Source organism: Furipterus horrens, unplaced genomic scaffold, assembly GCF_987537825.1.
Source record: "Furipterus horrens unplaced genomic scaffold, mFurHor1.1.pri manual_scaffold_1, whole genome shotgun sequence".
Classification (NCBI taxonomy): domain Eukaryota; kingdom Metazoa; phylum Chordata; class Mammalia; order Chiroptera; family Furipteridae; genus Furipterus; species Furipterus horrens.
Genome location: NW_028327171.1, coordinates 21,718,497 through 22,006,854, shown reverse-complemented (window position 1 = coordinate 22,006,854; position 288,358 = coordinate 21,718,497). Strand labels below are relative to the sequence as shown.

The window sequence follows — 288,358 nt, the reverse complement described above, 5'->3', positions numbered from 1 at the left end:
GACTCCGGCTCCGGATTTTCTGTCGGGGTTTACTCCCTTAGCCTTTCCCCTGAAGAGGTATGCCGCAAGGCAGCGGAGGTTTTTTGGAGTCAGAGTTTTCCTTCTCTGATGTCAAACAGATATAAATTTGTGTTATTAAGGAATTTGAAGCCAGAATTTTAAATAATTGAAGACATAATAATTGAAGCTTCATAACAGAGATAGAAGAGTGAGGCTTACTGACAATAGCAAAGTAAAAAAATTTAAGGCACAAAATGGCTTCTTAGAAATCTTTCTTCCTAGTTTCCTAGTCTTCTAAAAGTTAGGTGAAAAACATTTAGTGTGATTCTTTTTATATTAGTAGCTCAGGAGAATATTGTAAAGAAAATGAGATTATAGCTAAGGGAAGGTCTTACAATTTTCAAGAAATTTATATATCTATATATCTCTATAACTATGTATAACATAAAACTTGGTAAAGTTGTTTATAAGTTAACATTTTGAAAAATGAGATACTCCACACATGCTTTTTGAGAACAGATAGCAAAAACAAAACTTTATAATTATTAACATCCACTGGAAGTGTTACCAAGCATGAGGTGCAATGAGGCAGTAATTAAAAAATGTATGTCTGTTGTGATTAAGAATACTGAGCCAGACTATAATTTTAAAATGGCTCCACCACTTGTGACCCATGTGGGGGCAACAGTATACCTAACTATAATAGACTGAGCTAGGTTCCCACCCACTAAAAATCAGCCCCCAAACTCAGTGCCTTACAAAACAACTTTTACTTTTCACTCATACAAAGCTACTATAAGTTGACACAGACCTCCAGGGCAACCATGACCCTTCAGTTGACGCTTCAGACTGCTTGAATCTGATGCCATCTTCATATTGATAAAGGCCTCCATTCCATGCAGGGGAAGAGAAAGCATGGTGAATCCAAGCATCAGCTCTTACAGGCTTCCACCTTTTATTGGATGAGACTATAGACTACTGTTAAGTAGGCAGAAAAGAAAATTAAGGTAATGTTCGTCGTCGGCAGCCGTCCGTCTCGAGAGACGATGGTGTAGCTTCTTAAGAATCTATCTGCACCGCCGAGAATGGCTGTGCAGTCCGACTCGGGAGTGACATGGTATCTGTCTCCTCCCGTGTTGAATCGACATCTTGCGATGACGCTGAAGCTACAGAGCCTGGGCAGGGTAACACGGAGGGTCTGCTGTTGCCCATGCAGCAGACCCCCCCTCTCTTCGCAGCTGAAGGGTCCAAGGGAAAGACGGAGTCGATACAGCTTGGGTTCAGGTGCGCCGCAGGAGTTGCCGGTGTTGACTACAACGTCAAACCGCCTTAGGGACTCCGGCTCCGGATTTTCTGTCGGGGTTTACTCCCTTAGCCTTTCCCCTGAAGAGGTATGCCGCAAGGCAGCGGAGGTTTTTTGGAGTCAGAGTTTTCCTTCTCTGATGTACCCTGACTGGAAGATCGAACCAGCGACACTTAGCTCGCAGGCCGACGCTCAATCCAGTGAGCTAAACCAGCCAGGGCAAAGGTAATGTTAACCTGAATTATTTAAACATAGTACCTGATTTTAGAACTTAAAGGGGCTAAAAATAATCCAATCAAGCCCCCTTATTTTACAGACATGAAAACAGACACTCAGAGAAAGTATAAGAAACTTGGCCCAAGTTCAAGTGCAAAGTGATTGTATTAGTCATTGCCAAGAATGCCCTTCAATAAATACAGTAGGTTACATAGCCAGCAATTGCAGAGTCTGGAATCAAATTCAGATATTTCTCCTAGCTCTTTAATGGCTGCAATTTCACCACCAACCTTTGGATGTGTGCCAACACTCTTGCCTCTTCTGTTATAGCCTAGAGACCAGGGCATGTGGTAGTTAAGCGTCCCTTCTCCAAATTATACTTAATAGGACACCCAGAAATGATGATAATAATGGAGGGAATGTGCCTAAGTCTCAAATGGTATTGCAACAACTATTATTAATTTATAGTCTTTGTATTTTAACAATGTGATCTTTATTTACAGAACTTTGAACATGGTCAAAAATAAGATGTTTATCATTTTGTGCTTTCTGAAGCAATATTATTTTAAGAAGAATTTACCCCCAGATCTTTACTCACATCACACTGCAGGGTCTATTGCTATCAGTACGGAGAGCTAGAGTGAGGTACTAGCTGTCACAGGTGGCTCTTTTTCTATATGCTGAGTAAGAGGGAAAGCAACCAACATGTCAAGGTAAGCAAAGCACCTACTATATTTATTGAAGGGTATGGCTGGCAATAACTAATACAATCACTTTGCACTTGAACAGATTTAGGTTTAAAATGTAGCTTCAGTTATCTCTAAAATGAAAGACATGATCATAACTCTATAACCACTTCCATTCATTTAGAGCATTACAATATAAACTTTCTCCTTTCTCTTATCTTGCTTCCATTGAGATGCCAGCATTGTGTGGGGGCACACAACCCTCACATGATGAAGCTGAGCTACCCCAAAGCATCCTGGGAAATGGCTGACCAGAACTATTACTCTCAGATGCTTCTCTGCTAGGCAACTCATCTTGCAAAACTGAAAAAAAAAATTTAAATGAGTTCAGAGATGCAATTATTCTACACAACAGTCCTGGCAACACTCTGACTAAATGTGTTTTTGTGAGGTAACCTCCCTTTTAGGCCCTGTATAATGTTATCTGACTTTAGCAACTAAAAATACTATTTATTCAAATGATAGCTTGCTTCACTTAATGACATTGACAGAAAATAGTTACATACCTAAAGCTAGTGTGGCTCTATACAAAGATTCTGCAAAATCTTGCTTAGTATAACAAGGACCACAATGATATTTTTATTATTAAGTGCAATATGTGTTCTTTTTTTAAAAAGAAAAACAAAGCTGGTACATCCTATTTTTTTTAAACATGGCATTAATAATATTCTTCCTCCCATGGATTATGAATCAAAGATGTCTAAATAAGAATAAAAGTAGCCCTTCTTGGCGTAGCTCGGACTCCTGAAAGATGGCATTTATCACTTACACCAAACTTGAGCAAGTATTTGGGCTAATCTTATATGTTAAAACCAAAGGGGAAGGCTTAGCAAGGACATTGTTTATTGTTTTGAATGAGGGAAGCTGAGAAGATGGATATCATTTTGCTCATTCACTGAACTCCTTTCCCCTTTGTTCCTGCTTCTCTCCTGCTTGGAGCTGACTCCTCCCTCCTTCCTGCAGCTCTGAGGATCACAGGCTGAAGAACACAGCAGTTCAGAAGGGGAGCGGTGCTCTCTGTCTCTCTCATTCATTCTCTTTCTCTCTCTCTCTCTCTCTCTCTCTCTCTCTCTCTCTCTCTCTCTCTCCACTTCTCTCCCCCCACCCCAGTGCTCTCTGAATCTGAATCGATTCGCAAAGCTGAAACCTACCTGATAATCTCTCTGCCTCTGAATCCAGCCCATGGAAACGAATGCATCATTTTACTGCTCTTAAAAAGTGAATAGAGTTTCATTACCTCAAGCTACAAACTGCCTTGCTCCAGACCCAAAGGATCCAGACAGCATTGTTTTCCACTGCCTGAGGAGCTTTTGCTTTTGAGTCTGAAACTTGATGGTTTCAGGAAAGGAGGTTTTGGTTTGTTTGCTTTTAATCTGTTGAAAAGTTTCTTACTGATGCTTTAAATGGAATTCAATTTCTAATATGGGTTAAGTCAGATCTAAAGGAGAAATGTCTGACCATTCTCTGCTGGACTGATGGGAGAACAGCTACAGGGGAACTTAGGAGAAGAAAATGAGATTTCATTTGCAACTAACAGCCATGCTGTATTTTGAAAGGGAAATTAGAGATTGACAAAGGACAATGTCTGTATTTCTCAGTAACTTATCAACAAATGACTCTAGCCTATGGAAAGAAAATCATAATTCGACAGACCTTTTCAATCCGCCAAGAACTCTGAATATCTATCTTTTTTGCCTGACATGCTTAATGACTCTTGCTGCCCTCGCAGGCAGCATTTACTCACTAGTTTCCCTGCTGAAAATGCAGAACAGAACTGTTGTGTCCATGCTTGTGGCTTCCTGGTCTGGGGATGATCTCATGAGCGTCCTGTCGGTGACCATCTTCATGCTTTTGCAATGGCTAAACGAGGTCCCCGGCTACTTCCAGTCTCTATGCACCACTTCTGCCTTACTATATTTATGCCAGGGCCTCTCAAGCAACTTGAAGGCGACTCTTCTAGTCTCATACAACTTTTACACGATGCGCATAACTGGAGGGAGCCAGGCAGCCTCCAGAAGACCCAGCCAGGTGCTCGGCGTGGCACTGACCGTGTGGGCAGTGAGTCTGCTGCTCTCCGGGCTCCCACTGTGTGGCTGGGGCGCCTTCGTGCGCACGCCTTGGGGCTGCCTGGCAGACTGCTCCAGCTCCTACGTGCTGCTGCTCTTCGCTGTGTACACTTCAGCCTTCGCTCTGCTCGCCGGTCTCTCGGTCCCGCTCATTCACCCGCTGCTGTGTTCAGAGGAGCCACGGAGACTCTATGCCAACTACCAGGAAATTTCCCGCGGAACTTCTACTCCCGGGACCCCTTCAATGGGGAAGAGAGTGCTTTCCCGGTCCCCGGATGAAGCTCTGGGCCCTGATCTGCCTTGCTTTGAGGGCTGCTCCCCGAGCTCGAACACTGTGTTGGGGCCAGGTCCGCCGGCGAGGGCTGAGCAAGGGCGCGGGCCAGGGCGCACTGCCGCCGCTGGGGCTGGAGCCTGCAGGCGTGAGAACCCGGGGACTCTCTATGGCACCAGGAGCTTCACCGTGAGCATAGCGCAAAAGCGCTTCTCTTTGATCCTAGCGATGACGAAAGTCATTCTTTGGCTTCCTATGATGGTAAAAGTACAGTTGCTCACCGTGCGCGGGTGTGTGTGCCAGACAGTATGAGTGCGTTTTGGGACCAGCATCCCTGGTTTGGAGAGTCACCAAGGGACAGTGCAGTTAAGTCCGCTTCCAAACGTGTCTTACTCGGTTTTAGAGACGCACTTGGAGGGAGGGAGTTGAAGGATAGCACTGATCCGCAGAGACTCCTTCGATACCAAGTGCTTCTCCTTTCAAAATTAAAATTGGGGAGGGGCGGGGAGAGCTTTGGGACGTTAGATTCTTCGTTTTCCTAGATCCTTCGTTTTCCTAGATCTGCCGTAACCAAGGTTGTTCTCTTCTCTCACAGCAATAGCTGGGAGTATTCAGAAAGGGGGGGGGGCGGCGGGTAGCTATGAAAGAGGTGTTGTTGTTGTTGTTGTTGTTGTTATTTTCCCCAACCTTCTGTTGCTCTTCCCTTCTGCCTATCCATTCCTGTCTGGTAAGGAAGAAACGCCCATCCCCAGCAGGACGAGAGGAGAGGCTCAATCAGAAGTAAAGAGAGAAGGGTGGGGTGTGTGTGTGTGCAAAACAGGCTTTTGTTCAAGCCTCCATGAGGGATCCCAAGCATGCCTGGATGGAGGTGACGGTCCAGGGATGTCACAAGGAGCCATCTGGAGGAACAGGTTGAAGGTTTCACAGACACGCCTGTTTTCCCAGTAACGTCCTCTGCATTGTGGACTGTGACTCCCTGGTAGACATGAGCTGGCAGCAGGCACAAAACTAGGCGCTCAGGAGTGTAAACCTCCAAAGTCCTGTTCCGTCTGAAGCAACAGAGATCCCAGCAGTCCACTACTAAAGCCAGGGATGCCAGCCCAGAAGCAGAGCTTCTGACTCTTAGGCAGTGAAGGGGCCAGGAGAAGAGGTCTGGGGCAGCATGCTTGGGGGAAAAGCCTGGGGAAGTATAATAAAAAAAGGAGATGCTGGGATATGTCTGAAGCTCTCTGACTTTGCAGATCCACATGGTGGTCCAGCACGTGGTGGGTTTCCAGAGCCTTCCCTTTGAGTCACTCAGCTTTCTACTAACCCTGCTGGCCACCACTGTAACCCCGGTGTTTGTCTTGTCTAAACACTGGACCCACTTGCCCTGTGGCTGCATCATCAACTGTCAGCAGGATGCATATGCCATGGAATCCGATGGGAAAACATGTAAGTCTCAACAGTGCAACAGTGGGGAGCATATTGCATACAGTCAGATACAGAAAAGTGGTCTATTGAGAAAGTTGCCTGAGTAGCGTATGAAAAGTCCAAGGACAAAAGTGAATGGTAAATAGAGGGAAGAAATTATAATATGAAACAATTCTTGGCACAGTGTTGGAAGGAAGTTTAAATGAGACAGGTTTAAAACAACTCTGTGAAGCGCTTATACATTGAAAAATGATTTTAGGTAAGAAAGGAAGAGAAAGAATTTATTCAAAACAGCATGAAGTCAACAAAGGCTCTTAAGTATTATATTCAGTGTAGCTGTTAGCACAGAGTAGAAAATAAACCCATGTTCCAAGTCTGCAGTAAGAAGCCCACACATGAAAAGAGATGGACTCTAAAGAGTTAAAAACTCGTTATATTATAGCCCATTATTATTTTTGGAACAGTAAAGAGAAGCATTTTTATTTTTTTTGCTACTTCTATTCTTCAAGGATTTTGGAGAGTTTTTGGTGTAAGCACTAAATGCCTGAAAACAGTTATAAAACAAAATTTCAGTATATGCCTTTGCTTTTAGAAAATGCAAAAAACAGCCCCCCCCCCAAAGCACCTGAGTTTTTAACACGGACAAAGGTGGCAGAGTTTGTTATGCATATTATGAATGAATCTAGCCATGCTATTTACTTGAAAAAAAAAAAAAAACCAACAACAACTATGTCTTGAAGAGCAAACCGGGCATGGGAGTGAGTTGATTATAAAACTCACTGGAGTGTAACTGTTCCCATACTGAAACAGAAAAAGTTGAGGAATGGCCTGTATATTTTGACTCTGATATTGTTTTGTCATTACGGACAAATATAGGCTGTTGTATCATTTAATTCATCTAAGAATGCATCAATGCATGCTCAGGTACCTGTTCTATTAATTGTTCTTTTCTCAGAATAAGCAAAAATATTATTCTTTTCACAAAGAAGGAAGGGTAAACAAAAACAATTCATATCAGACAATTTTAGGAGGGTTAAAACTAGAGAACATTAAAGTATATTCTGTAATGAATTCTGTGACAGGGTTATTTCATAAATATTTTCTAATAATTGACAAACATTCAAGATCTGGTCATTTTCCATATATTATTAACATTTGAAATTTAGTATATATAAATATTTTTCAAATGACCAGAAGGTATTTTCAGTGTTAAGGATGCTGTAAGTTTCATTGTTAATAAATGCCAAATTTATCAATGCCTTAAATAAAATTGTTGTAGAACTTAAAATAATTATGTACTTATGTACATTAATATCCAGAGCAACAATGATAGAGAATATTAGTGACAAATATCTTTCAGGCCACAAAGAAGAACATGTAGCATATAAAATCATAACAAGTCTGAAAATTCTAAAAGTCTGTTGGATGTTAACCTTTTGCCACTAAATTAGTGAACTGGCCCTATCTTGTAGTATTTAAGACTGTGAAAGAGACAAAAAAGTGTCTAGTGCCAGTGAAAATGAAAACTCTTAGTGAGGTAGTTTAGGGAAGTCATTTTAAGAAGTAAAAAACACCCATATCAGAGTTGAAAATAAAGCAATGTCACAGACCTATCACTGCAAATGGTCTAGGAAGCATTCTATCTTGTACGACCAAGATAGAAAAGCCTAAGGCACACTACCAGGACCAGCAATAACTCTAACACTTCATGTTGGAAATCAAAATCATGCCTTTTAAAATCAAGATAATATTTTCCTCTAAAATTAACATTGCTCTTATTTGTATTTATTTTAAAATTTAGGGAAAACATTGAAGTGGTAGGCATATAGAAAGAGGCATGGTTTCTAAAATAAAATGCTGTGAGAAATATCAGTTTAAAAGACTTATAGTTCAAGTGACTGAATTCATTTTTATCATCCCAGGAACTGCCATAGGGACATTCTTTGAATAACAATGATGCACTCTCTGAGAACCCTCTCATAAATTTTCTTCACATAGGCAGGTGCTTGATCAATTATAATACTTTGATTCTTTAGGAGTGGGCTCTGATTTACTTTTAAGCTTTTTCTCCTTAACAAACTAAAATCTCTCCCTTTAAGTCTTTATCAGTGAAATCCAGAAACAAACAAGCAAGAAAACAATTCTTAACTCACATTTACCAGAGGTTCATTTTGCAGATGTAAATATAATTCCACATCTCAGCTTCACTGAACTGAAACTGAGCCATGCAACTTGACAATGAATGTCAGTAATGGGAAATACTTTGCAGAAATAATAATTCCTGTTTCCAACAATAATCTGCATTATTTCTGTCTCAAAACAAAAGTATTAAAAACGGTTTTAACAGAGATGTCTCAGGTGGCAGATATGTGCATTGGGTATGGCTTTCAGACTAATTTTGTTTGCATGGTATGTTTTCTTTTTAATTAAATAGTTAAAAGATTTCATTTAAAAATCAGAGTTTTAACTTTAATTTTTGACAAAAATATGGTGACATATTTCTCTGAAGAATTATTTTTATAAGATGATACAATTTCATATGTATAGATTATAATTAGCAGGGCATGATTAAAGTAAGACTAGAACTAATCACACTTTATCCAGGAGTTTGCTTTCAGAATGAATACAACATTATATCTCTTTTTCATAAGTGTAATACAGACTTTAACAGATCTTGACTATGTTCTGATAGTCTTTAGGTTTCTTGTAAGTTATTAGTCAAACACTGTTAACTCTGTTATACTGTTATAACGTATTATCTACATTAGTTAACTCAGTCAGAATTTACCTATAACATTAAAGAAAGTCACTAACAAGAAATCGTTTTTATTGGCTACACTTCATAATTAATGTTCTTCCCCTAACTTAAAGACAGCACAACTGAGACATTATGCTTCCATTAACATAATTTCTCTCATGTGTCTGATTAGCAGTGAAGCAACTTCACATAGAATCAATAACTCCAGTTCTGGAATCAATTAACTTTAAATTAAAACCTCCTTACTCGGTAAGTAATCTTAGGTGGATTTCTTCTATCAGCCTCAGCTTTCTCAACTGTAAAATAGGACCAATAAGTTTTTTATTATGTAGGGTTGTGCCTGTGTTACATCATATGACCTACATGCATAGCTTGGCCTTCTGTTTCCCCATGGTATCTAACACAATCCCCTTACTTCTCATAACCTACCTCACACCGCCTCTTGCACCTCATGACATAGAGCCTGGTTCTCCACTGGCACATTGGCACATTCTGAACATTCCTTCAAAAACATTACTCATTTTTCCTTTATATATTTCATAGTTACAATGTCCACATAATAGAATACATAGCTACAGACATCAATTTTAATGTGTTATATGATAAAGTTGGGATTTGAATGACAATTTTTGTTTGCTTAATGTTGCTAAATTGACAATATGTCACTTTACATAATTTTTAAAGAGAAGGGAAACCCCCCTATAATTGAAACATTTTTCTAAGTTCCTTCAGCTTTCACACTGTTAAAGTTAAAAATCCTAAATAAATTTTACTGGACTGTGTTACTAGGAAAAGTAAGTAGAATTATCCAAGTGGAAAAGTTTTTTAAATTAGCCATGTTTTGAAAGATGAAAAATCAAACATTAAATTGTATTTTGTTTACCATCTTGATATAATTCTTAATACCTAAAAATTACATTCTCTCTTGTTATTCTTTAAGACTTTGTACCATATCCACTAACTAGTAGTACTACATTTTGGATACCATCATATTTCACCTTACTTAGACCATAAAATTTTTATGTAATCCTGATAAACTTATGTTGTAATTCATCAGGTTTATAAACATGTTGTAAATTGTTTCAATTCACAGAAATATAAGTCTTTTAAAACAATTAATTCCTGATTTATTTTTGTCAAAAACATACCTGTTGTTCTGCAGTTTAAAAAGTTTTCTTAAAAAAGTAATTTATTTATTTGTTTGTTTATTTATTTATTTATTTTTAGAGAGAGGGGAAAGGAGAAAGTGAGGGAAAGAAACATCACTGTGTGGTTGCCTCTCACTTGTGCCCCCAACAGGGGACCTGACGTTCAACCTAGTTACGTGTCCTGACTGGGAATCAAACCAATGACACTTGGTTCACAGGCCGATGCTCAATCCACTGAGCCACAGCAGCCAGGGTTTAAAAACAGTTTTTAATGTACGCAGTTTAAAACATAAATGTCAGGAATATTATACATCAAAATATTTAAAGCATTTATATCTGTTGAAGGTGTTGTCAGCTGGATAACTCACATAATACTAAGAGCTACTTAATAATTTATTTCTAGCAAATAAAATTTATAAGCTATATTTATCCCCAAATAAAGAAATGTACAGATAATTGGTAGACTGAAAAGCTAAAATAAAACTGAATGTGTATGAAAGTTTTCTTCTTTATGCTTAATGTTTGATACATAAAACTGCTTTAAAGACTGCAGGGTTCTTGGCATTGTATGTATTTCAAGCCACTCATTATGCAAGTGAGAAAAATTAGGCACAGAGTTAAAAAATGACTTGAATTTGTGAGGCATAATTGCTTTGCATAATTGACAAGAAGTTAATGAAGATAGCTTTTAAATTCATAGTAATGAAGTTAAATGCACTTCCCTAATTTTATTTGCTATGTATATTCAACTGTTGTTTATATCTACTGCCCTGACCATAGAATTCTGTTTTTGTTTTTACTTAGCCAAGAGAAAAGGTTTTGAATTTAATATATCATTTGAACGAAGTTATGGAATTTATAAAATATCACATGAAGATTACTATGATGATGATGAAAATTCTACATCCTATCACAATCTCATGAACTATGAGTGCAAAACTACAAAAGACTCTCAGAGAGACACTCGTAATATCTTCAATGCCATAAAAGTGGAAATCAGCACTACGCCCTCTCTGGACAGCTCCATGCTAAAAGGCATCAACAAAAGCACCAATACTGATAGTCCAGAGGCTGAGGAGGATTCCCACAATGAAAAGGGAGCTGACCCACTGCTCTTTGAACAATCAGAAGGTGATATTCACTATGAAGAAACCACCTTTTTGGAAGGGCCAGAAAGAAGACTTTCTCATGAGGAGAGTCAGAAACCAGACCTTTCAGACTGGGAATGGTGTAGGAGTAAATCAGAAAGAACCCCTCGTCAGGTACAGTAAAGATTGTCTTTTGTGTGACATTAAAGTGAGACCAGTTATGACAGACATGAAAAAAAAAAGATCAGTTGCTTATTCATGTCAATCAAGTCTAAGGCTAATTACATTTACCTCAATTAATTTCCACAATACTAAATTTTATTTTAAACTGTCTTTTGATTTTTAAAAATTATTTCTACATTTTCATTCAAAAATCTATATATTTGGGAATTGACAGAGTGAAAAAGGCTCATTGAGAAATGTAGGTCAAGCAATCTATCTAAATTCAGACTAGACCCTCAGTACTTGTTTTGAATTAGTTAACTTGTAGGTTTTAATTTTTTTTATCCCAAAACTAGTCCCCAAGTCCCCAAGAGAAGTTTTTTTTTTTTCTAACATGAAAGCAAATATTTATACAACTAGTGGTGAGGAGGGTAGTCCTGCTGCAACTACAAGAGACATCTTGCCTGTTAATCCTGCCAAACTAGTCTCTCTAGAACTCAGCACTGAAATAAATGTTTATTCCAGAATACATTCAAGTGAGCCTTTGCAAGCCCTGCTGAATGTCCCATCCCTTTAAGGATGAAAAAAAAGGTTTCTATAATTTTTATGAAAGTGAAAGAATTTGTACATTAATCACATTCCATTCTCTCCTAGATTCCGACCTGCCTACAATGATTAGAGAAACTTTTTATTTTATTGAAATTGTAATGTGTTCTTGATATGAGATTGTTCTTTCCTCCAAACTCTCATATCTGGGAATTAAATTTGTCCTTGCTTTCCACGCTATTGATTTGCTAGAAAGAGAAACCTTTTGCTACATGATTTAATAGAACTCTCGAGTACACTTGCACTTAGACTCTGGAATCTAAAGCATAATTCTAGAACTAATGCATTCATTATATAACCATATAATATCAACTAAATTAAATGATTTAGGAATATATGTAAAAATAGTAAAACCATTAGAAAAGAGTTTGGAGATTATTATCACAGAAGTCTGAGTAGTGTTTGCTTTTAGAAAGAGAATAAGCAAAAAAGTATACATGGGGTCCCCTGGGTGTTGATAATAGTTAATTTTTCTCACATTGCTGTAATTATACCTTGTTATACTACTTATTTATCCTTAATGCTCTCTTGAATTGTGTTACATTTCACAATTTTAAAGAAGTTAAAAGTAAATTTTGTCCAGATGATTTTGATGAGCCCCATTGCCCGAGGCTTCTCACCGTGTCCTGCTTTTGCCTCTTGGGCCCATCCAGAAACATTTTGTTACTCTTTCACTTGCTGTTAACTTAGTGGAATATGGTTATCCAATTCTTTATACAGTCTTTCTCATCTCTGCTAACTAAATGCTGTTACTTCCCTCAACCTTACTTATAGCAGCCTGTAGCCTTTTACTTATGTAAAACCCAGAATCAAATAGAATATTCAAGTTGTCTTTCCTCCTTCACTCTATAAGCTATACTTCTCTTAATGCATCTTAAGATCACATTCACCTACTCAGCAGCCATATTGCACTGCTAGTGTATTTAACATCAGTTTTCACCCTTAAGCCCTTTTGTTCATGCTGCTGCTTAGCCATTTTATACATTCGTAGCCTATTCTTTGGGCCCAGTTATATCTCTGTTCAATTTCTCTTGTTCCAGTTAGCCCACTTTTCTATTACTTTCAATGACCTTTTTTGTTTTCTTTTATTTTTTGGTTTTTCAATTACAGTTGTCCCATTTTTTCCCCATTGCTCCCCCCAACCCAGCCCACTCCTTCTCCCACACTCATATCCCTCCCCGTTGTCCATGTCCATGAGTCATTTATACACGTTCCTTGACTAGACCCTTCCCTTACTTATCCCCCTTCTCAATAACCTTTTTTAATGCTACTGAAAATGGTTTGCTGATTCTAAGATCTGACTTGTATACTGTCTTCCCAAATTTATATAACTCATGGTTTAATAAGTCACCCTTCATATATAACGGTTGATTTTAAGTATAGAGCAAGGCAGGGCCAAAGACAGAGGCCTGTGGCACCCTTTTAGAAACAAGTCCCCTTGTTCACTTTGGTTTACTTAAAAACACCTTTAATATTTTGGTTCCAATAGTTATTAATCTTGTTAGTTGCCCTTGAAATCAATATATTTTCCTCCCTCTTGTTTATGTGAATATTATTAAAATATTATGAGATTCTTTAATGAGATACTAATATAAAATTTACTAATGCATTCCTTTTATTTGCTGTTAATTAGTTTATTTAGCCAACATATCTTATTTATAAAAACAATATGGATTTAAAAATATAAGCTCCCTGCCTTCACAGCCAAGTGCAGGAAGTAGACTTTCAAGGATACCTCTTAAAAGCTGTACTTTCCCTGAGGGCTGCAGATGGACAAACACAGACAATGTGCTTTTAAGCCACATATGATAAAGTGATGAGGCCAGCAGACATGAGGAAGAAAGTAATTGGTCTAATTAGACATGGTCTTAGTGAACTCACACTGTGTCATCATCTTATAACTTCTTTTTCTTGGTTCTCAAACTTATTCAGTTAATCTTAGAAACTTTCCAGGAATAGATGAAAATATCATTTGCCTACTTTATTGATATTACTTCTTTCCATTTGAAAAATGAGAAATGTTTGTACATTTTTAATGTTCAATTTTCCATTAGCTTAAAGGTCATCAACCATGTGTATATGGCAACTTGTGATAGTAACTTGAGTGCAATTCTTTTGAGAGAGAAATCTTGAAATCTCTTGCAGTAGCAAGGTTCTCTCTTATTGCTTTTTGTTCTAAATAGTTACTTTATCCTCACAAGTGTTTTCTTTATTTTTATTAAATTTATTGGGGTAACATTGGTTAATAAGGTTGGTTATACAGGTTTCAAGTGTACAATTCTATGATGCATCATCTATGTATTGCACTGTGTGCCCATCACCCAAAGTCAAATCTTCTATTAACATATATTTGACCCCCTTTGCTCTTTACTACTTTCCCCAGTCCCTTTGCCTCTGGTAATCATCATACTATGAGTTTTTGTTTGTTTTTCTCGTCTGTTCATTTGTTGCTTTCAGTTTTATATCCCACATATGAGTGAAATCATATAGTCCTTGAATTTTTCCATTTGACTCATTTTGTTTAGTATGATAATCTTAAGATACACCCATGTTGTCACAAATGACTGTATTTCATCTTTTCTTATGACTGAGTAGTACTCCACTGCATAGGTGTACCACATTTTCTTTATCCAATCATATATTGAAGGACATTTTGTTTGTTTCCATGTGTTGGCCACTGTGAATAATGCTGCAATGAACATAGGGTTACATATATCTTTGCACATAAATGTTTTCAAATTTTGGGGGAAGATACCCAGAAGAAGGTTTTATAAGTAATATGGTAACTCCATCTTAATTTTTTGAAGAATCTCTATACTCTTTTTATAGCTACTGTACCAGTTTACATTACCACCATCAGTGAATGAAGGTTCCTTTTTCTCCACAGCTTCTCCAACACTTATTACCTATCCTATTGATAATAGCCATTCTTACAGGTGTAAAGTAGTATCTCATTGTAGTTTTGATTTGAATTTCCCTAATAGCTAATAAAGTTGAACACCTTTTCATATATCTGTTGGCTATGTCTTTTGGGGAGAAGTGTGTGTTCAGGTCCACTGCCTAATTTTTAATTGGATTTTCTGTTTGGTGTTGAGCTACATAAGATTTTTATATATTCTAAAATTCTTGTACAAAGGACCCATAAGGAAATTAGAACTGAGGATATTTGCTTTTCTGCATTATCCCTTGACTTAATGGCATTAACTGTAAGCAATGGATCTATCTTTTTCTTTGATCTTCTGACATGAACATGTTTCTAAAGGCCCTCTTTTATGCCCTTACTATTTTCATAAGCCACAGTCATTTTCTTAATTTATCCTTCCTAATACCAGTGATTCCATTTTTGGCAATGAGTCATTTGTTCTATAGATCCCCCTTAAACCTGACCTGACCTATACTGAATTATAGGATACAATATTTTTTCTTCCTTAACTTCATCACTTACAATTATATAGCCAGAATTATAGTCTCAACATTCATATCTGTTTATTTTTCAAATTTGTCCTCTGAAAGTTTAAAAGTATACAGTTTACTCTATCCAAGCTTTCCTTTCCAGATAGCATGGATTCTCGGAATAGTTATTTTTCTCCTTGTGTGTCTAACTTTTCCCATTTTGCCAATCACTTCCCCCTATTGTTCAGAACTAGATTCTAAGAAACTGTTCCCTATTGTCTCCTATACTCTCTATGAGATGAAAGTGTTAACAAACCAAGGCAAAAATATGTTAAACAATATATCTAATAGTTAAATATACCTTCAAGCAGAATCACTGAGAAATACTGCTTTGCCTCTAGGCAAACATAGATTCTGCCTTCATGACTATATCTTTATTCAAGAGTCATCTTTTCTATATCTTAAGCCATGATTTAGAAATCAGAATCCAGTCCACTGGCACCACCTACAAAACCAGAAAAGTTAGAAACAACTGGTAAATCAATATCACTTACTAACAAATCACCAATTTATAATAGTCACCAATTTTAAAAACTTATAAAAATAAAAGGGGAAAACATTTAAGGATTTTAGAAAATGACATTGTTTTGTATTTCAACCTTTGAAGATAATTCTTGAACCAGCCCTTTCCTCCCACAAATCATACAGGTATAAGTGGTAAAACCAGGACTCAAACACATTTATCATCTTGCGAGACAGCAAAAATTCTGCAGTATTTTAGTGTCAAAATCCAGTATTTTACCAACATCCATACCTTTGGGAGCAAACATAACTCTGAACAAAATGATATTTAAAACCATTTGTTTTAATCATAGATTATAATATATTTTCATTCTAGTGTCTAATGGCATGTTGCAATTGGAGCTTGAGCTTTGGAAATAGGGAGGCCAGAGTTCAGTCTTGCCTCTACTTTTTTGTACCTTCGTATCCTCATTGATAATAGAAGAAAATTATAAAACTGATATTGTGAAGATTAGATTAGATAATATATATCAAATACTTATTTCAGTGTATAATGTGTAATAAACATACCATACTTGAGACTCTTATTCATTCATTCATTATTTATTTATTATTTTAATGTATACTAAGTACCAGGCACTATACTTGGTGCTGGTGGTAGATAGAGCAGTTTACTAAACAGACATTCTGTTATCATTGATTAATTCATAATATAGAAGAAAAATATATATATAATGAGTATTTAATAAGTAGTGCATATTACAATGCATGCATCTAACTGGAAACCTAGTAAAGGTTTTACAGAGTACCAGGTATTTAAATTGATACCTGAAGAACAAACAGAATTTAACCATGCAAAATAGAAAGAGAATACTTCTAGTAAAAAATCTGTCATGCTTCAAAGTCTACCTTCTCTGTATAATTCATTCATCTCTACAAATTTATAATAAAAAAGGAGGATAAATAGACAATGTCGATTCATTTCTCCAAGTCTACTCAATATCTTTAAGTTTCTCTCAAAGATATTTAAAATTACTTATAAAGTACTTACCAACTGAATTTAATAATTTCACAATCTTAGGAGGGTTGTTTTAGAGCTTCTGATTCATTGTAGTAAAAATGAGGCAAGAATCACTCAGAAATAATGTCACTTAATTCAACAGAATATAGTACTGGGTTCCTAGCAGAGGTTTCAAGGTTTTTAAGTAGAAGGAGCATTGGGATGACAATCTTATAAAAGGGACATCTAGAAGACTTATCTTAAAGTGGTGTGTAACTCACTGTTTTCCATTATAGAGCAGATTTCAGTGGCTTTGGGGGCACCAATGAAGAGTACTGAGAGGACATGAAGACCCTCCCCTACATTTCCCATGGGGCACAACCACTATATATCACATAAAATATCATCTAAGTCAAGTAATGCAACCTCTCTGGTCCTTATTAAGTTCATAGGACTGATACAAGGATTCAATGTTGTAATATAAGTGATTTCAAATACATAAAACCATTTATACATGTACATGATATTAAAATATAGAAACATAAGCAGAGAAAACTTTAGATATGTATATCACATAATAGGGACTCTAGCATACTGTTGAATTAATGAGCAAATGTCAGTGAAAGCAACTGTGTATTTTAACCTGCAGTCTAGAGGTGACTTAGATATTTGTAATAGTTATTTTTCTGCTCTCTGATAAAAAGAACTCAAGTATCAAATGGTAAGGATTTCTTAACAGGTATCTTTCCACAAAGATACCTCTGGCCATGCCTTCAAATACTTCCAACAGTCTTACCTGGGGAAATAGACCATCTATCTCTGAGTCAGAGGACAGCTGCCAACAATTCTGGAAACACTTTACAAGGATTTTTACTCCCATGTAGAGTTAAGTTCCATAAGGGATTTGGGTTAAAAATAAAGTTTAGAGTAATTAGAAAGGAGGAGTCCAAGACTAGTCTAGGGAAAAGGTGATATTTATTACACTAAATGATGATTGACAATTTTAAACAATTGTGGTAAAAGATAAATTATAATTTTTTACTTGTCTTTAAAATATTAACTTTATAGTAGGATTTATTTACTGGTTGCTTAAGCTCAATATTAACATGAGAACTATAGTTTTGTACAAAGGTGAAATAAAAATCATTGTTGCCTGACTTTTGACAAGATATTAACATAATGGATACAAGCTTTGGTGTATAATATGTTTAATAAACCAGATATTTGGAGGAGTACCTTATAAAGGAAAATATTTTAAACCTACTAATGGTTATCAACCCTTCTGAATTTAAAACTTATGTGATGTGCTTGTAAGAAATGCCAATACCCGGGCCCCACTTCAGACCAACCAAATGAGGATTTGAGTTGGTTGTCTGAATTATTCAATATTTTTTAAACCAATGATTACAATGAGAAAACTTGGTTGAGCACTACTAATCTATAATTTATAAACCAGAATTATAAAGTAATAAGAAAAATTGCCCCAATTGTAATTAACTCCCTTCCTCTACTTTCTGTTTTTACTGGAATCACATCCAACTCTATGAAAGAAATGAGACATCATTTTATACTTTAATCTGAATAAATAGTGAAAACTAAGCAGTGGTGACTTGATCCATTCTCCTGCCTGCCAACTCAATCAAGGGGCAGTAATTGTGAGCATCACTCAACAAATGGTATTGTTTCCTCTGAGTCAGTTCCTACATTGATGAGTAATGGCCTCTTTTAATTATTTAAGACCCAAGAGCATATACAGAAATAGTTGGGCTTTTGAACTTTTCATTTCAGCCAAATTTCAATTTTAATAATTATAATCTGCTTACTTCATCCCCATGATGTTTCAATGTGGTCTTTTCTTTTTTAAAAAATTACACTCAAAGCTTCCTGTTCTCAGCTGTGTAGTTTTAGAAACCATAATGGTTTCAATTCAGATACAAATAGAAATAACCATTCTAAATTATCTTTTTTTTTTTTTAGTTTAGGATAAAAGGCCATAAAAATAAGCAAGAAAAATACCAGCGATTGATGAAATAAACACAACTTTACTAGCTCCATAAAGCAACTTACTTCTCCAATGAGTCTTTACTTCAAAGAATGAAAAGTCTTTCCTTTTAAAGCCTTTTAAAACATCTGAACCAGAAAGGAGAATGTGCTTTAATCATTACTGTAATTGTTATTTGTATAGCAGTTAACCATGTATAAAGAACTTTCACATATATTGCTTAATCTAAACTTCCCTCTTGACAGTCATGGAAGATGTTTTCACTTGCTTTGAGAAATAAGTGAAATGAAATGAGGTTAATATTCCACTGATGGGCATATATACCTAGGATTTTATGTAGATATACATAACTATATAAGTTTATTATAAATTTTACTGATATAAAAGATATGTAGCACACTACTTACAAATAATGTTAAAATAGAGATTACTTTTTATTGGAAATTCCATATAGCCACTTGATTCTCACAGAATGCTTTCATTGTTTTTTGTCAAAATCTTAAATTCATAGCAACTGGCAAATAGATATAGTTCCAATATGAGTGCTGGTTAATATTTTCACACTCCAATGAGTAAGATGAAAGTGAAGCAACCAAGACATATGCTGTCTTCTGTTTGTCAATGATATAAGTGAATCTTTTTTATTGAATTAATTATAGTTTTCACTTTTCTGTGCTCTTCCATAATGTAATGGCTATAGATGAGACCACTCCTAATTCTAATATGTATTATTATTTTTCCATACTTTTATAAGTCTAGGCAAATTAATAAAACAAAACTATCAAGCACTAATTTATAGCATTTGCCGATTTCCATAGTATAAACACTCCCACCAATAGCATGTATAATAACAAAATGTAATTAAACAGGAAGTGGTGAGTTTTGAGTATTCACTATCTTTGTATTTAATATAATTTAGTTTACTGTAAGTTTATATAACTTATTTCTTAATTGGCTCTCAAGATTAATGCAAATTTTGCCAGTCAGTGCAAGCCAGCTCCAGCTCATCACTGACATATTCCACTCATTCTTCAAGAGGAATCAACATAAAAACATGCAATAACACCCAATGTCTGATCCCATGAGCCTTAGTCCCTCCTTCCCTTTCTGTTTCTCTTGGCATGAGCATTTCTGCCTCCATCATTCTTAGAATCTGATTCTTTCTCCATTTTTCCATTTATGATTCTGTCCTTTTCCAAGTACCTTATCCCAGAACTGGTTTAGGAATTGGGTATTCCTAGCTGATTCTCAACTTTTCCAAAATAATAGGGATTGGATTTGCTTCCATTTCAAATGCAACTTCTAATTCATGAGTATTTACTTCTCTCCCCACCCGATCGCCGCTCCCAGTGGACATAAAGAGCAGTGGGGAAAATTTGTATGTCCAAGTTACATGGTTTATAAGCTTTAAATTCAAGACCATATCTTCTAAGTCAATGTTTAGTGATATTTTAAACTATATTTTTTAAAATAAGAAGGAACTGACAGGAGCTATCATTCTCATTCTTTTCCTTTTTTATTGAACTTATTGGGGTGACACTGATTAATAAAATTATATATATTTCAAGTATACAATTCTAGAATACATCATATGTATCTTTCACCTGTCTTCCTCTCTGTCCCAGGCTGGGGAAATGGTTGAAGAAGACTTAAAGACTAAGAAAGACAGAAAGAAGAGAAAAAGGATCTCTTGCCCCTACAAAGCCTTTACATGCATAATAAAAATCTGGTCTTAATATTTACATTCTTAAAAAATACTTTATTAATATCAAGCTTTATTTGAAATTGTTTTTAAAATCATGATATTGTTTATTATCAGATATAATTTCAAATTTTAAACCTCTAGATATATCACCCTGTCAAATTATATAATGTTTAATTTAGATGGGTACTTCCCAAAGTGATTTAGGCAGCCTTTGAAGCAAAGAAGAGTAGTAAAGTCAACTTATTACAGACAAAAACATTTTAAAACCTCCCATTGTAGTAAGTCAAAATTCACAAAATAAAAGAACATTATTAATATGTATCCAGGGTGAGGGAAAAATAGGTTTACAGTTATGAGTATGTGAAACACGGAGTTTATTCTTGTTTTATTACTTATTAATGATTGTATTATTTTCCATATGAAAAACTGTAAACCTACTTTTGCCCCACTGTGTATTTGTTTGAACAGACATATTCATAATTAAGAATATTATTTATTTAGCTGTATCTTAAAATATAAATTCATTAATAATAGAAATCAGTGACATGTAATGTGTACTATTCCCTGAAAATTAATTAGCTGCTTGACTTTATTTCTTAGTGCTAAGTTATCTGTCTTATAAAATGACAATAGTTACCTTATTCCCATACTGATAGAGCTTGATCTGAATAAAAATTTTAAACATAATTTATAAGTTGCAGCTCATCTGGGTAACAGAAAGTAAAAACCTGCTTGGAATGAAATGTTCCAGTGAAAATCTTACTGAATTCCAACCACTTTATTACTCTTTAGACTCAGGTTCAAAACTAGATACACATTAATTAGAACATTTATAATTCTTGGTAGCTGCTGCCCATACCTGAATCCAAGGAATCATGAAAAGCGTAACGAGTAAGAAACATACAACTTTCAAATAGTAAATAAATGTAATGAAACCACTGGCTGTGCTTACCTATTAAGAAATTACTTCTATGTGATTTCCTGCTTTCCTGCATCTGGTTCTATGGTTGTATACATCCAGATTTGGACAACATTACCCTTACTTGACAGGGTATATAATTTTTTAGGTAAATAAATTTCAGTTTTGTTCTAGAAATATACTAAACAATCTAATTATAAAGGTATTTTCCCAAATCTACCTCCTTACCTTCTGTTCACATCCTATGAATAAATCAGTTCTTAAAAGTATTATTTACTTGCTTTTTTTAGGTATCTCAATCTTTAGTTCTGTTTTAGCTTCCTAGCAGGTTATTATCCCTTCATTCACTTTTCCTTCTAAACTATACAGATTTATAAACCTTCACCACAGTTTTTCACATATATGAATTATAGAGTTGATGACCTAAGAATATATTTCAGACTTGAAATCTGTAAAAAAGCAATTACTCTTTTTACAAAGCAAGAAGGGAGCATTCAGCTTGGATAACTAATAGACAGAAACTATCCATCGAAGAGTTGGAATGCTAGTTAGAAGACAACTATCATAAGACCTCTGGCAGCTGATTGGTTAATGCTAGCCAATGAACATCTGCATAGCTATAACATTTAGATTTGGGTTTAAGCCTTCCAATTGTATTCTAGAGTAAGTCATACTTGTTAATTTAATTGTTAATTAATCTAAATTGTCCATTTCATCTCTTTTTCTGGGACCAGGTCTTTATGCTCTAAAGATGCATCATTGTCCAATAATACAGCCATTAGCCACATGTGGCTAAATCTAAATTTAAATTAATTAAAATTAAATAACATCTAGAAATCATTCCCTCAGTATCACTAGCCACATTTCAAGTGCGCAACACTACATGTGTTGGAAGTGAAGTCAGAGAACATTCCTATCACTGAAAGAGGTTCTGTTGGATAGAGCTATTCTATAGCTTCTGGGCTTTAAAGCCTATGTAAGTAACTGAGGGCCATTTTTTCTGAGGGGCATTTTTTCCTTCTCATTTATAAATGCCATAATCAGGTTATTATAAAAAAGAATCAGAGAGATTCACAACTCAAGTTTTATCCTGTCCACTCCCAAATCAAGTTTAATGCAGACCCAAACCCAGGAAGCTTCAGTCTGCACTGAAAGATCTACAAAGCATTTTCTTTTATATATAGTGTGGGGCAAAAATAGGTTCACAGTTGTTCATATGGAAAATAATACAATAATTAGCAAATGGCAATATAAGAATAAACACTGTGTTTTATGTACTCACAACTATAAACCTAGTTTTACCCCACCCTGTATAAATGGTCCCGCAGACCCATTGTTTTCTTTGTTTATTTCTAATTAGGAAGACTAATAAGAGATAAGGTCATTTCCAAAGATGACTTGGACCCATTTCCCCAGGTGACTTGGGTGAGTTTGAATGCATTCTTTCCCTAGCATAAGTAATTATTCCTTCCTTTATACCTTTATAAATGCATATCTCTCTATTTCCTGTCTTCAGTCCTAAATTTTTGTAATTGTAAATCTGCCATTGCCACTGAATTATGATTGAATCATTTTAATCTTTGTGTTTCCCAGAGTCTTGTGTGGTGGCTGGTGTGAACTTAATATGCCATACTGATAAATGAGTAAATGATATTGGCATCAACCACTCTCTCAGATTTTCCTACAAGTGGTTATATTTTCTTAGAACTCTGAGGAAATCCTTTGTTCTTTCTCCTCTCCCATATTAACTCCCACTCGCTAGGTAGTGCCCTCATATGGACAGAGTGACTCCTTATATTTGTGAGGTGTTGAGCTTAACCTTGATCCTGGTTTTCCTAACAGTGGCCAATTCATCAGGGAGAGTTGTGTCCTTCCTCCATCTGTGCCATGAATGATACAGTTCTGCGCTAGTGTAGTCAAACTCCAGGTCACAGAGATGGATTGGAGTCAAGATCAGGGCAATATAGGCAGAGAGAAGAGAGTTCGGGAATGGTAAGCAATAGATTGTGATCTGCCTGCCCCTGTTCCTGCTTGTCAGCTCCATGGGCCTTGATGGAGAGGGGACAAGGCTATAGTTCCTGAACGCTGCTTCCAAGGTACAAAAAGTTATTCCTAAGTTCCTTTTCAGGTAAAAGCTTAATTTGAGGCCTGAGTATTTACAAAATCAGAAAATTCAGAAATAAGGGTTTGTGATGCAATAGAAAACTGGGGAGAAAGAGAGAGAGAGTGACAGAGAAAGAGACAAAGAACAGTTGTTTGTTATTTTGAAGTTCTCCTGACACACTCAGGAAAAACAAAAGGAAAACTGAATTCCAAACTGATATTTTTCCCCACAAATTACAGCTTATAAGAGTGCATATATTTTGGAATGTTGCTATTTACCTAGAAATTTACAGTTAATTTTCCACAACTAATTTTATACATGAGAAAAACTAAATGTAAATGTACTTTAAATATAAGGTAGCATAGAAACATTGGGATTTTTGAAATAAGTCATTAACTGAAAAATAATTTTCCAAAACAACCTGAAAAAAAAACTGGCATTTAAAAAAGTGTATTAGAAACTATGTATAGTTCACACATAAGTATGCTTTCCTTCGTCCAACTCAAAATAGGCAAGAAATTACTATTTCTTTATTTTAAATACCTCCGCACCCTAAGGCAAATTACAAAAATCAGTGACCCACCACAAAAGCCATGCTCAGGCGTGTTTTTCTCACTGCATTTTTCTGGTTAAAGCATAGGGGTTCACAGGGTGTGTTCTGTTTAATAATAGAGAACTGCACTAGTAGAGTGAAAATATTTCCAGGTTTTTTTCTTCTCAGGATAGATTTTTCAGCACTTGGGAGGATGCCAGGGCTTGTCTGATATGGTGACAATAATGTATGCTCTCATAAAAAACCCTGGTTCTTTATATGTAAGTTCATTTGTTTTCCACCATTCCCACTATGGAAGAGAAGGTATAGCTTTTTGAAGTCAGATAAAACATCCAGAGATAGTAGATGGTTAAACCAGGGAAATAATTTAGGCTCACTGATGCCTACTCTACCAAAATTGAAGGACACATAAGCTCTGACCTTTGCTTGGGTCTAGTCATGTTTGAGTTTATGTTAGGTCACTGTGTCTTGACCTTGAGCAGTGTGGGGAGAGGGTAGGGGTACTTCTGACTGGGCCTGTATTATTTACTCCAGCATTCACTGAGCTCAGGGCTTAGGTACTAATATTCAAAGGCAAAGAGAGAGCCCTTGCTCTCAGGTAACACAAGGATTAGGAAGAGTGAGAGGGCACAGATAATGACACAGTCTCCAGATAATTGACTGCTGCGGTTTGTGCAAAAGTGCTATTGGCATGGATCATTCTGCCAAGGGGAAAACTGAAATCATCACAGCTTCTACAGTAGCTCACCCTGCGAAGGGGTGAGGGGAGGAGAGCACATTCCAGCTTAAAGAGACATCGAGAGTCCAGGAACTTTGCATATTTCATTGGGGTATTAAATTGCAGTGATAGGTATTATATATATATATATATATATATATATATATATATATATATATATATATATTTTAGTTACACTTTTCAAAATGTAACATGTAGTAAGCATAATCCTGACATTCTCTTGAATATTTCATTTAAAGGGAAAATGATAAAAGTACACTTCAGTCCTTCTTCCAAAAGAAAAAAGTGAATTTATCCTAGATGAACAGGAGGAAAATATATAAATTATTATAATACTTTAAAAATACTTACTCTCACTCTGACTGGTGTGGCATCATCTCACAAAGTGAAAGTTGCCGGTTTGATTCCCAGTCAGAGCACATGCCTAGGCTGCAGGTTCGGTCCCTGTTCAGGGCTCATGTGAGAGGCAACTGATAAATGTTTCTCTCTCACACTGATGTTTCTCTCCCTCTCTTTTTCTCTCCCTTCCCCTCTCTCTAAAAAATTAATTATAAAATAAAATATTGATTTTCCTATTCAGACACCTCTAACTCAATTATAAAATTGCCTTTGCAAGAACAATTACAAATTAATACTTTAAGTGACAAATTAAACATAGCACTGGTTATGTTTCTTCTTATTGTCCTAATCCTGTGTTTTCTTCAGCAATATCTTTCACAGGAATTTCTTGCCCATTAAGAAGGCATAGTTTCTCTAAGGCAAGCCCTGGGTTGACCTGAAGAGTGATAGGTGGTCTTTCCTGAGGACATGATGAATGGTGCCGTAAGGACCCGATGTGTGCTACAAAGCACCTTCCTGTGCAATCAGGGAGTGCATACAGGCTCAGCTGTGGAATCTGGTCTCCTTTAAAACATCAGAACAAACAGCCTTCTTCCTATGACCAGCAGTCCCATCCTGAAACAGCACCACCCTCCCCTCTCCACTGAGTATTTCCTTGAGGTCAGGTCTGAACATTTTTGGCAGGAACTTGTTAGGCTAAGTCTATATGGTCGCAAACAAAGGTAGACAGGTATTCTTGGGTCTTCAGAAACAATGTCTAAGTTGTATAAGTTGTAATTATGGGTCTCTGGCATCAGAGCCAGGTTCTTCAAAGCTGTCACTTTCTACTTATCTATGACTTTTGTTTGACCTCTTTTTGACCCTCAATTTCCTCAGCTGAAAAGGCAATAAAAATACTCACCGCACAGAGTATTGAGGTGAAACAAACTAAAAGTATGAAGCATCGTTCGAATATTATTCATTATTTATTCATTATATATGTATTTATTCATGTATTCATGTATTCATTCAACTAACATTGTTACGAGACATTAGTCATTCCCCTTATCTGTACTAAAAAGTTACAGAAATTTGTCAAAGTTATTGCATGGAGAACTTTAGATTTATGCCTGTCCCTCAACCAGTTCCTAAGGGCATAGTCCATGGGAAAGCTTGATGGTGAACAAACAAAGGAAGGCGCTTCCCTAAAATCACACAGCTCGTCCGTCCGTCAGCTGTGTGGTCAAGATTCTACCCAGAGTGTTGAACTCCAGGCTTCCTTTTAGCTCTCTTCTTGCCCTACTCACTGGCCCCAGTCGCTGAGAGGATGAGGCAGTCATTGAGAGAGGGAGATGATTGGTTTGCAGAAATTTTGCAGAGGACAAATAGCTTATTTATTGAAATTTTATGAGTTAGTATCCAAGGATGTCAAACTTATAGTAAGAATTCCTCTTCTGAGTTTTATGTTTCTTAGTACTCACCACTAGTACATAAAACATCAGTGCCTACTCTGGATTTTCCATCTCCCAAGGGTCCCCAAGGACTGGAATAACCTCCAATGTCATCAACATTTTCCTGCCCTACAGCAAGAATACTTCAAGTTTCTTTTCAGTAAATAACTTCTCTACCCAACAATATCTAAACACCAAATCCCCAGACACAGACTGATCGATATACAACCCATAAGCCCAGATATGCACTGTATACATGAATTCTTTAAAAAACATACTTATATCCTTTAAGATATACTATTTTTCAAAACACAGGCATGCACACAACCATACTAATAAAACAAATAATATGCATTTGAGGTTGTAGTTTGTATACATGTCTATTTGGGGCAAGTCTATAAGAGAAGTTAGTAAAAGAGAAGGTGAAGAAGAGTCAGAAATGATTTACATATCACCCCTCTTCTGCCTAGGAGAAGAACTATAACTATTCTATAATTATTCTATAGCTAAAACAGTAGTCATCCTGATGACGGAATTCCAACCGTCACAGTAAGTGAGCTCTACCCTGACACACAGGAGTAATTAATTATACATACAGCCTCCAGAACTTGGGGTGATTTTCTTGTTGTTGGGACTAACTATGTGACACTGATTAGGCTTTTTGCCTTTATTTTCTCACCTGGACAATGAGACCTCGAAGAAAAACAGAAAGTCTTGAACTACTGACCCTTAGGTCTTTTCCATCCTTAAGATACTGTGGTCTGTAATTCTTCCATATATTGTACTGGACCACAATTTGACCTCAAAAAACTTCTCTCCCCAGAGCATTAGGGTTTTCTCTATTCCAGTTATATAAACCCAACTTTTAGGCTTCCATGTCCTAAACTGTATAATTGCCTCAGTTGATATTTCTTATTACATGTTTATTTCCTTTCCTCCTCAACGGTCAAGATATAGCTGTAGCACCTCTGTTTCTCAAGTATATGCCTGTGAATTGCAGGACACTGAGTACTGGGGAATATGCCATACAGAGTATAAATTAAAATTTCATCATGAGAAAGGCCTAAGTGAATTAACAACAGTTTTCCAGGGTCCACAAATAACTACATCTGGAAAACAAACCATTTGTAACCCTGCAGGATGCCCAGGACTAGGCTCCATGTTCACTGCCATGGACTGAAACAAAGGAACAATTGAAAATGCCGCTTCTTTTTAAGAAATCTGTATGGAAGCAGGTACTCACACCCTCAGCCCCACCGTGCTTGAATTGTCTCCTATCTTGGAACCACCCGTGATGTAAAGGTAGCAGAGATGATAGCCTGTGGTCTGAGAGGGTTTAAGCGTGGCCTGCTTCAGCCACGTGCCCATTGTCAGAGCTTCCGCTTTCCTCAGCCCTCCTCCAGCTGAGTCACCTAATTTCATGTTCTGCAGATCCAGCCTCACTATTTATTTGCAGAGCAATTGGGTTCTCGTAGGCTATAAATAAGTAGCCTCAGGCCCAATGTCTCCATTCATTCAGGCTTATTATAGGATCTCTTTATCTGTAGGCTGGCACCAGATACCGGGCACAGGCCCTGTGTCCTGCCTTGCCCTCACCATGATCCAAGCTACATCTTCTACTCCTTCCAGATCTCGACACCACCATCTCAGTCCTAACCCTACCACCCAAATTAGAGAGTCCACATAGAAGACAGAGCAATGCACCCACAATCAGTTTCCCGAAGGAGCAATTTTCTGAATGATTAATTCACTGAAGTTAATAAATGTATGAACGTAGCAATTTGGTTTAACAAACATTTTAAAATATATTAAATGAGTTGGATATATTCTTATTGAGCTATATTATAAAATATGTTTTACCTGAATATTATCAAGAATATATTCCTCTTGAATAGATGAAATATGAATACTCTTTATGAATCTACTAGTGAACTTAATGAACCTTATGACCCTCAAGATTTACTAAATTGATCATTATTTAAAATATAGCCAGAGTAAAATATATTAATTTTATATATTCAAAAGGACTATTTCTCTCATATGAGGTTTTTATAAATGGTAAATGTGATCAGTCACCTGACAAATCGATCTTTTAAGAAACTGGCTTTCTGCAAAGTGATTTTGGCAAAGAGAGCTAGAGCCAGACAGGTGCTGTATCTGTGCTTCCATGAACAGATCTTCCATACCATTGGTCAGCCTTTCCAGATTTCTGCGTATTTCCCACCCTGCCCACCCCTGGCTAAGCTCCGCTACATCTGGTTCCTGGTCTTGAATGGAGAACACCTCTTCCTGATGTAGCTGGGCCTTAGCTATGCAACTGAAATGCTATTGTCAACTATATTGTCTAACCCAAACGGAGCCATATTGTGCTGAGACTCACTCCTCCTCCCTTCTCCCTCCTGTCTGGCCTTACTGTTAAATCTCAAAATACAACAGAGCCAAAAGCTGTCCTCTTCTTCTTTCAGACACTCAGTTTTTAAAATTTTCCTGGTCTCTCGTAATAATGCCAGAGTTATCAGGAAACTTGAAAAGTGACAGGGAAACGTGTAACTCCCTACCTTGAAAATTTTTTTTCTGGTTTGTAGCAGAATGACCTGTGTAGGAGGATTTCTTATTGTTTAGGGTATGATAGAAGTAGCTGGGCAGCAAAATAAGCAATTACGACATTAATTTGATTCATTTAAATTGAGAATCATATTTCCTCTTACTCCCTTGTAATGACAAATGAATATTCTTAAGAAATTTGTGCTAGAAATTAATCACATCTTTTAAGAAAAATAGTGCATATCACCAAATTTAATTTTGAATGCTGTGATTTGACAACATACGACTTCCCTACTCTTGCATAAATGGTCTTCAAATCATGACCTTATTTCTCTGATTAGATTTTAGTAAGTCGTTATGTTAGTTCTACAATATACATTGCAAAGTCTGTTTTATCTTTTAGTTCCTTACCCACCCCCGCCAAATACAATGAGTTTGTATTAAATATCTTGCAGCAATTAGAAATTTCTGGTACGGAGAGCACATTTAAGAATAATAACTAGTTTTAAGAAAAACTTGAAAATACAGTAATTCAAACAATAAAATCTTATTTTGTTTGCACTTGATAAAAAGCACGCGAAAACATCCTCAACATCATTAGACAGATGCAAATTAAAACCACAGCAATCCCATTGTACTCCCACAAAAATGGCTGCAATCAAAAAGAGAGATGTCAAGGAGTGTAGGGGAGGAGGAAAGGAACCTGAAATGCTGCTGGTAGAATGTGGAATTGTATGCCCCCTTTGGAAAAGAATTTGGTGGTTTCCAAAAGTGTTAAACATAAACATGTACAGCCCAGCAATTCCACTCCTAGGATCATACTCAAGAGAAATGAAAACGGGTGTTCCCGAAGCACTATTCATAAGAGCCAAAGAAACTGCAAAGAACACAAAAGTCCATTAAGTAGAGAATAAATAAAAGATGTGATGTACACATACAATGAGAGGCTATTCAGCAATAAAAAAGAATGAGCTATCAGTACATACTGTCACATATAAAACCTTCAAAAACCTTATGCAAAGTGACAGAAGACATATTGCATGGTTTCATTTATATGGAATGTTCATAAGATTTAAATCTATGTAGGCAGAAAACAGATTAGTGGTTTTCCAGGAGCTGGGATCCAGGACAGGGATTACCTGGAAATGAGCATGAGAAAACCTTTTTTTGGGGGGGGCGGGGGTAGGAAGGTATGGTGGAAGTGTTCTAAAACCAGATCGTGGTGATGGCTGCACACTTCTAAATTTCGTGGAAGCCATTGCATTGTACATTTACAGTGTGTGAGTTCAGCAATATGTAAGTTATACTTTAATAAACTTGGTAAAAATAAAAAATAATTGTAGAGAAGAGCACAAAGATGCCCTGGCCCAGAGCACACTGCTCATATTGGCTAACATGCTTTACAAATCTAAAAAAAAAATCCTTTACCTAAAATCTCTCCTTCCTGTTAATACTTCATTCTTGTTCAAAAATCATTTTTGCTCTAACGTCTGATGTCAGTTATGTGTTAAAGTTCAGATTGCAGTACAGTAGTGGGGAGAACTTGACATTGAACTAGGTTTAGCCTTAAGTTTCTTAAGTATATACCTGTGAAGCAACGTAAACACTGTGTTCTTCAATATGTACAAATGATAAATAGGTTTTTAAAGCAACACTAAGAAACTACATTTATTACAACTTTAAAACTGTGAATGGGTTTATAATGATCATTTTTGAAATAGAACAAGCCTTTTTCCCACTGTATTCCACACTGTACTCTTTGAAATGGAGAAACCTACTCTAAATAAAAAAAAATGCATGTACAGTCTATTTAAAACACATATTGTTAAATACTCATTAAACAATATACAACACACTACTTCGCACTCACTTTAAAATTATGTTCCACTGCCAAGTCACATCTTTTTTACTTTCTAAATAGCTGACACAATTTCCTACCCATTTCCACCCTATGTATTTTACTGACTGTTATCTTCATTCGATATTTTTTTTAATTCAAGACTATTAGTGCTTAAATCTTATGACAATAGCTACCATTTCTTAAAACATGCACTTTTCTAAATACTTTATGCATCTGTTTTACTTATTTCTTACCTTATTTCATTTAATTCTCAAAATAACCCTATAAAATGAGCATTATTGTTATTCTGGTGTTACATTAAAGAAAAGTGATGCACAGAGAAGTTACCTAACCTCACCCATATCTAAGGTGGGACAGCCCATATATGAGCCACAAGCTCAGCCACCCAACCACTTAGCTGAATAGTCTCTTAGGAGCATTTCAAGAAAGAGAGTATTTTGTATGTACCTCCTTCTTTTTTAAATTACAATAGCCTTGTTTGCCTTGTAAAATGCTTTGCTAAATATATACTGCTCCTTTCCTCCAGCTTCCCTAAGACAAATCATGAAATATGTGGACACATTATATGAATTTGCTATCCATTCCTTCAAAATAATATTTGTTCAGTATTAATAATTGAGAAAATTTATAACATGCCTACATACAATATAAATAAACACACACTCACTTAAACATCATTTATTTCACTTCATGATACAACTTTTAATTTAATCCCAATAACTAACTTCTTTATACACATCGCTTCACCCTGATATGTATAATGTATATAAGGAAGAGTATTTTGAACTTAGAGAATTTATGTATAAAAATATAACACTACTATAGTTATATTTTTAGAAGCTTTGATTGTAGCAGAAGAAATGGGTCTCTTTAAAAATAGTGAAATAAGCCAGACAAAGAAAGCAAAATACCATATGATATCACCTAATACAGGAAACTAAAGAACAATACAAACAAAAGAACTAAATAGCAAAAAGCAGAATAGCAGTCAATAGGGGGGAGGGGGGAGGGAGAGAAGGGGCATAAGTAAGGGAAGGGTTTAGTCAAGGAACGTGTATAAATGACTCATGGACATGAACAACGGGGAGGAATATGATTGTGGGAGAAGGGGTGGGCTGGGTGGGGGAGAGCAGTGGGGGAAAAATGGGACAACTGTAATTGAAAAACCAAAAAAAAAAAAAGAAAAAAAAATATTGGAGACCAGACTAGATGAGCTTTTTTTTTTACCAACAATGAGATGAATATTGTGAGAAATGCCTCTTCTGTAATGAAGGGTTTGAATAATTGAGGAGCAAATTATAAAACCAGAAAATTATTTTATACTTTTCATAATCAGGAATATAAACATACATCCACTCTCCATAATTTTTTTCCAGACTGACTGCCACTGTGGATTATGAGTTATGAGAAAATATAATATGAGTCATGATAATTTTCAGTATTAAGATCCATACAGCATGTTAAAAATTAACATTCTGGCACATATAGTCCTCTGGTGAAAATAATGTTCTAGTTTCAAGTTGACAAAATAGCCTAAAAGTATTTTGGACAGAAATTTGTACAGATTTAATACTGACAAGGATGCCCTGTGGGGAGCATTGATATTCTGAACTGAGTCCAATGAAAAGAAAAAAAGTTTTAAAAAGATGAAAGTCATTTAAAAAAATACAATATTTACACAATGTAATATTTTGGCATGAGATTATTGAAGGCAAAATGTTCTCAAATCATTTATTAATTGTTAAGGTAATGTTTCTGGCATAACACAAATAAAATTGCATATTAACACAGATATTTTACCTTTAGCAGGAAAAGGAAAGGAAGGAAACAATATTAAAAAGTGACTCTTGAGTGAACATTTGGATTAAAATTTCATATTGAATGTTTCCTAAGGAGCAGAGGATATTAGAATTCTTAGAAACAAACGTAGGTCCAAAGCTGCTGCATAGCTACTTCTAAATATTTCTCTTTGCTCAAACTGTACCCCACCATGTAAGACTTGGAAGGCTGGCCAAGGAGAACAAGCCTATTAAGTGCCTTTGCAATGGTATTCTGTTAGAAAGGCTGGGTAGTTTGTTGGAAATGCCAAGTTTGCTCAGCCCTTCCAAGAGTTCTTCTGAGGACTGAAACCACATTTCCAATGATGGTATGATGAAAGTAAGAGATAAGCCAACCATTAATCGCTTTTCCATCTTTCCTTGCTTCCTAAGAATTGCCAAGAGTTGTTTCTTCTACCAAAACATGTCCACTGGGCTATATACACTAATCCAAACAAATCTGACATGTCAGCATTCCTCTCATTTGTTATTTAAAATATTAGGATATTCACTTTTGTGTATTTTGACCAAGGCTGGTTCAAGTCCGGAACACCCTTCATTTCTGGGTGTTATGGGGAACTAGAGCATTTGCCCCTAGCCACTGGCCATTTGGGGACTCTTGGAGAATGTTAAGACTTCTATAAACCACTTTAGCTCCATGGTCAAGTTCTTAAAGAACTCATATTTTTTAAAACTGGTCAGACAACTCTAATCACCCACAGAGTTATTTTCTATAGCAGTTTTATCTCACTCTTCTATTAGATGTACAAGAGTTAAAATTGCTTCTTCTCTTTTCATTCATTTGATAAGTATTTATTAAGGGACTACTACATGCCAAACACTCCAAAACACTAAGAACGTAGCAATGGATAGACATCTACTCTCCATGGAGTAGTATTGCTACACGAAATTCCATACATCATACTGGTGCAGAAGAGTTAAAGTGCAGATGCCTAGAACAAAGAGTCCAAAGAGAAGCAGAACAAAAGATACAGAATTCTGGAGTCAAGCATGTACATTCTCTTCAGCCTTTGGTGTACATGAAAGTAGAAGGCAGGATGAATTCTATCTCTTGTTCTCATCGTGTCTATTTCTAAAATATATAGTTACCATGTTTACTTGAACAACAACAAGAAATCTGATTATGATTCTGACAAATATAAACACATATGACAAGAAAATTTTATAAACTGCAAAAACCTAGGCCATTTTATCAAAGTATTTGGCAATCAGTGATGAAGACTCATATACTTCTTTTAAAATATCACGGACCTCTTAAAATTTCCCAAGGGATTCTCCACATGGGTTTTATTAGCCACTGTCCTTGTATTGGACCCTAAGAGGAGCTAACAGATATGCGCATCTTTGCAATGACTCCAGTTGTGGTAGCTTTACTCCTTAGCTTGTATTCCCGACCTCTCCAGGGCTCAATTAACTTCTCAGTCTTGATTCTACTTGACATCTCAGTAGCGCTTGAAACTGTTGTACTTCTCTTCTATGCTTTCCTTAGTTTCCATTACATTTTACATTTGGTATTATTTTTCCACCTCTTTGCCCTACCCTTCTGGGCTCCTTTATGATCTCCTGTATCTCTGTCCATTCCTTCAATGTCTATGTTCTTTGGGATCCTCTTCTCATTTTGCACACTCTCCTGATTCAATTCCATCTCAAATATATACCCAAATATATATTCCAGGTCCATTCTTTCCTGGGCTCCAGGCTCTAATATCCAACCTCTTGCTGAATTTCTCCCACTAGACACCCAACAGGCACCTCAATTTTAGCTTTCTAACACTAAGCTCTTGATCTTCTTCTGATCCCACTATCCCATCTCTCCAAAGTTGTTTTCCCTGTGTTCCATTTCTCTGGAAATAATACCATCCTCCATCCTGTTGCTCAAACCAAAGACTTGGCCTACATCCTTGACTGCTCTTTCTCTAACATAACTGAACATCAAATCAGTCACCAGATCCTACATCCTAAATACGTCTTGCTATTCTCATGTCTCACCATAATCATTGTTTCTTCCCAATTTAAATCAACATTCCCTCTTATATGGCCTCTTTACTGGTCCTCCCACCTCTGGGATTGAACTTCTCCAATCTGTTTTACTGCCCGTAATAAATTTACAATGATGTATATATATATATATATTTTTTTTTGTCATGTCAACCCCTTGTTTAGAATATTTTGGTGGTTTCTTTCTCATTCAGGAGAAAGTTGAAAATCTTTTTTTAAATCATTTTTTTTGTTGTTATTCTATTAGAATTGTCCCAATTTCCCCCTTTGCCCTCTTCCACCCATTGCACTGGCCCCCCAACTCCTGCAGTCAATTCCCATATTGTGGTCCATGTCCGTGGGTCATTGATACATGTTTTTTAACTAGTCCGTCCCCCTTCTTTCCATTGTTATCTCCCTCTCCCTTCCCCTCTGGTCACTGTCAGTCTGTTCCATGTTTCCATACCTGTGGTTCTATTTTGTTTGTTAATTAATTTCGTTTATTAGATTCATCTTATAGTTGATATCATACGGTATTTGTCTTTCACCAACTGGCTTATTTAACTTAGCATAAATATTCTCCAGTTCCATCCACGCTGTCACAAAAGGTAGGAGTTCCTTCTTTCTTTCTGCTGTGTAGTATTCCATTGTGTAAATGTACCACAGTTTTTTGAGCCCCTCATTTACTGATGGGCACTTAGGCTGTTTCCAGCATTTGGCTATAACTTATAGTGCTGATATGAACATAGAGGTGCATAAGTTCTTTTGAATTGATGATTTGGGATTCTTAGGCTATAGTCCCAGCAGTGGAATTGCTGGGTCAAAAGGCAGTTCCATTTTTAGTTTTCTGAGGAAATTCCATACTGTTTTCCATAGTGGCTGCACCAGTCTGCATTCCCACCAGCAGTGCACTTAGGTTTTCCTGTTCTCCACATCCTGGCCAGCACTTGTTTGTTGACTTATTAAGGAGAGCCATTCTGACAGGTGTGAAGTGATATCTCATTATGTTTTTAATTTGCACCTCTCTGATGGCTAGTGGTATTGAACATGTTTTCATATGTCTATGGGTCATCTGTATGTCCTCCTTAGGGCGGTGTCTATTCAAGTCCTTTGCCCATTTTTTAATTGGGTTGTTTGTCTTCCTGTTGTTGATTTATATAAGTTCTTTATATATTTTAGAGATCAAACCCTTGTCCAATGTATCATAGGCAAGTATGTTCTCCCATACAGTTGGTTCCCTTTCATTTTGATGATGGTTTCGTTAGCTGTGCAGAAGATTTTTAGTTGGATGTAGTCCCTTTTTTTATTTCCTTTATTCCCCTTGCCCTAGGAGATATATCAACAAATATATTGCTACGTGGGATATCTGAAATTTCCCTGCCTATGTTTTTCTCTAGGACTTTTTTGGTGTCACAACTTATATTTCTAATTTAAATGATTGGTTTCTGTGGCTTCACCTCTCTTTAACCTCCTCTTTATGTATATATAGTATTGGTTTTGGCTGTAGAGCTTAGTGGTTAGACAATCTATACTTACACAGGTTTCCAGCAATATTTACAGTACCCCAACTGGCACCATACATTCCTCATGAATATTTTGTAGCTACCAATTTATACTTCTTAGTCTCTTCACCTCTTTCACCCAGTGCCCCAACTTTCCCTTGACTCTCTGACAACCATCAGTTCTCTATCTATGAGTCTGTTTCAATTTTGATTATTTATTTTGTTCTTTGGATTCCACATATGAGTTAAATAAAATGGTGTTTGGTTTTGTTGTTGTTTTGTTTTTTGTTTTTGTCTTTTTTTGACTGGTTTATTTCACTAAGCATAATACCCTCTAGGTCCATCCATGCTGTTATAAATGGTAAGATTTCATTCTTTTTTATGGCAGAGATCCATTTTTAATCTTTTGAGGAACCTCCATAATGTTTTCCACAGTGGCTGCACCAGTCTGCATTCCCACCAACAGTGCACTAGGGTTCCCTTTTCTCCACATCCTTGCCAGCACTTGTCATTTGTGCATTTATTGATGATAGCCATTCTAACAGGTAGGAGATGATATCTTGTTGTGGTTTTAATTTGCATTTCTTTGACAATTAGTGACACTGAGAATATTTTCATACGTCTATTGGCCTTCTGTATTTCCTTTTGAAAGAAGTATCTATTTAGATCCTCTGCCCATTTTTTAAATGGATAGTTTGTTTTTTTGGTGTTAAGTACTATGAATTCTTTCTAAATTTTGCATATTAGCCCCTTATCAGATGTATCATTGGTAAATATGTTCTCCTATTTAGTAAGTTGTCTCTCTGTGGTTTTTTTTTTTTTTTTTTTTTTTTATGGTTTCCATTGCTGTGCATGAACTTTTTAGTTTGATGTGATCAATTTTCTTCAACCTCCTCTTGAACTCTTTGCCCCAGTCCTTTTAACTATTAATAATAATTCTTCTTTGTATATGACATGTTTTTCCCTTCCACTAGAACTTTACACCCTCTCTATTCAAGTCCCTCTTATAGGATTCTTCAAAGATTATCAAGTGATCTCATGTCTAATGCTTCTCCAATGTTGTGTCTCTAAATAAGTCTGATATTCCTGCTGTGATTTATTAATACTGAACCTTGAGACAAATATGCACACGAGTTATGTGAGATTTGACTATTATATTATTTAAGGATATATCTTTTTAAAGTATAAAATTATGAATAGAAAATTAGATATGAACATAAATATTTTTTAGAACAAGAAAAGAAATTACAATGAATGCATTGGTGCCTTGAAGATTCAGGCATCTTTCTTCTAAGATCTCTTTAGGCCATACACTTATGTAGAAATGCTTTGTGATTGCAAGCTGGCTTCCCTTCCCCATTCAGGACACTACAGCTTCCAACAAAAATCAGCACTTAGAGTAGTCCATGCTTGTGATTGCCTCTAAAACTTTAACTTCACAATAAATTTGTTTTCTACCTAAAGTTCTGCTATTTTAAAGTATTTTTTAAGTGTCCCAGCTAATGCAAATGTGCATTTGCTTTTTTAGTTGTAATTTTCACTAAGCTTGGGAAATTAGGAGATATGGGCATGTACAACAGCAAGATATTTCTTAATGTTCTTTTATGAGATGTTCAGTAAATTAACCAGGAGATTATGTACTCTGTGTGACATCACATCTCTATTTTTATTTTCTAGTATCTTCTAAGTCAGTAGTTCCCAAATCTGGCTACATAGAAGAATTGTCTGGAAATCTCTTTACAAATATAAATCATTGGTTTCCAGTTCTAAACCTGAGTGAAAATCTCCCACATGTAGTGAGGCCCAATATTTGTATTTTTAATGATCTTCCAGTCAGGGCACATCAGAGAAGGAAAACTCTGACTCCCAAAAACCTCCGCTGCCTTGCGGCATACCTCTTCAGGGGAAAGGTTAAGGGAGTAAACCCCGACAGGAAATCCGGAGCCGGAGTCCCTAAGGCGGTTTGACTTTGTAGTCAACACCGGCAACTCCTGCGGCGCACCTGAAGCCAAGCTGTATTGACTCCGTCTTTCCCTTGGACCCTTCAGCTGCGAAGAGAGGGGGGGGTCTGCTGCATGGGCAACAGCAGACCCTCCATATCACCCTGCCCAGGCTCTGTAGCTTCAGCTTCACTGGAGAGGACACTCCAGCGTCATCGTAAGATGTCGATTCAACACGGGAGGAGACAGATACCGTGTCACTCCCGAGTCGGACTGCACAGCCATTCTCGGCGGTGCAGATAGACTCTTAAGAAGCTACACCATCGTCTCTCGAGACGGACGGCTGCCGATGACGACGACGACACAAATAGCTAATGCAAATTTAAACCAAAATCCAAAAAATTAAATGTATCTTAGTAACTCCATTAATTAAAAAACACTATCAGGCATGTTACAAGCCTATGAATTTTATTAAAACAAGGACTTATGCCTATTCTTGATGTTGTTATATATGTGTACATTATTCTCTCCTTAGTAATAAAAAGACTAACCACATATACATTCACAGAACTCATTTTCACCGAAGGCAAGTCATTACTTTCCAAAGAGTGTGCATGTGGGTCATGTTCTATGTATAACTACATCATTAGCATTCTCCATTTTTTGAGATCCAAAAATATCACTGTGATTTTTAGTTAATTTTTTCTAAAAAGAGCTTTGTAATAATTATTCAAAAGAACTGCTCTAGTATTTTCTGTGTGGGATGGGAAAACTTTGAATACCTTGATTTTTAAATCAATCTTAGAAAACAATTTCGACACTTTATGTTCTATTGCTTTGTAAGTAGTGAGAAGAAAGAAAGTTTAATTGTGAGAAGAAAGAACAAAGCAGTCTTTTTATACACCTTTGAGTTTAAGATTTGAAATTTTACTTGGTATTTTCTTCAAAAGAGAAATGAGTTGCATTAGGTTTTGTCTTAAGAATAATGACTTTATTGTTTTTAGAAAAGTAACATATATTAATTATTTTTCAAGTTCAAGAAGTACAGAAAATAACCAAGAAGAGAGAGGTAAATAACACAAAATTATACTACCCAGAAAGAATGACAGGTCTCTATGCAAATATACAGAGGGAAAGATGGACAGATAGATGGATGGAAGGAAGGAATGAAAGAAAAGAGGAAGGGAGGAAGGAGAGAAGAAATACCATTTTATTATCCTAGTCCTTGGAATAGTGTCAGTAAAAAATATAGTGAATGAATAAATTAGACTGTATAATTTTTTTTTCAGGAGCCATACCGCCCAGATTAGAATCTCACTTCTACCACTTAGTATTTGTTTGACTGTGAAAAAGATCCTTAAAACCTCTATATTTCAGTTATGTCATCTATAAAATAAGGATAATAATAATAAACACCTCAAAGAGATTCTTAAGTGAAATTAGATTGTGTGTATGTGTGCTTGTGCACACGCACATGTGCAGTGTGAAACATATAATGCCTACTAGTAGAATTTGGTGCCACTGCCTAGATTCATGTTAAGTACCAGCAGTTTTACTCATCATTGCTTCTGTCAACACCATAAAAATGGAACATAAAAATTTAGTGTTATTATGAAAATAGTTTTGATAATACAGATCCCCTTATTTTGAGAACTGATGCTTCAAATCACCTCTTGCCAAAATGGACCCTCTATGCCAGAAATTTTCGATATTTTCAAATCATCTTCTTTCTGTACAACTGCTTATGGAGGTGGGTGAATGTTTCGTTTCTTTTTGTAGCTATTACTTGTAGATTATTCATGAGACTGAGTGTTCTCTTTGTTTGGTAGCTGCTTGAATCCATTGTTGGGGGCCCCTGACCTGCAGAGATCCCCTAGAGTCACGGATGAAATGAAGACTTCCCAGGCAGCTTGTGCTAGTGGAGAGAAGGCCAGCAAATGGCTGAGAGACAAATGCCCCGACTGCCTTCCTCCAAGGTCTTTTGTTGAATACAGTAAGCTTAAGGGCATATAGCGTGCGCATAAATCTCATCAACCAATGTTAAATAGTGCTGATCACAGAAAACAGATATTGTTCAGGGATAACAATTGAAGGAACATTGAGATTTCCCTCAGGTCAGGATGTGTTGGACACAAAGACTTCAGATGGCTATAAAATTGGGATTTTGATTTAAAGTTAAAACCTCTGCTACTGTTACAATAAAGTGATCAAGAGAGGCAAAAGAACAGGGCAAACCTCAAAGGACATAAAGCATTTTCTCATGGCCCAATTCCCACCAGGGCCCACTGGCTATAGCATTGAGGCATGTACGCACCCAGCTTTCCCAGTTTTCCGGTTAGGTCTTACAGGCTTCATTTCCTTTGCCTCACCTGCATGGTGCTCCAAGTCTTGATACATTCCCAGGGGGACCCTGAAAACCCATGGCTGATCTTTTTTCTTCTTCTTTGTTTTATTACTGAATGAGGGAGATTATGTGAGTCAACTATATTCAACCACCTTCATCCATAAGTATTATTTAGGTTTTTGAATTAATTAAAAATAACTGCTTTAAAAAAAATTTTTTTTTTAAGGTTGGGGTTTTTCTTCCATTGAATAAGATTTTGTATTTAGTCAGGGGAGCAGAAGCAGTATGACTGTTATGGGATAAGAGACTCATTTAGACTGGTGGGGAAAGCCAGGGAAGTGAAGGTCTGAATGAGAAGCTGGAGAATCAGAAGTGAAGTTACTGATCAGTGAACTTGAGAAGCCAAGCGTGTCTAGCCACCAAAGTAGAAATATGAAGGGGGGATCTGTGTACATGTCTATGAAAATGTGTTGCCTCTGAATAAACCACAACCTCTGTGGGTCCAGAGCCAAGCATCTGGTTGTAGATCAAGGCTGCTGTTAGTCCACAATACCAGTAGTCAGGAAGAAGAGCTAGATGAGGAGCAGGAGAGGGAAATGACAAGATGGCACTTGCCAGGCACCTCTTCTGTCTCTGAATCTGCCTGTAGAAAAAATTTCAGATGTTTATGGACACTGCCTTATTTTCACCTTTCAAATATTGAGCAAGTCCCTGTCCTGACCAATTCTAACTTGGAAACGTACAAGAAAGGGAATTCTGAAGAATGTAATTCCCAGCTTAGTTATACTGACTAAAAACTACCAGTTTCTAATGACATGTATTGTCTTTTTTTAAAGGTATAAATATTAAGCTTATCAAACAATTTTTTAGATAAAAAACATAAAAGGTAGAGAATTTTGTTTCTACCTTGCAAAAAAATAATTTTGCAAAAATTAGAAGAAAATTCTATTAATTTACATAGCTCATAATATCCATATAGGCTATACAGAGTTGAATAATTCATTTTTCAAAAAGGATTAAAATTGTTAAAATTATAGTCACATGGAAATTATCCTTAATTTTCTATAACTTAATATGTTTGGTGCATATTCTTCAGATTGTATTTTAAATATAAAATTAAGCAGTAATGTGTTGTTGTTATAGTCGGGGAAAGTTAACTATAAACTATTGCGCACACACATATAATGCATACCCAAACTCATATATACTCATATTGAAAGATTTTTTGTGGTCTTTTACTTATAGATGTGTTCAATAAATATTTTCTATGATTAAACATTTAAATTAGAACTATATAAGCACCATTAAATTCTCCTGACAGGTTTCTTTCTAAACATTGGTTATAATTTGTTTCACTTTTTTCTTGTTTTTTATCTTCCTACCACAAACATTTTCATTGAACAGAGTGCACGGTTGCTTAGATTTCATATATTTTGAAAGCATAAAAACCATTCCATCAGCAGCAATGCTTTATTGATTTAAATTTGGGGTTGGTCTTTGAAGGAGCTTGACTCTATATTTCTTAAAAGAAAATTTGTGTTTTTAATTTCTTTCATAAGGGTTTCCTCCTTAGTTATTTTTCAAAGAACAAAAATACTTTCTTTGAGGCTAACTTTACCAAAATAGAATCACAAAATATTAAAATGGGAAAAACAAGAGATGCTTTGGGGTTCATCTGCCTGACCCCTTCTTTATATAAATAATGAAATAAAGGTTTATAGTGAGTACACTACTTGATTAGGGTCATACAACTATTTATTCGTGTCAGAGCAAGTACAGTACTGTATTCAGGGTCTCATAAATATCACCCAAATACTCTTTTGAAACTACTTCATTGAGGAAAATTTTACATATTATATAATTCTCCCATTTCAAGTGCACAATTCAATGATTTCTAGTAAACTTACCAAGTCGTGCAATCATCGTCATATTTTTTGTCACACTAACTACATTCCCACGTGCCCACTTACTGCTTACTCTTAATCCATCACCATCCCTTGTCCCAGGATACCGGTAATCAACTGTCTCCATAAATGTGTATTTTTTTTTTTGTTGGTTTTCTCTTTTTTACTATATTATGCTGTCTGGTAAAAACATTTCTGATATACTTTTACAAATACCATCAACATGAGTTTTACCACCTTTTTTAGAGTAAAAGTAATATTACCAAAAACCTGTATTTATTTTGTGAAACTGTGTTACAAGTGAAAATACATCTTCATTTCTGACCTAATTCTGGTCAATTAAGTGTGAGAAAAAATTTCATGCAACCAATTTTAGTAGGATATTCCAAATATGTAAGTGTTAATGATTAAAATTTTTAAAAATCTATTTCATTTTTTTCATTAAATATTAATTCTTTATTAGTTCCAGATGTACAGCAAAATGATTAGAAAATTATGTACTTCGCAGAGTGGTCACCTTGATGCTTCCATATACCCATCTGGCCCTAGGCATGTCATGACACTATTGACTGTATTCCCTATGCTGCACTGTCTGTCTGTGTGACTATTCAGTGAATACCAATTTGTACTGCTGAATCCCTTCACCTCTTTACCCAGTATCCCCCACCCACCCGTTCTCTCTGACAACTCTCAGTCTGCTCTCTGTATCTATGACTGTTTCTACTTTGCTTATTTTGTTCTTTGGGTTCCACATATAAGTAACATCATATGGTGAAAACTATTTCAATTTTTAGTATTCATTTGTTCCTGTAAAAATCATATTTCTTTTCTAAATAAAATCAATGCAGCAGGCTTTCTTTTAAGATACAGTTTATTCTCTATTTTGTTAGGAAAAAAAGTAGAATTGGCAACACACAAAAATAAATTTGGATATATATCATATCTGAGTTGAAATGTCATTATAATAGATGAGAGATTTAGCTTCTATTAGACGAGAGAATGGAAAATCATATCCAATAATCTCAAAAACAACAATGTATTTAAATTCAAAATTCTCACAGGATCTCTTGCAGTTTTGATGGTTGTGCTTATGGGCTCAAATAAAACTAAAAAAGTATGAAATGAAAATATGTGAATACAATTTTTCATTAAAAAAGTAATTCAAGGCCCTGGCTGGTGTGGCTGAGAGGATTGAGCGGAGGCCTGTGAACCAAAGGGTCACCAGTTTGATTCCCAGTTAGGGCACATGCCTTGGTTGCAGGCCAGGTCCTCAGTTGGGGGCATATGAGAGGTCCCTTCCCCTCTCTCTAAAATAAATAAATAAATAAACAAATAAACAAATAAATAAATAACGTGATTCAAATGCTGTATTCATTTCAGAAGCTTATATTTGGCCATAAGATTAATGTCAAATAAAACTTCATGCTGAAACTTGATTATTTTTTTATCAGAACAGTTTATTATTTGCAATATGTAGCATTTGAACAAAGCATTAGAATATATTAAAGACATTTGAAAAGATAAAACTTGGTGTTAATTCTATTTAGCTATAAAGTTGGCTTTGGGGGAGTGGTTTCTTTTATTCTTTCAACTGAAATTGAGTTCTCTTCTCTATTTCTCTAAATTGCTAACACTGTAAAATAAAATCTGGTTACCCAGGAAATAATGTAATTTTTGAACTATACGGAAGCTTGCAGACTATATGCCCTTTGCTACTCAAAGTGTGATCCGGCAGCCACAGCATTATGGGAAAAGCTTTTAGTAAGTGCAGTCGCAGAGCACCGCAGACCTACAGAATCAGAATCTGCATTTGCACAGAGCAAAAGTTTTTCATTTTGATGAAGTCTAATTTATAAGTTTTCCTCTTATGGATCATGCTTTTGTTACCAAGTCTAAGAATTCTGCCTAGCCCTTGATCTCAAAGATTTTATTCTATGTTTTCAATAAAAGCTTTACAAGCTAAAGGATGTGGTCGGCTTTTTCTTTCTTAGTGAGAAATGAAGTGATTCCAGTGAATAGTAAAACTCGCACACAATGGCTGTCCTAAAAATTTGACTTTCAAACTCCAGTGAATTAGAGACAGGTCACCATGACTGTGGCAGGGAGGGGAACTGGTGGTTGGGAACCAGTGATGGGAAACAGAATCTCTTTGCATATCTGTTCACATTTTATGAGTTCTTAAAACAATACTTGTTTTAAAAAAGCTTTATAGGTTTATATTTTACATTTAAGTCTGTGATCCATTTTGACTTAATTTTTGAATGAAGTGTCAAACTTAGTTCTAGGTTAATTTTTTGCTTATGGGTATCCAATTGCTCCAGCATCATTTGTTTAAAAGGTTACCTTTTCTCTATTGAATTGTTTTCACACCTTTGTTTAAAAAGCAGTTGGGCATATTTGTGTGGGTCTACTACTCCTGGGTTCTCCATTCTATTCCATTGATTCATGTGTCTATTCCCCCACCAATAACACAGGCTTGATTATTGTAGCTACATTGAAATTAGGTAGACTTATTATTCCCACTATATTCATTTTTTAAAAAATTAGTTAATTACTTTAGTTTATTTGCCTTTTCATAGAATTTTTGATTAATCGTGTATATCTGCAAAAAAATTCTGGGTAGGAGTTTAATAGGAATTGCATTAAACCCATATATCAATTTGAGTAGGAATGACATCTTTACTGCATTGAGGCTTCCAGTCCATGTACATGGTATGTTTCTCTGCTTATTTAGGTGTTCTTTGACTTCTTTCATAAGTGATGTAGTATATATTCCTATAAGCATATATTCGTATAAGGGCTTTGTTAGATTAACACCTAAGTATTTCACTTTTTGAGCAATCATAATTGGTACTGTATTTTCAATTTTGATGTCCGTATGTTAATTGCTAGTATATAGAAATACAAATGATTTTGAATGTTTAACTTACAGGCAACCTTGACTAGTTCTTTTACTAGTTCTAGGAGTTTGTGTAAATTCCTTGGGATTCCCTACTGAAAACAATCATGTCATCTGCAAGTATTATCACCAGTTTTATTTCTTCTTTTCCTTTTCTTGATTTATTTCACTGGTTAGAATTTCCAGCACTCTGTTGAAATGGAGTGGTAAGAACTGACATCCTTGCCTTGTTCTTGATCTTAAGGGAAAGGAATCTCTCACCATTAAGGATAATGTTAGCTATAGGGTCCTTATAAATATTCTTTATCAATGTGAGGTACTTATTCTCTATTCCTAGTGTTCTTTCACAGCAAACGGATGTTGGCTTTTGTCAAAGAGTTTTTCTTCATCAATTCATATAATCATGTGATTTTTCTTATTTAGTCTATTAATATGATGGATCATATCAACTTATTTCTAAATATTGAAACTAGACTTGTATTTCTAGAATAAACCCCTCTTAGTCATAAAGTATAATTCTTTTTATTGACTTCTAAATTGCATTTTCTAATATTTATTAAAGATGTTTGCATCTATATTGAGATATATGGATCTGTCATTTTCTTTATTTGTATTGTCTGTCTAGTTTTAGTATCAGAGCAAAACTATCTTCATAAATGAATTGAGATGTTCACTCTTCTCTTTTCAGGAAACGATTATGTAGGATTAATACTAATCCTTCTTTAAATGGTTGGTAGATTCCTCCAGTGAAACTGTCTAAGACTTGAGATTTCTCTTGGGGAATTTTAAAAATTGTGAGTTCAATTATCTATTTTATATTGGGTACATTGTTATAGTTTGTTTTCAAGAATATGATCCATTTTATCTAAGTTGTCAAATTTATATGTATCAAGTTGTTTTTAGCAATCTTTTTTTTTATTTCTGCACAGTCTGTAGTGATAGCCTATTTCATTTCTAATATTAATAATTTGTGTCTTTTTTCTTTGTTGGTTTTGCTAGAGGTTTGTCAATTACAACAGTCAGCTTTTAAAAAATCATCTTTTTGTTTCATTGATTTTCTCTATTGTTTTGTTTTCAATTTCATTGATTTTTGCTCTCAACTTTATTATTTCCTCCCTTATATGTGCTTGAAACTTATTTTGCTCTCCTTTTTCTAGATTTTCAAGGTGAGAGCTTACATAATTAACTTAAGACTGTTCTTTTTCATTGTAGGCAATCATTGCCTAATTTCCCTCTCACCACTGTTTTAGATGTGTCCCACAGATTTTGATATGTTGTATTTTCATTTCCATTCAGTTCAATGTACTTTATTTCCCTTGAGACTTTCTCTTTGACTCAGGGATTACTTGTAAGTGTTTTGTTTCCAAGGGTTTGGAGATGTTCCTCTTATGTTTTTGTTACTTAGTTCTACCTTGAATCCATTTGTGGCTGAGGAACACATGCTGTATAATTTTAATTCTTTTAAATTTATTGAGGTTTTTTTTATGGCCTTCATATATCTTGGTATATGTTTCATGGAACTTGAAAATAATATGTATTCTGCTCTTATTGGATGGAGTTTTCTATAAATAACAGGTTTTCTTTCTATAAAATTTTCTATGAATTTTGATTAGATCCTGTGGTTAATGGTATCCTTCCATATCCTTGCAGGTTTTCTGCCTACTTTTTCTATCAGTTATTGACAGAACGGTGGTGAAGTCTGTAGCTATAACTATGAATTTGACTGTTTCTTATTTCACTTCTATCAGTTGGCTTTATATATTTTGTAGCTCTGTTGTGTGATGTAAACACAGAACTGCTGTTTTCTTGGAAGATAGATCCTTTTATCATTATACAATAATCCTATCTCTAGTAATTTTCTTTACTCTGTATTCTATTTTATCTGATACAGATGTGGCCATTTTTGCTTTCCTTTGGTTGATATTTTTATGCTATATCTTTCCCCATCCTTTTACTTCAGCCTGCCTGTGTCATTATATTTGAAGTTCTATGTAAATAGCATATAGTCATGTTTTTAATCCACTCCAGTAATCACTGGCTTTTATTTAGTATATTTAGACCATTTGAATGAAATAGGACAGAGGAATCTGTGGCCTGAATAGGAAATGGAGATTTAAAAAGTAGCATTATATTGTCTATATCCTCCTAAGCTCCTTATATCGACTAGTCGTTCTAGACACTAGCACTGTAAATCTCAAAAACATCATGGATTCCTCTTTTACCCTCTCATTAGTAGCTAATACTTATGGAGCACTTTGTGTGAGACATTCAGCTAAGCATTTAACATGCATTAACTCATTTATTCTTCCCATTTTGCAAGTGAGATAACTGAGGCTTAGACAGGTAAGGATTACAGAGATAGTGACTCAGCTGAGTTCAAAGGCAGGTAGGTAGGTATATGCGCAGTACTTCACCATGACGCTCCGATCTCAAGAGTTTTATCTCTGCAATTCCCCTAGAGTCCAGCCCACGTTTGCCACTTCTACTGCTGGTACTGAAGTTCAGACCCCCATTTCTTTTGCTCACAGTTATTTTTAGAACTTCTTAATTTGTCAGCCACCATGCCCTCCTTCCTCCAATCTTCTTTCACTGGGTTCCCAATTACCTTAGACCGTAAGTGGCATAGTGGAACGCATTTGAAATCTGAGCCAAATTTAGGTTACAGTTCAAAACTTAACTTCCTATGTAACCTAAGTAAGTTACTTAAAAGCTTCACGTTTCAGCTTCCTTATCTATGAAATAGAAATAATTTTTACCTCCCTTACGGAGAATTATAATAAATCAGATTTCATGTATGAAGTGCCAAGTGCAGTGCCTGCACATAGCAGACATTCCATACATCTTAATTTCCTTTCTTTCTATAAATGTGAAAGCAAAAATCTTCCCCTTGCCTCTGAGATATACTCAAGACTCTTTGTCTTGCTGTACAGGATTCTGAGCCCTGAGCCCAACCTGTCTCCAGTTTCATTTTCCTCTACCGTGTTATTCTTCCAAAATCCCATTTGCCTTTGCCCTTATTGTCTCCTCTTCCTGAAATACATTTTCCCTATTTCTCTGCTTACTGAAATGATATTTTAGGGCTATTAAAAAAAAAAACTTCACTTCCTAATTTGAATAAATTCTTCCTCTTCCTCATTCCCAGAGGACATTGCTGGATTAGGGGAGTGAGGTGTTATTCATATTTAATCTGCTAACATTATGCCCTGAAGTAGCAGAACAGCTAAGAGCAGACGGTTTGAGACAAGTTATCCTTGGTTTGGGTTTGACTATGATATTTACTAACTTGAATTATCTCCCTGTGACTCAATTATGTCATCTATAAAATTGGGATAATGAGTGTTTCTATTTTCTAAGGTTGATGTGAAGAGTTTATAAGAAAATGTACTGCATGGGGCAAGAGTAGGTTTACAGTTGTTTGTATGGAAAATAATACAATTAATAAATAATAATACAAGAATAAACTGTGTTTCATATACTCACAATAGTAAACCTACTTTCGCCACGTCCTGTATATAAAGTACCTAGTAAATAGTCTGATATATGACTTATGTTCAGCAGGGTTGGTAAATATTTGTTATGATGAATATTAATCATAAATAAATTACCCAGCTTAATTTATAGCTCAAAAATCTGTGAGGATTAAATGGAAAATGTGTTAAAATACAATGCCGCACAGTAGACCTTTATAAAGGCTTGTATTTTCTTTTTATTTATTTATTTTTATTTTTCTATTTTTTTTAATTTTATTTTTTGATTTTTCAGTAACAGTTGTCCCATTTTTCCCCCATTGCTCCCCCCACCCAACCCACCCCCTCTCCCACAATCATATCCCTCCCCGTTGTCCATGTCCATGAGTCATTTATACACGTTCCTTCTTGTTTTTACTTTCTTTTCCTTGAACAAATCATGTTTCTTCTTTGATAACATTTGAATGAAGATGGCATAATTACACAAAAATATTTGAGAGCTGAATATATGAAAATATAGTAATCACATAGTTCTTTTAAAATTCCATATGTAAATTATTAAAAATCTAGTTTATGAAAAATTTTCACCAAGTTCTCAGCCTCTTTGCTATTTTTTCAAGTGTTCCTTCCTGCCTGTTCTCCCCCAAAACACCTTAGATGGTCAACTTGACTTATTCCTCAATATATTGTGCTTTTACATGTCTAAAAGTCACCCGAATCATCTAAAGATAATCTATATGATTTTAAATGATATTGAAATTGTCAAGTTACTTGAATTATTCATGAGTTAATGACAGAATTCTAGCGTCCAGGGCAGAAAATGCATGATCCACTCCTGGCTGAGGCAGATTTCTTGTAAAGTGAAAATATGATACAGTGGAAAGAGCACTTAATTGGGGAGTTAAGAAACCTGAGACCTCCAGCCAGTCCTACAATTTCTACCTTTGTGACCCTGAGCAAGTAATTTCACATCCCTGGCTGTCAGTTCTCCCACTATATAATGGGAAATTAGAACTCCATGGTCTCGGGTGAAGGCTATGATCCTATGTGCCATAATATGCCTTTCTTGAGTAATCCAGATAATCAACAGAATACTTCCCCTTGTTAGAAGAAAAATTTGGAGCAACTCTTTTATATTGTAATTTCACCCTGAATTCACCTAGAGGCTTACAGCGAAAAAAAAAAAAAAAAATCAATATGCCTGAAGTCAGTAAACCTGAATCAATTATCACAACATATTATTTGTGCTAATGTGTTTATATGGCATGCTTTCTCCTCCTGAAGCATTTCTGAGGTTTGGAGACTGCTTTTCATTTCCAAACAAAAAAGCTTCCAGCCGCCTACTCTCAATAATGGATTGTCATTATTTCTAACAGCTTATGCTTATTCATTGACTTTCAAATGAAAAGAAAGCAAAGACTACTAAATGAGAACTTTCATATTCCCTGAATCTATCTTTTTTTTATCATGCACTGTACTTTCACACACAACTCAATCCCCTAATATTTGTTTTTTGTTTTTCTTTTTAATTGAAAATATGTTCTGCCCTGGCTGGGTGGCTCAGTTGGTTGGAATGTTGTCCCATAAACGAAAATCTAGGTTGCAGGTTAGACCCTGGTGGGGGCACATAGGGAGGAAGCTGATTGATGTTTCTTACATTGATAGTGCTCTCTCTCTCTTTAAAATCAATAAGCATATCCTCATATGATTAAAAAATATATATATCCTAATATGTTTTTCTAATGTACTTGTAACTAGTATCATTTATTACATAGGGCTGTTAAAATACACACAAAAAATGAATTTAAAACAGTATTTTAAAAAGACAACCTTATTTTTATCCTTTGGAAAGTTGGACTATGGAATCTAAAAAGCTTATAAAGTCAATGTTTCAGATTCATTCATGGACGCACACATTTATTCACCTGGCAAATATTTTAAGGTACTGTTATGTGCCCGCCACTGTGATAAATGACAGAAAAAAAAAAAGATTAAAAGGAAGTGTCCCCTTCCCTTGAGATTGCGTCCTATGTGGATTTCACAGAAATGCCACCTAATTCCAGCCTCCAGATGAAAATGGGCAGTCGGCAAACTCTGCAAAATGTCTATTTACATAGGTATTTTAGTAATATTTTGTATAAAACCTTATACAAGCTCTTTCCAGAAGGTATCCAGCCATGTAATAGGGACATTTACTGAAGAAGATACAAGATACAAGAAACATTGTACATAGGACAATGACACCTCAGTCTCCTCCAAAGTAGGCATCTTGGGACCTCACACAGTTCTCCTAATTGCCATCAGCTGACCTGTCATATTTTCCTGAATCTCATTGACAGTCTTAAATTGCTTCCCTTTGAAAGGTGATTTTAGTTTTGGGAGAAGCCAGAAGTCATGGAGCACCAAATCTGGGCTGTAGGGGGCTGCTGAACCACCTGGGTGATTTGATGTTTTGCCAAAAACTGCACAAGACATGATGCATGAGTGGGCGTGTTGTTGGGATGAAGCTGCCAATCACCAGCTGCCCATAGCTGCGGCCTTCTGAATCATCCAAATAGTTTCCACAAATGAATGTCCAAGCTTTACACAAAATTTGATGCAGATTCATTGCTCTACTCGCTCAGTCATTTTGAATGTGATGGCCACACAGTACACAGGCTCACTCAATGGGAGTCTACCACCCTCACCGACTATTACAGTGAAGTCGGCATTGTCCATGAATGCATATTCCAATCCACTCTTCTTGGCTGCCAAGTTACACTGTCACACAACCCATCCTTGTCCTATTAACAATGATTGGGCTTTTTCCAGACAGATCTTCATATATTATATTATACATATTATATGTATAGTGCATAATATACCTGTACATCCAACTTAAGCTCAGACTCTCTTGCACATAATAAGTACTCAGTAAATGTTTAATGAACAAATGTATAAAAAATAAATAAAAATAACTTTTCCTTTGTCAAAAGTTGCCACCACTCAAACAATGCTCTGGTACAGCAATAAGCCTAAGTGTTGTCCCTCTTCCTCTCCTGCTTCAATCAACTTCATACATATGAAGTAGCTAAAGTTCTTTGTCTCCGCAGAAGAGTAAACTGAACTTTATTGTGCAAGTTTCCAAAGTTTATCACCCTTTAAAATGCAAGGCCCTAAAGTTAGGTTCCCAGATCTCCTTATAGATATCAAATTCAAAACTTCTCCATAGAGAGTAAATGGAAAGTCTTATGACATGTCTCACATGTCTTAGACTGTATTCTTTATGGTCCCTAAATTCAAGGAGACATGATGGTGCCCCAAATGAAGCTCATGATACATCCTTCCATTCAAATTTTTCAAGTAGATGAGAATCCAGATAGTTCTTCAATAGTGGGATCCTAGTCCTGGGCTTCCTCTCATCTCTCTTAGTTCCCTTTTTAAAATATCTGTGGCTAATGGGGTTACCGAGCATTATGGTTTCCTTGGAGCTGAGAGATTTCCTGGGATACAAAAATTTCAGTGCTAAAACTGGGACAGTCACAAGCACACTGAGAAGGCTGATCATCCTAAGCTGGTAAAACACCACGAGCCCTCATGCTGATTCCCTGGTAGAAAAGTGCTCTTAAGCCAATTCAGTTAGTAGCTCCAGGCTTAATAGGTGGCACATGTATAAAAAGTGTAGATCAACCATCCACTGCCCTCTTTGTTTTTCTGGGCTATGACATTTCTTTAGTTACAGCAATGGATCCCAAACCTTAGCATGTAACAGAATCACCTGGAAGGCTGAACCCCACCCTCAGAGTTTCTAACTCAGTAGGTTTGTGGTAGAGATTTTAAAAATCACATTTCTTACAAATTACAAGGTGATACTGATGATGTTTGGTCTAGAGACCTAGGTTTGAGAAGCGCTGCTCTAGAAGTTTGGCATATTACTATCTTCTTCTGAAAGTAACATGTAATTAAAAAAGAAGCCTATTAAAATTATAAAAGGCATGAATAAACAATTGAAAGTACAAACTTATAAAAATTGGTATTGTTTTATTTCCTTTTTTAAGTACAACTTAAAAATATTAATACACAAAATTTTAAATACAATATAAAAGGTTTACATTTTTAGGCGAGTTTTTGCAGAGATATGGGGGAGTTCTCTATCAGTTGTTTTACTTTAATGAGTGTGATTTCTCTGTGAAGAAGAAAGCATACTGTAGCATAGCGCTAGTGACATTTGGTTGCTCTTCTGCATGTTCAAAGCTAACAGTTGAAATATTTTTTTGTACTTCACCTGAATCATACATTCACAGTTATTCTCTCTGGCATACTAAACATTTTGATAACAAAGTCTGCGTTTCTTTAAACCTATGCAAACTTCTTATGTAACTGAATATGTAACAAAAATATAAAAGCAATTCCAGATTATAAATATGCATTCAATTCTATGCTTATATTCTGCTCTTGAAAGCATCTACTGCTGCCCAAATTTTGCCTTCAGCAGTGGAAATATGTCTCATATGCTCAGAGAAAGGTTCCTGACTGCCCTCATTTAGAAGTTGTATTTGGCTTAGGAGAAACTGAACAATGGCACTTTGATGGCAGAATTTAAACCCCTCATCTGTAAAAGGTTACTAGGGAAATGAGTCTGAAAAAGAAAAATTTTAACATTTTGATGAATAAAATGACTTTCTAAATGGCCTAATCTCAGAAACTGGTTTTCAGTAATAACCGTTTTGATTTTTCCCCAGCGCTCCGGTGGTGCCCTTGCCATTCCCTTGTGCGCATTCCAGGGGATGGTGTCTCTCCAAGCCCCCACAGGGAAAACATTATCCCTTTCTACCTATGAGGTAAGTGCTGAAGGACAAAAAATATCCCCAGCTTCTAAGAAAATAGAAGTCTATCGATCCAAAAGTGTTGGTCATGAACCAAACTCAGAAGATTCTCCGTCTACATTTGCGGACACCAGTGTAAAAATACACTTGGAGGTTCTTGAAATTTGTGATAATGAAGAGGCCTTGGACACTGTGTCAATCATTAGCAACATCAGCCAGTCCTCCACACAGGTCAGATCTCCATCCCTACGTTACTCACGGAAAGAAAACAGATTTGTTTCATGTGATTTAGGAGAAACAGCGTCCTATTCTCTCTTTCTACCCACAAGTAATCCTGATGGTGACATCAACATCTCCATCCCAGACACCGTTGAAGCACACAGGCAGAACAGTAAAAGGCAGCATCAAGAGAGGGATGGCTATCAAGAGGAAATCCAGTTGTTAAATAAAGCTTATAGGAAACGAGAGGAAGAAAGCAAGGGTAGCTAGTGATCACTGCAAGAATGGTCCTGCATCTTCAGACTGCTAAACCAACGCCCCTGTTCTAAGGCTATGTGATTGCATTTTTCACTTGTTAGTCTATATAAGCTTTACAGATTTGCTAGTTAATTATTTGTAGTGCAAACAGCTGTAACTAATGCAAACACAAGTGCTTTCACTGTATTACCTATAGATCGCACACTGTAGTAATTAAAAGAGTTGTTTCTTACCCGATTTCTTAAAACTTTTTCTAAATCAAATCTTGGCCTAGTTTACTAATATTTTGCCTATGCTTGTCATCCTCAGAGTAAACAAAAAATTGTATAAACTGAATAAGTATACTTTCCCATGCACGTGTTTCTATACATAATGTTAGTCTTTAAACCGCAAGGGGAAAACATGAGATATTTGGGGAGTGGAACAAATGTAGCAAAACTCTGAGTTGTATTTGAAGATGCTTGCTGAAATGGGGCTAGCAAAGCAAGCTTATTACTGTTACAACTTTAACTTTACGCTGATGTCGAGGAACTTTATTCTTCTGCAAAATGGCAAATTAAGTTCCAACTTCAAATCATGCATGTCCCTAGTCTCTAAATGGTTGTTTCCTTCATTTCTATAAAGCACAGATTGTTCATTGAACTTTTTTTCTTTTCTTTCTCTCTTTAACAGTGTTTTCCTTTCATCTTTTCAGTATGACAAAATTGCCCTTAAAACAAATATGTTGTGTGTTACAAATGGAATTAGAAATAGTCCTTAACTGAAACATTTTTGGGAAAGGTGGTAAATGTGAACTTCATCATTTCTAGAATTATTTTGCTTCTTTAAATGGAAATTGAGGAAAACACTGCCAGATTAAGTCCTGTGAGGTGCGCCCAACTAGAGTCACAAACTTCTGCGTAAAGCCAAGGAAAATCCTCTAAGTCCAAAACAGAAGTGTCCATTTCTAAGGATGCAAATTTCACAAACTTTCTTAACCATTCTTGAAGCATAGAAAATTTTAGTCCAAATATTATTCCAACTTCAGCTGCTTTTTAATTTCTTCCCTAAAGATATGTGTATCTCAAGCAAAGAAACAATTCAATATATTTTATTGAATAAATGTGAGGTACATATTTCAAGATTAATAAAAATCAAGATTTAAAGAACACAAGAACTGGATTGGAAAGCAGTAATACCCTTACCCTTTCTGTGTTCCATTTCTTTTTCCCATTGGACTTGGGCCTATCTTTGGGCAATTGAAACAAACAAACAAACTTGGTTGTTGAATTAACTATACAATAGATACACTTAAAAGCTCTGCTCTGTTGACACAACACCAGGATAATTTAGACCAAAGCCATAGTTTGAAAGGCTAATCAGTATCACATAACTAACCTGTAACACTTCAAACTCCAAGCCAATAGTAGTTGAATCTATAAAAACCGTCTACAGGGGCTATGCCTAAGCATGAGTGGTTCCTCCTCCCAAGCCTTGTTAAGAGAGGGGTAGGTTAAGCTACACCAGTACAAAATCTACTTACTCTTCAATGTGATTGTGATTGTAAAAATGTGTTTCTGGTATAATAAGAAATTATATAATATCCTTATAGATATCCTGTGCTATATTTAAATATCTTACCCTTGCATTATTATATTGTTCTTATTATTAATAAATACTATGTTTCATATAATATATCTCTTTTCTCTATAAATTATGTATCTGAAGACAAAAACTACTTGTTACCTAATAAAAATATCACCATCTGGTGGTGACTCCTATAAACTGAAAAGACATAATCCCTAAAACTCCCTAGGAATATAAACACATAATACATAATCCCAAAGACTTCCAAGAGTTGTAGTTGACAGAGAAAACCATTTGAAGAGAGCGAATATCACAGTATTACTCAGAATAAAATTATAAAAAAGACCTGGTAGGCATTATTTGGAAGCTTTTCTCAACATGGTTCTGAAGTATTGCATTTCATAAGTAGTCCCTTAAATTCTCATACTAGTCAGCTCCTTTCATTCATTTACTCATAATATTTAATGAATGAATATTTAAATGCTAGATATTGTTCTAGGTAGTTAGGATTATAACTCTGAACAAAAACAAAAGGAATATAAATATAAGTCTGAACCAACTGCAAATCAAGAGAACACAGTACACACAAAACTTCCCTCACTTCTGACACCAACTGTGAGTTCAGAATGTTCCCCAAACCACTATCAGTTTCAATATTTTACCAGAAGGACTCACAGAACTCACTGAATACTGTACCCTCACAGTTATGGAGTACTACGGGGAAATAATACAGATTAAAATCAACTAAGATAAGAAATACATACAGCGGAATCCAGAAAAACTCTAAATACGAAGCTCCTATTTTCTTCTTCCCATGGAGTCATGGATAGCATTCCTGACATCAATGTGTGTAACTATTTCTGTTGTACAGTACATTGGAAAGCACATTGGGCTAGGAATCAGCTTAGTGTCAATCTCTGATTCTGATTCTGACTTTGCCACCGTTTGACCACACTTAAACTCTTCAGAAGTCAGTTTATTCTAGAGTAGATTTCGAAAGATTAGGGATGAAGTGAGCGCAGGTAAATTAGATTATCTTTTCAGGCCTTCTAAGATACTATGACTCTTCTGGTGTTCCTGTGTTATTAAAAAAAAAAATCCTATTGTTATTACATGATTCTTTCCTTCATCTGAGAAGAATATCTTAATAGATTTGGGTAGAGGAAATATCTCATATTCTTGAATCAAGAGACCTCAATGTTCAACAATTTTAGGATTAGGACTAGGAAAAATTCTGATATGCCTAAAGACTCCCCAAAGGTAAGGCAAGAGGAACTGGTGGGAGGAACTGACATACAGGAGAACATATCAACTTGAGATAATAAGAAAGTAAAACCTCTCAGAATTCCAGGAGAATACAGGCTTCAATGAGTAATTTTTCTCTTTAGCACGAACAATGGATACACTGAAATCTATAACCAGGAAATTTGTAAGCAAGGAATGTGGTAAAAAGCTGAGATACAGAATAGGGGTCATTATACTAACACATCTTCCCTTCCTTCTTTCCCCCACACCCTCCACATTCTCCTATGATAATAAGGCCTTCTTGTTCTTCTACTTCATATATGCCAGGGATTTCCATTTCTTCATATTACCCTTCCCAAGGCAGACTTTACTGTCTCCTCTCTGGAGTTATAATTGTGAAATGTCTATTAGGAATTTGGCTTATGGGTGGAGTATTTTTAAAATATCTCTGATAAATAGATAAGTGGAGTTTTAATGATTATAAAGCGAGGCAGCATAAGTAATGTGCAGATGCCTAGTTTTTCTAACTTTCGTTAAGACTATATTAATTTTTATAAACTGTTATCAGTGATAGTGGTATTCTGTCCTTGGAGGGGGTCTCATTCTTTTTATTCTGTTTCTTGAGTTTCTTGTCCTAACTGTAGTAAAATAGAGGAAAAAAAAAAAAAAGAGTACCTACTGATAACAACTGACATAAAATAAGCACTCATTAAATGCTACTTATAGTGTTATCATTCCTATTCCAACTTCTGACTGTCACATGGACAATAGCAAGAGTGTCTATGGCACAACATAAGAAGCCTGTAAAATTGTCATAATGGTAGTATAACATGGCTTTGGAGAGGCCCTGAATTAGCACTTACAGCAGATTCTATCTTTCATGGATCGTGAAGCCTAATTGCCCTGTAACCTGGTTGACATCTGTAACAGACTCAACTAATAAAGTATAGTGTACAACTTCTGAGGCTAGTTAATAAAAACATCATCTTGATCTGTGACACTTGCTCTTGGAACTCAGCTTCTATTCCGTGAGGAGGCTGAGACTATGCCACACATAGCAACTAAATGGAGAGGCTCTGTGTAGGTGTTCCAGCTCATGGCCAGACAAAGTTTCAGCTCTAAACCAGCATTAATTACCAGATGTTTGAGTGAAGATGTCTGCAAGTAATTCCAGCCCCTCACCCCTACCCCAAGCTATCAAGTCTTCCCCTTAGAGAGAGGAAAGAAAGAGTGAAAAGGGCATAATAGAGAGTGGAACTTCATAATTATCTGAAATATAAACAAAAAATGTGCGACAATTTTATGATGTTCCCTCCATTTCTTTATTGCCTAGCAAGGAGGGAATATAGAAATTAGATCCATAATAAACCAAAAACCTCTGACATTTTCTTTGCTGATCTGAGTTGTATTTTAAGTTAATTTGCTATTTCACTATAAGTTATAGTCAAGAAGAGTCATTCTCTACAAATTCAAATATTTTAAGTGCAGCCAAACTTTTCCAATTTGAGTTCAAAAATTTTATGTGACAGGATACTCTGTTAGGTCACTTAATAAGTTCTTCCATATTCTTCCTGATATGAAAGAAACAAACATTTTCTCCATTTTCTCCCCTTTTCCATCCTTAAGAGCCACACTTTATAGTCTATAGAGGTCTAAGATAACTTGTATCAACATATTCCCTCCTCTCCCTATTCCAAGAGGAAGTAAGAATCAATTAAGGGTTCAATTTTCCAAGGGGAACACTAAAAAACTCCCCACCCAGGTCTTCATGAATATTAGACCCATGAAAAATTACACAAGTGTTATTTCACAGGGTTGGGGTAAAGAAGATGAAGAATAAGATTCCCTGAGACTGAAACTGATAAGTTTCCCACAGCAGTTTGTCTTTGTATGGCTCACCCTTGTTGCATTTCATAGGTGGCTGGACTGGGAGGTGTATGCCTATATAAGGCAGATATCAAACACTGTGGGTTTGCAGCCAAACGATCAGGGGAAAGGACATTTGAGATAGACATCTTTTAGCCTGTCCAGAGCATGATAAATGGCAGAGCATCAGCTAGAGTAACAATGGAAATTATAATGAATCAGTCCCACCATTTGTTTTCTGGCATTAGGTAACCTAAGAATTCTTGTGGTTCCAACCAAGGCAGAAAAAAAAAAAAAAAAAAAAAAGAAAAAGAAAAAGAGAGAACCTAAAACCCAAGTAACAAATGACACTTTTCTTCTCACCATTCAATATGTTTCTGATATTTCCCTGAAAATCACCCTTTTGTTCAGATTTTTACTACAATGACATTTCTGCTAAGTGTCTGCCAAAAGCAATAGCCTTAATCAATGATGTACTCCATGCTAAAGACATTGGGAAAAATTAGTAATTTTAAATCTATAACTAAGGTTCTGCTTAGGATCATCAACCACAAGGTGAAGAGAAAAATACTACAACTCATCAGAAAAAAAAAAAAAAAAAAACAACCCCAAAAAACCTACCTCTCTGGGGTTTTCATGAGGATTGTGTAAAATTTGGATTGTCATTACTTTTCTATTGGTGGCACAATAAATTACCACAAACGCAGAATCTTAACTAACACAAATTTATTATCTTACAATTATGTGGCACAGAAGTTTGACAAGGGTCTTCAGTGGCATTGGCAGTATATTCCTTTTTGGAGGCCCTAAGGGAGAATCCGTTTCCTTTTTCAGTTCTAGAGGCTATCTGCATTCCTTGACTCACGGTCCCCATCCTCCATCTTCAAAGCCAGCAATAGCTGGTTGAGTCCTCATATCACATCACTATGAACTTTTCTTCTGCCTTCCTCTTCCACATTGAAGGACTCATAGCTACAGGGCTCATCCAGGTAATCCAGGGTAATATCCCCATTTTATGGTCAGCTGATTACCAATTTTAAATTCCCTTGGCCAGGTAATATAACATATTCATAGGTTCCAGGAATAAGGATGTGAACATCTTTGGGAATCATTGTACAGCTGATCACAAACATGAATCATCTAGCCCACTACTTAGCTAATTCTAAGTGACCAAAAAATGGTAGTTTTCTTCCCCACTTATCTTCTGTATTAGTCTTCTCAGGCTGCCATAAAAAAATACTGCAGGTTTAAGCCTCAATGACATAAGTAACAGAAACCTATTTCTCACAGTTCTAGAGGCTGGGAAAACTAAGATCAAGATGCCAACTGTTTCAATTCCTGGTGAGAACTCTATCCTGGCTTTCTGACAGCCTTCTTGTCCTCACATGGCTTTTCTTCTGGAAAAAGGGAGAGAAAGCTCTCTGTTTTTTTGTTTGTTTTTTTTCTTATATGGACACTAATCCTATTGGATTGGGGTCCCACCTTTATGATCTAACTTAATCACTTCCTTAGAGGCCACACCTCCAGATGCAGTTACACTGTGGGGGTAGGGTTTCAACATATGAACTTTGAGGGGACACATTCAGTCCATAACCCTCTCTCACCTAACAGTCCACACTTTTTCCCTCTACCATTTCCAATATGCCCACCTAATCTTATCTATTGAATAACTCACATATTGTCACATCAGGTGTCCCCAATGGGTAATTTACTTGGAACTGTTAATTCCTATGGTCTTACTATTACCCGAGAACTCCCAAAATGTATAATTTCAGTCTGTTTTCTCTGTGTTTGAAACTCATACAACCAACTGCTTTCTAGACATCTCAGTTTGTATGTATCATAGGCTCCTCAAACTCTACATACATTATTTAAACACATTAACTCAACCCTCCTTCCAACCAAAAAAATTCTCCTTATCCTATGTTCCTCATTTCAGGATATGGTACTGCCTCATTTGATAGACTTTCAGATCTTAAACTTGAAAGTCATCTGGCCTCTTCCTCTAATTTTCCACTTTAAATAAATCACCAAATTTTCACAATTTTATCTCCTAATATCTCTTAATTCCAGTCCTTCCCATATCCCATCTTGATCTGTTATCTCATTTTGTGTCCCTATTTCACAGCTTATTAACTAGTTTCTCTACATCCACTCTTGCCTCCTCCATTCCTTTCTATGCAAAGGAGTCAAAGTAATCACTCTCTACTTAAAGTGAACTCTAACTATTTATATGGCATATAAGGTACTCCATGATCAGGCTATTTCTACCTCTTTGGCCTTTTCCATAAGTCTTTAAGTCTCAGTGTAGAGTTTTCTTCTGCAATGTTTCATCGTCTCTCTTCACATTGTTTCCTCCACCTTTAATAATCTCTCTTCATCATTACTCTGGTGAAAGTCTATTTATCTTAAATTCACTACTTAACCTTTCATTCTTTCAAAAGGACTTACTGGATTCCAAAATTAAATTCTTTTTCCTTTAAGACCTCATGGTTGTTGGGGAAGACAATTTTTTCCTCTAACCTCCTAAGTTCAGTTCTTGAAGTCCTGCAAATTAAACTGACAAATACTGACCATCAAGAGAACAGACAGATTTAGTCACACCTAAGGGAGTTCACAGAAAAATGTAACTCAAGAAGGCAGTTAGAATTTGGGGCTTAATGCCAATTTAATAGAAGGAAAAGAGGGAAAAAGTTACTCACGGAAAAGCAAAGGACTTTAGGAAGGAAAAATGGGCTCTTCTGGGAATAGACAGAAGATATGGTAGTTTTGTGAGAATGTGTGTTTAAGTGTGGTGCTGACTTCTAGCCTCCAGTGGTAGGAGTCAAACTTCCCTGGTTCTTTCCCCAGGGAAAGGATTTATGAAAACTGAGTTCTTTTGGGAGGCTCTGCTTTTAGGCAGATAAGCAATTTCAGGAAATTAAATGCCTCTGCTCAAAATATTTTTTTATGCCACAGAGGCAGTATTCTGAACCCCTTCCCAGCATATAGCGTTTTTCTTCCTTAACTCACTGAACATTAATTTCTTTAGCCTTTATCTTCTCAAGACTGTACACAAATGAAAGCTGATGCCCTGCTTGTCTTATCAGTGAGTCTCCCTAGTGCCTTTAAATCATTTAAGTGTCTAAATAAACTGATATCCCCTGGTGAACATCCAAGCCTGTGTGGCTCAGTCCCTTGATTATTCAAGAACAGCTGGACACTCTTAGTGGCCTGGTCAAGCAACAATGGATAACTTCATATGAACATACGAATTTTCAACTGATATTTAAATTGCACTGAATTTGGCTAGACATACTCATCTTATGCTATTGGCTAAGGATAGTAGGAAATAGTGATATCCTTTAAAAAGGACAGGGACATTCTTTATACTCAAATATTTGAAACAGGTGCGTGGCTATTTCCAAGATGTAGCACTGGGGGGTGGGGTGCAGATATGATGGGAAAAAAGATATGAGAACTCATTTCTTTTCTTTAGAGACTTTTAGGAGATAGTGCATCATCCCACAGGTTCTTTCACTGTCGACATTTACTATAGAGGGTCTAACTGAACGCAAACTCCGGGTTTTACCCCACAGAGTAAGAAAGTAAAACCCATTTCCTCACAGGCTGGGCGTAGGGAAAGAACACCTGGTAGCCCTTTGCCCACTTCCCCTCCAGACGAACAAAGGTAGGTAGACAAAGGGAATCAGAAAAGCTAACTTCACTTGAACCAACCTCGCGTTTGTCGGTGACGTCACCGGAAATGGCTCCTTGTGACGCTCAAGGACACGCCTTCTCGCTCGGGGCGCCGGAAGCAAAGAGGAAGAGGATGTATATTCGTTTCCGGTCCCGTCGCCATTTCCATCAGTTACAGGTTCTCCGGCCCTGTGGTCCTCCTGGACAATGAGCTATGACTACCATCAGCACTGGGGGCGCGACGGTGGGCCCCGCAGCTCCGGCGGGGGCTATGGAGGAAGTCATGGAAGGGGCCATGGAGGGAACCGCGGCTCCGGAGGCGGCGGCGGCGGAGGGGGTAGTCGAGGAGGCCGAGGCCGACATCCAGGGCACCTGAAAGGCCGTGAAATCGGCTTGTGGTACGCGAAGAAACAGGGGCAGAAGAACAAGGACGCCGAGAGGCAAGAGGTAATCTGAGACGCGATGGTGCAAGGGCATGGGGCACAGTCGCTTTTCATTTCTCTCCTGCCTCCCCTTTTTCTTTTTCGTTTCTTGGTTTCTTAACTGGTGTTCAGTGCTTTGTGAAGTGAATATGAAGCGCAAAGAGGTATTATGCTAAAGCTTTCTGTAGAAGATATTATATAGCTTAACGTGAGCCATGCGCATCTTACCTGAAACTGTTAGGATTTATGTCGGCTGATGTATATTTTGCTTAAGAACGAGAGAACGGTGGACAAAGAAAATGTTAACTTGAGGTTCCAATCGAAATGAACTTTACTGGGGTGACACTGTCATAGTATCTCTCTCTGGCTGTCCTTTCCCTTGGAATAATTGTGGTCACTTTTATTTAAGAATTTTGCCTCGTAAATTCTAAACCAGCGACCCTCTGCGTCAGATCCAGGGTTGCGGAGAACAAAAGCTGCCAAGCACTGCTTTGAATGTAGAGCGTTCAGAGTAACCCCCCTTTCGTTTTAAGTATTAAAAGAGCCACAGACCCACAGTAACTTTATAAGAACTCTCTCAAATGGCATTTATCCCTGTTTCACACAAGGTTTTATTATGTTGCTATGGGAATCTGAAGAAATCAAATTCAGGTAACTTACAGTCTAGTTGGGAAAATACGACCTTAACAGACGAGAAATTAAATATCCCTGGAATAATTCTTCATTGTTACTTCCACCTGAAACTAGTTGCGCGATGGACCATTATGAATGGAACTTGAGACTTCCAACCCCTCCTCAAACCTTCTCGACTTTAGTAAATGTCACTACCATTGATTCACTTGTCAGGGCCAAAATGGGACTTCTCTGTGATTCTTTTATTTTAGCAAGTTTGTCTTGCCTACTTTATATATTCCAAACCGAATCACAGCCATTACCATAGGTCAAGTGCCATTTTATTTTATTTTTTTCTGTTCCTGGCCTCCTTACTGGTCTTTTAAAAAGCAAAAAGTAGGTCATCTCATTCTCCACCTCACAATTTGAGATTCGAAACAGGTTCACTGCTGTCTCAGTCTAATTCATTTCAGTGGCATCCTAAAATGTTTCCCAGGAGTCTTGGAAATCTAGCCTCAATGTAACAGGTTTCTCTCTGTGTACTTACTTTTTGAGCTCAGTCACCAGTCTGATATAATTATGGCTTTTGTAAACATATTGTTATTTTTGCTTTTTTTCTTACACAATTCTCATACCGTTCCACTCTAAAATGTTTCTCCATTTTCTCTAAATATGAGCATTATTTAATGATTAGCTCATCCTACCTCTTTGACTACCTTCAGCCATATGTGATTGCTGCTAGTAAGAATTCCCACAGGTTTTGCTTTAAGTAATTTCTGTGTTTACTAAGTGAATGTATCGTAATGATATACTCTTACTCTTCCAACAAAATATTTATTGAGGATCTAGTATGTTTGAGATAATACCTTAGGCGTTGTGTTAATACAATCGATACAGTTCCTCCTTTACAGAGATAGTGTTGTATTAGGGACTATGGATGGTTAAAGTATTACAGTAAAGAGAATGTGGGCTGTCATCTAACTAGGAGGATCAGGAAGATTTTCAAGAGGATGTAACCGTTAAGCTGAAACTTGAAAGATAGCAAAGTGTGTATGTGTTCGGGATTTGAGGTTTGGAAAGGGATTTTCAGGCAGAGGCGGCAGCCATGTGTCACAATAGAAAGGTCAGTAAGAACATGTTCAAGGAACTGAAATAAGAGCATGGTTGTGGAGTGTGCTGAGATGAGGGTGAACAGTGGCTTTCAAACTTATTGGCCACTTCTTACAAAAAGGAATATATATACATATTTTAATCCTCACCCAAATGTGGTTTTACTGATTTGAGGGAGGGAGAGAGAGAAGGAAAAACATAGATGTGAGAAACTTCAAGTGGTTGCTTCCTGTATGTGCCCCAACTGGGGATTGAACCCGCAACCTTGGTATGTGCCCTGATTGGAAATCAAACCTGTGGACTTGGCATATGAGACAGTGCTTCCACCAACTGAGCCATCTGGCCAGGGCAGGTGTGTTTTTTGTAATTCTCATTCTGTGAAGAAACTGCCTCACTTGCCATATTGTGCCATCATCTTCATAAGCACTGATCACTTTCTTTTTTTTTCTCTGAGCTCAGCCTTCTTCCTAATTTATTCCTCTTTTTAGTGTAAGAGATTTAAAAGGCTTTTAAAATGCTCATTGCAACCAAAATAGTATTTCCAGTTTTTAACTGAGTTTTTTTTTTTTTTAAACAGAATATTGGGTTTCATTAACTTTAATTGTGGGTATTTGTGAAAATTTAAGATAGAGAACATAAAATATGAGGGTAGGAGGTAAGGGAAACCAAAGTTTTAGGAAGGAACATAAATATTCTTTTTTCCCAGTTGTTTGACAGCTAGTTTTATACGTATATAGTAGAAAAAAGATCTTGAGGGATATATACAAAAATAATAGCATTGGGTCTAGGAATTGGAATTAGGCAACAGGGCAAGTGTAGGGTAACTTTCTTTTATATATATATTTGTTGAACATATATTTACCTTTATTTTTTATCAAATAATTTTGCATATGCCTTCTCATATTGATAAGGATGCTTTTTCTTTACACAAAACAGAGAGCCGTAGTACACATGGATGAACATCGAGAAGAACAAATTATGCAGCTCCTACATTCTGTCCAAGCTAAGAGTGATAAAGATTCGGAATCACAAATATCCTGGTTTGCTCCTGAAGATCATGGGTAAAACAAAAAGTATTCTTTTAAAAGATGGGCAAAGAGTGACACCTATTTCATAGCATTGGCTAGAGTTAAAAAAAATGATAAAAGTTATATCTTTAAACTTAAGTGAAATTTAGCCTCGAAGTAATTTTTTTCTTATGTAGATAGAGCAAAGTTGATGAAAGGTAAAAATTAGGTGGCATATTCATTCCTACAGGAAAGCGAAATGGTAGGACTAGTTTACCTGCAGATGGGATTAAGTTATTATTTATTGTTTTTCCTATCTATCATCTTTTGTAGTTCCAAAATTTCCTGTGGGGAAGATCTGCGAGAAGTTAAATTGGGGCTGTTTTAAGAAAATCATAGGAACTGCATCATTTAGAGAGAAAATTAGTAAATGTTTTTCTTGGGCTATGTAGTATAGCATCCTATTTATAGCTCAGAAAAGGTAGAAGAAATGAAGTTGTACAATAAAGGCTCATAAAAACACCATGCCATTGCAAAGGAACATTGACTTGTGTGGATTATTACTTTTTTATTTTAATTACCACAAGGAATAACTTATCTGACATAATCTATTAGTTGGGAGGAAAAACCTTAGTGTATTGTAAGAATCTAAGTCCTCTACTAAGAGAGAAGAATAAGAGCTTTTGATTTTGGTGGTTTTTGAAATAATTAAACAGCATATTGTTTTGTTTCAGGGTTTGAGTGGTTATTTAACCCTTTGTCATTTTTTTATTTTGTCAAAATAGATATGGTACTGAAACTCCTGCTGAGAACAAACCAAACTCAGAGAAGAAATTTGAGGACCAGGAAAAAAAATTGATAAATCAAGAAAAGAGGACATTTAGAATCAGGGACAAATATACTGACCGAGATTCTGAATATCTCTTGCAAGAAAATAAACCAGATATAAGCTTAGACCAACAGTTATTGGAAGATTTACAAAAGAAAAAAACTGACCCTCGGTATATTGAAATGCAGGTAATGGGAAGCAAGATGTGGAAAAACTTTTTACTTAATCTTATCAAACTTGATAAAAATACATTTATGGTTAGAGGTAATTGTATACAATAGATCAGTGAAATTCCTCAAAAGGTCTTCCTCTGAGAATTTTTTCCCCCCACAAAATACAGAAGAGCAAAAGGAATGGAATTACACATAACTCATGGTAGCCTATCTGATCTATAGCAGCTTATATGGTAAGGAGAAGAAATATTTGAAAATGGTAATTCAAATGAAAAAAATCACCTTTTTCTAAGCCAGGTTAGGGAGATGTTATAAAAGACAATGTGAGTAGAATTGTCTTGTTTCTTCTAAAGCATTTAATCCCATGCTTGCCTTTTACATATGCTAATATTAAATACCTCAGAAGTTATATGATTTGCTTATATTCAACATTTTAAAGATAAGACTATGACAGGAACTCAAGTTGTCCTGAAAATTTTTTTTAGTATTTTCTTTTCCTCTTAGGCAAGATACTTTAAGGCCCTTCCTATTGAAATAGGAAGTTGTGTGCTTTGTGGATGTTCTAGAGCTAGGTGTAATAAAATGTTTATGTATGTCTGTTTTTTTTTTTAAGGTGAAAATTCTGAGGGCCATATCTTTGATATGCAGGTACTGCTGTTTTAGACCAGGGCAGAATATCAGTCACATTCCCTGTGGGAAAGAAAGGGCGACTGGCTGTGGCTGAGTAAGATTGGACATCCTGTTCAGAACAGATGAGCTGAGGTTGTCCAGGGGCCAACTTGTGTAGCTTTTTGATGCCTGTTGAGTGAAAATATAAGGACAGAGATTTCAAGGTGAATTAATTCATCATGTAGTTGAGGGTAGAGCTTTTATTGCCTTAGGAACAAGGAGAATTAGCTGCTGTCTGTTTACTTTGGAGGACAGAACTCAAATGTTACTCTAGTTGAGTGACTGATATAGTTTAGAGCAGGACAGAAGAAATGTGCAAACCAAAACATTTGGTCTTTCTATTGGCCAGATACTGTCGTAAATGCCTTACATGTACTTTGTCATTTAAACCTCCCAACAACTATGTATGAGATTATACATGTTTGTTACCGATGAGGAAGAAGAATCTTAGGTTAGGACGGTTGCATTTAACAATTTGGGATATTAATATTTTTAGAAATGATTAAGAAATGATTTTTAAATACTTTATAAATTATAATAAAGGGAATTACGAAGAAAAGTATGATAACTTGTTTTCTCAAAGCTCTAGAATTCATTTAAGTCACCACATTGACTCATTTTTATAGTGCTGGTATGAATCACCTGACCACGACAAGCATGGCATGTATGGCAGGGTTAATAATAATGCTGTGTGTTGTATATTTGAAAGTTGCAAAGACAGTAGACCTTAATAATTCTCATCACAAGAAAAAACATCTGTAACTATAGTGATGGATATTAAGTAGATTTATTGTGATCATTTCTCAGTATATGCACATAACGAATCATTATGTTGTACACCTGAAACTAATATAATGTTATATGCCAATTACATCTCAGTAAAATAGTATTAGGGGACTTGACATATTCTTCATCTTGACAAATCAAGTGAACAAAAAGTTAACAAGGGTAATGTTTCATGAAATTAAAAAACAAGCATGGCAATAATTACTAGATTACCTAGGATAGTTCTAATTTTGTATATTTTATTTTATTTTCAGTAAATAGGGTTTGTTAAAGCTGTGGTTTATTTTCTTATACCACTGAAAATTTTTTTAATGTTACATGATATACCTAGTTCAGTGTAAACCTTAGTGTTGCTTTTTAGTGTATGTCATTTTTATGTAGTGTGGGTATGGGGTTCCATAAAAGTTTTTAAGACTAGAAAGAAATTATCATGTAAAAGCTACAGAAAAGAAACAGTCATTTGCTCTTTCGTATTCTAGTTGTAATTCACCAAAATCTTGTTGAGTAGCTTATATGTGTCAGAAACTGCTACTTGTTTTTTATATAAAGATTTTTCACTCAGATCTGTGGGAGCCCTGAAGTAAAACTTTTGAGGCTCCAAGTTTGATTTAAGATTACAGTTCTTAAATGACAGCACCAGATTTTCTTACTGCTGATACTGTATTAAGCTTACTTTTATACTCAAAGGCAGGTACCCAGAAATAATCTTTCAATGTATTCTAATACTTAATGAATTAATAAATGGTGTGGGTCTGTGAGTGGGAAAAGAATGTGATGTAGAAATCAAATCTAAGATGAATATTAAAACAAATAGAAAAAATGTGAAAGTAACTTAGGGATTGTAAGAATGCTAGTAACTATTAGATGGTAGATCAGATTGCATTTCACTGTCACTAACTAAGAAAGTATCCATCTGTTGGATGTAATAGAATTTTATTTCTCAGTGATTCAAAAACAAAAAGGGATTGCTAAGTAATTTCTTTTTTAATAAAATTATTATTTTTTAAAGTCTTGATACTTCACATAAGCTGTGAGGTAATAAACATACTTTTGTATTCAAGCATATTTATTGATATATTCTGATTAGGATTATAAATTCATTCCTGTTTTTTTGGTGAAAATTTATAACTTTTTTTTTTTAATTTTAGCATTTCAGGGAAAAACTGCCTTCATTTGGAATGCAAAAGGTAAATGATTCTGAACTAATTTGATTTGCAAAATACTTAAACTAGAACTTTTTTTTTTTTTTTACAAAGTGTTATGCTGAGAAGAAATATTATGAACCTTTCTTTAAAGGATATTCTTGGAAATTCATTTTATTCTTTTGACTTGTTGAAAAAGCAAAAAGAAAAAATGGTCGTAATACAATTTCTCTGAAATTTGCTCATATTTATGTCCATAATTTAAATCTTTTGAGTTTGAAAACTATAATTTTCATAAAATGTTATTTTGGTAACGTAGGTATTTAAAATCTTTTCTTTATTTTAATTATTTGAAAGGCATCTTAAATTGTATTCTTTGTTATTCTTTAAAACAATATATAAAACTTGTCCTGCAGACAAAGCCATATATATGAATTATAATGTAAATCCTTAATGTCTTTAGTAGTTGCTTAGGTATTAGGGGGTATTTGTCTTATATGCAATAGTCCCACATCAACATTTTTGAAAAATTAATTTTAATTCTTACACATGGAACTTAGGAGCTGTTAACTTTTGTTCTTACCATTATTTTTTTTTAATAGTGCCTTGGCTCTATTTTTAAAAAAATAATTTAGTGCTTCTTAGCTCTTAAAAACTGGTGGATCCAGATATACAAACTGCCAGCACTGCTCCTAACAAAATTTTAAAAGCATGAATGTTTGTTAGACACAATTTCCTTCAGTTTCGTAGAATTCGATAACTGTCTTTTTAGACTTAACATGTGGTGTCCTTCACTTATTTTTCCTTTTGTGATAGGAATTGGTGAATATGATCAATAATAATCAGGTGACAGTAATAAGTGGTGAAACTGGTTGTGGAAAAACCACTCAAGTTACTCAGTTCATTTTGGATAATTACATCGAAAAAGGAAAGGGATCTACATGCAGGATAGTTTGTACTCAGCCGAGAAGAATTAGTGCCATTTCAGTAAGTTACCTCTCACTTTTTAAAGTGACTCACTTTATTTTTCATTTTCCATAAGGGTAGTGTTGATAGTAGCTTTGTTTATACTTATATTTCCAAGATTTGCTGGTTTCGAATGTACAGCTCAATAAGTAGTGTAAAGTGAAATAATGGTGTATATGGGATATACTGATTGTGAAATTTTACTTCTGAAGTATTTCTTAAAAATTAACATGTCATTTCTGTTTCTAACCTCCTTTTGTCACAAAGTAACTATTGGTTACTTTCAGTTACACAAATCAGTCAGTATTGATTATAATATTTCACCTATCCAGAGCCTTAGCTTTGGCAGCCATGACTTTGAGAACACAATAAGAAATTAAGACACCAATCTCTAACAAAAAGAAACAAACAAAAAGAAAAGAACATATCAACATGTATTTACCTTCAAATTCCAGACTGTGATTTCCAACTCTTTTAGAAAAGACAAAACAAAAGGGGAGAAAATAATGAGAGGATGGCTGTAGAAAGGCATTTTGAACATAGTGGCAAGAGAGAATTTGGCCATGGAGAGCATAAGAAAAAGGAAAAGTAAACATAAGAAGTAGTCTCAGCCCCTAAGAGACACACACAGCATTAAATAGCTCAGATTTTAATTAATCTTTTTCTAACTCTTGAAAATCAGATGAACAATTTTTCAGCAATTACAGATATTCATCAATGTTCAGAATATTTATTTGTACTAAAGGAAATTCTATTTTCTTTGTAACTGCATTTTATTTTAATTAAAGGTTGCAGAAAGAGTGGCTGCAGAAAGAGCAGAATCTTGTGGCAACGGTAACAGCACTGGGTACCAGATTCGTCTCCAGAGGTAAAGGAATGACCACTTCCTATTTACAAGTAGATTTTAGTGAAAATTTGAAGCTAGGAATTAAAAAGGGGAAAGAAAACAGAAAAGATTTTCCTATTAGGCTTAACATTTAAAGTAACTAAAGCAGCTAGAGCCTTGCAAACCACAGTTGTTTTTTTAACCCGAATTCAGAATTGGATTGCCGTTTTGATGTCTTATATTATGGACTGATTAGAAAAATAACTTATTTCCTAGAAAAATAACTTATTTCTTGGGTATACATCAGTAGATCATCACTTTTCCTGAAAGGAGTTGATGTCCTCTGTTTTGGTACCACCACCGAGCTCCTGACCAACTTCACTGATTTTATTAACTTTAATAACCCCCTTTCCTACTTAACTGTATTTCTTAATTCTTCTCTGGAGGTCAAGATTCCATTTACTTTTTAAAATCAGCTAACTTTCCAACTACTGAACAGAAGTTAGGCCCTAAGTAATGGGTCATTTTCTGAATGTGAATGGTTATGCCTTTAAAAAGAGATTAACATTATATCATGACAACAAAAATAGTGTACATATAGTGAACTTCAGTGTGGCATTTCTCATTAACCTATCGTAGGCATTCCTATAACTAAGAAAGTAGTACAAAGATATTCTTTAAAACTATGAGTGTTTTTTAAATTGAAGTTTTTCTTATAAATGTTTGTGGTACTTGCTATTTTACTGGTACAGAAAACCAAGCATTCTTAACTTGTGTCTTTTATTCATAGCCGGTTGCCAAGGAAACAGGGTTCTATCTTATACTGTACGACAGGAATCATTCTTCAGTGGCTCCAGTCAGACCCGTGAGTATATTTAAATTCAGAACATTTAGTTAAATTTTATCAAAAGATGTAATTATTAATTTGGATGTTACTAATTTTTGGTTGTTTTAGTTTTTTGTACTGAGTTACACACATCACCACACTTGTGCTTTTAGGCATTTGTCCAGTGTTAGTCATATCGTGCTTGATGAAATCCATGAGAGAAATCTGCAGTCAGATGTTTTAATGACTGTTGTTAAAGATCTTCTCAGTTATCGACCTGACCTGAAAGTAATATTGATGAGTGCCACATTGAATGCTGAGAAATTTTCAGAATATTTTGGTGAGTAAAATTTATGATTATTACTTTAGATAATTACCAGATATTTAACTTTGCATCAATGAAGTCAAACCACAAATTTGAATAATTTTATAAACTTTCTGTGATTCTTTTGTGGCTTTCATGTACTGTCACAAGCGAAGGTGCCAATTTGCTAATAACATCAATACTAGCAACAATTTACAGATACCTTCAGTATGCCAGTTAGTGTATTTGGCACTTTGTCTTTATTAATGCCATAATACTTTGTGAGGTAGGTGCAATTATTTTCATTTTTACAGATGAGAAAACAGCCTCAGCACAGTTAAGTAGCTTACCCAAGGATGTCTAATTAACAGAAGGCCAAGTGGATTTGAAACTAAATTTGACTAGCTGCAAAGTATATTCTTTTAAAGTTATACGTCTCTCTCTCTCCTGCTTATAATTGGGGAAGGTGGGGAAAAGGGAGGGAGTTAAAATGGAATAGAGCTATATTTAATACACGTTATTGTATTCAGCCTAGTTGATTCTTCAAGCCTTGTGAGACTGGTTGAGTGGATTGTGTCTGGTTTTTCTTTTTTCCATGAGGTATCCAGAACTAACATTAACTTCCTCAAACTTAGGAAAGTCAGAGGCAAAGCTGTGATACCACCTCAGATTTGACCTCTACTGCAGTGTTGACCTTTGCTTACAGTGTGTACTGTTTTGTTTGGTACAGAATACGAATAACATTTAGAAAGAAGTTCTGAGAATTTTATTTTTTAACTAATGATTCTAAAATAATAAGTAACAATTTAACATTTGACTTAGCCTTGTTTTAACTACTTTTTTCTTTTCCTAATTCTGTGTTAGACAGGAGGAATGCTTCATATGTAGATTTCAATAAAACAGGTTCTGATGTACCATCCTGGCTAATGATGAAGATAAAATAGACTTCTAACTGATGGGTTTTGTGTTCAATTTAAAATTCTTTATCCTTTGGTAATCTGTGTTACTTTAGAACTGTGAGGTGTATGTGCAGTTTAGTAGCAGTAAAAAGGTGTTGAGTGAAGACTAGAGACTGCTGCTTTTTATGGAACTAGATATGTGAAAAATAGGATAGCGCTCTAAAAGTTCAGGATCATTTTCTGAATTTAAAACTGTAATAGACTCATAGTCGTTTTTACAGTGTTTACAGTAGTCCCTCTCTATATCACAGTTCACTTATTGCAGCCTCACTGTGTCGCAGGATTTTTAAAAATATTATATTTAATTATTGTGGATTTTTTGCTACATCGCGGGATTTTGCAGTACTGTATATGTATGTTGTTAAAGTTACGTAGGTTTAAGAGTGCAGAATATGTTTAAGAACATAAGTAGTGTTTATAAAAGTGTGGAAAAGGTTAATAAGGGACTGGGAAAAGTTAATAAGGGACTAGTAACAGTTTATGTGTGTGGGAAGGGTTCTAAAGCCTTAAAATATAAATACAGTATTCCCTCACTTATCACGGGTATTACGTTCCAGACTCCCCTGCGAAGTAGGAACCTTACATTTATTCTACACTCTTAAACCTACGTAACTTGAACAACATACGTATACAGTACCGCAAAAATCCTGCGATACAATGAAAATTCCGTGATAAATAATTAAATATAATATTTTTAAAAATTCCGCAATGCATTGAGGCTGTGATAAGTGAACCACGATATAGAGAGGGACTACTGTACTAAAATAAATGTAAGGTTCCTACTTTGCAGATTTTCACCTATTGTGGGGGGTCTAGAATGTAATACCCAAAATGATGGAATACTGTATTTTTATTTTGAAGATTGAATATGGACTTGTATTTTGTTTATCATCATAGGTAACTGTCCAATGATACACATTCCTGGTTTTACCTTTCCGGTTGTGGAGTATCTTTTGGAAGATATAATTGAAAAAATAAGGTAAGTAAATATTAGGAAATAAAAAAAGATTTTAAAATACTAATATGTCACCTTTTCTGTCAAACTTTAATTCAGACACTCACCCTTAACCACTTCCTTCTAAAACACTGTTTTTTCTTAAATCAAGGATTCCCAAATGTACATTAAAAACACCCTCAGCCTTTTAAAATCCAGACGCCATGATCACACCCATACCTTAATTACATTACAAAGTCTGGGCTGGTAGCCCCGATTTCTCACAGATCCCTGTGCAGCGAAGTTTGGGGTGCTCTGGTTCTCCTTTTTCATTCACCTTTGCAGGCTTCCGTTCCTCACCTTTTAAATATGATTTTCCCCTAGGTTCTCCGTCTTTTGTGATTTCACTGTGTAATTTTATTTCCGTGACTGTACTTCTGTATTTTCATAGCTCTCTGAGCTACGGCTTCAAAATGAGCTGTCCCTGGACTCTATAATAAACTTGTTGTCTGACTGCTCAGCAGCATTCCAGTACCACAGATTCCTTGAACCTCACATTTTTAAAACCAAAGTCATCCTGTATTCCATTCCCACCATGCTTCCACCAAAAAAATTAAGCCTTATAATGGGGACTGATGCTATCCTCCAACCAGCTGTCTAAGCTATAAGTCAGAAAAGCTAGTATTTATCAAGGAGCTACATACTAGGACAATTCAAAGCTTTACTTCTTTAGTAACCAAATTGCGCTAAGTCACCCTGTACTCCTCCCCTACCCCTGCACAGCACAAACCCTAAGAGCTTTTGTCTTGAATCTGTCTTCTCATTTCTATTTCTTTTAGTTAAGGTTCATATTAGCTCTTCTGTGCTAATATAATAGTTCCTTTGGGCACTGTGGTTTTACTTCACAACTGCTGCCATGTATTTTCCAAAAAAAATATGCTGGTGTGAGCTTTCTCCCCCTAGACAAGGCCCCTGAGATTTCTCTTTAAAAACTTGTTTAAGAACTTTTATTGGTTTATCACAGCCTGTAGCAGAGTACCTCACTGGTATGCTCAAGTTAGTGATCCCTTCAACACTGGCTGCTAGCTACTAGCCTCCTTCTTCAAAGAGCTGTACACAATTATATTTGTATTCTGATGAGAAAAGGGCTGGGAAAGCGTAGCCCCATGCAGCCAGCTTCCGGTTCCTAAGCCAGTCAAGTCAAGACTTCCCAGCCGCGCCCTACCCTTGCGGCCTCGCGCGCCCCGGGGCCTGCCCGTCCTGAACGCAGTGTTCTCTGTTGTGCCGGCCGTTGCCCTCTCGTTCATGACGTTGTGCTCTGGTCCAGATCATTCCCTCCTTGGAGACTTGATTTGCCACCTTCTCCGTCCTTTCAGCTATAAACTACTGATTATGTAAAAATAAACCCCAGCTTTATTGCCCAGTAAGCCGTCTCTGGAACCTCTCACAGGGTGAGTTGCTCTCTCATGCAGACGCCTGTAGCGCTTGTAACCTGTCCCTTACAACACGTACCTCATTGCCGTGCAGTGTGTATCTTTCTGTTTGCCTCCTGCACTAGATTTCATATTTCTCGAGGTCAAGGATTTTGTCCTGTTCATCTGTGTAACTAGTGCATGGCACAGTGCCTGGCCTCTGGCAAACATCTGAATAAGTACATAGACAGCTGTAGAAACACTGATGAGATTTTTCAAGGCTCCGCAGTTACTTGTTAAACGAGAAAATGAATAGTGGGAAGGGGAGCAGAAAGATTTTACTGTGTATTTTACATGGAGAAAAGTCACCTGAATTTTGAGTAGACGTTTATTTAACAGATATTTTTAAAACTTTATGTCTTGCACTGTGTGCTAGAGTCTGAGCATAAAACTAAGGAAAGACTTGGTACGTACCTCACAGTTTATATTTAGGCAGGGAGATGTGTACGCTATTTAATATAAGGTATGATTGACCTGTTGCGGGAAAATACGGTGTGTTGGGAATGAGATTATATGTAGCAGGGAAAGGCTAGGCAAATCAGGAGAGCAGTGAACTTCAGAGTGAGAAAGGAAGTGTGTGTGTGTCAGAGAACATGGAACACTAAAAGTGAGAGAGAGAGTATTTTGGTCTTCCATGCCATGGTTTCTGTCCATAAATTTTTATGCTCTTCGTGAATTCCGCTTCCACTGTGTGTCTATTTCCTACTGTAGCACATTTACCGTTTGTTTTCTAAGAGAATAATAGTCAACAGCTTGACAATAATGATATTAAGTTTCAGGGATTGCTAATCTAAAATTATATAAAAATGGATTGCATTTTTTTTTTTTGGTTAAGATTTTATTTACTTTTATAGAGAGAGGGGAAGGGAGGGAGAAAGAGGAGAGAAACATCAATGTGCAAGAGATAGGTGGTTGCCTTTTGCACACCCCCAACTGGGGACCTGGCCCGCAACCCAGGCATGTGCCCTGACTGGGAATCGAACTGACGACCTTTCCGTTTGCAGGCCGGTGCTCAGTCCACTGAGCCTCGCCAGCCAGGGCAAGGATTGCTTTCTTAAGCTGTCTAGAAGGCAGGTTAGGTTACAAGGAACTGTAGCTAAAGGGTCTCTTGAAGCAAAAGGATAGTATCTATGTACTTGTCATTCGGTAGCCATACCTAAGGGGGAATTTGAAGGAGGGTGATCCTTGGATAAAAGTTCTCAGCAGAAACTCTAGCTATCACCTTCCCAAAAGAGCTGCATTGCAAGGAGGTAGGAGGGAGGGAAGTAGGGTGAGGTGAGGTCGAGGGATATCCTTGGGCCCTTGGGGTGGGGGTTGAAGGTTCCCTCCGTGGCAGCTGCTGGGAAGGGAGCCAGCTGTGGGTCCATCCTCCTTACTAGGACTAATATCTGTCTCAGGTTGCCCTACCTCAAGTTGGTGCTTCTACATATATCGAAGACTGAGGGAGGTCCTGGGTCCCAGGTACTGAGTAGGGAAGGGGATTACCACTCTGTGGATGTCTGCTGTGTGTTAGGCGCTCTGCTTTTATTCAGTCACTTTTTTGCTTTTATTCTTATACCAATACCGTTACCAGAGTATTAATCTCTCAAATAAGGAAACTAAAGACCCAAGAGTTAACACTTTGTTTGAAGTCATGCAGGTAATCAGTGGCAGAACAAGGACACCATTCTAATCTGACTCACAAAAATCTTGCTCCAGCCCCACTCCCCATTCCACCTAGATGTTGTCCCCTTGGCAAACTCTTAGGGGATTTGAGTTTTAAGTTTATAAGATTCATTTTTCTTTCTCGCTCTCTCTACTTTCATGCTCTCAGAACCAACGTCATAACAGGCGGCCTTCTGGGTCAGATGTGCCCTGCTTACAGAAGTCCCTTCAGCACGGTGGAGTCATAGCATGGCTCTGGACAAACAAGAGATTTGAATGCTGCTTCTGGCTCTGCCATTAGCTACGTCTGCGGGCCTGAGCAGAATTAAATAGTTCTCAAGTATGGGTCTGTACATTTATAAATACACTCTTTGAATCTCTTGGGGCACTAATTAAATTCTTGGATTAGCAGACCCCAAGCGAGACTTGAACCCAAATCACAAGGTATAGGATTTCAGAATCTACAATTTATAAACTCTCCAGAGAATTCTTATACATACTTAGGTTTGAAAATCTATATGTAAAATCTGAGTCTTCTACTAGGCAACATTGACTATTATTTTGGACTTAATGTTAACTTTTGTTTTAGGGCAAACTCAAAATTGAAGGTGAAAGTTACTCTTAATTTTGATTGCTTGTAATGACCCAAAGGTGGATATACTTTGATAGAGGAGAATCATTTTTATCTAGAATGTTAGGTTTTATGCTAGTGAATACTTGCAAATAAATTGATATTTAACTAGTGTTCACTAGAAATTATAGTGGAATTGTTTTTTTATAATCATATTTAAAATCCTAAATGTAAAAAGTCATAGATATTAGCTAAAACCAAAGTGTTTCCAAAATGAAGTTATTTAAAAATGTTTTTTATTTTAGATATGTTCCAGAACAAAAAGAACACAGATCCCAGTTTAAGAGGGGTTTCATGCAAGGGCATGTAAATAGACAAGAAAAAGAAGAAAAAGAAGCAATCTATAAAGAGCGCTGGCCAGATTATGTAAGGGAACTGCAGAAAAGGTAGGTTTATTTTGTTTCAAAGTCAGAACACAGTGACTGACTGACTAAAACAAAAAGCAGAAATTGTCTTATTGAATTTATATGTATTTAAGGAGATTATTGCAGATCTCATATTCCAGGTGAAGACTACACTGACTGGACTGGTAAACACTTATTTTCCTAATAATTTTCTTCTATTGATTGTTCTCCTGTTTGAAAGTTGAGTTAATTTTTAGATTTTATACAAAGTTAAACCTCAGGAAACGTTACTAAGTATTTCATGGTTTTCTATTTAATTTTGATAGGTATGCTGCAAGTACTGTGGATGTTATAGAAATGATGGATGATGATAAAGTTGATCTGAATTTGATTGCTGCCCTTATTCGATACATTGTTTTGGAAGAAGAGGTTAGTTTTGTTTTCTTCAAGTGACATAATTTTAATTTTGTTTTCATATCAAGGCCATGAAAAAAGAAAAAACAATTTCTTAAAAACATTTTCTTTCTTCTTTTCTTTTTTTTAATTTATTGATTTGAGAGAGAGAGGAAGGGCAAGAGAGAGACTGATTTGTTGTTCTACCCATTTATGTATTTGTTGGTTGACTCTTGTTTGTGCCCTGACTGGGTATTGAACTCATAACCTTGGCATATTGGGGTGGCACTTCAATCAGTTGAGCAGCCTTGCCAGGGCTTCTTAAATGCTTTTTAAGAATAACCTTTGGAAGAAATTGCTTTTGACACCAGGAATGAGAATCTCAAAATATCACATGATTTAGTTATGTGACCTATTTGAAGAAAAGAATGAACAAATGAAAAATTCTGGTTTATAAATTCTGTTTTTAAAAAGCGAGCTGGTGCTGTTTATTTATAATCAGTAACCAAAATTATCCTGAGGTAACAGAATTTTTTGAGGATTTAAGTGTGCACAGATTTTTACTCTTAATGTGTTTTATTATGTGATCCTTTGTAATGATTATTTCCCCTCCATACAGGATGGTGCAATATTGGTCTTTCTACCAGGCTGGGACAATATCAGCACTTTACACGATCTCTTGATGTCACAAGTGATGTTTAAATCAGGTATTACAGATATTTTTTTATTGCCGCTCCAAGAGTGGTCTAATTTTTTGCTTTTTAAGTTAAGTTGTAGCTATTACATGTTATTTCTAAATATATAAGCATGCATCTCTAAAGAATGAAGACAATTTTTTATATAACCACAATGCCATTATATCTGATTATTAACAATTTAATAACCCAGTCTATATTCAGGTTTTCCCCATTTTGCCCCCAAAATGTCTTTGACTCTAGTTCTAGAACATCACTCCCTTTAGCTCTGTATTTTTCCCATGGCGATGACTTATGGAAAAACCTAGGTCAGCTTTCTAGATTTGTCTGAATCTTCATGGTATCATTTCATTCGATTCTTTCTTACCTGAATTTTCTATAAACCGCAAGTTATGGCTGAGGACTTAAGTCTGAATTAAGTATTTTTGATTTAGTTGATATATTTCGTATCATGTCACAGAGGAGGATTGAGCATTTTTCAGCAATACCAATTACTTGGCAGCATGTACTACTTTTAAGTTCAGAGGGTCATAAAGAGCCTGTGGGGAGCATCACATCTCCTTTGAATAACAACAGTTCTTTTCTGGGCATAGTATTGCCGTCTCGATTAATCTGGGCACTGTTGCTAGAGGTTTAAGTCAGAGTTGCATTTTTTGTAATTACAGCTAAAAGTGAAATTTATCTTTGCTGCTTTAACACTCACCCTCCTTCCCATCACAACACTACACCAGACTTTCTATTAGCTAATAATCAGGAATGGGCTGAAGCTGTTTCATCTGAAGTATGAATGTAATTTCTTAAAATTATGTTCCATGTATGTCTGCTGGAGCTTTTCTGCAGCTATATAAAGTTTAATTTTCTTCTTAATTTTCAGACAAGTTTCTTATTATACCTTTACATTCACTGATGCCTACAGTTAACCAGACACAGGTATGTTGTTAAATTTATTCACGGTCTTTCAAAATGAGGTAAGCTCAAAGGACTGCTTATTGTATGTTTTGTTTTATTTATTTATTTTTAAAGGCATATTTTCAAATAGTAATCCATGTGAAAAATACTTCTTTAAGAAACTTTTGCAAATGAATCTTCAGGGGATGATTTTATAAAAATGTGAATAAGAGGGGATAACCCACAAATCAAATTAGTTTGTCAACATTAGGGAAAACTTTAAAGATTGTTTTCACCAGTGACTTGTTTGGCTTTTCTGAATACAAGAAAGAGGGCATGTGAGTCCCAGTAAAGACAACCGAGAAAGTGTCTGTGACATACTCCAGCTTGATATTTGAAAGTTTGATTTACAGCATTAGTGTATTTACAGATATGAGATTTCCTGTGCTGTCAATAATGTATTATTATGGTTTTGAATATTTGGGCTCAGCCAGATTCAGAGATTTCTCTAGTTAGAAGAACATTGCATTCTCCAAGGCAAGATACTTTCTGGATTGCAGTATTTGCGGGCCCTGGTAGAATGAGATGGATAAGAAAATCTACCTCTCTTCCCATCTAGTTTTTTCACACTTTTTAAGAAAATACCAAGACTTTTTTTAATTGAGACTCTTAATATCCTTTCTGCTGATACCTTAGTCCTGTGTAAGGCTTAGCTGGCTGAATTAGGTACACAGTGCATTCCTCAGGGAACGGCAGCGGGGAGAGATCTCTGGATTCCAAAGACTGGACAGCGGAGTATTCGATGTAGAGGCATTCTCACAGTAGTGTCTGACATCCTATTCCTTTGCTAGAACATATGTGACCAGACTGGGAAACAACATTTTTTCTATTGATGATCACTTTTATACATATGGGGATAAGTTTATGCATTTTGTTGCTTTACAGCCAAGTGGTACCTGGCTGCATTGCATGTCTTTTCATCTGCTTGGGTGGCTTTGTCACATGGTTGCATTGTTTGTAGGATTCAGCATTTGAAAAGGTCTATTTAAAATCCACTCTAATCTATAGTATAGGGTGGTAGAGCCAGTTAATATTTATTCTCATTAGTCAGGCATCTGCCTGGTTGCTTGGTGTTCTTACTCATGTAATTTTGGGTAATTCATAGTTCTCACCCTTACATGAAATTTCTTTCTCGCCGTTAAAAAGTTTGACTATACAATGAGATGTTTAACTCTAGTTTTTGTTTAAAAACATTCTATAAATTATCATATTTCATTTGAAATCTTGTTTGTGATAATCTTGTTTTGACATCTGTGGGAGATTTAGTTTGGTTTTATGGTATCGAAAGTGATGTGTACTTTACAAATACATTTATAAGTGTTAGATGCATAAAAATGTCAGCAAATAGTGCTAAAAATGAATAGTATCTGAAGTAATTCCCCTAATTGCATGAGAGTGATGTGTCAGAAATTAGTGTACTATAGTCCCTTTCTATATCGCGGTTCACTTATCGCGGCCTCACTGAATCGCGGGATTTTTAAAAATATTATATTTAATTAGTTATCGTGGATTTTTCGCTATATCGCAGGATTTTGTGGTACTGTATACGTATGTTGTTAAAGTTATGTAGGTTTAAGAGTGTAGAATATGTTTAAGAAATTAAGTAGTGTTTATAAAAATTTGGAAAAGGGTAATAAGGGACTGGGAACGGTTTATAAGTGTGAGAAAGGTTTATAAAGCCTTAAAATATATATAAATACTAAAATAAATGTAAGGTTCCTACTTCGCGGATTTTCACCTATCACGGGGGAGGGGGGTCTAGAACATAATACCCGCGATAAGTGAGGGAATAATGTATTTTTGGAATTTTGATGTATTTATTACAGGTATTTAAAAGAACTCCTCCTGGTGTTCGGAAAATAGTAATTGCTACCAACATTGCAGAGACCAGGTAAAAATTGTTTTAATTATCAACTGATGGTAATTATAGTAGTTTTAAGTTCCATAAATTATTAACATATCTTAATCTTTTTTCTCTACAAAGTACTTTATTCTCAAAAGAAAATCTGTTTTAATCATGGTAGTGGCATAGGTTTGTTTCATTTTTAATAATTTTATTTAACCTAAGCTAATGTTTTAGCCCTCTTCAGAAACAGCTTTGTGGGTTTTTTTTTTTTTTTTTTCCAAAGCTTTCCTAAAAAGCCATGGGAGCCAATACCAGTTTTTTTCTATATGCGTTTTGCTGGTAGGGGATAGAATTGTTTGGTAATTTGGCAGTTAGGTATATACAGCTTTTAAAATATATTGTATTCTCTTGGATGTACAAATATATCAATACAAGTTGAAACAGCTTGTTCTGTGAAAGCTGATACTAAACTGTGGCACTGGGGTGGGGGTCACAAAAACTAGGTACAAAGTCACAGGCAAGCTACGAAGTTTGGCTGCAGGCAAGTGAGAACGTTACTAACACGTGTCTGCAGAGTAGGCACTATGCTGCCCTGCAGCTGCTCAGGCTGCTCACAGTGAGGCGAGGGTCCGTAACATTTTTCAGTGTGGGAGGAGGGGTGGGAATCCTGAAGTGCAGAAAACAATTTGATTCAATAGAAATACTCTAAAATCCCTGTCTGTAGACTTGTCGTAGATTAATGTACTTTTGATATGTTTTTAATATTTTGTATATCTCTTTCCGAACAGCATTACCATAGATGATGTGGTTTATGTGATAGATGGGGGAAAAATAAAGGAGACACACTTTGACACCCAGAACAACATCAGTACAATGTCTGCTGAGTGGGTCAGCAAAGCTAACGCCAAACAAAGGAAAGGCCGAGCTGGACGGTAAGATGGGACCTTGTCCGAAGCCTTTAAAACACACACAGAAGATTTACATAGCAGAATGTGTTGCTGGCATTTAAAAATATTTAGGAGTTATCTTTCATAGTTTTTAAAACTTACTGTAGCACATTTTTAAATGAGAAAATCCTGTAATTATAGTTTCTTTGGGATTCTTTCTTATGATTTTTCTACCTCTTATTCCTTAATTCAGTTGACTTAAATTAATATTTTTTATTTTTATTAGTTGATGCCTATAATTTTATTTCTTTTTTTATAAAGCATGTATTACTAATAATAACTACTAATACTATTTCAATGTCAGGTCATTTCCTAATCACTTTATATATATTAATTAACTTGCTTAATTCTCAGCACAGTGCTGTGAGGTAGGTTATTATCTCTACTTCAGGGGTAAGGAAATTAAGTCACAAAGAATTGAAATAATCTGTTGAAAGTCATACAGCTTTTTAAGTAGCAGAGCCAGGACTTGAATCCCAGCAGTCTGGTTTCACAATCTGGCCCCTAATTCCTGTCCTGTACATCTGTGCTGGTTTGTCACCATTAGCTACCAACAAAAACACAAGGAAAGCACCTTTTCTCCCATTGATGTAAATGGTAGTATAAGAAATAAAAATTTCTCTGTCTTAATGGTAGGAAAATGATTTGTCTTTTAACATCAATAAACGCACTTTAAATTTTCACGCATTTTCTCACAGTATTTTTACACCCTTATACATGTGAGTGATAGAATTGTATCTGGAGTTGTAGAAAATAGGTTTTGTGGGGGTTTTTTGTTTGTTTGTTTTTTGTCTTTTACAGGTAGACTCAAAGGATTTCCCTTAGCCTTCAAATATTGGCTTAAGTAAGGCAAGAAAGGTTTAAAGAAAACATCACAGACCACTTGATTTAAGTTTGTAATATGTCCATAAAGCTCGGACACACTTGCTGTAATATTTGCAGATTACGCCTATGTAACCTGGCTTCCAGGTGGTTGATGAGATTATGCAATTGATGCTGTTGAGCCAGAGTCACGGCTCAGTCTAAGAAGTGGACCCTTCTCATCAGTTACTAGGGGACAATTGATTGGGGACCCAGCACGACTGAGGTTTTCCCATGCAGACCTCGCACCACTAGGTGCTGATTTAAAATGTATTCATCATAGTGAATGGATTTTGGCACACTTTTATATATGAAGAGTACACAGGCTAGGCCTTAGGTTTGATCTGTGAAACAGGGAAATGAAGTAAGTGAAGTATTACATTTTCTCTTTACTCTTCATCCCCACTCTCCTAGTGGAGGGTAAGTGGAATTACAGTGTTTTAATTCAAATGGAAAATGGTCCCTTGTAGGACCCAAAGATGTAAATTCCTTTAGCAAAGCCTAATTACCTTGATAATTTTTTTGAAGGTCAGCGCAAACTGTATTTTGTGGCCCCAAATGGAAGCACCCTTAGTTTCTGCAGGCATGTTGTGTAATAGACAGTGGGTTTTTGTAAACTTGTGACAGAAATAGCTAAGATTTTTAGATTTTATTTTTATTCCTACAGGAAAAGGACCTCCTCCTGCTATAGCAGCAAGAGCCCATAAAAATATTTATTTTGCTTGAAAATACCGGAAATATGTATTCTTACTTCTTCACATCTATCCTTAGAATTGTCCAAAGAATAATATCATTTCTGTGATTAGAAGTAAACAGTGAAGGAAAAAGAATTTTCCAATGTTCTTCTGAGAGCTCACTAAATAGCACATACCTAGAAACATTTTAAATAATATAAACAGGTTAAGATATGTCAGGTTTTGTTAAGTAAAGTGTTCACAAGGCTTGTTGAGATTCCTCTAAGTAGACTGATGTTATTGAGCACAGTAGTCTGGATTCTGTAAGATAGAAATAGGGAAGCCAGTTTTAGTGGGGGAGGGAATCTTGTATTTCTTAAAAGTAGGACATAGGGATAGTGAATTTAAGACTGTTCAAAACAAATCAGGAGAAGAAATATATGATTAATAAAAGTGAAATAATAATGTAAGCAAATTAGTTATGATGTGACTTGTAAAAAACAGATATTGGCTACTTTCCCTGCCCAGTGTCTCTGGAGTTCTAAAAAAACCACTGATAAATACTTTCTTCCTGCCCCTCTCCACCCCCCCCCCCTTTATTTTAGAGTTCAACCTGGTCATTGCTATCATCTGTATAATGGTCTTAGAGCAAGCCTTCTAGATGACTATCAACTGCCAGAGATCTTGAGAACTCCTTTGGAAGAACTTTGTTTACAAATAAAGGTAAATTAGTGGGATGGTTAGAAATTAAATGGGAATAGGGTTCTAATGTTTACCACACATTTGTTTTCTGTGTTTGTTAGTAATCTGTGTTTTTAGACTTTTCTTCAATGCTTATTTAAAAGTATTTAATCATCTACTACTCTGAAACTAGATTGCTTGTGTTTGAAGCCCACCACCTCCCTTGACAAACCACTTTTGGTATATTGGACAAGTTATTTAAATTAAACTCATACAGGTTTCTTACTGGCACATAGTAAGTGTTCAGTGAATGTTAGCTACTGTTATTACATCTTTTCTTTTTTAATCCTCACTTGAGGACATGCTTATTGAATTTAGAGAGCAGGGAAGGGTGGGAGAGAGGGAGTAAGGGAAACATAGATGAGAGAGAGAAACATTGATTGGTTCCCTCTGGTACACACCTTGACTGGGGATTGAACTTGCAACCTAGGCATGTGCCCTGACTGGGAATTGAAGCCGTGACCTTTTGGTTTACGGGACGATGCTCCAACCAAGTAACCCACACTGGCCAGATCTGTTACTACATCTTAAGATTTTTATCCCTTTTTATAAAGTACTTTTATTTCCTAGTATTTTATATATTTTCATATAATTTTCCTTATTTTGAAAATAATTGGTAATCAACTTGTTGAGATTTTAACCAATTAGATACTTTTCTCATTAAAAAGAGTTGGTAGCTGGTAGAAAGTATATCAGCCTTTAAACATGTTTTTATTGAATCACAAATGTAATTTTAATTTATTCTAGTAAAACAACTAACTTGAAAAGCATGTGCAGCTTTGATGCTTTACGCGAGTGAGTGACAGGAAGGACTAAACTGTTATTCGATGTATGATACATGTTTTAATTATATTGGTCTTCCTCCAGATCCTAAGGCTTGGTGGGCTTGCTCAGTTTCTGAGCAGGTTGATGGATCCCCCATCAAATGAAGCAGTGTCACTCTCCATTAAACACCTGATGGAGCTGGTAAACTTGGTTTTTTATTTTATTTTAACTTAGACATAGTGTGAGAGCATGTAAGCCAGCTAATTATATTTACTCTTGTTACTCCAAGGTAGGCCAGTGAATGCACAGTGCCGGATTTTATACACTATTTGGCTCTTCACCATAGTCTATGAATTATGAGTTAGAAAGTTATAAAAATGAAACCTTTGTTATGTTCTTATAATACTGGGTCCTTTTCACACAGTTTTTGTCATTGTAGGCTTGATTTTAAATTACATACAATTTTGAAATCTTTGAATGGATATTTTATAAAGGCAACTCTTGTGTTTTTGAAGGAATACTAATAGATGGCTTTTCTCCAAAATATCATATTCTGCTACCTGTCATTTTATTCGTATAGCTTTTTTTTCTTGAGTTTCTTTTTACGAAGTTAGTGTTTTGAGAAACTAATTTCAGTGTCTTAGTCAGATGACCTCTTGGTGGCCATCCCCGCACAAGACTGTTGAGCAGTACAGGACTAGCTGTGAGGTGGCTCCTGCAGTGAGGAGAAGGGCACCGGGAGTTCGTGCCCGGAGTGGGGAGAGAGAGGTTAGAGCTGTGCTGCCCCGTGCCGTAGCCACCACCGCATTGGACGGCACAGAAACGGAACAGGAGCATGTCTGTCATCGCCGCAAGTTCTGTGGCTTGGTGCCGGGTTAGAGGATGCCAAAGTATGTTTTATATATTTGAGTTTTATTTGAGCCACCCAGGCAGACTATTTTGAGAATTTGGCCCATATCAGAACATTACAGTCGATTTTAATGTGCGTAATAAGTGAAAAAGCAATATATTATTAGCTAACCTTCTTTGTTGGAATGTAGATGAGGTTTAGTGACGTCAGTGGTATTTAGGACGTGGTATAATTCTACCAGTGACCTCTCTCCCCTTCAGGCTTTTATCTAATAGAATATAGCTGTGGAGAGTTGCATGGTGCTCAGAGAATCAACTTAGTATTTATGGTGGAGATGAACAACCAGAGGACCCTAAAGCCTCAGTAGGATGACGTCTCCTCTCCCAACGGAATTTAAGAGTCAGTCTTTACGTAACCATTTGCAGGCAACAAAATTTTGAAAAGGCTATCATTTATAGGCAACAGAATCTTACAAAGGCCAGCAAATCCTTGCCAACAGTAGGGGCTGGACCCCATGGGTTTTTTTTGTTTTTTAAATTATTATGAATTACAGAATTCGAGTACAGGATAAAAGAGCAAAACAAAAATGTCCAGGTTAATGTTTTACCACAAAGTGAATACCATGTGATCATCACTCATGTCGAGAAGTAAGAACATGAAGCCTACCTCCTCCCTCTCCCAATCACTTGACTATTCCTCAGTCCCAAAGATAACCTCTATTGTGAGGTGGATGTGCCTCACACACCCTAGGCTCGGTTGGAAGCTGCTCTGTCCAGCAGAGTCTTTGTGACCACGGCGGAACAAACTTTTACCCAGGACATTTCATTATGTCTGGGGGAAGGAAGGTGGCTGCCTCTCTAGTGGACAACAGCGATTAGACCTTATTCCCTCATGCCTTTTATTGAGGAGGATACACATGAGAGATACAAGGTCAAGATTCATGAATTATCAATAGCTTGGAGGCGTTAGGATTATAGTTTACAGTAACAGATTACATGTACTAGTACAGAGGGTACAGTGACCAGTCTGTGTCAGGGTCTGTCAAACATCTTGACGCCACACTGGCATTAGGTGCTAGGTTTCATACATTCCTTGCTAGAGATTATTTATGTTATATTATAGATAAAGAAAGCAGAGCAAGTTCTAAAGCAAAATAAGCATTCTTTAAATCTAATTCCCCTGGCAACCCTCTGAGTGGCTTTCGGTTGTTTCACATGCAGCCTTATGTTGAGACTTAAAGACAAGCACAGCCGGGATGCCGGCAGCAGTCATGCTCAGGCTGGGGCTATAATTCCCTAAACCACGAGGAGCGGTTCCCTACACTATTGCGACTAAACAGTATTAGAGTATCTGGGCTTAAGAGAGTAAGGAGTGTCTTCTTTTTTTTTTTTCCTAAGTAAACTAAAATTAGGTTTAATTACGATGCTTTATGATGTCTACAGAATGCGTTGGATAAACAAGAAGAATTAACACCTCTTGGAGTCCATTTAGCACGATTACCAGTTGAGCCACACATTGGAAAGATGATTCTTTTTGGAGCTCTGTTCTGTTGCTTAGACCCAGTTCTCACCATTGCTGCTAGCCTCAGCTTCAAGGATCCCTTTGTCATTCCATTGGTAAGAAAGCTACAAAAGAAAGGCTAGGCATTTTTATGTACTCATGATAGTTGTTGCTTAGATACCTTTTTTCATTAGCTTTTTTATCAGAATGTTCTAATATATAGTGTCAGAGCCATTTAAGTGTCTTGGTCTGTGTTTTTTAAGGGGAAAGAAAAGGTCGCAGATGCAAGAAGAAAGGAATTGGCAAAGGATTCTAAAAGTGACCACCTGACAGTTGTGAACGCATTTGAGGTAAGAAATGACTTGTGACAGTTTATTCAAGTGAAAAGCTGATCATCGAATAAAACATATTTAACTTTTAAAAATCTATATTATCATAGGTATTAGGAATACCTTGCTAAGTGAGAATGTTAAAATTAGTTGAACATTTGAAAAAATTTAACAAAAAATTTTAATCTCACTTTTAAGTTTTCTAATAACTTAATTTTACACTTTTGGAAAAGAAGTCTTTCTGTTTTGGTAACAATTGAAAAATGAACAATTTATTTTAAAATTTTATTTGATATTCACTTGTATCTATCTTACTGACATTTCATGAAAGAAGGTCTGTCTCTGTTCATTAATAAATAATACCTATATTCCTATTTAATATTTTGATAGAGTATCATAATCATACAGTATTCAGAATACAGACATTTTCTTCTTCTAAAAGCCAGGTGTATCAGGATAAACATCACTTATCTCTGCAAAATTTAAATGTAATTTGGTTTATAGAGGCAGCAGCCTCTCTACTCAGTTTTGTACTACATATTATGGGAAAGTTTTTTTTTTTTTCTTTGAGCTAATTCAATATTACTTTCCTTTTTCCCCATCTTTCCTTCTCCTCTAGTTAAAAAATGAAAGTCATCTTTGTAAAAATTGGAAAATATTTGATAGCGTTGAAATTTGTTCAACAGTGCTCATTTAGTTTACTACGTTGTGTACAGTATGCCATTTTGTATAAAATACAAATACACTATTTACTGTGTAACTTCTACTTATTTGTACAAAGGTCCGAAAGTTCAGTGGTGGTTACTGCAATGACTAGAATCATGGGGAGGCTTTTTTTTTAGTTTATAAATTTCAAAATTCTTTGACCATATTACACAGAAAACATCATTAGAAGATTAAATTATTACCAAAATGAAGACAGAGAAGTAGTTATTGTTTGCTTTGAGGAGCAATATAAATGGTTTTCTTCATTTCTTTGCCCCATAGGGCTGGGAAAAAGCTAGACGACGTGGATTCAGATATGAAAAAGACTATTGCTGGGAATATTTTTTGTCTTCAAACACACTGCAGGTAACGGTGAATGTTTTGGAGTGATTCTCATACATGTTAGATTATAGAGTACCTGTATGAATATATACATTTAGATCCATAGCAAAAGATTAATTGTGTGAATTTGTCTTATGAAGTTGAATCATATGAAATTTTTATTAAATCAACTGCAACAGAGCAAGAAAAGATGTATAATATAATAAAAAACTAATGTCTGAGAAAAGATACAGAGAGTCTAGAGTGTAGCAAAAACACAATAAGGCTCAGTTACTGTCCCTGTGCTTTTCCTCTAGTTGGCATTTTGATGTCTCACTGATATTTCTAAAATTTATTTTTTATATCAAATAGCATAAGTATATTTAACTTTTATGTAGGTATCTTTAACTGATTTAGTGTAAATGAGAGAACACTGGACAGAAGCATTTGTGAAACAGAAGAAAGTAAACAATAAACAGGATATATACGCTGAATGGAGAAGTGATCTTAAGCCAGTAAGAATAGGGATATCCTCACTTTTCCCAGTTACACGTACACTCCAGCTCAGGTCCTGGACATTTAACAAATCTACAAGGGAGTGAAAGAGTCAGAAATCTAGCATATTTAATCAGAAGTGCCCAAGCAGTAACAAAATGCTATGAAGGATCATGGCAACTCTGAAAGATACTACAGGCAAAAGAAAAAAGGAATGGAACATAGCATGTCTCAACAGAAAATACTTTACAACTGCTTCATAGTAAAGAACAGTTTAAGAATATGAATTCAGTAAAACAACATTAAGAAATTAAACCAATAGAATGATGAAAAGATTGCTGGGCTAAGAGAAAGACCAAAAGAATTATAAGGAACAAAATGGACAGCCCTTTAAAAAATTATTACCATAGAAGAAAGTCTTGGAATAATCACAGTTTGTAGATGCAGTTGCAAAAGGGAAACATAAAACAATGAGTAAAAAGCTTGTAGGCAGGAAGACAGGACTGATTCATCGTGAAGATCATAGGTGTCTATACATAGAAAATTTAAGTGTGAATAAATGTGTGTTGGAGAGATGTTTAAAAACATATTTCTGAAAAAGGAAAAATGAACCGCAAGTGCGAGAAGGTGGCTGAATCCAACTGTTACTATATTCAGTCAAGATATTAAAATATAAAGACAAAGGACAGGCATTCAAGAAAGCACTTGTAAAATTCACTGACAGTGAAATGCTACCCATTAAGAGAGAAATCAAAAAGAATTCAGCAATGGAGAATGCATGCTAAATCTGGTGTACACGGAAATTATTTAAATATACAACAAGTACAAAACAGAAATTATAGATACAGAATCGAATGTAAAGGTATTACCTGGCCAATAAAGAATAATGGTAACGAAAACCAGGAAGTAACTCAGAAAGTCAGTTATAAGAACAATTAGGTTGGGAGACTCAGGTCACTCACAATCCATAAAAGGAAGATACACTTAAATATGACTATAATGTAGAATTCACCCAATTCAGTCTCATGTCTTTTTTTTTTTTTTTTAATCGAACTAGAATTAACTTTAAAAATAGCTTCTATATTGGTATCCCATTGTTATGATAGCATTTCTAACTCTTCTGTCTGTATATATATATGTCTGCAATATAATTTCTTAGTATATGATTTTTCTGACAGTATTGAGTTCAGGAAAGTTTTTTCATTTGTACTTTTTAGTATTACTTGAATGCTTCATAATGTGCTATGCATCATTTTTATTCAAATAATTATTTCTCTTAAAAATAAAAAATGACCTTAAGTTTTTGTGTCAGTACGCAACAGTAGTTAATTTTCAGTAGTAGAAATATGGAGGGATGTGGGTTACTTTCCTTGTACTTTTTCTGTATTTCTTTCAAAATATGGGGTGGAGAACAATTTTGAAGATTATATTAGTGTCTTTTTGCAAAATGGAGTAGAAATCCTTAAACATCAGTGATTATTTACTACAATAGGCATACCTTTTCTATAAAAGGTATGATGATAACCAGTTTAGCCTTCTAGGCCATATGGTCTCTGTTGCAGCCGCTCACCTGTGCCATTATAGTGCAGAGCAACTATGATAGGATGTAGATGAATGGGTATGGCCTTGTTCCAATAAAACTTTATTGACAAAAACGGGTTTTTATAAATTTTGTAGTTTGCCAGCCTCCGCTCTAAAACATCACAGTTTCACCAAAGTATTTTATAAAGCGGGAAAGCCTACAGCTAAATTTATTTATGCGTATATGCTTTATAACCCCCATAAATCTGTGGAAGGTTTTCTAGTTCTGTTTGTTACCATTGCTCTCTAGATGCTGCATAACATGAAAGGGCAGTTTGCTGAGCATCTTCTTGGAGCTGGATTTATAAACAGTAGAAATCCTACAGATCCAAAATCTAATATAAATTCAGGTAAAGCAGAAACCACAGTGGAAAGAACTTGCTGCTGTTGTCCATTGTATCAGTATTTTACTCTTTTTTTCTCTACCTTCCCACCCCTAATAGATAATGAGAAGATAATTAAAGCTGTCATCTGTGCTGGTTTATATCCCAAAGTTGCTAAAATTCGACTAAATTTGGGTAAAAAAAGAAAAATGTAAGCATTGAAGATTATTATGAATTACTTGAATTCTCTCCTTAAATTTTTGAAATCCTGTAATGCAACAGGGCTCATATTGTAATTTGTTCTTATTCATACACGGGCCATATTCTTGTTCTTTTTGCTTTTGATCATTTAAAAGAAGGCAGACTGTTCACAGAGGCATCACTTCCCTTCACAGCATAACTCTGGTGTCAACTCTCCATCACCCATTGTTCACAAAGAATATTATTAAATTTAATGGTGTACACGTGAGGAAAGTAAGCCAGGTATTAAAATCATCCCAGAAGTTCAGTGACCTGACCTGAGTAGTGGTTATTTGTAACTATATTATATCAAACTCTGTGTAAGACAAGCTATCTTAAACTTTAATAAATGCAACACTTTTTTAATGCCAAGAAAAAGAAAAGAAAAGAAAAACAGTGCCAAATGAACATTACTTAGAATAGATTCTGCTTCAGGACTCTTTTCCTCTTATAAAACAGTTAATTTTGTAATTTGTCTCTGAATAAAAATGTGATTTTACTATTTTGAAAAGTAAAGTATGACTTAAATATATATACGAAAAGAGTAGTAATTGGAGAGAACATGGCCTATTTTTACTTAACACATTAACTGCCATGTGAGTTATATTTAACTCGCCCTAATTTTAAGCCCGGAGCCTTGTGAAGAGTACACAGCTCACACGTCACTTTGCCTGGGTGCCTCGTGGTGCACTGGCAACTCACGCTACCATTCTGTAACATACATACTACGTGAAGAGTGGCCTCGTGGATAAAACCCTGCAGATGGTTCATGAAAATCTTACTTACTGATGGTTTTATTGTTAAATTAATACTGGCAATTTAAAAAGTGGACCAAATGAATAGAAGTTAATTTATTTTCTATTTTAATCTTTAAATTTCACTAAATCTGACATGTAAACAAAAACACTTCCTTTATGAACTGTTTCCAAGCTTTCCCACTACTTTTTCATTAAATCACAAAGAAGTATTTTGTTTTCAATTTTTTAATTCTATTTTTGTAATAAAACATCGTGGCTCCAGGGAAACCTCTTTTCTAGTGTAGCAGTCAGTGTGTTAATAACTGAGCTAGTGAAGAAAGAGAGAAACTGAAAGTCACAAATGGCTAATGGTAAGTGAATTGTTGCCACCCTATTGAAGGGTGATCTAGATGAGAGTTATGTATCAGCAGTCATTAAAATTATCCCTGGTCCAGTGGATCCATAGGTGAATATTTTAACTTGGAGGCATATGTCCTAAGAAAGTAGCTCCAAACTTTTTAAAAAAGTTATATTATAAACAGCATAGGTGTCTAGTAGCAGTGGGGAAATTATGTTTTTATAATACCATATTATATGACTTCTGTTAGATGGGCATATAAACAGCTATTGTGTAGTAACATAAAATATTTGAAGTGATATTAAATGAAAAGGCTGTCATACCCTATGATTATAAACATAAAAAATACAGACCTCAGGATAAAGTGCAGGCATTATTCAGGAGCATTGGTTCTTAACTGAGTTTGACTTTGCCCCTCGGGACATATGAGAGTGTCTGGAGACCTTTGTGGTTGTTATAACCACATTGGTACTAATAGACTGAGGCCACAGGTGCTATTAAGCATCCCACAGTGCAGAGGGCAGCCCCTACAACAAATAATTCAGTATGTCAAAAATGCTGATGCTCAGAAACCCTATTCCCAAGTATAAGATTTTGAATAACATGAATTTTAATCATTGTGGCTGGATTATACACACTTTTAGTGATCCAAGTACTTTTTAACATTAATACTTCGTCAGCTTCTTCATATGTATCCCTAACTTAACAGGTACCTTATCAGAGAGACTCTCTGAAATACAAATACTTTATGTATCTCTCTGCCGTCCTGGGAAGGCTTTATGGAAAAAAAAACGGTGTATAGCATAGCATTCCCTCACTTATGGGTATTACGTTTTAGACCTCCCCCCTCCCCACCCCACCCCCCCCAGCGAAGTAGGAACCTTACATTTATTCTACACTCTTACACCTACGTAACTTTGACAACATACATATACAGTACTGCAAAATCCCGTGATATATTGAAAAATCCGCAATAAATAATTAAATATAATATTTTTAAAAATCCCGCGATACAGTGAGGCCGCGATAAGTGAACCACAATATAGAGAGGGACTACTGTATTTGGATTAGTGATTTTTTTTTTGGTCTAGACCAAAGGTCAACAATTTTTGGCATACTAGCCAAAACCTTGTTTGCGTTAATTTTTATTGGAACATAGCCATGCCTGTTTGTTTACATATTGTCTGTTTCTGCTTCCCTGCTACACTAGCAGACTTCAGGAGTTATAACAGAGATCATAGGGTCCACAAAGCCTAAAATACTTTCTCTCTGCTCCTGTAGTGAAGGAGGGTTGCAGGGTGGCACTGGTTAAATTGAATGTGCAGTGAGGAAAAACAATTTCTGATTCTATCCTGAATAATGACTAGTGACTGATTTTGATGGAAGTATTATGAATTCCTAGAAGCACAAAAAAGATACTTTCATATGGTTTCACTTATATGTGGAATCTAAAGAACAACATGAACGAACAAACAAAAATTGGAACAGACTCATAGCAGACTGGACTGGTTGTGAGAGGTGAGGGGGAGCTGGGGGACTGGGTGAAAAGGGTGACGAGATTATGGAAGTACCGACTGGTAGTCATGGGGATATAAAGTGTATCATAGGGAATGTAGTCAATAATACTGCAATAACTGTGTCTGGTGTCAGGTGGTACTGGAAGTATCGAGGGGAATATTATGTAAAGCGTATGATGGTCTAACCATGAAGCTATACACCTGAAACCAATACAAAATAATACTGAAAGAAGACTATAATGGAAAAATAAAAAAATAAAACTAACATATGTAAAAAAACAAATAGGAAAGATCAATGGATTATCAGCTTTTATGTCATCTAATACAGGTAATTACTATTGACTATTTAAAAATAAACCACCAAACCTCTCCCTGTTGAATAATATTAAAAACTCCTACAAATTGACGTAAAAAAAATTTGTGACTATCAAAGAAAAGAACCCCGGGAATGAAGAGACTGAAGTAGAGCTGTGTCAAAGTACACTTATTCCAGGTATTCCTGTTTTGAAAATGGGGGATTTGAGTGAATGTGAGACCATTTAAACATATTTTAGAATAAGTTTTTAAAAGTCAGTTGTAGCTAAAACCCCTTCTAAACAGCATTTCTTAATCAGTCATTTCACAAAGTTATTCTTTGCATTGAGGGCTATTAGTATTATCGAGAGTATTATGTTTAGACTGTTCTCTTGGTCTGAATCCCTTTGAACTATTTTAGCTGTTTATTTCATTCTCTGTTCCTCAGTTGTATAGCAGAAACATAATTAAGGAATATTTTGTTACCTTTCTAATGTGTTAAATAATTTACACCTTCAAAAAGAGGATTTGATGTGATTATAAGGATTTGATGTATTCACAGTTAGCTATTTTTATGTTTTATTAAAACAAATTATTTCCTCAAATATAAATTTGTAAGTTTATATTGCAAAAATAAACTGAAACTTACCTGTGGAGCTTTTTTAAATTCTGGAATTGGTTTGGAATCTCCCAGAATTTTTTTTAACTGCTACATTTTAACTTTTTTAAAGGGTGAAAGTTTACACAAAAACGGATGGGCTGGTTGCTATCCATCCTAAGTCTGTTAATGTGGAACAAGCCGACTTTCACTACAACTGGCTTATCTATCACCTGAAGATGAGAACGAGCAGTGTAAGCAAATATTTAGAATAATCTTTGATCTGAAAGTCATTGCTGTGTTTTTATAATTACATAGTTTTCGTAATTAGAAACAAAGTTTGTTCTTCAAAAAATCTTTCTTCTGACATGAATTCTAACTTCCTTAAGGAAATAACCTCTACTTTTAATGTGCAAGTCTGTTATGGTCCATGTTTGTATTTTGTTGGGACAGTCACTTGATTTGCATAATTTTCTTTCAGAGCATGTGTTCAGGAAATACTGGGATTTTCTGGTATACAGGAGTTTACACAGTACAAAGAATTTTGTTGGCATGTCAGTATACCTTATAAGTATTGGTCAGAATGTTAAGTGGGATTCTGTTTATATATCTATAAAAATAATTTCAACTACATTAGTGTTTTGGTTTTGTCACTCAGAAAATATTTTGTTTAAAGAATAATACTATTGTTTGGATTGAAACATAAATATAAAACTCTTATATTCCTTGTATTAATAAAGAATGGTTCATTTAAAATATATTTCTTCAAAACTAATCTCTGTAATTACACTAACAGGATAATACCTATTTTAGAAGGATTAATACTAATAAATTGATACTGATGATATTGAACTAATGTGGCAGTAATTCAGACCCTTTAATGTATTAATTTGCTTTAATTCTCATTATAGATATACTTGTATGACTGCACAGAAGTTTCCCCCTATTGTCTCTTGTTCTTTGGAGGTGATATTTCCATCCAGAAGGATAATGATCAGGAAACTATTGCTGTCGATGAATGGATTGTCTTTCAGTCTCCAGCAAGAATTGCCCATCTTGTTAAGGTGACTGATTTTAAATGTTTATCTGTGGTTTTGTTCCAGGTGTTATATGTTTTGTAAATGTTGCTGAATATATTTCAGGAGAACAGTGTTGAAAAATTTATTCGTAGTTTTTCCAAATTGTTTTTTTGGGTAGTTACAGACCAACCATTGTAAATGTCTGAGACCGAAGTTTGAGTTTTTAAACTTTACTGTATATTTACTAAATATTTCAGTCTTTTGATAATAGTTTATGAAGTTCCTTGTTTCAGCTCATCACTTTTATTTATTACATTGTTTTGTATATCTGTCTTTATTAAACTTGTTTAATTTTTCCAACCTTAGGAATTAAGAAAGGAACTAGATATACTTCTGCAAGAGAAGATTGAAAGTCCCCATCCCGTAGACTGGAAGGACATGAAATCCAGAGACTGTGCAGTACTCTCAGCTATTATAGACTTGATCAAAACACAGGAAAAAGCCACCCCCAGGAACTTCCCTCTACGATCCCAGGATGGCTTATAGCTGACAGCCTTTTTATGGTGCCCTGAAAAGCCAATTTGACAGCCATTTTCCACTGCAGTTTAATTTTTGGCTAAATGCCAAACGCTGGGACATGAATTATTTTCCCGTGTAAGGTAAAAACCTTCAGTAGGTAGTAAAGACTGACTGTGCATGAATTAGCCATGTTACCTGTAGCTATTATAAATATGCCATAAAAACAATGTGTTCCCTGATCATATACTCTGTGTGTGGTCATGTCCACACTTTGGTAGTATTTCTGTTATATATGTTGAGTGTTATTACCACTTGAGGAATTCCTTTGTTCGGTTATAAGAAATTAATTTTCTGCCCATAATGATTGAGTGTGGAACCAGTAAATATAGAATGCTTAGCCAAAAATCAGTGTCAGGTAGGAATTTGAACACAGCCACATTTTTTAAATGAAACTTCTATCAGAAATTCATTTGTCCTAGTGAAACCCAGTATTTAATAAAATGTACAGTGTATAAATCTCAGCTAATTTTTTGACTTGGTTTCTAGATCTCCACAGCTCCCCTGGTTTATTTTATTTTATTTTTTTAAAAGTCTTTTTAGAATATATTCATTCCCCTTTTACATCATGTTATGCAGCATAGTGTAGCAATTGGGAATACGGGACTGGAGTCTGACTACCTAAATTCAGATTTCAGCTCTGTTACGTACTAGACATTTTGGGCAAGTAGGTTTGCTTCTCTTTCCTTTCCTTAACCTGTAAAAGACAGGTAAGGGTTAAATATATTAACGTACAGAAAGTGCATAGACTAGTGTCTGGCATGTAGAGTATACTCATTGAATTTTAGTTGTTATTTGTCCCTGAAATATTTCTTTAAATAATAGTCCATTATACTATACTTTTTTTTTTTTTTCGTACTGAGTGCTGTTTTATTACCCTCTCGGCCAGTGGAAGTTAGTGTGACAGCCTTATCTGGTTGTGATGAAAATTGGTTAATATCCAACAGCCATTTTGTCCTTCCCTGCTTGCTTGCTTTGTTCAAGTGCTTCCCCACTCTGTGCAGCCTTGTGCCCAAGGAAGTTGGTCCTTGCATGATCTTACTCCCTGTAAGTAAACGGATAAGGCATGACTGTGTGAACCTATTCTGGCCAATAGCAACTGAAAAGAGATCTGCAAGGGGCATCTGGGAAAGATTTTCCCCACTAACAGACTTAGGGGAGGAAATTCTGCTCTCCTCCTTTGGAGATTATCTAGTCAGAATCAGAACTGCTGTTGCCTTATTATTATAGTCACAAGGTTAGCTCAGTGGGACGGTGGTGAACATCATCAGTCCCTGATAATGCTGAGCAGCTGAATTATCCAACCTGCCTTTCCTACACATAGACAATAAACCTTTGGTGGAAACATGAACTGTTCATCACGAGCACTATTTGCTGAGCGTTGTCTTCTATTTATTTTGTGACCTAACAGTTTGAGCCATATGTCTGATAAAATAAAAGTACTGGACATACTGGAAAAAGCAGCATATCAAGACCAACCTGCTGTACCCTAAAAGCTACACGTTTTATTGTGCCTTCCAATCAATGCAAAGAAACCAAAGGAAAAGAGTATCTTACAACGACTGGGATTTACTGATAATGCCGTAGAGATCTGTTAACAGCACTGGTTCAGGTGTTGCACCCATTTCTGGGAATGTGTGTCAGCCTACCATTGCCTTCCCAGCGTTTGAATGTCCTCTGTGTCCTAAGTCCATTCTCTTGGCTAGTCTCAAAAGTGACCTGTCTCTCGCTGAATTCTTATATTGAGTCACGTCACAATATTGTCGCACATTAGTTTTGCCCCTAAACTTGAGGTGACCATTAAGTCCTTGTTCTAAAGAATGTGACTTTTTTTTTTTTTTTCTTTAACTGTACTTAGTTGGCCAAAATGGTCTTGGCAGAAAGCATTTTTAAAAATCTATTAAAAAAAGATTACTAGTTAATTAGTTCTGTTTGTAAACCAATATTGAGTCTCCTTATAAATGGGGAAAATGTTCCTGAAGAATTGTTTAATAGATGAACTATTCAAAGAGATTAAGTGATTATCACTCCCAATTTATCTCTTCTCTGCATCTGAGCAGGATGGAAGTTTTAATTGAAGGTGCTATTTTTGTTCTGTTTCTTTTGTTTACAAAATAGTGTGCTACTGGGTAGAAAAATGTATTCCAGGTCTGAGAACTATTTGTCATTTGGCAGTTTTAAAGAATAAGGCATTAAATTAAGAAGAAAATTTATTTGCCTTACCATTCTGAGAGATCCAAGGATAACTCTTGAGCAAATAACTCTGAAATAGAAACTTACAGAAAAAAAAAAAAAAACAACAAAAAACAAGAACCAAATCACTGAATAATCATTTAAAAGTGTCTTTAAAGAGTGAGTCCATGTGACACCTTCCAACTTCATTTCTAGGGCAAGGCTCTAGGTATATTGTTTCAAGTGATTTTCAACCTTTTTTGTCTTATGGCACATGCAAACTACTAAAATTCTGTGGCACACCAAAAAACGCTTTATTTTTTTTTACCAATCTGACCAAAAAATAAATATAATTTTTATTCATTTACACTGGACAACTAATGTGTTGTTGTCTTGTATTTTTTTTTTTTTTTTTTACATCCAAGGGAAAAGAGGTCAGTGCTCCTGACTAAATAGGTATATAGGTATTACAAGTTTTAAAAATTTTTGTGGCACTCCAGTTGAGAATCGCTGATTCTCTTACTGCTTTTTTAAAACGAAGTCCACCCTAAACGTTAGGAATTAATAGAAACTCTTCAGAAGGAATTTATTTTAGTATCCTGTTCTCCAAAGTAAAGAGTAATTTTCTTTCCACTTTTTAACTCTGAGTTCGTATGTATTTATTTCTGAGTACTAGTGATCATTGTGGTAGAATCATATTTATAATATGTCGATTGTTTTTAAATGGCATTTTTATTCTGATTTTAAAACAATACATTCTCATTATTTACTATTTAGGAATTTAACAAGCATTTTACCCATTTTGATATATTTACATACTCTTTTTAAGCATTAAGGTATTTCATATATATTAAAATTAGCCAGTTTAAGTATAATTCTATGAATTTTATCAAATATATGAAAGTCATGTAATCGCTACCACCGGAATCCTGGCATAAAACATTCCCATCACCTACAAATTTTCCTTGTTCCCCTTTGTGGTCAGTCCCCTGACCCTCCACTGGCAACCATTGATCTGCTTTTGGTCACTAGTGTTTTGCCTTTTTTAGAATTTCAAACAAATGGAGTCATATGTAGCCTCTTGTGTCTGGCTTTTTTCCCTAAACATAATGCTTTTGAGATATTTCTGTTGCATGTATCAGTAGTTAGCTCCTTTTTTAATGTTTAGTAGTATTGCATTGTATGGTTATACCAGTTTGTTTATTTGCTCACTACCTGATGGACCTTGAAGTCATTTTCAGTTTTTTTGCTATTATAAATAAAGCTGCTGTGAACATGTGTATACAAGTCTTGTGTGGAGACGTTTTGATTTCTCTTTGGTAAATGACCGATAAGGACTGTTGTGTCAGAGGGTGTGTTTAACTCTATAGAAAACTGCCCAACTGATTTCCAAAGTGGGTGTGCCATTTTCCACACCCGTCAGCAACACGGGATAGCTCCACACATCTCAAATCCTTGCCGGGCTCTGGAACTTTTCCTTGTAATTTGTTGTTGCTTTTGTTATGTTATCCTTCAGTGGATGTGGAGTCATAGCTCCTTGTGGTTAATTTTGTGTTTCTGTAACGATCAGTGATAAGCACATGTCCTGTGCTTGTTTGCTGTCTTCTAGGTTTCAATTTTCCACCTCAGATGTGGTCATTGGGGCTTTAGGGATATAGCTGACTAGAGAGGAGGAATCTTTGTTAATTTTAGAGATGCAGAAAATTATTAATTTATTGACATTGAAAATGGCAAAGTGTGCCATTCTTGAGCTGGTTGGTACAATGTAAAGAGTTAAGCCAATGTTAGTCAAGCGCCAGAAGAGAATAGCGTGAACGTTAGGTGACTGATGTCAAGCGCTTGCATATCCACCCTGAGGTAGAGAACAGAGCATCGAACTGGTGACCTTTTGGTTCGCAGGCCGGCTCTCAATCCACTGAGCCACGCCTGCGGGTTGCGGGCCAGGCCCCTGCTTGGGGGCATGCGAGAGACAGCCACACATCGATGTTCCTCTCCCTCTCTTTCTCCCTCCCTTCCCCTCTCTAAAAATAAATAAATAAAATCTTTAAAAAAAAACAGGGCATGAGACAAAGCATTTCTTGACGTGGGGTAAAGGCATGGGAGCTAAGATGTGGAAGCACTGCAAGGGACAATCCCATGAGTTCCGCTGAGTTAGGAGACGTGTTTTAAATTGTGACCACCGTTTTTCTAGTTCTTGATTTTGTTTCCTGTCTTAATGGCCTAATTTTTTCCAAGGAGAAGATGGTGACATATTTCTGAGTCCTTACAGAAGGTATTCTGTTACCTTCACACAATGAAGGCATCTTGGGGGATAAACCCCATTTTAGCAAAGCTTTCATTTAATGAAACAATGATTCCTTGGTGATCTTGCTTTTCTAGGCCTTTTTGCTGTATACCTTTTAGATATTTTAATGCTTCCTTTCACCCCATTTTTTTTTAACAGTTATTTCTCTTGTTAAATTATTTGGTTATTTTTAATTGTTTCTGGAAACCAACTTTTGATTTTAAGGCACTGATAGCTAAAACATTTTGTGGGGTTTGGAATACAAAGGCAAATGGAAGCCACATACCAAAAGTCTTGGATGAAATGTCTTAATATTATACATTCATAATGACAAAATAAGAAATGCCAGATAAAACAGAAGGTCAGCAAAATATCAAAGGTGACTTCTAGCCCTAGTTTGCTGAGACTTTTTCCAAATGTTCTTTTTATAACAATTGACATAGCCATGTTTTCTTATTCTTCCTACACCTGTTAAAATAGTGGATCGAATTATTTAATTTTCAGGTATTAAGGCAGTCTTGCATTCCTGGAATAAACTCCACTTGGCTTCAGTGTGTAATAATTTTTATATATTGCTGGATATAATATTTTAAGATTTTTGCCACTGTTCATGAGAGATACCAGTCTAGTTTTTGTGAGATAATGCAGACAGACCTCATAAAATAAGCTGGGAAGTGTTGCCTTCCTCTTCTAGTTTCTGGGAGAGATTGTATAAAATCGGTGTTCTTTAAATGTTTGGAAGAATGCAGTGAAACCACGGGCACTGGTTTTTTTTGTTTGTTTGTTTGTTTTTTCCAGAAGTTCTAAAATCAAGATTTTTATTTAGTAGTTACAGGACTAGTTAAAGTTTCGGTAGTGTGTGGTTTTCAGTGCATCGGCCCATTTTACCTAAGTTGTTGAATGTATGTCTTTCAAGTTGTTTAGCCAGGCTTTGGCCATTATGAATGAACTGCTGTAAACATTTGTGTGTAGATTTTTGTGTGGACATAGTTTTCAACTCATTTGGGTCAATACCAAGGATTGTGATTGCTGCTTCACATGGTGTTTGTTTAGTTCTGTGACAAACTGCATTCTCTCCAGCACGAATGGAAGTTCCTGTTGCTTCTCCTCCTCACCAGGATTCAGTATGGTCAGGGTTATGGATTTTAGCCATTCTAATACATGCATACTGGTAATCTAATTTTAAGGTGCAATTTCTTAATGATTATCATCTTGAGCATCTTTTCATTATGCTTATTTGCCATAGGTGGGAGTTTTCCAGAACTTTGACCATTTTTTAAAATTTATTTTTAATTGTTTATTGATAACTTTATACAATTTACTCCTGATATTTGATGTTACAAACTTTAGGGTCTTTGAGATATGCAGGATCCTTATATGAAACAGGCATAAATCCCATTATTTGAGCTCTCTTAATTGCTTTCGTGATTTCTTTTTGTTTCTTCCCACAAAGACCTGTTACGTGCCTTCCACGAATGCATCCAGTAAATGGAGAAATAAACTGAGACAAAAGCTGTACGTTCTTATAATCTACACGTTTTCCACACAAGATACATTTTTTTAAGAGGCTCCTTATAAGGATTTTCCATTGGAACAGGCAGGTCCTCATTGCTGGCTATCCATTGATACTGTGAACAACTTTTCCATAGCACGGCGTGAGTTCCGGGATTTGGGAGGCTGACAGCAGCCGTTAAGAATTGCGTCAGCTTTGTCCTCCCTAAACCACTGCACACAGCAGCCATGGATGCCATGGTTCCTCGGTCCTCCTCTTTCCTCTTTCTAAATTGTTCTCCGTAACTGCCCATTTTTAAAGTGGGTTGTTTTCTAATTACTGAGTTTTAAGAGTTTTTATATTTTAGATGCCAATCCTTTATCAGATATGTTTTCCAAGATTTTCTCCTACTCTGGATTATCTTTCCATTCTGTCTTTTAATGAAGTTCAAGTTACCAAATTCTTCTCTCATTGGACATGCTATTGATGTAGTATTTAAAAAGTCACCGCCAAACCCCAGATCACCTCGATTTTCTCCTGTTGTCTTCTAGGAGTTTTGTAGTTTTTCATGTTACATTTAGGTCTGTTTCCAGATAAATAAACATTTCTTACTTTTCCTTTTGTTATTGATTTCTAACCTATTTAGATTTTAATCCGAGGGCTCACTCTACATTAATTTCAGTCCTTTAATCAAGTTTTAAAATTTAGTATAAAACTTGTTTTATGACCCAGGAAATGTAGTCTATGCGTGCTTGAAATAAATGCATATGCTATAGTCATTCATATCTACTTCTGACTTTTTTTTGTTAAAGATTTTATTTATTTTTAGAGAGAGGAAAAGGGAGGGCGAAAGGGAAAAAAACATGGATCAGTTGCCTCTTGCATGCCCCCAACAGGGAACCTGGCCCACTACTCAGGAATGTGCCCTGACTGGGAATCGAACCAGCAACCGTTCGGTTTGCAAGCCAGCACTCAATCCACTGAGCCACACCAGCCAGGCCTCTCCTTTTGATTTTCACCTACTTCTGCAGTTTTATTTTTATCCATTTTTCCTGTCAAGTGAGAGGTATGTTCAAGTCTCACACTGTGATTTTAGATTTCTTACATTTCTGCCAATTTTTGCTTCATATATATTGAGATCGTGTTATTGGGAGACTACATATTGAGAATTGTTATATCTTCTTGGTTAAATGAAACTTTCATCATTATGTAGACTCACTATCCCTAGCCATACATTTTATCTTAATGACTATTTTATCTAATATTGGAATAACTGCATCGAGTGAACGTTATGACATTCTTGCCCAGGTGGACTTACTCCTTTAGTTGCCGCAAGTGCTGTCAAGATGAAGCCCTTCCCCCATCCATCTCTTCAGAAACTGTAGGAAGTCATCTTATCCAAGGCCATGTCCTCTTTCTGGGGACAGTCTGCATCACACGGGTGGTCAGAACAGGCTTAGGAAGGTGCAGTCCCCTTGCTAAAGTGCCCTGTCCCTCCCCCCTGGGACTCCAGTTACATATATCCTTGTGTTCTACATGCTCCTTCTCTCCATGTGTCTTTGTAGGTTCCCCAATCTCTCTTGACAATCTCATCTTGTGTCAAAGCCCAGTCCCACCATTTCCAGCTGTTGTTCTTTCTCTAGTCACTTCTTGTGGTTGTTAGTCCTGTACTGCATTTTAGAGTTTGGCTTTAAACATAAATAGAACTATTATAATTATTTTACTGTCTCAAGTGATTTAAGGATGTAGAATCCCTGCATCAGTTTTTCTGTATCATGATGCTGTGTGTTAGATTTTGTTTTTTTTCTGAGCCTTTCATTTAAGAATTTGTTTTTGGAAATAACTGAGAGCTGAGATGATGCTAGCTTCCTCCAGAGCAAGTTTTGTTCTAGAGTCCCAAAGCGTGAAGCTGGAGGTCCTCTGAAGACCCAGTCCACAGCAGGGGGTACTATGGAAGGCACTAAGCTCAGGCCTGTGTTATTTAGCACTGCAAGCCCACCAAGTAGCACTACCTCTCTGTTGCTTACCAGCGAACACGGAGTAGGAATTTGGATGGAAGAGGAGTCAAGAGCAGGCGGTGTCCTACTTCCAGATGGTGCTCCTCATCTCCTCCTCTTCCATCACTAGCTAGCACGGATATCCAACAAAGGTTCCTTTAATCAGCGTATCCTATCACATGGCTACAAGGATTTCTGGAAAACTGATGTAGCATTTTAAAGTTTTACAGTGGGTGTTGTAGGCAGAATTCTAAGATGACCCCTGATCTCTGCTCCCTTGGTGTTGTATCTGGGATCGTTATGTTGCATGGCAAAGGAATTTTGCAGATCCAATTAAGGTCCCAAACCAGTTGGTTTTTTAATTCATCATAAGGGAGATTATCCTGTGGGTCATATAATTACATGAGTTTTTTAAAAGCAGACTCTTCCCCCTAGCTGGTAGCATACCATGTATAGAGTGAGAGAGACCTTAAGTGTGAGGATTCAACATGCCACTGCTATCTTAAAGCTGGAAGAAGCCACCTGGCATGGGACATGAACAGCCAGTGGAAGCTGTGAGCATCCCCCTCCCCGCACTGGCAGCCAGCAAGGAAACAGGGACCTCTGTCCTACTATCACAGGGAAGTGAATGTGAGAATAACAGGTATGAGCTTGAAAGAAGACACCAAGCTCCAGTTGAAACATCAGCCAGCCAACACTCTGGCTTCAGCCAGTGGCACTGAAGGCGAAGAACACCATCATGCCATCCTGGACTGGTAAACACAGAACTGTGAGATAAAAAAGGTGAGTGCTGTTTGACAGAAATTTGTTACACAGCAAAAGAAACTAATACAGAAATCAATCTGCCTTCCGTAAGATTCACAAGGTGGTGAAATTTCACAGAGCCAAAGGTTTCGATATAATGATAAGATCAATGATAAAATGCATTCCAGGAGTCAACAGCAATTAGGGAACTATGAACTAACTATTTAAGATAGTTGCCAAAACACTGTGTGACTGACTATGAGAAGAAACAGTATGGCCCAGCTCTTCAAAATGCTCCAGTTGATGCCCACATGTACCCAAGGACAGACCTGTCCCCTGTGATATTAGCTACCAATATCTTTTCAGTAGAATTCTGATTTGGCCAAGAATTTGCAAACTAGTATATACTCCAATGAATACATCCTACAGTTAATTAAATCACAGCAGAACAAATGAACAAGTATATACAAAATCTTTATAAATTCACATATTTCACTAAAAGTGTACAAGAAGTCTGAATTCATTGGGACAAAAAATGGTCATTTTTGTTCTCCACAGGTCACTGAATGAAATCGTACAATTCAAAGAAGCTACTCTAGAAACTGAACTAAGTTGGAAAACAGTGTCAAGTAAAAACGACAATTCATGGTTGAACTTAAACATTGTAAATATGTTAAATACCTGTCATAAAACAACACTATATCTAATAAGGATATTAACCTGTTTGCTAAGTAAGACTTTGATTTATAAGATGCACCCATTTCCAAAACTGTTTAACATCCCTACTTATAAATTAACTCACAGGATTCATATAGTTGCTTTTTAGCTTCTGGGTATTAGCAAAAATAATACAAAATGATTCCTTTGCAAGCAACAAATTGACCTTCCTTCCTATGTGAAAACATCATTTTAGATTAGATTACAACTTGTTAGCCTCTCCTTCCAAAAGTCTGTGACATTCAAGAGGAAGGAGACAGACTTCTTTTATACCAATTCCAAAACCTCTCTTGCTGTGGCCCACTGCCGGGACTTCCGGACCTCAGGGAACTCAGGGCCTGGTGTGTGCTTTATCCCAGAAATGTACGCACAGGTAAAGAAGATCAATCCAGGGGCGAGAAAGCCTAGCGTGAGGGGGCCAGACCCAGAGTGCGTGAGCCAAGCCTACTGACCTCCTGCACTGGGCTTCTGCGACTTGACTCCCAATTTGGGTAACTGAAGAGCAGACAGTAGCTGGGACCTGTCACAGGTTGATCTGAGTCCTTGAGTTATGTGTCCAGGTTTTAACCCTTTGTGGAAGAGATTGCAGTAGAGAGGGAATGTAGCTAGCTGCCAGTAAAAATGACCTGTCCCCTCTCAGTCTCCTGAACCCTCAGGACCTTTTTCTGAAACACCTTTAAAATGATTTTTCTCTCTCCTTGCACGAGTGAAAGAAATAAAGTTCTGCAGACACCTGCAGTAAAGAGAGACTCCATATCCACACGCAAAGCCTTCAGGGCAAAATGTTACATTTCAGTTAAGTACCATGCTGGCTTCTTGATACCTTATAAGACCTAATTTTATCCTCCTTGAGAGTGTTCAAGTGTGTTTCAGTCCATTTCCGATTTGGAAATAAATGAGAGTAGAAACAGTCAAAATCTTTGCATTATTGGAGGCAAAGCAGCCTCACGTCAGTTTATCAGCTCATTTGGGATTATTTTTTAAAGTAGGAACCCAGTCCCATATTTAGGATCTTCTCACATATGTGAACGATCTAAATTCCATGTTGAAGTAGCTTAGTTTTATTAAGCTATACTTATCTAAGACCAATATGAGTGACATGGATTTTTAAAAAAAATCTTTAAGGCCTCCTTACTTCCCTGCTAATGAGGAAAGCAGTAGCAAAAATTCAAGTGTCAAATTTCCTTTCCTGGGAAAAGATTTTTAAAAACTTTGCTCACCTTCAGAGCTCTATCAGTTCTTTTGAAATCAACACAGCATTCTAATCAGATCTAAAATATAGGAGCAAGGAAAGTATTTACAAAGCTGGGCATTCCTTAAAGATATAAAATCTTGCTAATGCTGGAAAAACCACATAAAGATGCTTAAAGAGATAAGTACATTCTTTGTGAAGGGAAGGTAGAGAAAATCAGGATACAGCACTGTATGTACATTTTTTTTTTAAATGCCAGACACGGTGCAACTAGGGGTAGCTGAGGCCACCTGATCCGTGAGGCAGATTGCTCAGCTATGCTGTTTACCTAAAGGTTTGCAAGAGGATCCCTGTGCACAAACTGAGCTTTGTGGATTAACTATCCAGTCGCTGTTCTCCTGACAGAGCAAAACCACCTGGCAAGCTTAAGGTAAATGTTTTCCTTCTTTTAATTAAATTGGCTGTGTTAAAGTTAACAAGAAAACCAGCCCAGAACCATCCCACCCGCCATGATGTAGTGCAAATCTCGCAGTCACAAAAGGCCATCAGAGAGGCTACACGTTGGTCTCCAGGCCCAGCAAACGTCCCATTCTCTCCACATTCTTATCAATGGTAGCTTGACATGTTATCTCCTTGGCGCATTCCATAGGAAACCAGCCCCTTTCTCCGTCTCGCAGTCTCTCCCCTTCATACCAGCCTGCAAAGAAGAGGAGTCCTCATGAAGCAACACATACTTGGATGAACCGTGACGGTGCTCGGCTCCACGAAGGATACTGGGGATCACGTGATGAAGGGTGGAGAGAGAGAGAGAGGTGGAACAGAGGGGCAGGTTTCAAGGCGGGGAATGAACGACATGGAACAGGAAGTGGGGCAGCTGAGAGGGTATGTGACCTGGGCTGAGCTGCGGAAGAGGGTGCAGCACGAAAAATAATTTTATGTTTAAGTGAAGAAGGAAGAACACTGGGGATGAGAACGAGGTCACTGGGGCACTGGGAAGAAAGGGAAGAAAGGAAAACTTTTCAGTTCCTTTCGAATAACAAACCATGTGACTTCATCGCAATTGAGAAACATGTGAAGGCAATAAAGTGTACAAAGAGGAGAGGTTGGTGCAGATGAGAAGACTGAAGTGATATGGAGCATGAGCATTAATAACTAAAGGGAGACTCCTTGGTTCTTCACACCCTGCACGCTGGACCCCCATGGCTCCGTGAGAACCCTACCACTCACCGTCACCGACGCGCTGGTAAATGAGGACCACGTCTGCCACCTGCAGGGAGAGTTCATCTGGCTGCTTGGCGGTAAACGATCTGATGATCTCCACCTGGGTCAGTGCTGAGGAAGAAGGGGAACCCACTGAGCTTCCAGCAGCACAGGGAAAGCAAATAGTGTGCATTGACCCAGTCTTCCTGTGCCATTCAGGGCCAGCCTTGGCAGCAGCAAGATAGGCTTCTATCAAGGAGCAGAAAATCTTTCCCAAGAACTCTGATACTTGACTAAGAGCTTTGTAATTTCAGAAGCTCAGACTTGTGAGAGACCTTTTATGATGTATGGATTCCCTCAGTGACAGTATGGAGTCATCAGTCATGTCACATAATGGAACAGAAGATAGTCATTATGTTGAGGAAACTGAGGCAAGACAGGTTGGGTCATGTGCCTAGGGCATGCAAGGAATGGTAAAGTCCACAGTGTATCCAGTTCTCCGGGCCTCATCCAAGGTGCTTCCCAGCCCATCCACAAAAGCACAGGGAAGCCGCCGGAAGAGGTTTGGAAATAAAAAGATCTCCAACCAAAAGGTAGAAAACATTTTAGAGTGATTTGGTACTGACTGATGAGACTTGTTAATTTGCTTTTTAATACAAAACTTGATTCTAGGAACGTTTATACCAATCACTTTAGCTTTGGTTCAAAGTGTAAAGCTATGAGTTTTTAGTGTTCCAGGACAACCCGTTTTGTTGCTCTTATTCTTTGACTTTGACCTTCCAGTTAGAACCATCCAGAGAAGCATAACGTCAATATTAAGGTGCTAATACACCACCCATACCATACCATACCAGTTCCCAGTTCTCTAAAAGAATAAAATACGTTTTGCTAATATTATCACTTTAATAAAAAATAAAATCAAAGGAACGGTTCAGCAATGTTCTTTAAGGCTAAAAATACATTTTAGCGTAGATTTAGATTGTCAGTATGGCTTAAACATGCAGCAGATGACCCTTCACAACAGCTAAAAGTTTAAGAGCTTTACAGTCCAAGCAGGGCTTTCAATGTAAACTCTTTAGCTTCAACCTCACAATAACCCTGGGCTGTCTATCGTGATGCATCTGACTTGCAGAAAGTTAAATAAGCTCAGGCTGGACATGCAACAATTTACCACGTTTATACAATAAAGAAGAACTGCACCTTGAATTTGACTTCAGACCCCAAAGCAAGGGATCACCTAGTTCTGACGGACAGCAGCAGGAAGGACACCTTGGGGGACCATTAACACCCCAGCGTCCAGCAGGGGGCAGAGCGCCTCCACGTTTCAAGTCCCAGAGCAGCCGCCCCCGAGGTACTTACAGGTCCGGTCAGGGGGCTGCTTCCCGCTGCTGTGTCCCAGGGCAGTTATCCAGCGGGCTCGCTCACTCCTAAACAGAGAGAATATCCAGCTGAGAGATGCGAGCAAGGTGTTTAGACACAGAATGAAGTATGTCCTGGAATGCAAAGCCATTCCCCAAAATCAGGGAGATGGGAGAGATCATCTAGAGAGGTGAGGGGCTGGCCTTCAAAATGAGGGTAAAAGCTTTAAAACCATAATCTGGGACAATTGAAATACGCCAAAAACTAGCCATTGTCAAAAGATTCTGGATGAATTTGGCTTACTATTGATTAAGTAGAATTTCTCACCTAACATGTTATTGTTTAATAAAGAGCTTATTATCCCTACTCACTGCAAACACAAAACGATGTTTCATACACTCATAATCTGATGTTTAACATTTCAGAAAAGTAAATTTCCTTAAAAAAGTAAAAATCCTAGTAAATCAGTCTCTCTCGACTCCCTCTTGTTCCCCTCCCCCCACACTCAAACCATTTTTAAAAAGATGAGAAACTTGACATACTTACAGTTGTTTTGTCCCCCATACAACTGATACTGCCAAATATGAGCCTTATTGACGGAGACAATGTTTGACCTTTTTTAGACTGCTCTCAGATGCTTAAAATGGTTTAATGAGCACAGCCAAAAATGACTCAAGGAAAAAAACCACCAAGACTTTTAAAATACTATATATTAAGCTATGATTACGTGAAATAATTATTTAACTAATGGATCAAAAGTTTCAGAGAAGCAAGCACTACTCTGCAATACGATTTATGAGTTGGAAAGTCAAATATCAGGGCTGCAATGAAATGAACTACACACATATACACACTTTGAAATCTCTTAAGAAGCATTAAGTCCATATACCTACCACGTGGCAGATACAAACACCTTACCTCCATTATTTCATGTAATCCTCCCAAAAGCCTGTGATAAGGATGAGAATACTTAGACATAAGTTCTAACATGCTCAATCCCAACCAATATCGATTTCTACTAGGGCCATTGTACCTTCTTATGAAGGGATGTCTTTATGCCCAGTCCTTGAAAAACTTTTTTCCTCCAACAAGACCTTGCACCTAAGAGATGCTTCTCACTGCCACCCCATCTTCACCCCCATGTGTACCCATCCTTCCATCCAGATGTTTGCAGCATGGAGCACATCACACTGCTCCACACCTTTCCTGTTGGCTCTTCTCCCCCTCTAACGTGACCTTTCCGCCCTCCATTTTCACTGAGCTATGCCCACTCATAATCACTGTTTAAATTTTTTAAATTGAAGAACACACATAGAATAAAAGGCTGCACTGGTTTTACACGTGTGTAGACAGCTCTGTGAGTGATTACTTAGGTAGACTCACATAAACGTGCTTTGAGGCTGGGAGATTTCCTTCCCAATAAGTCCCCGCAAAAGGCAACCACTGCTCCGATTTCTATCATCAACAACTAGTCTTGCCTATCCTGTTCTTCACGAAAATGGAATCCTATGCTGTGTTCATTTTCATAACTGACTTCTTTTGTTCAACACATCCACTGCATACTGAAAACACAAGCCTCTGATGTGTGAACTCATTCTTGGTCCCTGTTCCTGTCCCGGTCTGGCGATCCTGTTCCCACACACCCCTCTGCACACTCCTGGTCAACTGTGAGCCTCAGGAAGACAGGCAGATCTTATCTACAAGGTTCACTGCCTGGCACAGAACCGGGTGTCATTATCACTCACCTCACACTGATCCCCCAGCATTTACTGCCTCGCCTGCTTCTCTCACTAGGCCATAAACTCCAGGAGGGGAGGAACTGGGTCTTGTCCTAAACGGTTTTATGGACCACTTATGTGCCAAGTACGGTACTTTTTTGTATTTCACGAGTAGCATCTAATCTAATCTTTACAATGGTCTTGGAAAAAAAATATTACCAGGATTATTTCCATTTTCCCAGAGATCAAAGCTGAAAAGTTGGAGTGTTAAGTGCCTGCTCACAGCATAACGGCCAAGCGGTGCAGTCAGAATATAAAGCCAGGTGGTCTGGGATACCGGAGCTGGTTCCCTAGCAGGTGCTTATAAAACAATGAGAGAAGGCAGGAAGCAGGCAAACAGCAGGATGTTGAAAGACAAGACTTGGAAAGATGAGGCTGGGCGCTGCTCAAGCTGGTGTGTCAAGTAGTAATACGCACAATTTCAACATACTGCTGTCCTGCTTTTAAGAACTTTGTCGCTGCCTAACACAGGACCAAGGGCTCTAGGGTGGTTTTATCAGGAACAACTACAGCACAATTTCCTGTAAAAATAATCCCAAGCAAAGACTTAAATCTTTGATATCGCCTTTTTTGTTGGGTAAGCCCTATTATTTTTTCCTCATGTTCAATTAGAATTTGCAAAGTATTAAGGCAACTGAAAAGGAAGTATCTTACGGAGTGAGAAGTTGTTCACCAAGAGAAACCCTAAAATGACCTACGCATTCTCCACAGGCCACATCCACAAGTGAGACTCATCGCTGGCTGGCCACACCTCGCTCCATGGCCCTTCCTGCTGGCTGCAGTCCTCCATGCAAGATTTCCCTGGCACGGCCCTCCCCGGCATCGAGTGGCTGGTTTCAGCGGCGGCCTCACCCCGCAGCTAGTTTCCAGAAGTCCAGATGAAACCTTTCACTCCTGTGGCATGCTGCCTGGATGCTAATGGCATCTCTCAGACACGGCGGCCCCTCACAGGGACTCCAGAGGACAGAACAAGACACTCCTTGTTGCCCTCGCTGAAAGGGGCCCCTTCTTGAAATGGCTTCAATGGAGTCAGATGCTGTCAGAACCCCACGACTTCCCTTGGGGCCTCGGAAAGCCCTGCCAAGGAGCCGCCTCCCATCAGCAAGCCGAAAGCACAGCATCTCTAAAGCCGGGAGGAGACACTCGATAAAAGATGGAATTCTAAGAACAAGAACAGCCAGGGCCCAGACATGCCCATAATTAAATTTAGATATCAAATCCGGGGCTCACTCCAGACAGCGATTTTCTCTGGGGACGATATGAAACAATCAACATGAAGTCATAGTGCACCCCATGCCCAGTTCACAGATTTTTCCCTTTGCTCAAACAGAGGATACACAGGGCCGCCCTCCTGTCGACCCAGGTGTATCAGCTTCTAAGACTCTCCCGACCACTCCTCGCTTCCACGTTCAGGGAGCGCCTGCCGTTGCGGGGTCTCCTGCTCTTCACACCCCTCGGCGCGAAGGAGCCGACAGCGCAGAAATCAAACACACGCAATCCAGCGCAGCGTGCGATGTGCCGGGGCAGTCTTCTACACAAGCCACGCGTGACCCGGGGAGGGGATGGAGACTGAGTGGAGAAGAGATGCTTTTAACATCAATGTCTGTAAATGCCACCCTTTCAAAACCCCGGGCTTCTCTCTGCAAGGTGTGAAACGCTGCAACTGCAGTCCCCTACGCAGCAGTGAGCTGTACTGGCACCTCGTCCTCCCTCACATATAACTAATTAAAAACACATCGTCTTTAGCTTAATTGTGCGAAGGTCAAAGACACAGCAAAGCTGGACTTTTCCTTGAATACCAGGCACCTGCTAGAAAAGACAGATACATACTGAGAAAGTGGAGAGCTGGCTTTGGAACAAAGAGGTGGGGCTGTGGATGGGGCTGAACCAAACGGAGCACCCAACGGAGGACTTCACCACTTACCTGGTCCTCCTGACCTTCCATAGAAGCAGAGAGACCTCAGCTGCTGTCTAACCCTCCTTTTGTCCTTCCCACAATGGCATCTGACCAGATACCACTGGTGTTCCTTCTCACAGCCTACACATTTACCTGTGGTTCCTTTTGAAATTCCTGTACCTACGGCCTTTGGTAAAAAGTCCTCCAAGCCTTCACAACAAGTAGGACACTGGACATGTTGTTTTTGTTCATCCAAACATTCGATTGAACTAGCTGAGTTCAATAAAATGTTCCATGAAAGAAAACCTACAGGGTAAAACGTCATCGTGAATGCTGTGTGACAAAGCCTGATCAAGGTGGACTCCAGCTCAACTCATCTAATTTAAAAAATCTAACCAAAGCAAAATAATTATCATAGCCCACTAAATGAGTTCTAAAATTTAGGCTTTGTGATGTGCAATAAAATTAAATCAATTATTTCTTGTTTGGCATATCTAATAACTCATGAGACCTAGTTTGGTTGTTAACCTAAAGTGGGTCAATTATCTGTTTGTTTCCTGGATAACAGAAGACCCATACTATCGCCTGCCCTCCTGTTTTATTGGGGTTATTAATGAGGATCACAAAAGACCAGAAAGTTTGATGGACATTGTACAAGCAAAAGGGGAAAATACTACAACCTATAATAAATATGTTGTTCCATATAAATTATCACCCCTATATTGTGGGTTTTTCTTAAAGGATGTATAAGGAAGGGTATGTCAGACATAATATTTACAACTTGATTCCATCCCATTTACTTCCTGCTGTTAATTAAATCATTAACAGAAGCAGGAAGAGCACAAAAGATTCCTTGCAAACAATGTCCCTTTATCAGCCCGCCCAGGAATCGGTCTCTGAATGGCTGATAGGCCAGCCACATTCTTTAGGTTCCTAATTCTTTTGGTGAGCGAGAAATCTTAAAAAGGAGCTTTGATTACACTGGAAGGTGATTTTATCCTATAGCCAAGCATGACGGGTGAGGACAGTTTGCGTTTGTCACTGCTATGTCCTGACTTCCCATCACCACATACACTGGACCCCAACGCCATCCAAATTCCACTGTGAACACAGGAGGCCGCGGCCTCTGCTCTGTGCCAGCAGAGGCTGTCTGGGCTTCATTTTAATGAAGGCAGACAAAGGGGCTCTTGGCTCCCACAGGCCTCGGGAAAGGCTCAGAGGGAAAAGAAAGGATAGTAGTAAAACATTCTTCCTTTGTCCTTTCATAAAGGGTGAGCTTTCGTGTTTTTCATTGACTACTGTCTCATTAATAATATAATGACTTAAGATCTTTAACAGGCAAACAGATATAATAGTTTACATGGCTTAGATGTACATGCTAAAAAAAAAAAAAAAAGTTTAACCATATCCTTACTGAGCAAAGGTTGGAAAACAAGTGGAATTTATAGAAAACTTGCTCCAGCAGCACAAAAAGGACAGTGAACAGAGACCGATAGACACTACTTTCCTCTATGTGGCTACTATTCTACCTTGCCTTGGATAAAGAAAAGCTAATTATATTAATTGTGGGTCAATTCCAAAAACATTTATTGGGGACTTGGTGTGTACAAAGTGAGACAAGGACAAAACCAGAGCTGAGTGTGGGATTTACTGATAAAACCATGCAGAACTGATTGGAGAGAATGGCCAGGAGGTGACCACGTGGTTCAGATCCAAGTGGCCTGAGGGCCATCGGAGAAGAGCGAGTGGGATGGAAACAGGTGGAAAGCTGCGGTAGACTTGAGTACAGGAAGAACCGACAGGTGATGGATCTGTTCAGACTGGACTGCATCAGAAATGACACCGAGTCTCCAGACCGGATAACCCAAGATAGGGCCAATAGCGCCCTTCACAGGCAGTGCGTGCTGGGGCAGCAGTGGGTGGCCGTGACGCCTGGCTTCAGACAGGCTGCGTTTCTGAAGGAAAAGTGAAGGGGGATGGTTAGATGCGGACGAGCACAAAGAACAAGTTGAGAAAGAATCTCCAAAAGGGGGTTAGCCTGAGAGGTCTGAAGGTCAACAGCATTAGGTGGCATTGGAGGTAGATGGGACTGCGGCGTGTGGTAACAAGGAAGCCCTGGCTGATCTTGGATGGCACGGCCTCAGCAGAGAGGCAGAGGAAGCCGTACAGAAATGGTTAAGGAATAACTCCATAAAAGGTGCCCAAAATCCTAAGCATCATCCACCCCTCTCTTTAACTCAATGCCACTCCAACTCATTGTAAGTCAGTCCGGTTGTCTCTGCTTCCTAAATATAATATTGTGATCTCCTGGATCACTCCAACAAGGCCTGTTCTCCCTCCTCATGGGAACATCTGCCTTACCTCCATCTTCCGGGGAACCCCTCACGATGGCTTCTAAGGCTTTGGATAAGAGCTCCTCAAAATATCTGTGGTGAAGAGATGATCTTCACCACCCAGTCCATTGTGAACCAAGTGCTTTCAGAAATCCAATAAAAATGAATAGCTGTTAAAATAATTACATGCTTTGATGCTGCACAAATGCCAAATTATTCTAAGTTTTTAATCACTACCCTCACACCAAGCTGGTAACGGTCTGCCCACAGAACATACTAGAATAGCTCTAATCTGAACTGCTCTGGCCTTTGCTGGCCTCTTGACCACCCCTCCTCTCCCTACATTCACTGTGGTCAAGTCAAACTTGATGACATCTAACTCGTTTCCTTAGGAGTTTTGCACTGGCTGTTTCCTTTGCCCAGAACATTCTGGCTCTGCATTTTCCTGCGAGTTAACTTCTTCTTGTCACTCAGAGCTCAATTCAAATGTCACCTCAAAAAAAGTCTTCCTGCACCATCTAATTCAGAGTCTGTAACCTCGAGCACTTAACATTCACTGCAAATCACACCACCTGGCTTTGCTGTCTTCATGGCACTTTACATTTATTTTCACTTGGATCAAGAAGAAATACTTTCCATTGTCCCAGCTCACTGTAGGCCATTTGCCCAGGCTGAAGTCAGTCTCCATGAGGGCAGGAAGCACACAGTCATAAGTTGCTCCCTTGAACGGAACCCTCCAAGAGCAGGGATCTGGTCTCTGTACTGTTCACTGCTACATCCCAGCACTTACAATAGCTCTTGAAAGAATGTAGGTGCCAATAAAACTTACTAACTACTCTCCTGGGAAGTTAACAGGAAGGAGAGATTTAGGGTGGGTTGGGGTTGGGAGTAATATGATAGAGGGTGTGCAAGGCAGGAAACGTAAGGAGAAAAATGAACTAACAACAATGGCACACACTGCAAGCACTCAAATTCCTGGGGGTGACGTCACCATGAGCATCAGTGAGAGGCGTCCTAGCAGCGGAACAGACCTGGCATGGGCCCTCAGAGTGGAGACACTTCGTAGTTCAAGAAGGGCATTCCAGGAAGTGGAAAAAAACACAGGCAAATGAACAACAACAACAAAAAAGGTAGTTTTAAGCAGAAAATAATTTGGGGGGGGTACAATATCTATTCAGCATTTTATTGTAAAATATCTCAAAGCAAAAGATGTTTTAAAATTTACCATCTAAGTTTTCACAAACTCTTTCCTTTTTTTAGTCTTAAAAAAGTCCACGTTTTAGTAGTTTTTCACATTTAATAGAAACTGGTTTCCTAGCTTCCCTTTCAGATCCAGAACACGGCCAACCTGAGTGGTAAGATGGGGACAGGGCCATCTATTCTGGCTCCCAGGTTCTCGGTAAGGATATTACACTTTGTTACTAGGAAGAACTCTGCATTGAGGAAGGTCAGGGTCTGGTCCCAGCTTTGGCAATAACTCACTTCCTGCAGGCAAATCACTTCACCTCTGTGAGTCTCATTTTACCTCTGAGGAAAAAAGGGAGTTGGACGACAGGCCTATAATTAGGGTCACCATGTTTTGTTTTGTTTTGTTAAGATTTTATTTATTTATATTTAGAAAAAGAGGAAGGGAGGGAGAAAGAGAGGGAAAGATTGATGTGAGAAAGAAACATCGAAGGGTTGCCTCTCATATGTGCCTCAATCTGGGACTGAATCCACAACCCAGGTATGTGCCCTGACAGGCAACCTTTCGCTTTTCTGGACGCCACCCAACCAACTGAGCCACCCTGGTCAGGGCAAGGTCACCGCATATTTTAGTATCTAAACAAGACACTTTTGAGATTTCAAGAGGGCAGTATTCTGGTTTGCCAGAACAGACATAATATCAACCCCGGGTAAATGAGATTTACTGTCACCTTACTTAGATGCTTCCTTCAGCTCTGAGGTTCTGTCTTTCTCTGGAAACAGTCGTGGGTCCCCTTTTCATGTTCTACAGCTGGCTTGGTGTCTGGCACGCCCCAGGTGCCCACCAAGTGTTTGCCCATTTCCTTTAGGTGAGCTGTTCTGTATTCTTTATGCAATTGTAACTATCATCTGTTCTTGCACAGTGTTACTGTCATGATTGCTGAACTATCCTTGTGCCACACAGCTACATCCTTCCTCCTGATTTTACATGTATAAATCCCCAGGTGGCCTCTATTGAGAACAGTTTTTCAAAGAAGGTAAATATTTAGGTATGATCCCTATGCTTTTTTAAAGTTATATTTTATTGATTATGCTATTATAGTTGTCCTGATTTTTCCCCCTTTGTACTCCCCCCACCCAGCACTCCCCACTCCATCAGAAAATGCCCCCACCATTGTTCATGTCTATGAGTCATGCATATAAGTTTTCCATTTCCTACACTGTACTTTACACCCCCATGGCTATTCTGTAACTACCTATTTGTACCTCTTAATCCCCTCACCTCTTTACCCATTCCCCTTATCCCTCTACTCCTCTCCCATCTGGCAACCATCGAAATGCTCTCTGTATCCATGCTTGTGCCTGTTCTTCTTGTTTGCTTAGTTTGTTTTTCAGATTCAATTGTTGATAGATTTGTAATTTTTGCCATCATTGTGCATACGTTTGATCTTATTTTTCTTAAATAAGTCCCTTTAACATTTCATATAATAATGGTTTGGTGATGATGAACTCCTTTAGTTTTTTCTTGTCTAGAAAACTCTCTATCTGCCCTCCAAGTCTAAATGGTAACTTTGCCGGGTAGAGCAATCTTGGCTGTAGGGCCCTTCTTTTCACAACTTTCGATATTTCTTCCCAATCCCTTCTAGCCTGCAATGTTTCTTTTGAGAAATCAGCTGACAGTATTATGGGAATGCCCCTGTAGGTATCTAACTTCTTTCCTTTTGCTGCTTTTCAGATTCTCTCTTTATCTTTAACCTTTGGATTTTTAATTATGATGTGTCTTGGAGTGGGCTTCTTTGCATCCATCTTGTTTGGGACCCTCTGTGCTTTCTGGGCTTGCATATTCATTTCCTTCACCAAATTAGGGAAGTTTTTATTCATTATCTTTTCAAATATTTTTTAATTTCTTGCTCTTTCTCTTCTCCTTCTGGCACCCCTATGAAGTGAATGTTGGACCTCTTGGAGTTGTCCCAGAGACTGCTTATACTATCCTCATTTAAAAAATTTTTGTTGTTGTTGTTATTCAGATTGGCTGTTTTTTGGTTCCTTGAGTTCCAAATCATTGATTTGATTCTCAGCTTCATCCACTCTGCTGTTGTTTCTCTATAAATTGTTCTTTATTTCAATTAGTTTATCCTTTGTTTCTGACTGCATCTTTTTTATGCTGTTGAGGTCCTCACTAAGTTCCTCAAGCATTTGCTGCATCTGACAGATTGCTTATCTCTATTTCGTTTCTCCCTATATACACTGGTGCCTTTCTAGCTGCTCCCTGGTAGCTGGAGCTCAGAGGGTGTGAGTCTGAGTAGATCAGTCAGTGAGTTCTTTAAGAGGAACTGCTTGGGGCTCCCACCGACTCAATTCCTGCTTGTTTTGCAGCCAGAAGTTGTGGGGACTTATCTTCCTGGCACTGGAACCCTGGGCTGTGGGGCCTGGTGTGGGGCTGGGACTCCTCACTCCTGAGATATGCCTCCCAGAGTTTTATCCTCCACATGTGGATGTGGGACTAGTTAGTTTCACATTTCTGCCCCTCGTACCAATCTGGATGGATGTTGTTTCTTTAATTCTGTAGCTGTCAGACTTCCATTCAACTCAATTTCTGATGGTTATGAGTAATGGTTGTTCTGTATTTTAGTTGTAATTTTGATGTGGTTGTGCAAAGAGGTGAGCCATGTCCATCTCTGCAGCCATCTTGACCGGAAGTGAAACCTATTCTTTTTCAAATCAAAGAATGAGTAGCCAAAGGATACAGGTGACTGGTCTAAGTTCTATAATTACTCAAGGCCAGTGTGGTGGTGAAACCCTCAACTAGATTACTAATGAACCATGTTAACCACATATAAGAGAGAAAACATTAGAAACATATTCTCCTATACATTTTGCAAATCTCAGAAGCGAAGAAAACATTATACATAGACCCAAACTCTGCTCAAAACCAAGTAGCCCAGAGATAACCTGCACATTTCTAAATATGACATATAACCATCTGCTAGACTTTCAAACAGCCTATTGCTTTTAAAGTGCATGTGGCTGTAACATATTTTCTTTCCACACCAATGCTATTTTATGTCTTTGTCTGTAAAAGTGTACAGTTATTTACTTCTGAACTGTAATTGAGTTGGGAGGGGGGGGAGTGAGGGAGACACTCCCTCTGTACCCAAGCAGACATCTGCCCCTATGCCCTTTCTGGAATGCTCTGTTCCAATTAATTAAAGAATGACAAATATGAGTCATACCCATGAGTTTATGGGTGACATGACTAGATATTCTGAGACTATTTCTGACTTGAGGAAATGAACACCCATTCAGCCCATGGAATAATCAGAAGGCAGGTGGCAGGAATAATGGTACAGAATGTCCCAGGAAACGATCTAGCCTCAGTGTAAAAGGAACTGAACATGTCGGTTCACTGCCTACTCCTTTCGAGCAATCTCAGAAACAAGTGACGAAGATTACAGAAATTATAAACTACATAGTCAGGAAGAACTCTGCTGATATGTTGGCACGGCCTGAATTAAAAACAAACAATCCTTATAAACACAGAGAAAAAGGAAAACACAAAGCAAAACAAATGACACTTTCCATATTATTATACTAACTGAAAGTGATGAAAGGAAATCTCTAGTTTCTGAGAATCCTCTAGAACATCTGGACAAGCACTGACCTCCAAAGTATTTAAGACATTTTTATCCTTCACCTCTTTTAAAATCCAAAGCTCAGACATATGAGTATTAAGACTCTCTTTTTAAGGGTGGCTTGCCCAAAAGAAGTCTAACTCTTCAGTGGCCAAGGGGTTTAATCACTTTTTAAGTTGAAGAAATGCCTCCCTAAGCCTTGGGCGTGGACGTGTCTCCTGCTGGTCACCTGCACACACGAGCAACCACTACACCCTCCCAGTGTCCATTCCCCAGAGGGGCAAACACAGAGGGTGTGCATGGGAATGTGTCAGGGCTTTTCAGCAGTTTCAATGAAAGAACTTCAGGACCTTTATGAAAAGGCATTTCTTTGTCATATTAATAAACACATGTGATGAAGTTCCTTTTCTTATTCATTCCCTCTTGTTAACTCTCAAATGTATCTGCAACACTTGATTTTGGCTGTTTCCAGTCCTCAGATATCTTTACCTAAACCTGTCCCTCTTAGTCTTCTCCAGCCTTTGAAATGTTACTTCTAGTGCCAAGAGATACACAATCTGTTCCTGTTTTATATGAATGAGTGATTTCTAATTTTAACAGTTTTTAAAATGTATATCTCTCATGACCCAGGCATACTGTTAAATACTCTTAAAAAGTGGGTTTACTTTCGTGAAGATTTTGCAACAGTCTTAGGATAGTTATTCACCAACTGCTGATCCACTTCAATCACAGCATGTGGGAACCTTCGGGGACATGGGTGGGAGGGGTATGTAGCGATACCAGAGGACAGAGAATTAGGGAACTTCTCCTTGCCTTCACGGATCCACCCTCTGATCCAAATATCTGCTTATAGTAACTGTTCCAAAAGCAGGTTTCCAGTTTGCAAACAAATGAATTGATCAACTCTCTCTCAATGGACAAAATCACAAGGCTGGACTTGAAAATGAAACCCCAGGCCCTTCATCCTGGCTGAGGATGAACTAGGCACTAACTGCTGATAGACCCTCGGGAACAAACAGGATGACTGGTTAACCTCTGCATACTCTCTGCACAGGAAAGAGGATCTGTCAGTACGTTCCCTACAACTGAGCACTTCTTGAGAGAAATCACTGGGCTTTTTGCTGTATAGTTGGAGGAAGGTGATTGAGAAATGACTTTAATTTCATTATCAAGGAAAACATGGCCTACAGACTCAAACTACCAATTAAGTCATATTCCTGGGGCTCATGGGCCATACATTTTTTTTTTATCAATGACTAAAATAATTTTAAAACTGCTCTCTAAACATAAAATCACACCACCTAAAGTACAGTAGACCCCCTTATCTGCAGTTTCACCTTCCGTGGTTTCAGTTACCTGTAGTCAACCAAGGTCTGAAAATATTAAATAGAAGATTCCAGAAATAAATAATTCATAAGTTTGAAATTGTATGCTGTTCTGAGAAGCTTGAAGAAATCTCGTACTGTTCTGCTCCATCCCACCCTGAACGTGAATCATCCCTTTGTCCAGCATATTCTCATTGGACATGCCCCCTGCCACAGGGTCACTTGGTAGGGTATCGTAAGAAGGTCAACAGTGGCCTAACGCTGCGTCACAATGCCTACGTCATTCAGCTCACCTCATCTCATCCATAGGCCTTGAATCATCTCACACCATCACGAGGAAAAGAGTAAGTACAGTAAGATATTCGGATGGAAAGACCACACGCACAGAACTTCTATTCTAGTGCATTGTTACAATTGTTCCATTTTACTTATTGTTAGTTGTTGTTATTCTTTGACTGTGCCTAATTGACAAATTAAAACTTTATCATTCAAGCATCCACCCACTGGGGGTCTTGGAACACATCCCCTGAAGATAAGGGGAGATTACTGTACAAGGCATCCATCAGGATTCACGAGACGAAAATAATGGCCACCTCTCAAAACGCTGAGAGGTGCACAATGTGAAGAGGAGCATCTGTACAAAGCAGCTAGACCCAGTGCTTGGCACATAATAGGTACTCAACGCAAAAATGAGTAGTAGTTACTGTTGACCATTTCCAGGGGGTCTTCTGTGGACCAAGGGCAACTTCTCGCCACCCATACTCACTGCGTCTCAGCTCCCAGCAGCATTTCCACTTTCTCATTTGCGTGGTTACTAAGGACTGTCAGAGTGAAGAGGTGACTGGCAGAGTTCTGTCTTGAATAAAGCATTGTGGAACTGTTCTTCCCTGGAGAAGAATTAAGTTCTTCGTTGTCACAAGATTCCACCATTAGCTGATCTCTTAAGGCATAATCATTGACGTTGTAACTTTCTTCACTATAAGGAAAAGGGAAAAGAACAATAATAATTCATTGGATGAGGCGGTGTCACCTGGTTGCTTTTCAAGGCACATTTTGGGAGAAGGTGGTAGGCTGGGGAGCAAGAAGAGAATGATTTATTTTAAAATATGAATTCGAATCTAAATTGTATCTATTGAGCATGAATCAATATGATCCTCCCAATTAGACCTATTAGTTACTATCTTTCTATATACACTAAATTGTAGAAAAACATAAAAACCCTCCAGGTTTCACTTTATAGTACCCTGGAATTGTTGTAAGTGACATGCATGCATCGTGATCATGCTCAAATAAGTAAGCGCACTTCCCATCTTGCTTCCCTCAGAAGGATGAAGAGGGAATCCCAAACCTACCCACGTTCTGCATAACAAGGCCTCACTTCCAGCCTCCCTGAGCAACTCGATTGGTTCTTGAACCCCTTGCACTGTGCCCACTGAGAATGCCCCTCATTGAGGGAAGCCAGCGAAATCTCCTAAATCCTCAGCCTCTTCTCTAAACCCTCCCTTTACCTTCTTGCCTTAAAAGAAACTTGACTCTCCCTAAAGAAAGCTGCCTCACTGGAAGGCTCTCTGTCTGCTTGCTTCTCATTGCTGCTTCTAGATGATGTCACTTCCTCCTCCCCCAAATTCCTCAGCTTTGAAGCTCATGCTATCAGTCTCCACCTGACAATCACAGTCACTCACAGACCCCTGGGTCACTCTTCAATCTCCCTCCTGAGTTTAGTTGCTGGTTGCCTTTCTCCAACATTACTTCTTTCTTGAATTTCCAGGCAGCAGAGTCTCCCATTATCCTGGCCTCTCCTGACTTCTTCTCTTTATAAAGATCTTATCCTCTGCCTTATTTCACCCACCCCTCCATTGTCACATCATAGACCCTGTTGTTACTATAAACTGCAACCTCTCTGTAATCCCGATGTCAAACACAACTAACCAGCACTACCTGCCTCTCCAAATCACCTCTTTTAATCAGCCCCAACAATTCTTCAACCTACCAGTTCCTACAACTCATTGAGTCCACCAGCTTTCTCCTGTCCTTAAATCATTCATGTCCTCTAATGCATGCTTACTGAATTACCCAGCTTGGTTCTCTTGGTATCTAGTTATAATCACTCCTTGCATACAACGCCATCTCCTTGAAAAATCCCAGCCCTACTTCGATACAGTTTTCCCTCTATTGTGAATATGTGCCTCTGCAGTTGAACATGGGAGAGCTCAATAAATAACTACTGAATAACTGGATGGCTATGCAATAAATTCAAGTATATTCTAGGAACAATATCAAATTGCTAAAAGGTATGAATTTAGGAGAATAAAGTGAAGAGGAAAATCCTTATGCCCAGTCAACTATACGAAGAATTTCAGAATAAGGCATTTGCTCAAGATTTCTTAGAAGTTCTTTCATTCAATGCTGGACATCTGCCTGTCAACCACTCCCTTATAACTCTCCTTGAAAAACTATCATCTTTTCTAAAATTTAGTTTGATAGATTGTCCCCTTCTTAAAAAAAAACAAACAAACAGCAGACACAGTTATTAGACAGAGAAGCACAATACTGTGTTCTGAACAAGCCCTTTCTTGCTAGGGTAACAATCCGTATTAAGTGAAAGTGCACATGGCAAGGTCATCTCCAAAGTTCTCCTGACAATGCCCACAGACACCCAGGACACAGAACAGTATTTCTCACATCAAAATGAGGTTTAGCAAAGCTCATACAACTTTCATAAAAGGAGAAAAGAGGATGATACACTTTTCAAAGAAATAAGGTTATATGTTAAACAAAGCAGTCAGTTTTTGGAAGAGCAGAAGCTTATAATGTTTGTTTAGACACCTCAGACATGGATTTAGTAGGCCAGGACACAAGATATAGCAAACAAACAAACAAAAGAGAAACCTCAACAACACTAAGATAAAGCACAAGATGAAGGAAGACTCCCTCGCTATAGCCCTCTCTTTGCACCTTCTAGTATTCTTGGGCCAACTCACAAGTTAAAAAAGACTACCCAATAGTCAAAGACACTCACTTCCAGTTAAAATAACCTACTTCAGACTGAAAAAGCCAAGCACCCTAATGTTGTGCAAATGGGTGTTTAGGTAGCACCCTAAACAATGACACTGAATAGGAAGCCTTTGCATTTCCAAAAAAATAAAAGGCAAAGAAATGTATATGCTATAAAGCAATCACTCAACATGACTCACATTCCAAAAAGTCTTTCACATAAAGTGGTTTCACCTATTAGGTAATCCCAACAGAATTCAAGACCAAGAGTTCACTGAAAACTAATGTAAACAAATATGAATAAACAACCTAAATGGTGTTTTTCTCTTAATTTTTTGAGTTTCTATTTTCCCCAGTGACTGCCTAAATACAAATAATGCCAGCTATTGGATTTCATCAATGCTTTGAATCTTTGTCTTCAGGGGTAATTAGAGACGGAAGAAGTAGATAAATTATAATAGAATGTTTTTAATTGTTCTCGTAAGTGATAACAACTTCAAGACCATTAAGAGCTAGGGTGACCATTGACCCAGTTTATGCCTGTTCTCTCAAATGTCCAGTTTGGATAATGAACTGCGGCCGCTTTATTCATAGCTTTGAGAATTCACCTCCAGGTATCCGTTTCTACACATCTGCACATCTGTGTCATTAAATATGCCTGAACAGGGAACTTGCCCACCGTTTTTGATTTCTGGGTCCTAAATAAAAAGCAGGACACGCTTGCTTTTTATTCTGAACTGATTCAATAGCAATCATCCAATATCATTATCTTATCTAGACCCCTAAACTTCTTCATCACATAATATACAATGTTTACAACTTCTTCACTACTCTTTTAATAAACTAAAGATAAAATAATTTGATTTTATTTAATATTTGTTTTTGTCAGCTATAATTCGAACCCAATAAAACAAATATTGAGAAGCAGCACACTCTTGCTTGCCTGTTCGTTGTTCATGCTTTCTCACACACATACACACAAGATTCAAAATCATCATAGTTTTCCCCTCTCTGGATCTGCTTAATACTGAATGCAATTCCGTCTCCTAATGTCAGTCAGTACCCTCTCTCTCTCTCAGGCTGATACAGAGGATAAAATATGTGTTAAAATATGTGCTTAAGCAGAAGGAAGAGGGGAGAGTCCATAGCCAGATGCAGCTAAGTCCAAGCCTGTTTCCCTCCACTGCTGACTCACCCATGTCCAATAAATAGGACGCAGCCTAAGCTGGGCTGGAAAAGAAACCCCTTTCCTGAGGGAAGTTGATGCTAATCACACTTCCCCATGTTTGTCTCTAGCATTTAGCAAACATATGGTTTACATAGTCTCTGAAACAATTTGGATCGTGTAATTAGGAAATTAAATTGCTCAGAAAAAGGCAAATGGAAAAACCACCTTTCCTTGCATAGAGAAGTTTATATGTAGACTTCCTTTGATTGTCTTCTATGTGCTCCAAGTTTACCAGCTGCTCGTCAAGGCTGTCTGCTTTGTGCAAACAGGGCCTCCTATCGGTGCAGCAATCAAGTCTGTATAAGTCCCTTCTCTGTGGTATAAACAAGGACGGGTCTCCCGGTTAAAACCCACTGAAACTCCAGTAACCTTTGTTAAGAATCCTTTCTTTTCTTTGTTCTTTTTTTTTAAAACAAGATAAATAACTATCAGTAGAGAACAGGATATGATGGTAATACAGACTCCGAACACTCTTCCCTTGGCAAGGCCATTTGTTAAGCAGCTGAGATAGTTTTGGGTTCTACTAAATCTGACCTAACAGCATGGGTTGAAAAAATGTTACACCTCATGGTAAACAGTGGCTTTCTTACGGTGAATATTAGGGAGCATTTTACCCTCTGTCTTATAAATTTCTATGAACTTAGAATTATATATACCAGGCATATATTTATTATTTTTAAATCAGGACAGCATTTGACAACTGCATGCAACATACATCTTAAAACACCAAAACTACACATACACTCATATACAGTAGGGAGTATAAATGACAGACACCAAACTCAGCACAGGACTTACTCCGGAAGGAGGAGGAGGAAGACGTAATAATGGTGAGAGACTTTAGGTGTACCTGCAGCATTATACCAGGTTTTTCTGTTTGTTTAGAAAGTAGAGATCTGATAAATATGGCAAAAAGTTAGTATCTGTTAAATATGGATGATAGGCATGGTAGTGTTTGGTAATTTTCTGCATGTTTAAAATATTTCACAATTCAAGGCATAAATGCACATTAAAATTTTTAATTTAAGAATAACAAATGCATAAATGTGAAGTTTACCATCATTCCAGGGGTCTGTGGATACCTGCTGGTATAGATAAAGTGACTATTAGACAACAGACATTTGTTTTTGCCCTACAAACAACTGATAATTTGCAGACGGCATCAATGACTGAAAATATATTACAAGGTGACAGACAATAAATTGAGTAAAGTGGCTGCGTTAGAAAAAAAGGCTCTCCTAAGTTTATATGACTCTCAGAAAAATAATAGAAGTAATCTTATTTATAATAGCTGGAAAATATGTAAAATATTTAGGATTTAACTTAACCAGTTTCTGCTATACAAAGATAGCCTTCAAATACTTCAGAAGAAGGCCTGAATAAATAGGTATCGATTCTTCCTAAATTAATATATAATTTTAGCATAATCCCAATAAATATACAAACAGGGGTTTTGGGGGGGTGGGAGGCAGTGTGGAGGGGAAACAATAAAGCTGATTCTAAAACACACAGACAAAATGAACATGTAAGAACAATCAGAAAGACTGTGAGAAAGTAAGAGTGAACTAGCCTTGAGACAGAGTAAAAACACACTGTTTAGCTACAGTAATTCAAAGACAGGATGGGCACGAGCTGACAGATGGATTAGCGCAAGGGAACCGTGTGCTCACCAAGTGACACCAAACACTTTTTAGTACATGATAAAGGTGTCATTTCAAACCTGTGGGGAACTGATGGGCTAGTCAACAAATAGTATTAGGACATCTGGAGGAAAATGTCTGAGAAATTTAAATATTTGGATCCCAATCTCACTCCGTAAACCAAGATATTTCCCTGGACCCAAGCTCTGGGTCCGTGGGTCCTGAAGAAGGGGTAGTGACAGAACAGGTCCCCCCAGCTGGGCTCTGACCACCTGGGCCAGCCTTGTGGTCAGGGAGGTGCTTTTAAACACGCAAATACCTTAGGGAGAGTTTCCACCTTAATCCTTATTAGCTAACATCGTAACCACATTATTAAGGATGGCCAAGAATGGGAAATAGGCTAATTGATCAAGACAGAGCCCAGAGCACGCAAGGAACGACGGGAGTGGGAGTGAGGGAAAGGGGAGGTCATAGAGGCCAGATTTCCCACAATCCACTGTCAGCCCTCACTGTGATTTGTCTCACATACCACCTCATCATTGTTCTGGAACTTTCTTTTATAGCTGAAATCTGACAAGTGAAAACCCAACCAGCACCCCCAGTACTTCCTTTTACAAAAGAGTTACATTTAAAAGAAGAGATGCTACTAAGAATTACCCAAAACAAAACACATTTTCCTGCATCTATCACCAAGTTCGCAATGTATTTTTGTTTTGTTTTGTTTTTACCTATTCAGTAGCTTCCTTTCCGCAGGCTTCCTATAAAACATTCAAACAGCTTCCCTGTCTTGAAAAATCTTTACTTGAATCTGCTGGTGTCAAGACGAATGTCTCCTCAGACAGCAGGCTGCATGTGTTTCCCTTGTCTCAGACCCTGTGCCTACAGGCCAGGGAAACTGCTCCCCAAGGCCATGGTGGCCCACACCCCATCAAACCCAATGACCCGGCTGGGTTTTGCTGCTGTTATTGACAACTACATTATTATATTTGATGAGGTTGAGCACCTGTGACCTCCTGAAATTATATCTTCCTCTTCTAATGCCTCTGTGACATTTCTAAGTCATCCTTCTTTGGGCTCATTCTCCAAGATCCCCTCCTAGGCCCTCTGGCTTTTCTCTCAGGGATTTACATGGCTCTGTCACTCTCCCAGTGCTCTGATCCACGGGAGTGCATGGGGTTTTATAAGATCAAAGAACACCCTTCCTGTTGTCCTACAAGACATGCACGAGATGTCTTCTTTCTGTGGATCTCAACTTCTCTTTTCTGTCTGCAAATGTGATTTCTAAATCCCCATATTTGATCTTGTGCTTAACTGGAATAAAAATATTCTAAACATTTCTTAGATAGAGAATATTGGACTCTACTAAAACTTATTTTGAGTTAAGAGATCAAAACACTTCACATGACTGAAGTTAATTTCAATTTTAAAGGTTTGCATTAGAATTACACAAACAAGCTTTTAGTGAAATAACATGATTTTAAAGGCATCAGTACAGTATAACAGTTAAGAGTACTGACTTGATTTAGAACGTGTAAAAATCTCAGTTCTATTCATCACTCACTTTGTGATTTGAGCAAGTTACTCAGATTGATCCTCTCTGTTTTCAGTTGTCTCATCTGTAAATGGGGAAAATAATACCCATCTCCTTGGGTTGTTGTGAGGATTTGTAATCTTATCGCATGTAAAGTTCCTATAATCATGCCTAGCTAACAGCCAGTAAATGTTAGCTATTGAAGTGGAAAAAGCATATTTAGAGCTAAATTAATAATTTGGACAAGTGCTCCAGCCAGCAAAACAAGGCATGATATTTATCCAGAAACTGATTTCAAACAGCTCTTCTTGCTCGGCTCCTCAAAACAAGTCTGAAGACTAACAAACATGCCACATGCTTCCTATTTCATTGTCAAGAATATAACAGTACTGGAGACAAGGATCACATTTGTTGTTAAGATAAGGATCTGTTTTGATTCACTGTCACCAAAAAAGATAGCCCATGACCCACACCAGAACCACCAAACCCCCATCCCTGACACCATGGCTCCCCAGATTCCTCAACCTGGGACCTCCCAGGCTGCCCACGGGCTGCCCTGAACCCATGGTCCTGACAAAGAGGAGGCGGGCAGGTCCAAGAGACTGCTGGCACCTTACCGAAACTTTCTCCCTGGCGTAACAAGAACTAAACAAGCTCTGAAGAGAAAGTAGGCAGCTTCTTAAATGGGTAACAAGGCTACTCCAAGTTACCGGAGTAATCCTGACATTCCAGTGTAAGTTTACTTCTACTGACCTACTTGAACGAAAAGGGAAAATACACTGAACTGACTTTTTCAGCCACAAAGTTATAGCGTCTCCTAATCAGCTGTGAGGGACGTTGCAAGAAAACCACGACTACAAAAGTGTACATGATTCACATCAACTTACAAAATTGTACAAGTAAATCAATAGCTGTCTCTCACTCACTTGCCAGCTGACATGGGGTCCTGATTTGGGGGTAGAGGGGGGAATGGAGCTAAGTCATCTGTTCCTAAGCCCATAAAATAGGTCTGACCCCAGAGTGCACTACATCCTTCAGATGAACAGCAATAGCTAAAGGTTTCAAACTATTTTCTTAAACAATAAAATATTTTAGAAGCAGAGGGCAATAATTTAATCTTTACAGTGAGAAGCACAATGTAGGAATAATAACACTCAGCATGTATCAGTCACTCGGCAGAGACCATTCACTGTGTTAAGAGCTTTATGTGCATTAACACATTTAATTCTCACAGAAATTCCATGAAGAAGATGAATTATTATTCCCATTTTACAGATGAGAATACTGAGGCTCTGAGAGGTTAGGAGTCACTTGCCCAAGATGCCATGGCCAGGATTTCAGCCCAGTTCTGTCTGATTCCAGACACCGATATTGTGCTTTTCAGTCATGGCAACTTTCAACATTGAAAGGCAATGTCAACTCTTCTTACAGAATAGAGCATACAATACCCTACTCATCACAAGAGAGGAATCAAGGCTATGTGGGGAGGCTAGAGAAAAAGAGAAGGGGAAAAAGGAAATGGGCTCTCATTTCTCCCTCACCCCATCTCATCATCTTGAATTTAGAACCTGCTATCACAGTGATCAGAAATAACCACATTTTATGTCGCAGGAATAAAAGCACTTTGAATCAGTCTTATTGTCTTTCCTTTATCCGAGATACTCTTACAGTTAATTCCCGAGGAAGGGGCTTATTCTGCCGGGGAAGAGAGGCGATGTTAGGTGACTCCAGCTTTCTATAATGGGAAAGGCTTCAAAATGGAAAAACTCAAAGTGGGGCCAAAACAGTCCGTGACCCTCTCCAGGGAGCACGCACAGCTGTAAGCCACTGGGAATTCAATCTACTTGGGAAATGCAAGCGGTAACGTATATCCCTCAACTTATGATAATGATCTGATAGTATTGTACTACAGAAAATCCTTTTTTAAAACCCTGAGGATTTATAATGTGTCACAAAGTTCAAGTTATGTCAGTATGTGCAATATTTATAGAACAGGAATCAGAACGTGGAGACCGACTGTCTTAAATGTCTGCGGGAAGGAAATGTTATGAGACTTCCTTGCACTCTGATCCGAGTTAGCTGAAGGGAGAGGAAAGCTCACAAATGCAATTTGGTACTAGTTCTAATTTTCTCCTACAACCTGTACAACTGTAAAAATACTCATGTAACAAAAACTTGCTTTGAAAAAGGTGTTTACCAAATCAAACTAGAAAGGTGCGAGTTTCTAGGATGCTTTTTCCCATGACATTGCAGGATAGGGAACAGTAAAAATATTCTGCAAAAATGAAGTCAAGAAGTAAAGAAATTGTTTAGAGAGGAGGCCCTGAAGAGCATCCTGGCATGGCAGAGAGACCTTGAAAAAGTCTTTCTCTCTCTGCCTCAGTGTCCTCATCTGTGAAACAGAAATAATGCAAGGTGGCTGCGATAACTCAATGATACATCGCACATACACTCTGACCGCACACTCAATAATATAGCTCTTATCATCATTAGTACTGTTACGATTACTACTCATGTAACTACAGGGGCTACCCAAACTCATCATGGCTAAAGCATTTATGGGTAGAGAGCTCAGGACAAGAAAACAAGCCCGAGCATGATTACTGTTAGAAGTAACAAGACTAGACTGGGTTTTAGCATTCTTTTGGTTATTGTGCCCAACACCCAGACCACACCCATCTATCTGCTCCCACTCTGTGGAAGGGCGCACCTGTGCTGGTGGGTACAAAAACGCACTGCCAAGGAGATACTCATGTGATCCCCAGCTGGATAACAAACACCAGCCAGAAGGAAGTGGGTTCTAAATCGCCAATCACTTCTTTCTCCACTCACCCAAATACTCCCCACTCTCATGTATCCTCAAGGCAAAGCATTAGTTCTTTTAAAGAGCTCTTCCCATTTCCCAAACTACTCATATGTTCCCTGGTGCTCTGTGGAAAAGAGGATTTCCTAGTTGTGATGGGAAATATTATCTAATCAGCTGCCAGTCCCCCTGGTTCTTGTCCATCAAGCCCCCATGTGCCAGCCCCAGGAGGTGCATCCATCGTGGCTGAGCCAAAAGAGCCTGGAACTCCTGTTCCCCTTATCACCTGCTGGCTTTCCCGGCCTCCCTTCTAGCAAGTCCTGTGACCTGAGACTAACCCATGCCATACAAGAAGTCCTCTGGGGACTGTCTGGGAAAGGTTTTCCTCTACTGATAAAAAAGAAAAGCCACTTGAGGAAAGAGCCCCTTGGTTCAGCCTCTGATTTTCACCCCAGTCCCCTCTTCTATGACTTTGAAGGAAATCATGGTGCCTGCAGGAGTCATCTGTAGCCAAGAAGCTCTATACATGGAGCAGGTGAAAAATGGAAAGGGGCAGGATTACTGGTCACCACTGGGTGAAAGGACCAAGTCAGTGCCATTTGCCATTGTGGCACCATATGCTTAGCAGGCCTATGACCTTGCTAAACATGACCGCCTTTTACTCTTCTGAGCTTCTGTCCCCAGGACTGGAAATTACTGGGAAGCAAGAACAGACCGTGGCTAACCGCTCCCTACAGCCACAGGCAGAAGGTGACACTGGAACAAACTGCAGCCTCCTGTTACAACACCCCAACTGCCCTGGGGCCATACAACAGCAACCCCCCCACCCTTTTTAAATTAAATTATAATCCAATAAGAGCTCAAAACCCTCATCCCTCAACGCTCATGTATCTCTCCACACCACACCCCTCTCCTTTCTTGGAGAGTAAATAAAAACTCTACTCCCTACACTGTCTTCTCTTTGTGAATTCTTTCACAGCCCGCGTCACCGACCACCCTAACACTGGACCTGGACTGAGCACTTTCAGCCTTCATGTCTGGAGAGAGAAGTGAATGCTTTTTGTCTTTGAGCCATTATTATTTGGGAATTCTGTTCACATAGCCAAAAGCTTTCTAAGAGGTCCAATAGTGAATCTCCCAAAGAGGAGTACAGTGTGGAGGGTTTCCCCAAATCACCGGACTTATCGTTTGTGTGTGTGTGTGTGTGTGTGTGTGTGTGTGTGTGTGTGTGTGTGTGAGAGAGAGAGACAGTGTAACAGGGGTAGGGCAGGAATCCCCAAATTCCCCGTAGCCCGTAGTTTTGGGGATGGGGGAAAGATATAGTATAGCTTTTAAGGTACTTTGCATATCTATGGCTGGTAGCTAGTTTCTTAGTTATGCAGATAGTTGTGGCCACTGCCTGGCATCAGGGAGACGGGAGGAACTTTGACCACAGAGTAATAGCAGAGAGCTCACCGGACCTGTGCGAGATTTCTGCGGGTTATCATGACTGGCCACCTTACCCATTGCATCATGCGCAGCAGTTAGGATTGAAATGAAAGGCGCCAGCCATTTGGCGTGCTGGGCGACAGGATTTAGAAGATTGCAGAGGGACCCCACCAGCCCTCCATGAGGTCTGGTGTGTAAGAGAGATCCATGATGTAGCAGGTAAGTAGTTTATACTGAAGCTGGTCCATGATGAGAAGGAAGAAGCAGCTATGAGTTCACAGGGATGATGCGGCCATGTGCCCTGGGCTAGCAAGAGAGACAGCATGTTGCTGCTTTGATTGTGCCTGCTCCAGCTGACTTGGAAGCCACCAGGACTCTGCCTTGCAGACCCGGACTCTATCTAAATTCTTGGAGCTTGGGACATGCAGAGAGAACTCTTTCAGTACTTGTGCCTTTCCTGGACTTCACCATGATCCAGTGTAATACAGTGCATGCTTTTCTTTTCTGGACTCTTATACAGAGGCTGATGACATTGTACCTCAGGTCTTGAAGGAGAGAGCTGACAGATAAGGAGTGGGGAACTACTGGGTTTGGGGTTGGCTTCTAGTCTTTTGGGGAGCAAGGGAAGCACTGGACCTTGTGAGAGAACAGGGCTCTGAGCTGAAGTCTCCCAGCCCCCTCAAGGCTGAAATATTGGAGACAAAGACCTGTTCTTCTCCACACTAATTGTTGGGTCTTACACCAAGGCACCATGTGAATGAGCCCCCCTTTGCTCATTAACAGTAGTTCAACTTTTTACTGTTTAACCCTTTTGTATGGGTATACTTTTACTTGTAGCTCAAAACATTAGTTGACATGATAGTACAAAATAAAAGCAAGCCGGAAAAACTCCCTTTATAGAGCACTATTTTGAAAATACACTCTTAATAATCTGGTTGTATTCTATAGATAAAACTCCAGAAGCCACATGACAAACCAAGTTCCAGATTTGTTTTTGCCAAAATTAATTTAAAATGTTTACTTTAAAAATGAATATATAATGGAATAGAATACAAAAATCACGTATCTTTTAAAAATAAAAGAGAATCTAAAGAAATTTTAGCTTGAGGGTGAAATGAGAGGAGGCTGTCCACTGAGTAATGCATTCACTCAAATTGTTTATATTTAATAATCTACATGATTGGTTTGATATAGCAGGCAGTTAGACAGGCATGATGAGAGTAGGAATAATAGGCCAGCTACAAAGGTCACCCAGGTGGAAAGCCCCACGTACCTAGCTACTGGCAAAACTGGGTGGCACCTTGGGTGATCCCCCAGGGTGATCTTTTCTCCCCTACCATTTCTCTGGTCATGAGGTTTAAGCCCCCTGACCTTTCATATTGCTGATCACGTGGTTCAGACCTCCCCGTGATTTTTATTCCCCTGGCATGTTGCTAGACATGTATACTGTAATGGACAATTACAAATAAATAAGTTATGACTAGGCACAGATTGCATAGTATTATAAGCTATTATCCATTAATCTGTGAGTACAACATGGCAATCGATTATTGCTGTGTCGTGTCTGACAGATTTTCACACCTTCACTACTTTGAAGGCAACACTGGTTGACAGTTCACCATCACTCTAGCAAGTGGTTCCCAAATGGAGGCGACTTGGTCCCTTGAGAACACCTGACAATGTCTGGAGACATTTTGGGTTGTCACACCTGGGAAGACAGTGTCACTAGCAAATAGTGGGTGGGGCAGAGACCAGGAAGCTGTTGAAACACCCTATAGAGCACGAGATAGCCCCATGACAGGGAGTTGTTGCGTCTCAGTAACACTGAGTTCAAAACTCTGCTCCAAAAGCACCCAGGTAATCTGCGATGAAAGCTTCAACCACCAAAGATTTCACTTTCTCATTCAAAACAGTCACACTGATCGTATCCTTTTGAAATGTGGTGGAAGAGACTATTAATACAGTGACTCACAAACAGCCCAAAGCTAAGGGAAACTTGAAACTTCCTTTTGATATTCAAAAAAAAAAAAAAAAAACGTGAAAATTCCTGTCCTAGGAGAGAGCCCATGGTCACTGACACTGCCAGCACTAGCAGTAACGCGGCTCTGCACAGCAGAGGTGGCCACACACCCAGACATCTGCGCTGTGCTCGGCATAAAACATCTGCTGAACTGAGAGGAGGAGGAGGAGTAACTCTCCTCCCAAGTTGTCTCTGCCGGTAGCCCCAGAGCCTCCCTGAAGCTGAAAACCACTGGAGACCCAGAAGCTAGGCTCTTTGACTAAACCCTGGAATTACAATCAGGCAGTGGGCGGCTGGGTCAGTCCTCCAGAGCTGGCACAGGTAGTTATCCTTTATCTGCACCTCATGGCCAAGCCTAAATTATTGCCTTGTTGAAAGCTGTTGAATCTCCTTCCCTGCTGCCTCTGGCACGCGAAGCATGTGTAGTTGCCTCCTCGAGGCTGCAGAGTAAATACGGCTGCGCATACTGTGCATTTTTAACCAAGCCTGTTTATCAGGCCTCTGTTCTGCTTGTCACCCTCACCACACATTCAGGTCATAAACAGCCTGAGCCTCGTGCCATTCTGAGGCGAGAGCACCTTAGGAACAGGGTTGAACTCACTGTAAGGGCAAGAAAATTCCAGTTTTGGTAAAGGCAAAGTTAGGTACTCAGGTTGCCCTTTCCCTTGGAGGTGTATATATTTGCTGTTCCTTTTATTATAATACAAGTTCAAACATACCTGAGTAAATAACTGTGGGAGAGCTAGGACAGCAACATTAAATGTAATGACAAAATCTCCTATGGAAGGAAAAGTATGCTAGTTTGTAGAATAGCATGTAAACTTTCAAAAGTCTGTATTTATTGGGTAGTTGTATGCAAATCCAAGAATAAAACTTGTACTATCCTGGTTTAAATACCCTTAATGTTTTCATCAAGTCACAGAAGATACCATAATAAAAAAAAAAACTACATTATATTTAAAATTGGTTTAATATACTTTATCATTAAAATCAAAAGTTTAGATAAAGCTTTTGGTTCATGGAGACAGAGCAAATATTCCAACAGCTGGAAGATGTTAGAAGTTAAGAGTTCTGGCATTTGAAGAGTCATATATATAATTATTCTTCCCAAAAAGCAAAACATCTCGAAGAAAGCCAAAAAAACATCCTATCTCATAGGAAACCAACAAAACATAAAAATACAAAAATTATGATGTCTCTCCAACCTTTTATTTATAAAATTGACTCAGCTACTGCAACTATTTAAACTGCCCCAACGTAAGAGAAAGCATTTCTTCTTAAGATTATGGAAACCCTCTTTTCCTAAGTATGAAAAATAATCCTCATAGTTGTATTGTGGCTTTTCAGGACAGACCATCCAAAGTTTTCATGTCAGCTAGACAGCGAAGCAGCTGCATCATTCATCACCCAGTCTGACTAAAAGGAGCAGAATGAAAAGCTCAACCTCTGCTTCAATTGAGTTTGACTACTCATGCTAACACGTCAGCAGTTCAGAAGCAGAATTTAAATAAATATTTTATGGTAAATTTCGACATTTACTTTACACAGTCCTAGAAGCTTGTTTCCATGATTCTCTTCACCTTGTCAAAATTGTACCCCACGAACAACTCCTGTTTTTATTACAATGCCAGCAATTCTCCCCCCTAGCTTTGCCTTCATATATGGAAATAACACACCAAGGATTTATGTTTAAGGTCATATTCTGGGAAAAACGAAATATTTATGAAGGACCAGCAGGAAAATATTTTACAATCCTACATACACTGAGTTTAGTTAATAAAGAATGTTCCCCAGAGAACAAGAGAGCTGAGGGGACTGAGTGTGTGTGTATGCATGTGTGTGCATGCACATGCATGTACAGTATTCCTCCTGGATGTCTCCCCAGAGGAGGACATGAATATACAACCAGAAGTCTGAAGTTAGAGGCATAAAGACTCTGCCAACCAACTGATGTACTTCCTATTCCCTTAAGGAGAGAGTATTAGAGTATCGCTAACATCTTCCCAGTCACGGGGAAACATTTTAGACCAACAGTCATTAAGAGCCCTGGATTTTAAGTTAAACTACAAGGAGCACTGGACTTGCACCCCAGCTTGTTCTCAAACAGAGGAAAGGTCCTATGGGGAATAAATTCTAAAACTGCTGATTATGAATAATAAGAGCATTCCCTCCTGAGGGACGGCATGAGAACTCGATAACATAAACGTATAAAATGCTTAGAACTGGGTTTGCACACTGCAAAGGCTCAGCAGAGCCTGGCTAGGATGGTGAGACTGCTAACGATTCATGTCTTAGCTGTGCAGGTAATTTAAAGAAAAGGAAGCGCAGGTGCTGCTGTGGTTCCATGTGCTGAGACTACACCCCTAACAGCTCCAGCTTTTAAAGAACAATCACCTCGCACCAGCGTTTGAATTACAGAGCTTTGAAACTGGATACACAGCGAGCGGCACCACAAAAAGGCTTACCTCTTCTTCTTGGTGATAATGAGCACGTCGTTAAAGAGAAAGAAGTAGACTTGCTGTTTGGACGTCCTTCTTGAGAAAAGCACAGTGTCTTCTACATAGGCTGTCAGTTCACCTCTCTTTACCAACCACCGGGAAGAGGAGACTAGAGGAAAAGGCTGCGAAAAGAGAAAGACTCAGCACCCGAAGCCAAATGAGAGTGCTTTAAAGGTCATTGTAAGTAAAACACAAACCTTGCAGACAAGCAAATTATACATGTTATGGCATGCATCATTATTTTATAGGTATATTATACTGAAATAGAATTAGAGAAGTACAGTAATTCTCCAGTAGAAAATGAAAAAGAACAATTTGTTTTCCAATATAAAAAAAAACAAACCATTAACTTGCCTATATGTAACTAAACCTCAATGAGAAACTGTTACTGGGTCAACTGAAAAGCACTGTATTAACTCTTTCCACTGACTCCCAAATGAAAAAGAAGATTGATAAGGAGTCACTTAAAACCAAAAAGCCTCAAAATGAAATCAGTATCGACTGCAGGTATTTTACGTATCACAAATCAGAATCTAAACATACAGAAAAATATAGATGACTGTAGTTAAGAAACAAATATAAAAGTCTGCATTTAGTTTAGGAACTAAAGAGACTTTATTCAAAAGGGGAAAAAAAGAAAAGAAAAACCTCCTCTCAAATGTATGCTCTGTCTACTGATCCTTTACTTAGCCATATTCTGAAGAACACCTGTTTTAAGTTTATGGCAGTCTTCCTCATGGAGGGTCATCCCTGAAAGCATCATGCCATTTTCTGGATGGGAAAGTTTTCCAAAATTAATTCATCTTAATATCACAGAAAAGGCTGGATACAAGAAATTACAGAGTTGTTTTGTTTGTTTGTTTTATTTATAATTCAGTTTCCAGTTTCCAGCTGAAAAACTCTTAAAACCACAGAATAATCCTTACCCTTGAGAGATCTCTTTTTTTTAAATTACCAGAAACGCTTACTGCCAAAAGGCCGACTTAAAACACTATACTCATAAAACAAGCACACATTCTTGGACCCACAGAACCTAACTAACTGCAGAAGCGTAGCACGACAAAATGTCACCCTTTTCAGGGAATAAGGGTTAAAAATAGCTAAAGGAAATTGAGGATATTAGGGAGGAAATAAGAAAGCTAAGAAAGGACTTCATTTTTCTTTAACTTTATAAAGGACTTCTATAAGCAGGTTGCTCATCGGTTATGTACTGTTTTCCTATAGGTTTAAAAAGAAAGATGAAAGATTATGGCTGACCTCAAACTTTCAAAACGTGCTCTTAAGCGAGCTCATAGAGTTTCCAGCCCCCAAATCTGAAATCAGATGATTATCCAACAGGAATGGCTGAAACTTAAAGGGCCGACAGGCGAAGAGAGGGCTTAAATGACCCTGGAGAACCCCATCAGCGCACAAGAGGTCACCACAAAGAACGGTGTGTCCGGCCTGGTGCCGTTGAAGGCATGTAATTACCGGAACACAGTGCTGCTATCTTGCTCTTGCATGTAACCCTACCGGATGAACCAGGGGCAGTTTTATGGTTTAGTTCCAATGTACATGCTGCCTTACGGCTGGTTCTTAGTTTAGGGGCTAGCGAAAGAAATGTTTTAAAAGTACTGTGTTGTTTTTAAAATAGATTGGTTTTTAGGACTCCTCATATGCCACTAGGCAAAAATCAACTTCTAATGAATATCTGAAACTGAGTGACTTTCAATATGTCTATGCTTCTTTTGAAAGCAAAAATCTGGTATTATGTGTTTTTGTTTCAGAATTTATTGTTAGAAGATGAAACACATTCAGATTCTTTTAGAAACTATGAAAATGACAAAAAATAAATCTGAACAACCCAAAGTGGGCGCTCCTGGAGTTCAGAAACCCTAAGACTAGAATCGAGGTGTACATCAAAAGCCAGAAAAGAAATTCATTAACAAAAATACATCCCTGAAGGTATTGATATAATTCCTAAGAAGAAAAGACTTTTTATACCTTTTTGTGTTACTTGGCATTCTAGAAAACTAGTCTCAGCATAAAATACAATTAATTTTACGGGCCAGGAAGATGAGGAAGAGCTGCCGAAGAGCAAATATTTTTTAAATTGAGAAAAAACTAATAATTTAACCACTTTAAAGTATATATATATATATATATATAATTCAATGGCTTTAGTACATGTACGATGTTGTGCAATGATCACCACTATCTAATTCCAGAACATGTTCATTGACCTAAAAAGAAACCCCATATGCATTAAGGGCTCGCTCTCCACTCAGCCCTCCCCCAAGGCCCTGGCAATCACGATTCTACTTTCTAGCTCCATGGACTTGCATATTGTGGACATTTCATATCAATGGAATTATACAATACATAACTATGTAAGTCTGACTGCTTTCGCTTAGCATAATGTTTTCAATGTTCATCCATGTTTTAGCATGTATCAGGACTTCATTCTTTTTTATGGCCAAATACTACTTCATTGTATGGATATACCACATTTTGTTTATCACTTCACCAATTTGTTGATGGACATTTGGGTTGTTTCCAGGTTTTGGCAATAATAAATAATGCTGCCATGACCATTCATATAAAAGTTTTTTTTATTTGAACAACTGTTTTCAGTTCTCTTGAGTATGTACTTAGGAGGGGAATTGCTGGGTCATACAGTAATTCTGTGTAACTTTTTGAGGAACTACCAAAGCATCTTCTACAGTGCTGCGTACTGAATAAAATGATCTCAAAGGCTCTGTTGGATGAAACGTGTCACAACTCTAAGCTACTCAATAATTTGGGGGGAACTGATGGCCCCAGTGGCAAAAAAAAGACTGCTGTTCTTTGACTCACGTGTGAGATCTGATGGATAAGGGGGCCAGGATGAGGCAGGTGTGGTTGACGCAGGCAAAGGAAGAAGTGTTGGCGGTCCAGTTTGATGTGTTGGTTATTTTAGCCAGGCACTACTGACAGGGTGATTTGCTTGCTGTAGGATGACACCAGCATTTCCCAGGAGAAATTTTAAAAGTCAAAGCTAATTTTACTTTTGCTGCTAATAGCATTTCTTAGCTATACCAAATACCGGATATATTTTCTATGATATTTAGAAACCAGTTACAGAGAAGGACAAGAGTCTTTGGGGGGATAGGAGAAAGATGGGTTTTGAAATTGCTGTGAATTTTTTACCTCTTTTTAATTGTCCCAACCTTCCTTCCTTGTTCCCCTCTGTCCAGTATCCCAATGGCCTCCAGCAACGCCCCCTTAGTTCTTGTCCATGGGTCGTGTGTGTAAGTTCTTTGGCTTCTCCCTTCCCTACTATTCTTAACTTCCCCCAGTCTATTTTGTTCCTACCAATTACACTTTTTAATCCCTGTACCTTTTCCCCCATTCTTCCTCTCTCCCTCCCAGCTGACAACCCTCCAAATGATCTCCATACCTATGATTCTGTTCCTGTTCTAGTTGTTTGCTATCTTTGTTTTTGTTTTTTAGATTCAGCTGTTAATAGTTGTGATTCTTTTTTTCATTTTAATGTTTATAGTTTTGATCTTTTTTTTTTTTTTTTCTTAATTAAGTCCCTTTAACATTTCAATGGCTTGGTGATGATAAACTCTTTTTGCTTTACCTTGTCTGGGAAGCACTTTATCTGCCCTTCCATTGTAAATGTTAGCTTTGCTGGATTGAGTAATTTAGGTTGTAGGTCCTTGCTTTTCAACACTTGGAATACTTCTTGCCAGTCCCTTCTTGCCTACAAAGTTTCTTTTGAGAAATTAGTTGATAGCCTTATGGGAACTCTTTTGTAGGTATCCTCTGCTTTTCTCTTGCTGCTTTAAGATTCTCTCTTTACCTTGAACCTTTGGCATTTTAATTATGATGTGTCTTGGTGTGGTCCTCTTTGGGTCTAGCTTGTTTGGGACTCTCTGTGCTTCCTGGGCTTGTATGTCCATTTCCTTCACCAAATTAGGGAAGTTTTCTTTCATTCTTTCATTATTTTTTCAAATAAGTTTTCAATTTCTTGCTCTTCCTCTTCTTCTGGCAGCCCTATGATTCGGATGTTGGTATGTTTAAAGTTGATCCAGAGGTTCCTAAGCTTCTCCTCATTGTTTTGCCTTCTTGTTTCTTCTGGCTGGATGTTTATTTCTTCCTTTTGTTCCAGAATCACTGATTGGAATCCTGGCTTCCTCCCCTCCACTGTTGGTTCCCTGTATATATATTTTTATTTTACTTTGTGTAACCTTCATTTCTTCCTTAATTTTTTTTTCTGTACTCTATGAGTTCTCTGAGCATCCTTATCACCAGTGTTTTGAACTCTGCATCTGATAGGTTGGCTATCTCGATTTCATTTAGTTCTTTTTCTGGGATCTTGTTCTTTTCTTTCATTTGGGCCATATTTCTTTGCCTCCTCAATTTGGCAGACCCCCCATGTTTGTTTTTGTGTATTAAGTAGAGCTGCTTTTACCCCCTGTCTTACTAGTGTGGCCTATGTGGAAAGAGCACCTGTAAGTTGTGTGGGGCAGAGCCTTAGGTATTCACATAGTGGGGCAATCCGTTTCACCACACTGTGGCTCTGTTTGTAGTGGGGGGGCTCAGACAGGGGATAATGCCACTGTCTGGTTTTGGCAATTTGCCTGTTATTCACTCCATTTCCAGTCACTTCATCACTTTCTATATATGATTGGTGCCCTTCCAGTTGCTGCCCTGGGGGTTGCGTACCTTCTAGGACAATGTAGGCCCTTTAAGCAGCAAAAACCTGGCAGTTTCTTCTGCCGTCCCAACCCCAACTGGTTTTTACAACCAGAGGTAATGGGGGTTTATCTTTCCTGTGTTGGAACCCTAGGCTATGCAGTCTGGACTGGGGCTGCGATCACTTGCTCCCAGGGTGTCCCTTCTGATTTTTATTCACCACACATGAATGTGGGACCATCCAATCCACCGTCAACCACTGCTTCTCTGTGCCACACCACCTCTCCACTCCATCTCCACCCCTCCTTCCTGTCTGGATCAATGTGGCTTCTTCAAATCATTGGTTCTTGGATGTTCATGTAGCTCAATTTTCTGATGATTATGGTTTTTAATTGTTTTTGAGATCTGGTCATAAACCTTCCCATGGTTGTGCAAGAAGGTGAAGCATGTCTACCTACACCTCAACCTTGATTGGAAGTCCCAAATTGCTGTGAATTTCTATATGCAGACATTATAACTATTTAAAGAGTATGTATGCATTTGCGTTGCTTTTAACAAGTACCCATCGTCGCCTATTCTAAGAAGAATTATGGATCACATTTCTGCCACTAAACCTTTAAGAGCCAGGATGTTGTGGTGGAAGAGTTTACACTGATCTGCAAGTCAGGATATCAGACCCTAGTCCTGATTCTGCCACCATTAGCCCAGAAACCCTGTTAACAATGAATTACTCTCTTGGTGTTGTTTTCCTCACTTATAAAATAAAAGGGTATAGCTGTACTATATAGTGGTCCCCACACTACACAAGATGGCAGAGACCTGCTCTGTGCAGCAGGCCATGAAATGCTGATCACTCTAATTCCACTGCATGAATTAGGAACATGTTTACTAGTAAAAAAAATGTCATTTTAAGTTGCTTGATGAAATTTACATGTCATAAGACAAAATAGAAACACAATTGTGAGCATTTACTTCCATTCGGAACTCAGCTATAAACCAGCAAAGGATTGAGCATGGCCTAGATTTGTCACTAACTGTCATTTTCCTTTGTGTTCACCTTGCCATCTGCTCATGAACAGCACTGGACAAGCAATAACAGGGAGCATAGAGTCAATAAAGAATTATGGGAGAAAAATAAACTTGCAGAGAACAATCCACAAACAATCTTGTTCTGCAAACCAGACAAGGAATATCCTTATTTGATTTGGGAGAACACCCTGGTCCAGCTCCTGGGATACTACTGATTTGCAGAACACTTTGAGAATACTAAGGAACTCTCCTTTCCATACTAAAATTCTATTATTTTTAACTATCCTTTTCCCAAGTTTGGTGTCTTCCTGGGGCAAAAAATGTTCTAGTTAGATCATCTTGAGCTCTGTGGCCTGCAGAGAGGTCACTTTATCTGGCAGAAGCAAGAGCAGAATTGCCTCTGGCATCTGCTACTCCCTCTGCCAGCCTCTCTTATCAGTTTATGGCCCTTCTTTGAAAAGTTAAATCCTATCCACTTTGTTGTCCTCAACCGTCTCTCGATTTACAGAAGACTTAAGCAAGGGCAGTAATAAATCTGTTTATGAAGAAGGGCGAGAATACCTTAATTTTAAATTCCAGCTGGGAGTTAATTGTGTACATCATTTCCGTCCTTTCCATCTTCCGGGCGCCTTCATTGCACAGTCGAACTAACTGGGAAGACAGAAGAATAGCAGGGCTAAGAGGTCAAGGACAGAAACCTCACTTTCAAAAGCAGATCTCTAGCAGGAAATAATTAGCACTTGGGAAGCTCCAGAGACTCATTTCAGACAAGTTAAAGCACTCAGTTTTACACAGTGAAGCCATTGTACTCAGTTAGAATTGGCGTCAATAGTTCGTGAACACAGAGGGAAAAATATTACCCTGGAAATTTTCAGAGACACATATCCTTCATGTGTTCTTACTACACCACGCCCTCCACACACAGGTTCCTTGCACAGTTCAGGCCCCTGGCTTTCTGCTCCTTTCCTCTGCCCTTCCTCCTGGCCTCTACCCCAGGGAACCTCACCCAGCCTCAGGGCACACTGCACACACTGCACCTTCCTCCTCATTTCCAAGTCAGAGCAGCTGGAGGCAGACCACCAACATCAAAGGCAAATTCTAAACAGAGTGGTGCTTGCAAAGCGTATGACCAGTAAACAGAATAATGGGACAGGGAAGCCTTCATTTAGTTGGAACCTGATGGGCAGCAATTCTTCAAGGATGGCCAAGCTAAGGGAAATGCCCTTTAATTAGAACTAATGAATTGTCTACAGCCGAATGCACTCATAGTCCTTCGGTGAAGGCCTGTGACATTGTGACTTATAATAAGAAATAGATAGTTAGTCTTTGTCCATAGTACCCAACACATGGCATCTAAAACCCTTGTAATTTCTGAGTAGGAGCTACAGAGGCATCTTGAGTTATAATGGGATATTTATTTATAACAAGCCCATTTCAACAGCACCCAAGTTTATGTTAATGAGGTAATTTTTGAAAAGCCCCTAACCATGGGATGAGGGCCAGCTGCCAGGAGAACCAGCCAAGAGACTAGAAAATGGGTTCAAAGTTTCATCCCCATAGTCAGGCTTCTGGGGAGCAGACAGGGGCTAGAAATCTACTTGATCACTAATGGCGAATGATTTAATTAATCAGTCATGCCTATATAATGAGGCCTTCACAAAAATCACTGTAGTAGAACATCCAGCCCAAAAGGGACCTCACCCACTTTGACAAATGTGACAAATGACCTCGTTGTATACGGCTGCAGTAGCAAAGGGCTATTCTCTGTAAGCATCTGATAGTATTTACACAATCTCTATTCTCACGAAGGGCAGAGGAGAGATACGATCATTACAGATTGAGATCTTAAAGTAAAAGAAAACAGGAGAGTGGGGGAGGAAGAAGGTGGAGAAGGAGACCGTTCCTGAGAGTCATTTATGCTGAAAGCTGAAGGCAAAGGGAGAGTGAGCCGTGGTCCACGCAGAGCGGACACCATGAGCAAAGGCCCAACAACAGGAAAGTGCCGATGAGCCTGAGAAAGTAAAAGATTCTGACACAGGTAAGTTGGCACAAGATGAAGCTAGAGAGACAGGCCAGGGTCAAAGCATGCACGTTGTTCAGGTATCTGGATTGAAGCCTTGGGTGCAAAGAGAGGCCCTCAGAAGGTTTTCAGCAGTAACTTTCACAAATGAAAAAGAAGATTCATTCCTGAGCTGGATATATGAGTGATTTCAGTTTCCACACAACACCAGGAGACAAGGGGAAGAATTATGATATTCAGGACTCCTAACTGAGAGAGAGAAACGCTGCCCTATGGAGAAAACAAGTCACTAGAACAGCTTTTCTTTACAGACAGCCTTTTATATACTTACAGTATCAAATAAGGCAATTCACTGATCACTGCACTCTGACAGCCTTTCTGAAAAGTGCCAGTGTCAAATCAAGGGCAAAAGAGATGCCTGAAGGAACACAGTAACTGGGATGTGAAAGGCTTAAAAAAAATGTAACTATCATTCCTAGTTCAATTCAGCTCCCACCTTTCTCTTTTCTCTTCTGTGCGAATTCAACTTCTCAGGAGCAACCCCACCAAATCCGACAAAGCTCTTGCATGTTCAAGGCTAAAACTTCTCTAAGAGCTCCTCCAAAAGACCCTTCCCCCTTCCCCACTCTGCTAGGAAGGTGGCACAGGGCTTGGATTCCCAGAGGAAAGACCCATTGGCAGTAGGACCTTAGATGACTTCACGCTTGTCAGGCAGTTTCTTTGCTTCGCTGTTTCCCAAAGTGGGATGTGCAGACCACAGACGGGGAAAGATGTGAATTTAAGTAAGTGGTTGACAGATTGCTATGGTTTGAGTGTTTGTATCCCTTCCAAATACATAGGTTGAAATCTTAACCCCTAAAGATGATAGTGTTAAGTAGAGCCCTCATGAGTGGGATTTTAGTGCTTTGTAAAAGAGACTCCAGAGAGCTCCCTCGCCCCTTCTGCCACGTGAGGACACAACAAGAAGTCTGCAATCTGGAAGAAGGTGCTCAAATGACCATGCTGGCACCTTATCTTGGACTTTTTCCACCTCCAGAACGGTGAGAAACAACGTTCTGTTGTTTATCAGCTGCCCAGCTTGGGGTATTTTGTTCTAAAATGAACTAAGACAAAGAGAAACTTATTTTTAATACAAAAATGTATGTCAGAAAAATAAATAAGTAGTTCATAAAACCCGTGATTTTTTAAAATTATTGGCAAGGAAGAGGATAAGTCAAATGGAATCCATTTAAAGTAGATTAAACAGTAGTTTACCGGGAAGTGGCGCAAAGACATAGCAAACTCAAAGGTGGCACACAGCTTGGTCATGTTTAGGAAGCTTCCGATGCCGCCGTTACTTTGCCTCCATGTCCTCACTGAATTACCTTCTACTGCTTTCTCTCAGCGAGATACTCCTGTCAGCATTTACACATACCCACATTTTCCTGATCTTTAAACAACCAAAAACTGACCCTCATTCACTTCCCTGTCCGCTACAACTCCCTCTTTTTCTACTCACAGCCCCATTGCTGAAAGAACCAGCGACCCTTGTTGCCTTGCTGGGTGGCTGCAGGTTCACATCCCCTGCTCATTCCTTAATACACTCCAACCTGGCTCCGCACCCATCTCTGCAGGGACGCAACCCACCTGGAAAACCCAACGCATGTTGCACTCACTATTTCACATCATCCTTCAGGAGCACTCCACAGGGCTGACCTTCCTTCCAAATCATCTGCTCTTTTGCCAGGCCTTTATGGTTTTCCTCCTTCTTTGGTAAGTTCTGTTTTTCTTTCCAAGTCCCCTTTTCCCCACACAACATGAATGTTGGTGTGGTTCACAGTCCTATCTCAAACTTGCTACTTTCCTTCCTCTCCATACTATTTCTGGGTAATCTCAGCCCCTTTCCCAGCTTCAAAAACCATCCGTACACTGCTGATTCCCAAAGTCACGTCTCCAATGCCAGTCTCTCCACTGGGCTCCAGATGTATTGATTCAGCCAACTTGGATAACCTACAGGAATCTCAATCCATATCCATATCCCAAATGGAAGTCATCAGTTTCTCCCATGTTTCTACCAAAGAGATAAGTAAAAGCATCTATCAAATGGACCCAGCCAGAAACTATATTCCTTGACTTCTGACCCCAGTATGCTCCCCCATTCAATCTTCATGCCTACCTCCCCTAAATTATAGGTTTGCTTCTCTCCATCTTTCTATCACATTGGTATACACCACTGTCATCTTTAGCCTGATCAAACATAAAAAAACCTTCATAACTGGTCCCCTCCCCATTGTCACCTTCACAATCCATGAATTTATAGATTCTGCATCATCTTAGGATGAGGCCCACGATTCCTAACGTGGCTCCCCAGTACGCTCTCCTAGACTGGGTTCTAGAGTGACATGCAGAACATTTCAGTTCTTCAAATTCACCAAACACTTTCTTGCCTTTGGGTTTCTATACATAACCAAGACACTCTCTTTCCCCCAATCCCTGGCTTACAGCTACTCTTGCTTTAGGTTTAGCTTAAATATTACTATGTTCTTCCTTATCTTGTCACTCACCACCCTTTATTGTAACTCCTGTTTAACAGCTGCCTTCCCCTCTACACAGCACATTTCATGAGAGCCAAAACCACAACTGTCTTGTTCATCACTGTATTTTCAAGGGTTGGCATTATGCCTGGCACAGTAGTTGAGAGGCAATAAATATTTATTTAACAAGAGGATGAATAAACAGCCATTTAAACACCAGAAGAAAATGAGATATCTATAGGCCCTTAAAGCAAGACTATCTGACACAGTAAAAATACACATTCCATTTGAGTATAGCAAACATTATTTTGTTTCTCAGCTATCTAAAGAATGCTGTGCAAATGGCTATGAGGATCTGCTAACTCTCAGCACCAAGCTCAGATGCCCTCTCTTCCAAGCTATTTGAATGGTTTCCTGTCAGATGAGAGACTCGACAGTTACCTTGCTTACTTCTTTTAAGGCTCTTTTACAGACTTCATACTTTGGAGAGTCCTTAGGTGTTTTCTGACAGATAGTCTGCAATGAAGTAAAAGAAGAAAAAATTAATCGATTTATTTCATTAAGTACAATAAAACCAATGCCCCGACATAGCGGCTTACTCATAGCAAACCTAACAATGCTGAACACAATACTGTGGATGGGTGTGACAATGACATTAAAATCCTATCACAAAACTAGGAAATGGTCTTTAAACATACAGAACCCAAGGACATCCAGGAAATGGTTAAGTAAAAGGATAGACTTTGGAGGTGGAGGAATCTGATTTCAAATCTGAGTTCTGTCCCTTACTAGCTATTTGACCCTGGGCAAGTTATGACTCCTGTCTGTATAAGCCTCATTTTCTTTAGCTGTAAATTCAGGATAATGCCAACTCTGTCACCAGTGGTTGCAAGGGTTAAATGATAATACACGTAATGTCCTTTATGAGTGTCTGGTAAACAGTAGGTCCTTGATAAACAATAAAATTACTTTAACTGTCATCATCATCATCATTAAAGATGCACTAATTTTGTAGATGACACAACTGAATAAAAGATCAAGAAATAAAGGCTGCTAACTTTTCTCTTGATATATTTTTACTGCAATTTTTGTGAGGGTAAAACCAAGTTCAAAGAGGACAAATTCAAGGTTAACTGATCTGCTTGTAACTTTTGAAATTATAGCCATTCAAAAGCTACAAAACCATTTTAATTGTTAAAAACGTTCACTCAATTAAACTTAAATCATCTCAAAACAAGTTTAACTAAATCTCCAAATGAAGTAAAATTGAAGAGACGATGTTTTAAGTACACTTAGATCCTGCCTCAGCGGCCGGATTCTGACACATGAGAACATATTAGGGCAGCAGGCAATAAGCGAAGGTGGAAGGTGGTTGGGACCTAGCAAACCACTGGTACCTGAAACGCAGATAAAGACCAGGCCTGTAAATCTGAAGGCAGGTGTCAGGATTGTTATATGTGATATGTCAGAACAAACAGGAGGTGCCATATGTGGGTTTATATTAATGGCTTTCGTTTTTTTTTTTACTACGACCCACTGTAAGAAATACATTTAACACCATAATCAGTATATGTGAAAACAAAAATGAAACAAGTTTTTTTAAAAATAATATTTAACCACATTATGAACCATTACATATCAGGTACTATATGTTCTATTAAATATTTTCTAAGTTCTCATTTAAAAAAAAAAATCAACTTTCTGCCCCACTAATGGGTTTGGAAGCAGTTTGAAAAATACTGGTTTATGTTCCTGAGAGCAGGCACATATAAATTTTGCACATACTGAATTTTCTAGGGAGAATGACTATAGCTTTACTCAGAATCTCAACAGGGTCTCTGACCCAAGAAAGTTTAGAGCCTGCTGGACAATAATGGCATACATCTCCAACATGGTATGTGAGATTTTGTGAGTTCCAAGCAAGTCAAGTAATTTTTTCAAATGAAGCAGAGAGAGGATTTAAGAGGCTGAGAGATTGTCACAACATGGACTTTAAGGAAACATGGCTTATTACATGGGGAAGGAACAAATTAAGATGGCACCTGAAAATAAATCTTTTTTAAGTCAAAATTTGCTTTTGATAACTTGGCTGCATTGTATCCTTGATAAATATTAATTTCAAAAAAAAAATTCAGAGAGCTAAATTTTCAGAATTCTGCAAGTTTTTCAATATTCACGAGAAGTTCCTAAATCGCAAGGGATGGGTAGGAAGGATGCGAAGGTAGTTAAGTAGACCGAGATGAACTTAGAGAGCAGTGGGGTGCTGTGATTTCTGAGATGATCACTGAAACCTCCCCAAAACCATGCAGCAAAGCCAACAAAGTGACTCACTGCGAAAGGTCAGTGCTCTTTCAGAATATATCTTAGAATTTGTAACGAAATATAGAAAACAGAATTTATTTTGTAATCTTATTCAATCATAATTTTTGCTATATTTTTATCCTGTGTTTTGATTTGTACAAATCAAGTATGCTAAAACTGACATATTGACACTATGATCAATTTTAAAATAGAACTATGACAAAATATTTCAATATGATCACAAAGACCCTCTTTGCCCTAGTACTGGATGGCAGCTGTGTTGGGCCTCCCTGTTCTGTTCTCATAGATGCCACTGCAGATCCAACCCTTCTTGCGTGCAGGCCCCTCAGCCCACCAGCCACCTGCCCCACCCTCCAGCTGCGCCCTATACCAGGCAGTCTTTACTCACGTCTCTCAGCCACTATTCAAAATCAATACTTGTTTTCTTCATGAATGTTCCCTAAAATAAGAAGGAAGCTGGACTTCCCATATCAACTTTGTGCAATTCAAAACACTGGCAGGTTTATGCCTTGTGATACTGAAGTCTCGTTCCCACAGCACCTTGGGACACTATAGGAAAGGGTTCTCTGTGACTGTCCCAAGGAAACTGAGGCCCACAGAGATTAAATAGGTTGCCCAAAGTCACAGGCCTAGTGGCTCAGCCAGAACAAGAATCCAGGACTCCTGACTTCAGGAAGCCAATATTCTCCCCATTTCAAAAAACATTGAGTAAGTGATGGAATCTCCATTGTTCAGTGAGCACACAGGGCTAAACTGAAGATGCTTTCCAAAGATATGAGACAAAAGTGAGACTTTTCAACCAAATAGCACCTTCTTACTTAATTGGGGGATTTTATAGAGGGGTTATGCATCAATTTAAGGGGAAGAAGAATGATGTTCTTAATCAGATATAGGGCACTACAGCTATGCCCAAAGGAAAGAGCCCACCAATCACTGCTTACGTCCATCAGCAGAGGAAGGCGAGTCACCCTCTGCATGGGGAGAATGAGGAAAGAGATCATGGGTAAGTTTCTGCAGTCTTCATGGGACTCGATTCTTGACAATACTTCCTTAAAAGATGGGTTGGTGGCTCTGAGGAAAAACAAAGAAGAAACTTCAATACACTGCCTCCTCAAGTTAAGAAGCAAATTAAAAAGTAATAAAAATGCTGTGATAAACTCATATATTATCAATGATTTTTAAATATCTAGAACAATATGAACACATAATCACACAGGTGGACAGAGATTGCTTATCTGCCTTTTACAGCCAAGGTTAAATATAAGATATAAGTTTAAGGTCCCTGCATGAACATATTGAGCAAGAAATTTATAGAAGTGGGAAGTAAAGAAATAAGGAAGCAATGACATCACGATGACGAACACATCAATTACAAATTAGTACACAGACTACACCTCCTATCTGATAACCTATAAACATCCCATTAAAAGGATAATAAATGATATGTTTTAAGCTACTTCACTAGCCCTACATAATAATCTAAGAAAGAAATGTCAGACTGGATTTGCTAACTAGGTGGCTTTTGGACTTTCTCAAAGTATCTAGTAAGACAGAAGACCTTCTGACTATTGTCAGCCAGAGTATTTCTTCTCTCCCAGTGTCATAAAAGCAGTAATAATGCTGCCCTGACATTTTTACGGAATTCAGCAAGATACAATGACATATATGATCTCATGCGGGACCACACAAATAACTTTTAAGAAAGGTCAAGAGGTGATTCCAATAAGAATGGAGCCTCAGAAAGGACTCCAACTTGCCAAAGAATAGACCTAGTATTTGGTAAAGACAGAAGTCGCACTCAGGCCTTTTGACTTTCGGTGGGTGCCTTTACCCTGTATCTCTACTCTCACCTCACTTCACCCCAAGAGGAGCTTTCAGGAGCTCCACTGTGACTTGCAAGGAGGCGGGAGGGGCGGTCCTGCGTACAGTAATCCCTGTAGGGCAGGGAAGAGGCCAAGACGCAAAGTAATGGCAACGTGGCCTTTTAAATATATCTACATTTAAAACTGAAAATTAAATGATTTGGTTCAAGTCTGCTAAAAATAAATTAAGAAAAACCCAGAAGAGCAAATTAAAAAAAAAAAAATTCACAGAAATGTCTTAATTTCATTTTCTCAAAATGAGGAGTTTTAAAGTTTTCCTTCCTGCTAGCTTGAAACTTTTGGGGAAGTTAAAAGAAAAAGAATCATACTCAAAACCAGTGGCATCTTTAAATCACTTAGTCCTCCACCTCCAAAGAGTCTGATTAAAGGGTCTGGAATGGACGCTGGGCTTTGTTTGCTCGTTTTCAGATTCCCAGGAGTTTCCCAAGTGCAGTTAAAGTTGACTGTGATTGTCCTAAATGTAAATTCACAGCAACTGCAACAAAGCTCCTGCAAACGCAACTGCTGATTTTCCCGGTGAAAGCTCAAATGATGGTATCATTAAGCTAATTTCAGTAAAACCTTTATTTTTTAAGAGTTACAGAACATGCAGCAGTTCCTATTCAATTTTTTTTTTAATCCTGCAAAAAAATAAAAAAAGGAAACAAATTTTAACTTAGCTCTCCTTTAAGGCTTTGTTTTCGAACATGTAAGTTGCATTTTCTAACAGTTACAGAGCAACCTTGACATCCGCAGTTCCCAGCAGGGGTGGGGGGTTATGAAAAATGAGGGGTGTGATCTTCCCCAGAGGGACATTCAGCAAGGGATGCAGGCATTTTGGTTGTCACAACCGGGGTGAGAGGGCGCTACCAGCACCAACTGGACAGAGGCCGGGGATCCTGTCGCACATGCTACAAATGTGCAGACGGTCTCCACAACAAAGAGTTATTCAGCTCCAAATATCAGTAGTGCCGACAAACCCTGCTTTGTACTGAAAACCTCATCTGGAGTTGGCAGCCGGAGTTCCCACCCTGCCTATACAAGAGCTTCGTGAGGATGGGAGAGGGAAGGGGCCTCTCAGCCCTCCTCACCACCTAGGGGGCCGCTTCTCCGAACAACCCAGAGGCGATGACTCATCACCACGCCCAACCTCTCCAGCGCGCCTCACGCGCTGCACAGAAGCAGACCAACTTCCATGCGACGTTCCCAAATGCTACCACTCACAGGAGGGCATGAGAACAACAACAGTCAGTACACCCCTAACTGAGTTTACAGCAACGTACAACTGCACTGTAAAACCAATGGGACAGTCCTGGCTGGTGTGGCTCAGTGGATTGAGCACCATCCTGCAAACCCAAGGGTCACCACTTTGATTCCCAGTCAGGGCACGTGCCTGGGTTGTGGGCCAGGTCTCCAGTTGGGGGCAAGCAAGAGGCAACCACACATTGATGCTTCTCTCCCTCTTTCTCTCTCCCTTGCCCTCTCTCTAAAAATAAATAAAATCTTTTAAAAAAAGAAAAGTTAAAGGTATCATATTTAAAAAAATAAGATAAAATAAAACCAATGTGATCAACAAGGCCCCCGAAAATAAAACAATATAGACATTACAGAAAAACTGCTGACTCTTTTAAGGACAGAGATGTAATATGTATCACAGCACAAACCCACAGTAACCTAAACAGGACAAAGAAAGGGTGCGGAGGGAATTTAAAGCTTAATTGTTTTTTTGTTTGTTTGTTTCATAATTAAAGTCTTTTAGAACTTTTTCCCCCCATTGGTTTCCTTCAGATCTTCCCTCCTCAAACTACCCAAAGGGAAAATCAGCAACTCTTGTACTTAATGTAAGAGCTGTGATTTGAATGGAGGAAGATTAGAGTAATAGAGAAAACTCTGGATCCTAGACACTAACTAATTCAACCTATTCAAAAACTCTCTTGGTTTCAGGCAAAATACCTAATGACCAGTGAAAGGCTTACAAAATTGGGGCATTTGCTAGGGTGATGACACAATTATAAACAAAAACAAGAAAAACAACGAAGTCTAATATCGTAATTGATTTAGAGAGAAAAATTCTCCACAGACGAGATTTTTCTACTCAAACACGCTCACCCTGAAAGAAATCATCTTAAACATTTCTCCCTGGGAAATAGCCCCCTCACGAAGCATTTCTAAATATGATTTAAGAGATCAGTTAATTTCAATCAACGTGACTTAATTAAAACAAGGTCAGGCAATTAAAACTGTAATGTTCAACACAGCTTACAACAATTTTTGTAGCGTTCGCTGTTGGTAGACTTCGTTTGTACAGTATTTCACATACGGGTCGAATGTGGATGCCGTGTGCTTCTCTACAATGTCACTTATGTCGTCTATGAAGATATTATTCTGATGCCTTGCTTCCAACTCTGTAAAGAATCTGAAAAAACAAACAAACAAAGAAACTGAAGCATTCATGCTTTCTTCCATATGCTTTAATAACATATTGTCTTCAGGTAATGTTTTTATATGGGGTTGGAAAATCCAAAAACTATAAAAATTGTCTGAATTTAAACCTGTCATGTTAACACCTTATAACTTCAAGTAGTCAGTTTAAAACATTGATAATCCAGTTCATTTCTATGCTTTCAGGTATATTTTAGAATAGGCAGATTTCACCACAGTATTTTTCAAAAATTCTTTAGATATTGGGGCAGGGGAGTTAATGTTTACATATTGTATTATAATGAAAAGCATAAGAGCAAAGCACATAAATAAGTGCTTAAAAAATAGGTCTGAAATAAACCTAATTCTATGTATCCTTTCTCTAAAAATAAAAGTAACTGTCATATTTTAAATTTAATAATATGTATGAGATTTCAGTGTCTTCATAAAATACTCAGATTGCAACTGAAGGTTGTGTGTATTTGTATGTGCACGTATTGTGTTCAGTCCAGTTAAGTTAAATTTTAGATAACTAATGAACACATTTTTAGTAACAGTATGTGTCAAATATTGCATGGGCATCCTGTATTTTATCTGGCAACCAAGGATTGCGTCCAATTTTAAGAGATTATCAAAATCAGGTATTTGAAATAGGTTTCCTCACAGAGTGTTGCTGCTCAAAATGTGGTCCCCAGACCAGCAGCACGGGGATCCCCTAAGACCCTATCAGAAATGTACAATCTCACCAGCCACCTCCCTCATCTGAACTTACATTTTAGCACGATCTCCATATGATTCAAATGAACACTAACATTTGAGAACTGCCCTAGAGCCCACTTACTGTTCAAGTCTGAAATGGTAGGACAATCTATTAGAACTAACTATCACACGAGAAACAAATGATTTTCCAAACACGTGTGATGAAGGTGAAATCAACAATAATTTCTAATGTTGATTTATGGAACAGTAATCCAAGGGAAATTTAGTTTTCAGTAAGTTCTTTGGCATTAAGCACATCACTGCTCCTTATCAGTTTGCTGGTCGGACTCCATCATACAAATTTCAAGGCTGACAGTAAATGAGACAACAGAAATTTACACAAGATAATAGTAAACATGGACTAACGTTTTCTTACATTTATATTTGTTATTTTTAAAGAAAATCCTGGTACTCAGAAATAAAACAATCAAGACATTAAGAGGCTTTGTTTTTATATACTTACATGTGTATCAAACTCATTTTAGTATAAACTATGTTAATTAGCTTCTCATCACTACCTAGTTTGTTTTACAAAGTTTCTGTAGATGCTTAAAACACAAATACATTTTAACTTCCTGGAAGAGAAAAATCATTATACTCTGAGAAATACCTGCATTTTCATTTTCTTTAAAAAAGAACTTAAAGAAAATAATCAATATGATTCCCATCCACAGATTATAATTGGCCAACTCATCTGAGTCCCTTGTTTAAAACATCAAGAGGAAAAACTTAAATAGACTTTGCTGGACTATTTGCCTTTCCTTCCAAGGGTGTCATGATTAATATGCTCAATTCTTAGCTGGCCAGAAACCACACCGTTATGTTCCAAAACCCAGTCAGCAGCTTCATATCACTTTGTCAGGACTGAGTCTATTAATATTAAAATAAAATAACTTCCATCCCCAAAGTTTCAGCAATTTCAAAAACAACCAACTCCAAAGTCCCAAACAAAAGCAGTTTCTTAAAGGATATTTTCTATATATACTTGTCCCTGACTTCAAGAAATTTATGATACAGTAGAAAGATATGAATGATAAACACAGATCATATAGAAAGGCAACATTCTTGTTTATTACTGTAGGTTGGACATATGTGCATAAGAGTGTTGGTGGTAGTATCTTTTTTTGTAATTAAATGAACTATATATATTTATTGTGGTAAAAATATATATAATATAAAATTTGCCATTTAACCATTTTTTAGTGTACAATTCAATGTTGTTAATTACATTCACAATGTTGAATATTCACCATGATCCATTTTCAAAATATTCCCATCATCCTAGGAAGGCTATACCCATTAAGCAATAACTCCCTATTTCTTCTTTTCTCAGCCTCTGATAACCTCTAACCTACATTCTGTCTCTACGAAGTGCCTATTCTAGATATTTCATATAAGTGGAATCACAAAATATTTGTGCTTTTTGTCTAGCTTATGTCACTTAGTATAATGTTTTCTAAGTTCAACCATATTGAGGCATGTATCAGAACTTTACAGCCTCTTTGAGGTTGTATAATATTCCTTTAGATGTAGACACCATATTTTATTTATCCATTTATTTGTTGATAGACACTTGGGTAGTTTCCACCTTTTGGCCATTGCAAATAATGCTGCTACGAACAGTAGTACACATTTCTGTTTGAGTGTCTGTTTTCAAAACTTTGGATTAGGTATGTATCTAGAGATGAAATTTCAACCTCACTGTCTCTGTGCCAATAAGAGTATACATCAAGAAAGGGTAGTATAATACCAAGAAGTACTACAGAAGCTGTTGAGTTATTGTCAGGGGGAAATTATTTCATTAAGTAAAAGTTGAGTAAGAATAAGCCTTCCCTCCTGGGTGGCCCATGGGAGGCACGGGCCAATTAATTACAATACAAGATCTGGAACAGAGGCACACAATGAGAAGTCCTAAAGACAGGTGACTGCCCAGTAAATGCGGGTGAGGAAGGGTGTGAGGCTGGTCTTCAGCGATGACAATGTCAGTACTGGGAGCAGAGGGGCACAGCACTTTGGGCTGGAGAAACAACATGGGCCCAGACATGAAACTCCTTCACGGAGATGTGAGTAGGGGAGTGAGGCTGCGGTGCAGACCTCAGAAGGAACGGGGCAGAGAATGAGGGCTGAAAAGCAGGTCAGAGTTTGGTGGCAAAGGTTTGACTGGATGCTGAGGGGTTTGGGCTTCATCTGTGTACGATGAGAATCTGCTAGAGGTACTGAAGCCAGTAAGTCACCCAATCAGACAGAGAAAATTGGGACACTGGAGGGATGGATTACGGGTGTGGAGAGACAGACCAACAAGCAGACCAAGTGAGATGGCAGATTTGGGCACGTGATGATAGGGTCCGGCAGTGGGAAATTAAAGAGGACTTGGATTAGGGTAACTATTTGGAGGGGAAGTTAATAGGATGGAGAAAGTCATTAGATGGGAAAGTCAGAGAGGACGATGCTGGGATTTCTGGTTAAAGTTTCTACCTGGGAATCAAGGTGGGTCATTTACAGGGATTTAGGAGAAGAGGGGACAAGGAAGAAGGAAGCAGTTTAATTTTGCCTTGGAGATGTCAAATGGACAGCTGAAAATGCACATCTGTGAGAATTCTGAGCCACAGCAATTTTGAGGACTATGTAGTCAAGACTAGTTCATTTTTAGCTGGTTTTCATATAAATGCAAAATATTTGTACTTTATTTTAATTCCAAGCATCTTTGAAGAAAAAGTTCAAAGAAAATTGAAAAACAAGAGACAGACCATTTATAAGGTCATTATCATGTAAATCTAAGAAACAAACATCTTAGAGGCAAATATCATTTAGTTTCTTGTCTTTAGCTGTTACAATCTGAAAGAATGCAACGATATAACCAAAAACAACAGTAACTTGGCTTTTCCCATTGAAAAGGAAAATTCATTTATCACAGTAAAAGGTTTGCCAAAGCACAAGATTAAAAACAAAATACTAATGAAATATTTGTTTATGCTACTTACTTTAATCTAATATAAACCAAGCCACTTGTCCTTTATTTTGACATTAGCACAATTAAGACACAATTTAAAACTTGCTGTGTTAAACTCTCTATTGGTTATTTTGGCAAATTTGCATATTGTACTAAGGAAGTGTGCCCTGGCTGGTTTAGCTCAGTGGATTGAGCGTCGGCCTGCGAGGTAAGTGTCGCTGGTTCGATCTTCCAGTCAGGGCACATCAGAGAAGGAAAACTCTGACTCCAAAAAACCTCCGCTGCCTTGCGGCATACCTCTTCAGGGGAAAGGCTAAGGGAGTAAACCCCGACAGAAAATCCGGAGCCGGAGTCCCTAAGGTGGTTTGACGTTGTAGTCAACACCGGCAACTCCTGTGGCGCACCTGAACCCAAGCTGTATTGACTCCGTCTTTCCCTTGGACCCTTCAGCTGCGAAGAGAGGGGGGGTCTGCTGCATGGGCAACAGCAGACCCTCCATATCACCCTGCCCAGGCTCTGTAGCTTCAGCGTCATCGCAAGATGTCGATTCAACGCGGGAGGAGACAGATACCATGTCACTCCCGAGTCGGACTGCACAGCCATTCTCGGCGGTGCAGATAGACTCTTAAGAAGCTACACCATCGTCTCTCGAGACGGACGGCTGCCGACGACTAAGGAAGTGGAGCTACAAAAAGACCAAGAAAGTATTACTTGAGAATAAGGCATTATTCCCATAACCAAGAATACTGCTGGTCCACACCAAATCTGACGCACAAGTGAAAGCATTCTGGTTCCCTGGGTGGAACCTACGCAAACGTGTGAGTTACCTGGCTTGCCTGAAGGATAACGTTTCAATGGAAGTACCTTTCAGTGCCACAAATCTTATTTGCTGAGACAATACATTCATTTTTTCCTCTTCGTAGCATTACCAAGATGACTATGTTTTACGACCAACCACGTTACACAACCTTTCCCTCTGTTTGTTTCTACCAAGATTCTGATCTCATCCCTAATGTCTAGATTTTGAGAAAAACTCTGATAACGTGAAAAGGCTTCCTGAAAACACTGCCTCCTAACCAGAAACTCCAGTTAGCCCAGTTTGACTGCTGACTCACCAGCACAATCACACCCAAATTTCAAACGTGCGCTTCCCATGACTGCAGCCTGCCCTGGTGAGCTTCTCTGCTGTGCCGACAACAGTCAGACCACAAGAACACCAGGGCGGCCTCCCAGGAGGCGGGACTTCAAGATGATAATGGCAAGCCCGTGTTTGAAGAGCGTGCTCATGGCCTGTAACCTCTCCTCTGATACTTCCCAGAACTGTAGGGGCTGTATGTTCTTTAGGCTTTTTGTGGTTGCTTTATCGAGTGATAGTCTTAAAAGTGGCACTGCATTTTGGGGGAAAAAACAAAGTCAACGCCACTGAGTGCGCGTACTTTTGTCAGCTTCCCTGTCACTTGAATATAGTAGGCAGAAAAGACCTACAAGCGTGAGGCAGAAATGCCCCCATACCATTACTTACACCCTTCTTAAAATTCAACTGGTAATGTAATTGACATGTCAGATATGAACATTTCTGGTAGCTCTTGAAGACTTTATGGTAAATCCACCAATCCACAGAAAAAATGAAAATCAATTTAATGTAGACAACAAATCTGTTTTGGTCAGTCAACCACCAAAATCTCTTTCCATGTGTCTAGCACAGAATGACAAGCTTTGGCGGGTATCAAGGAGCAAAGAATCATTAATTATTTCACCATTCCTTGTACCAAGCACAGTGCTACATGCTTCCCATACACCATCTCACTTGATTTAATCAAACCTATGCTATGAGGTAGCCACTGTACCCATTTTACAGATAAAAAAAACCAAGCCTACGGGACCTTACGTCAAAACTCGAAACAACTGAGCCTCAGTTTGAACCCAGAGCCAGAGCCTTTCTGAGCTCAGAACCCATAAACGCCTCTGGCCTCCACTCACAGGTGTCTGGCTGCTGCTGCCTGGCTGTTTAGACTAATGGCCAGGCCTCGAACTGGACATCCAGCAAGATGAACAGCTGAACTGAACAAGAAATAGTATTACTTTCCAAGAAGACCAGCTGTTGCATCATCGCAGCAAGTAAATTATAGACATCAACAGTAAAGACTCTCACAGAAGATTTGTGCTGCAGCAAGATCAGCAGGACAACAGACGAGTCAGCAACGGCCCGAGATGAGCCTCCTGGGAAGGCAGTCTGGATGGTTGAGGCCAGTGACATGTTCTGGTCCTAGATGACCCAGTATGAGCAATTATGGGATTACAGGGACCCTATGAAGCTCTGGGAGTCATTCACTTTGGCCCGCCCTGTGTCCTGCTGCCCTCCTCTTTGTCCCACTCATCCTTCAGATCTTAGATCACATTACTTCTCTTCCAGGAAGCTTTCGCTGACCCCTGTGGCCTGGGTTTAGCTCCCTTATTTTATGTCTTTATAAATCCCTATGCTTACCCTTTGGTATCCTACTAGGATCGTAATTAATTACACTATGATTTTGTTTGCCTTTGTCTCCCTTAGCAAAGCCTAGAGGACAGGAGCCATGTTTGTTTTGTATGACATTATATACCCAAGTCCTGGCCTTAGTACCTGGAACATAGGAGAAAATCATATATTTGATGTGAAAAAAACCAAATTTGTGCTTTAATCCGAAAAATATAAAGATGAAACCTGTTCAAGAAATTTCGTTCCATTGCTATTTTACCAAGAACATAAATAACACTCACTAATCGGTCAGTCTCTCCCTTGCTTTACTCACTGGTAAATGAAATCAGAGTACATTTATTGACCATAAACTGGGTTCCCAGGGCTATGCTAGGTACTCCGGTGAAGACAAAAACTCCCAGTACTAACTTTTACAATCATGTCAAGTCAGGTCACTAAAATGAGATCCAATCCAGCCCAGATTTCTTCAATGCCGGCTGTACTTACTGAAAAACTTTGCAGAGCAGCCCCTCCCCCACCCGCTTTAGGGAGGGTTCCAGGGTGGCTGAGCAGCTCAGCACTCAGCTCTCCAGGGAAGCGCAGAAAGCGGGGCTCTGGTTATAATCAGCGCTGTCCTGTGCCCTTCTCAGAATGGCATTCTTTCATGGTACTTTGTCTTCATTAATATCCATCTGCCTAAAGCAAACGCAAATCATTCCTGGACTTCTTCCTCACTTGAATGAGCTGTCAATCTAAGCGGCTGCAGCATCCCACCAGAGGGGGTCATATTCACTTAGGCTGGAGACATGAAACATACCAGGCAGGTTTTCCATGTCTAAGTTGCTGTTATATAATAAAATGTCTGCACTGAACAAAGAAACATTCCAGATAAGTGGCAGCAAACTATGTGTTGCTGGAAACGTTTTCCCAACAGAACACCAGCAGAAAGAACATTCCGTACTCTACCGAGGTGAATTTATATTCTGCTGTAGATAAGTGAGATTCGGGGCTTGTCTGTCTAGGGCTTTTTGGTAGTCAGGTTGACACTCAAGATCAGCATCAATTTCTTGGAATTTCTTTGAATACAAATGCGTGGCTAGAGCACCGCCACGAACCTATGGCAGGCATCACTGATCGAGTGCGGCACGCTGCCCAGACGCAGAACTGGCGCTCCAGGCAGCCATTATCAGCCAACCAAAACGGATGAATGAACAAGATGAAGTGCACCTATGAATTCTTCCCCAGACTAACACAGACAGGAAATCTGTTAATTTCACAAAAACAGAGAACTGTTCTTCTGCGATGAGTGTATCCTACATCTTGATCTGGTCAATATCTCACAAGGTTTCTTCCTTAACAGATGCCACGTCTTCTCACATTCTATTTTTACTTTTTCTTCTGAAATTTTATCTCTGCATTGCTAGTAGTGAGATAATGGTTTAAATTAAAAGTGTTTGGGAATGTGGAAAAAAAAAACATTCTAAACAAAAATGTTCTGGTAGCCTACATTCCCATTCCAATAGCTACTGTTTGATTCTTAAAAATCTCTAGGATGGTTTTTGTCAAAACATGCTTATCATACCTTTAAGATCAGCCTGGACACATGACAGAAGAGATCAAGGTAAGAGGTAAACTAAGGGTTTTCTTATTCTTAATATCACAAAGCACAGAGCCTTTGTAGGTTTAAATCCAGCTCCCTCCCCACAGACACCTTCAGTTCAAGGCTCTAGCAAATCCCAAAGGCATTAGGTGGGGCTGTGGTCCCGGGATGGGAGGGTCAAAGAAAGATTACAGAACTAAGGGCCCCCAAGACTCCACTTTATCAGTTAGTGTGCTGGTGCACTCAGTTCTTCCTCTCACTGATAATGTACATGATGGAAAGAATATAAACAGGACCCCAAAAAGACAGGCAAAAAATATTTTAAAAGTCCCTGCAGTTTTAATACCATGAGACTGCTTTTACTTAAAATGAGAATTTAAAGAATCATCTGAATCTGACCCACAAAAATCAATTGAAGAAAGGGGCCTGTTCCCATGGTAACCTTTTGCGTACTTGGTTCTTTGTTTCAGGGCTCCTCATGTGCATTCATCCATATCTGAATGTCTCCCAGAAACGAGGATAACATCAATGAATGCCAGAAAGCACGTGCCAGCACTCTTATTAAAATGTCCTTTGAAGAGATGCAAGCCTGTGTGTGCATCGGTCTGGGATGCTCTGGGTTATTATGGACAGTTTTACAGCTTTTAATTATTTTTATTTGAGTACAATATTAATTCACACCTAATGGAAAATGCGCCCTTTTATATATGATCTTGAAGCCTGAAGCCAAGTATACCTGGTTCACCATTGGCTCTCCAGGACCTAGCAAAGAATGAGCATTCAATACATGTGTGGAATGAATCAATAGTAGCTACTAGCTACTCCTCCTTGCCCCACTGTTTAAGTGCCCTTTTCCAGGGAGAAGAATGGAGTGACAACACGGAGCAAATATCTATCAGGCCCGATGAACGAACTACATTAAGTCATCAGGATCCTCACAATGGGGCGGGGCTAGGGTGAGGTGGCACTGAAGGACTCTCCTGTTGGCAAATGTCCAAGGTGAGTGTTTCTGCTCCTTACATGAAATTCAAAATACAGGGTTTATAATCTCAAGAATACTCTCACTAGTACATCGATTGCCTGGAAGAAATCCTTTGAAAACGCAAAACCTAGCAAAGGTTTATGACTTCTGAGGAACTATTAGATGATAATCACATAGCCAATTCTGTGAGCCTGTCACCTTGGCGGCGTGAAAGGTGTTAACTCTACCAGGAGAAGTGGCTGGGCACACTGTCTCACTTCATCCCTCCCTTGTCTCCTGTTTCCCACTTAAACAGCCTCATTACGAATATGTCATTTACTGTGTAAGTTGCTTTAAGCCTTCTCTGAATGCAGTTGGAGGATAAATTATTAATTATAAACAAACCAGGAAAATGTGGATTCTTGGTTGCTGCTTGGAAACAGCACCAAGAATAAATTTATAGACAGACTACTGGAACAAAGTCAAGTAAAACAAAAGTCTTTTCATGAAGTCCCATTTTTTATTGTGGGTTGGTCGTTCTGGAATGAAGTCAGCACAGGGAAGACACGTTTCTCTACAGGCACTCTTTCCAGACCCTTTTTAGGTGGCCCCCAGCGTATTTTAAGGCAGAATTCAATCCAAAAGGAGAAAATATTTAAAGTTAGCCTTAAATCTTTGCATCTGTTTTTCCTTATTAAATATGCTCAAAGAAAGTTATCTTCCTAAAAGAAAAGAATGCTTTATATGACTCCCATCAGTTTCATTGAAAAAAAAAAAAATCAGAATTCCAAATTTGGAAAACTCTAGAAGTCGGTTTCCATAATATTCTAAGAAATATGATGTTTGTCTCCACATGGGAAGAATTTCATGTCTTCTGACATTTTTCAAACCTGCTCTGGTTTACCCAGTAGCGGGCTCCGGTCTGCTCTTTTCACACAATGCTCTTCCTCAACTTTCATCAGGGGTTTTGAAAATACCTTCTGTTTAGATGGTTATTAATACTGCTTAGCAAAGTACAGAAGAATAAGACCCATGCGGTAAACAAGTTTTCATCCTTGTTTGAAGTGCATTAGGGAAAATGACAAATCTCTGTTTCATTTATCAGCCATAAAAAAGAATGAAATCTTACCATTGGTGAAAGCATGAATGAACCTAGAGTGTATTATGCTCAGGGAAGTAAGTCAGACAGAGAAAGACAAATAACATATGATTTCACTTATGTGTGGAATCTAAAGAACAAAATAAAGGAACAAACAAAACAGAAACAGACTCGCAGACACAGAGAACAGACGGGTGGTTGCCAGAAGGGAGTGGGGTTGGAGGGCTGGGTGAAGGAGGTTAAGGATTACGAAGTACAAATTAGTAGTTACAGAACAGTCATGGGGATATGAAGTATAGCCTAGGGAATAGAGTCAATAATATTGCAATAACTATGTACAGTGCCATATCAAGGGAAACACTTTGTAAACTCTATGATTATCTAACCACTATGCTGTACACGTGAAACCCACACAAAATAATACTGAAATTGTAATTGAAAAATTACAAAACAAAACAAAACAAAACAAAATGAATAGTGGAGCAGAGAAGACCAGCCAGCCTTCAGTCCTGCTACACACAGTCATCAGCTCAGGAAAGACCACAGACAACACAGTGAGAGGTAAACACGTCAGGAACAAGAGAAAAGATCCCACAGGACAATGGTAGGGGTGCATGAAGGAATAAAAAGAGAGAACAGGTTATTAAGCCTCCACAATACATACCATGCTTTCCTTCGACTTTAATGACATGTGATCTCTTGCCTCATGATTAGGTTAATAATAACTATAAATGAACACACTTCCAGATAAAGTCCATTTCACATTGCATCTCCTGTAGCGAGGCTAATCATGTACCATTACATCACACCTCTGGAAAATGTATGTAAGATATTGGTTATGGGTAAAGGCTCAGGAGCCAGATGGCTTGGGTTAAAATCCCACTCCCCTCTTTTATTAGCCACATAACCTTAGGGAACTTGCTTAATGTCTCCATGCCCTAGTTCCTCATTTGTAAAATGGGAATAATAATGGTATGACCTCATGATGACTGAATGGATTAAAACATGTTAAGTGCTTAGAACACAGTCTGGCACTTGGTACATGCTCACTAATATCAATTATCATTTAAAGTGTAATGAAATGCCTTTCTTGCCTATAGGAATTCACACAATTCACATGTCTTTTCTAGAATACCAGAAGGCTTTCTTGCTTTTCTAGTCTACTCTGTTCAAGGATAGCAAGTCGAGCTCTTTTATTTCCATCAATTAGTTCTGCCATACACCAAATCCTCTCAAAATCACTGGCATACACTTTCTCATCAACTTTTAAAATATGTTAATAGGTACTTGTGATGACAAAATTAGAGGAAGGTCTAAGTCAGTCACTTTTAGGTCTCACGTGTTGGTACCTCCTCATTGAGTTACAGATGGGAAAGCAACGGACCAGCACAAACTAACAATCTTCTGCCAAGAAGTGGCGGAAAACTTCTTTACATGTAAACACGATTCTTGGCCTTGGCATCCTAATCATTATGAAGACAAAGTCATGTCACAATTAAGAGGCTTTAAGCCAAGCAAGGCACAGACACACTTGGCAAAAACACAAAGGACGCCATGTTTATTTTTAGAGGCCCCTGTGGGAGGCTAAATAAAGGCCCCCAAAGATGTCCACATCCTGTGACTATGTTGTCTTACATGATAAACGTGACCGTGTAGATGTGATTAAGGATCTCAGGATGGGGAAGTCATCCTGGATTATCCAAGTGGATCTAATGCAATCAAGAGGGTCCTTCTAAGCAGGAGGCAGGAGGATCAGGATCTGAGAGATGTAACAATGGAAAACAGAAATCAGAGAGGAAAGAAGATGTCAGATGCTGGCTTTGAAGATGGAAGAAGGGGTCACAAGACAAGGAATGCAGATGACCTGTCTTCTGGACCCTGCAGAAGGAATCAGCCCTGCCAACACTAGATTCTAGCCCCATGGAATTGACTTCAGATTTCTGACCTTCAGAATTCTAAGAGAATAAATTTGTATTGTTTTAATCCACTAAATGTGTAGTCTTTGTTACATCAGCAATAGGAAACTACTACAATCCCTTAATCTATACTAGATTTCTCTCTCTCTCTCTCTCTCTCTCTCTCTCTCTCTCTCTCTCTCTCTCGCTCTCCCTTTCTTTCTCTCTCTCTTCTAATCTCCTGCTCCCTCCCCAGTTTCCAACATCTAGTACCTTCACACCAGCCCCTGGATTACTTATGGGCCAGACTTTAGAGCTACACCAATTCCAGAAGGCTGGAGGTTCTAGACCCAGCCACCGCTCCCCCACCCCCCCCCCCCGACTCATTCATTCAGTGACTCTTTACTGAACACTTACCATGTTCCAGCCTCATTCTAGGCACACAAAATATACAACCCAGAGCAATTCCAACAAAAATCCCTGCCCTCATGGCACTGACAATCTAGTGCCTCGGGAGGTGAGCCCTCTCTGTTGTACTCTCCTGGAAGAGCACACAAAAAACTCTTAGCACCACTGGTGAAATGGAACAAAACAGTTTTGCTTCTAGTTCCACTAAAAGGCACTTTGAAAGGCAAAAGACTTTCACATTAGGTGCCTACCGGGGAGGAAGAAGGGGATGGAGGAGGTGAGGTGTGGTATGAGCAAAGATGGGAACCTGCAGGTTGTGTCCAACGTGTGGTGGACTTCAGGGTCTGTTAATGGTCTACTTTTGAAGCAGATCATGACACAGGAACAAATTAGGAACCACTGGCTTTGTACAATGAAGACACCTAACACAAAAAGATAGGGAAAAACTGGGAAGTTACTGTAAAATGAAATTATAAACATAGCCTCGCCCTAGACTGGGAAGAACTCTGAATGCCACATGAAACAATTTCAATTCCTTCCTTAAGCACTATATTTTTCACACTATAAGACGTAACCGACCATAAGATGTACCTAGGTTTAGAGGAGGAAAACAAGAAAAAAAAAATTCTGAACCAAATGGTATACTAAAATATTAAATAAAATTTAACAGTAAAGTGAACAGCAGTCAACAGTGGTATTAAGAACCATCATCACTGTCATTAACAAATGAGGAGAGACTTTAAGGTTCAAGTACTCTTCTAGTTTTCTGGGAACCCCAAGAACTCATCATCGCTAGTGTCAGAATTTATGGAGCTCAGTTGCTCACAATCACTGATATCAGTTTCCTCACTATCTTCATACTGACCAGACACCATGAGATTCAGCAGTAAAGTGGGACATTTAAGCATCCCCAGGGGTTTCGTGTGGACTCACCACTTCCTCTTCTAACAGCTGTTGCCACCACTGACAAATCAGGTAATACACATCATGGTCTGTGACGCAATATTTGCTCCATAAGATGCATAGACATTTTGCCCCCACTTTTGGGGAAACGAAAGTGTGTCTTATGGAGCAAAAAATACAGTAACAGAGAATCACTGAGGTTTCCTGTATTTTAGGAAAGTAACTCTAGAGGTAGGGCATGGGATAGGATGTAGGACTGAATGCTGAACTGAGGTGCAAAGAAGACAAGGAGGCCAACCACAAGTCCACACACATGATCCACTTAACAGTAAAGGAGGCTGGCAGTTTCTTAAATGTTACACACATTGTTACCATGTGACCCAGCAATCCCACTCCTAGGTATATACCCAAGAGAAATGAAAACACATCTCACAAAAGCCTGTACACAAATGTTCACAGCAGCATAATTTATAATAGCAAAAAGAAGAAAGAGCCCAATTTCCATCAACCAAGGAATGGATAAATAAAATGCGGTATACCCACACAATGGATTATTACTCAGCAATAAAAAGAAATGAAGTACTGACACGTTACATCATCAATGAACCTTGAAAACATGATTGGTAGAAGAAGCTAGTCATAAAAGACCACACATGGAATGATTCCATTAATATGAAATGTCCAGAACAGAAAAGTGATTGCCCAAAGCTGAGAGTCTGGGGGGAATGGGAAGCGAGTACTAATGTGTATGTACAGCACTACTTTTTGAGATAATTAAACTGTCGTAAAGTTGACTGTGGTGATGTTGCTTGGTCTATAAGTATACTAAAAACCAGCAAATTATATGCCTTAATTGGGTTATTTATATGGTATATAAATTATTTTCTCAATAAAGCTCTTTAAGAAAAAGAACAGCACCTGGGAAACGGCCAGAAGGAGTAAACGCTGATATCAATTAATTCTGTCTGTGTATAGAGCTCTCTCTATTCCTCCTTTCCCAGAGAATGGATTGTGTATCTGTTTCATCTCTTTTCAAATGACTCTATGAAAAGCTCCAAGATTTAAACAATAAAGAAGGTCTGTTCTGGCTGAAGCAAGGTCAGGAGGCCCAGAGCCCGGCTATTTGGCTTCCCTGACACCCAAACCGGCCCACCCTCCCATGTCTTCAGGGAATTCCGGGCCCCCCCGGAACGCAATCTGAAACCGCTCTGCAGATCCAGAGGGCCGAGAGATGTGGGAATGTTAAGCATCTTCGTGGGGTCAGGGACGGGGAATCCATCCAAGATCTCCCTGGTCACTCCAGGGGATTGGAGACAGCTTGCCCGCACTGAAGCAGCCCAGCCCCACTGCGCAGGCCTCTGACCCAAGTAACAACTGCTGGCCCTCAGCTTCTTCGCCATGCACGATTCCCAGTAAGAGTGAGTAATGGTTTAATTTATAGAAAGCTAAGGAACGTTTGCTTTTACATCCTCCCATAAGGCTTTCACAGGGGTCCAATGATGACGAGTTGGTCCAGAAGAGTCAACATGCTCCAAAAATCTTACCTAGCGTTCAACCACAACCGGGATGAGGGAGGCTTTTAACTTTAATAAATGAATTTAGAATAACAAAATACGTTACGTATTCCTTTAGAAAAATCTCTGTGGCATATGTACTTCTTAAATCTACATTTCCTGCTGCCAGTCGGTCATTTATAAACCACAAGCAGTCACATTTCACCAAGGTTTGTGTTCTGTTCTGTACACACCCACCTCTTCCTTCTATTTCTCCACTGAAACACACGTCTTCTCCTCTCTAATGGTATTTTGCTCTTTGTGGTACCTGCTCCTCTTTTTTCTTCCTGCTTCCATCCACATGCAAAGAACCTACCAGAACCTCTTCTAAAAACTCTGGCCCCACCATCCCCTGCCTCTGAATCACTGACGGGACCCAGCTGTCCAAACCAAATTCCTAAGTGCTGGTTTCCAATCACACTGCTTCCTCTAAGGAAAGCCAAGGGATGCACACTTCCTCTGGGTTCCTTCCCAGCCAGCTCTGAGCCACCTCGTAAAGCCAGCTACATGCCTGTACCCACCTACACACTGCGAAAGGGCCACGTCATTACACTCTCCCTTTATTGCTTGCTAAGAACGGTGACACTGGATCACCACAACTATGTCATTCAGCAGGATACACTGTGGCTGCATTGTAGAAATGTGACTACTTACAGTTTGCAAGGAGTTCGTCATTCTCTAGCTTCTCCCCTCCCTCTTTTTTTTTAAATTGACATCTTAATTCCTAACCATACCCTCCATCCTCACTTCCTGCCACAGAAGCAGAGCAAACTCCCAGCTAGTTGTAAAATAGAGAAAAACTAAAGAAACCGCCTATTTGCAGTTTACACAGGGGAGAGTTGCCCTGCAGATCCCTTCTCAAGGGCATGGTCTCCAGTTTAAAAGAAGGCGGAAGCTACACCTGTGGGGGAGGATGGTGTTACCGGAGAGCCGGACTGCGGTCCAGGCCCCACGGAGGCATGTGACTAACTGCTCAGGTTGTCTGTCAGCAGCTCTCCCAGTTTCTGTAATACATCAGAAACCGAAAATGCCTGGGCACTGGGGCTAACAAGGCCAGCATGCATTTCCAGTACAGAGTGAGTTCTTAGTTATTAGACCTGATAGGTAAACTAGACCTTGTACAGTGTCTTACAGTTTCCAAGTAGTTTATGCGTCCCTTCCATTAAACAGCAGCACCTTTTCCAAGGGCTTTCCTTAGACCTCATTATAGCTGTGCAAAATAAACACCCACTGGTATTTTGTTGTATTCTACAATGAAACTAAGCAAAACATGCAATATAAATTCTTTCTTTTATTTTTTCTTCTCTCTCTCTCCCCTAACTGAAAAACTCTAATTCAGTTATAAAGAATTGTTATATAAGAAGTGGTCGCTGATACACAAAAAATCATTTGTAGGTTATGTTAGTGGAAGTACTCAGTGAAATACTAGCTTTATGAAAAAGTATGTAGAATTTATCTTTACTACTTATCTCCAGGAATTTAAAAACAACTTAAGACTTTTGAAAAAATATCATTTTGTTCCAGTTTGCTTTTCTTTTTACAAATCTTCAGGTTTCTGTATATTAATTCCTGATACCTCTGTGTTATTTTTTTATGGTTAGCTTGAAGATAAACAATAGAAAAAAAAAAAAGAGGAAAGCATTTTATTTCCTTGGAAAGTTCATGGACAAGTGAAGTTCTAGGTAAAAGGAGTTACCACGATGGTCGCAATGGCCTATGAGACGCAGCTTTCACACTCCAGGCTACACAGGCAGGCCAAGGTGAACATGCCCAGCTTAAGTGCAGCTGCAGGTGTGGGGACAGAGGTCAACAATCTAACCATTACCTTTTATAAAGACCTTTAAAACTAGGCGAAAGGGTTGTTATAACTGTTTTGTAGACTTTCAAACCTGGACTTTACCTTCTACTCTATGACACAGAGTGGTAAATTCAACATTTAAAAATATAGATGGTAAAAGCATTGTAGGTAGGGGACCCTTCACTGAAAAATCACAACTTGCTTGCCAAGGGCACTATCACTACATCTAAAACCTCTGGAGATTCAGCATAAAAATCATTTTCTTCATCATCTTTCTCTTCTGAGCTTATACACAATATATTTCTCTCTTACCTATATATTTTCCTAATTTTAAGCATCTCTCAGTTTTCTGTAGTATTGCTTTACCTTCTTGCCCGATAATACCCTGGGAGCCAACTCAAGTTTCTTAAGTTCTTAATCAGGAAAAAATACAAACAACTGAGTGTGGATATATAATATACATTTCCCGTTTTTTGTCTTTTTTTTCAAAGAGCATTGCTTTTACTTCTACATTAATACTACAAAAAAGCAAATCTTCCTGATCATTTAGTTGCTATAATATCAAAAACTTGACAAAGAAGTATTATTTAACTAAGTAACCATCTAATTTTTGCAGAAGGGACAAACGAAAGAAACATAAACCTGAGTGATTAACAATTACACAACTGTTATTAATGCCCAAGTTACATAATTTAAGAAAGATAGGTATCTGAAAGTCTTTATGCTTAATTTCCCTAAGTCCAGTGAGAGCATTCACCAGCATATGTTAAAACATATTTTCCCTTCCCCAGCCCTCTAACACTTGCTGAGTTTATAGAGAGGGTCTCTGAGGAACTTCAGGAGTGTGACTTAGCACGGGCACAAGGCCCATGGATTCCGTCAGGCTAATTTCAACCAAATGATCTAACGGACCTAATGAGTACCAGAGCTCTCAAACAGGTGGCCGATGGGTTGACACTGCCCTACACATGTGTGTCTTAAAAATCTGCATGAGCTCCCAGCATTTAAAAATCAAGGGACTACACCCACGCGTTCACATTTCCCACTTTTCATGAACTATCAGAAGATCAAAACCCTGCGCTCCTATTGCCACAACAGCCACAGTGGCCAGGGCTGCACTCACAACCCGTGTACGGCAACCCCACCACTCAGAACCCTCTCACGCCCATCTTGTAACCTGCTGCCAATGCAAAAATTGAATTTGTCTCTTGCTAGAGAAGGTTCTGCAGTCAGATTTGGGTCTGATTTCCAGCTTATCACTTAGTATAGATGTATTTACTACTTGAGTGCAACTTAACCTCTCTGTCATCTGCAAAAAAAAGATATAACACTATCTCCTGCATAGATCACGGCAAGGATTAAACAGCACAAAACATAGCAAGCACTTAGCAGAGCACTGGCATATGGGGCTAAATAAATAAATGGTGGTAGATGTTGTTATTATCACCATCATCATCAGATGATAAAGCATCCAAGAAATACGTGAGAAGATGCTAATTTCCATCCAAGTCAAAAAGGTTTCTGAAATCACTATTTTCTAGCCCCCACAGAGTTATGTATTATTTAGAAGCAAACTGAGTTATTAGGAACTCTTAAAACTTTAATTCCTAAGAAAAGCAATATATTGTTCATCAGAATCAGTTTCATACATATATCACTCTGCTCTTTATCCCTCAAGTTTCTCATATTAATGAAAAAAGAAAGAATACAAGTTTTATTAACCTGCAAAATACTATTTAAACTGTGAAGAAGAATTAACTTCTGCAATTAGCATCCAGTTTTAACAAATGTATGGTTGTAAAAAGTGTCTTTCATTACAAAGGCTTTGGAATTTGGAAGTTGCTATAAATGATATCTCTGTAAGAACTGTAGTTAATTGGGATCTTTTAGAGTTGAATTACAGAAGGAAGAAAGGAAGAAAAACTATACCAGCCACCTCTTCATAAACTTAATGCAATCTTGGTGAACTGAAATCAGTAAAAAAAGTCCTGTCAACTAGTATTCATAATCTGAGCCAGAAGAAACTAGATGAGACGCTAAGTCCAATTATTACTAGCATGCTGGCAAAAGTCCAAGGTAGTACCATAATGAATTTTTAGCGGAGCTGGGGGAAGAGGGAAAAAGAATCCATGGAAACCTTACCAATAAATTCTCTTGAAAAGACATATTTACGGTTATAAAAAGGTATTAACAGCACCTGCCTGAACACATTATATTCTGATAAGCACACTGTGCTGTAAAGCCTTAATTATTTGTCCAATGTTGATTTCTGACTATCGCATATGTAAAAATTGGTATAAACAACAGTTAAATTATAATCCTTATACACATTTTACTTCAAAATCAATGTTAGTGAAGCACCATTTATCCCTTACATGGCAGCAAAGTTAGAAAAACAAGTACCTTGTTTATGTAACAGATGTTTTTATAAAACTAATATTTTTGTAAATCTAATCACCACCAATGACCCTAAAACCATGGATGGTTCATTTTGTAGAAGAAAAAAATGGCATTTTGAGATGGAAATGTCTCCCTGAGAATGCACCTGTTCTACACGTCTCGATCTCAGGCCATCTTGTCTCTGAACGCCGCCTGTACTTCCTGCATTAGAAAACCAACGAAACCAGTGAGACACATCTATGTCCAACGGCCACAGTGAGACTTCAAGAACAGCACCACTGCCATTTAGAATGAAGCACTTCACCCCTCCATGCTGTGTGGAAGTGATGTCAACTACTCTATAATCCTAAGTCACAAAAGCCAGGCCCAGACCAGGGGATTCTGAAGGTGGATCACTCATCCAGTGACCCCGCAGGGAAGCGACCCTCATGCAACTGCTTCTCCTGTAAAACTCTGTATCTTACAGAGATTGTGAACAATACAAATCCTTAAAAGCATTCCAAAGAGATCAAAGTAATTCTTAAAGTATGTTGATTTTTTCCTTTATAAATATAGAAAGAAAGAAAAATAGCTAGATGGCACTTGGCTTCTAGAGTACGCCATTCTTCTGGGCTTCTCTTAGCCCTGTGTGCTGCTCCTTTTAAGACTTCTTTCTTGCCCCCTCGCCCCAATCTTCCCAAGCTCATAGTGTTGGAAGGTCCCAGTGACTGGCGCTCAGCATTTTCTTCTCTATCTCTATTCTTTTTTCCAGTACCATTGCTTAAAATTCCATCTCTATGTCAACCACTCCCAAATATGTCTTCACCCTTCAAACTGCCCAAACCCAGACTCACATCTCTAAGTGCTTGTTCAACAGTGCCTCTAGATGTCCCATAGCCATTTCATAAGGTACAGAGCATGTGGGACAAATAACCACTAAGAACTCAACACTACTGTTAAATGCAAAACTATGGAGACGATGACAAGATCAGTGGCTGCCAAGAGCTTGGGGACAGAGAGGGATGAATAGATTATGTATACACAGAGAACCCAGAGAATACACAGAGGATTTGTAGGGCAATGAAACTATTCTGCATGTCACTATTATGGTGGATGTATGTCACTGCACATCTGTCAAAACACAGAGTATACAACACCAAGAGTGAACCTTAATGTAAACTAGGACATCGGTGGATAATGATGAGTCAATGCAGGTTCATTTGTTGTAATGAATGTACCACTCTGTGTGGATGCTGACTGAGAGAGGCCGTGCTTATGGGAGATCAAGGAATATACTGAAATCTCTGTACATTCCAGTCATTTTTGCTGTAACCTAAACTGTTCTGAAAAATAAAATGTTAAAAAAAAAAAAAAGAAAAGAAAACCTCACTAGTGAATGAACAAAGTGAAGAGGGACACCTAAAAGAGTATCACTCCATTATTGTTCCTCTGTATCAATGTACAAATAGCATCCCAGCTAGAAAAACAGATAATGCTTTTCCTAAAGAGCTCTAGAAGAAGGGAGGTTCCTTGTCATCCTTCCTCAGAAATGACATCAGCCACTAGTTTACACTTGCTTACATCAAATGGAGTCCATAGGCACCCTGACTATTCTCAGGAGGTTAAAATTTAAGATAAGTTTTTCACGGGAACTTTCTTAACAAAACCCTGATCTCCAAGATTCCTTATCACAGTGTTTCCCACAAATTTTTACTGGAGAAACAACTGACCAGTGGGAAAGACATGCCCTCTCTATACCAGGACCCAGAACTAGACTCTGCACTACTTTTTTTCACAGAGTAGGAAATAAAATGAATGAAAGTCACACAGCTTCATGCCACAGTTGAATACTCAACCTGTTCCTCTTCATTTCTTCTTCTCTGAGCAGGTCTCCAAAACTAGTAGAGTTTTCAACTTGGTTCTTAAAGAGGATAAAAGAATTAATCACCCCAATTTAGCTTTTCAGGAGTAGCCAGTGATTAGGTATTAATTGATGGTAACTAATTATACCCACGAAAATTGAAATTATCTTGGACAAATGAGGCTGTGCAATTATCCTAATAACATAAAGAGCACTAACTGTGCATAGGAACTATTGTAACTCGCTGTCATGTATTGAATAATTTAATTTCCACAACAACCCAAAGAGGTAGATACCCTATGACCTCCATTTTACACACATGAACACTGAGGTACAAACATGTTAAGAAGCTTGACTGAGGTCACACAGGACAAGAGGTAGAGCAGGCGGAGCCCAGGCAAATTGATGACACTCTTAATTACATGATGCTACAGTGTCAGTCACACTACTCTTAGCAACATACTAGAAGTTTCTATTTTTACAGTGTTTTAGAACAAGAAATTAAAACTTAATTGTAGTTTTTCACAGTCCTGAGTTATTTCATTACTGGGAAATTTTTTCTCTCATATCTCATCAAAATTATTTAGGCTGTACCTCAGGGTAGAATAAGAAGAAAGGAACCCAACTAGAGCTAGCAAGGAGTTTTGCACTTACTGTTGATCCTCATTATTTGCAGTAGTTATGTTCTATAACATTGTTAACCCTGAATTACTGGAGACTGAACCATTGCTCAGTGGAAACACAGGGTTAAGTTCCTATGAGCCTCCGGCCACAGCATTTTCATCAACCGATCCATGTATAACCTTGTTTTATGTGTGTTTCTGTTTAAATACATTTTACTGAATACTATGGTTGATTCCTTAGCATTGAACTCATGGCCAACAGCACTATAATGCATGCCTGACCAAAGTTTATCTAATACACAAATTTTCTCCATAAGGCATCACAGAGTTCTTGTTCGTAGAAACTCCAGACAACATTTCAGTACTATGCTTGCAGGCTATTTTAAACAGCAAAATCAGGGGCAAAGTGAGAAAAAAATTAGGAAAACTGCAATAGTACAAACAATAAAATCTTTTTTAAATAAAATTAAAATAAACAGCAAAATTGCCACCAAAAACACAAAAATGCAAAAAAAAAAAAAAAAAACCAAAGTGACATTAAATAAGATGCATATCTGAATGCAAAAACACAGCTTGATTTAGGGGTTTTAAATAAATTTTAGTAGTAGGCAAATTTGCAAATATAAAAGCCATAAATGCTGAGTATCAACTGCAGATGTCATTCACAAAGGTATCAAGCAGGAGCACAGAGACCTTGACATCTGAGTGTAAGTCCCCATTCAGACATCCACTGGTTGGGGGATGTTCCTTTTCTCATCAATAAAGTAATAATGCCCAAACTTTCTCTTCTTGGGGTCAAATAATAGCAATTGCAGTAACTTTTCATTCTGAACTTTGTTTTCCATTGCTCATTATTTCTCACTCCACAGTCTTTACAGAGCAAAGTCCCTCTAGTTCTCACACATCCTTGAGTCAGGCTAAATACAGCACTCTGGTTCCTACCTCACTGTGGGATCTATAGACACACATTGACTCTTCTCAGGAGCTTAAATTTATACTTCAATGAGAGAGAAAAGATGCAGAGTAGTGTATATAGTCAGTATGCTCCTTTTTTAAAAAGGAGGGACAATAAGAAACCATTTGTGCTTGCCCATATTTGCATAAAGACATCCTTGAAGGAGAAACAAGACATCTAACGCATTAGCAGAGGGGAGGGAGATAGGAGGGTGAGCAAAGCATCTTAGTATGTAAGTGTATGGTATCTGACAGTGTTTACACTTTTAAGCCATGTAAATAAATAAATTACTAAAACACAATGAAATATCCTTTCCTGTAAAATTATGAGCCAAGATCAGAAGTCCTGGGTTCTAGCCTTAGCTCTGATTCTAACAAGTTATAGGGTCTGGGGTACTGTCCATAAATTCCAGAATGGGACTTATATAGCCTCTCAGTTCCCTCTCAATCTCAAAATTCTATGAAAATGGTTTATTAATCACAAAACAAAGTAAAAGAGTAAACCAAGCTTAGCTGTACTACAGTGTTTACTGAGAAATAAAAAGCAAGTAAGCTATATCTTAGTCAAACTAATGATGTAATGTGACTAGTAATTTTTATAATTTTTATAACTTCTATTTCCTATTACAAAGAAATCACCTGGAAGCTTGAAAAATAAAATCACAAGTTACAGAAATTTTAACAAAACTACATATTACCTGAGAACATGCTATAAAGGGACTTTCTAGTGAACCGGAAGCATAAATCAGGTGCTATTTCCTTAAGCTAGACAGTAGCCAAATTCCCAGATTTATAAATCATTCATAGGTGAGGAAATTGAAGAATTATGCATTCAAAATAGAAACATGTTTACTATATTTTGAACCATGACATAATCCAGGCTGTTACTCTTTAAATAAAGACCTTCATGTTATAAATTGTCATTTAATTACATTGCAGAAATGTTGGGTTTCTTAAATTCAATTACATACATCCCAGTCGCCCATTAAACAAAGTTACTTACAAATATAAAATAATAACATATGACTACTATGGTATTTCTATATATATATATATATATATATATATGTGTGTGTGTGTGTGTGTGTGTGTGTATATATATAGTTACAGACTAGATTAATTATACCTGAATTAAAGTATCTATTAAAGACCATTAATCTTATAAGATTAATCTGGATATGGCATCTAAGGAAAGAAGAGTAATTAAGGGTTAAGAGTAATTAAGGGGCCAAGCTGAGGTCCTGCTTCAAGCTGTACCCTGTTGGTCAGACACCTGTTGCATGTGCATTTACTTAGCATCTTGCCTGTCACGTTCACCATTATATTTCCAATGTCTAGAACATTGCCTGGCACCCAGTAGCTTCTCTGTAAATTATGCAAAAACAAAACAAAAAACCTCACCCCAAAGAATTTATCAAAGAATAAAATGCAATATTCAAGAAAAATCTCATATTCAGAGCAATGACTTTCCCCAAGAAAATAAATTTCATAACTCATGTGAAACCATTTATTTAAAGTTCCTGAATAGAAAAAAATAGATAGAGGAAGTCCTGGCTTACTTGGGGAATATAGTATTAAAAAAAAAAAAATAAGATACCTAGTATTATTCTTCATTAAGACTCCGGCTATTTGCAGAGTAAAAGAAGATAACTAGTCAGTGGTGCACGACAATGGTATGGTAGGTTATCGTACTTAAAAGATCCCACTGTATAAGCAGAACACACCTCAGGAAGCTACACCACAAACCAGTTGTACTGGGGACTTCTCACCGCACAGCCTTTGGCAGAATTTGAAGTTTTCACCAGGCGTGTGCATTATTTTGGCCGCTGGTGGGCGGGACCTCTCACCCACTGTTTCTTGGAGGAAAGCCTGGTTGCCTGCTCCAGATGAATCAACAGTGGGCCACGCCCTGACAAGGATGCACACAGCCTACCAGGGAAAAAGCATGCATTTCCCATGGATCGAAGCAGTTTCTGGACAAGTCACACTTTTCCCATGTCAAACTTTGCCTGCAACTCAATTCCAGGCTTGTGAAAAGACAGACATCCACTACGATAATGAAAATGTCATGGCACGCTTTCCTCCCGTAGGGCGTTCAACTGTTACTAGAGGAAAGGAGAAGGCAGCTCCGCCTCTAGAGCCCTCCGCCCATCTGTTTCTCATAGCTGAGATGTTCCCTCTCAGAAAACCGTTTGTACATATTATCCTCCTATTAGTAGGTTATTCACATCTTCACTGTAGCCAATCTTTCTCATATTAAAAAAAAAAAAATACTGGCAATGTGTTTTCATTTTTCATACCATTCCTAAAAGGCTCTCGCCACATCCAGGCCCTAATGGAAGTCAGACTTCTGAGCTTAAGGTAACGTTTGCAAAGCCCACCCTCTGCGAGACCAACTTCCCCGAATTCACATGCCATGGGGAGAATACACTGTCAAAAAAAAAAAAAAAAAAAATCAACGTGGGAATAAGTAATTCTCTAGTGGGGGCTGGTGATAACAGTCGCAGGGGACACAGATGTCAGCACCCCGGTTTTAGATTCCTTAGGTCTTCTGATAAATGTTAGCTCATGCTAATGGACACCTCATTTAGCAGCGATGTGAAGAGGAATGAAGCCATTTGCCTAAGACAAGGCAGGATTCCTCCAGTCCCAGGACAGAGAAACATGATCAATGACAACTAGTCTTCAAAGTCAGGAATTAGTTCACGCCACGAAAGTCTGCAATAAAACAGGCAAAGGCAAGCCAAAGTTTCTCCAGTTTGAACATCTGAGCTTCTAAATAGAAGGTTCTTCAAAGAGTCCACAAGAATATGTGTTATTCAACAGGATGCAGGGGAAGGGTGTTTGGAGTCTAAATAATGACCCATTTTCCCAGCTCTTTGTAGGAAAGGATACTTCCTGAGCAAAAGCCAGAAAATCACCTTGAGTATACATCTCAGAAATGCTTATGAAATGATATCACGATCTCTAAATTGATTAACAAATGGGTGAAATGACATTCTGATATTCTAAATTAGCACAATTAATTCTGATTATAAAAGCTGTCTTGTGGAAGTAAACAGGATATTGGCCATGAAGACAGGAAAAGAAAAAGGAATAAAGAGGTAAGTAAAGGTTCAAACAGAGGCATCTCATGAGAGTGACCCCAGGGACGGCGAGAACACAAACAAGGGAAGTAAACTCTTCACCCATATAGAACGTGTTTCAAAGCCCATACAACATGAATTCTCAAATGATTCTATCAGACATTCGAAAATTAAGGAAAAGGTAGCTAAATCTGTTATACAGTTTTTTTAAAAGTCATCCTAAAGATCTTTAAATTAATGCTGCTTCAGCAAAATCAAAGAGACTAATTTCGTGCCTGAATCATTTCTGCTGTCCTTTTAATAGAACAGATTCAAGTAAAATTTCTACTTGAGCAAATGGCTATCAAAGATATTTTGGAAAACATCCTATTCCTAGCAGATTTCTCAAAGATATCTACACACATTCACAAATACATACATAAAGATGCAGAACAAAGTGATGGGCCCCCAATATACACAAGATGCAAGAGACTAAGTAGCAGTTCCATGTCAGGAGAACTCAGCAGATAAACAGGGCCATTGTGCCCTGTTCTGGTTGTTCATATCACTCTTCTCTGCTAGGAAAGAAATTCCAATGAACTCCCGATACAGGGAGAGTTTTCCTGCCACAAAGGGACCTTTGTTTGAATCCCCCACAAGTGACAAGGTCAATCTTAGCCAATCTTGACATTTCTATGAAACCTTTCTACCAAATTCTTTTTTCCAAATTCAGATCATTTCCCGAAAGCTTTTGGAAATCCAAAGTAAACTCTGTATAGATAAAGTATCAGCTAAGTTCTTAAACAAATACCATTCATGATTTTTCTCAAGACATTTTTCTATAAATCTAAAATCTAAAGTGTCAAGGCTTGTCTGATTTAATCTACATCCTCAAAAAAAAAAAAAAAAAACTTAGACGCAGGAGTGTGGTAATAATATACTGAATTAATATTTAAAACAGTATTCACCTGTCTTCTTAGCATACAGAAAGTATTTTCAGAACTTCTTAAGAAAATCATATTTTCACAAGTTTTACACAAAGCTGACATTTTGAAAAATTAAAATATTTTGCTGTGAGGTTACTCAATATTTACATTGCCACCTAAGGCATGAGGAATTCTTTCACTTAAGTTTAGAAAAACTTGCAAATTCATTTTTTATGAGCATTTAGTTTGGAAACATCAGATTTTTCAGGCGAAGAAGCAGAAAATTATAATATGAAATTCAGTCGGCATTTTCCAAAATTCTCCTTCCTCAGATCACTGTAAAAGTAGTTTAAGGAGTGTAATATAAGCTACTTGGATGTCTTTTTAATTTCATTGCATTGTTGCATGTTTGGGTGCCTAATGACATAGGAAGCACAGGACACTTTAATAATCAAGTGGCTTCTTTCTGGAGGAAGCTGCAACATTCCCAGACTGTGCATGATAAAGACAGCAGGCAATGTCCCACTTAGGGATCAATGGCCACAGGGTTGTGACAAGCTGATGATGTCTATGGTGGGCCACAAGACTAAGTCAGAACAGCAGCTGCTCTTTGCTTTTAAGGTCTCCTCATTTTATGAGGTCACGGCATTCAAAATAAGAGAAGAGTTTCATCACTCTCTCTCACTACTCCATGGGTGATGTGCACCACAAAGAGAAAATCCTAATGATTTTCCAGATGGGTAATCCCCAAAAGAGCCCTAAAATGAAATTTAGCTCTTTAAACTGAACCATTAACTACACTTAAAATATATGTATATTTTTGAACAGCAGTTTAGAGGAATGCATTCTGAAGAATTAAAAAACTAGTTTTAAATTCTATTTAAATGAATGAATGAATGAAGAAAATTCACATAATTAATTTAGGTTTAAGTCTCCTGAGTTGCAAAAGAAAAATGCTAGTACTTCACAAGATGCTCTAAAGAATTAAATCAGATGAAATGAGTGTTTGAAAAAGGTAAAATAGATGCCCAGATGCCAATAATTAACACATAACAATTAGAGGCAAGAGCCCACAATAAACAAGTAATCTAAAAGCTTTAAGAAAGCTTGCTTTTGCAACTTAATTCATCACCCATCTCCCCTGTGCTTAAATCAAGTGCTAGATTTAACTTGGCTAGATCACAAAGTTTACATTAAAATCATTTTCCTCGGCCAGAAAACCTGTGTGGTCCTGCTTGTTTAACTCACAACTGGCAGAGTCAAAAACCCATGTAATGGTTCAAAATCCACAGCTGTAGATGCAATGCAGATGAAATACTGCAACTAAACCCCAGTCATTGTTTCTTTTTCCACAAAATTCTACCCTTGTTTAAGATTGATAACCTCTAATGAATACACTTGGTAACACTTTCATCTGTCCCAAACAGGACCGTTATCCAAGTTTCAATCTACATGGAACAACTCAGGATCCACAGACTCTTGGAGCTTGCAAAAGCAATGCAAAAGGCTAAAAAGCATATAGTAGTCCCAAATGTCTGGAAAAAAAACAAAAAAAAACAAAAAAAAACAGAACAGCGCAATTGGCAGCTAGAGCATGTCAGAGTCTTTTGTGAACCACTGGTCCAAGGATTCTACCACTCATAAGACGAACACCAGACAGGGAGGGAGCAAATAGCTCAGATTTTAGTCCTAACCTAAAACACAGCTAATAAGCTTTATGATTAGGGAAGAATATATTTCCTTCGACTGCATTCAACATCAAAATAAAGATAATTGCCACAATGCTGTAAACATACTCACACAAATCACTGTGCTGGACTCTATGTGAAAGGAGACCTGTTCTTTAACCTAGTCTTAGACCAATACTGGCAGACAAAGAGAGGACATACAAACAAAAGACAATACATATCAAACCCAGAGACATTTCAGAATATCAGACATAGATGATCAAAACAACAGTAATAATACCAACAAAATCATTGCTACGTAACAGCTTACGCAGTGCTATGCTAAGCACTTCACATGTATTATCTCATTTAATCCTCGTATCAACCTTATCGGGTTAGCTATAACTTTATCCCCACTAGACAGAAGGAGAAGTGAAGATTTAGAATTAATAAGTATTTGCCTGCCATGTTACTGAAAGAGAAGTTATTTTTTAAATTTGAGGCTTTATATATTTATGCTATAACCTTCAGCTTGTTGCTTCCTGCAAAACTCAGTAACAACTCAAAAAACTCAAAAACATTGATTCGTGAAAATGTATATATGCACTCTATGTTCAATACAGCGTTATTCACCATAGCCAAGACAGGGAGACAACCAAAGTGTCCTTCAAAAGATGGCTGCATAAAGAATATGTGGTACATACGAGGTCTGTCCAGAAAAAGTCCAACTATTGTTAATATAATGAGAATAGTTTGCATGACATCGAAATAACCTGGCAGCCAAGGAGAGTGGACTGGAAAGCACATGCGTGAATAATGATGACTTCACTGTACCAGTCAGTGGGGGCTGTAGACACCACTAAGTGAGCATGTGCCCTGTGTGGCCATCACATTCAAATTGACTGAGCAAGTAGAGCAATGAATCTGCATCAAATTTGCATTAAGCTTGAACATTCCTCCATGGAAACTATGAGGATGATTCAGAAGGCCGCAGCTATGGGCAACTGTGATTGGCAGCTTCATCATGACAATGTGCCCACTTGTGCGTTACATCTCGTGCAGAGTTTTTTTGGTGAAACATCAAATTACCCAGGTGACTCAGCCCCACTACAGCCCAGATTTGGTGCTCCATGACTTCTGGCTTTTCCCAAAACTAAAATCACCTTTGGAAGGAAGAGATTTCAGACTGCTGATGAGATTCAGGAAAATACGATGGGGCCGCTGATGGCAACTGGGAGAACTGTGTGAGGTCCCAAGGTGCCTACTTTGAAGGGGACTGAGGCGTCATTGTCCTGTGTACAATGTTTCTTGGATCTTGTATCTTCAATAAATGTCTCTATTTTTCATATTACATGGCTGGATACCTTCTGGAGAGATCTCGTATATACTATGGAATACTGCTCAGCAGTATGAAAATATGAAATATTGCCCTTTATGACATCATGGCTGGACCTTGAAAATATTATGCTAAGCAAAATAAGTTGGTCAGTAAAAGCCAAGAACTATATGATTTCACTCATATGTGGTATATAAAACTCAAACTTATAGATAAAAACAACATTATGGTGGTTACCAGAGGGAAGGGGGTAGAGGGGTAGCGGATGGTAAAGGGGGGCAAATACATGGTGACCAAAGATGATTTGACTTTGGGTGTTGGGAACAGAATGCAATATACAGATCATGCATCCTAAAAACGTACACTTGAAACCTGTATGATCGATCCTATTAACCAATGTCGCTCCAATACATTTTTTAAAATTAAAAGAAAAAATAATGATAATGATTATAATAACGTATTTGAACATAAATATTGTTGATAAAAATTATGAAATGTTACTTAACTCAAATTAGCCCAATTACCATTCGACAAAAACAGGTGAATGGTACATATGTACCTGGCTACCAGCGTTCCAAAGGAGAGTGGGGGCAGAAAGCTCAGGTGTCAATTATAACTCTATCCTGTTTCCTGGGCAGCACCTCTGGGTTTCCCCTGGCCCTGGGTCTGCAGGTACAGAGCCCGTCCTTTGCCCTGCCGCTGGGGTGAAGGGGAGTATCTCCCAGCCGCATAAACCTGCAGGAAGGGTCTGGGCTCTGACTACTTCTCCAACAGGCTTTTACAGAGCTCCTTTTTTGTCACCCTTTACCCCAGCTTCGTTAGTAATTCCTGCACCTTCCAGAAACCCGGGCTTTTAAATCTGCTTTCGTCTTGGCTTTCCTCACTCCCAGTTTAAACTTTCTCAGATTGCCTGAAATAGTTACTGAGTGTTCTGTCTCTCAGGTTGCAAAATGTTTTTGCACTGGATCTCTCTCTCTCTCTCTCTCTCTCACCACCCCCCCCTCGCTCCCTCCCTCCCTCCCAGTGTGTTAGTGCATTGACCTTCCCTTCATTTTTGACGGGATTTCAGAAGGGAATGAATGCAAAGTCATCTTTAATTGGTAGGATCTCCCTTGCCAAGCTCTCAGACACCGCCCCCCCACCCCCCGCTTTTCTTTCATCTTAACTGAAAGGACTGTGCCTATTATTAAGGCACCTGTGGACTTCATTTCTCTATTTGAAATGATACATGAATAACTACTTATTCCTTTTGCTATTACTTCAATGTGGACTAAAATACGCATGTTATTACAGAGTACTGGAGGTGAATTTCACATGAACTTCTCTGTCCACTGATCTCAGGAAAGAGAAGAAGGCAGAGAATATCATAAAAAGTAGCTTTGGAAAGTCACTGTCTTTCAACTGCCAGCTGAAGAAGTTTGGTTTTAGAAAGAATAAAGCTTCTTTGTTTATATTAAGGGAAATAGGGCAATTGCTTTATTTACCGGAGTCTGTGGTAGACTTATATTGTATGTTAAGTAAGGAAAGAACATTCACTAATAAAAACAATGGCAACAGCCGTTACTTCACGGCAAAAATTAAACAGGTTTGTACAATATAAACAGATCCATAGTCTCTGGCCTAGTTAAATTTAATAGGTTTTCCTTTTGAAATTTAACATTAAGAATTTATCAGGAAGGATAAAACGCTAATATGAGTACTGTAAAACTTTTGAATGTTTAGTATTAAGACATTAAAATTTTGAATTTTCATTATCAATGCAGCTATATCATTATTTGAGTAAAAGGTCACTATTTTGTAATATGAAGGCATTTCAAAAAACAGTGTTAAAGTATGTGCATTTAAAGTAGTATTTAGTATCCTACGATATTTCAATTTTAATATAATCTGATTAAAATTAGGGGGAAAATCTTCTGAAGATGCAAATGTTGGGTGAGACCCATCCTGAATGTGTACTGTTATTGTAATTCACTCTTCCACACAGAGCAGAAACTGGAGAACGTGGCATTAGTTACTCATGATATGTGGGGAAAATTCAGTTCCTTAGTACACAAAAGCATAGTGACGGATATTTTATTTTACTCTGTAGAAACTGAAGACAAGCATAGTCTTAACTTTATATTACTTTCTAAAGAAATACCAATGTTTTAATTTTTAAACTGGGAGAAAGTAAAACAACACCTTGAAAAGTTCTTTTGCAGCAAATTTTGAGGTTACAAATAATAGTACATTCTACTGCTGAAAAAGAACTTTAACTGAAATAGGCAGCGTAACCTATGAATTTAGAATGAAAACTCAAAATTGAGGGTAAAAACATTATTTTATGAAACATCAACACAAAAGCTCATCCAGGTTTCATTTTGTAGAAACCTTTTAACACAAAAAACCTTAAGAGTTTCTAAATACAGCAGGGGGTGAATATTCAGCCTTATACAAAAAACAATTTCCTTTCCTGATAGTATCAGTCTTTTACCATTAATGTATATATCTTAAATTTAAAAACAAGAATTAGATCATATTTTCTTGCAAATGAATGTAAATCAATCATATTTCTAAGTCTTTTTCTGTTAATGTGCAGTTACCTATAAATTATTCTAAATTAACACAGATATGTGAAGGCAGAACACAAAAAAGAATAATCAAAGGATATGTAAAATATGCAAAACACACATACAGTATCATGTTTAGTTATGATTTAAGCCCATTCATTTCTACACCAAATATCTAATATTCCTTTTTCACGGGATGCTTAGGCTTTTAGGACATCTTTGGTCCTTAAAGGACAGGAAGATTACGAATCCAGGGAGAGTCCATGAGTTTCAGTCTTAGAGAGTTAACACAGTTAAGGTGGAAGGAAGGAGGTCCAGATTTGGGAGGTCAAAGGCCCTGTCTTGGCATTGATCCAAAAGGCACACTGATACTCCCTAAACTTAAAAGGATCCAGCTCTAATCATTCCATGAAAATAGAAGCCGGGAACAAATACAGAACCTGTAGGATTCAAGCCACCTCCCCCAAAATACCTTTCAAGAGGGTTACAAAGAAAACGGTGGCCAAGCCTATGGAACTGCCCAGTGGGGTGACTGGGCATGAAAGGAAGAGTGAAGCCTCCATGGTCAGGAGGCTTTGAGAAAAGTCTATGCAGTCCTTCTTGCGTTATTTACCTCATTTCTGCCCTAGCAACACGTGTGCATCTCAAGGAGGGTGCTACTGGCCTTGACTGGGGCAATTCAGGCCTGTGTGGGACTGTCACACCAATTGCAGGGTGTCTGCCATCTCTGACCCCTACCTACTAATGTCAGTAGAAGTCACTGGGGCAACAAATATGCATTTCCCAATGCCCTAGGAAATCCATACAGCCACCACCACTCCACAACCACTGCTACAAGCTCTACCATCTCATTTAAACCCACCCCTATGAGTCAAATCTACATCTCTAGGCAACATTTTTCTTGAGTTCTAATTTGCTTTTCTCCTTCACTAACCAGCTTCCCCTCAGGCTTCACAATCACTTCAAACCTGACAAATTTGAATTCCTTATCTCCCTCACTAAGCCCCAACCTGTTCCTCTCTCATTCTCACCAGGACAACCACCAACCACAGTCAACCAGACAGAAACCTGGCAGGCAGACAAAACTCCTCCCTCCTTCTCACCAGGTCCCCAAGATCCTATGCCTAAATATTCCTCAAGTTCTCTCTCTTCAGCCCTCTAACAGATCCCCATCACCTCTGGCTGTGCTACTAGGATGGCCTCAAGTTTTTCACCATCTTCCCATCCTCTCCAATGCAAAATGCAAACACCATACAGTTAGTTACTTCCCAGGCCACCACTTCAGTCCCCTACTTCATGGCTCAATGTTTCCACCCAGCCTTCTGGAAACTGAAAATGCCTCAGCAGGACACACAGGCCTTCACCTTCCTTGACTTTGATTGCCACCAAGATCCTTCAGCCCATAACCTCCAGCCGAACCCAAACCTGCCCATTTTGGGAGAAGTGCCTGCAGTAGGATGTCTCTGTGCTCACACTGTGGATGTTCCACTGGCCCCTGGGGACCCACAGACTCTGGGAAGATGCCAGCAGCTGAAATGTTCTAGACCCCAGGCACCTTGGAGAACAGAAAGTTCCATAAAATGTTGAATGAAATGAACAATTCCTTATAAAGAAGACAAGAATTTAGTAGGGACATGTCACTAATCAACACCCACGCTGCCAAAATCAGAATGATCTTGTCCCTGCCTATTTTCAAATAATGTCATCTTCCATAAGAGGGCTTCTTTGTGTCATTCATGGGCAGTGAAGAACATGAATCACCATAAAGAAGACCAGGTGCCGCACTGTTAAATTGAATGTTGAGCATGTTCTGACGTCACCTACACTAAATATCCTGTCACCCACAGCTACAATTTCTCATTAGGTAAAAGTAAAACATCAGACAGTCTTGATTATGCCACACTTAACAATGCCATTCTTAGTCAGTAATACCCAATTCAGACACTGACCATTTGTTTTACTCAAGATTGTGTTTTACATTTTCTTAGGACTGGGAACTCTTTCGTGGGTAACACATTACATAGTTATCACTTGAGAGTCACTCTTGGAGACCAAACGCTGGAAATTCAACAAATAGGCATTATGTATAAATGGGCTTTGCAAACATTCTGAGCACTTTGAATTTTTAAAAGGCTGTATCTGGGCTTTCAAATTAAATTAAATAAACTTGTGTACTATGTTATTATGAAACAGACAAAGGTTTATCACAAAGAAGCAGATTCTAGCTGAAATATAACACCAATCCAATATTAACAGGCAGCTATTCAAATTACAACACTGTATTTGAAGTAAAAAAAACAAAACAAAAATGTAAAGGAGAGCATATTTCTTTCTTTATCTCTTAATGGAGGCTGAGAAGTTTCTGAGTTTCACTTTTAATTTAAAAAAAAAGAGAAATAAAAAATATGGTTCAGAATAGTCCCTTCCTATAAGCTACTATAAAAATAAAAAATATTGTAATAAAATCATAAATGATTTAAATTTTGTTAATGGTTGAAATTAAAATAAAATTTAAATCTATAATTTAAATGAAATGACTTATTTCAGGGTTAACCGATGCTGGATTGTTTTATCCTCTTTTATAGAAAAGAAACAATCTGCAGAGGTAGCAACCTGCTCAAAGTTAACCAATCACCAAGAGGAGCAACTGCTGGAGCCCAGGCTCCCTCTGAACCACACTCACATACCGGCAGCACTGCCAAGGCCCAAAGACTTAAGGACCCAAAGTATCCTCAGGTCAAGAACTGTTGTTACTCAATAATCAGAATTTACTGAAAGCTTTCTCTGGAGTCATTTATACACTGCTACACGCTGATCGATGGTCACATGATTCAAAACACAATTCCATAGTGGAATAAAGACATGCCACCAGGGTTTTCAGAAAACATATTCTAATTAAAATCATGGCTTACAATTTACAGTAATATTTCTTTATAGTAATGTAGCTAATTCTGAGCTTTGTTTTCATTCAACCGAAGTATAAGAGATTCACGTTGAAATCTAAGTACCTTTTGAACAGGGACACCCGTGTAAGGCTCTTATTCTGCCCTCTTCGGTGAAGGGAGCAAAGAAACCTTCATTTCTCTTACCCCAACTCCAAAACTTGTACCAAATGACCAATGGGTTTACCACAAGAAAGAGCCCAGCTTCTGAAAGAAGAGTTCCAAGCTGTGGCGCAGGCCACCACCCACATACCACAGGCCCACTGTCCGCTCAGGCCCAGTGAGTCCTCCAAACATGTATTTTAAGTATCCACATCAACAACAAGATTGCCAGTATCTTTTCTGGTGCCAGAATTTGGCTTCTGAAGCTGTGCCACTACCATGAAATGTCTGAAGATCTCAGTGATCAGACCACTAATTCCATCTCTCTGAGGTAGCCTCAACTGACATGCTAATTTGTTCAACATGGATGTTCAATCTTGAGCTAAAAACACAAACAAAAATGTGCCTGTACACAGTGATGGAGCCAGCAGACATACATGAATACATTATCTTTACTGTCTACTTGCCCCGAAGTGGCAAAAGAGCAATGTCCAGAGGAATACTTGCACCAGGGACAGAGCTAGTTTTTGTGCATGCTGAAGACTGTACAACGTGTAGGCCCTCTGTTTATGAAAAAATCGGGCACAAAGCAAACATTTAAAAGGTGCCCTTATAAGTAAGAAGCCTTGAAGCGTAAACTTTATTGGTTGTATAGTAAACCCACCTTTGACCCAACCACATAAAACTGCCAATATTCAATCCATTTTGACCTCCCAAAATAGCAACTTCAGATGGTTCACTTTAGTACCCCTTTGGCACACGGTTGCGGTGCAGGCTGTGCAGTGCATTAGGCATACCAACCGAGTTCCTGTACTCATTAACAACGATAATGAAAACTCATCCAACGGTGAGTTTATGATATATTAAATACGGGAAACCTACAGAAATCATTATGGTTACTGTAACTGCAATTCAAAAAATAATGTTTATATGAAAAAATAACAATATATGAAAAAGACAGGAATATGGATATGTAAACAAAAATAATTTTTTGCATTTGCATGGTACAACTGTGAGCAAATGAGAGATTTCATGCCTCTAAACGTCTTCCTTTTTAGATAACACAGGTATTTGTTAGTAAATGATGTCTTGGCATGACCAAAGACAAACTAAAAGGCACTTACTTTTTGCTTGCCTCCCAGACATCTGTAATATTGGAGAAAAGATGGTGATTCTCTGTTTTGGTCATCGTATCACTCAGTTCTTTAGAATTTTTAAACATTCGTATCAAGATCTCCAAGCTGAGTAAATATGAGTGTTCAGAGGATATAACTTCAAAGATAGCCTGGTAAGGAGGAAAGATAAATGTATCATTCTGTTAATTGAAGAACTACATATAGCTCCCATAATTCTGCTATAAGGATAACATAATATCTTGAAAAGTACAAAAACATAAGCATTAAGAAAACTATGTCACCAAACTACTATCTTTATATAAAGTCACTACCCATAGTGTAAATATGAAAAAAATGAAATCATTTGGATGACTTGATATTACATCCTGAAGTTATACTTTGGCAAGTGGTAGGATCAATATTAGATAGCTTGGGTGTATGATAAAATCCCAGCATGACATTAATTAATCTTTGGGGTCATCTCCTCCAGCCCTGACTTCAAAGCATGCTTCTCTGGGACAGTAAAGATTGACAGACATCACTTAGGATTCAGAGAAAATGTCTCACAAATATATTCCTTTGCTCTGTCTCTGTAGGCCCTTTCTCTCCCTATGTTTTAATCTGAATACTCTGCAGTCAGTAACAACAAATATTCTGGGTATAATAAGAGAGCTTGACTGTACCTAACCTCAAAAGGCTCTTATCAGCCACAGGAATTCTTTTATATAAACTCATAGAAATGGAAAGTAATTCTGTCTATTCAACAAGCCATCATCATCTCTGCTCTTGTTCAATGTCTCAAGAAGGCGCGAAGGACCCTCTACAGAAACTCTTGGTATCAGGCACACAGTGGTTTTCCTGATAAGCATTCACAATGATGAAACGCCAACCCACACAGGTGGATGAACACCAACACCCTATGTAAGGAATTCATCTAGCTCCTTAACAAAACCAACTTCAGATCCTCCAAGAATGGCAACACAGGGAAAATTCCTCCTTAGGGAGGGGTGGTGAACATGCTCCCAGGCCTGAGATTCATAACCTTCCTGGAGACGTCCCTAGTAACACTGCCATCACCATCGCCTTGTCCTCCAGGGCTCCTCCTTGCAAGCCCTTGGCTCAGAAGATTCTTCTCAAAACTCCCTGTGCTGCTGCTAAGGCTGGGTGGGAGTAGGGCAGGTGAGGAAGGTGGATGCCCAGCTGCTGGTGGGTGCACCATATTTGTAAATCTGATCAGTGGTGCTGATCTCAATTTACACCTCCCTTTTTAGCATCCATAAGCTTTTAGGGAAGCCTTACTTAAATGCCCTGCTCTGGCTTTTGTTGTGCTCTGGAACCTAAGTAATATAACACTCTAAGAAGCAAAGAGTAAGAACATTAATTAAGAGTCTCTATGCAGCAGAAAGAAAGAAGGAACTCCTGCCATTTGCAACAGCATGGATGGAACTAGAGAGAATTATGCTTAGCGAAATAAGCCAGGCAAAGAAAGAAAAATACTATATGATATCACCTAATACAGGAGACTAATGAACAACACAAATAAATGAACAAAATAGAACAAGAAACAAAGTAATAGTTATTGGGGGGAGGGGGGAAGGGGGAGACAGTGGGAGAAGGGGTGGGCTGGGTGAGGGGTAGCAATGAGGGAAAAAGTGCGACAATTGTAACAGAAAAACAATAAAAATAAAAATAAAATAAAATTTAAAAAGTGTCTCACTTAAGGTATCTTGCTTAATTCTACTATGCAATTATCAATCCCCAGGAAATGTAATGCAAACTAAAGAAAATTGTCACTTCTAGCCAGAAATAATGAATTTCAGACTATTGGTGGATATGGTGACTTGGAATGACTTAAAATATTTTCGAAAGTAAAGGCTTTTACAATCAAATCCAAAATACAAAGATTTGAACTACACAGAATAGATCATAGGAAAAAATGAAAAAGTGGTACTTTAATATAATAGGTTTAATTGCTATGAACCCATCAACTACTTAAAAGCAAATCAGGTTACACCTGCTAAAATTAGCTTTATAGGAATAAAAAGGAACCATAGAGTAAGATTTTCTGCTGTCATTACTTTTTTTGTCACAAATCTGAATAAACATTTCGAAAATATAAGGGAAATAGAATAGCTTTAAACAAAAAAAGTTTAAAAGAGAAGAAATATTCAAATGGAATTAGAACCCCGGAGAAGCTCTTTAATTTGTCCACAAGGAGGGAGAAACATTGTCTATACCACAATATTAACAAAAAAGAAAAAAAATATTACCTACTGTCCGTCATTTGGAAAACAGATTTGAAAAAGGTGGTATTTCTAGAATGGAATACTATATAGCGGTCTGAATGAGTTATCTAGATTAATATGCATTAACATAGATAAATAAATCTCAAAACAATGTTAAATGTAAAAGGTAACCAAAAATATGTCCAGAATCATATCATTTATCTACATTTTAACACATAAACACAAGTACATGTATATAAATATATGTAATACATGATTTAAAAAACATAGATTGGACAGATATAAATTAATTCATAACTATAGTTGTCTCTGGGGTTAAGAACAAGAGAATGGGACTGAGACACGGAATATAGGACATTATTGAAAGTCTTATTTTCTTACTTTAGAAAATATGAAGAGCCCTGACTGGTGTGACTCAGTGGGTTGAGCATCATCCCCCAAACCTAAAGGTCACTGGTTCGATTCCTGGTCAGGGCACATGCCTGGGCTGCAGGCCAAGCCCAGGTTGGGGACAAGCTGGAGGCAATGGATTGATGTTTCACTGGCACAGCATATTGATATTTCTCTCTCTTTTTCCCTCCCTTCCCCTCTCTCTAAAAATAAATAAATAATTTAAAAAAATATGAAGAACAAATGATAAATGTAATACATATGCTAATTCTCAGTGATGGGTATAACAGTGTTATATACTATTCTTTTTTATAAACAAACAATGGCACTATAATGTGCTCTCGTATTTTTGCATTATTCTATGCCAATGAAATAAGAAAAGGATATCTCATGACCTCTGACAAATTAATTTATATGCACGTATATGTATAAACAAGTATATGTATATATGTGTGTATACATGTAAATACATAATAATATGCATAAGATAGGAGGAAAATGCTTAAGAACTTCAAACTATTATCATAATGAGGAACTTTCTTAAACTAGTTATTTAAACTTCAAGTTGTAAAACCCTATTGTTATGTTTTATTTTTTATTAAGTTTTATTTTGATATAATTTTAGATTTGCAGAAATCTCTCAAAGAAGGTTCAGAGTTCCTGTGTTTTCCTTCACCCAGCTTCACCCAACCAGGTTACAGTATGTAACCAGGTTACATTACATTTCGTCTATAGACGAAGGTACATACTTTATTCATATTTCACCAGTTTTTCCACTAACGCCCTTTATCAGTTCCAGAATCAAATGTCTGTTTCATCTTTTCAATATATTTCTTCCAGTTTAAATGCATGAACTAGGTGCTCTGCTATTTAGGTAAACATTGGGATATTTTAATTTTTTTTTTTTTCTGGGCGCTTATTTGTACTTTTATTTGACAATGACCACCTATGTCTTTCGTAAAAAGAACTCATTTTATTCTTTTTTGGACACGTACTCATTTTAAAAAGTGCACACAGAAGGTGAAAGTACACACATGCTTTAGGGCTCTGAAGCATCTGCTGGTAGAAAACGTACCTCTTGTCTCTTCCTTTCCTCCTGGCTAACTGTCTGAGATAATCCGTTTCTCTTCACCTGGAGGGAAAAATAGTTTTCAGATCATTCACTTTATCAATTTCTTAATTATGTAAGGCATAACTCCGTGCAATTAAAAAATAAATTAAGAGAAATTTATGAAAACTGTTGAATTCAGTACATGTTAATTTTGGGGTCTCATACCCCACTCAAATAATATTTAATCACAGTAATAAATGAGCACAGTTCAACACGAAAGAACTGACCACTGTATAGGACACTATTCTATCAGGTTGAGTCCATCTGTTCTAACCTTAATTCCGCATATTCCTAAAATCTCCCAAATCACAAACACAGAAATCTCATAATAAAGAAATGAAGCCACTGCTCTGAGAGTTCCCTGCCCAGGATCACAAAATGAAAGAGTAATTGTACACCATTTTTCATAAAGATTCCATGGAAAACCAATGCTTTTCATAAAAACCCAATCAAAGAAAAAAACAAAGTCCCCTTGATCCCAATTTCAGCAGTCTTTTCAGCATGTTTCGTTTTGATAAATAAGGACGTTAACCGGATTTGGAGACGCAACGGTACCTGTGAGAACCAAGAATATAAGCCCCACACTTAGAGTAACGCAGTGTATGGTTAGTGGAGTCGGTGCAACTGCTGTCGCAATTGCCACACATCTTTATTTGATGGCTGCAGCTCCTATCATAACTCTAAACCACAGGACATCGGCTGAACTATGAACTCCAGAAAGGCAGGACCTGGTCTCTATTCACCTGGCTCTCAGTCTGGCACGTGAAAGACATTCATGGGTTTCAGTCAAAGGTTAAATTAGCAAAAGATAAAGCATAAAATACCAACCAATTAAATCCTGCACTTAAGAGAGAAGATCAGCAACAGAGACAGTGCCCTCCCCTTGTGGTTCAATAGTAACAGCAATGAAATAGAAAGGTTTTCAAACATTTTTGCTATCATACTTAGATTTCTTTTAAACCATGTTTTCCTAGACCTATTTTTAAGTTCACATCTCAGATTTTCATCCTAAATAAGAGAATTTTAAAGATGCATTTTCCAGAAATTGATAATCCAGATATTTTAAATGTGAGCTATTATGGACTTTTAAAAGCATTCAGCGGAATGTAAAAACCATAACAATCTGATATCCACCACCATCCATTTAAAATAAATAAGCTTCCCTTAACAGTTGGGGATTTTATAGTATTCTTTTTTTCTCCTTGAAATCACATTTCTGTGTCAATTTTGCCCCCAAATTTCCTAATGTAATATGATTCTATATGTTAAGGTATCTTATTAGCCATGCTAATATACTTTGAAGCAAAACTATACATTTTAAATGTAATTTTCTGAAATTCCCTGTGACCACTGAGCTGTGAGAATAAGAGATTCTTATGGACTATACAATCATCATAAATATCATTAATAACCTATGATCAGAACAACATAATTACTCCCCATTTTAGTGCATTAAGCCTTAAGAGTAAAATGTTTCTGAGAATGCAGTTTATAGAAAGATCAGGGGGTGGGGGGGGGACCAGTTATGGTAGCTTAATTAAAGGAGGCTTCACTGAAAATATGTTACATTGACTCTCTTTTATTGTGGGCCCCAATGGTCTGACACCTAGGGGCAACACACTACAGTGAGAGTAGAAATGGGCAAGAGAAATGCCTTTCTTTAGTAAAACGGCAAAGGGCAGCCCTTACTGGCATGACTCAGTGGGTTGGGCATCATCAGAAAAGTCACTGGTTCACTTTCCGGTCAGGGCACGTGCCTATGTGCCTGGGTTGCAGCAGTCAGGTCCTCAGTTGGGGGTGTGCAAGAGGCAAACACATGCTGATGTTTCTCTCCCTCTCTTTCTCCCTCTTGTCCCCTCTCTTTAAAAATAAATAAACACAATCTTTTTTAAAAATGGCAAGGGATACTTGTAAAAGGGGAAATTGGCAAAAAGACCTGGAGTAACCCTTTAACTGCAGGTACAGCCTCTGTTTTAGAAAGGAGAATAACTGAAGGTTGAGGATCTGGAAAAGGGCAGCTACCCTTCGATCGATTCCTGTCCACCTGGCATAGTGTTCATGAAGGCCAAGGGCGTCATACGTACAACTGGCTATGGGAAGCTGGCTATGCAAAGTTCTCTACATTGTACTGTCATCGAAACCAAGACAACTACATGTTACTATCTTTAATGTAATTTTTGGAAAAGTTAGAAAGCAGTATAAAAATAGAGTCCTTAAAAAATATAAAAATGAGCACTTTATTGAACATTTACTGTATGCCAGGAAATGCGTTGGGTATTTTATACCTCTGTTGTCACTGAATCCTCATAAGAACTCTAGGAAGTAGATACTATTCTTATCCCCATTTCACAGAAAACAACTGAGGCTGAGGATCCAAGATCACATAGCTAAGTAGGCAGCAAAGCCAGAATCTGCATCCATGCCTTTCCAACTCCAGGACTCACACTCTTAATCATGATATCATATGGGTTAGGGACCCCCTCCCCTCATTCTCTATGAGCGCCCCCCATTTCTGGGGTTGGGCGAGACTCCTCATACCAGGTTTCTGTACCAAGTCTCCATATGTGTTATTTCATCCACCCATATCATGGAATGTTCACTTTACCCACCACTCTGACCCTGGGTCAGCCTGTCAGCAAGAATTCATGGCTAAAAAGGCTCCTTCATACATTTTAATAAGGGAGAAGACTGGTCAGAATGAAACTGTTCAGAGCTTCTCCCACTTGGTTAACAAGAATTTCACAGGATTTCCTGCCTGACACAGAGTCCTAGCAGATGGATGTCCAGGCTCCATGCCCACAATCTCTGCAGGTGAGGTCATCAGTAAGAATTTCCAGGCCACTGCCATCTTCATCCACGACCACTAATGAGTTCAGACCTGAAACTCTTCAGGGGAAGAGAATGAAACATGGGCTTAGAGACCTAAACTGGTGACAGATAGTTTACTGAGGAATTAAGAGTATACCACCTGATCATAAAAACAAAACAAAAGAAAACAAACAACAACAAAAAAAAAACCAAAACCCCCTGTTAAAGTAGTTGCTTTTTTTTGAGGGGTAGTTTTGAAAAAGCAAGGTACTAGCATACAGAATTACACCTTTAATCAAAAAATGATAAAATAGTCCCTTAACCAAAAAGTCATCAGTAAGAAACCAGCAGCCTGTACAAAACTACTGTGACAAAAAAAAAAAAAAAAAAATTGCAGAAGGCATTATTGGGTCATAAGAAAACTGAAGTGCAATATACTCGGGGAGCATGAAAGTTTGCTCTGCGGAATTATGACAAACCAGTTCCTCCTGGCTGGCAGCCACACCACTGCTCCAGGGCCTATCCTTCTGTCTCAGCCCCTTCATACCGTCACAGGCCAGGCTGGACAGGTTCCTCCTCCAGAGCCAAGAAGGATTGTTTTGTCCACCTGAGAACTCCTTCCACATGCAACTCTAAGTTAAGTAGTAGCTGACAACAGGTGCCTGTAGATGGAAGGTCAAGAGCAGGCAAGGTGACCACAGAGACTTAGGAGCTTAGAGAAATTAAACCAGAGAAAGAGGGGGACAGAGTGACATAAAAAGAGGTCCCCACAAAGGCTCAGGAGGCAGAAGAGAGAAAATTGGAGAATAAAAAATAGGAGTACATATCAAGCAAAAAGAAACAAGGAAAGAAAAGAGAGAATGTGTGCCAAGTATTTGATAGTAACTACCTCGGGCCATTTCTAGTTCAAAAACAGTGACCTTATCAGTGAACTGAAGTAAAATCAATGGGAGGCCCAGACAGTTTCTTTTTTATTAAAAAAATGTGGTAAAGGATATATTTATGCTTACAGTTAAAAATTCACATACTTTGTGCAGCTTGCACATTTTTGCTAAAAGAATCTAAAATATTATGCTTATCCCATTTTTTCAAGAGTTCCCCTTGTTTCTATGTGTAGAAAAGAAAAAATATATACAAGCTTCTGAAACTGATTGATATTTTTCTATCTAAATGAAAAATTAAAATCGTGCAGGTTCCTTTTTTAAAATATACATTTTGTATTGGTAGCTCTGGCTAAGTATAAGCAGGAACACTTAGTCAAAGCAACACTCCTTGAAAGGTCTCTTCTGACCTCGCTAGAACTTTCTTATTCCTCACTGTCTCATCCTAATTTAATTTTTTTTAAATTCAACTATGTAATTCATCAGTAAAATAGCAAAAATAGTTTAATGAAACACTAATAACTGAATTCAATTTGGGGTTCTAAGCAACTCACAAAACTGTTTCAATCTTGCCATGGCAGATCCTAGACTCTAAGGAGAAAGTCTGAATGCATATCAATACCTTCAACATTTTAAGTGGATAAAAATTAATTCAAATAGAACAACAGAATTATAGCCCAAGACCACAATTCTGACCTAAGTCAAAAAAGATGTACATATGTACGTGGCTTATCAACATAGCAAATGCTGAGACCTCAATAATGTTATAATAGTTTTAAAATGAACATTAGATTTTTACTGCTGTAATTGGCACTGAAATTCTTCACCCATGATCTTTGTAACAGATACAATAGTCCCTTTCTATATCGTGGTTCACTTTGCAGCCTCACTGTATTGTGGGATTATTAAAAACATTTTATTTAATTATTTATTGCAGATTTTTCTCTATATCTCAGGATTTTGCGATACTGTATATGTATGTTGTTAAAGTTACGTAGGTTTAAGAGTGTAGAATATGTTTAAGAACATAAGTAGTGCTTATAAAAGTGTGGAAAAGGTTAATAAGGGACTGGGAAAGGTTAATAAGGGACTTGGAATGGTTTATAAGTGTGTGGGAAGGGTTTATAAAGCCTTAAAATATATATAAATACTTAAATAAATGTAAGGTTTCTACTTCGCAGATTTTCACTTATCGGGGGGGCGGGGTCTAGAACATAATATCCGCGATAAGTGAGGGAATACTGTATACATATATTTCACGTCCAGATGAGACAGAAATGAATGATGATCTGAAACTAGTAAAGAAGAGTACAAGACATTGCAAAAATATATAGTTTTTGAGATTTAGAGAACAATAAACTCCCTATAGTGTAGACCCAGAACTTAATTATTAGATACTTCATCTAAAATTCATGCCAGTATTCTTCTTGACAACTTGCAAGTCTGACTTTCTCCTACACTCATCCAGTTACAGCCATCTTCACAGAATCGTGACAGCAAATCCAAAAGCTTTGTGCAATATCCCTTGGCCTTTACTCCACTGGCTGAAATAGGTTATGAGCCAAGTTCTCTAAGGCCCAGTCGAGGCCCCAATAGTGCCGCGTATACAAAGCCTACCTAGAGGATAGAGCAAATCCTGCGAAAAGAGCCAAAATTAATAACACCAGTCTCTTGGTTAACCATGGTAAATAGGATAAGTTCTTAGGCTCACCAAGACTTGCTATTGTTTTTAGAAAAGATGGGTTCACATTCCTTCTATTTTTCCCCATGAGCTAGAGAGACCAGATGGAAGGGCCCCAAATGTAACCAATGAAACATTAGATCAGAAATTTATAATCCAAGATCACTTGGGCTCCATAAAGCACTAAGGTACATTGACTATGCTTGTGAGCGAAGACCTTTATACTTTGACAGAGTATTCATGCTTCTTGGTGATTGCCTATTCACCAACTTCTGTTCTTAAAAGCTCATGTGGGAAGGGAATGAATTGCAAAGCAAAATTAAGCCACAGGGCACAATCTCTCTCAAGTCTTTTCTACAGACTTAATACAACCCCGCTAGCCCCTGAATTACAAATGAGCTCGATTTCTTTCATAGTAAATAACAGGGGAACAGCAGCTCTTTGAGAGTATGTTTGAAGTTCCTAAACTGAAAAATCTCCCAGGGTCCAGAAATCATGTCCTCTATAGCAGGCCCCTCAGCCTCTCTCCCTCCCTCGTTCACAGAGAAAGGTCCTGAGATATCCCTCTACCTAAGCTACACAACATCCATCTCCAAAGGCCAGATATATATAGAACCAAAGATCAGATAAACGAGGTCAAGATGGGGCATATTTTTAAGGAGGGTGAGAAACTAGATTGAACACTCTATTTTCTTAAACGAGAGGTCAAAGACAATGGCTCGTTTGATAAAATCATATGCTTAATTTGAAAACATATCAAGTAACGTGCTAGGAGCCTCCCAACTCATTTGTTCAAAAAACTGATCTTCTCTCTGATCGACTGTTGTTGACCTTAATTCTATAATCCTCACCAAAGTTCTTGGATCTGAAGAAACAGCAAGCCTCTCAGCTCTCCTCTCTGCCCCGCCTCCAGGGCAGCTCAGGTCTACTGAAAGGATGGCAAACTCAGTAAGGCAGGCCAGGACAGGAGGCTTTTGCTCCTCTGTGGCCTGAGTCACCCTCTGCAGACAGAGCCAAGATTCCTGAATCAATTCAAATTATTTCAATACAGATACGAGGCTGAGAGTACAAACCACAAACAGGTAATTAAATGTACTAAAATAAACTGTTGCACTCTGTGCGATTTAGGAGATAAGCATGCATTACTTCATTGCAGCCAGCCTCGCTAGCTAGTTCTCCCTATCTAGCCAACTCCTAATTCAAGAGTTCTTGTTGGCCTTTCATTACAGTAGTCCCTCGCTATATCACGGTTCACTTATCATGGCCTCACTGTATGGCAGGACTTTTTTAAATATTATATTTAATTATTTATCGCGGATTTTTCACTATATTGCGGGATTTTGCAGTACTGTATACATATGTTGTTAAAGTTACGTAGGTTTAAGAGTGTAGAATAAATGTAAGGTTCCTACTTTGCGGGGAGGTCTGGAACGTAATACCGGCGATAAGTGAGGGAATACTGTATTTCCCAAACTACCATTGTATCAAATGCTTGCCACACACCAGAACTGTGTAACTTCTAAACCTCATAACAACCCTGCAAAGAAGGTAACAGAATCAGAAAAGCTAAGTCATTAGCCCTAATTAAGGAGCAAAGGCGGGATTCAAACCCAAGTCTGCCTGCTTGTCCTCAAAGGCTGAGACCTTAATCCCGCAGTACACCACCTCCCTGAACACTGCTGAATCTCTCCAAGTTGTCATCTGCAGCTGCTCTTCCCCTAAACTAAGATCCTCCAGCTGGATGTCCCAGAAACCGCATCTCTCAGCAATCCCTGCTTCGGCTGCAGTGAAAGTTAAGCTGTCAACGGTGCAGCCTGGCGACTGAACTTGGAGCCTAGTCCTGACATTTCTCCCGCTAAAGGCTTGCCTGTCTGACCTGTGGCTCTTCCCAGCGAGCCTTCATTCCCCTGTGGCCTACAGAGCCTAGACCTGAACTTATTCATTCTTTATCCCCCAAGTGAGCAAAAGATGTTCTCCTTCATCTATCAACAATTAAGAGAAAATGAAGTTAAAAAATACATCAAAAGCAAATGACACAAAAGTAAAAAGGATGAAAAAGAAAATGACTTTAGGGGAAAAGGGCAATTTTATAAAATTATTTGATAAAAGATGAGCATGTTTACAAAAATAAAATACTGAGGAGCAGACCAACACTAACAGTGGTTAACAGAGGAGGGGACTGAGAACAGTGGTAAAATCAAAGCAGATTTCAGTCTGCACTGTTATGTTTAATTTTGTAATAAGGAGAATGTATTTGTATTACTTCTGTAATTCAAAAGCAAGGTTTTAAAGAACTTAATCAGCTTTAAATTTTGAATTTTTTGGATTTTTTGACTGTGCAATTCAACTTTTTATTTTAATAAAATCCAAATATGCACAGCACATGCAGAGATAACATGTAAACTAATACAATAAGCAATTACTAAAGTGAAGTTTGAATTTCTAAATTGAAAAACTAGGAACAAACTAACAACTAACAATGGGCAATTGGTTAAAAGATCCAAACATCTACCTAGTTGATGAAATACAATACAGGCTGTTCAAAAGATGTGGGAGAAAGTTTAATGGTGCAGAAAGTCATTCACAACATTGTTAAGGGAAAATAATGGGTTACAAAACACCAGGTTGAATGACACAAAAAGATATTTAGAGCACTGCTACGGGGAAAATATGAGTAATAAGACAATCATTACTGATTTTTTTTGTTGTTGTTGTTCAAAAGAAAACTATGTACACATTTTTTTTTAATGGTCTGAAACTTATATACCAAAATGTTGATTATGGAGGAGGGTTTAGCAAAGTTTTATTCTGTTCACTTTTTCTATTGGTACTTTTTGATTTTTCTATAATGAACATACCTTGGTTTTGTAATTAAAGCAGCATTTTTAATAAAAACTAACATAGGTTTCAAAGTCCTCTCTCAAAAAATATAAAATAAAACAAAACACGTAGGGTAGACAGATGAAATTGTTAAGGCTGTCAACAAGACCTGCACTTCTTTGTTGCTGCCCACGAGGAAGTTAGAGAGAAGAGAGGTGATCACAGCAGATAAAAGAAATAAGGCGACTCAAGTAAAGGCAGGGAATAAGAAAGAAAGGTTTCAGTCAAGCCCAAACCAAACAGTGGCTTATGAGGCAGCGTTGAAAATGAGTGATGACAGGCAGGTGTGCAAGCGTGAGAGCGCGAGGAGGAGCCCTGGGCTGGAGCTGGCGTCACTGAGGATGATGCCATCGACACCTAGTGAAGGAATGAGTCAGGACGGGGCCGAGCGAGGCAGGTCTGAGGCCCCTTTTGCAGAAGAGAACAGAGGTTTGCAAGGGTGATGCCAACGTGTTACATGCTATGCTATTTTTTGTTTGTCATTTCTGCACAGTGGCTGCTGGACAGAAATGATCAACTCCACAACAGGGAGGTACTTAGAACTGAAGTTACTTTCTTAGATTTGCAATAAAAATCTAACCTGAGCAAACATTGTTCTGGAAAAAGAAGCAATAAAGTGAACTGCTGTTTTATATGGGATTTCCAAAGCACAGGATGGTTGCCCTGGACAGGAGTTATCTTACTGTGTAGAGGAAATCTGAGGAACAGGTACAGTGAGCATTCTGTTCACCTATATACCAAACTTCATTCAAGCCACATGTTACATGTTACGTATTGCTCTTATTTCCCACTCTTTTGCCCATCTAGCCCATCAAGTTTTGGTCACACTTTCTAGAAAGAAATATCCTGACCTTAACTTTTCTCTGATGTTGGTGTCATTCATGTTGACATGTTGTCCTACACTCTTTCAAAAACATCATTTAGACATTTCATTTCTATTGTCCTCTCAACCAGCACCTAAGATCCTGCAGTGCAGGTCCTGGGTTTTAGGTTTGTTTTGTTTACCCCGTCCACTATGATGCAGGGAAGGACAAACGCATTGTGGAGTCAGATTACCACCATTTTTCAAACTGTAAGTTCTAAGCTCTTAGTGAATGGGGGATCAAGTCCATACATTTCTGATCTTCATCTATTTTAATGTAACAAAACAGAAAGGATACAACAGAAAATACCATAGTGTACTGCACGTATGAAAGACATCTTCTGCTCTGTCGAACTTGTTCGTGAAACACACATACACACACTCATGCACACATAAACACACATACTGGGTTACAAGGTAAAATGCATTTCTCATTATGTCAGGCCACTAATCTATGGTTGTAATGTCAACTCCACCATGTGTACATTTTCATTAGATACAGCAATCTTGTGATTTAACATTCTCACAGACTACTGCAAGAAAAGCTGTTCTATGCGCAGCTTCCACCAAAGAGGTAGCCTAGAGTGGCCACAGTTCACACAACAATGTATCACGGAGGCCAAAGCTGATCGGAATAAAGCTAGTTAGGCATCTGGCCAAACGACAATAAAGTGACCTATTAATTGCAGGGCAAGTGGCTGAGCCATATGATCCAATGTGATTTTCTCTCAATAATTTGAATAGGGTCATTACATAAGAACCCCATATTTAACACCTCAGAATGTCTGTTGCCTAGATATAAAGCACCTAGAGAAACAGTACCTGTTCTTGTGGTATTGTCAAAAGGACTATATAAATTGTAGTGAAAGAATCTAGTACAATCCCTGCTAAGGCCTCTGCAAATATTTGGTTGATAAGTTAACTGCATGTGAACAAATTAATATCATGATGACCCAATGGCAGGTCCCAGAGCTACAGCTCTCCTGCTTGGAATCCCCAGGTGGATCTCAGGACTCGCTGTTGCTCAGTTCCACAGACAACAGTCATACTGCTTTGTACATCACTACCCAAAGCAGGGTTTCCTGCCACCCAGAATGGGAACTGCTCCAGTTTTCGTATTATTGCAGTTGGCAGCTTATCTCCTACACCAAAGGGGAAAATAATCTGCAATTTCCTCTCACTGGCAACAACACTTCCTTCTGCAGAAGCTGTCCTTTGGCTCTATCGTCCTTATCTCCTCAAATAACACATACACAGATAATACATATCATAATAATCTTAAGACGTTCAAGTGCAGGCTAATCATGCAGAAAATCAACAGGCTGTAAGTACTCTGGATAAGTCACCCACATCTGAGGAACAAACTCCGAAGCATTAGTTTCATAGTGAAAAAGCCAACAGTCATTTTGATGGTGATTACTTTTGTAGTCATTACGAAAACAAATCACTGTGCGGATGTGGCCCTGAGAAACAGTCCCATCACTGGACTAAGGGATGAAATGCCACAAAGGGACATCTTAAGTTCAAAAGGGCAAATATAAGAATCTGATTGATGATTTCCACAATTCAAAGCTCAGTAGTAAAAAGCCTTTCCCCACAGTTATTCAGAACTCCTCAAAGTAATCGAGCCTTCTCTCCCTTTACCTAATTACACTGTGTTCCCACAGATTTCTATTATTCTTGAATGCACCTATCCAAGTCCCCAAAAGAAAACTCCAGTGGAGAAGGAGACTATCATTTAATTTGATTTCATAGTATACAAATACCTACAATGGGCTACCATAGCTCTAAACTATGAAGACACCGAGTTCCCCAATATTTCAAAGACATCTATTAAACCCAGGATGTAGCTAAAAAAAAATCAAGAACTTTAAAAAAAAATAAAAATAGCCTCCAAATGACCCCTAAATAGGAAACTTTCCGGCTGCTTTTACTGCTGAGTAACTTTGTTATGTTCACCTATGGGATTAGATTTCTGCATTCATTTATGCACTCATCTGAAAATTCATCAAAAATTTACTGCAAGCCTCCTGTAAGTCGGGCATGATGTCATGTGTCAGGGATGCAGCGGGAAAGAGAATGAACAAAAGCTCTGCCTTCATGCAGCTTTCATTCCAGTGGAGTAAATGAACAATTAACAACAACAACAACAAAAGGTAGATCCTATAGTGTATTGGAGGGGTAAGTGTCACGGAGAGGATGGGAACATGTTAAGGGGGTGTTAGGGAGAAAGCCATGTGACTCTCTGGAAGAAGAGCTATTGTAGCCTGAGGCAAAAGCAAATGCAAAGGCCCTGAGGCAGAGTACATTTTGCATTTGGGGAACATCAGTGTGACTAGAACAAACAAGATAGGAAAGCAGGAGATGAGGCCAGAAAGATAATCAGGAGCCAGATCACATAGCCCCCGGCCTCTGCCAGGCTTGGTCTTTACCCTTAGAGTGGAGGAGAAATCACTGGCAGATTCAGGACGAAGACACAGTATCTCAGTGTATTTTAACAGGCTCACAAATCAACACTATAATTATACAGCTGCTATAAGGAGAAGGGACTAAAAGAAACACAGGTAAACAGGGGGGTGAGCGGGGAAGCAACTGGGGATAATCCACATCTGCACTGGACAGGGAGGCAGCAGCGGAGCAGCTCTGTCCCGAAGGTAAAGGCAACAGGCTTTGTACCTAATTGTAAGTAGGTTATGGGAGAAAGAGGAGAGTGAGCACTAGCTCCAAGGTTTTTGACCTCTGCAACTGGAGAAATGGAGTTATTTGCTGAGAAGAAAAAAAGGACAGTGTGGCTTGAGAAGCAGGTTTGGGTGGGAGAGAAGGGAGTGAGCAGAAGTACACTTTTGGACAGGTTAACTTTGAGATGCCAATCAGGTGCTAGAAAAGAAGTTGGATATCCTCATCTGAAGTTCAAAGAAAGTTCCCCACTTGGAAGTCATCACAGCATACGATGTATTTAAAGCCACATGATTGGATGAGATCACCAAGCGAGTATAGATACGAGAAAAGGCCCAAGGACAGAGCCTAGGGACCCTCCAACATTTAGAGATCAGAGGAAAGAGGGGAAGCCCACAAAGTAGATCAAGAAGTTCCAGCTGCACTGACCTTATTCTAATTCCTCTTATACACCATCACCCCAAAGGGTCTACAAGGTTCCACGTCCATGACATCTTTCCTGCCTGGGATGCCGCCATCCTACCTGCAACCCCCTGTCCCCTAGCTTTGCCCAGACACTTATCTGAGCACTCCAGAGACAGCAGCTCTTGTCATTTCCTTTGCCACCTTCCCTCAAATGACAGACTGACAGCACCTTGCCCAGAGAGGTGTGTTCCCCCACAGGATCTAAGAGTAGCATAAACATGCCCTTCATGGCATTAACATAGCTGTAATTCTGCATTATTATTTGATGTCTGTCTTGCCATGCAGGGTATCTGTAAGGACAAGAAAGCAAGGTGGGGTCCGTCTGCTCCATCTCCAGTGTCTAGGACAGAGCCTGGTGTAGAGCAGGCCCTTCATAAAGACTAGATGAATGAAAGACTCTCGCGTCAATGTTCTGCTCAATGAAATAAGAAGACCCTCTCTGTCTCGGTCCCATGCCTGCGCTTCCGGCTGAAACGCTCCTTTTGTAGGTAGGCCAACGAAAACTAAATATCCCTGTGCTCACCTCCTCCCACTGGTTTCAAGCACCTGTGCCCTCGGCTCTGCCTCCCCTCCAGGGCCTGGGGCACACACCTCCGCATTTTCACACCCACTGTTCGAGGGGGAGAATCAATAACATAAATACTGGCATATCTGCCACTCAACTGCTCTTTTATTACTCAACTCCAACCAGAGCAGTGTTGTTCTCAACCTACACATGTTATTCAGAGGGGGTTATACAGTTCAAGTTCAAACACTGCTAAAATTGAGAAAGAGAGAAACTTCCAGATCATATGAACATGAAAGCTGTACTCGGTATGTAGAGTACGGTGCTCCCAATATTTGGAGATAGTCAAGAAAAAACTGCCCTCAAACTGAAATGAAAAAAAAAACAAAACAAAAATTACACACAAATATTTACACATATACTTGTGCATGCATTTTTCTAAAGAGGAGGTGCAGGGCTCAGAGATTTTATTAGATTCTCAAAGCATGTACAACCACCCCCACGGAGGAAAGATGGCAAAACACATATCCATCCTATAGAATGACGGAGCCATTAGAAAGAACACGAAAGATGGTCATGTATAGACATAAAATGGCTTGCAAGACTCATCATTCAGTAAAAAAAGCAAGTTATAAAATCTACAAAGCATATTATTTCTATAAACACACACAATCTTTATTTTTTTCTTTAAATGTATACATGTGGATTTGGAGTAGGCTGTTACCACATTGAGACCAGTCTTACCTCCAGAGATGGGGAAAGGGACTGAAATGGCAGATATGATATCAATAAGACTTTAGCCTTATCTGAAATGTTTAAATTCCCTTTTATATGAAGAATGTGTTGTGTATTGGTCACATAAATCAAAACTAATTTTCAAAGATGTTACAAGAACACTATAATCTATACGGACTAAAATGGCCGAAGCATATAGAGCCCAGTCCCTGGCCCAGGCTAAGCAGGCCCCCAGCTGCAGCCCTTGAAACTGGAATAGGATCTCTGTTTAGGGTCTCAGGTCTCAGGTCTAGGCACCCTTTTTTCTGTTTATAAAAATACTGTTCAACTTAAAAGTGTGGACAAGGATGTGCCTAACGCCTTCACTGTGTGCACTATGAATACTTTGAGTAAGCCAGACATGAAAAATGAAAATATTTCTCTATTTTTTAAACACAAAGGATAAATATGGTAAAAGGTATTAATCACCATCTAAGGTAAAAAGTAATTTTATGAGGCTGCTATCTTGTGAAAACATAAATGGAAAATCATATGACTCAAGAGATTATCTTAAGCAGCAAGTTACTGAGCAACTGAAAATTATTTTAGACAAGTATGAAAATTTAAGGAAAAAAGAATGAAACATTCTATGACCTTTAAATGCATGAAGCAGTCCTGTAAACAAAATAATAGATTTTTTTTACAGCTGTCGAGCTGATTTTTAGGAGAAAAAGTGTATCTTTCCACTAAACAGTGTAAATTCAGAAAGAATAAGTTTCATCAGTCGAACTGCTAAGACTCCAACATGTCAAATGAAATTATATTTATAATAAAATTGCCATTTTTCAAATCATCCTTTCTTGTTTGCCGGTTCAGAAAGCTGTCCAGAGACAAACTATGTGCCTTAAGAGCCAAGTCCAGTCCTCAAGAGACTCACGTCCTCACTCTAGATCTCCCACTACACTGTTAGTCACACTAAGCACAGCTCAGGAGGTATTTTGATGAAAATAACAAAAACAGTTCCTGCATAAAGAGTCTGAAATTTTTGAGCAAACTGAAGGACTACTCAAAGTGATTTGAGATTACTGACAAATCCACCTGTCAGCAAGCACGAATGAAGAGCGCAGGAGAGATGACTATATTAGGTGTTGCATTCGAGTGGAAAGTTTGCCTGTGTGCTTGTTCTTGCCTCTGGAGCCTGAACACCGTCTCAAAAGCACCTGGCATGTCAAGGAGACAGAAATTACACAAACAGGCACCACGGCAAACAAACGGGTTCAGGGTACGGCTGGTGAGGGTGGCGGTGGTGCAGTCACTGAACTTAACAAAACAAACACTGGTTTCGCAACTGTCATTTCTCGGTGTGTGTACAGTGCATGATGGGGAGGGGTGGGGTGAGTTATGATGACAGGCAAAAAAGAGACTTCAGTCAAGATATGTCTGCTATTTTCTGTAATACTTAACGACTCCCAGGACCCCATTCAAGGACGAAACCTGAAAAACTTGAAGCTACCTTTGCATCCAGGTCTCCGCTGCGACACACCTGGCACTAACCCTAACAAGTACTTCATGTTCCACCCCAGACAGATAATACAATCAATAATTTTCTTTAAATCCACAAGCTTTTCTCAGAGATCCGGGAATTCTTGGCTTACCAGTCACACCGCCATTTTAGATGAGTCGCTGAGCAATTCACCTGTGTGGGGCAGGTTCCTCATCTCTGATTACAGATCTCTAAAGAGCAAGAAAGCCTTTTCAAGTTCAAAACTTCAAATCATTTTCACTTATGACCAACGAAAAACTGGGAACCATAATCATTTAAGTAATTTCTCATATGTTAGTGTTTTCCAAATCCTGAAGAGCAACACAGTTATACTCCCCTGAATGAAGAAATCCTGTACACATTTCCAATTAATAGATCTATGCCCTGGCTGGTGTGGTTCAGTTAGTTGTGGGTTCGACTCTTGGTCAGGGCAGATGCCTAGGTTATAGGTTTAGTCCCCAGTCAGGGCACATACCAGAGGCAACTGACTGATGTTTCTCTCTCACATCGAAGTTTCTCTCACTCTCTCTCTCTCCCTCCCTTCCCATCTTTCTAAAATTAATAAGCATGTCCTCGGATGAGGATTAAAAAAAAAAAAAAAGGAATAGATCCATATACTCTGACAATCAAGTGGAGGAAGAGTAAGCCTGTCACCACCTTATGAATTTAGGAGCCCAGGTCAAGAGAACACCCCACCTCTACCTGGCGAACCTGCTGGTATAACCCCCACTGCTGAAAAAACCCATCATTAATTACTTTAATCTGACAGAGGAGTCCACGGCGGCCTAAACTTTCATTATTCTACTGAGGCCCCATTAAATGCCTCTCCCAAACAATTCTGATTCTCCTTCGATGACCCCAACTCTACAGCTAAACCTGTCCCAATGCTGTAAATGGAGAACCGCCTGTGACCTGTCCCATAAAACCAAAGGAGACATATCATAAGCAAACACAGGAATACAAATGACATGAGAAGCTGAGGGCTTAAGAGACCTTATGGAACAACCACGCATGCCTGCCAACTGCCACACTTCTCCCAAGCCTTTCGCATACTGAACTCTTCTTGCAGTCAACTGATCAGAAAAGCTTCATCCCAAGAGGCAGGCAGGTGTTTGCAACAAAGATAAAAAGATTTTTAGACAATAAAACAATCAATGGCAGCTAATACACAGACCCCTCCCAAGTAGAAAATCAAGGCAGATGCCAACCTGAGACTCAACCCTTCACTAGAAAACCGTTTGTCCTACTCTGTTCCCGGGATCAAGACCTTACTGGAAGAAAAGTTTTGTGTTAGTAAGATCAGATGGAGATTACCCTACTAATTTGGTATAATAAAAGTTACGCATGGAAAGATGATGCAAAAATATACAAAAAGCAGACATTGTCCAAGATCTGTCGCAAACACGCCATCCCCTTTCGAGGGAGGGACCAGGGCATGAGGTCAGACAGAGAAGTTGAGGTCCTGATCCTTATGGAAAACATCTTGACATTGTTCATAATTCATGAAGCCTCCTCTCTTCAGGGTCCTAACTGCAACTTCAACAAACCAACTGTGGGGCTTCCAAACACGTAATAGCAGCTCTTTGCTGTTAAAATATCTACTTTCCCAAAAGCCAGAGCTGCCTGCATCTTTTTTGGTGGCTAGAAAACCCATGTGGGATGAACAGAAGAGAGCTCGAGGACAGTGGTTACCACTGGGGAAGCAGAGGATGAAAAGGACTGGAGGAGGGTGGTTAACCAGATCTGCGTGCAGTTAATATGTTTAAACGTTAACATTTGTTCAGTCTGGGAGGCGGGTACCTGGAACTCTAGTACACATACATATCTTGTTAATTTTTCTGCATGTCTGCAATACTTTATAATACAAAAAAATAAATGTAAAATGTTTTCAATGTGAAAAGGAGACACAAAAGGTACAAAGAAAATGCAGGCTGGTGCCTAAGCACCCAGGTGTCAAAGTCCAATCACGCTTCTTTGATTAAATGTAATTGCCAAGCAAAACCATTAATACTTGTAAATACAAGTGTCCTGGGAACACTCGAAATCTGAGAACACACACAATAAAAGCTAGAACCCTCTTTATAGCTTGACATTTTATTACCCAATAGTCTTTTGATATCAATCTTGTCAACAAAAGGCACATTGGTACATTTATCTTTTGCCAAATAAAATGCTTACCCATATTTGAAGTTATACTGAAGGATAAACAGTATATCGGCATGGAAACAAACTGCGGGAGGCGTAAATATGGCTGTCTAATTTTTAGTACTAACACTAAGTGGGATCAAAGTGTAAGTGACATATTTCTGTTTAGGGTTCAGAGAAGAACAGCAGGATTTAGGCCTGTGCTAACAAACGCAGATGCTGCCACAGAGGGAGAACTGAGGAATATCCACAGGTTTCTTCTTGAGGATCCTACCAAATGGTCCATTCCAACAATGGAAGGACAGCCATTCCATGCCCAGATGGCCTCTATGGGCCTTGTCACCCATTTTTCTAGGTATCTGCTTTGGTGTTTACGTATCATGAGATTATTAGATTAGGGTATAAGGCATATGCCAGTTCTATGGGTGGATGTTATCACCTCACCACACGCAAACATCACAGAAGTTGCAAACGGTTAGCACAGGGGCCAAGTCGGGCCCATAAATATTTTGTTGGGCTCACATCTCTTTTAAAAAACTTGAATTAGGATAATGATCATAAAAGTCTGGATTTCTGTATTCCTGTTGCTAAATATCGGAAGATCTGGCAACACAGGACTGGTGTGTGCCAAGTGGCAGCTGCTCCATTTGTGTGAGGTCTGTTCACCAGAGTTCCTATTGCTCCCCATCCCCCACACACCACCATCATTTAGTCACCACCACTTGTCCTGCCTCTCAGGCACTTTAATCTGTGACTTTAATGCTCAGAGTGTCACACCTGGGAGACACTGGAAATGAATAGCTTCTCCTTAGACCAAATTAGAGGGTGGGAGGAAGATAAGGGGAAAGGGCTTGGCTTCTAGAACTATGACTTCCAATACAGGGTAGAAGAGGGGAGGAAGAGCCTGAACCAGAAGATAGCCCCACCATCAACATAGATCCACACCCATAGTCCTGTTTCTGAGCTCTAACATATACAACTCCTTTTCTTGTGCTGCTGGATTCCCCGAATACATGAGATCCCTGACTCTAAACAACCCTCATTTAAGCTTAAGAGGGAATCGCCTCTGCTTCCATGTTGCCTAAGCTTATTCGCAGAGCTGTGCTGGCTTGTTTCTTGATGCAATGTTCCCAATACCCAAGCCAGCATGGGAATTTCTTTCTACTTGGCATTGCATGAGATGTCTACAAATGCTGTGCCCAAACCCATAGCAAGTAAAGCAAGCATCAGACTGTGACATTTGTTAAGCCAGGAGGGAAAGAAATTATGGCTAAAAACAATAGATGTCTGATGCAAAGAGAAGAAATTACTCATCAAGACAAAAGTAAGTGTCAGACACTCATACACAAAAGATGTGCAGAGAAAGATGGAACAAAACACCATTCATTAATCAACCTCAAGAAAATACAAATGTGGCTATATCAAATGAAATTTCCAAGGAAGAACTATAATAAGCTTCCTATTGTGCCAAGAAATATATCCATACATACACACACTCATATGTATATATAGCCATAATTATAACAAAGTTCAGGATCTATTAAGTTACCACTACATGTACACTATATAAAAAAATAGGAAAAAATACTGAATAGGAAGAGTTTCCAAAGTTTACAGTCCATCAGTCTCAAGGCATTTTATTTTACCAAAATCTAATTTTCCTAATCAGAAGTGTCAAAGTTCATATTCTCACATGGACCTGAGGAGTTTCAAGAAACATTTCACAGTCAAAGAAGAAGTGTCTTTATCCTTAGGGTTCGAGGATCATTGGCAGAAAAATTTAAAACCCCATTCTGATACAATTTTCACAACTTGGTGTTTTCACCCCTGCAGACAGAAAAGAAGGTAAACCCTCACCGCAGAGAGCTGGCTCCACGTGGATCGCAGTGGCTTATGCTGAATCACGATTTTTTCGTCCGACTTCTGTTCTTTGGGCTCGGACTCTTCATCAGAGTCAATGTCAAGGGCCTTTTCTTTGTAGTTCTGGTACAGGACAGCATTTTCTGCAAGAAAAATAAACCCTACATGTCACTAACAGAGCCCATCATTATGCTACGTGTTCTAAACAAACATCCATATTTAAACAATGTTTGGTCTCCAGTTTAAAAAAACAGAGACAAATAGATTTTGTCACTAAAGTGTATTCCAATGACCAAAAAGTGATTTTCTTACTCACACAGCTCTGTCCCAAATGTAACCATAAAGGAAGGAGAGGGACTCATACATGCAATGCCAACTAAAGCAAAATTTCCATGTCTCTGTCCGCCACCCACGAAGAACAGTCATAGCTGTTACACTGTTTTTTAGGTTAAATTGAATCCACACACTACCTTTGCTTCAAAGTCCATCACCATTCATTTATCGGCTTAACAAACATTTATTGCACATCTACAATGTGTCAAGGGATGGGAGTAAAAGGAAAATAAGACAGTTCTGGTGCCCTCATGAGCTAAAAATTTAATGAGAAAAATAGTCACTCATTCATTTATTGATTCAACTAATATTTAGAAAATGCCTACCAGATGCCAATAATTGCTAGGCACTGGGGATACAGCAATAAAGAAAACAGATTAAAGTCTCAATCTTCATGGAGCTGAAATCAGAATGAGGGGACAGTGATAATAAATAAGTAAATAACTTAAAACATGTCAGAGGCTGCTAAATGTCATGGAGAAAAATAAAAGGAAAGGAGGGGAATGTTATGAGGGAGGTATGCAGATTTTAAATAAGGTAGTTTTAAAAGGCCTCAACAAGACGACATTAAAAGCAAGCCACCTGTACAAGTGGAGAAAGAACATCCCATCAGAGGGAAGAGCAAGTACAAAGGCCCTGGGGCAGGAGTCTGCCTGGTATGTCCACATGTACAAATCAGCATGGAGGCCTGTGTGGCTGGAACAGGATGAGGGAGGGGAGAAAAAGTGTAGGAGATGGAGACTGGGGATGAATAAAGGGCAGATCATACAGGGCCTTGCCTCAATGCCATTGAGAGAACTTCGATTTGTGCTCCAAGCGAGAAGGCTAGTCATTGTAGGATTGAGGGCACCACGATCCTGCACAAATCCATACCTCCACACTGGAAGATTTATATACAGTTGCTCTGAGAACAGACCGTCAGCAGGGTGTGATCTAGTCCGGGGGTCAGGGAGGTGTCAGTGAGGAAAATCGAAGATCTGAAAGCTAAGGTGCACAGAGCTAAAGGAAAAGGCATATGCAGAAGTGCTGAGTGGAAATATAGTACCTTAGATGAGCAAAGGCAGGTCAAGGTGCCTGAGTGTGGATGTCTAGAGGGCAGAGGGTGCAAGGTGAGTTTAGGGAGATGAGCCAGACAGTCCAGCAAGCAGAGTTTTGCAAGCAATATTAAGGAACTGAATTTTATCCTGAGTACAAAAGAAATGAGTTTCCTTCACACTGTAAAGGTTGTATTTTATCCTGACTGCAATGGGAATCCACTGAAAGGAAAGATTTGATTAGATTGGAGGAGTAAAACATTGACTGCTTAGGGGACTAATAAGGATGCTGCTGAAATGGTCAATGAAAGACAATGGAGCCTGAGCTACGCAACTGAGAAAGGACTGGGAGCGGACTGGAATATGGGCTCAGAGAAAGGGAGGAGGTCAGGGTGTTTCCTAGGCCTGCAAGGCCACAAGGAGAAGGCAGGAAAAGGGAACATCAGCAGAGATTTGCCTTTAGTAGGTGGAGGTTAGAAGGCTGGTTCGGGACACAATGAGTTTGAAATGCCTTTCCATCTACTAAAGCAAGCAAACATCTGCCTCTTCTCTCATCAACGACTCCATGCTCTACATGACTATGATACAGGAATACTGAGGTCTATGCAACATTTCACTGGCCTCTGATTGATCTCCATCTGTAAAACAGATTGCAAGGGGAAAGACTGAGTTTCCCCTGTCTCCAGTAGTACCCTTTAAAGTATTTGGCACAAAACATTGTCAAAACGTCGTCGGAATGATTTCTTATTCACTTCCCACAATGTTGGCAGTGGTAGCATTAACTTCATCTCACACATGATGAAGTCAAGCCTTAGTGAGGTTAAGATGCTGACTCAATATCAGCAGTAGGATAGGGACCCAGGTTCCCAGTTCCAACCTGACAGGTTCTCACCACTCTATGGCACCACTTCCCAAGTTACATTCTTGTTAATCATTAACTATAAGAATCCTGCATTCCTCCTGTACATATATGTGAAAAAGAATTTCTAGGTCATCATACTTGAAAAGAGAAGAGAGGGTGCACAGAAACAGCTTCTTTAAAGAAGGAAACAATCTAAAATTAGTTATAATGAAGGGTGTAATCTAGTCTGGGGGGTGATCTGCCCTCTGACTTAAAAGAAAAAAACATTTTTAACCCTTAGAGGCAAAAGTCCCAGAGTCCATGTCAAATTCCAGAAGAAGCAAAACATCTCTCTAAAAAGATATTAGGTAGATGCTCTGATCACTTCATGGTCAAAAAGTGGTACGAATGGAAGCAAACTGGACTGAGAACCAGACCTCGGTGCCAGTATCAGCTGTGTTGTGACAGCAGACAGAGGACTGACCTTCTCAGAGCTTCCAGGTTCCTCAACTGTAAAATCAGGGAGATGAATTTATCCCAACCAACTACAATACTGCATCTGGGTTTCTTCTCCGTATAGAAAGTTTCCTAAGATTAATGCAATGAATAAATTTTTATAAACTGGTCATGTTTAAATGTTCCAATGGGAATGATTTTTATATAGAGAAATGATTTATAATCACCAAGGTGATATGTTTTATAACTCTGAAAGGTTTTACCTTAGATTACTTATAGAGGGGCATACCTTTCCTTACTACCCTTTAAAAGCTGGAAAATTTAAGCATCTCAAAGCATGATAGAAAGGAACTACTGCTCACATCTACCATGCTCCACCAGCTGGGGCTGCTGCTGCCTCCATGCCTTTCCAGTTGGCTGACATTTGACCCGTGTATTTACACAAAGTCCACTAATCTGATTAGTGTTTGAACACCTGGTTGAAGCTGCTTTTGTTTCTGAGACTCTTAACAGAAATACTATATGAATTACAAATTCTTAGGAATATATTTCTGTTGGCCAGGAGAGTTAGATTGCCCCCAAACTGAAATTTGATAAGTAAACAGGAAGTCAAAAATGATACTAAAATGGGGGGGGGGGCAGTATTAAGTCAAAGGAAATAGGATGAAGGAAAAAAAAAAAAAGACTTAAGATCTAAATGGCCAAACTCTCAGAATTTTTAACAAAGAGCTAAAGCTTGCCCTTACTCTTTCTCCATTTTTTGAGGGAGGTGGGGATGAAGCCAGTGTGGAAAAGAATTAAAAATCCCAGGACATTGGCTGACAAAGTTATCAGCTCACAAAGAAAGCTATTATATGTATTCACTGCTGGTATTACTAGATGAAAATTTAACTTAGTGAAGAGCTTTGTGCTGTACAATTTTGAGAAGTTGGATATTTTTCCCGTCTTAAGTGTTTTTGTAACTGCAGTTGGATTGCAACTTATAATTGATATTCCACATTGAAACAGAAATAAAAGTCTGGAAAATTAAATGCTTACCTTCCCCATCAAATGGTCCTTGTCCTTTCAGCATTTTTTTCTAAGAAAGAAGAAAAGCAAAAAAGGAAAAGGCAAAGCAAACTATGTATGAATGAGACAAATAGAAAATACCACTATTTTAAGAAAAAGTACTTCATTTGTTGTTACAGTCATTAGACTTCCCAAAACATACAGGAGATGGTCCCTGGAGTGGTTCACAAATACTATAACGATTCACTAAAACAGTTTAATAAAATGTACAATGTCCCTCACACCCTGTCAGCATGGTTTGAGAATCCTCAAATGACCACCAGGTTCAGCTCATTTCACTACTCATGATTCACCATTCCATTAAATTGAACTTTGTTATACGTGCAGAGTTGAGGGGGGTGGGGTGGGGAGGTTACTTATTTGTTTTGCAATTTCTCTAAGGCAGTAGGATCTAAAATTAAAAAATGCCTGCTTGTGTATTACATATGTGACATTTATATAGACTGATTCCAGTTCTGTGATTAATCAAGAAAAGATGTGGCTGCCGAAACGAATTTCTGCCCCATTGCTGAGATGCCTCGTATTTTTGGAGAAGGCAGCACATGCACACTCCAAAAAACCCTTCTCTAGTTCTCCCTAGTTCTTTATGTCAAATTTTAAATATTTTACCAATTGCGGCTTTTAGGCCTTTATCAGGGAGCAATAACACACAATTCACTGGAACCTTAAGTTTTGAGCTACCAACGTGTTAAATAAACTCAAGGATAAAAGGTCACAAAATGGAAATAAAATATAACCAAAGGCCGAGCTGACAGAAACAAGTACCAACAAAGATGACAGGCCATTCGTGCCTTTAGTGTCTTTTGTTATTCTGGCACCTAATTTTAAAATTTTACCTAAAGTATTCAGTGTGTGATCAACTGCCACTCAAAAAAATGAAATAATTAATGTAAATAATTAAAATAATCAATAGGCTCGAAGGAAATCAGGATTTTCCTTAATCAGCTGTGATGAATCAGCAACCACTGACTGATACCTCTAAACAAGCAGGAGTCCGCCTGACCAGTGAAGAGTGCAAATCCAGACCTCTCTCCACTTCCTTCGCAGTTTACCAGGATTGAAAGAGTTCAGGACTCACGCAGCCAATACCTAATCTGCTGTATTTTTTTTCCCATTTGTTTCCGGATTTTGCCTGAGTTTAGGATGTTAACACAGTGATAAGAACTTCACTTCCTCCCACAAAGCTGCTTTAACCTGGGCTGTGTCTGCCACTATCAGAATGGCTAAGAGAGAGATGTGCACAGACTCGGTCAACAAACAACAGAATTAAAAAGAACCATAACGTCTGGTTCCTCTGTGCCCCTCCCCCTGACTCCCAACACCTTCACTTTGGACTTAAGTGAATGCCTGGCTTAGTCAGTGACATGTGACACTCCTGACCACTCTTACCTTTATCCTTCCAAGGCTGGAAAACTTCTCCTTGTCTTCCATCACTGCTTTCAGAACCGGCTGGGACATTCTGTTCTTCTTCTTCGAGGTGGTAGGACTGTCAAAATCAACGCCACTGACCACGGCCCTGCGATAGGACGTGGACCGCAAGCCTCTCCGCAGAGACCCGGGGCTGTCCAGGTCGTTCTCGACCTCGCCTTCGTCCTCTGAGGGGCCCAGGGGCGATCCGAGGCCCTCCACCATGCTGCGCACCTTGAGGAGTCTTTTGTGGGGCTCCACGTTCTGACTGTTATTTTTACTTATTTTAATTTCCGAGGCCAGGCTCTTGGGAATAATCTGTTGCTTCCCCACTTTGAGGGCAGCAGGGCTGTTTGTGCTCAAAACCACGGAAGGATTCTCCGGGAGCTCATTCTCCTTTGAAGGCAGCCTTTGGAGGGGGAGTTTTTGTTCCGCGGACTGATTCTGGGGTGAGGGTCCCCGCTCAGAGTCCTTAGCTGTCTGGCCGGATTGCAAACGGGACCCTGGGGAGTCGATATTAGGGGTAAGCCCATTTGCAGCGGGCGAAGGCAGAGGGCTGGCAGTCAATCTGATCCGGTCTCCCTCCGGGCTGCAGGGGGCGGATGCGTTGGGAGTTGGCGGGGGGCGCAGCCGCTGAGGCGCGGGCGAAGGCACCGTACCATTCGCTGGGGATTTCGGGGAGGAGGAGCCCGTCGCCCCTTTGGGGGTCTGGGGCGACTTGGGCCGTCGGAGCCGAGGAGAGGCAGCCCTGTACTCTGGAGTGACTGTCCTCCCATTGGTCACCGCCCTCCGATGGGCGCAGAGAAGCAGGGGGCTCCTCTGGACCGTCCTGCCGTCCGAAGCAGTGGGCACCGGGTCAGGAGTCTGCGCCGCGGGGAGCGTTCCTAGGTCCTCCACCGGGAAATCCGTGATAAGTAACCCGCTGGGGCTCTGGTAAGACTGAGGTCTCGGCTTGCTCCGGCCCAGCAGCTGGGGCGGAGGGGTCGACCGCCTCCGCCACAAAGGGGTTAAACTGTTGCTAGAAAAATTCACTTCGCTCTCGCTGTCCATAGCGAAGCCTCGAGGGTGAGCACCCAGTTAGTCCTGCCTGAAAAGGAAAGGAATCATGGAATCTTGACTCCAGACCACCCGGCACGCCTTGCAGACACACGCGCTCTGAGCCGGTGGTCACCCGCGGCTGCACGAGACACACTGCGTGTCACTTACCCGCTCTTTCTCGGTGAAAAGCTGCACCCACCCCGCTGCGCAGTCCGAAACAGAAATCTGGGCTGTGCCCACGCGGATTAATCCAATTAGCCCCTCGTCTCTCCAGCGGCCAAAGACCACCCGTACTGAAGAAGTCCGCTACCTATTCGTCGGGTGCAAACTGATGCACAAGAAACTTGGGGCAAGTTCAGCTTTCTCGGGAAACTCGCCGCGGGACGCTCCCCTCTGCCGCCATCCAGCCGCCTGCCTCTGTCATTGGGTCCCTCGCGCTCAAAGTGCCCGGATCCTGGGAGAATTTACCTTCGGGGATTTGCAGAGGTGGGGGCCAAGGAGGGCCCACCGGCCCGTGGGTGGCCAGGGTACCAGACCGAGGGGCCGCCCCGGGAGCTCTGGAAAGCTCGGCAGCCGACTTAGGCGTCGGCTCCGCCCCCAACCCTGACCCCGCCCCCAACCTTGGCCTCCGCCCCTGTCTTGGCCCCTCCCAGGCCCGCCTCTTTCGCCGTGCACCGCCTACCGCTGCCTTCCGGCTTCGACGTGCCTTTGATCCAGCCGTGTGTCAGTTCAAAACAGACTAGAGCACGAGGCTGGGTTCCGAGCTACTGGGTTCCAGGCTGGAAGATGTGGCTGGAGACTGCAGTGGCGGCCCGGGAGCAGCGGGAGCGTCAGGTGGTTGTCCGGAGCACAGCGTGGGAACAAGCGTGGGATCATTACTGAGATGCGATTTACGAGGCCCTGGGCCCCATGGAATCTTCAGTGCAGAAACCGAGAATGCGAGGCAGAGTAGGGTTTGTGAAATGGGTGATCGGGAGCGCATAGCTCTAAACACAGAGAGCCAGTCCCCTCTCAGTGTTCGGGTGATCTTAAAACAGAGTCGATGACCTCGCACCCCTGCTTAAAATATCTTCTAGTGTAGACTCATCGATTCGCTTGTTTGTGCCTAGCTTATTACCGGAGGCATACACACAAGCAGCTTCGGAGAGGGGAACTGGGTGGCTAGCACACCAGAGGAAGAGAGAGTTTTCATTCAATAATCTTTGCATCTGGTATGCTTTGAATCGTAGATGTTACCTATTAAAAATAAACGCAATTTAAGTTACAAAAAATATTATTGGTTTCCAAGCATACATAGAATAAAATTCAAAGTCCTCTCTCTAACTTAGGAGGCCATGCACAACATGCCTACCTCAGCAGCCTAGTCTCCCGCCCCCCATTTCTACCTTCACTCATCTTCGTCTACACCCACTTAAAATTTTACAGCCTCAGAGAATCACCTCTTTTGTACCCCTTTGACCTGTCTTGTCACTCCATCAGAGGCCTTCCTGAATCATCAGATCATGGCCGGGCTTATTTATTTTTCCAGCCACCTGTTCTCTTCCTTTTCTACACTTATCACAGCGTGGGCATACAGGGGTAGACAAAAGTAAGTTTACAGTTGTAACACAAGTAAATAATACAAAAGTAATAGAAGAATAAACTCTATTTCGTGTACTCACAGCTATAAACCTACATTTGCTCACCTCTGTATATGTATACATATATTTTTGTGTGCGTTTATGTTTATTTGTTTTGTCTTCTTTAGACTGTATGCTGCAAGAGGGCAGGCAGGGGCTATGCTTATTTATTGCCCCTCTGTATTCCAGATACTCAGTGGGAACTTAATAAATATTTGTTGAATGAATGAATGAGTAGTGAAGTGAGGACAGTGACCATCCCCGCCAGAGTGCCTGCCCCGTGCCAAATAGTAGAAAGTTGGTTGTACCCTGGCCAAGCTCCTGCTGTGTGAGAAGAATAGAGCAAACCAGAGAAGACAAATGATTTTTAGACCATGAGATCTGTATAATGAATTCTATTAGCAAGACATGGGCATTTCTCCAAGTTCTCTTTCAGCCTTCATGCATTCAGCAGGGATGTAGTGAACATCAACTGTGTGCAAGTTAGGCTGCTTGTTTCTGCCCTAGATGTATTGAATGTAATGGCCAAAAATGTTAAGAGGAAATCTCTGGGTGATGAGAAAAAGCATGATGTTTTTCACGCTTCTTTATAATTTTTGTACTTATCAAATGCTGTACATTGAATATATGTTACTTTGATCTAAGATAGTTTTGTAAACTAGAAAAAAGGGCAGCAAAAATTTTATAAGAAAAAATTTTAGAAGGAAATTTACCAAATATTTTGTTTGGAAGAAATATGGTTGATTAGATACTCACACATATCCCATTTTTAATATAGGACATTTTCTATACTAACACATTTTATTTTTATATTGGAAAATATAATAAATTTAAATTATGCTTAACTAATGACAACTGAAATGTTACTTAATGCAGAATACAATCTGTGACATGATAGGAAGTTGTACATGAGGATGTGAAAAGCTAACTTCCCTGCAAATTATGTTGGTTCTACAAGCAAGTGATGATTATGAACAAATCACAGTTTTTTCTTACCTCATTCCTAAGCATCATAAATGCCCACTAAAACAACAACAAAACACCGCTCTGTTCCTTCACCAAGGGTAACTTGAAAATTCATGGACATACTGCCAATTTTAGCCTCCGTTCTATCTATCAAATCTGTTAAAATCTAAGACATCTTTGATTGTATGTACCACAAGAAAGGAAAAGTGCTACCAATTAAAATATGACAGATCACATAGCATTTGTGTTTTACACTCATCAAAATGGTGTTTTTAAACTTAGACATTGATTTTTCAGTAATTGTATACATTGAGAAAATATAAGCAACATAAGTTGCTTAAAGCATTTCTAAAAATTATGTACACTGAGTCTAATTCATCTTAATCCCTTTTGACCCAGAGCATCAATCTCTGTGTGTTTTTCCGCACACTGTCAGTAATAGTGCAGTATTTTTATTTTATTTTTTTAAGAGAGAGAAGGGAAGGGAGAGAGAAAGAGAGAAACATCAGTATGTGATTGCCTCTTGCACATAGTTGGGGACCTGGACCGCAGCCCAGACATGTGTCCCGACCATGAATGGAACTGGCAACCTTTTAGTTGTAGGCAGATCCTCAATCCACCGAGCCACACCACCTAGGATAGTATTTCTTAAAAGAGTGTTCTGGTCTCATCTATGAGATTTGCTTCTCAGCCACTGACACTCATTCTGCAAGTTTGATGCTGGCACCATCTTATTTGATTAAAAACATAGTTTTCTTGTTTAAATGAACAAGCTATGCAGCTTCTCTGTTAATGGCCTGGAAAAAGTTTCTGACAAATTGAAGTTCAATACTTGAACTATAGCCCTATATGATACATGAATTGGTTATATCAGCCTCTTCTTGCTTTAAAATTTCTTTCACCTTCTATGGCAGACTTGGCAGTTTTTTATTGCATTCCTTGGCATTTGAATTTTACACATACAGTACTAAATTGCTTTGTTTTCAGTGACATGACGAGAATTCAAACAGTTACGACCATGTTCACAAATACAGAGGCAATGCCAACTCTGTCATGACTGTCACCTGGCCAAGGGCTATTTCTCTGATAATAAGACATATCCCAGTTTCAGAAATGTTAAAATGTGCACCAAAGTGTTTCTTAGAACTGAAAAAATACAGTATATTAAACTGTTAGGAATGATATACAGTACTCTACCGGTATATTCCAATGGTATGTATCTCTTATTTCTTCTTTTTAATTTTTAAAAATTTTGTTTTCAGTTTTTTTGAGACATAATTGATGTATAACATTGTATTAGTTTAAGGTGTGTAACGTAATGATTTGATATACACATATATTGCAAAATAATTACCACAATAAGTTTACCATCCATCACCTTACATAATTATAATTTATGTTTCCTGTGATGAGAACTTTTATAATTTTCTCTTTTAGTAGCTTTCAAATATACTCTACATTATTGTTAATTATAATCACCATGCTGTAACTTACATCCCCAGAACTTATTATCTTATAACTTTTAATTTTGTACCTTTTGATTACCTTTACCCATTGCCCCAATGATATATTGAACTATTAAAATATTGACTGGTATAAAGCAGGATACCAGAGGCTGAGATATTTATTGCTACATTTACTTAACAAATTTGCATTTACTACCAATTATGTGTCTGACATAATAATTAGGCAAATATGTGAGTGCAATTTAACTTGTATTATTACCTTGCAGTTATATCTAATGCATTCTTTATTCATTAATTTTTTTCCACAAATACTTACTGGATGCATTTAAGTATCAAGAACTGGGCTAGGCCTTCCTGAAGCATATAACCTGGCTAACTACATCTGAAACATTAAAATAACAACAAGATATCCAAGCCAAGTAAGATACATGGTAACCTCCCTATTCTATGAAAGATTTTATGAAGGAGTCTTAATAGAACTTGGCCAGAAGAGTAGGTATTGTGAGCTGGAAAATAAAAGAGAGATTTCCCAACATGAGCAAAAGCATGGGGGGATAGTTGGAGATATTTATTAAGTGCCAATTACATGTCAGTCACTATTATTCATTATACATAATTTACTCTCATATTAATCCTGTCTCAACTAAACTATGAAGAAACTGAGTCTCAAAAAGCTCTTCTGTAGTGGTTGAGTCAGAATCTCAAATTAGGTCTGTTGCCCCCAGAGTCCGTGTGCTTCATAAACTGGAAATCAAACTCTCAAGAACAGAGAGTTTGCGTTTGGAAGTTGTGGGAGATCAATTGGACCAGCTACAGTAAGCATAGAACATGGTGTGTGATAGACTGAAGGGTCTGGATTTTACCTGGATGGCAACTGACACTCACTCTCTGAAGGTAATTAAACTTTGCAGGCCTTTAAAATAATGAATCTGATGACACCAGTATCAGAAATTTAAAATATTTAAATTAAAAAAAAAAACAGATTTGGCAACTATAAATCATGTAAACTTTGTGCATTAAAAAAAGCCACATAAACCCATAAAATCTGAGGAAAATCTTTTCTTAGAAGGAAATTAGAGAAAATATTTAGAGAGATATATAAATAACAGACAAAGCATTAATATCTATATAATTCATAATTCAATAGGGATAAGATTAACAATGGAAATAATGAGCAAGAAGTGAGAATACACCTTTTAGAAAACACACAAGTATCCACTATACTTAAAAATATACTAAACCTCAGTAGTAAAAACAAAATTAGAACAGTATTGAAATTATAATTTTTCATCCACTAGGTTGACAGTTTTTTGTTTTGTTTTGTTTTTTAAAAGAGGGAGGCGATAGCCACTGTTGGTAAAAATGCAGGGAAAGAGAATCGAAATCATTATTCTTGGTAAGAATATAAATTGATACAACCTTTCTATAGAGCAATTAGATCATAGTAAGCAAAACCTTGAAAACGAGCAAATCTTCAACCTAGTAATTTCATACACAGGAAATAAAGAGGAGATCTTTGTTTTGTGCAAAGAAGTATGTTTAAGGATGTTCATCAAAGCATTTCTTATCATGACAAAAAACTAGAAGCAGAATAAGAGTATACTGGCAGGGGACCAGTCAATAAATTATGATACACAATACAACCATCAAAAATATTAATGTAAATATATAAAATGTATTCAAAATTTCAAAATATGTTAAATGATTTTTAAACACATTATGTAGATTGTCCTCCTATGAGTTTTTAAGAATGCAAAGAGTTGTGTATACATTCTTAATACCTAGATTTGAATATTTGAATTATTAGCATATCCACCTCTGGATAGCAAAATTAAAGGTGGTGTTTCCATTATGTTTTGCTGTGAAACAAACCACTCCAACACTTAGTGGCTTAAAATAGCATCATATTTTCTATTATTGGGATGTGGCAATGGTTTCTCCTCGGGTCTCCTGGCTCTCCCATGTTGTTGCAGGCATCTGTGGCACAGGGTGGCTTGTAAGGGCACAGAGAGCCTCACTCACACGTCTGACGGTCGGTGCTGGTTATTAGCTGGGTCTGTGCAATGCTCCCCTTTTCAGATTTTCAACATCCTGGACAGACTTAGTATCCCTGTTAGTCCCTATGTAATGAATGAGGTGATAAGTTAAAATGACAAAAACCAATCTGGAAAAAAAAAATAGTTGAAAAGAAAGCTGAGAATTGATTAGTTCTCACTGGGAAAAAAAAATGATGTTAAAAGCACACTTTCTTACAGCACTTATAATAATGATTTATATCTTATCCTGTATTTTTTAAAACACTTTTTGAACACTTACAACATACCAGCCCTCTTTGAAGTGTTTCAAATGCATTAAATTACTTAATCTTCACAAAAACCTCATGGGTAAGAATTACCATTGTCTCCATTTTATAGATGAGGAAACTAAATGCAGAGAGATTAAGAACCCAAGTAATCTGGCTCCAATCTGACTCATAACTATAATGCTATTGTCATACTATTTGTGATTCTAGTCTTCATTTGCATTCATATTTTTTGCAAGTCAAACCTAAGAACTCCAATATCAGACTGGTTCTTTATCTCCTATAACACTTCAGTAGTGAACAGATTGATCAATTGGTGATAACTCCCTGAGTTAACATCAGAAAAAGGACAAACCTGGGTCATCCAGTTAGGAGGAGAACCACCTTAGAAAGGAAGGGTTACTGAAAGGAAAGTCAACTCAGCGATGCTGTTAGTCAGCCAGTATTTATTTAGCTTCTGGTTGGTGCTGGGCTCTGGGCTAGCTGTCTTGGTATAGAAAGTGGACCTCATCCTGGGCATGACCCTGTGAATAGTCGTTAGGAAACACAAACCCTCGTTGGTGTCTAATGTTAATGCCGCTGTTCACTTAGTGGCCTTTCAACTAGCTTTGGTCTTGGTTGGAATGGATTCTGGAGAAAGCGGGCAGTGTGAAAACTTCATACAGACAGTTAAGCACAAGTGTGGGAATCGTGACAGTAAAAGGGGAGAGAAAAATGGGGCAGTTACTGGAGGGAAAGGAAGACAGCAATTTTATTTCCAAACTAGGGACACTTGGCTGAAAGTCAGGAAGCTGGGTTTCATTCAGTTTGGGTCTGCCTCTTTCTTACTGTGGGAATGAAGACAAGCCACTTAATCTGTAAGACCACAATTTCTTCAACTGCAAAATGAAGTTGTTCCTCCTCCTCAGCACAGTTTGAGAAGCACTCAGGCAGATGAGAATAATCTGATGAGGCCAGTTCATTGGTTGGAGAAAAATGAGACACAGAAGAGGGTGGAGCTGGACAGATAATTTCGAATTGACTATCCCCTTATCTTGAACAGCAAATAATAAAAATCAAATTCTCTTCTAACTCAAGGGTAAAAAAAAAAAAAAAAAGATTGTAATTAGAAAGAGTAAGAATTGTTGAAAATGGACTGTCTTTGACAGCACTGAGGAGCTAATCAGAAGACTTGCTCCAGAGAGAAAGGGCCTCTTTCTTGCTCCCAGTCCTTGCAGGCAGCCTCCAATCTGCTGATCCACACCCAAGATGAGAATGATTCACATCTGATATATTGAACCTCCAGGGACACCATATTTTGATGGGGAGCTCTTCATTCAACCAGAGTGAGTACAATCCCAGGTAACACATGAGGTCAGGCCCAGGAGCTATTGTTCACTCTTGTTCTTCAAATTGTGGGGATGAATTAAGCAATTGATCAGTCACTTTTTTCAATGGATTCTAGTCTGAAGTAAGAATTAGGATTGTACAAAAGTGAAAAGTATCTCCCGCTCATGTCTCTAGTTTCCTACCTGGCCCCCCAGAGGCATCCACTGTTACCAGTTCACTGTATTTTATGAATTTTCAGATTTATGGTAAGCATAAACAACATATACTTCCCCACATGTACTAGACACCCACATCCATACTCTAGCATTCTATAACAATGTTCTGTACCTGATGATTTACCTTGGATATTGTTCCATACCAATATTCATAGAACAACCATGTGAATTTTAATGGCTTCATAGCGTTAGATAAAATCAAATGGAATAGCTTTTTTGAAAGTCAAAAATAGTCAAATACTAGCAAGTTCATACACTTCTACCTACTGTTACATAATTTATGGGCCAATTACCTGTTGATAAACATTTAAATTATTATTATAATTATTATTTTGAAAAATCTGAGCACTAATAATAAGGGGAATAGGTCCTTTCATCTCTCAGTTTCCATAATTCTTTGTTTTGTTCTCAATCTTTCAGCCTGGGAAAGGTAAGGTAGTAAAAAAGAGAAAAATTTATTGAACAAAGATGCAGGTAATGTTTAATTCTGTTATGTGGAATTTAAAGTCTGCTTTTAATACAATCTTAATGGTGAAATCGTGCATAAACACGCTTTAATGAGAACTCTGTTTCTTTGTAGAGACATTAGATTAGGAGTGCCATCATCACTACCACCAGTTTCCTTTGGTGATTAGTTTCCAGTGTCAATTTCACTTCTTCTTCTTTTTTTTTTTTTAATTTCCTGGATCCTGCTCTTTCTCTGGATTATGAGGACAGTATGTAGAGTCACAACTTGTTTCATAAAATTTATGTAATTTGAACAGAGATGTATCTGAATATGCCACTCTGTTCCTTTTGCAGAGTCTGGTGATTGGTTGCAAATGCACTAGAGATAAAATATTCCGTGCCACTCTGTTCCTTTTGCAGAGTCTGGTGATTGGTTGCAAATGCACTAGAGATAAAATATTCCGTTGTGTGCACTCCATTTTCCAGGTAAAACTGTATTAGGACTCATGTGGGTATACTTAAAACTAGCCAATACTTTCATGTTTCCTCCTGCCCGGATTGGTTTGGAAGAGGTCCAGTCTTACCTATCTCAAAAATTCAGTAGGGAAAATAGCTGAAATAAATCAGGCCTGTGATTACTTAATTCTGTGTTTACCTAGACATTCTGGCATTGGCTCAAAAGACAAAGCTTTTCACAAGTGTTATTTAAACTTAGTTTTACCATAGATTTTTAAATTGGAAGAAAAAATGGTAATAGAGTAAAGCTTTATAAATCATACATGTTTGGGCTCATTACCAAGTTACTCTCACCAAGCAGTACTGAGAGAATTTAAAAATGCTTTCCAGAGTTGAGATCTGCCACCTAGCAACCACTTTGAAATGTCCCCTGTTGCTGGCCCAAGACAACTCAGAATGACCAGTTTTGAAATCAGTGGGGTGTTTTGCTGTGCTTGGGCCACAGTCATTAAAGGGACGATCAGAACTTTGTTTTAGGGCGAAGGCATGCAGATTAGAAGGATCATTTCATTTAACTGCTCAACTGGTTTCGGAATAAGATTGGCAGATTAAATACAGATTAAAGATTGCATCAGCTATGCTATGCTCATGAGTTATTCATTATCTGAAATGCAAATTCAAATGGGCATCCTGTATTTTTATTTGCAAAATCTGGCAAGTCTATTTTAGAGAGACTTTTGAAGTGCAGAGCCAAGGAATATTTACAAAATATGTACCCCCTAAGGCTGCTGATTTTATGGATCTAAAATACCTTTCCCAGGGCTGGCTAGTGAGCCTAGAAGTGAATCTGAAGCATAGAAAACCCAAAGTGTTTGATGCAGGAGTGGGGTTGCCCCAGAATGTAATGGTGCCTGGAGAGGAGAGGGGAGTGCCTAGAAATCTGGGAGCAAGTGGCGTGGGCAAGATATCAGCCATCGTTTTATTTTTAAAGGGAGAAGGAGAAGAAGTGAAGCCCTCTACATAGATGTTCATTCTGAAGCTTGGACTGAGGTAGTAGGGTTGCAACCTGCCATCCACTAGAGGGCATGGCCACCTGCTTGCAGCTGCCAAACAATGCTCAGGCCGCTTGCTCCAGCATGAAGAGCCCACCTGGGACTGCAGAGACTCTGTCAAGGCCTTGCCTTCCAGCTTCCCCTGGCCCACGTCTGAGCTTGGGAGAGGCGGCCACTTTGTCTTCAATTCAGATCACAGTCCCTCATCCCCACTCCAGAAACCTGCAGCCCCTTCTTGCTAACGTTACTCAGCAACACAAAATATTTAAAACATAGAATGCACACATCATCCCTATGTGTTTGCACATGATTGAACATCTCCTGAGAAACACGCAGGAAGCCGTTAGCTGTGGCTACCTGGGGTGGAGAGGATAAGAGAGAGCTGGTGCCGAGGCAGAGTGAGACATGCTTGTTCACAGCCACTGTGTACTCACTGGCTTATTTTGCTATGCGTGTATTACTGACACAAAAGTTTTCAAATTATGGCTGTAACAGTTGAGTTCAGAATCTAACTCTTGTTTAAACTATTTGCATCTTTAAGATGGCTCATTATAACAAGATGTTTTTAAATAAATGTTTTTATATGGTTTTGCATAATCTGTATCTGTAAGAGAGCTGACATTTCAGCTTGCTTTCTGGAAAATTTGCTGCTGAAATCAATGACAAATCAATAGTAACCTTTGACAAAAATGTTTTACTGTGAATTCTGGGCCATGTTGATTTTATATACAGATATTGAAAGGCTCAAAAAGTAAGTGTGATAGAAATTAAATAAGAATATATTACAAATATGTATTTTAATTAAAGCAAAATTGAATCCCACATTGTAAATTCTATGAAACCAGAAATCTTTGTGTCTTTTGTTCGATAATAGGTCCCTAGGACTTAGAGCAGTTCTTAGCAAATATTAGGTGCTTAATAAATATTTGTTGAATAAAGGAATACAAGATTAGCCCTGGCTAGTATGGCTTAGTGGACTGAATGCCAGCCTGTGAGCTGAAAAGTCCTTGGTTCAGTTCCAGTTCAGGGCACATGCCTGGGTTGCAGCCCACGTCCCCAGCTGCCGGTGTACGAGAGGCAACCAATTGATGTTTCTCTCACACATCAATGTTCCTCTCCCTGTGTTTCTCCCTCCCTTCCCTTTTCTCTTAAAAAAAAAAGTAAATAAATAAAATCTATATAAAAAAAAGAAATACACAATTATTGTAAACATTACAGAAAGGATTTTCTTTAATCCTTTTCTTCAAACAGTTGCTTATTCTAGTCTCTTAAAGTGAAAGAACAAACCATTCATTTTCTGAGAAGTAAAAGTTTCATTGTAAATATGTTTTTAAATTAATTAAATGACACCATAAAGAATGAAAAGGCAAGCAACAAAATTTGAGAAAATGTTTGTGATGCATATAACTGGCAAAGGGCTGGTATCTAAAATATGTAAAGAACTCATTCCAGTCAGTTACATAAGAAGGCAAAACGGTTGTACACACACTTGATATGAAAAGTACTCTCTCGTTTAGTCATGAGAGAAATGAAAATTAAAACCACACAGTCCACAAATTGGCCAAAATGTTGAAGTCTCATCATACTAAAATGTCCATGAGGATCCTGAGCAACAGGGACTCTCATATATTGTCTGTGACTGAGTGAATCGGTTAATCCAGTGTAGACAACTCCTTGGCATTATTTTCTAAATCTGAATATATGGCGATTTCACTCCTAGGCATCCAATAGAAATTCATTAACATAGCATCTCTATTTGTAACATGCCTAAATAAAAAAATACCCAGTTGCCTACCAACAGAAGAATGAATTTTAAAATGTGGTCTAGTCCCACTATGGAATTCTGCACAGCAATGAAAACAAAACAAACAATGTCTTCGGACAAAAATAGGGGTGAATCTCATCAACATACAGTTGGAATAGGGTTCTGGCCAGGTTTCCCTCAGCAATCAGCAGGTCGTTCCAGAAGGCAGACGCTTGTAGCCATTTGGAAATGTCCCAGCACTAGGATAGGTCACATCTAGACAGCCAGCTCCACCAGAGAGCCCAGGTGTAGACGGGCTTGTGGGGAGAGGTGCATCTAGGCTCACTGAAAGGTGAAGGGTAGACTATGAAGCCAGGGAAACACCTGGACAGTGGTATGAAGTCGCTGACATAGCGATGAGCAGGCACGTTGCAGGCTGGGGCTACCAGAACCTCTCTGGGGCCTGTGTGCTGAGACTCCTATGCTTGGCTGTGGATCAAGGGAGCAAGTCCAGCTGCCGCAGAGATTCTCAAGCAGGTGAGCAGAAAGGAGCTGCAGATACCTGTGATCCCTCATATGAAGGAATCCAGGGAAGCAGAGGCTCTGGGGGATGAATGTACGTGGCTCCTTGCCTCTGACCTGGGGTCATGGATGCTGTTCTTACGACTGCTGCTGTTTGTGCCAGAGTGTCTGCGACCTGGGAATCCTTGAGCAGCTCCTAAATTTGTGCTCAATGAAGGTGGAGTGTTTCAGTCAGTGCCTCCCTTTCTCTATAAGTTGGCTATCTCGTCTTCTCAAAGTGTTTCTCTAACTCTGTTGCCATCTCCTGTTACATGACGCTGGCCCTGTCTTCTTTTAGGGACACTGTGTGATATGCACCTCCCTGGATGTGCATTTCTACACTGGGAAATTGGCTCCTACATTGTAGAGCCCTGAATTCCGGAGGAAGGAATATGAATTGTAGGAAGTTTTTGTGAGTGGGGTGGAGGCAGAGTTTTTAGTTGTGACAAGACAATCAAATATGAACTTGAAAATTTTCTAGGTGCGTCTCTGAGTGAGTCCCTAAATCTGCCTGAGTTTTGTTCCCTTAGCTTTAAGTGGGGCTGATACACTACACTTGACAATCACCCAGATTCACCATGAGCATAGAATTTGAAAGTGCTTGTGGAAAAACACCTTGTAAATTCTATACAAAACAAAAGCAAATATTTTGTTATTGATTCACAAGAGGAGGATTTTCAGAGTCAAGTGCAAGCCTGAATCATTTGAGAAGCATTTTCAAAGCACTCAAAGTCAGCTCCTGTCTCAGCCGCCCTTGTCCTCTGGTCTTCAGAAGATTTTCATTCCTTGGTCTACAATAGGGCCCATGAATTTGCTTTTTGTACCATAGCCAGGTGATTTTTATGCAGCTGGCACTGAGATCTCACTTTGAGAGAATGTTAGTTTCACTTTGTGTAGTATTAACTGTAGTTAGTACTGTAATATTATTCGTTAGAAGAAATCCTTGGAATTTCCATATAAATAGAGGGGATATTAATATTGAGTATTAAGTTAGGGAAAGAATGGAAAGCTTTCCTGAGGACATGATAAACAGAATTTGTACAAGCAAAAGAGGAGATTTTCCTAGCCTACGTTCTAACATGTATATGTGTACATGTACATTATACACATATTTCTTCCATGAACTAATTTTTATATCCTTTCTACATTTTTATACTGGGTGGTTGATCTTTTTCTTCCTTGAGTCCCTTGCATACCTAGAAAAATAGTACTTTCTTGATTATATGTTCTGTAAATATTTTTCCAGTTTTTTGCCTTTTGACTCTGTTTCTGTGTTCATTGCTCTACATATCTAAATAAAATGTTTCAGTATTTTCTTTTACATCATACTTAGAAACATCTATCCCATTTTACAATTATTAAAGAAAATATGCATGTTTTTTTTTGGGGGGGGGAACAGTTATGGCCAGAGGCATGTCTTACAATAGGTGTTTTGGCACTAGTAATAGGGGCTTCAACAAATGTTACTTTTCTTCCTTTCCTCTTATAGTATATAAATCATGATCCCGTTGTTATATTAACTCTTAGACTTGCCACCCCTTCGGCTATTATTGCCCGTACTTTACTGTGAGACCCAGAGAGTCTGAAAATGGGTAGCACAGATCTGGTTTTTGAAATCTGGAAAAGTTAACAGAGAAATTGTCCAGATCAGGCTTTTTGGAGGGCAGTTCTTCTTCCACAGTTATTCATCTCTTTGGATTTTGTAGTGTTTCTTGAGTCTCTTTTTGTTTTTGTATTTTCCTAGATTCATGTAATTTTTCTCTTAACTGCCTTAATCTCCTTTGTTTCTAAGGTCAGTTGTATTTTCTGCCTCATTTTAATTTTCTGCATTTGTGCATTATTTTTTAACACTGCCATACAAACTTGTATATTTTCCTGTGGCATTGTTTTATTTTTAATGCTTCTCAAATTTATTTATCAATCTACTGACTTTCCCCTTTCTAATTTATTAATTTCTCCTTTATCTTTAGTAACATCTTTTGTTTAGTTACTTTTGGTTTTGTTTGTTTGTTTTGTCTTTTTTCTAACTTCTTGAATTGAATGATGTATTCACACATTGTATTACTCTGGACCCAGTCAGGAGAGATAAATTACTTTAGATACACCCTGATATTTTCTTTTCTGTACAATTCTGTTATTTCTTATTCTGATATATGGTAGTCTACTCCATTTTATTTCAAAAAATAATGGTTACAACCTACCAAACACAACCCACTAATGGTACTGTGCTTGGTACTTAGTAGATACTCAATAAATGGCTGCTATTATTCTTGCTGATATTAATATCATTATCAGTAGTAATGGTAGCAGCAGCAGCAGCATGGAGACTGTGAGAAGAGATGGTTAAAGGCAGTGTCCTTCAAAAACAGTATGGAAGTAACAGATTCAACTGCTTGAATTTTCCCATGTGCTCTAAAGTGTGGAAGTGGATGATAAACACAAGTGAAACTACCACAGTTGCTATTAATGTAGCAGATCTAAGAAAGCAGGTGGGTTTAGTCTGCACTTCATAGTAAACTCAATTATCAGCACTGTCAATAAAGGTAGAAATTTGACGTTGGAAAGCAGCCAGTACTGAAAGAGTAATAGTAAAGACTGGATTGGCTGACAGGCTTCAGAGGTATTAGGACTTCCAGGGATAGGTGCCTGAAAATCAAAACTGGGCTAAAAGAAAAGAGAATTCCCCCCAAAACTAGCATGGTATAGAAGTCTCTGGGCCAACTTCAAGAGGTTCAACATTTGCATGATAGGGATACCAGAAGGAGAAGAGAAAGAGCAAGAGATTGCAAATCTATTTGAAAAATAGTGAAAGAAAATTTCCTTAATTGGCAAAGGAAATAGACATGCAAGTCCAGGAAGCACAGAGTCCCAAACAAGATGGATGCAAAGAGGCCCACTCCAAGACACATCATAATTAAAATGCCAAAGGTTAAATATAAAGAGAGAATATTAAAAGCAGCAAGAGAAAAGAAGTTAATTACCTACAGGGGAGTTCCTATAAGACTGTCAGCTGACTTCTCAAAAGAAACTTTGCAGGCTATAAGGGATTGGCAAGAAATATTCAAAGTAATAAAAAGCAAGGACTCATAGTTAAGATTGTTCCACCCAGCAAAACTATCATTTAGAATCAAAGGGCAGATAAAGAGCTCCCCAGACAAAACAAACAAACAAACAAACAACAATTAAAGGTGTTTACCATCACCAAACCATTATTATATGAAATGTTAAAGGGGCTCATTTAAGAAAAAAAGGAAGATCAAATCTATGAACAATAAAATGACAGACATACATGTTTATCAACAACCAAATCTAAAAAACAAACTAAGCAAACAAGAAGAACAGAGACAGAATCATAGATATAGAGAACGTTTTGATAGTTGCCAGATGACAGGGGATGTGGGTGTGGGTGAAGAGGTGAGGGGACTGAGAAGTATAAATAGGTAGTTACAGAACAGCCTTGGGGATGTAAAGTACAGTATAGGAAAGAGAGTAGCTAAAAAACTTACATACATGGCCCATGGACATGAACAATGGTGGGGGAATTGCCTTAGGGAGTGGGGAGTGCTGGATGGAAGATGGCCAAGGGGGAAAAATTAGGACAACTGTAATTGCATAATCAATAAAATATAATTTAAAAAAACAGGCTCAAAGAAAAGAGAATTTATTGGCTTACATACAGAAAGATTCAGTAGTAGATCTACTTAGGCTTTAGGCACTGTTGGAAACAGGTGTTCAACAGAGTCCCCAGAAAATTGTTTATTTCTATCTTTTGGTTATACAGGCTTCACTCTCAGCCAGGTATTTCTTTAACGGTGGCCTCTGACAACTGAAACTTCACAGCTGGAAGAAAGAGAAAGTCTCTGCCGCTAAGTTCCAATAAACGCTGGGAGGTCTGGCTCTAATTGCTCCAGCCCTGCAGGGAGATAAGTTGCTATGACTGGCCAGAATTCCCAGAACCCCATGGACTAAATGAGAAATAAGTGGATTGCCAAAGGAAACCGGGTGCTGCTGCCCCCAGTAGTAGGGAGAAAAGACATGGGTGTCCAAAAAAAAAAGAAGGGACTAAAATCCAAGCATAAACCACAGATAAGTGCTTGAGCAGCAATATCAACAGAATTCAGAACGTCAGTAGCCCTTATGTGCTTTGCCTGTCTGGTGTGTGCAGAGATCCTGCCAGGAGCATCTTCCTGAGACAAAGAAGAAAGAGAAGACCTAGAACAAAGGAACTGCATTAAACTAGTGAGTATTTTCTCATTTAATTTAAAAAATTGACCCTTAAGCAACCCTGGGGTGGGTGGTAGGATTTCCATTTACACCCACCAGGAAACTGAAGTCACACAGTCAGAAAGTGATGGAGTCAGTATTTCAACACAGCTCTGTCTTATTGAAAGCCTCCGCTTTCTTTCCTTCTTTTCCTGACTGGTGACTTCCCAACCACACTTAAGACTGTCCAGATTTATCATGCATCTCTGGGCTCCCAGTACTGCAGACTCCTGTAACTCTTTACTATAATTAGTTGTTAATAAACCTGTCTATACCTCTAAACTTTGCTGATCATGCACCCCTATGGTCCAAAACACTGAGGCAGTCTTTTCTATATGTAATTTTTATTCATTTGTATTTAATACATTTTAATATAAATATATTTATTATATATGTATATATGTATAATACTAACATTAGTATTAATGTCAGCCCCTTGGGGGACATGGCTGTGTGTCATCTCTATTCAGTGCTTAGCATATAACCTGATATGTGCTATGGCAACAGATTTGTCCAATAAAAAATTTTGAAAACACACTTTCACACATGATGATATACTTGTCCATTATAGCTAGACATTTGATGTATGTTATTTTAGAAAAAGTAACTTCATATGAACTCTATAAGGTAGGCACTACTTCTCCCCTTCTACTGGTGAGGAATCTGAAGTTAGAAGAAATGAAGTGTGCCTAAAATAGGTGATAGGTGGAAAAAGCTCATATACTAATCCATGTCTTCAGATCCCTCAATGATGTTACAGCTGAACTCTATGCTAAGATCTATTTTAACACATAAAGTAACAATGCTTAAGAATATCTTAAGTTGATGCTCTTTTCCAGAATTTAGAATATATGCCTATTAAATAATTAATAATTAGATAGCTGGTATTATTGACATTTTTCCTAGTTTTATGCTTTGTCCTTCTAGTTAGATAGTAATGTTCTAATGTACAGATGACTTATTACTTTTTTTCTATTTCTCCATACATTGTTCATGTGCTTAGCAAATGTTTTTGGCTGGATTATTTTTTAGAAGGATCAAAGAAAGGTATGCCCAGGAGGTTGGGGCTGTGGGGCAGGTGGAGGTGAGATATATAGCATTGACAATGGGCATGCCCTCTGCCCTCTCTCCACCTACCACACACCATGTGCTGCTGAGCCTGGTCATAGCCATGGAGAAAACTATTGTACCCAATTGCTTGTTTAACATGACAAGGGTATCCAATTGAAAAGAGAAATTTCTACATAATACCAGGTATTAAAAGTTCAAAGGTCCATTATTCAGTAGCATGAATGGCATAGAAGTTATCACTATGAATGATTGAAAATGCCCTTAAAAAATTCTTCAATATTAATTCCCAGTAAAAATTTGAAAGGTGAAATAAATGGAAAGGTGACAGCAAGAAACTGGTTAGCTGCAGTGTTGAATTGGAGTTATGAAAAGCAAAGGGACATGTTGTCTTATTTTGAATGCTGCAACGTAATAGATATGAAAACCAGGGAAAAACTTAAATCATACCGTAATCCAGAAATGAGAGTTTTTTAATTTGTGAGAGCTTTCTATTTTTTTTTTTTCTCTTGCCACTAAATCATCTGTATCAGGCAAGGCACCTGCTTGGAAATGAACTCATTTGTTCTTGTGCTTTAAAGGTGAAAGGATGGCATTAACTTTTTTAGATATAAAATTGGAGAAATTCCCTTGTATACACATACATGCCTTAGAGTAACCCGGTTGTGCCCTCTAGTGATTTTGTCGTCCTATCTCTTTATTAGGAGATTCAAAAAAACAATGAAACAAATTGACTCTGGGTGACTCATCTATCTCTGAAATTAGCTTTTGGTAGAGGATGATTGCTATTCTGGAAAATAAATGCTACTCTGGAAACATATAGTAAGTGTGAAACAAAAAGTTCTTTATTTTTGTTCTCTAGAGCTCCATTTCTCTTTACTTACAAATTCCTTTATAAATGTGGGCCATTGGTGAAACTCCACACTAGTCAGTTACCAGGGAATTTGATTTAAGCATGAAGCATTCTTTACAGACCAAGTTTTGCCAATAAGTTGGATCAAGTTGGGACAATCATTTTTTAAAAGGGGTATTAGCTTTCTTTAATACATGTGATATATGGTATGGAAAGAATTCTGTCAGGGTGGAGGAATTTTCCATCAAATTTGACACTTGACCCAATTTCATTTATCAGGAGTATATGTGTACATGTGTCAGCTTTGCTCAGTTATAAATTCCTTGAGTATAGTTCTTGTAATTCTAGAACTTGGTATTTTGCACTCTGTCTCAAACTGTGCCTTGCATACGAAAAGTTTAAAACATTATTTTGAAATGATCACAAACTTACAGAACAGTTGCAAGTACTTTTTTTTTCTGAACCACTTAAGAGAAAGTTGAAGGTATAATGACAGTCCCTGCTGAATATTTTATTTTATTTTCTATTATTTTAGTATATTTTATTGATTATGCTACTTCAGTTGTCTCAATTCCCAAACCCCCTCCATTCAGTATCCCCTTCCCTCCAGCAACCCGCCCCCACCCTCCTTAGTTCACATCCACAGGTCATGCATATAATAAGTTTTTGGCTTCTCCACTTCCTATACTATTCTTAACATCCCCCTGTCTATTTTGTACCTACCCATTATGCTTCTTAGTCCCTGTACCCTTTCTCCCATTCTCCCCTTTTCCCCTCCCTACTGATAACCCTCCATATGATCTCCATATCTATGATTCTGTTCCTGTTCTGGTGATTTGCTTAGTTTGTTTTTGTTTATGTATTTATTTTTTTGATTCAGCTGTTGATAGTTGTGAGTTTGTTGTCACTTTAATGTTCATAGTTTTGATCTTCTTTTTCTTAAACAAGTCCCTTTAACATTTCATGTAATAATGGTTTGGTGATGATGAACTCTTTTATCTTTACCTTGTCTGAGAAGCACTTTATCTGCTGAATATTTTAATGGATATTTCCTACAAATAAACAACATTCTCCTACATAATCACAATGCCATTAAAACCAGAAAATCTGCATTAATAAATTACTAAACAAAACCTTCGAACTTGTTAAAGTTTTGCCAATTGCCCTAATAATTTGTTTTATAGCAAAAGGATTATTTTTAGGATGATTCATTACATTGTATTTTTCTTTGGTCTCCTTCACTTTGGAATCATTTTTCACTCATTTTATTTTCATGATCCTGATAACTTCAGATTACCAGACTGTTATCTTGTAGACTATTCCTCGATTTGGGTTTGTCTGATAATTAAGTTTAGCTTATACATTATTGATGGGAATATCACAGAAGTGATGTTCAGTTCTTCTAATTATATTCTATCATGTAGTACATGATTTCAATTTATCATATTATTAATGATTTTCAGTCACATCACTTGATTAAAGTGTTATCTTTCAAGTTTCTCTGCTGTAAAGCTACTCTTCACTTGTAATTTGTAAGTGCTTTGTTGGGAGTTCTTTTAGATTATACAAATATTCTGTTTTTCATCAAACTCCCAATTTATTCATTTACTTATATTTATGGTTTTTATTTTTTCAATTGAATTAATTTTATTCAGTGACCTGTTAATATCACTATTTATTTTGTTCAAAGTTCCCCCAGTTTGGCCAATGGAAATTCCTGCAAATCGACTTCCATGTTCTTTTGACATGTTTCTATTCTTTTTATTTATTTATTTATTTTGAGGCTTTTGCAGGGGTTTATTTTGGTATTGATCCCCTTATACTGTTCCAGACCCAGCCCTGAAATCAGTCATTTTTCTAAAGAGTCCCTGTATCCTTTTAGTTGAGCATGGTATTTAGAAACCAAAATCTGCACATTAGATGCTCTTATTGCTCTCTCAGAAAACTGAGCTAAAAAGTAGATGTATTTACGTGCACACATTTACATTTATATTTACTTCTATCTCTGTATTCATTTAAAACCATGAGTTTATTCATATTGATACATCCAGTTCTGGTCTCTCATAGAGCTTATTCTAGTTGTGTTTTCTCCTTAATTGTTATTCTCTCTCTGAGAGTGAGAGACTTTGCCCTTGTTTTCTTGAATACATTTAACCCCCTTATCTACATGTTGCCAAGTGATGTTTTCCCTGACACCCACTCTGGTTGATGCTCTTCATTCAGCAGCCCTTAGACATGTTTGTTCTCCTCACCCCATGCTGCCACTCCATGCAGGGCTGCCCCCGAGCATGGAGAGCCTTGGCTCGCAGCTGGCGCTCCGACTTCCCGGTAGAGCTGCGCCCTCAAGAGCAAGCCCTGCTCGCTTTGATCAGACTTTCACATCCTCCTCCAAGCTTTTCCTGAGGGATGCCCTCCTCACACCACTGGGGCTCCTATACCCTGTGGTTGGTAAGAAGAATAGTAATGGCCCCTAGAGCCAGGAAAGAAAAGAAAGGAAGAAGGAAGAGACTTTTTCCCTTTACATGTGTTTGAGTAAGTGAATGAATGAATGAATAAATGATGTATCTGTTTTCTAGGGATAGTCTTGATAATAACTGGGTCGATTGAGGCAAGGATTAGAGAAATGGCTTATCCACGATGATATGTTTTGGGGAGAATTGATAAAAAATTAAGTTCAGTACTCTTTTATTTTTCCACTAGGAAACATTTATTAAGCTCTTTTGTGCTGTGATCTAGGTGGAATTTATCATTTGCTCCCGTGATCGGAGGCCTGGTGGCAGTGACTGTCAGTTTGGCTGTTTAGAGGTGTCGGTTTTTCGGTTTCTTTCATCTGTAAATCTTGCAATTCTGGAACTCTCATATACCTATCTTCAAAAGTGGGGGTGGGTGGGAATGGTAACAGATATGTTTTAAGAGCTTCCTTTGTGCATTACGTTCTGAGTGTGGTATGACCTACTCGTCGTCGGCAGCCGTCCGTCTCGAGAGACGATGGTGTAGCTTCTTAAGAGTCTATCTGCACCTCCGAGAATGGTTGTGCAGTCCGACTCGGGAGTGACACGGTATCTGTCTCCTCCCGTGTTGAATCGACATCTTGCGATGACGCTGGAGTGTTCTCTCCAGTGAAGCTGAAGCTACAGAGCCTGGGCAGGGTGATATGGAGGGTCTGCTGTTGCCCATGCAGCAGACCCTATGACCTACTGCTCCAGAATATCATCCCCTATTTATCTGACACTGAATGCCACATGTCAGGATGGAATCAGGCTGATAGAAGATCTCCAGTTTGATACAGTAAGCAAAGCCTTTCACTCCTTTACAAAGTGTGCAAAGTACGCGTAAGTTATAATATTAGATTTCTGGTTTTTTAATCAGTTCGTAAAGTGGAAAATGGTTTAGTCAGCTCTGCATTAACTGGCCCTGTTCTCTACTTCAGTTAAACGTGCTTTTAAAAGTGTATAGAGTGATTTTATGGTAGTACTCACGGCTTATGCTGACTGTTTTTTATTTAAGGAAAAGGTTAAGACACCTGTGACCAGGATTTGGAAGGCAAGAATTTGTGAGAAAGTGAGGCCAGATTTTAGATCAGCTCTGTTGATCAAGTACTACCAGTTTTGAAAAGTATCAGTTGATGTGCCCAAGGAGTGGGTTGGCCTTATTCCCACCAATGTCCCCAAAGCCATGCCAAGTAAATTTTTTGGTAAAGTATATATAAAGTCAGTGGCTTTACTAGGCAAGTGCACAGTCACAAAAAGCCCCATAGTGCCCCTTTACAACCAGAATGACTTCTCTGAGCTCCTCTTAAATGAAAATTCTGGAGCAGCCACCAGCTAAAATTCATTTCACAGAAGCTTGAAAGCTGCCGCCAACCCCCAACCTGGATCTTGTCCTGGTGCTATCATCAGAGGCATTCTTTGGGATGAACAAAACTCCTATCTTAACAAGAAACCCTTCTGTAAGGATTTAATCAGTTATGTACAGTGAAGGATGGATTGGTTTAATCAGTACGGCTGGGAAGACGAGAAAAGGAGGGTCTTCTGATGGTGGAAATAAAAGAATGCAAACCTTTGTGCACTACCTGGAAAAAGCAGGCCTGTTAGGGGGTGGGACTGCATGAAAACACTGAGAAAAGTATGAGACCAAGATATCTTCTCTTCATTTAGAATTTTGCCTTGGGCAGGAAGTAATAGTGAACCAAAGAGAGGTTAGTAGGTCCTTCTTCTAAAGCAGTTTATGTGGTCATTTATCCAGGCTCCTTCCCCTCGTCACTCAATTCATTTCGATGGCCATCTTGCCAGAGCCTTATTTTCATCTGCAAAATAAAGGCCCTGGACTTCTTGATCTCCACGATTCCTTCCACCTCTACAGGTATGTGTTTCTAGGTGGCATCTAGGGGCCTCCAGTGATGTTTAGAATGATTCTATTTATCACTTTTGGTTTGCAACCTCAGAAGTTCCATGAGTGAAATTCAAAACTGGGGCCCCGCATACAGAGGACAGGGAGAGACCAAAGTAAGAGGCGGAACACTCCAGACTGGTACGTGGCTGTTGTAATGGGCAACGGAATTTACATACAAGGCTTGTCTTGGGCTCTATAAGACAAGTAGACTTTCACACCTGCCTGCCAGGATCTTAAAGAGTTTATACAGAGACCTTACTGAGGTTCAGTCATATATGCAGTCCAGATGGTCTCAATAACACATTACTTTCTCCAGGCTGCATCCTTAAAGTGGTTCCCCATGAGGGAAGGGTGAGCAGAATGAACATTCCAGAAACAGAGGAGGAGGGAGTGAGCCTTCGACTGCTCGGTCCATCTCATGGGCCGACCAATGATCATGTCTTCTCAGTACCAACTCCGACAATCACAAATGGTAAAGGCTGTCTTGATGTAAGACAGGAGAAAACTAGATGCTGGCTTTGTGTTCCTAGCTTCGAGCAGACTCCATATTTTGGTGAGTGAAGTGAGGTTCTTTCGGTTTAAGGTGTTCAGAGTGACTGGGGTTTGTTATTTTACTCAGCTCCTTTAATCACACAGAATTGGCTAAACCACAGCAAATCCACTGCAATCGTTATAGAAAACATGGTCCAAGCTTTAAAGAGCAAACTCGTGTAACAGAATGACCTGTTTCATTTAGTTTGACTGAAAGACTTAACTTTGTCACTCTTTACTTAAAATGAGTTATTTAAGTTCATATAAACAAACCTTTCTTTTTTCTTTAATTTTGAGAAATATGTTTGGATGTAAAACCCTGAATGAATGTGACTAAAGCCCCATATTTAATGTGGTATGTTAAGTCAAGGACGTGTAACTAATATTGTGAGAATATGGCAAATGGGGAGGAGAAGGAAATAGTTTATAAATTTTAGAATCATTGTAATTAATAGAAGGAAATACATAAGCTATTTTCATGTAATCAAACACACATGAACAGTTTCCACTTGCGTATGGGCTTGGATTTGAAGGCAACATGGAATAAGGAAGGAGCCAACTTTAAAGATGTTTATATTTTTCAGCATATGAGGAACATATGGAATTAACTATATAGAAATATACATCTGAAAATTAAGTAACTATGTGAACAAGTAAATATTCAGCTCTTTCAGGAAAGGGATAGTCTTATTCATTTTTTAATTCTTTGTACTTCTAGCCATGCTTGCTATCCAAAAGTCATTTGGTTGATTTTAAGGGAAAAAAAAAAAGTTTTTCTTATGAAACAGTTGTGAAAATGCTTGCTATTGCTTAAATTGGAGAAAGATCTAATCATTTTTTAAAAGTGGTAAAATCCACAAATAAAAACCAGATCATTTTATTGAGTACAGTTGAAGTTGCTCTTTGAACAAATGTTTATTCTTTGACTCCAGTGTGCTGGATAAAGTACTTGGGCTAAGATAGCTAAGAAGAGAAATAAGGCACTTCTTAGAGTGATATAAAGATTTGTTATGTTTTTGTTATGTTTTGTCAATGTTCAACGAAGATACTACTTTTGACTGATGGAATTTTTTAAATACCTATTACATGCCAGGCACTTTAATACCTATCATTATACCTACCTCTCAGATGATGAAACTGAAGCTCAGAAAAATATACATGTGAAGAATTCAGAGCTGTCACTCTGTGCTTGGATGCATGGAGCTCTTCCCATGACCACATGACACCTTTCAGAATCAGAGGGGGTTCCTGCAAGAAGTAGCATGGATGTCAGGCTTACAAAACTTGCTCCTAGTGGTGTCTTGTCCTGTACAGTTTCCCAGTCAGATCAGTGCTCTGGGGCCTTCCTACCCACCTTTCCTCATGGACCTAGCCTAAGCCAGGTCAGTTAGAATCCTTTCTTGAGAATTCTGAAACCGAACTTTAAGAAACAGAAGCAATCAGACTTAGTGTGTGGGAGCTGTGGGAAATGTGTGTGGACTGGGGACCCTCATTCAGCATGTCCCCCACCATGTGGGAGAAGCTAGACTATAGTAGAGAAAATGATGTTGAAATGCCAATAAGAGCAGAGATGAGAACAAGAATGTGTGTGCATGAGGGAGGGAGGGAGACAGGGGCGGGGTGGGGAGAGACAGAAAGAGAGAGATTTCCAGTTTTTCTAAGGCCCAGTTTTATCACTGTATCCCTGTCTTCCCCTGCTATGGGAACTACTACAGAATCCTTTCAGTTCCTTGACTTAGTTCAAGTTTGTTTTTCTATCGCTTGCTACCAACAACAAAAATAAAAATAAAAATAAAAAAAGAAAGGAGGGAAGAAATATCGAAGATTCTCTGTCTGGGTTTCCCAGGAATCAGAACCTGAGGTAGTTGTGACTATACTACTACTTTATCTGTGCAGTCCTTGAGAGCACGGTGACAAAAAGGGGACTGGGACAGGAGATGGGGGGTGGACATAATACACGTGTTACTGAACTGGCTGCCACTTGTATTAAGTACACATGATTTCTCTAACTTCTGAGGGGAGGAATTTATCCACTGACTTTACCTTCTAATAGTTAAAAGTTTGCCTGATGGGCATTTATTCTCAACCATTCACGTGGTTGCTTAGGGGGTCCACAGTATCAGCGACCACAAGGAAGCCTTGAGCAAGAGAAGAGAGGTGTGTGGTGCAGACATGAAGTGAGGTGCTACAGAGCTGTGTCTGTGCCACTGGTCAGAGTCCATGCAGCACTGGTAATAATGGCACAAGAATTAAATGTTAATGCAAGTAAGGTGCATAGAACAGTGTGGGACAACTAGTTAGAATTTAGTGGTATCAACTATTTTTTGTTACTACTACTACTACCACTACTTGTACTACTACTAGTAAAGGTCTTAGAAAAGAGTAATGACAGCATAACACAAAGGCACATGGGGTGGGTGGGTTAGAATGGGGGAGAAAGTAGAGATAAGGAGACCCATGAGATCCAGAAGCACACACTGGTGTGTATTGAATGAATTAATCAGGAGGCTATTGAAATAGTTCATGTGAGCAGATAGATAAAACAAGTTGGTATATTTTAAAAAATCATTTGGTCTTCTAGATGCATTTTTTTTCTATTTAAAAATGTGCATAGAAAAATATATAACAAAAAACATAGGCAACTGATCTTTGCTTGGTCTTGATATCACAGAATAATAAGAAGCAGTAGAGACTACGGTAAACTGGAGGGTACAGACCCTGTGTGAAGGAATCACTGTTGCCTGGTAGCAGTTAATTAAGACCATCTGAGAAATCAGACTGAGTTCTGCCAGATCTTCTGATATTTAGAGAGTAGCTGAAATCTTGAGATTTGTATAAAATTACTCATATTTTAATGTTGGCTCAAATTTTTCATAAATATTGTGAGTCAAAGAAAACTATTTATAGGCTTCTTGTAAGCCATAGTTGTTAATTTGTGGTCTCTGTGCAGGGTGTGGGAGGTGGGTAGGGTGTGGAAGCCAGATTATAACCCTGTGACTTCCCATAATGTAGGAACTATTTCATATTGATATTTGTATGTGCAGTATTATTAGTACCTACTAAAACCGATACCAGTAAGAGAATCCTTCCCTTACAATGTAGGTGGGAGACAGACACATGAGCATATAGTTATAATACAGTGTGATAATACAATGGCAGAGATATTATGAGAGCACAGGGGTAAGACAATTAATTAAGGGAGTCTAAGTCTAATAACACTTCTTGGAAGGAGATGACACAACATTCTTAAATAGCAATTTAAAAAAAAAACCTAAGAAGGTTAGATAAACTTTTTTCAATATTTGTTTTAACTATCATTTAGTAATTTCTGCACCTTATTCAGTTTCATGCTATGAAAAACAATAAATGCATTAATATTTACACTGAGGAGTAAAAATGTTTGGGGAAGTATAAAAAGGTTGTTTGCCAAACAATAAAATATGTTTTCCCTTATAAAATAACTAAGTCGTCCAACAGCAAAAATTATTTCAAAATTACAATAGTACCTGTTACACCAACATTAAAGGGAATCAACATTATATTTATTCCCTTCTGTGCTTCTCAGACTTGGAAAATATTGTTGGCCTTCATCTGATCATCAGATAAGATTGTCTTTTCTTTCCTCAGAGACACAGATTTTTATCTTCAGGAGACAATAGAGAACTTCCATATGTATAGTTCAGCAGTGAAATAACTACCATATTTTTTGCTCCAGAAGACACACTTTCCCCCCCCAAAAAAGTAGGGGGAAATGTCTGTGCGTCTTATGGAGTGAATATTGCGTCGCAGACCGTGATGTGTGTTACCTGACCTGTTAGCGGTGGTGACAGCTGTTAGAAGAGGAAGCGGTGGGCCCACACGAAACCTCTGGGGACGCTTAAATGTCCCACTTTACTGCTGAATCTCAGGGCGTCTGGTCAGTTGCCATCTGCCTCTGCCCATCACCTGGGACCTGGGAGGGTGCAGAGAGCCTCCTGACACTCCCAGCTACAACCACTGACCTGTCAACTCAGCTGAGGCTAATAATGGGTATGAGGCACAGTGCCAATTGCCAATTGTCTTTGACACTGGGTGGGGTCTGTGTCAGTAGAACTGCCCCCAATCTCCAATCACTGTGCCTCAAGCTCTGCCAATGACAAGAGGCAGATGGGTAGAGCTGAAGTAACACGTTCTCGGTTGGCTACTGGCTCCATTAGATGCTACAGCTGTCTCGTCTACCTCCATACTGTTTCCAGTGCACACCAGATTTCTGTGTGAGGAGGCCAGCAGTAACTGGGTGAGCAGCCATGAATGCTGAAGTTTGTAGTATATAAAGGGAGTTATGGTGGGGTCACTATTCTAGCAGTAACACAAGCACTGAGGAGATTAAAGGGTATCACTGGCCATAACAGGCACTGGGGGTAGTCTGCCAGAACCTGTAACTAGGATAGTGATACTCAGCGACTGTTACAACTAGTGATACCTCATAACTCCCTCAATGCCTGTTATTAAAGGCTGCCATAAATTCTGACACTAGCAATGATGATTTCTTGGGGTTCCCAGAAAACTAGAAGAGTACTTGAACCTTAAAGTCTCTCCTCATTTGTTAATGACAGTGATGATGGTTCTTAATACTGCTGTTGACTGCTGTTCACTTCACATGGTTGAAATATTATTCTGTTATATTTTATTAAATATTTTAGTACACCATTTGGTTCAGAATATTTTTTTCTTTCTTGTTTTTCTCCTCTAAACTTAGGTGCATTTTATGGTCAGGTGCATCTTTTTTTTTTTTTAATAATTTATTTATTTATTTGTTTATTTTATTTTATTTTTTTAGAGAGAGAGGAAAGGAGAAAGAGAGGGAGAGAAACATCACTGTGTGGTTGCCTCTCACTCGTGCCCCCAGCTGGGGACCTGACATGCAACCTAGTCATGTGCCCTGACTGGGAATCGAACCAGAGACACTTGGCTCGCAGGCTATGCTCAATCCACTGAGCCACAGCAGCCAGGGCTTCAGGTGCATCTTATAGTGAGAAAAATATGGTAAATTTTTTGGAAATAACCTTGAAAATTATTTAGGTGTATGATTGTATTTGAAAATTTTCAAGATCTTTTTGAAATACCAAATTCTATTTTTTATGAATAATAGTCTGTTCAGAAGGTATCTAGCCATGTAATATGTAAAATAGAGACATTTATTGAAGAAGATACAAGTACAAGAAACATAAGAAACATTGTACACAGGACAATGACACCTCAGTCCCCTTCAAAGTAGGCACCTTGGAACCTCACATCGTTCTCCCAGCATCATTAGTAACTGCAGCACAATGTTCCTTCTGCTCTGGTAGTAGAACTAGTGGAACAGATTTTGCCATGACATGTTTCATACCAAGATCCTACACCAAAATCTCATACACAGTAGTTTTTGGAATCCCCAGTCAGCCTCTAGTACTCACATTGTCAGTTGCCCACCTTCATTGATAGCAGCCCGTACACATTCAACATTCTCAGGTGTTTTGCTTCTTGCAGGCCTTCAAGAGTGTGGACCACCTTCAAGAGACTCTAGACCATCTTTGAAGCATCTGCGCCACACTTTTACTTGTGCTGCACTCACCGCACTGTCCCTGAAAGCCTGGTGAATCATCCAAATAGTTTCTACAGGGGAATGTTCAAGCTTCATGCAAAATTTGATGCAGAGTCATTGCTCTTGCTCAGTCATTTTGAATGCGATGGCCACACAGTACACACGTTCACTCAACAGCATCTACTGCCCCTGCTGACTGGTACAGTGAAGTTGTCGTTGTTCATGCATGTGCATTCCAGTCCACATCAATGTTGTGCAAACTGTTCTCATTACATTAACAATGGCTGGTATTTTTCTGGAGATATATATATATATATAAATATGAATATATCCTCACTTGAGGACATTTTTCTTTTTATTGCTTTTCAGAGAGAGAGGAAGGAAGGGAGAGAAACATAGATGGGAGAGAGAAACATTAATTGGTTGCCTCCTGTATGCATCTGGACTGGGGATAGGACCTGCAACCTAGGCATGTGCCTAGGAATCGAACTTTTGATTACAGGGTAATGCTCCAACCAAGTGAGCCATACTGGTCAGGGTGCAAAATCTATTCTTTACGCATGTAAATCCCATTAAAAGACAATCTTAATAAATGTGTAGTCAATCTTGCTTAATTAGTTTAATTAGCATTTAATTAATCACTAATGTGAGCAACATGAAGGATTTGAAATGGAAGGATTGCATTCTTTTGAGTCAATCATTCATTATAGCACATTATTTTAAATTTTGTTTATTTTTCTTTCTTTTGATAAAAAGATGTAACAGTGGCATTTTTGATGGCAATAGTTACCTGATTGGGAGAAACAGTCTTCAAGTCTGGAAACTGTCTTATGTGCCTTAGCCACTCACAGAATTCTGGTTCCAAGGGCTAGTTCTTGGTACCATAAAATATAAGAAATTCTGGCTTCAGTTAATTAATAATTTAATAAACCAGATGAGACATGAGGTAAAATTTGTTTTTGAACCATTTAAAAGAGGGCAAAAGGATTTTAGAGCAGCTTAGTGTTATAAATAAATCTGCAGATGAGATGTTAAGATGATGAAGAAAGAACAGGCTATTCTCAAACACTTTAGAAGTATGTACTCAAATAAACAGTTGAGCTATGTACAAATTATTTAAACCTATTCTAAATCCTATCATATTTGGAAGGAACCTGAAAGATTATTCAGTGCATTCTTTTACCACCATAGAAATCTTTATTTGAAAATACTTCACTTAAAATGTCACTAGTAAGTAATAGTGACATTTCTTTTCTTAAAGCACTCTATAATTTCTGCCGTTCTTCCTGGAAAAGAATATAAATCAGTGTTTTTCAGAATATCTGTAAGTTATTTTAAATAGCCTTATTTATGTTTTCATTAGATAGTCTCACTTTCTAAATACATAATTTTAAGGATTAAAAAAGTTTTATTTATTTATCTTTAAGTAACATATCTTGGGTCTGGCCAAGCAGTGCCTTGACAAACTATGGCACATGACATATAGTATGGTGTTAGAGACAGACCTGACATCTGGCCTATGAACAGACCTGGTCTTAGATGCTGAGTGATATCAGTCTAACAAGAAAGTTAGGGGAGCCAAAATGATATGGTATAAAAAACTGAAATGTTGGGGTTTCAAAAGAGCATTCTGGGAGATGGGTGGGACAGAGTAAGAAGAAATAAAATGATGCTTATTGGTCAGAAGCCCAGACATTCAATTTCCACGAAGTTAGTCTGTAGACACCTGTGCTCAGATTTCCAGAAGGGCTGTGGGCGAGAACAAGGCAAGAACCAGTGTTAAATAGCATAGTAAGAAGGCAGGTAACATAGACAAAAAGACTAAGAAATTAATGTAGGAACTACTTAGTCACAGAACTACAATGTAGGTGTAGTAGACACTTGTCCATGGTGCCCAGCCTCCATTCCCTTTATTCTTCCACAGGTCTCCTTTAGGAAACTTGCTATGTGGTGAGCATGGAATTGACCCCACTCAGTCCTGGGATGAGCCCTGAATGACTTAAGCCAAACAGCATATTGCCTATGACCTAAGCTGGATCATTCATAGTGAAAGTCAGGACTTTTACTATGATTGCTGAAATGCACATGCTCTCTTCTTTCTTTGATACTGTTGTATCCAGTTCTAGTATCATAAAGGGAGCCATACTGAAGAAGAAACTGATACAAGAAGATGGATAGAACTGGACATTGGTAGGGAAGTGAAGACAAAGCCCTAAGTAGACAATAAACCTTGGATCTTGTGATGCCTCAAGACAAAGACAGCCTTACCTCTGGACCTTGTAGTTCTTTGAAGCAATGCATTCCTCTTTTGTTACCATCTTTTGGGTTGGTTTTGGGTCATTTGTGATTGAAAGCATATAATACATTAGATGCTAACCAAGAATAATGAAGCTCAGTTTTTAGAAGACAATTCATGGTGGGCACCAAGTCTCAGGAATAAGACAAAAAATCGTGTTATAACTTGGGTAAATTATGACTTGAGGTAAAAGGTGACCTGATGTCAAACCCTAAGGTACTGGGACAAACCTGTTTATATTCCTTTTTGTTAAATTTTAGGATTGGTTCTAGAAGTTCAGGTGAATATTGAACCTGCAGATGGGCAACAAATTTGACAGAAGGAAGATAGGCTAAGAAACAGGCTGTGCCTGAGTCCGCTTATAGCACTCCTGACTTTGATTTTTTTCTTGGACTTGAGGACAAAGTTTTTGAGTAGGTCCTAAACTCTAATTTTATAAAGTAGGACAAAGGAAAACACAAATACCATAAATATGTTAATTAAATAAATATTTAAAAGAAAATTTTCTTTATAGCCAACATCTATTCCAATAAGTAAAGCAAATCTATGTAACTGTTCTCTATTTTAATTGGCACAAAAATGCACATAATAATAATATGATGGCAATCACTCTTAGAATTTAAAAGTCTTTGCTATCCTCTCCCAGAGATACTGTATCTATCTTATTTATTTTTATATTTCCAGTATCTAGTACAATTATTATTTGGCAAATTGAATACATAACCTGGTTATCTGCCTGTGGGTTCTTCCCAAAGCTAACCTTGAGATAAAGACTTGAATAAAGGTGGTTTATTTGGGATGTGAACTAAGGCAGCCGAGTAAGGGAGTAGGAAAGTGAGGCAGGGAAAGAAGAACCAATAAAAGTTACTACTGTAGGCAACAGCAGTGCTATTCCATTGGGGGCATTCTAAGAAACCATGTGGAACATGCCTCAGTATTTACCTTTCACATTCTAGTCCTACTGCCTGCAGAATGTTGATCTCCAGTAACCGCTGTCCATGGATAGGTTGTAACAAGGTAGGGGCATAAAAGGAATGTTTACCAGGAACAACTGAAGCCAGTGAGCTGGAGGGAGAGAAAAAGTAATAGTTAAGAAGGAAGGAGAAGGTCACAGTGGAGCTGACTGTCAGGTCTGGAGGAGTTTAGGACAGTAAACAGAAAATGAGTTTGAGATGACAACAGGGAGGAATTGGGAGCAATCTGAATCAAGAGAATGAGTGTTAAACTGTGTAAACAGTAAGAGAATTAAAGGCCAACTTTTCTGGAATGGCAGCAGAAGAGAATGGGATAGCTCAAAGGAGCCATTCAAAGGGCCAGCCATTACCCACAAATCAAGTAACTAAAAATCAAAACACTGAATGCAATATATCAGTTACTGACCCCATGGCTTAACAAATACTTTTCTTAATTTTCAAAGTCTAAGAAATAAAAATGAAAAGAAATTGAAAACTCTCTCATTACCACACATACATGTAGAATAATATCTGCTAATTTATACTATTTCAGATCCATTATAAGTTCAGAAGTTAAGAAGACATGACAGATACTGTCAGTGGTGTCAGTGTAAGCTGAATTTTCGTCTCAATGGAAATATTGTTTTTATGTCAAATCAACACATTGAAAAAATATAACCTGAAATATGAATATTTATAATGAGAAGAAACAACCTAGCATCCACACCAATGAGCCATTATGTCAATTATATTTTAAAGCAAAACGCAGAATATTTTGCTTGTTGTTATTCAACATTCAGGAGTAAATAGATTATGTTTATTTTTCTTTTGAGGCAAAATCGTTAATGTCTACAATTTTTATTTGCTACCTACAGTACAACCAGAGTAAAGTACCCTTGAATATGAAAGACTAGAATGTGCATTGTCATGTTTTTACTCAGATTATTTATATATTTATAAATCATTTGAAATATACATAACATTGTAACAAAGATAGACACAACCGGAAACCCTACCACCATTAACATTTGGTGCTCATACTTGAATGTGTAATAAACTCTACAAGGTTATATCTCTCATTAGCATTCTCATTGGTTTGCCAGGATACTCAGATTCAGATACAATACTTTAGAATAACTAGTTTAATATGTTCACATGTTGATTGCCTCACTCCATTCATCCTTCCCTTCCTCTTTTCTAAAAAATACTTCAAATATCCCATCCATATGTGGATTGTTGTGGTCCTTGGTCACCTTAAGCCAAAGAGCAGATTTGCCCAGGTGGGTGTTGAAAAGCTAGGCCAACGAGGACCAATAAGTCTGTGTTCTGGGGTTCCAGCTGTGGGAAGCAGACTTCTTTTCTTTTTCTTTTTTTTTTGCTGGAAACATGTAACCTGGAGATATTCTTAAAACTTCAAGAAGAATGGCTACTGGGAATGAAGGAATGACCCAGGAAATACTGCTGAGGAATGAGGGGCAGCTACTACATTTCAGTCACATTGTTTTAATCACTGGATCATTCTTCTTCTGAAACAAAACCTACTTTGGACTATTTCGGTTATTTCAGTCATTAAATTCCTTTTATTGTTTAATCCAGTTTAAGATAGATTTTAACTTACTTATTACCAGTCATCTGGACAAATATATCAAGCTATGGGAAATCCCATTTTTGTATGCTTCTCAGTTCCATGAGATAGTTAAAATAACTAGATTTCCTATTTTTGCTTGTAGTCTCAGCTCCTGCATGGAACACTACTTCTAAGATGTAGAATGTTATATGGATAGACCACCATGCTTGGTGTTACAAGAAACAGGCTTTTGTTTTGGCTCTTACATTTTTTTGATGAAATAAATGTTGTAATTCACTTAATTTTAATTTCTCTATGAAATGGAGAAGTGGGCATTTATTGGGTTTATTTATCTATTTGTTTAGCTATTGAAGCAGAATGCTTTTTCAGAAGAAATTTATGCTGAACTTCAACAAATAAAATATGTATAATTATGAATTATAAGAAAAGTCATTATTTTTCTTATTTCTATATCCTTAGCACTACCATAAATCTGGCAAAATGTATGTACTTGGGAAATAGTTGCTGAATTAATTAATAACAGCAGAACTCTTCTGTTGAGTCACTAACATCAAGTCTGGACCCCCCACTTGCTTGGCCTTCTCCTCATCTCTCTGAACCACCCTTGAGGTCCTACCAAGAAAATTTAGGGCTTGGCAGAGTACAATCCGAAAGCCAATGACTAAGTCATCTCTAAGGCCCTTTCAGTTCTTACATAGTGTAGTCTAACCCAGTGATTTTCAGCTGCATCATAATTAGATTATGAGACTTTACAAATGACTGTTCCTAACCTACTGAGATTTATTTCTGTCATAATAATTGATTAATTACTATTAATTAATCATGTATCATTTCAATTAATTGCCATTTGATTAATTAGTTAATTGTTGCTTCTTAAAGAGTCTACTATGCCTAGGCATTGTGCTGGGGCCTGGTGGTAGAACAGTGAACAAGATGGAATGATAGATATGGTCTTATTCTCTTGGAGCTTCCTGGGTTACACGTTAGACTCTCCCAGGGACTTTTAAGATCTCGATGCCCTTAGATCCCACCCTTAGAGAATCTGATTTAATTGGTTTAAAGCCATGGTTCTCAGATGAAATGAACTCTGTCCTCCAGAAGGAAAGTGTCTGGAGATATTTCTGAATATCACAGCTGGGAAGAGGGGTACTTTTGGCATCTAGTGGATAGAGGTCAGAGATGCTTCTAAACAATGCACAGCCCAGCAGCCACAACAAAGAATTATCTAGGGCAAAATGACAGTAGTGCTGAGGCTGAGAACCCTGTCTAAGGTTTGGCCTGGTGATTTCAGTGTGCAGCTAAGTTTGCAGATCACTGTTCTAGAATCTTCCAGCAAAGGGCATTACGTGAATGAGTGATCTGTGGCAGGCTGTGTGGTTTGAAAGAGCTTGTCATATATTATACTTCTCTATACCCTACCTACCACCAACCAGGTTGAAATTCATCTTTTAAATATTTATAAACTTCTAATTATGTACATATATTTGAAGCCTGAAAAGATAAACAAAATATGTTCTTTGGCTTCAGAGGAATTATAATTTAGAAGAAAAAAGACAGCCATCACAGAGAGTAATGGCTGGATTGTAGGAGACTTCTATTCTTTTTGCTTAGTTATAGCTCCTGAAATTTCCAATAAACTTGTACTAAAGTAGTTAGGAGTGAAAAATAATATAAATTAATAAAATAGAATATAAAAAAGTAAAGTTATATAAATTAGTCCCCCCAAAGAGGCTTATTTGGAATACATTTATTTCTTAGTTGCCGAGGCAGTTGAAGAGAGTTGGACAACCATCATATGTGTCTGTATGTGTGTGTGTGTTTTCATTTTGTAGTCTATCATCAGGGGTTGATTTTATAAGTCTGAAATTATTACAAGTGTGTGAACTGAACACACACTCTCTCTTGATAATACATTTTTATTTGTGCTTTCAAGGAAGTTTTATGACAATGAGGAGATACGTGGGGACAGAATTTTATTCTTTCTCCCACAATATCTGTGTGTGTGTGTGTGTGTGTGTGTGTGTGTAGGAAAGTCTATGTGTAGGGGAAGAATAAATCTAAATGAGTAAGAGCTTCTTAATTTCTTGGCAGAAATAGTACCTAGTAGGTGGTAGCTACACATTAGGTATGTAGAAGAGGAAGCGTGTGAGGTGTTGGAATGGTGGAATTAGATAAAATTTTGACTAGTCAAGCTTTTAAAACTAACATCTTTAGCTAAATCTAAGTCTTACCTGGGTAAAAAAAATACACCTATGCACTGAAATTTAAAAGTACACTCTTTCTACTCATTTTGAAGAATGGGGATCTCTGTATTAGTTTAGGTGCTTTTTGGAGTTTTTTCTGTTAGAACCAATCCTGGTATATAAACTTACTTGAAAATAATAAATAAGTAAATAAAGAAAAGGAAGGAAAAGAAAGAAAGAAAGAAAGAAAGAAAGAAAGAAAGAAAGAAAGAAAGAAAGAAAGAAAGAAAGAAAGAAAGAAAGAAAGAAAGAAAGGAAGGAAGGAAGAAAGAAAGAAAGAAAGAGAAAGAAAGAAAGAAAGATCTTGGAAGTAAACCTGAGGGTTTAAAACATTCAGAGAAGCCACTTGCTATGTTCGAAATGGGTACTTTGATCATTGTTTCAGTGGAATTGGAGACAGTGGGGCAGGAACTGTATGGCATTTCATGCTTCTTGCTCCCATGCTCATTTCTTTTAAGGCTCAACTCAACATGCATTTTCTCCTAAGAAGTCTTCTTGGATCCTGTCCACACAGAGAAATATAACAATCTTAAGACATATAAAAGAGGCACTTTTTGTTATGGTATTTATTATTTTTAATGGTAAAATTCTACTTAATTGGTTGCAAACTCCTAGCGGCAGAACTTTGTCTGGTTCACGCCTCCCCTGCCAGGTTAACCACGAAGCTCAGCAGCATTGGTCCACTGTGATGGAGGACTAGATAAAGAGGACGTGGTGCATATACTCATACACGATGGAATACTCCTCAGCTGTAAGAAAAGATGAAATGCTGCCATGTGCAACTACATGGATGGACCTTGAAAATATTACGCTAAGTGAAGTCAGTCAGAAAAAGCTAAGTATCATATGATTCCACTCACATGTGGGAAAACAGTGCGGTGGTTACCAGAGGGAAGGGTATGGGGTGGATAGAAAAGGGTAAAGGGGACCAAATACATGGTGACAAAAGGCAATTTGACTGTAGGTGGTGGGCACACAATACAACATACAGATCATATGTCATAGAAATGTACACTCTTAATCTATATGATCTTAATAAGCGAGGTACCCCAATACACTTAATAAAAATAAAAGGTTTGTGGAATGGGATAGCTTTATTTTCTTTCCTTTGCTCTATGACGACAGGTATAATGATGCAATCCTTTTTCATTCTGGCTCTGGTGGAAAGAAGCAATCACACCAAATTTTTCTATAAACCTCAACATTGAGATGTAGCAGTTCCAGACTGCAACCTTTGAAATCAAAGCCGGAAAGGACATTGTGTATTGATGTTAGAAATCCACAAATGCTTCAGGTTCAAATACTCCCCCCTCCCTTTTTTTTTTTCTTTCATCAAATGAAATCTTTCCATGCTTTAGCTCTAAGGAAGATTAAGCACATTCAATCTAATTATGCAGCCCACCGACAAAAGCAATCTAAATGTGAAACACTCTGCTAGTTGTATTTCACAGTTGCCCTTGGAAACAGAGACAAGTGTGGAAAACTGCAGTCGGGGCTGAGCCTTGGCATTATCATGGCTCTGAGGGAAAGCATTTCTTGGGTCTGCTCTTTCTCTCCTTCACTATGTATGCATGCTGCATGTGTCCTGTTGGCTCTACAAGTAACTAGAATCTGCTGCATCAGGAGGGAACACCACTAATGTTAAAAAATGAAGAGAGTCTCTAAGGGTTAAACAAACAAGCAACAAACAATAAACAATATCAACTTACCAGGGAGTCTTAGACTTGATATTTCCTGAGGAGAGATAAAACACAATTGATCTGATGTTGGAGAATACTAGTTCATGACAATTAAAGTAATTTCTTATCCCATATATCCTTGGGATCTCCTCAGGCTAACAGTTCAACCTCATATATTATAGTTTTTAGCTGTAGGTTTGTCTCTCACCATGGTACTATGTTATATTCAGATACAGAAGAGATATACTAGTTCCAAAACATGTGCTTCTTAATTAGTTTTATTTTATTTTATTTATTTTTTATTTTTAATCCTCACCTGAGAATATGTTTATTGATTTTAGAGAGAGAAGAAGGGAAAGAAACATTGATCTGTTGGTTCCCATACGCTCCTGACCAAGGACCAAACCTGCAACTAGGTATGTGCCCTGACCAGAATCGAACCCAAAACCTTTCAGCGTATGGGACTACACTCCAACAAACTGATCCAAAGTGGCCAGGGCATATTTCTTAATTATTTTTATTCTCTTTAGATTGAATGATAAACTGTGTTTCCCATCTAAAAATAATTTTGCTGATTATTTTGAATTATAAGCTGGGTTTACATGACAGGTCCAAAACATTTTGGAAGTGGGGAAAAAAAAGAGCTGGCATTCATGCAGGAACATTAAGATACACAACGCAGTTCCTCAACATGAAAGCTCTCGGCCATGTGAAGACAGCCAGTTTGACCAGAGGGCCAGTTTGACCAGTTTCTTTCTTCCTCAACTCTGCAGGCTCTCATGTGTGTTATCTGATTGGAAAATTTTTGCAACAGACTGACGGATGGAAAACCCCTGCAGGAAAGCTCTGTGTAACAGAAACTGAGCTCTGTTAACCTCTCTGTCAACCTGGAGTACTCAAGCATTAACCCAAGCAGCTTGAGCTGTTTTCCTGGGCTCCTTACCTCTCAGCAGGCCCTACACCAATGCACTCTATAGGCACGCGAGGTTCTCTCAGGCCCTGGGTTCCCCCCCTTTACTACTGACCTGGGGTGCTGAGATCCCAGAATGCCTTGAGATATGGAGCCCACCCAATGGGTTGTGTGAATCGACTTTCTAATTCACACAAATCTTGAAATCATTAAAAATTCAATTTCTACATTCTATTTTACATCTCGGTCTTGCATTTTTAGCCTCTGCCCTAGACCTCTCAGCTGTAAGATTAGCATTGACCACTTCCTTTCATTCATTTACTATTCATTTATCCAGTTGTCCATCTGTACTGTCATTTAACAAATATGTCTGCTGATCACTGCTATTGACTGAATGTTTATGTCCCGCAAAATTCGTATGTTAAAACTTAAACCCCAGTATGATGGTATTTGCAGGGGGTGCCTTTGAGAGGTGATTAGATCACAAGGGTAGAATCCTCCTGAATGGGATTAGTGCCCTTATAAAAAATACTCCAGAGAACTCCTTAGCACCTTCTACCATGTTTTTGAATCTGTGCCTTAACTACTAATTACAGAAGGTTTAAAAAATTATTATTGCTCTCATTTCACTTTAAGTATAGAAACACTATTAACTATCTTTAAAGGAGGTGCCTTTTAGTCAGGGCTTTCTGCTAAATACCTTCTGCTAATTCTATTTATTCCCCTGGAAATGGCTTCTCTTTTCATTTGGTGGATTGCAACTTTTAGCTTCTTTTTAAATACTGTCTTTTGCCTTTGTTTTCTATCTGCATGTTGCAATGTGAGGGGATTTATTTCACTTATTTTCTGATGGGAAAGTAATTTGCAGTGTGAGTCTGAGCTGAAAAGGATCCTCCATTGGGTAAGAAGAGTAATGCCACAGCAATTCCTGTCTAAGTCTGTTAAACATCTCTCCTGAATGCAGAAGCACAGGAGTTTAACTGTTTTAGAACCATGTGGGTGATTTAAATACCAAAATTTAGATGTGTACAAATGAGTTTTAACAAGCAAAGGTGCAGAAAAAAAACTTTAAAACTGGATTAAAATTCAAATCTGACCGATTTCAATTCCGGATTCTTCGGTCCTAGTAAATTTTATGTTGTCGGAGCTTCAGGTAATGATGAAAGCCTGTGGACCCAAGGCCAGCAACAAAGAGAGGGGGAAAATACAGTCAGTGGATTTGGATCAGAAATTTCCATCCTGGCTCAAGAGTTCTATTATTGCTCCTCCATGGCCTGAATTCCAGGCTCTGCCCAGGTGTCTGCTTCCTGACTTCTCTGCATTCTCTGAAATGCCCTAGATTCTTCTACTTCTCTACCCCAAACTCTACCATGTCCCCTCTTATTTGTCAAAGTTCTCAATATGGGCTTTTCATAACCAATCCTGACCCTTGACACATGTGACATCATGGAAAGACATTGAGTTTGGGATGAAATGGGAGGGTGCATCAGCACATTAAAGCAGGTGAATAAACATGATTATTAACAATAGCTGACATATAGTTCTACTATCCTCACTTATGGACATAATTCCTACATGCATAAAGCTTATAGACAAATTAACATAAGCCATTGCCTAAAGAACTTCAGTCAAGGCTTAAAAAGATATCATTAAGTAGGAGACTCAAGATAACACTTTCTTTCAATTCATGAGGATGACCTCATTCTAAACATTTTGGGCTAGACACATATATTTGTTCTTAAATTTTTTAAAAGAAAAAGGTAGATACACCTTTGAATGTGTTATTATAATAAGGCAAATATATTTTTTGCAAATAAAATTTTTGAGGCCATTTGAAAATTTTGACTAATTGCAGGGGTTTTTTTTCAAGGCACCAGTATATGGGAAAAGATTGAAATATAATTTCAGATTTAAGATGCAAAATCTTGAAACTGGCTGTCCTCTTTTTTATAGTTTAAATGAGCTTTTTTTCCCCATTGATTTATGGTTGTTAAAGTAATAAAATATGGAAGGTTTTAGTTTTTGACCAGTTTTGATAAACTGAATTTTCTCAGAACTTCTGTTGTTTAATGGTTTTATATATTTTAAAGCCCTTTTAAGGTGCATACAAATGTCATTGAAACTTTTATCATTATAAAATTTCTTTTTTATCTCTAGTAATGCTTCTTGCTTTAAAGACTAGACTAGATTTTCTTTTTGGTTAGTGTTTGCATGGTATATATTTTCCCATCTTTTTACTTTTAAGCCTTCTGTATCTTTATATAGAAAGTGAATTTCCTGTAGATAGCTTACAGTGTTTTTTTCCTTTTTAATTGACTCTGACCATCTTTGTCTTTAAATTGGACTATTTTATTTGTTTACATTTAATGTAACTACTGATGCATTTGGGACTAAATTTACCATCTTTCAATTTGCTTTGTTTTGTCCCATCTCCTATCTATTCCATCTTTCTTTTCATTTTCTTGTCTTCTCTTTTATCAATTGTTTTCTATTATTCTATTTCCCTGTTTGTAATCTTTGTAGTTATAAATCCTTTTACTATTTTTCAGTGGTTACAACAAAAAAGAGATTACAACATGCATTCTTGAATTATTAAAAGCTATTAAAATTAGTATTTTTGCCACTTTCTGGGTAATTCAACAACCTTAGAATACTCTTTAACTTCATTTACTCCACTCATAATTTATATGCTATTGTTTTCATGTATTTTAATTCCCTATATATTTTGAACCTCATAAAACATTAATTTTTTATTCAATTAACGTTTTAAATATATCCACATATTTACTCCCTGTTATTCTTTATTTCTTCCTGCATTTTCAGATTTCATCTGGAATCATGTTTCTTTAAGGTTTCTTTGGTAATTTCCTCTTGGGTGATTTTACTAGTAAACATTGTTTCAACTTTTGTTTGAAAAGTCCTTATTTCCTTTTCATGTTTGAAGGATTTTTGCTGGCTACAGACTTCTACGTGTTCAGTTAAAAATTTTTTTGAAGATATAATGTTATTGCCCCCAAGTTACCATTATTTTCATAGGGAAGTCAGTTATCAGTCTCATGTTGCTCCTTTGAAGATAATTGGATTTTCCTCACTGATTTTAAGATTTTCGTGTCACATATATATATTTTAGTAGCTCTATACTGATGTACTTTTGTGTGGTTTTCTTTTTATTTTTTTTCTGCTTAAGATTTATAGGAATTCTTAAATCTGGCCTTATGTTTTTTGTCAACTTTGGAAAATTCTTAGTCATTATGTTTTCAAATATTACTTTTGCTGAATTATTTATTTTCTTTCTTACTGGAAGTACAAATAATTATGTTAGTCCCTGTTTTCTTATCCCATACGTCTCTCAAACTTTTTTCCTTCATTTTGGAAGATTTGTCTGTGTGTGTGTGTGTGAGTGTGTGTGTATGTGTGTGTATGACATATTTTATGTGTATTTGTAACATGTTACCTGCCTTTCAGTTCAGTAATTATCTTTCTACCTTTGCCTAATTTGCTTTTAAATCTACCCATTAAATTATTTTTGATAGTTTTCAAATCTCTATTTAAATTCTTGAACTTTTCTTCTCATTCCTTGAAAATACTAATACTTATTTTAAATGACATCTGATAATTCCATTATCTGGAGTATGTCTTCTTATCCTTATTTTCCTTTTGGTTTTTTTTATGGTCACTTCTTGTTTTCTAATATTATTATTTTTTGAATGTCAAATGGTACATGTAAAAAAATTTAGAGTTATTTTGAGTTTATGGATAATGTTATCTTCCTCCAGAGAAGTTTACCTTTGCTCTGACAGGCAGCTCTGGCAGGAGCATTAGCAGTCCCAGACGAACTTTTATTCCATTAGGTACAGTCATGATTCCAAACTGGGCCTCAGGCCTTGTGAGGACTGGTCTATTTCTTGTCTACCCTGACTCCTAGGATGCAGCCCTTACATGTTTTAGTCAACACTTCGGGTATTTGTCAAGGTTTCTTTTCCTTGGTGAAGCCTGAAATGTCATTTTTTGTCCCCATGGTCCCTGGGATCTGTCCAAAGGCATGCTCAGCTTCTCAGACTCTTAGCTGGCACTTTAAAAATCATCAGTCTCCTGTAAGGAAAAAGCAATGTTAGATGCCAGATTCCTTTCTGGGCTTTCTTTTAATTCCAGACCTTAGCTCTTCAGTTTCTCATTGTCTTGTTAGTTATTTCATGCCTCAAAAATATTTTTTAAATTTAATTTAGATTTTTCTAGTTATTCTCAGTAGGTAGATTTGTACAAAACAATGTGGTTAATCATTGCTGGATATAGAACTTAAAAAAGAATACGTTTATTAAATTGTTCAGACTTTGAATCCACAATGGACACATGCATCATTTCAAAAGAAGTCCTATTATTTGAGATAAATATTTAATTTTCACTATTTGGTTATTTTTTTGTTAAAGTAAAAGTGACTAGTTCAGTGCCAACTGGGTTTGCTATTTTCCAAACATTTACAGATGACGATGAATAAATAGTTTAGAGGGAAAGAGCTATAAAAAGACAAATATTTTCAGATGTTAATGTATTTTCAGGGAGGGGTTATGTAAAATTATTGAAACAGTTTATGTTGTTGTGACTGACTAGTGATACTTTATTTATTTATTTTTTTAATTTTATTTCTTATGATTTCACACTGAGTTTATTGAGGAAAGGGAGGAAAAGGGGTTAGAGGTAAGAGGGACACTCCTGGTCCAACTCGAGGGACCATAGGAGCAAGGGAAGGGGGAAAGGAGAGCTCCCGGTCCACCTTGAAGGCCCGTTGGAGTCTCCTGTCTAGTGATACTTTAAAGTAAATCAAACAAACAAACAAACAAACAAAAAACTGCATTTTTCTACTTTAATTTTTCAACTGTAAAAGCAAAATAATATTTTTGTCAAGAATACTGCATAGGTGCTGTTTTATATTTCTTATTCTATCACAGTAAAATGCAAATGTCATTATTAGTAAAGCTAAATTTGATTACCTGCTTAAGGTATTGTCTGTCAGATTTCTCCATTGTAAAAATATTCTTGCTTCTATTGTTAGAAAATAATGTGTGGGGATGGTACTTGAGATTGATGGCTATAGTCTTCTCCAATAGGATTATTAAAAATGGTTTTAGTAACAAACAACTGATGATCTTTGCCTGAATGAATTTAAACTCTGTGGGTTACAAAATTGTGCTTTTCTAAGTCTCCCATTCCTTCTCTGTTAGCTGGTTTTCACTGAAGAAGATTCTTTTCCTCCTCTGCCACTCTCTGTGAATAACCCTACGCTCCAGAATCTGGTTCCCAGCGACTCTGGCATACATCCCCAGTCCCATATTTCAATTATTTCATCTTTTCTGTTGTTGTTGTTAAGTTGATCAGAGTCATTTTTTAATACTTGCTAGTCCAAATGGTTCTTATTAATCAAATCTGCAAAATTATTTTTTGAAAGTTGGCACCAATTTTCAAAACCACTAGCAGAGTTTTTAGATACCACTTTTTCTGTACTTTATTGCAAATTTTTAGGTCAAATACTAAACTGACCTTAAAGTAAATATATCTAATCTATACAATTTTTTGATTCACTGTAAATTTACACTGTAAATTGTAAAAAGATAAAATTGTTTCTATTTAAATATTTTATCTTTTTTTTTTTTCATTTTTAGCCTGAGAATTAAAATCTACTTGGACAATTTCACAAATGTTCACTAAGAATATAGTTAGGGATCAGAGCTATAATGATGAATGAGAAAGACATGGTTGATATCTTTGTAGCTTCTAATCCAGTAGAGGAAACAAATGTGTAAACACACAACTACATTACAAAGTATCTGCATTTCAATGATCCTCAGAGGCTCTGATGCTTTTCTAGTCATCCCAGGAGCTCCAGGCAGGAAGTTTTCACACATCTGTGTCATGACTGCCACCTGGCTGGCAACAACTGTAAGATGTTATCAATTATATGATATGTCCTCATTTCAGAAATATAAAAGTAGGAAAAATGGGCATCTTGGAATTTATGAAACACAGCAGCAGGCACCTTGATAAAGATGTTGGGAAAGACATGGCGACGGTCATGGACGTGGACCCGAAGTGGAAGAAGGCTTTCTGAAGGAAGTGAGGTCTAGTCTGAGAACTGAAAAAAAGAGCAGGAGCTTCTGAAGACAGTGGCAAAGAGGCAGCAGTCACTTTCTGCGACATTTTTCTTATCTTTGAATTCTAGGATTTGGGGACTAGTTTAGACTATGTGTGTATATTTTAGTTCTTTATTTTGTTTTAACAGCATTAAAAAAAAAAAAAAAAAGAAAAGGAAATTCTACCTGGAAATGGAATACTTCAAACATAGAAAGGTGTAGTTACTCGGACCAACAGAGGGGAGCAGCTTGGGCTCTACCTACTTCCCTTCCTCCCTTTGAAGGGGCTCCCAGGATCATGGTTTGAAAGCCATTGCGTTAGATGGTCCCAAGATCCCTTCTTCTTTTAACGATCTGTAACTCAATGTAACATGCTCATTTGGAGACTATCTAAAGCTACAGCATCTGTGAGGCAATTCACATAGTCATCTAAGGGTGAAGATTGTTCATTATCTTGGGAAGGAAAGGATGAATATAGGAGCTGCTAGGGCCTGTTTAAAGAAATCACTAGTCTGAGAAAAAGTGGGAGGCCAGTTTGAATAACACAACTGGGTCAAAGGCAGAAGAGCAAGAGAGAGATCGTTTTAGGGCAGAAAAAGTTTAAGGTTAAATGTTCTTTTACTGTGGCTGAAGAAATTACATAGCTGTCAAGTTCTGAGCTTTTGGGATGGTTGAAAGTTATATCCCAGTGTCTTCTTTAAGGGAGGAGATCATGGTAGCCTCTAAGAAAAGAGGTCTAGTTCTGTAAATACTCGTGATTACCCTGGGAAGAGAGGAGGCAGTAGAAAGATCTGGCTTAGCTTTAGGAATGTAAAGTAGAAGGTGAAATGAAACAACTGAGATGCTAACAGCTACCAAATGAACAGAGAGAAGCTACTTGAGGCCAGAAAGGAAGGAGTAAAACATTAGGTTTAGCTTCAAGAATTAACACAAATTAGTTATGAAACTTGGAATGGATGTGGGGGAAAGTGAAGGTGGAATTTTATGTGAGGCGTAGCAGAAAATGAAAAGGAAGCTCTTGCAGGAAAAAAAAAAAAAGGTGAAACTTAGCTTTGTGAATAGTGGAGAAAAGTAGGAGTGGGGAGGGTTGGGGAAAGTATAGAAGAACCAATGAGACCAGAACAAATTAGGCCACCAGGCTTGAGGCAAAGAGAACAAAGGTCCTACATAGGAACCCAACTGGAGAAAGTAGAAGGATATGACAGAGCTGAGGTTAATTGGAGAGGCAAAAGAGAAGATTACAAATATATTACATTGCTGTTATTATTTTTATCATTGTGGTTATTGTTATTATTATTATTGCTTCTTTGTAATTTCCCAGGGTAGTTATTTCAAACCTTTTCCACTCTCTAAGCTGTCGTACAATCTTATTTTCAGCCAGTGACAGTATCTCCTACTGTTTTAAGAACATTGAGAAAGTGATATGAATTCATTAACTTCCTTCAAGTTTATATCAAATATTGTCTGTGTATTTAGTAATTATATCTTCTTTATTCCAAATTTAAATGTCCATTCTTCTTCAAGGTACCCCTGATGCCATTCCCTCTTGCCTCCTGTAGGAATTGGCTCTTTAATTATCCACTTCTTTTTCACATATTCAGCAGCTCCTATTCTTCTGACTGCTTCTGAAAAGCAGTTTCATATCTCTCTGCTGAAAACATTTTTGTTTCTCTATTTACTATTACAACAAACTACACATTTTTATTTTTTAAATTTTACTACTAAGCTTTTTGCAAAAGAAGTGCATTTTTTCCTTTTTTTAATGTATATTTTATTGATTATGTTGTTATAGTAGTCCCAGTTTTTTTCCCCTTTGCTCTCTGCCCAGTACCCCCCTTCCCTCCAGCAATCTCAGCCCCCTTAGTTCATGTCCATGGGTCCTGCATGTAAGTTCTTTGGCTTCACCCTTTCCTATATTATTCATAACTTCCTTATGTCTATTTTTAATCCCTGCACCATATCCCCATTTCTCCCCCTTGCCCCTCCCAGCTGATAACCCTCCAAATGATTCCCATACCTATGATTCGGTTCCTATTCTGGTTTGCTTAGTAGGATTTTGTTTTTATTTTTTAGATTCAGTTGTTGATAGTTGTGAGTTTGTTGTCATTTTAGTGTTCATAGTTTTGACCTTCTTTTTCTTAAGTGAGTCCCTTTGACATTTCATATAATAATGGCTTGGTGATGATGAACTCCTTTAGCTTTTCCTTGTCTGGGAAGCACTTCATCTGCCCTTCCATTCCAAATGATAGCTTTGCTGGATAGAGTAATCCTGGTTGCAGGTTGCCTTTCATCACATTGAATACTGCTTGCCAGTCCCTTCCTGTCTGCAAAGTGTCCTCTGAGAAGTCAGCTGATAGTCCTATAGGTACCCCCCTGTAGGCAACTGTCCGCCTCTCTCTTGCTGCCCCCAGGACTCTGTCTTTATCTTTCACCGTTGGCATCTCAGTCATGATGCGTCCTGGTGTGGTCCCCTCTGGGTCCAGCTCTCCCAGGACCCTCCGTGCTTCCTGGACCTGTATGTCCATCTCCTTCACAAAATTTGGGAAGTTTTCCTCATTTTTTTTCAGTTCTTGCTTCCTCTTTCTACACTGGTTGACTGTTTCTTTCTTCCTTATGTTCCAAATCATTATTTGAATGCTGGTTTTCTTTCCTTTACCATTGGTTTTGTGTAAATTTTCCTTTGTTTCACTTAGCATGGCCTTTACTTCTTCTCTTATGGGTTTGCCACACTCGAACATATCTGTCAAGCCTGTGAGCATCTTTATCACCAGTGCGTTGAATTCTGTGTCTGTTAGTTTGTCTATTTCCTCTTCTGTGAGGTTGTCTATCTCCTCGTCACTTAGTTCTCCCACTGGAAACTTGATCCGTTCTCCCTTTTGGGCCATACTTCTCTGTCTTCTCATTCTGACAGGCTCTTGTGTTTGTTTGCCTCTGCATCCCAGGTAGAGCTGTTGCTCCTCTTAAGTTGTAAGGGACAGAGCCTTAGGGATTTGTCAGTACAGGACGACCTGTTTCAGCACATTGTGGCGTTGTATGTGGGGGAGGGGTCTGAGAGGGAACAATGCCGCCTGCCTAGCACTTGCCCCTTTTCCAGGCGCCTCTCCCACTTCTACACTGGACTGGCGCCCCTCTAGCTGCTGCCCTGGCCATCGTTCTCAGGGTGGGTGGGTCTGCGAATGTTCTAGGACCGTGGAGGCCCTTTAAACAAGTGGACTCTGCTGAGACCAGCAGTTTCTGCCTCCCCCCCAACCCCCACTGGTCTGCACAATCAGAGGCAATGAAACTTGATTTTCCCTGGTGCTGGGACTGTGGGCTGCAAGGTCTGGTGAGGAGCTGGGAATGCTTGCCATGTGTCCCTCCTGACTTTTTAAAACCTGTGACTGCGCTTTCTGCCAGCCTGCCACTGCTGCAGCTGCCACCCCCACATCCTCCCTGGCTCCGCCCCTCCGACCTGTCTGGATGAGAATTTCTTCTTTATATCTTTGTTTGCTGGACATCCATGCAGTTTGATTTTCTGGGACTTCTGGTTGTTTATGGCTTTGAGGTAGTTGTATACCTTCTTAGTTGTGGAGGGAGATGCAGTGTGTCTGTCCACGCCTCCATCTTGGCTGGAAGTCCAGAAAGTGTTTTGATCAGAAGTGCATTTTTTTCAATCCACAAGTTAAATATTTAAAATCTTAAGGCAGAAAAAATGTATAGAATTTCAAAAGAAAAAATCACATAGAGGAGGAGATAGAGCAATTTTTGTTGTCCTTCAGGCAAAGATAAGGACAGTAAAGCCAGTTACCAATGGTTTGGGGGAGGTGAAGGAGGTGGAGGTGAAGGTGAAGCACATGGTGGATAAAGTGCATCTGCAAGGAGTTTGTAAAAATTCTATTTTGAAGAAAGAGAAAAAGACAGGCAGGTTGGAGAATTATAATCATGGGGGTAAAGATCATACTTGATCTGATACCATGACAAATGATAAATACATAAAAAGTAATAGAGACACATACACATACATGAGAGAGAAACAGAATAAAGGAAATATGTCCTTGTGTGTATATGCCTTTGTGTGTGTGCCTTTATATTTTATAAGAAAGTGTCAGATAATATTTTTGAAATGTTGTCATTTGAAAGATAAGTTATAAATACATGCCATATATAGTATTAATCTTAAGCCACATAGTCAGATCTGTAATAAATAATACTTCATTTTATTTATTATTATTATTTTTAAAATATTTTAATTTTATTTTAAAGAGAGGGAAAAGGAGGAAGAAAGAGAGGGAAAGAAACATCAGTGTGACTGCTGCCTTCTTAAGTGTCCCAAATGAAGGGGGAGGAGCATGGAACCCCTCCAACCCAAGCATGTGCCCTAAGGATCGAACTGGTGACCTCTCGCTTTCCAAGATGACATTCAGCCAAGTGAGGCATGCCAGCCAGGGGATATTTCATTTACTTTAAATCAACTTAGGCACTAGCCTGATTTCTCCATTCTGAGAAATGCAGTATCAATCCTGATTGTGACTCTCTCCCCCCTCTAAGATTGCACAAAAATCCAGAGCCTTGTGTAGTGCTTCGGAAACAAAGGAAGAGGTTTGAATGTCTAGTCCATTGTGGTTGCTGCTGATACCCTTATGACCCAGTGTCCATGGAGCTTTGAAAGTCAGCAGTTCTGTGTTTTGGTGCCACGTGTTGAATAAAACTCCTCTGTGGGTTTGCCTCTGGCCCTAGGGCTTTGCCAGGGAAGAGAAAGTAGATCTTTTAGATCTTGCTCTCCTTCCAAACTGCCCCCCAAATCCATTTCCACTCCCCAACACAGGAAGACTCACACACACACACCCTCAATGGGACTCCAGGAGAAGTAGGTTAATATATCTGATGAGTTATAGACTTTCATGAAAGGTGATCTTTGAGCAGCTTTTGCTTAGAACCCTACAAATACCCCCATGGACTCTGGTTCAGGTCTGAGTATAGATAAAAACTATAACTTGAACTGTATTTCCTCTGAAGCAGAATACAAGCAAAGCATAAACAGACAAAGACAAGGATACAAGGGTGTAGGATCAGCTCCTCACAGCCTCCCTCATATCTGACAGGTGCACGCCCAGTCTCTGGGGTCTTTGGCAGTCCCTGAAAAGGGAAGGGTCCACCAGGCTGGAGGTAGGGACACTGCCTTTTATATTTCCAGTCACATCAGCACCCAGAAATAACATGTAACCATAAAAGGCAATACTTCAGCCCCTCCAGGAAGCCATGTGAACCAGATAAAAAAATCTAGGTTCCAGGCCTTGGAATTATTGTTCTGCCAGCTTGGGGACTTTCTCTCTTTATCTGAGTTTCTCATTTAAGTCCACTTTGGGACTTTCTGTGGGCAGGCCTGGCAATGACCACCACAGTGAATAGGGAAAGATATTAAAAAGAGCCTGTCTACCTTCTTGGAGAGGGGTAAGGGAAATACAGAAGAAAAAAACACACATTAATACAGCAATAACCTCTGCCAAACATATGTAAATATCTTTTATTACTTCAGGCGAGCAAATTGAAGAAATGTTCTGATGAATGGACCATTGTCCTGGAATGTATTTGATTTCTGTTTTTCAAATTATAGTTTCCAAATATCCTGGGTAAGGTTTACGACAAAGACATAACTTTCATTTAGACAGTTGGATTTGTAACAGTTTATTTTAATCATCTATTTTAGGAATTCATTTCTGGCATAATTAATTTGATAATGTCTTATCAGAGCCTGAGTTTCACTCACTGAAAGAGAAATATTGTCAAAGCCATAATTAACTGGCAGTAATTAACTGGAATTATTTACTGGGATATTGGCTACAGTAATTGCTCCATTAATATTGTGTGTTTTCTTTGAAAATAGCAAAGCATGATTGATGAGATTTCTGTAGCACCTTGTCTCTAGAACATTTAGGGAAATAATCAGTAGGGATCAGTTGCCAAACTCTAATATTTTTCTAGAGGCTAAACAATTATTTCGAGTCCTCTTTAAAAATTAACATACTTCTCTTTATGATATAGCAACATAGTCCTTAATATGAAATGATAGCTTGATGTAACCACCATTCTCAGTAAAGCATGGGTTTTGAGTTTTTCCTTGGTGACATGGAAAAGGCTTCATACTGAGGAAGTTGCTTAGCCACAGCTTCCTCAGTGACTAATTGTACCTTTCTGTCAGTTGGCTGACTGTCAGTCATAGTGCTGTCCCAGAGAGTCCCTTCACTAAAACAGAGACCAAAACACAGAAATCTTCTTCGCTAACTAGAAGTTAATCTCTCTTTGATGTAAATCTCTGGAAGGGCAGAGAAGCAATAATGGAAAAGAAGTAATATGTGAAAAGATAATGGCCGATCATTTCTTAGATGTGATAAAATACACAAATCTAACAATTCAATAATTAATTACAACAAATTCCCATCATACTTGGGTACATCATGGTGAAACTACAGAAGTATAAAAGTAAAAAGAAGATTTTAAAAACAGAAAGGACAGATGCTATAAAAAAAAAAAAAAAGACAATTAGACTAACCGCAGACTTAACAATAACAGATCCAGAGAATGGTAGGATAATTTATTTAATTGTTGAGGGGGGAAAAGAAGTCTCTCCAGAATTGTAACCTTTGCTAAATTTTTAGGGATGAATACAAAATAAAGACACTTTCAGACATAAAAACCTGAAAAATTTGCAACCACTGGGTACTTACCAAGGGAAACTTAGGCGACGTGCTTGAGAATACTGTGTTTTTTGGGGGATGGTGGTGGTGGTAAAAAATGTCACAAAATTAATTGTGGTGGTTGCACAACTCTGAATATCCTAAAAACCATTGTATTTTACACTTTATTGTATACAAAAGAGTGAATTGTATGGTGTGTGTAGAGGATTAAATAGTGTCTCCCTGAAATTCATGTCTGCATGGAACCTCAGAATGTGACCTTATTTAAAAATAGGGTCTTTCTGGATGTAACTAGATAAGGATCTCAAGAAGAAATTATCCTAGATTTAAGGTAGGCTTCAAATCCAATGACTGGTGTCATTATAAGAAGAGAAGACATACAAAAACATGGAGAGAAGATCTGTAAGGATGGAGGCAGCAAATCAGTTATGTTGCCACAAACCAAGGAATGCCAGAAGCCTTTGGAAACTGAGACATGCACGTAAAGATTCTCTCCTTTTGCCTTTAAAGGGAGTTTGGCCTGCCAACACCCTGATTTCAGACTTCTGGCATCAGCAACTGTGAGAGAATACATTTCTAATGTTTTAAGTCACCAAGTTTGTGGTGATTTGTTACGACAGCCCTCGGAAACTAACAGCATGTGAATTATGTCTCACTAAAGCTAAAGTACTATGTATGATGTTCTTGAAGGAGAACGTAAATTGTCCAAGAAGGAATTCTGAGAAGCAAGAAGGACTGATGAACAATAAACTTGGGAACTATATGAGTAAGTCTGGAAAAAATAATTTAATGGTATAAATAATAATATTTGATTTGGGTAGTTAAATTAAGATAGAACATAAATATTCAGCAAAAGTAACATGTAAGATGAAGGGGAAATGATAGGAGTTAAAGGTAAAATATTTGGGAGGAGCTTGAAAATAATGAAAACTTTTAGATGCTAAAATAAATTTGCATGTTAAAATCTTAAGATTAACAATTAAATGAGTTAAAATAGCATATGTAAATTTAAAAACAATATAAAGAAAAACTGGAATTATAAGGTTAAACTTGCAAAATGAAAGAGGGAAAAGAGGCTCAAGTCCCTTGGAAGACAGAAGTTGTCATCTTGGGTTAAAAAAAACAAAAACAAAAATGGCCTAGTACATGCTATCTCCAGGAGGGATCTGAAAAGCAAAAAGACACAAAGAGGTCAAAGTGAAAGAAACACTTCTAAGGTGACGGACTATTCTGGTTTACACTAATGCTCTCTGCTTTTGTATATGTTTAAAAATGTCCATAATAAAAAGACAAGTCAAAGTAAAAGGATATCATTGAAGGAATGACAGATATTTAAAATACAATAAGAGTTTTCTGTGAACAAATCTATTCCAATGATATGAAGAATCATAAACAAAAAGAAAATTTTCTCAGAAAATAGAACTTGGCAAAAACTCAATCAAGAATAATAAATCTAGGAACTCACATAACTATTAAAACATTAAAGCAGTAGTTTAAAATATCTTCACAAAGAAAATACTAGACACTGACACTTTTACTTCTGAGTTCTATCAAGGCCTCATGAAGGAGTTAAATTGCAATGCTTTAAAACTTTTCCAGAGAACATAAAAAGAGTGAACACTCTCCAATTTATTTTATGAGGCTTGTGAATTTTGAAACTAAAACCAGACTAAGATATTATAATGAAAGAAAATTATAGGACAATCTCACTCAAAAACATTTTTAAAATATTAGCAAACAGAATCTAGCAAAAAAAAAATAGTATAAAAATGCAGAGACATGTTCAAGTTGAATATATGCTAAAAAAAATAATGTCCTAAGAATTGGACTTCTATAGTTTTTAATCTGTTGCAGGAGCCCATCAAGAGAACCAAATCTTTCCTGGTTTCTTTCTGTTTGCATCTTTGCTAGTAGTCTCTCTGAATCAGGCTTTGTTCTCAGCTTCTACCAGGATTTGGCAAATGCCCCAAGAGAAGAAAATAGCCAGTGGCCATGATCACATCTCACCTAGGAAGGACTCTTCTGTCTTTGGAATTTTAGTTCATGTAATCCTACTTGTTTCTATAGTTCTTCAGTTTCATTATTTTTTGGTATTCATTTGAATGAATATATTCTAATGTATCCACCCATTTACTTCCAGTGGACGCTTGAGTTGTTGCAGTATTTGACTATTATGAGTAATGTTATTAAGGACATTTGGCATATGTCCCTTGAGGCACATGTACAGGACAGACCTAAGAGTGAAACTGCTCAGTAATAGGATATGTGTATGTTCAACTTTGGTAGTTAACGCCAAGTGATTTTTCCAAACTGTTGACCAGTTTATATTCTTATCAGTAAAGTGTAAGAACTTTAATTGTTTTTATTCCAGCTATTATGATAAGTACCTAGTGAGAACTCAGTGTGTCTTCAATTTGTATTTTCCAGATTACTGATGAGATTAAGATTTTTTTTTTTCTGTTTACTGACCACTTGAATGTGTTTTTTTAATTGAATTTCCTGTTTAAGCCCTTCATGCATTTTTCTACAGTAGTCATCTTTCATATTGGTTTGCAGAAAAACAATTCTAGTGGAGCTGGTGAATATTATACTCATAACTAATAAACAATAAAGCGAGTACTTATTAAAGTTTAGCTTGTTTAAGAATTACCTAAGTGTACATAATAAAATGAAGGTTTCTGGATAGTCGCTTTCTCAGGAGATTCTAGATGTTAGATTTTCACTGACATCTCAAACTTGGAGAAACATTGGTCTAAACAATCACCGTCTGCCCCCTGAAGCGTGGGAATGAATAATTAGTAGTTGAGTCCTTCCCTCACTATTGTGATTACACTGGCCAGTGAGCGCAGAGCCTCCTTCAGCGTCCAGTTTCTAACTTCCATAAAATTTTCTGGAATTCCCAGAAAAAGCCCAACTTCTTAATGCTTCAGTTTCCTTCTCTGTAAATTAATTATGGACTCACACTATTTCATATTTACAAAGTGCTGAAAGTGCATTCCTGGAGCAGGATTGAATACATTGAAATGTGATAATAAATAGAGATTACACTGGAGAGGACCTCATGGGCTTGCGTTGGACTTGTAATACTGAAATGCTCACCATCTGTGTTGAATCAATATTTATTTCTTCTCATATTTGAATGTAGTCCCAACTTAGAGGCAAAAGGCTAAGAAATACGTTCTAAAACTAATCAGCTAGAGAATTAACTACCTAACCTCATGCCTGTTCCATTTTCTTGAGGCTCCATTTCAGTAATCCACAAACTCTTGCTACCACTTGATGCTGGAATATAAAGCATTAAAGCGTCAATTGCCAAGTGTTTATTTTTAGGGGTCAGGGAAGGGTTAGAACATTCTGAGTCTGGATTTTATTCTTTTCTGGACTTCCTGTGTAATTTTATGGTTCTCCATTGCACTCAGGGTTCTAATAGAATAAAAGAGAGATTTCGGTCACTCTCTTTCATTGGTATGTAACTGTTTCTAAAGCAACTTCCCAGTAGAGGTGTAGGTGCTTATCTGAAAAAGGTCATTCTTACTACATCTTGAATTTGGAATAATGCAGTTAGGAGAATAAGCTTTACACTTTCCACCCAGCATGCCCTCTGACTGTCAATTTTACAACAAGCAAGTCTTCCCCAAAAGCTTTTGTGAGATTTCCTCTACTTACCTACTGAAATGAAGCATCTACATTTTGAGGCCCTACAAGGATGGTGAACTAGTTATGTGATAGTTACTGTTTGTAGCCCCACAGTAAGTTGTCCCGTGTGCTCCTCCCAACTTCATGTAACAGACCTTTTCTCTACCCACCCCAATAATAGTGGATAAAAAAGAGACTGAAGTTTTGTCCAATAGGAGCACCCATCTCCCTGGATATATAACTTGGTTCCGAAGTAACTGAATGACATCAGCCAGCCAATCAGACTCCTTAGGATATTGCTATTGGGGCAAGGGGAAGAAAATTGTCTCTTGCTTTTGTTATCCCCTTGCTGGAAGGATATGAATCCGAGGCCACTGGCAACTCCCCTCCTCATCATGTGAATGGAGTCTGCCAACAACAGGAGAAAGCGAGCCCCCACTCAGAGGGAAGCACAGTTGATAACATGAGAGAGAGGATCTTAATGAGCTGGTCCTGGCTGTATGAAGCTTGATGCTGGGGCCATGCTTTCCCCTCCCAGCTGCATAAGTCAATGATTTCTTTCTTCTTTTTACCTTAAGCTTGTTGAACTTTTACTATCTGCAACTAAAAATGACCAGATAAAAATAAGCAACAACAAACACCAGAAATGGAACTATGAAACATTCTGAAATCAAGTAATCCCTTTAATTGCATACATGAGTTTGTCAGTAATGTAATGTCATGGCCTTGTCATGTTCCTTTAAACCTTAGTTTTGTATCAGGAATTTCTGTTCCCCATATATACATTAGTAAATTGCTATTTCTTGACTAGGGAAATAGGGAACTCATTAAGTTTAAGCAGATTCCTTCCCAAATACGTTCACAGTCTGAACACACTGTCACCCTAAAGCTTGGAAGCCAAACATCATTATGGAGATGGAAATGTCTCTTTCTTCAGGGGAGAGTCCCAGAGTAGCCGAACAGGTTTATGCTTGTTGGACATCATGATTCCTAGCTCTAGCTTATTAACATTCTAGGGGGAATTTTGCCTTCGCCACTGGAGATGTTATTTCAATGCTTACAAGTCAGATGGATTAAAGATAGTATGTAGCCTGTCATAGACACTGTGACACTTTTGAGAGTGAAAGGGGCCTCTGCTAATCAGACCTAGGACAGTAGGTGCACACAAAGAACACGTTGGTAACAGAGGGAAATATGGGCATTCTAGCCAAAGATGATACTGGCTCTCTCTCTAGACTAGTGATTTTTAAACTGGTTCCACATTGTATGTTCCTGGGAAACTTTTAAAATGTTTTAGAAGCCAGGTCTTGCCACCTACATATTTTGATTGAATTGTTTAGGGTGTGAGCTCAGAATTTCACTGTAAAAAGATTTTTTTCTTTGGTAGTTCTATTGCATAGTCAGGTTTGACACTATAACACCAATGCTTGAATTTAACTATTTTAATTTTAGTATACAAATATCTAAACCTGATATGCGAAAGGATAGGATCTGGTCTCTCCTTTTCCATCAACTAGGTATTGATCTTGGACAAGTAATTTTCTGGTCTTCAGTGGCTTCATGTATAAACAATGGGACTTGGACTGAAGAAAACTCCCAAGACCTATTGAATTCTGATATTCTACAATCCTGATCCTGTTGAGGAATTCTTCTTTCAAGGGATTAAAAATTCTTGAAATCAGAACCTATCCCCCCAGTCTCAGGTCATGAGAGATCACTACTTGGAGGAAGGATAAATCAAGTTCACTTTTTTGAAAGCCAAGGCTTTGTGGTATAAATGAAGTGATAGAACATACCCACATATTTGTTCCAGTTTTGTTTGACAGCACGTAGCTGTTTTTATGCCAGCTGAGAGGATGAAAGCCTGCAGCCCTCAGAGAGATTATGTAATCTTTGCAATCTAACCCGGCACACCATCCAACAACAGAAATGTCAAAGGACAGGGTTACTTTTCTCAGAAAGAATTTTCATGGCTTTATGCTGCTGTGGGTGTGTCTTGATAATGACTTAATTCAGTATGTCCTCCTGTCTATAAAAAGGAGATAAACTGAGGAATATACAACCTGCCTAAAATAAGAGGACTAGTTCAGGGTATGAAATGTATTTTGGTAAGTCTTTTTATGATTCAGTTTGTCATTCCCTTTAAGAACAAGATCCTTTAAAGCCTTAATGCTAGTATTGAATTACTTTAAGAAATATAAGCCTATAAAAATCCTTTCACCTCTGTCTGCTCCCATTGCCCGGTCTAGGTCAGTACATCAGACAGGACATAGAAACCTGCCCTTTCCCACACCACCCCGTAGCACCTCTTCCTCACTCACCAACTAGCAATCCTCCTCCTGCAAATGTCCCTTGTCCTTCTTCTATAGAGTACTGCCTCACAAATGAAAAGGTGGGAGACTATCTCACTACTTAACATTTAACTCCTGAGTTAAATGTATTAGTCCAAAAACAGAACCTTTAATTTTATACTGCACAAAGGTTTTTTGTTTGTTGGTTTTGTTTTCCCCTGGATCTCTGTCTCTCAGCCTGTAAGGCACCCCCCTCCCCCAAGTGATCAATGTTACAAAATACTATTTTTCTGCCCATGTTTCACCACCCCCCAAAGATTCTAAGTTTTCTTCTTATATGAATTTCTCCGAACATGTCAACTTCATGTTTTGTGGTACGTGGTATACATTTCCCCATACAGCAGAGCTATAAATGATGATTAGTTGTTTAACCAGTCTCCAAAAAAGCCATTTAACTTTTCTTGTAATGTATAAACACAGGACTGTATATAAATGATGTGCAGGTGCATAATTGAACAGAAGCTAGGAAGGAAGGAGAACTAGTCTACAGAGAGAATCTGAAGGTGATAGGCACTCCTGACAGGTATTTTCTCCTCTTTTCCTGGGCAGAACAGTGGTCCCAGGCACAACTATAATGCTCACCAATGTCTTTTGGATCTTACCTTCCTACTTACATTTCTTTTCAACACCTTCAGGGCCTCTCTCAAGTACCTTCTTAGGTTTGTAACCATACATTGACCCCTGAATAACGCAAGTTGGAACTGCACAGGTCCACTTCTACATGTATTTTTTCTTTCTCTTTTTTATTGTTATTCTATTACAGTTGTCCCAGTTTTCCCTCTTTGGTCTCCTCGACCCACCCCACACCCAGCTCCCACAGTCAATCCCCGCACCATTGTCCATATCTTTGGGTCATTCATATGTGTTCTTTGACTAGTCCTTTCCCCTTGCTCCTACCATTATCCCCCTTTCTGTATTTTCTTCAATAAATAACAGTTATGTTTTTGATTCATAGTTGGGGATCCACAGATGCAGAAGGCCGGGTGTATGAACTGACCTATGCCATTTTATATAGAGGGCTTGAGCATTTGTGAATTTTGGTATCCATGGGGTCCTGAAACCAATCCCCAGTAGATAGTAAGGAACAACCAAGTTTATGGGTAATCAAAAGTTATACATGGATTTTCAAATGCATGGTGGTCAGTGCTCCCAACCCCTGTGTTGTTCAAGGGTCATCTGTAGGTTTTTTACTTGCCTTTCTCACTGAAGGCCTCCTGGCTCCACTATTTAGTATCTATTCCCTATTCAGTCTCCAAACCTCTCAAATGAAGCCTTTCTTATCTGAAACTCTTCATTATCACTTTTAATATAAAATAATCTGATTTAGCTCTGACTCAAGTGGCTCAGTTGGTTGGGCATCGTCCTGCATACCAAAAGTTTGCCAGTTCAATTCCAGGTCAGGGCACATGCCTCGGCTGTGGGTTTGGTCCCCAGCTGGGGCATGCGTGAGAGGCAACCAATCCATGTTTCTCTCTCATATTGATTATTTTCTTCCTCTCTAACTCTCTCCCTTCCCCTCTCTCTAGACTCAATAATATTTTAAAAACATCTGACTTAAATATAAAAGTCCAAGATTGTTTGTACTTTAAAGGAAGCATGTGTTAGCCTGAAAGTATCTCCAATAGTAGAGTTTTATACAGCAAGACATCTGAACTGTAATATTTTCTGAGTACTTAGAAATGAGTCTTGTTTATTGTCTTTACAGAGGCTTATTTAGGGATTGGATTTCATTTAAATCTTGTTTTGCAAGTTTGTACTGTGCACCTTGGACATATATTACTTGGGGGCTGAGACTGGGTTACATACAGACCATAGGGTGAGACTTCATTTCTTCTTCCATTGACTACATGAAATAAATGCATTAAATAACAAAATGGTGACATAATTGCCTTTAATATTCATTTATTTTTTAACAGATCTTATATCCCTAGTACAGCTCTATTCAAAGCTCTAAAATATCCACCCTCCTCCCAATATTGCTCTTTTGTCTAAACTCCAAAAATGCAGTGAACCTGAGACAACAGATATTCCCTGAACATTGCTGAAAATTCTTCTGTTGTAAAAGTAATATAATCACATTACAGAAAGTTTGGGGGAGGAGGAGAAGGAAAACTCTATCTACAATAGTATTGCCCTGATATATATTGCTATAAATTGATATATTAATTTGGCTCTTTTCTTCCCCATTGTATTGCTTCATAAAAACATCTTAATTATTACACTGAGAACTTTATCTCATATAAAGCACTCAGATTTTCCTCCCACTTTAACCCAATGGATCTCAGGATTTTTGGCATCTGAGGAAGATAATTATTAGTAGCTATTTTATATACTTCAGACATTCATATGTCAGAATCAGGTTGTCAAATAGGTTCATATTAATATCTGTTAAATTCTGAAAGTCCAGGATCAAAGTCTACATTTACCTTAGAAAAAGATGATAATTTTGAGAGTGATAAATAAATACCATTTCTTAATGTGATACTATTATTATAATGTTTATATATTCATATATTTAACATTATGACTCTATGTATTAGTCTCTTACATTCTTGTCCGGATAATAAGAGGATGTGTCAGGTCTTGTCAAGATATCTCTACATTATGGTGTAGTCAAAGATACTGAGGAGCTGAAGAAAGTCTCTTATTACTCTTTTTTGGGCCCAGTTCCTCATTTGTAGTAATGGAATGGGATTAGGTGATTTGTAAGGTTCAGTCCTATTTTAGCAGTATATTCTGCAGAGCTGAGAACTTGAAGCATTTCATTGTTTTAGTATAGAGTTATTTTTAGATAGAAGTGACTTTTGTGTTCTTAAGACATATGATTTATGATAATAGTCTTCTAAGGTTCTTTTTTCTTAAATATCTGCTAAAATAATTTTGAAAAACTACATATCCTCTTATCTATCTAAATATGCATTTAAAATTCTCATCATAATTAAAAACACTTGCAAAGGATATCATTTCCAGTATAATGTAAATATTGACCTTTAAAATAAAACTCTTTAACAAGAACTCAATATAACCTAAAAGTAATAGCAGTGTGTTACTAACTATAATCCATCAAAAAAATTGGTGAGTAAAATCTTCAAACCAGGAATTTCACTTTTAGTTTGCTTAGTACTTATATTTCTATTCTACTCCTCCCACAGAATGTTATCCTAACTTAATTATTTTTATGCTTAAAATTTTTTATTAATCATCAGATTGTTCTGGAATAAAAATACAAGGTCTGTTCAGAAAAAGTCCAGCCATTGTTAATATAACAAGAACAGTTTGCAGGACATTGATGTAAACTGGCAGCCAAGGAGAGGGTACTGGAATGCACATGTGTGAACAATAACAACTTCACTGTACTGGTCAGTGGGGGCAGTAGACGCCATTGAGTGAGCATGTGTACTCTGTGGCCATGACATTCACAACGACTGAGTGAGTAGTGCCATGAATCTGCATTAAATTTTGCGTTAAGCTTGAACATTCCTCTGTGGAAACTATTCAGATGATTCAGAAGGCTTTCAGGGATTATGCAAGGAGTGCAGTGCAAATGAAAATGTGGCACAAATGCTTCAAAGATGGTCAAGAATCTATTGAAAGTGACCCACATTCTGGAAGGCCTGCAACAAGCAGAACAACTGAAAATGTTGAACATGTACAGGCTGCAATCAACAAAGATTGGTGACAGTGCGAGAACTAGAAGCTCATCTGTGGACTCCAAACACTAGTGTCTGAGATTTTGATGTAGGATCTTGGCATGAAATGTGCTGTGGCTTCTGTTACAAGAGCAGAAGGAACATCATGCTGCAGTTACTAATGACTTGACCCAAATCACTACCAATGAACCAAATTTCCTCAACAATGTCATAACCAGAGATGAATCATGGGTCTCCGGCTATGCTCTGGAAATGAAGGACCTGTCATCCCAATGGAGGTTACCTGGTTCTTCAAGCCCAAAGAAGGCATGGCAAAGTTGCGGCAAGATCAAGACCATGTTTTAAACAGTGGAAGAGTTGTTGGGAGAACTGTGTGAGGTCCAAAGGTGCCTATTTGAAGGGGACTGAGGTATCATTGTCTTATATATAGTGTTTCTTGTATCTTGTATCTTCTTCAGTAAATATGTCTCTTTTTCATAGTACATGGCTGGATACTTTCTGGACAGATCTTGTATGTATACACATTTGAAATTAATTTTTAAAGATTTGTGTCTATAAGGGTATGACTATTCAAAAATTTTTGAAATGGGTTTTCATTATAGTTATTAGTACACAATTGAACTAAACAGTGCAGATATAAATTCTGACACATAATTACTAAGGAAATGCATTTTGTAAGGAGATGATTGAAATTTTTTTCCAAGTTCCTTATGTAGGCATGGGAGAATTTATTGCTAGAATGAGACAGGTTTCAACATCAGTTCTTCTGTAATCTTTATATTTAGAGATGGAAAGTTTATTCTTATTTATATAAGTAGATAAGAATGGAAAATTATTAATATTTTTGGTGTATGTGTGTGTGTGTATGTGAGTGTTTGCTCTTTGATAGAATGCATAAAACTAAATCAAACAAAATTTACCGATGTCTGGAAAAATGATGTCTTATTTCAAAAGTCTGAATAGCAATGAGGTGGCACAATAACTTAGCGGAAAAAATAAGGCTTCATGCCCTCTGGTTTCCCAGTTAAAATGAGCTTACTTGTTGGTTGGAAGAAAATGCCGGTAAGATAAGTTCTCCTATTTGAAAATCATACAAAGCTTTTCGGAGTCACACAGGCCAGAGTGCAGCTGAATGCCATCTCCTCGCATCTATAAAGGGTGTTGTCCCCTTTAAAAGGAAAGGCTCTCAGCATGCCTTTAATGTTGCATACCTGAAATACAGCTTGAAAAGCTCTTCTCAGGGCTGAACAGAGCATGAAGGTAATGGTTATTATCTACCTCATTTAAAAAGAAGAAACAAACCAACACAAAGTCGTACTTTTTGCCTTTAAGCTCTGCTTTAAAAAGTCCTTTCATATTTCTTTAAAAATCTTTTATTCTGCAGGGTTACCTACTACTATCCCTTTGATTTTTTTTTCTTGTGCTATTATATTCAACCACCTTTTGCTGAGGTTGTGGTACAGAATTTTTGCTTAAGTAAAAATGTAATTGAGTAGAATATCAAAGATTGCACTTAGCATAAGTCCTTTATCCTAAACGACATGCTCAGAAGAGCAAGCTACAGATACTGCCACCAATTACATTTTGCTGGTTCAAGAACACTTTCCCCCCAGTGGTGTGCTGGAACTGGCTTGCGCTGGCTTGTCAGAGTTGATTGTTAAATTTTCAGGAATCATGTTGGTGGCTTGAAATCACGGAGGGAGTATTTATACCATGGAAACCAGAAAACATTACAAAAGAACATTTTTCTCCTCCAGAGAGGGCTGTTCTTAAACATTAACCCTCACACCACCACTTAGTTGTATGTACTCACACACTCAATGATGTTGTATGTGTAGGGGTGAACCATTGATTCATAATTAATTGGCTATTAAAATTCTCTGTAAAGTTGTGAATCAAGTGTACTATATTCTTGGGAGAAAAAGATGAATGTCTTGTCGGAAATTTATAAACTGGTTTTAGAACATACAGTTCTAGATTTTCTCTCCAATTGAAAACATATTCAGTGAAAATGAATAACTGATTTATTATCTTAAACAAGGACTCCATTTATAACTAAGCAAGTGGGTTTTTTTTTTTAGGGGATATTTCTTATCAGATTCTTGCTTGCCTCAAAAAAGAGACCAAACTTAGACTCAATTCTCATTTAATGTGAGGCAGTGTTCCTTGGCAAAGCAAGAGAATTGTAGTACTATTCTGCCAGTATAGTTAGCCTCAAGGCACACTGCTCCTAATGCTGTTGCTTATATTGTTTCCATTTACAAGAGCCTTTATCTTTTCTAATGTAATGCACACAGGAAAAGTAGAGTCAATAGTTGTGGTGGTACTATGAACTACATGTATTTACTGCCTGAGCAGTTATGTGCACCAAGACTGGCTAATGTGTGAATGAACTGACATTAGCATCTATTGTGCCGGAATAACCTTCAAAATGTAATACAGAGATTCCTCTCTTCTGCCCCAGAGTTCACATGTTAAAACTTCTTGAATTTAGAGACTTCAAAGATTGATAGGCAGAGCAATGCAGTCCAAGATTCTCTCACAGGCTACTTAAGAAAACTGGTAAGACTTAGGTCATATTTCTATTCATTTATATTTTCTTTCACACAGACAGCCCTAAACAGTAATAAGAGCTTTATTGTGGTCTTGTATAATTTTACTCTTTAATAAACCAGATTTAAGGTATGACAGAAAAACATGTAATTACTATAGTGATGAATTGTTCATTCATGACTGATACATACACACATCTCTATGTAATAATTTGGGTTCTCGTCTTTAGTAAAGTGTTTTTTAATTTCATTTTTACAGGACTTGAAATAAAATCATATAATATGTAATTACATTTTGTAAATTTTCCATTTGTTTTGGAATGGTATATATATTTACTATTTGAGAGTAAATTTAAGTTTCTTCACATGATTATGGTTTTGTCCATTTCTCTGTTGATTTATATAACTTTACTTTTATCCTTCTTGGTGAATTATTTCCTTATAATCTAAAATATTAGTCTTTGTTCTTTTTAATGTTTTGAATCTATATTTTGCTATTAAATATTAATAGATTGTATTTGTTTTTGTTAATATTTTACTGTCATAGATTTTTTCATCTGCTATCTTAAATATTTTATAGCACGTTATTTAAAAGAATCTTTTATAAATCACATAATCTACATTTAAAAAACTGAACTGTACCTGAGAATGTCTACCTTTTAAATGAAAAATTTAAAACATTTTTATTTTTTGGTAATTAAAAATAATTAAGCAGAGAGGAAGAGACTTCTATCTAATGAATAAATGTAATTTTATACTCAACATAGAACATATTCATGTCTATGCAATAATGACTCAAAGCTTTATTGCTCAAAAAAGAAAAAGGATTCATGCACATGAATGACAGCGTGGTGATTGTTCGGGGAGGCGGGGTATAAGAGAACTAAATGGTAATGGAAAAAAATACAATAAAGATTAAACTTAAAAATTTCTTCCAAAAGATTACTTTAAATTATCTTAAAATATATTATTTAAACCTGTACCATATTTAAACCATTCAATCTTTTTGGATATTAGGAAGTTTGTACTTTTTTCTCATTATGTTTGTACTCTGTTTACCATCATTTTTATTCCTTGGTGTTTTCTTTAATTTATTTTTGGGCTGATCAATTATTCCATTTTCACCCTCATCCATAGTTTGGAAGCTATACATTTTAATAATACAGTAAGTTCTATTTTTAGGGTTTCTTGAAAATTTGTACTGATTTTGAGGTGAGAAATTATAAACATATAACTTGATTTTTAAAAATGACTATTATTTTAGAGAAGTTGTGGGCTTACAACACAATTGAGAGGAAGGTACAGAGACTTCTCATGTGCCCCTGTCCTCACACATGGCCAGCCTCCCTGATTATTAACATTACTCACGAGAGTGGGACATATATTCTCACAACATAATAACCCAAAGTCCATAGTTCACCTTAGGGTTCATTCTTATATGTTCTGTGAGTCTGGACAAAGTATAATGACAAATACCCATCATTATAACATTGTACAGAATATTATCACTGACCTGAAACGTCTCTGTGCTCTGCCTATTCATCCAGCCAGCCCAGCAGCCACTGATCTTTTTACTGTTTCCACAGTTTTGACTTTTCCAGAATATCACATAGTGAACCATACAGGATGTAGTATTTTTAGAATGGCTTCCTCCGCTTAGGAATCTGCCTTTAAGATTTCTCCTTGTCTTTTCATGATTTGGTAACCCATTTCATTTTATCCCTGAATATTACATTATCTGGATGGACCACGGTGTATTTATTCACCTACTGAAGTACATCTTTTAAATAATTTTTTATTCCCATCCTCACCCTTCCCCTTTAGCAATGATCAGCTTGTTGGGCCTGTTTTTGTTTTGTTTTGTTTATTCATTTATTTGTTTTTTAAATATTCCACATATAAGTGAAGTCATATGCTACTCGTCTCGCTCTGTCTAGCTTCTTTCACTTGGCATAATACCTTCTACATCCATTCATATTGTCCCAAATGGCAAGATGTCATTCTTGTTATTAAATAATGTTCCATTTTATTATATACCACATCTTCCTCATCCATTCAACTATTTATGGACATCCAGGTTGCTTCCATATCTTGGCTATTACTAGTAATGCTGCAGTGAACACAGGAGTGCATATACCTTCTTGAATTAATGTTTTTTGTTTTCTTCAGATAAATATTCAACAGTGGAGCTGCTGAATTGTATGGGAACACTATTATTAGTTTGTTTGTTTTTTTAACTCCATACTGTTTCCCACAGCGACCATATTAATTTACATTTCCACCAACAGTATATGAGGGTCCTCTTTATATCCTCTCCAGCACTTATTTGTTGGTTTATTGATAATAGCTCTCCTGACAGATGTGAGGTGATATCTCATTGTGGTTTTATTTTTTATTTCCCTGATGAATAGTGATATTAAGCATATTTTCATATGTCTTTTGGCTATCTGTATGTCCTCTTGGGAGAAATGTCTGTTCTGGTCTTCTACTACAGTGTATTTATCCATTCACACACTGAAGTAGATACATCTTGACTGTTCCAAGTTTTGGCAATTATGAATAAATTTTCTATAAACATCTATGTGCCAGTTTTTGTGTGGATATGTTTTCAACTTATTTGGGTAAGTACCAAGAAGTGTGATTGTCAAGTGTGTTTAGTTTTGTAAGAAACCTGCCAACTGTCTTTCAAAATGGCCATGGTACATTGTTCTGGATTTGAGGCATTCTAATATCTTCGTAATGGTATCTCATTGTTGTTTTAATTGGCAATTCCCTGATGACATAAGACATGCAATATCTCTTCATATTTGTTTGCCAACTGTGTGTCTTCATTGGTGGTATGTTTTTTAAAATGGTTGGCCCATTTTTTAGGTGTTTGTTTTCTTATTGTTGAGTTTAAGAGTTCTTCAACTTGATGAATTTTTATACTCAGATCAAGACCAAGCATTACCAGCATCCCAGAGGTCCCCTGAGCCCTATTCCAGTTCTAATCACTTTCCCAGAAATAACCATTATCCTGACTGTTTTTGCCTGTTTTTGATATGCACATTAATGGAATCATGTAGTACCTATCTTTTCTTTTTTTTTTTTTGCTAACATTATGTTTATGAGGTTCATCCATATTGTTGTGTGAGTTTTAAATTTTTAAAAATGTTTTTATTTATTGATTTTTAGAAACAGTGTAAAGGAGGGAGAAAGAGAAAAAGAGAAACATCAATCAATTGTCTCTCATACACACCTGACCAAGGACTAAACCTGAAACCTAGGCATGTGCTCTGACTGTGAATTGGACTGGTGAACTTTCACTTTGTGATGACATCCAACCAACTGAGCCACATATTTTTATCAAATGCTTTTTCTGCATCTATTGATATGGTAATGTTGTTAACATTGCTTTCATCCTTCATTTTGCTTATGTGGTGAATCACATTTACTGATTTGTGAATGTTGTACCAACCTTGCACTCCTGGAATAAATCCTGCCTGATCATGATGTCCGATCTTTTTATGCAGTGCTATATTTGGTTTGCTAATATTCTGTTAAGGATTTTAGTGTCTATGTTCCTCGGGGATATTGGCCTATTATTTTCTTTCTTTGTAGTGTCTTTATCTGGTGTTGGAATTAGGATCATGCTGGCCTCATAAAATGAATTTGGGAGCCTTCCCTTCTCTTAAATTTTATGAAATAGTTTGAGAAGGAGAGGGTTAGTTCTTCTTGGAATGTTTGGTAAAATCCACCTGTGAAGCCATCTGGTCCAGGACTTTTGTTTGTTGGGAGTTTTTTGATTGCTGCTTCAATTTCACTAGGTGTAATCAGTCAATTCAGATTCTCTCATTCTTCTTAATTTGCTTTTGGAAGATTGCATGTTTCAAGGAATTTATCCGTTTTGTTCAGGTTGTCCATTTTGTTGGCATATAGTTGTTCATTATATTTTCTTACAATCCTTTGTTTTTCTTTGGTGTCAGTTGTTATTTCTCCTCTTTCCTTTTTGGTTTTATTTCTTTGGGTCCTCTCTCTTTTTTCTTCATGAGCCTGGTGAAATGTTGTTAATTTTGTTTACCTTTTCAAAGAACCAGCTCTTGGATTCATTGATCTTTTGTATTTTTTTTTTAGACTATTTTATTTCTTTTTGCTCTGCTCTTTATTTCCTTCCTTTATAGTGTCAACTTTCTTTTTAAAAATTTTGCTTATCTTTGCATTTGAAATTTCTTTTTACCCTGTGAGTGTAAGTGTCCTGCTGCTACTTCTGCTTATCTTGAATAAATATGGAGAAGAGGCAGCATATATTGTAAGGGCATGATATGCCAGGAACTGCAAACATTTCTCTCTTTCTCTGGGGTCTGGGTAGCCATATGAGTTTCTGCTGTTTCATCCTTAACACCGT

The 288,358-nt window shown here is 38.1% G+C and overlaps 3 protein-coding genes, 2 long non-coding RNA genes and 1 pseudogene across 7 annotated transcripts; 4 read left to right on the top strand and 2 right to left on the bottom strand.

The window, feature by feature from the left end:
• The first annotated feature begins 3,846 nt into the window (after positions 1–3,846).
• Positions 3,847–54,257, top strand: GPR149 (G protein-coupled receptor 149). The gene is made up of 4 exons (XM_090271599.1): positions 3,847–4,863; positions 5,844–6,036; positions 10,726–11,183; positions 53,481–54,257. Exons 1-4 carry the CDS (start codon positions 3,847–3,849, stop codon positions 54,051–54,053), a joined length of 2,241 nt encoding a protein of 746 aa, XP_090127725.1. The 3' UTR covers positions 54,054–54,257.
• Positions 54,258–62,545: 8,288 nt separating this feature from the next.
• On the top strand, positions 62,546–97,829 carry DHX36 (DEAH-box helicase 36). Its single transcript, XM_090273026.1, has 25 exons — positions 62,546–62,843; positions 65,477–65,601; positions 66,333–66,564; positions 69,153–69,191; positions 69,963–70,133; positions 70,901–70,980; positions 71,729–71,803; positions 71,938–72,104; positions 73,925–74,006; positions 77,954–78,094; positions 78,379–78,481; positions 79,065–79,152; positions 80,015–80,070; positions 81,915–81,979; positions 82,723–82,866; positions 85,022–85,139; positions 86,025–86,123; positions 88,215–88,388; positions 88,536–88,622; positions 89,589–89,672; positions 91,954–92,053; positions 92,147–92,237; positions 95,904–96,024; positions 96,682–96,834; positions 97,156–97,829. The coding sequence occupies exons 1-25, from the start codon at positions 62,604–62,606 to the stop codon at positions 97,333–97,335; spliced, it is 3,015 nt and encodes a 1,004-aa protein (XP_090129152.1). The 5' UTR covers positions 62,546–62,603; the 3' UTR covers positions 97,336–97,829.
• A 5,310-nt stretch (positions 97,830–103,139) lies between these two features.
• On the bottom strand, positions 103,140–103,902 carry LOC150020750 (small ribosomal subunit protein bS18m pseudogene; annotated as a pseudogene).
• A 4,486-nt stretch (positions 103,903–108,388) lies between these two features.
• On the bottom strand, positions 108,389–221,090 carry ARHGEF26 (Rho guanine nucleotide exchange factor 26). 3 transcript variants are annotated; one of them, XM_090273005.1, is made up of 15 exons: positions 220,656–221,088; positions 219,432–220,536; positions 218,013–218,052; positions 214,308–214,453; positions 195,255–195,311; positions 191,553–191,713; positions 155,486–155,638; positions 152,302–152,431; positions 149,480–149,554; positions 145,067–145,156; positions 138,782–138,936; positions 123,439–123,648; positions 110,523–110,590; positions 109,191–109,295; positions 108,389–108,660 (listed from the first exon to the last, which is right to left on the bottom strand). In XM_090273005.1, the coding sequence occupies exons 2-15, from the start codon at positions 220,497–220,499 to the stop codon at positions 108,518–108,520; spliced, it is 2,601 nt and encodes an 866-aa protein (XP_090129131.1). In that variant the 5' UTR covers positions 220,500–220,536; positions 220,656–221,088; the 3' UTR covers positions 108,389–108,517. The 3 variants fall into 3 exon arrangements, with proteins under 3 accessions (XP_090129131.1, XP_090129122.1, XP_090129141.1); XM_090272996.1 differs by having other exon boundaries at positions 219,432–221,088; XM_090273015.1 differs by lacking the exons at positions 108,389–108,660; positions 109,191–109,295; positions 110,523–110,590 and adding an exon at positions 115,954–116,152 and having other exon boundaries at positions 219,432–221,090.
• An 11,268-nt stretch (positions 221,091–232,358) lies between these two features.
• LOC150020748 (uncharacterized) lies at positions 232,359–238,795 on the top strand. Its single transcript, XR_016509909.1, has 3 exons — positions 232,359–232,620; positions 236,810–236,883; positions 238,680–238,795. It is a non-coding gene; the product is annotated as an uncharacterized LOC150020748 (long non-coding RNA).
• An 18,531-nt stretch (positions 238,796–257,326) lies between these two features.
• LOC150020747 (uncharacterized) lies at positions 257,327–259,220 on the top strand. The gene is made up of 3 exons (XR_016509888.1): positions 257,327–257,691; positions 258,418–258,492; positions 258,850–259,220. It is a non-coding gene; the product is annotated as an uncharacterized LOC150020747 (long non-coding RNA).
• Positions 259,221–288,358: the final 29,138 nt, after the last annotated feature.

What these genes read in the sequence shown, in the direction of transcription:
- GPR149 (XM_090271599.1), top strand. Translation starts at nt 3,847, where the DNA reads ATGTCTGTATTTCTCAGTAACTTATCAACAAATGACTCTAGCCTATGG. An exon ending in TTCTTTGGCTTCCTATGATG is followed by an intron (nt 4,864 to 5,843) that starts GTAAAAGTACAG and finishes CTGACTTTGCAG; the next exon opens with ATCCACATGGTGGTCCAGCA. An exon ending in GGAATCCGATGGGAAAACAT is followed by an intron (nt 6,037 to 10,725) that starts GTAAGTCTCAAC and finishes GTTTTTACTTAG; the next exon opens with CCAAGAGAAAAGGTTTTGAA.
- DHX36 (XM_090273026.1), top strand. Translation starts at nt 62,604, where the DNA reads ATGAGCTATGACTACCATCAGCACTGGGGGCGCGACGGTGGGCCCCGC. An exon ending in GAAGAATTAGTGCCATTTCA is followed by an intron (nt 70,134 to 70,900) that starts GTAAGTTACCTC and finishes TTTTAATTAAAG; the next exon opens with GTTGCAGAAAGAGTGGCTGC. An exon ending in TACCAGATTCGTCTCCAGAG is followed by an intron (nt 70,981 to 71,728) that starts GTAAAGGAATGA and finishes TTTTATTCATAG; the next exon opens with CCGGTTGCCAAGGAAACAGG.
- ARHGEF26 (XM_090272996.1), bottom strand. Translation starts at nt 220,499, where the DNA reads ATGGACAGCGAGAGCGAAGTGAATTTTTCTAGCAACAGTTTAACCCCT. An exon ending in AGGAAAGGAAGAGACAAGAG is followed by an intron (nt 191,714 to 195,254) that starts GTACGTTTTCTA and finishes CCTCCTTACCAG; the next exon opens with GCTATCTTTGAAGTTATATC. An exon ending in TTACCAGCGCGTCGGTGACG is followed by an intron (nt 108,661 to 109,190) that starts GTGAGTGGTAGG and finishes TCTTCTTTGCAG; the next exon opens with GCTGGTATGAAGGGGAGAGA.